The following is a 257,785-nucleotide window of genomic DNA, read 5'->3' on the forward strand; positions in this document are numbered from 1 at the left end:
CCCCATGTTCTTCACCCACCACACCTGAAGTCTGCTGCATTTCCCTTCTCTGCCCCCAATTATTTCAAATGTCCTTATCTCTTGCAGGCTTCTTTTCTTCCTTCGGGTAATTTGAGAGACTTGATTGTTCCTCTTTTCCTTTTTGACATTTTGAGGATGAACCATGGTCGTTTTTATCTCTTTGACAAATTCTTGTAATCTCTGCTTTATAAGGATTCAATCCCCATCTCCCTCCACTCAAGCAGCTAAGCTCGTCTTGTTTACTTCTCTCTTCTTGTAACCAAGTAGCATATTTTATTTCCCACTTTTCTCTACCTCCTACCTTAACCCTGCATTTCTCTTGTGTTTCCAGGTTGATTTAATCAGTAATTCATTCGCCGAGGAACTGAGTAGCCTGGGTGGTTTTTGTTTGTTTGTTTGTTTTTGTTTTTTTTTTTAATAAAAGATAAAACTAATTCAATCCACATAACTGACCTGAAGTACTGAGTTGACATTTTAATTTTAGAAGAAAGTTAGATCTGTTACAGGTTTAGGAAATAAGGTTAGTAAGGATCTGAGATTTGATTTCTATATTGCTATTTGTATTCATCTAATTCATAGAAGAATGTATACTTACTAGTTACATAGATGTGGTTTTTCTAGTTGGGAAGTAAAATTTTTAATATGAAGATTCAACAACAATCTGACATTTTTATGGTATATAAATTGGGTTAGAGAGTACCTCATTTCATTTTCTATTTTACTGCAAGAGTTAGTCACTAGAAAATAGGTCTGAAAGAGTAAGCAGGAGATTAACTGGAAACCTGTAAATATTTTACTTTACGAGCCTCCACCTGTCTACTTTTGCTGACAGTATGTTGACACAAACATGATTTTATTGACAATTTAACATCTCCCCCAACTTTCTGCTCTGCTAATTGTACTTTCATTTGTTCAGGTTACAGTTGGGGATTTCTGGATTCTGACAACCCAAGACATTCAGATCTATTCAAGGCAAGTAATACTGCTTTTTGAATAAGTTTATCATTTTTTTTCTTTTCCCCAATTCAGTTTTAGCCACATATTTAACATAGCCACAGGACTTGTCTCAGGTAGAAAATGGCTGCTACTTTAGGGATGTACCTTTTTCCTATTTTTGTTCTTGGGAGTTCTACCTCAGAAGACATTGTGCAAAGGGTCCTGAAGTTGAAAGGAGAGGAGGTAGGAAGGAAGAGGAGAAAAGGAATTCCTTGAGGGCATTTAATAGAAATATTTCCTTGGTTCTCCATTTCTGTCATAGACTGGTGCTCTCCATGAAAACAGCACAGACTGATAAGAAATGGAACGTTATGAAATCATCTTCTCTGTTATCTTTTGTAGAGAAGTTAGAGGTCCTTCCTTGTCTTCTCCATCCTTTCTACTGTTTTGTTACAAAATTGTTTCAACAAAAAAGTAAAATTTTCTCTCCTCTTCCCTTTTATTTGATATTCAGCTTAATTAGGATATGTCTTGGTCCTGGAACATGGATGTCCATTTAACAATTCAATTTTGTCTTCATTTCAGGGAAATTTTCTTCTATTTTATCTATGTATCAACAGCTTAATTTGATAGGCTTTTTACTTCAATTCCAATAACAATTATCTTTATATTGCATCATCTCTGTTTTATGGCTTAACTTTAATTGTATTCATCTCTTCTTTCATCAGAATTATCAGGATGTATCAAATCTTTCTGTACCATGGTGTGAGATAATAGAAAATATATACATTGGTCTCTGCCTTTGGATCCTGGCATAGAGCTCCTAAAACTCTTGTAGATTCCTAAGTGATTGGAGCAGTAGGAGCATCTTTTGTTCTAATGAGGGACTCTGAGTAGGCTCCTGGATGGAGGCTGGTCACCAGAAAGACCAAGCCATGATTAGAAGCTTGGAATTTTCAGCTCTATTGCCCCTTCTCTAGAGAAGGAAGAGGGACTAGAAATGGAATTAATTGATCATTCCTGCATAATGAAGCCTCCACAAAATTCCAAAAGTATGGGGTTCAAAGAGCTTCCAGGTGGGTGAACACTTCTATATATCAGAAGAGTGACGCACTCCAACCCTTGGGACCCTCTCAGACATTGCCCTATATGTCTCTTCATCTGTCTGTTCATCTGTATCCTTTATCATATCCTTTAATAGACTGGTAAATGTGTTTTCCTGAGTTTTGTGAGCTGTTCTAGCAAATAATTGAACCTAAGACACAGGAAGTAATAGGAACCTCCAATTTATAGCCAATTCAGATAGAAGTTGTGGTTAACCTGGGGACCTACAACTTGTGATTGGTATCTAAAGTGAGGGGAGGCAGTCTTGTGGGACTGAACTTTTAAACTGGGGGTTCTGACTCTATTTCCAAGTAGATAGTGTCAGAATTGAGTTAAATTGTAGGACACTCAACTGGTGTTGAAGAATTGCTTGATGTGAGGAAAAAAACACCACACATTGTATAACTAGAAATATCTAAAGTGTTCTATATGAGTAGTAAAGGAGACACACAGAAGAAATGTAGGGTTTTTTTTTTGTTTTACTTTAATGTTTTTATTTATTTTTGAAGGAGAGACAGAGCGAATGTGAGGGGGCAGAGAGAGAGAGGGGGACACAGAATCTGAAGCAGGCTCCAGGCTCTCAGCTGTCAGCCTGACGTGGGGCTTGAACTCCCGAGCCGTGAGATCATGACCTGAGCTGAAGTCAGACACTCAACTGATTGAGCCACTCGGGCCCCCAGAAATGTAGGTTTTTAAAAAAATATATATGGTAATTGGCTTTCAGTAGTATCTCTACTGTACTTAACTAACTCTATATTGTTATTGGTTCTCTCTAGAAATTTTAATACATGTTTTGTTTCCTTAGTCACATTTTCATCTTTCATTTATCTTGTTTTTGTGTACTTGTTTTACTGTACATGTGTTCTGGGGATTACTTTCTAGGGATATGGATTTAATGTAAGAAAAGGCTTTCTGGTTTTTTTGAATTGTTTTATTCTAGGTTGGGCTTTATTTTTACTTTTTAGTCATTTGCATGCTATTGCTGCACCCTCACCCCTTTCTGGACTGTGGTATCTATTCTATATTTAGTGTGTCATTTTTTGGTTTTGCTCAATTAGTGACAAAACAGTCAAATTGCTCTGACATAGTATGTATGTGTTGAGTTGATTATTGCACACCACCACCCCCCGCCCCCACCCCCACACTATATCTGAGATCTATGACCACTAACACAAACTCTGAGGTCACCATCTCATGTCAAGGAACTCTTTAAGGACTGTTATTTTGTATTCTATCCTGTTTCTTAGCCTGATTTATTGGCCAGGGGTGGACATCGACCTTTGCAGTTTCTGATAGGTAACTGGGCTGAAGTCTTTTTTTTGGAATCTGCTGAATATTCTAGTCATTACACCAGTTAGTTGGTGTGTGTGTGTGTGTGTGTGTGTGTGTGTGTGTGTGGTTTTCTAAAGGAGAATATGTCAGGAGGCTTTGAATGGTTTCTCCCATTCGAGGTACTGTTGTATAAGCTCTACTTTCACTGTAGAGTCCGCTTTATTGTTTACGTTCCCATTTCTTTCCTACTACTCCTCCAATTAAGAAAAAAAGGAGAAAAATGACTCCTCTTCAAATCTTGGTATTAGTTTCCTAGGGCTTCCATAAAATGTACCACAAATATGGTGGCCTACAACAACAAGAACTTATTGTCTCACAGTTCTGCAGGCTATAAGTCTGAAGTCAATGTGTCAACATTCCCTTTTAAGGTTCCAGGGGAGAATCCTTCCTTGGTTCTTCCAACTTCTGGTGACTGCTGGCATTCCTTGGTTTGTGGGTACATCACTCCAATCTATGCCTCCATTTTCATATGGCTGCCTTTTTTGTGTGTCTGTGTGTCCCCTCCTCTCTCTCACTGGACTTAGGGCACACCCTCATCCAGTGTAATTTTTGTTTTGATACTTAATTACATCTACAAAGACCCTATTTCCAAATAACGTCACATGCTGAGGTTCTAGGTAGACATGAATTTTTGGTGGATACTAAAGGTGTAACTACAGGTTATAAAGGTATAACCTGTATAACTACAGGCATATTAGGAAAAACTTTACTTTCAAATTTTTGTCAACCACAAACACAAATCTACAGGATCACTGAAGGTTAGCTGTATTTTCTCTCCTGAAGACCGCAGTTCATATCCTACAGATGCCTGATGTCCCCAGATCTGGTAAATTGCTCCTTTAGCCCAAGGCAATGAAGATTCTCTTCCCTGTTGCTAGCCTTGGAGGTATAGCATAGTTCCTGTTAGTTTCCCTTAACTCTGCCCATCACTTTGTAAATAACCACATTAGTAAACTATTCTCAGCTACCCAATATATTATCACATTTGCTGCTCAGTCCCTGCCTGATTCTGCATCCTCGCTTTATAACTGATTTTGCAGGGAGTATTTCTGTTTTCCCATTTAAGACTGTATTTGTTCCAGGTTTTTCAGACATTCGCTTTATCATATTTTTAAAAGTCCTTTACTCATGTAATGAGTTTTTAAAATTATTTTGCATACCAATTTTTTCTTCATGTATTCAGGTGATTGGATTTTCCACTTTAATCTGTTTAATGTGTGTGGTAACCTGCGTTCTCTAGGAAGCAGAACCTGAAGCAAGGATTAAAATGGTGATGTTTTTGTAACTTGGGAGGTGCAAACCCAGGGTAGTGAGAGAGAAGAAAAATGGAAGTAAGGCAAGGAAATATGGGAAACTTTGTGAAGGGATGGCTTACCATGCTGGCTTCTGCTTCATGGGTAGCCAAAAAGAGAGCAGTTCTCTTGGTAGTTGTATTCATTCAACACCAGAGACTTTCCTGAATGTGCTGCAAAGGGAACTGTGTCTCCAAGCAGTAGTACTTGGGAGGAGTGTGTCTGCCCAGGCCCACTGGTTCCTATTGATAGAAGTTTACCTCACAGGAAGTAAATTGCCCTGTATATCCAGGTTTCATCATCTAGCCCCTTTGATAGAAGCTTAAGATACCTGGTCCCATGCCCTGCCGTATAGTGTTTCATTCCACCCCAGAAGTAGGAGGTGTCAGACATCCAGGTATGTGGTTGACTGGCTCAGTTCTGCAGTGGTGAGTAAACAGGAGGGCCTACTGCTAATTAGGGCCAATTAATAATCCAAAGCTAACAGTGATGGTAAGGTCTGTGAAGCATTTGAGCCAAAGGAATCTGAAGAGGCCCATAGATCTGGGTCTAACACATGTGGTAAGTCACATTTACAGATCTTACTAATACTAAACCTTTGGATTCCTGAAGAAAACCCATCTTGGTCACTGTGGCAGCCATGAAAATGTAAAGCTCAGGATCTCCTGGGCAGAGTATGGTTGATTAACAGCCCCAGTTGCCACCCTCAGTATTAATCACCACCTTTGTGTTATGGCCATGTTCACCACAGGCCTTGATTAATCTCCCCCAGTGCTCAGTTATTTACTTAGCTGATGACTCAGCATGGTGGTGAAACTAATGCAGGCTCATTTCTGAGGGCCATAAAATCCTCTCATGGGTGACAGGCTTAAGGACTCACCAGTGGCCTTGCTACAACTTTCTTAGAACTGCACTGCATTTGAGGGTCTTTTTCATTCACTTCCTCCTTTCACAAGAGTCTGAAAGTTTTCTGCTTCCTTATCCTTATTCCTTCTCAGGAATCTCCCTCAATAAATTCCTTGCACATATTATACCAACTTGGTGTCTGCTTCTTGGAGGACATGATTAGCATAGGTACAGTATATTATCTGTATAAACGTTGCTAGATTTGGTTTACTAATATTTGTCTAGATTTCTATGTTTATTTTCCAGAGTAAAATTGGTTGATTATCTTTTGTCCTTATGCTGTCTTTGCCTGGTTTTAATACTGTGGTGATACTGTCCTAGAAGTTTGGTGGAGTTCATCTAAAAAACCATCTGGGGAGTGCCTGGATAGCTCAGTTGAGCGTCCAACTCTTGACTTTAGTTCAGGTCATGATTTCACAGTTTCCTGAGTTCAAGCCTCGTGTTGGACTCTGTTGACAACGTGGAGCCTGCTTGGGATTCTTTCTCTCTCCCTCTTTCTGCCCCTCTCCTGCCCGCATGCTAGTGTGCTCTCTCTCTCAAACTTGAAAAAATAAGATAAAAAATAAACTATCTGGGCCTGCTGAGTGTGTGTGTGTGTGTGTGTGTGTGTGTGTGTGTAAGAAGGTTTTTAAACTATTATCCAATTACTTTAATGAGTGTAAGATTCTTTATGCTTTCTATTTATGTGTGTGTGGCAGTTTTGTAAGGGAAAGATGCCTGGAAAAGGGTTTTCAAACCCATTTGCAGAAAGTTGCTGATACTCATTTTTCAAATCTCTGCTGTATTTATAGTTATGCCAATCTTTTCATTCATCGTATTGAATTTTGCCAGAAATTTATCTATTGTCAATTTCATTAGTCTTGTTGATCAATTTTTGACTTTAACTTCTTCTATTGTATGTTTTCTATCTTATCTCCACTGTTATATTTTCATGCTATTTTATTTTTCTAACTTCTTAGATTTAACACTTCATAAATTTTAATGTTTATTCATATTTAATGTAAGTATGGCTATAAATTTCCCTTAAAGGACTAATTTTACTGCATTGCATGTGTTTTCGTGTACGCTATTTTTTTCATTTGGTTGTAATTAAATTTTTTTTTTTGTTTTGGAATAATTTTAGTTATAGAAAAGTTGCAAGAATACTAGAGAGTTCCTGATTACTTTCATCTAGTTTTCTCTCTGTCAACATTTTATATAACTGTAGTTCGTTTATCCAAACTAAGAAATTAATAATGGAAAAGTACTATGAACTAAACTACAAATTTTATGTGAATACCACCAGTTTTTCCACTAATTTGTTTTCTGTTCCATTGAACCCAAATACCACATTGCTTTTAGTACTTACATCCCCTTAGTCTTTTCTAATCTATGAGAGCTTCTTTCTTTTCTTGTTTCTTTGTGACCTTGACAGTTTTGAGATGTAATCATCAGATGTGTTGTTGACTATCTCTCAATTCAGCTTTGTCTATTGTTTCTCTCCTGATTGATGAGGGAGCCAAAGGCAAGCTGAAGGCAAAGCAGAAGCTAACATCCATGACCTGCTCCCCTTCCCCACCCCTCCACATGGGATATGTGTGACACTCCTCAGGCACTCCTGGCTGCCCAAGAACAAAGGAAAAGGAAAAACAAATGGTTAACTGATAGAAATCACAGTCCTGCAAGACAAGAGTCTCCATCAGTTTGCAACTGTCTTAATGATTTACAAGAAAAAAGGCATCTCCAGAAACCTATAGACTCAATTTCCTGGAGCCCTAACATCACCCTCCCCTCCACAGAGATGTGGGGAACAAAAGCTAGAAGAAAATGTAGATAAAAGTAAATTTCTTTATAACCTGCAGCCCACTGACAAATACTGAGATAGGTAGAGTGAAACATACCTCCAATAAACTCCCACATGTCTTGTCTTAATGTTAATGCCTTACTAGAGGGCAAAATAACTTTAGCTCAGCAATAGCAAGGCCTCCAGTATTGTAGGAGTCCTCTTTAGCATATGAAAGTCCTTTTGGAAACCCTTTTTCCTTACCCTACCCTAACTCCATAGTATATAATTAGTCACTTCTCACAACCCCAGTGCAACTCTTTCTGCCCACCCGGGTCCTGTCCCTGTGCTTTAATAAAATCACCTTTTTGCACCAAAGACACCTCAAGAATTCTTCCTTGGCCATTAGCTCCAAAATGGCATCACTGATTAGACTGGGGTTGTGGGTTTTGTGGCAGAACACTGGACAAGTGAAGTGCTCTTGTTATCATATCAGGGGCACATGATATAATACTAACTTTGATCACTTAGTTAAGCTGATGTCTTTCCACTGTAAAGTTACTATTTCCCCCCTTTTCATAGTGTATTGTTGGAAGTGAGTGACTAAGTCCAGCTCATACACAAAGGAAGGTGAGAGGGTGATATGTCCTATGTATTCTTAGGAATGTTTTGGTAAGGAAAAAGCTCTTTATTCAACCATTAATAGATGTATAGATTTTTAAAAAAATAGGTTTCAAAATAGAGTTACTCTACAATCCAGGAATTGCACTACTATTTACCCAAAGACTGCAAAAACCCTAATTCAAACATATACATGCACCCCTATGCTTTTTGTAGCATTATTTATAATAGCCAGACCATGGAAGCAGCCCAAGTGTTCATTGATAGATGAATGGATAAAGAATATGTGGTAAATGTATACAATGGAATATTATTCAGCCATAAAGAGAATGAAATCTTGCCATTTGCAATGAACTACATGGAACTAGGGAGTATAATGTTGAGTGAAATCAGTTAGAGAAAGACAAATACCATATGATCTCACTCATATATGGAATTTAAGAAACAAAACAAATGAGCAAAGGAAAAAAAATGGGGAGGGGGGAGGCAAACCAGGAAACCAAGTCTTATCTACTGAGAACAAACAGATGGCTACCAGAGGGGAGGTGGTGGGAAATGGGGGACATAAGGGGATAAGGATTAAAGAGCATACTTTCCATGATAAAAGAAAGTGATAAAAACAATATTTTGGGTTTTAATCTAATATTTATTTTGCTGCTTAAAGGTGCCAGTGTTGGCCATTAGGGACTCTTTGAAGTTGATGCCTGTGTGTGTGTGTGTGTGTGTGTGTGTGTGTGTGTATGTATAATGTTTTTAATTTTTATTTTTAGAGAGCGTGCACAAGAAGGGGAGAGGGGCAGATGGCGGGGGTGGGGGGAGAGAGAGAGAAAGAGAGAGAAAATCTTTTTTTTTTTTTTTAATTTTTTTTTTTTAACGTTTATTTGTTTTTGAGACAGAGAGAGACAGAGCATGAACAGGGGAGGGGCAGAGAGAGAGGGAGACACAGAATCTGAAACAGGCTCCAGGCTCTGAGCTGTCAGCACAGAGCCCGACGCGGGGCTCGAACTCACAGACCGTGAGATCATGACCTGAGCCGAAGTCGGATGCTTAACCAACTGAGCCACCCAGGCGCCCCGAGAGAGAGAATCTTAAGCAGGTTCTATGCACAGTGTGGAGCCTGACATGGGGCTCCATCCCATGACCCTGGGATCATGACCTGACCCAAAACCAAGAGTCAGACACTCAACCAACCCCAAAAACAATTACATATTTTTAAAATTGCTTTTAGGGGAAAAATATCTAAGGAATGCAAAACTTGTCAAAAGTGTCAGTTAATACACTTTTTTTATTTTCATCAATCATATTCTATTGGAGTTAATGGATTATTGTTCCCCTCTTGTTGGAAAAAATCAGCTAGCTTAATCATTAATTTTTTTTTGAAATTTTTTGGCAAGTCAGAGTAATTCATTTGGATTATCAAGAGAAAGTTTATAGTATAATGGGCTGAATTCTCAAAAGTTGTTAATCGTTGAAACTTAACTGCATTCCAGATCCATACTGACAGTGAGAATGAACTTACTTATGTGTTATGATTATGGATTTGATTTCTCATCTCAGCAGATAAAAAACTGGATGCCTCCCTGGTGCATCTCAAAACTGATCTGAAAGCTTATAAGACTATTTAAAATTTGAATATGAGGAAGACGTGAGTATTTGGTATATTCTAAATATTTGACTCAATGTCATTTGCCTGTGGTATATAAGTTCCTTGAAGGCAGACATTTTTATTTTAATACAACATTTAGCAGATACATTTAGTCATTTTTTTTTTTAACCAATAAAGTTTGGGCAACTTTGTGCTAATATGTCCACACATAAATACTATTTCTTCCATAAGATTTTACCATTCACCAAAATGCACCATGGATGTGGCAGCGGGTTATAGCTTTTACATCTTCTAGGTTGTTTTAAAGAAACATAGAGTTGGAAACACTTACAGAATGCTATTTATTGTCTTCAGTTTACTAAATAGAAATGGATGTGTGTGTCTACATGTGGTATATATACTTGGAAAATTGTTACACTCATAGCCAACCTGTATGTTTGTTTGATTCCCACCCCCCAACTATTTGATTTGCAAGTGGTAGAGAACAACACCTGAGAGGCTGGTCTCTGTTTCCTAATAAGCCTGTAATCACTTGGCTAATCCCCTAGGGACAGCCATTGTGTAAACTGTCTCTTGAGTAGTCCCAAGTACTGATGCAAATTGACAAATAATTAAAAACATATGTAAATGTTCCCACTAAATTTGGACTTATGGTTAATGCTTAATTATGTTATTTTAGTGCATGGTGAAACATTTCAGGTGATGATTAACATTTTGAAAATATCAAGTAATAGTAAATACTAAGTATTTACTCAGACATGTGAAAGAAAAATGGAAATTCAAGCAAAGGGAAGTCCTGCCAAGTCAACCTATGCCAAAATTATTAATAGAATGGAGCTCAATTCTTTGTTTTTAATGTTTATTTATTTTTGAGAGAGAGAAACAGAGTGGGGGAGGGGCAGAGACAGAGAAGGAGACACAGAATCTGAAGCAGGCTCCAGGCTTTGAGCTGTCAGCACAGAGACCTATGAGGGGCTCAAGTCATGAAGCCTGAGATTATGACCTGAGCCAAATACAGACGCTTAACTGATTGCACCACTCAGGAGCAATCGGAGAATGGAGCTCAATTCTTTTTTTTTTTTTTTTTTAATTTTTTTAAATGTTTATTTATTTTTGAGAGAGAGAGACAGAGCGCGAGCCAGGGAGGGGCAGAGAGAGAGAGGGAGACACAGAATCTGAAGCAGGCTCCAGGCTCTGAGCTGTCAGCACAGAGCCTGATGTGGGGCTTGAACTCATGAACTGTGAGATCATGATCTGAGCCGAGGTCAGATGCTTAACCGACTGAGCCACCCAGGCACCCGGAATGGAGCTCAATTCTTAATGTTACTTTCAAAATCCTCCAACTTTTTTCTTTATCCCTTTGCTTAGATTTTATTTGGGTCTGGGAATGGGCATCAGGAGGAGCGTAGCTTTTGATTTTGGTCTCTTCCATAGTTTGAAAACTAGGAACCAAGCTAAAGCAGCAAACTGTGGTGTACATTTGATTGCATACACTGAGACCTGGCATAAGTTTCATTACTTCTATTTTATTCTAAGGGAATGTCTGTGTCCCCTAAACTAGTTTATTATCTATAATAGCAAAGAAAATGGATGACACACAGCTGCTTTGGTCAACGTGTATCTCACTTGGTATAAACAGAAGTGCTTACGTGTACTGTACCAGGGTCAGACACCTGCCCATTGGCTCCTGTTCTCTTTCTGCCCTTCCCCTATTCTGCATCACAGGAAGCTACATTTCCATGGCCTCTTTCCTTCTGGCATCTTTATAGGTTTGGCCAAGAGGGAGCACAGAAAGAAAGCTGGAAGGCTGGAGGTGAGAGGAGAACGCAGCTTATACCCCTATCCTTATTTCCTGAGGTGTCCCTTCTGCATCCCCTCAGGGGTTCTATATCCCCTAGATAGCCCTGACTGCACCACCTTTCATTGTCCCTCAAACCCTAGGGGGTGATAGCAGCTTCTTGTTACTGCTACTTAGTGGATTTTCTTACCTCTGTTGCTTTCCATCTGTCCCATCACCCATGTGGCCAATTTCCTGTAATTACTTCTTTATTAAAGATCTATGGTTGTTGCTGCTTCCTGGCTGGACCTTGTAGACTCCTAGTTATGTCAATGAACAGGAGTCAGGATGAGAAGTAGCCCGTGTTGGTGTCCTGTGCAGATCCCATTTGCTGGTGAGATGTACCCAACCCCCAGCTGCTGTGAATGTTGGCTATTAATGGCTCAGGATGCACTCTTTTCCAGAGATGTCTGGGGAACAATGCCGTCCCACCTGACCAACAACTGACTGAGTTGAGATTACAAACCATCCATTCTTTGCCTTAAGGATAAACAAGTCTATGGTGCCATTCATGCTCCAGTGCTCCCTGTGCCATTCATCAGGGACCAGACTTCAGCCAGCCCACCTTTGCTTGCTTCCTTGCCCTTCTTGGTTCTATTCCCTCACTTCCTTAACTTCTCTTGGAAGTGCAACCTCAGAATAATCAATTGTAGGAGAACCCCCATCTCTGGCTCTGCTTCTAGGGCACCTGACCTAAGTATATTTCACGGCTCATTTTATCCATTTCTTCTGTCTTATGAGGTGGTTAAATGGAAGTTGTGAACAGAGCTTCAATTACAGTTCCTAACAGAGTGGTAATGGTGAGAATATTAAAAAAAAAAAAAAAAGAGAGAGAGAGAGAGAGAGAAAAGCAACAGCTGAACATCTTAGAGGATCTACTGTTGTTGAACTCAAAGCTTTACTATATAGAGGAAGAGTGCCTTACAAAATTAAGGGTTAGAACACTATGTATTATGGCAAAAAAGATGATATTATGCTTTTTACTAGGTGAGTGTGGAGCCCCAAGAGTTTGAGTGAAAACACCTGGGGGTGATTAGAAATGCAAGTCAGATTTAAGACTAGAAATAGAAACTGAGACAATTATATGTAGGCAATTTTTCTCAGACTTGAATAATACATAACTCTCCTTTGGGGTGATAATTCTCTTGTATTCCTAACTAATATTGACTTAAGTGTTTTTTAGTACAGAATTACTTGTTTTTTAAGCTACTGGTGACACCTTCCATGTGGTATGTCACTTGATCTTCAGTTCATAAAAATATGTCTGCCCTGTCCTTATTTAAAAAAAAAAAAATGTTTATTTTTGAGAGAGAGAGCATGCAAGCGAGCACTAACGGGGGAGGGGCAGACACAGAATCTGAAGCAGGCTCCAGGCTCTGAGCTGTCAGCACAAAGCCCCACGTGGGTCTCAAACTCTTAAACTGTGAGATCATGACCAGAGCCAAAGTCAGATGCTTAACTGACTGAGCCGCCCAGGTGCCCTGTGTAGGAACTTTTTGAAGTGGTCATCCATGAGACTCAGAATATGGGTCACTTTATCACAAAACTGAAAATATTAAGTTCCCAGTAACTTTTAGAATACATCCTTGAATCATCTGAGGAGGGGAGGAGGGGGAGGATGAGCCCTTGGGAATGATGGTCTTAGGCTCTGCTTTCAGGGAAAGCCAGGCTACAACAAAGACTTGGGAAGGTGGCAGGACTGCAGTTCAGGGGTAGTCAAACCAGGAATGAAAACCAACACAGCGATGCATCGTTGATTAGGTCACCACATCCAGTGACTGTGTTCCACCTTTGGGGACTTCTCAGAAACATTAGGAAATGTGTTTCAGAACTGTTTACATTTAACCATCCCCTCCAGTCCTCTCATGGGCATTACCTCCTTCAGATTTCTGGATTGTGCATGCATGCATGCATGCATGCATGGGAAGCACCTTGAGAGAATTCCTGTGTCTCTCTCACTTCTGCTTCAGAACTTTCTAGGCAGTGGTATAGTCTCAGGTGCTTCAAGCTACATCTGCAGTCAGCTGGTTGAAGCTTTGGTAGAGCTGGTTGCTGCAACATGGTTGGAGTAAGAGGTTTACTAAGTGGATTGAAGTCATGCCCAACAGGTGTCCATACAGGCTACTATGTGTAGGGTAAGGGGCAACCACACGCTAGTGAAGACTGGATTGGGACTAAGGTCTGGCTCTTTACCACATAGAAACTGATCTCTGTGACCTAAGCAAGTCAGTCCTAAGGCACTTGTGTAAAAATTGAAGGTTGAGGGTGTTTGGTTTTCATCATACCTCTTTTCAGGGTTAAAATGACTTCATGAAAGCCCCCTCCTTTTCTTCCCTGCCTGCCACTGAATCTTCCTTAATTTGCAAGGCACAATTCAAATATTATCTTTTCAGGACCATGAATGGCTTTACAAAGGGGAGTCTCATGTTCTCCCCTGAATGCCCACTCTTTCTGGCAGAAGTCTAGCATGTATCACCTTTAGTGTAACTGCATATGCCTTTATTTCTGCTGGACTGCACTGTGTGGGACACAGATGGATTTTTGCCTTGTACTCATAACACTAGCAAGTTAGCAAAGTGCTGTACTAATGAGTACTAAGCACATTCCCTGGGTAAGTATCTGAAAATACTTGACATAAAGAAGGAGATTAAAGGAGAAAGAAGTTGGGGGCGGGGGCAGCCATGGAACCACATTCTATATTCTTGTGAGCACCTATTCTTTTGTTACCATAAGAAAAGTAAGTCCATAGCCCTGTTTTCTTTGAAAGAAGAAATTTTCTCCATTTCCACATTCTTCAGCTTGCATTTAGCCATTTTGCAGATTCCTTCCCCTTTTGCCTTGCCTTGCCTTTCCTTTCCTTTCCTTCCTTCTTTTTTTTTTTTTTTTTTTTTAAAGGTTTATTTATTTGAGAGAGAGCACAAGCTGGGGAGGGGCAGAGAGAGGGAGAGAGAATCCCAAGCAGGCCCTGTGGGGTCTCAAGGAGGTGGGGCTCAACTTCATGAACCATGAGGTCATGACCTGAGCCAAAATGGAGAGAGATGAACGCTTAACCGACTAAGCCACCCAGGCACCCCCAGATTCCTTCCCCTTTTGAATCTATTCTTACAAGTCCTTCTCAATTTGTAAATAGGAAAAGAATAGTGTTGACAGGGAGAGAAGTTGGCAGGAGAAGGGGAAGAATTTTCCCTGGCCCCAAATATGATGGATCCAGATCTGGAACACCCACAGCTCCTTTCTCCAGGTCTCCTGTTAGGAGAAAGGCTAGAAAGACAATAGAAAGTAAGGAGAGGATGGTAGAATGTGAAAAAATCCATGTACCTACCAGCATAGAGCCAGGCATTTTATTTCATAAAGGTGTCATAAAGATTAAGAAATGATTTGTATCCACCACTGCCCCCAACTGCCATTTTACGGGTGAGGAAACTGCTCCTAAACTGGCATATCATCAAAGTCCTGTAACCAGTACATTTCAGAGCTGGAAGTAAAAACCTAGGCCTGACTGCAGAGCCCAGGCTCTCCCCTGCCTCCTGCCAGAACACCTACTGGTACAAGACTCAGGTGCCCCACTATAAAAGCCTGCCACTCTTACGTGGGGCCTTCCCCCTACTCATCTGAATACAAAGGTTGCTGTGCCTGCCAAGAAGGATGCAGGCTCTGTGCCCAAACTTCTTTTCAGCTCTTCAGAAGGACAAATGCCCCTATTTTCCCACATGGGTTGAAAATGGTACCTTTGTACTCACATTAAGCCTTTCATCAGAGGCTCTTACCCTGTGAGATTAAGTTCAAGGTGGCTCACTGAGTGCATTCTCTTGCCTCCCTGCTCTTAGAAGAACCTGGTGTTCAGACTGAGCCCTGGATGCACACCAAGTGTATTCTGTGGCTCCAGAGACCAAAACGGCAAATGGAGAATCCTCAGATATGACAGAGAGAGCATGGCTTCCTATTACATAGTATGAGAGTAATAGTCTCTTGGAGCCTAAGCATGTGCCCAGGGTAAACACATGTGCTTCCTTAGAGCTGTTAACCTCTCCTTTGCCACTCGACTCTTCTTCAGTGGATCCTCCCAGGTGGTTAGTTTTCCCTGCAGAGGCTGCGGGTGCAGAGGAAGCACTTGGTCCCAACTGTGCTCATCTTCTATGTGGTTTTAGGCAAGTCTGTTAACTCCTACTACAGTGTATCTATCTCATGTGCCGGGAGGAGGCAGGCTAGCATTCCAAGAGACTTTCTACTTCCAAGATTCTAATCCGCTTTGGTAGGTGAGCTATTAGATAAATTAAGATGGTGTATCTTATGTCAGGAACTTTCTCTTCTGGAAACCCCAGGGGTGGGGAGGGGGCTTTCCTCTGAAATAACAGAGTGCTGCCAGAGACCACAGGTGATATATTTTTAATGAGTAATTAAGCCAATTAGGGATTATTAGCCTACGAATATTTTGTGTTAAATCCTTTTTATTAGAATATAATGCAGAATTAGAAGTTTAATTGATATGTGACCTAGTGTTAAGCACTGTTTATGAATCTAAAGATAGTAAGTCTGATCATTCTAAATGTTAAGAGCAGACCTACATAAGCTTATTTGCATGGGAAAAAAGAGTCTTGATGCTTGATGGTTTTCTTAATTTTTTTTTTAGTTTTATTTATTTTGAGACAAAGCGTGCACACAAGTCAGGGGGAGAGAGAGAGAACCCCAAGCAGGTTCCCCACTGTCGGCGTGGAGTCCAATATTGGGCTTGAACTCGTGAGCCGTGAGATCATGACTTGAGATGAGATTGGATGTTTAACCAACTGAGCCACCCAGGTGCCCTGGCTTTTCTTAATATTTTAAAAGGACATATAGTAAGCATGAGTAAAAGTATATGTGGTAATTTTCTTAAGGTTTCTTGTTTGTTTTTAAACTAGAATGCTATACCTTGCATTTTCTTTTCTTTTGATTTTCAAATATGTATCTGTCCTTTAAAACTTACCTCCACTCAGAAGCTTGATTTATTTGTGTGGTTTGTATGTGATTGATGTTTATTTGGGTAATCTGAGGTAGCAGAAGAGGAATATATTTAATCATCTAACCTTTACAATAAGGAACATTTGAAATGTCAGCATTTTATTTCAGGAACAGGTGAGCTATTGCACTATGAGGCTTTTATTTATTTATTTACACCATGTGTCTTTCTGAAAAGGAATTTGAAATAGCTTAGAACAGCTTATAATAAGGGTAAAATAGTAAGAAAAAAATATGAAAGATGAAACAGAGTAAATATTCCAACCAGAAGAGTCAACATAGCTGCTATGATGGAATATAAGCCTGTGTCTCAGATTCTTGGAAGCAGGAAAAGGCAAGAAACAATTACATACTTCTTAATATTCAAAAGCAGGGATCAAGTTCTTCTGGTTCAAAACTCAGATCTCTAATAGAGTACATTATATAAGGGACATTGGTTTAATCCATTCAACAAATACCTAAGTACTTACTATGTAGTCAGATCTGGGTCAGGTGTTGGAGGCAAAACTATGTAGGTATGAGTGCTCTTCTCACGAAGCTGTGTCTATGGGTACGATACAGATCAAACCTATTTATAACCAATTATACTTTTCTTTTATGTAGTTTAATGAAAGTAGCGATTCCTAAGCTCCTAAATTGGCTTAATTTCTTCTCTGACTCCCCAACTGAGACCTGAAAGCTGAGTAGGCGCAAACCCAGTTGAGGGGACAGAAGATCCCTGGATAGGGATCCCTGGCTGGATAGGTTGGAAAATGGCAGAAAGTTGTGTGTCTGGAGGAGGTGGTACGGACAGGAGAGGCCAGGGGAGGCAGGTGATGACAAGGTAAGCTTTACTTTATCAAAGTAAAAAATGTGGGTCTAAGTAGACAGCGTTTATTTTTCATTTTTATTTATTTTGAGAGAGAGCATGTGCATGCAAACGCGGGGAAAGGGCAGAGAGAGAGAGAGAGGGAGAGCCAGAATCCCAAGCAGGCTCCACACTGTTAGCGCACAGCCTGACGTGGGGCACAAACCCAGCACCCACAAGATCATGACCTGAGCTGAGGCCTAGTGTTGGATACTCAACCAACTGAGCCACTCTGGAGCTCACAAGTGGGGGAGAAATATTTATTTCTTGAGAAATATTGGCCTTTATTTTAAAATTACTATGCTCAGGAAATTACATACTTTGTCTTACTTTTTTCAAGTAAAACTTGACAATCCTTTGTCAGTTCCCAAGAAAACTTAAAAAAAAATTGTTTTAACTGGTCCATGAAACCCCAAAACCTGGGAAACATTGGTCTACATAGGACCCTCAACAATTATGGCTGGAGAGACATGAGAAGAGTAAAAATTTGGAGTTGAAGCATAGTGTAGTGGCAGGATTTCCTCATGGGACTGAGGAACACATAAACCATGGCTACCCTGGACAGTTACTCGGACTGAACAGTGTACTGGGCACCTACCTCATGAAATAAGTGGAAAATGAAATCTGATCCTCATTCCTCTTACTGAATAATGTATCCTGGTACAGGGCAGTGTCTTCTTGGAAGAAGGGAGGCTTTTTTTAGGAAGACACTGGCCAGTGGTAACACATATGGTCTTCCAGTGATCTAGCTTGATCCAAAGATAGAATTTAAACCTGTAGGAGTAGATACATGGCATGAAGCTAGAATACCTGTTACACTTTTTCTGCCAGATATATTTTTTAATGTGTACAACTGTTCTTCATTACCCTCTAGTAGGGGTCTAAAGTGCTAGCTGTTGATGATTAAAGATGGATCTATGTGTTTTAGAAATTAAGTTGGCAAGTGGAAGCATGAGTAGCAGTGAGGGAAGAAGAAAATATTGTGTCCTAGTCATTGAGTTAGATACTTTAGTAATTTTACATGATTGTACGTAAGTTTGCCCATAGAATCCTGACGAGTCCTGTCCTTGAGAGGTAGCATATGATCCAAGGAGACTGCTTCTTGAGAAAAGTGGTAGCTTTAACTATTCTCAACTTTTAATTTAGACCTCACTGGAGCAATCTTTTTCTCAAGACCTCACAATAAAAGTAGAGATGGTTCTAGTCAAAAACTTTTCAGAGAGGGTATAGCCAGTTATTATCAACAGCCCTGAAAAGAAAAAAAATCGTAACCTAAAGGTCTACTTTGGCTAACATGGACTACTAAATATGCCTTCTAGGATGAATTAGCTGCAAAATGCATCCAGGGGTTATAGGGTAAATTGACCTGCTCTATGGAGTATTTTTTTTAATATTTAATAATTGACCAATTATGTTGGAGACTGTGCAGAAAACATGGACTTAGTTAATGTTTAGTAATTCTTGGAAATAAGCAATTGCCAAAATTATTTTTTTCCAACATCTTTTTCTTTATATTATATCAATTCATGTTCATTGTAGAAAAACAGAAAATACAGATTAAAAAAAATCATAACTTTATCCTGTAAAGAAACAGTGGTAACATCTTAATCATGCTCTCAAATATTTTCTACCCACATATAGTTTGTGTATGTATATTTTTACCTAAGGTGTCAGTTGTGGTGACCCTGCCTTTTACAGCCTACCTCAGATCAGCTGGTACCCCTCCTACCACTCCCCAAGTTAAGTGGGAAGTTTAGTGCATGACTAAGATTTCTGAAATTGCTCAGGGACTTTGTCAACCTTGATTATCATTTCTTTATTTTGTAGATGCTTCCCTAGGTTTACTTGGCCTGCAGCTGTTTTTCCTCATTCTTTCCAAACACACAGAATATTACAGGGCAGCATCAAGTCCCTTTGGCATCTGAACACCTTGTTACTTCACTCTTTCTCTGTTCCTTATCTCTTTTATTCTTTATGTCTTCGCACACCCCAAATTGCTGTTTATTATTTCTTATTCACAGTGGCTTAGGAAAAGGCCTCGATAAGGTGGTTGCATAGGGGATTTAGAGCCTCAGGGCCTGGGTAGGAAAGTGGCAAAATGCCTAAAGGAATTGTAGTGGTACATAGTAAAATACTAAAAAAAAAAAAAAAAAAAAAAAAAAAAAATCCACCATAGACTGTATTTGACTTTAAAACAAAGAATGGGGCCATGCTACTGAACACCCCCTCCCCCGCTTAACTATATTGTTAAGAATAGATTTCAGCAAATTTGGACACTTAACAACCATCAGATTCTTTTTCTGTTATCTGTTTATGATAATTAGATTATCAGTGAGGGTACTCAAACTCTCTTGTAGGTGATTTGCAGTCTGAATTCTGCCATGCATACTATAGCAGCCATGAAAATACTCAGGTCTCCTGCTGTGGGGAGCATAACTGACTGCTAGTGCCAGCTGCTGCACCTCTGGACACACAGCCTCATTCACCCTGACATCCTGCTTCCTATGGCTACTTCCAGCCAGTCACTGAGCACGGCTAGCATTATTAATGCAAGTCCTTGGCTGCAACATGAGTGACTCCTGGGATGAGTGACTTTAGTATAGGAACTCCCTATCAAATTGGCTAAAAGTTTCTTGGAACCCCATTGTAAACCAAAACCCTTCCCACCTAATCTTTCTCTCTTCTTCCTTGGCTCCTTCATAAATGTCAGAACTTCCTCATGGCCTCGAGGTCCTCCCTGCCTTCATCAGCCCTCTTCTCTTTTCCTTCATGGGTATGTCCCCCAATAAATCCACAATAATCCTGTCTTGACATCTGCTTCTCCAAAGTACCCAAATATTCTGTTTAGTAAGCGACCATTAAGAGTTCTAAAACCTGTTCATGCGTTTGGGGAAGTACCAGTGTACTTGTCTCATAGGTACTCAAAGTTCCTTGCATGACAGGTTTACTTAGAGGGAGACACTGAAATATTCTTGTGTTAACTGCTCTTGTAGGTATAAGCTTCTATTATACCCCTGTTCGTGCAAGAGCAGACGTGTCTGTAGTTTTCACCACTGAAAATCTATTTTGAGCATCTCTTACGCTAGTTAGCAAATCCTCCAATGCTGCTGGAGCTAGTTGTTATCATTGAAGCCCTTGCCGGTGTTGCTTCTACAGCAGGTCACCTGAAGAACACACACTGCACAGGGTTCTTCGAATATTAACTAGCCACCCCTGGAGGTAGATTAAATCAGTGCATACACACACATCCTATGGTCTATGCCTAAGTATTTTAAAGTAAATTACAGTGTAATGTGAACTTTACCCATGTCAGCAAATGCACCATATCAAATGACTGCATAATTGTCAATGGCATGAATATCCCAGTTATTTTAATCAATTGTACAAGAGTGGGCATTTTGGACTCCTAATTTTTAACTGTTAGTGTCTGATTTAGCAAAGCCTTTCAGTGTACTTAGGGCATTGTTCAACTTTTCACAGACTAATTTTTAGAGGTGGAAAAAAGCATGCCCAATTTTAAGATTTTTTGATATTCATTGCCAAAAAGTCACCCAGGAAGTCTGTTTTAATTTACAGTCCAACCATTACTATATGAGTAGGCTTCTTTTTCCCTTATTTTCTGCATGTGAAGTTATGTGAAAAGTGTAAATTTTTAATTAAAAAACCAACAATTTAAAAAACCTTTAAATCCTCCACTCTAGTTATAAAATAGAACTAAAACTCTCCTGTGTTTGTTGCCTCTCAACATTCCTCTCCATGCCTTTCCTCCCATAGGGTGGCAAATACAAAGCTAGTTGTGTGAGCAGTTCCAGGACAAGATAAACCCAATAGTTGCTGGGTCTTAGGCTTCTGCTTCCTGGGAGTTTACAAGAGGACCTTCTGGTGTATTCAGTGGGGGAGGCCATGCATGTGTTCTAAGAAATCTGAGCTCACTACACTCTGTGAATTTGGAAGGATTGTAGCGTAAAACAGATACCAAACACGAGCAGTGGGAGTGAAGTGGACTGCCCTGGGTTTCTTGCTTCGAAGCTCCCCATGGCCTTGTTCCAGCTCCCAGAACTAAATTGAAGCAGAATACTTTGGTGGGGTGAAATAAATGTCCACATCCATTTTAGGCAGCAAAACCTGGAGGAAAGAACAGAACATTTATGAGCAAATTGTCAAGATCACCACATTCTGATATGGGCTGGGCTCTCCAGGGCATTCATCTAGGTATTTAAAAAAAAAAAAAAAAAAAAAAAAAGACTAAACCAAAGTAGTGGGGCTCATGGTCCTATGTCCTGCAGCATATCTGTCTAGACTTGCATTACTCCAGTCTGGTCAAGTTTCCAGCTAGCATCTCAGGATGCCTGTTTGCTATCCTCCTAGGAATCCCTTCATCCTATTTGGAACTCAGGCTGCCTGTATCCTGCCTTCCTTTTTCTTGGTTTATACTTTTATTTTGGTGGAATACATTTCTAGCAGCTTCTTGAGAAAGAGGATGGGTATTACATTGTGTGTGTGTGTGTGTGGGTGTGTGTGTATGCCTGTGAATGTCTGAAAATGTCATTCTACCCCCACAAAGTTTGGGAGTTTAACAATAATTATAGGTTACAAGTCATTTTCCTTTACATTTCTGTGTATTATTTCATTATCTTTTTGCTTACAGTAATGTTGCTGCAAAATCTGAAGCCATTGTGATTCCTGATCCTTTCTGATCTGCTTTTTCTTCCTGGAAGTTGATAGAATCTTCTTTTCTGCCAGTGATCTGAAATTTCAAATGACTTTATGTAGCTATTTCCATCTACTACTTCTATTCAGAAAACTTTTTTCCCAGTAATAGCAGTTCGAGTCCTATTTTTCTGGGAAATTTTCTTGAACAATTTTGTTTTATGCTCTGTTTCCTCTTTTCTTTTTTTCCTAGATTTTCTGGGGCTGACATCCAATTTTTTTTTATATCTTTTTCTCCTATTTTCTGCCTCTTTGTACTTTTGCTCTACTTTCTAGGAGACTTCCACAACTTTATCTTCTAATCCTCTAATGACTACACTTCTGTTATGTTCTCAATTCCAAGATCTTTTCTGTTTTCTTAAATTTTTATGGCATCCTGCTCTTCTTATATGGCTGCAGCATTTTCTTCTTTCTCTCAGGATGATGATGATTTCATTTCATTTGATTGTGTTGATTTCCTTCTTCTCCAACTCCTATGTTCTTTAGCTACTCCAAGATGCCTTTTTGTGAAGAAAATTTGTTTTTTTTTATTTTTTTTTATTTTTAATTTCTGTCTTCCATGATAGGAGCTCTCCTCAGATATCTGATAATATCTGAGTACCTGCTTAATATTTAGTATGGGGGATCTAGAAAGCTCTTTAGAAGCTCTGAGAGCTTAAAGTATGGGCCATGCTAATCAACTGAGTTCACTACAGTGTGATCAAGATTGGTGGTGGGGGAAGATCTTTTACTCAGCTTTAGGTGTGCATTTTTAAAAAAATTTTTACTGTTTGTTTATTTTTGAGAGATAGAGACAGAGTGTGAGCATGGGAGGGGCAGAGAGAGAAGGAGACAGAATCTCAAGCAGGCTCCGAGCTGTCAGCACAGAGCCCAATGTGAGGCTCAAACTCATGAACTGCGAGATCATGACCTGAACTGAAGCCAGATGCTTAGAAGACTGAGCCACCCAGGTGCCCCAACGTTAGGTGTACATTTACTCCTGACTTTTACCCTAACTCTAATGAATGCCAGGATCATCGGTCCAGACATCTTGCTTTTAGTTTCTCCAGAGAACAAGCTTCTAGATTTTCTTCAGAATTGGGAGGGGCAGTTGCTCAGCAAAATGGAGTAAGAGAAGAAATGCAAGGTTTAACTTCTTAAATAGTATAATAGAGTCTGAATCCATTTTTAAGAATCTTTGACAGCTGAGAGCTGTCAAGCCGCAGTTTATTCCTTCCCCACTGCCTTCTATTTAGGCAAGCTGATAAGAAATCCATGGCACTGCTTCCTTTGGCACTGGAGAGGAGTTCAAACAATTCTGGGAATGAATTCTTCTGTAGCTCCACCCCCTAACCATGATAAAAAACCGGGGCCACTTGCCCTCACTCTCAAGACACTCAAGCCAGTTCTAGACCATTTTGGGTACTGTACCGTTCTGCCCAGAAAGTTTCATGATCTAATACAATTTTTTCTACCTCTTAATGTGTGCATGGTGTTATCATCTGGACATCATCTGTTCACTGGGTGTCTTAGACTGCTTGGGCTGCTGTACCAAATTGCCATAGACTGGGTGATCTAAACAAACACACAAACCAACAAAAGCAGTTATTTCTCATAGTTCTGGAGGCTGGGAAGTCTAAGATAAGGTCCTGGCAGATTCAGTGTCTGGTGAAGGCACTCTTTCTGGTTTGCAGAAGGCCATTTTCTTATTGTATCCTCATACGGTGGAAAGCAGAAAGGGAGAAGTATGCTTTTTTCTTATGAAGGCACTAATCCTATCCTGAGGGTCCCATCTCCCAATACCTTACATTGGGTATTAGGGTTTCAGCATATGAAATGGTAGGCATGCAGGTGGATAGAAACATGCAATCTACAACAGAGAGGGCCCAGACCATCCATATTGCATAGCTATAAGAAATAGCTTTCAGAAGCTTTTCTTTTCTTATTCTTCCTTTCATTACCGGTTCCAAAGACAATTCTATGTTTTCTGAGCACTCTGTACTATAAATTGTTTGGCTCTCACATTTCCCCAGTACTAGCCAGAGATTAGTTTTCTTGGGTCTACCAAATCAGTTCATATTTACCCACATTTCTCTAGCTCCCAAAATTTTACTATATTCACCCCCCTCCTGGTTTTCTGATTTGTATCTTTCTCTTTTTAAGAAAATCCTTTTCTAAATTTTTATTGACTTGAGGTAAGAAACAAAATTAAAAAACGTGTTGAAGTGGCTATCTTAACCCGGAAGTCCTGGGTGGCTCATTTATTCACACCTTGTCAACAATGGTTGTTACCTTTTTATTTATTACTGAATTCCCTAAATATATTCTGCATTTAGTTCTAATCATTCTGGCAACTCAGATTATCCACATTATTGAAATCTGATCTGGTTCACTCTTCATATGACAGTTTACAGTACAATTTCATGATTTATGGCAGATTCTTAAATTCAGTCATTCAGTTTACTCTAAGTTTGCTTCTTCCTATTTTTAGTAGCACTCCATTGTAATGCAAATGGAGGCTTCTACCAATATTCTAGAAACAAGTTGAAATGAAAATGAATTAACTATACCTGTCTCCGTTGCATTTGTGTGAGGGCAATGGAAAGACAATCAACTCATGGGTGTCTGTTTAAAATAAAAGCCACTCTTCTTCCCTTCTAAGTTATGAAAATTTGAGCCATCTTTTGAACAAATTTAGCAATGATTTAAAATTCTTGGTTTTACATGCCAGGCTTAAATTAAAATTTCAAAATGCCGTTGTTAATTTTAAAATAATGATTTGATCAAATAGTAACCCTATTTTTTCAAAATTGATTTATAGGTTGGTAAGATTTCTTTTAATTTAAAAAAATAATTCAAGAGTTAATTTCACAGTAAAAAGCATTTGGATGAAAATTAGTCCCTTCTTTCCATAAAGAGCAGAGTCTTAGTCTCCCCTCTAAGAGGCAGGGGGTCAGATTAAATTTATTATGTAGGTTTTGAAAAGTGATCTGTGTGAATGCAAGCATGTATATAAGTATGTAAGCTTTTTTTTTATTACTAACAAGAGCATACTATTTCTGCTGTTCTGAACTTTATTTAACCATATATTTCTGATGATTATACTATATCAGCACATTTAGATCTCCCTTATACTTTTATTATTTTTTGTGGAAATCAAATAAATACAGGGAAAGGCACAAAATACATATAGTTAAATGAATCAGCACAAAACAAAAGCCCATCAGGTTAGCCAAGCAATAGAACATTCCTAACCCTTCATGTCCCCTCCAAATCACCCCCATCTCTCTTTCCCTCAAAGGAGGGAAAATCTCTTATGAACTTTTATGATCATCCTTTCCCTCCTTTTCTTTAGTTGTACTACTTAAGTGTGTATCCTTAAACCTTATAGTTTAGTTTTGCCCATTTAGAATTCTTTGCCTCTGTTAGAATTTCAGACAAGTGGAGTTGTACAGTATGAATTGTTCTTGTCTGACTTACCCAGTACTTTCTATTTGTCCCATCTATTTGTCCCAACTATTTTATGTTCTATTTTATATATTTTCCTCCAAATGTCCTTCTCTCTGGCCTTTACTTCAAATTTATTGATCTATTTTTTTTTGTTTGTTTACTATCCTGGAGGTTACACATTCTTTTGCAGTTCTCCTGGTTAACCACGGATTATGATACACATTGTTGGTTCTTAAAGCCTCATATTAATTGTATTTTACTTTACTTGAATCTTCATGGACAATTCAAGGACCTTAGACTCCTTTTAGTTACTTCAATTCCTTTAGCCACCTCCATACGTTCAAGTCATTATTATTATATTCTTTAATTCTGTCTGTACTTTTTAAATTGTTTTATTGTTTATTATTTTTGAGAGAGAGAGACAGAGACACAGAGAGACAGAGAGCAAGCAGGGAAGGGGCAGAGAGAGAGGGAGACACAGAATCAGAAACAGGCTCCAGGATCTGAGCCCTCAGGCCAGAGACTGACGCGGGGCTCGAACTCACAGACTGCGAGATCATGACCTGAGCTGTAGTTGGCCGCCCAACCGACTGAGCCACCCAGGTACCCCTAATTCTGTCTGTATTTTAAACGTTATCATCATAAGTTCACCTACTTAAGTTTGCCTCATATTCCCCTTTTCATTGCTTGTCATTCCTTCCTGAATCTTAGCTTCTACCTGGTATCATTTTCCTTCTGCCTGCAAAAACTGCCTTTAGTATTTCTTTTAGTGCCGATCTACTGGTTGCAAATTCTATTTGTGTATCTTAAAATTAATTCACTTTATTTTTTATTCTTCATTCTTGAAATATATTTTTGCTAGACTAGTAATTCTAGGTTGGAAGTTATTTTCTTTTAGCACTTTGAAGATATTAATCTCTTTGGACTTCTAGTAACTCTGTTTAAAAGTTAGCTGTCTATGGGGCGCCTGGGTGGCTCAGTCGGTTAAGCGGCCGACTTCAGCTCAGGTCACGATCTCGCGGTCCGTGAATTTGAGCCCTGCGTCTGGCTCTGGGCTGATGGCTGGGAGCCTGGAGCCTGCTTCGGATTCTGTGTCTCCCTCTCTCTCTGCCCCTCCCCCGTTCGTGCTCTGTCTCTCTCTGTCTCAAAAATAAATAAACGTTAAATAAATAAATAAATAAATAAATAAATAAAAGTTAGCTGTCTGCTTAATTGTTATTTTGAAGACAATATGCTTTTGTTGTTGCTGCTTTTACTTCTGACTACTTTAAGATTTTCTTTGGTTTTTAACCTTTCACTTTGAGGTACATGGTTGTTTTCTGCTTAGGGTTTGTTGGGTTTCTTGAATCTGTAAATTAATGTCTTTCAGTTTTGGAAAACTTGCATCCATTATTCAAATAATTCTTCTTACCCATTCTCTTTTTTCCCCCTAAAGTTCCTCTTATATTGCTTCTTCTCACTGTTTCCTCTGTTTCTTACCATTCTTTGTAATGTTTCCGCTCTTTTGTTTCTCTTGACTTCATTCTAGGTAGATCTTTCTGACCAATCAATATTCCAGGATCCTAATGCTTTGACTACCTAAACAGCTGTTAAATCAATCTATTGAGTTGTTGCTAACTTTAGTTGTTATTTCCCAGTTCTTGTAGTTTGTTTGTTCCTTTATCATGGTTTTCAGTTTTCTGCCAAAATTCTCCTATCTTGTCTCGTTGAACAAAATAAGTGTGGTTATTTTAAAGTCTATATCTGAAAACTCCAACATCTGAAGTGCTTGTGAGTTTTATTTTCAGTTATTTCTGTTTGATTGTTACTTTGTCTCTGAGTGCCTGGTTATTTTTTATTGCGTGCCAGACTTTGTATTTGCAAAAATGTTGCAGAAATAATTTTCAGCTTAGGATATCTTCTTGCAAAGAGGATTGATTGTTTTATTCTTTTAGTCATGTGGGGTACTAATACTCTGGAATCACTTTAATTTCACCCACACAGTATAAGACTACTAATGCTACACAAAATGTGATAGTGATGCTTCTTTTGAATGATACTAAAGTACCTTCTATGCTAAGTGGGGAGATATACAATCAGATTTCAACGAGATCTGTGCTGGCTATTTAATACTTTGTACCAGGTAGTATGTTAAATGCTTTCCAAATATCATTAAGGTAATTCTTACAACAATGATTCTGAGATGGGTATTACTATTATCCCTATGTTACAGATGTAAAATTAATACAGAAGAGTTGAATAATTTGGCCAATGGTAAGGGTTTTAAATGCAAAAGCCAGCTTTTCAATTTGGTTTCAGAGTCTCTGATCATTGTTTTTTTTTTTTTTTTTAATGGTTATTTATTTTTGAGAGAAACAGAGTGTGAGCAGGGGAGGAGCAGAGAGAGAGAGGGAGACACAGAATCTGAAGCAGGCTCCAGGCTCTGAGCTGTCAGCACAGAGACCAATGTGGGGCTCAAACCCACAAACTGTGAGATTGGACCTGAACTGAAGTCGGTCACTCAACCAACTGAGCCACCCAGGCACCCCTCAGAGTCTCTGATCTTAACTTATGTGACAGAGTTGAGAATATTCTCTAAGGGGGCAAAATGCAGATTATTGTTTATGCCAGTTCCTCTTAGCTCCCTTAGCTCAGTCCCTGAATGCTTAGTGCATTAAACCAAAGGACAAACACTATTAATAGGATTATGTAACTGAAATTTTTTCCAGGAGCAATTTCTGTGAATGGTCACCAGCTTAACTTAAATTGTCTTGGTGAGAAAGAATGATGTTGAGGTGAATTTAGACTTTAAGTACTGTATTATTCTGGGAAATGGCAAAATTTGGAATTATGTGGGCAAAGGCAATTAGGAGAGGCACTTATGACTTTGTCTAATGATTATAAAGTTTAAAATGCATTATCTGTCATTTTGGCAGTTGTGTTGGGTGTTTAGGAGAAAATCACAATAAGATTATCACATGGGTTAGGAGACTCCCTGAGAAAGATCCCAGTTTGTATAAACTCACTGCTGTCATTCAAAATTGGGAGGAAGCAGAATTGTGGGTTAAGTGTGGGGTCTCTACAGACTCTCTTGTGCTGAGAGCAGCAAGTGTGGAAAAACGGCATCTCTTAGAACTCAGAATTTTTGCTTGATTTGTGTGTGGGATTTGTTTATTGTGTTTCTTTTCACAATGACTGCTAGGGCTGTTTCAGCATGAATAGTCAGCTTGGTACCCAGAGAGTTTGACTAGCTAAGTTAGGAAGCAAAATGCTATACACTACAGAGGAAATTTACCCTGGCATAAATGTAGATCATTTAGTCAAATTGCTATATTCTCAGCATGCTAAGGCTTCCCTGGGGAAGAAAAAAAATGTCATAGGAACTTTCTTGTAAACACAAGTAAATAGAACTTATTTTCCAGCAAATCTAAAAAGCATGACCTAGCATGTGATTCAGGACCAGCCAACATGACCTTGGAGGGAAAGATATCATAAAAAAAGTAATAATAAGAGTGAGGCATGAAACCAATACTACAGAGGCTTTTATGAGTCAGAACTCCTGGTTGCAAGTGACAGAAACCAGATTCAAATCAACTTAATCACAGCCATCAAGAGAGGGGAAAGAGAGACAAATTACTGAATTTGGCTGATTTGCATATACTGATTGCATATCATTATAAATTTATACTTGTTGGAGATGGAGGGAGGGTCAAAATGTTTTCAGCAGACCTAAATGTACTTTGGAAGGCTCTGAATTTAAAGGCCAAAAAAAAAAAAAAAAAAAAAAAAAGAAAAGGGAATGTGTTGGCTCATGATACTGGAAACATCAGGCATGGCACTAAATCACACTAGGCTGGATCAGAGGCTGAAAAACACCCCTTTTGTCCTTGCATCAGCCAACCTGCCTTTGATCTCTGTTCCTCTCTTTGTGGGCTCCTTAACTCCTACAGAACATGCTTATCCACGTTGTTAGAGAAGGGAGACACCGGCATCTTTCACTCTAGATTTGTCAGGCCTAGGACAGGTGTTATATGAGTTAGCTACTGCTCCATGACAAATCATCCCCCACATCAGCAGTCCTTTATCATCTCAGAGTTTTTGAGGGTCAGAAATCTGGGAGAAGCTTAGCTGGGGGGCTCTGGTTCAAGGTCTCTCATGGCATTGTGGTTAAGGTGTTGACCAAGGCTGCAGTCATCTGAAGGGACTAGAGAAACTGCCTCCAAGCTCATTGACATGGTTGTAGGTAGGAAGCTTCAGTTGCTTGTCATGTGGACCTCTCCACAAGGCTGCTCACACAGCATGGCAGCTGGCTTCCCCCAGAGTGAGTGATCCAAGTGAGAGAAACCACACAGAAGCCACTATACCTTTTAAAACCCAATCTCAGAAGTAATGCGTTGTTTCTGCTTGTTCTATTGGTTATACAGATCAACCCTAGTAGAGTGTGTGAGAGGACCAGACAAGAGTTTGAATAATGGAGTGATGGCTGAGGGCCATCAGAGAGGCTCGCTTCCACAGATGCTGCAATAGACAGGACTGTAAGATGGCCCCAGATTCTTGCTTCTTTCTATACACCTGTTGTGTAATTTCCTCCCCTAGAGAGTGGGCCATGCCTCTGAATATGATTGGGTAGTCAAGGCCTTGATTCAATTCCATTATATAACAAAGGTGAAGGTATTGTGCAGATGTCCTTAAGGTCCCATACCAGTTGATTCTGAGTTAACTATAAAGGGGATTATTGTAGGTTAATCTGACCTAAGCAGTGAGTATTTTGACAGAGGGTCAGAGACTTGAAGTAGTGGAGATAGACTCCTATTGGCTTGAAGAAGCAAACTGCCATATCATGGAGAGGGCTATGTGCCAGGGAATGGAGGGTGGCCTCTACTTGCTGTAGGCCTCAGTGCTATAGCTATAAGAAACGAGATTCTGCCAATGGTTAGTGAGCTTGGAAGAGGACTCCAGGCCTTAGATGAGACAGCGGCTCTGGCTGATACCTTGATCACAGCCTGGTGAAACCATGAGCACAAGATACATTTAAGCTGTGCCTGGATGGGTGTTGTTTTAAGCTGTTAACTGTGTTAGTAATTTGCTATGCAGCATCGAAAATGAATACAAATGCCCACCTTTGAAAGGTAAAGGATATGCAGGTGTTCTGTCAGTCTCTCTCCATATTGTGAACTTGGAAGACTCCCCAAGGCAAGAAAGGTGCCAAGAAAGGAGGGGGATGGCAAGGACTGTAAGCAAACTGAACTTAGCTCTTGGAGTTTATTATAATCTTCCAAACTTGGAGATCTTCACCATTTCAAGGATGTGAATCATTGAGCAACAGTGCTCCCCACTAATGTCTTAGACATTGTTCTTAATGTGGTCGGTATACCACTCATAAGGGAACTTTCTGGAGTGTTTGTTAAAATATAAACTCCTGGGCCTTGCTCTAGATGACATGACTCAATTTCTATGGGGTATAGCTTAGAGATATGTATTATTTTTACAAATAATTACACAGTTTTTTATTTTGAAAATTAGAAAAAAATGTGAAGTACAGTGAATGCTTATATGCCTTTCACCAAGAATCCTCAATTGTTATTTTATCCAATTTTATTTCTCATATACATATTTATGTATAATTTTGTTGGTGAACCATTTGAAAGATACAAACATCATGACATTTTACCCCTAAGCACTTTAGTACAGATCTCCTACAAATGAAGTTATATAACCATTTACTCTTATCACATTGACGAAATGAAACATTGATGTATTATCTAATACAGCCAATATCTTCCAGTAATTCTCAAAATGCCCTTTAGATGATTACTTCTTAAGGTGTGATCCATAAACCTGTAGCTTAGGCATCACTGTATTTTGACAAGAATGCAGTGATTCATATGCACATCAGTTTGAGAAGCCCCGTAGCAATTTTTTGATGGAATGCCTAATCAAGGATCACATTACCTTTTGGTTACCAATGTTGTCTTTACTCTCCCCAGTCTTTAAACTAGAATAGTCCATGTTTTTTCTATTTTCAATTCTCTTTTTCTGCTACCTTCCACCTTCTCTCCCTTCCCTCCATCTACCCTGAATTTAGAAACTCTTCTATGATTTTGAAAGTAGCCATGGATAAACTGTGTAAAGGTTTAATGACTGCTACAAATAAGATGTAGAAAAGAAAGCGAGGTGGCAAGTGATATCACTAGGATTTGACTGAAGTTTCATGAAAGATGTACTTCTGTGGATCTTGAAATCACAGATGCTGACTGCAAGGAAAATCACTTGTGGGGATAAGCATGGTGCATTTGGGAAACTAAGTAAGTCTATCAAGTCACTAAGTCAGGAAACAAAGAACATCCTTTGAAAGGTAAGTTGTAGCTTGATTCATAAACAATCAGAAATCTTCAGTAAAAAAATAATTTCCAGACTCACAGAAAAACGTGAGTAGGCTACTTAACTGTGGAAATGAAAATTATCTCTGTTTGGTGTAACTAGTGAGTTTTAGTTTTTAAGTGTACTTCCTACCAGTCTTTATAAAAAGGGATCATTGTAAAAGCCTGACTAGCATTATAAATTTCATACAAGAACTTCCCATAACATTAAATATCAATCCAGCCCTCAAAGTCACCTCAAATAATGTACATTTCCATATCCTATTTTATTTCCCCATATTATTTTAATCTTCCCCCTATTATTGGACATTTAAGCTGCTTCCAGTTCTTCACTGTAACAAAAAACCTTGTTCATACATCTATTATATTTCTGATTATTTTCTTGTAGTAGTCCTAACAGGGTTGCTGGGGCAGAACTTAAAATAGACTCAAACTGGGGTGTGTGCCTAGCTCATATCAATTCCCTCCGAGGCTCTGGCTGTGCTATCATTCTGTCTCTGTCCCTAAATCATCTGATCCAGGAATAGAGGACCTAGATTGAAGCTGACCACCACCACCTCCCTAAAAAAGTGAAGATTTGGAATCCTGACAAAGAGAGGCAGAAAAGATAGGACCATCTCAGGTAGGGACTTGGTGCAATGCCCTCAGGTGTCTGCAGCTGGGCTTTGACATTGCACTATTCCTATTCCTTCCAGAAGCTGGTTTGTGCAACCCTTGCTTGAGTCATAAGCAATCTTAGACTTCTTTCCCCAAATCTATGTTTTGCTTGTTATTCTGAGTTCCTCTCTGTTGCTACCAAAAAAACAAAAAACAAAACAAAACAAAACATTCCAACTGATACTGATGGTTGATTGCATAGAGTTACATGTAATATACAATGATACCTAGAGAACCATAGTATTTGGAATCAGTCATTCAACCTTACCAGCTTGAGAGGCAGTGAGACACCCTGCTGTGTTCTGGGACAGAAATGTAAAAGCTCATAATAAGTGGTTGCCAAATATCTCATCAACCTCTTACCCTCATGCAACTGGACCTCTCCTTAGAGTGAATCTCCAGGTGTTTGGATAACTGTTTCTGAAATAAATAGAACAGAGGCTGATGAGGCACCCTGGTGCCACAAATTATGTAGCTGGTTCTGGTCCAAGGTCACAGTCATTAAGTGGAGGTGATATGATTCAAACCTAGGCAATCTCACTCCATAGCCTTGGTTCTTAACCACTTCTTTACACTCCCTTGCCAAATTCAGCTAAGTCTCCTTTATATGAAAGAAACTAATGCCAAATGTCTCCCAACTATAGAGATCCAGAGTTAGCAAATAAAAACACAAGATTTCCAGTTAAATCTGAATTCCAGATAACCAACGAATGATTTGCTTTAGTATAAGTATGTCCCAAATAATGCATAGGACATGTTTATAATAAAAAAAAGTATTAGCTTATCTGAATTCAGATTTAGCTAGACATCTTGTATTTTCTCTGGCAACCTGTACACGGTCCGATATCATATCTTTTTTCATTATTGCTCTCTCAGTAACAAAAATGAATTTAAATTCAGCACATACATGCCACAAAGGGTACAGTGCAGAAAACATTTCAGAGGAATTATCAGAAGTTCAGATCTGCTGAAATCATTACTACATCAATACTCCCCAGGCAGTCTCTATTCAATGAGCTAGCCTAGGCGGCCAGCTTTCATTTCAAGTTTGATGGCTTGGTTAAGTGCGAACCATTGCTGAATGCTGTCCTGCACTAAGTGACATTGAATTTCAGCCCTTCTATCATTCGGAGGCTTTCTTGCTTTCAAAGTCTGCAAGAACTAGGAACATTAGTTTGGATATATGTATGTGTCTGGCCCACCTACCTCCCATTCTGTTCTGTTACTGGGGCTCAGAAGCATCTTCTTTCCCATGAGAAAGATTACTGAGCCAGGTTGCAGAATTCTTTAAAAACACACATTGCTATCTGTTTTTGTAGGCCAGAGGAGACTGCAGAAGAGAGAGATACAGTGAAAATGGGATCCCTAAACTCAGCATAGTTAGGAGGAGTCATGCTGAAAGCAACTGATTGCAGACTCCAAGCGGGTGTGGTCAGAAATCCAAAGGCGGTGCAGTATTCAAGGCTCAGGAGAAAGTCAGACAAGCAGACATCTTTGGCTCAAATTAAACATGGAGTCTTCAGGAATTAAATTGATGAGCCAGCCTTTTTTGTTTGTTTGTTTTTTTACTTTTTTTGACATAAAAAACAAATTCCATTCTTTAATTTCCATCAGTGTTGCAATGGCTAAAGGCTAAACCAAGGAACTAGATGAGAACAAGGTGTGGATATTCACATATACATCTTTCAAGCCCTTGAAAATATCCCAGGATATGGTATTACTTTTGATCAACTATTTGGAAGGCATGGGGGAGACAAAATACTGCCATTTGGTTTTCCTACTCTTAAGTAGACTTTACAGAAGAGGTCAGGGAGCTAGTTAATTTGGGGATTCCAAAAGTTGCCAAGGATAGACATTCCTGTTATGTACTCAGAAAAAAAAAAAATGTGTCAATTATAGTCCCACAGAGACTAGTGTGAGTAAACTTAGCTGACCTACACATAGAGTCTTTCCAGGAAAATAGTATCAACTTCAATTATTCACAACAGAGGGAATTTACTGCAGGCAGCCAGTTAAAAGAGGAATTGGAAAATCAAGAAGATGATAGTGAGAAACTGGGGCACCTGGGTGGCTCAGTTGGTTAAGCATCCAACTCTTGATTTTGGCTCTGGTCATGATCTCATGGTTCATAGGATTGAGCCCCATTTCGGCCTTGTGCTGAGAGTACAGAGCCTGCTTAAGATTCTCTCTCTCCCCCTCTCTCTCTCTGCCCCTCCCCCACTCACATGTTTTCTCTCTCTCAAAATAAATAAATAAACTTAAAGAAGATAGTGAAAAACTCATGGTACAGTAGGAAGTTGCTTCTGTGATGGGAGGAGTCGATACTATGGGGTCCCAGGGATGAGGCTGCCTCATGGAAGCTGGAATCCTGGCAACTTTGCCTGTCAGGAGCTTGAGCCACAGAAAAGATGGAACTGGTGCCAGAAAAGTTGCCTAATGTATTATTTAATCAGGTGCTGATCTCCTTGTAACTTCTGTCCATATATTGTCTCCTCATTGGAAGAAATTTATGCAGTGACTGAGGCAGATCTGGATACTGAATGTGTATATAGCAAACCCTAACAGAATTGCAATAAAAGCTCCTAGACTTTGAGAAAGGTTTTGCTTTCTTTAGCAAAGGATATTCGTTTCAGAAATTGTGTCTAGGTAGATCAGATAGCATAGAGTTTATGAAGAACATACTTGAGTTTTAGAGTCTATGATCAGGGATCCAGTATCTACACCAAGTTGTGCCTTCCAGTGTTCTATTAAGCAAATACATTACATGAGAAAACTGCTTGTATACCATCAGAAGCCCATCAAGCAAGCAGTGAGAAGGAGGCTGAGCTGAACTGACTCCATCAATGCCTAGTCATGTGACTGAGAGCCTCTTGTGCAGTGAAGGCTTTCTGGTGAGCATTCACATGGAACATGAAAAAGGCAGCCATAAGAGTAGAGATGGAGGCTCTGTATAGACTCCACCACAAAGTCTTTCCCTCATCAAAGCAAACCAGGCTATGCCACAGCTGAGTGCTCACTTTGTTAGCCTTAGAGATCGGCCCACATCTCTGATGTGGCATCACACTTAACAAAGAGAAGTTGGCTCCTTGCTGAATTATATGTAATTGCTTCTGCTATAGAAGGGAATTCTATTTCCCTCTTCCACTCCCTCCTGGGCATGCCTTTGCCAGAACTACCAACTGCAGTCTTACTGAATGCTTCATACGCAATCATTATCCCACCCAAATTGGCTGTGAGGGGAGTTCCTTGATCAAAAGCAAAGAAAGAAAGGGGTTCCTGGGTAGCTCAGTCGGTTGAGCATCCGACTTCAGCCAAGGTCATGATCTTGCGGTTCACGAGTTCGAATGAGTTCGAGCCCTGCGACTGGCTCTGTGCTGACAGCTCAGATCCTGGAACCTGCTTCAGATTCTGTGTCTCCTAATCTCTCTGTCCTTCCCCAGCTCAGGCTCTGTCTCTCTATCTCTCAAAAATAAATAAAAACATTTTTAAAAAATTATAAAAAACAAAACAAAACAAAGCCATGGACTAATTCAAATGTAATTCATTATTTTATTTTTTTCTATCAATGAAGCTGCAATCCTTCTAATATGGTAGAATGGTCTCTAAAAACTTAACACTGCAATCTTCCAGGACATCTTCTACCTGATGATATAGCTACTTCACAGAAGATTGTTTAGGCTCCAAACCAATGTTCTAAATAAGGAACTATTGGGGTGCCTGGGTGGTTCTGTTGGTTAAGCTTCTGACTCTTGGTTTTAGCTCAGGTCATTATCTCATAGTTTGTGAATTTGAGCCCTGCATTGGGCTCTCCGCTGTCAGCACAGAGCCCGCTTTGGATCCTCTGTTCCCCACTCTCTCTGCTCCTACCCCACTTGTGCTCTCTCTGCCTCTCTCAAAATAAATAATTAAATTTAAAAAAATAAATAAGGAATTATCTCCCCATAGTTAGAATATGTGATCTAGGAACCATGGACTGAGGAGAGAGTGAGGTGTCTAATAATTATAACAAAGCTACTCTCAATTTTTACTCACTGTGGCTTTTAGTGTCCTTCATCTTTGTACTTGAGGGCTCGATGCAGTGGTACTTCTGAATTAGAAACTAAGACTGGTCATTGGGTTCTTCATGCCAGGAGAAAATGGCAGAAAAGTGGGATACTATATAGCTAGGGTGACTAACCATGCCTAGTAAGAATACTATGATTACTGCTGTGCAGTTAGGGATCCACTAAGTTCCTATCATATTCCTCCTTTCTTTTATGTTCTTGGTGGAAAAGGTTAGTGGGAGACCATTGTCCCTATGTAGGTAAGACCACTAAGAATGGAAGCCATTCAAGAATCAAGGTTCAGGCTACCCATCAGGGACATAGCTAAGAGACTAGCAGAAGGCAAGGAGATCACAGAATGGGCATAAATACCAGCTCTGGCTTCAGGAGAAGTGGCAGATAGAAAGAATATGGCCTGTTTCCTTGATTGTTGTGACATGACTTAGAAAAAAGCACCTTCTATCCATATTGTGTGTAAAGTGTGTTGTTGATGGTTAAGTATTCCTTTTGGACTATAGACTGAAGCAGAATTTGAGGGGGGATAAATATTATCCAAAGTAGAACTCCTCAAAGTGGGGAACTGCAGGCTGGTGCCAGTGTTTGAACTGTTTATTATTGGTTCATGATGCAAGAAGTATAGAAATAGAGTTTTTAAAATTACTCTGTTACATTGCTCTCAAGGTTTCTGTGCCTACTGTATATAATAATAAAAAAATCAAGTGCTTCATTTTATGTTTAATTTCATTTATCTAGCAATTCATCTTTATTGCATTTTCCCAGTGAATTTGTCCATGACAGATTAGAAACAAAAATTTACTGTTCCTTTACTATAGATGGTTTGAGAAATGCTGATCTTGTTGAGCAGTGTCCTTGTGAAATCTATTATTACTCCTGGATGCAGCAGCTTGTGTAACTTGGACTGCTTCCCACAGAGAAGGAGGTAAGTAAGCTTGCCATTATTCAGAGAGTATTTGGGTGTTGGTACGTGAAGGCAGCTTTGGTTGTATGGAGATGTGTATGTGTGTTGGGCAGCCAAAGGTACATGTGTAGAAATATACCAATGAGCTGACTGTACATCTTATTTTCTGTTGCTCTCTCTCCCTACCATAGCTGGCTTTTCCAAGAGTAGAAGTATGTAACCAATTCTTGGTCTCCGCAGTTCGGAAAGTAGAACTATCATATAGTTAGGTGGAAGTTGATTGGAACTGAGTCACTGTGTAACAGAACCCAAGAACCCAAGAACTGAACCCAGGCTTCCTGCTGTCAACTTTCCCAGCATTGTCTGGGCCTTTGGTGTTTTGAAGCTTGGAGATTCGTCCTTCAGTTCTGGAGTTCCCCAATGTCCTTCTATTACATTTCCTTCTTGCTTAAGTCTTAAATCTATTGCTTGTCACTACAGAAGGCCTTGCAGTTTTAAAGGCATTTGATAAATATTGCCAAATGGCTTTCCAGAAAGTTAAGTTGTAGATCAGTGTGTACTATCGCCAATGATATGTCTCTAAGCATCTTTTCCAGGACTGAATATTAAATGTGTGTGTGTGTGTGTGTGTGTGTGTGTGTGTGTGTGTGTTGTGTAGCTATTCGTCTCTCTATCTAATCTTTGTCATTCTGCTAGGTTAGAAATGAAAACTTATTTAACATTTTTTTCATATCTTTGAATATTATTGAAGGTAAATTTTGGGGAGATTAGGTGTCAGACACTTTTATATGCAAGTTATAGAAACCAGATTCAGATTAACTCAGGCAAAAAAAGAGATTTGGTTAGCACACATGAAATGGAAAGATACTGGGGTAGTCTATAGACTTGAATTAAAAAGTGTGAGAACCAAGGCCATGAGGACATGCTTATTGGCTAGCACTTCTCTCTGCTCTGGTGTACTCACCTGCTTGTTATTATACTCTCACCCTCAGCCTCTCTATGCACCCGCCACCCCCACCCTCCCAGTCCACACCCCATCCCCCCACATTGACTGATTTCTTTCTGTCAAATGGTTCTTTTCATGTGGCAGGAGTTTATTGCTGTCAGTAGTTCCACATTCTCCCAGTATGGAAGCATTAGTGGAAAAAGATCTTCTCATTTAAATTTCAGAAGTGCTTTGACCTTTCTTGGATCCCTTGTCCCCTCTTTGAATGGGTCACCAGGATTTGCCATGCCTGGATTATTAGCCTATCCTTGGTTGGAATGGTAGAGTAGGACATTGTGGCCAACACAGATTAGCAGCGCCGCTCCCCTCCAGAACAAAATGAAGTGGTGAAGAAGCATTCCTCTGAAGGCAGGGTATAGCTGGGCAGACAGAAATGTTCCCTACACATTTAGCAGAAGTTCTTGATTTTGAGGAGATTGATCACATGTTGATATGTAATGTTTAATAAAGACTAAGACAGCAATGGTATATAATTTATCATCCAACGTGGGACACTATGAAAGAAGCTACTACTAATCATTAACAGAATGCACAGTTAATCCTATTTGGAGAGCTGAGCAAGTGGAAGCAGAGAGGGCACTTGGAATTACTACACTAACTTCTTTCCTAAACTAAACATGGTTTTACAATCACTGTTGACCACTTGCTAAGAGAAAACAACTTCCTGCAATCATGGCCAAAACTGAAATGGTCAAGATTCAAAAAGGCTAAAGCTACACTGGAGGGAACCATTTGCTCCTTGATAGCTCATTCTCTGGGGAATAACCTAGGGGTCGTGAATCACTGATGTCACTTGTAAAGTTTCATAGTAGAGTAGTGGTTAATGGAAGGCCTCAAAGTCATGAGCCTGATGTAGTTTAAAGTCCTGGCTTTTCCATTCACTAACTGATGTTGAACAAGTTATTTAACCTCTCTAAACCTCAGTGTCTTCATCTTAAGATGGAAATTACAATACCTCATATGATTGTGTTTAGATTTACAATGTGTATAACATTACTATATGCTTACTAGCACTGTGATGTTAGCTGCTAATATTACCAAAAGAAGTAACAAATGCAGAAGAGAGAAAACTATAGTTTATTTTGTCTTAGCAGATAGGACCTCCTAGTAAACTTTGGTCATAAGGGTTCTTTTATCCATCTTTATTTATTTACATAGTCTTCTCTTCTGACTTGCCAATTCTCCTCACCCAAGATCCCCACAAATGTAGACAACATCCTATTTTATGGCAAGAGAGGAGTAGCTGAATGTCCCCATGTGGTTTAAGAATGTCTTTGGGTTTGTCACTTGTGTCACGGGGGTTTTTCAAAAATGATTTCAGTATTGGTAAGGGGAATCTGGTTCGCAGGATTTTTATTTTTTATTTTTTTTAAGTTTTTAAAAATATTTTATTTTATATTTGTGTGTGAGAGAGAGACAGAGAGAAAGCACAAGCAGGGGAGGGGCAGAGAAATGGAGACAGAATATGAAGCAGGTTCCAGGCTCGCTGTCAGCACAGAGCCTGATGCCAGGCTCAAACTCATGAGCAGTGAGCTCATGACCTGAACTGATGTTGCACACTTAACCAACTGAGCTACCCATGTACCTCACAGGACTTTTAAAGTCAGTATGCAGTGAGAAGGAATAGCAGTAGATATGGTCCCAGATACAGATCATGAGGTAAATGTGTTGGGAATTAGGGTCACAAGTAGCGGTAACAAGAGGGTCAAGGAATGCTGTTCAGTTTGTAGGCATGGGGAAAGATAGAAGCAGAGCTGGGCTGGGTCAGGAGAAGGGTTAAGGTCTAGAGAAAGATAAGAGGGGACAGAATTGAGACAGGAAGGAATTACCAGAAGATAGGTTGATAGAGGGGAGAGCAGATGAGAGAATGCATATTTCTCAAAGAAGGTAGCGGCTTCTCATCCTTACTCTCCGAAGATCAGCTAATGCAAGGAGAAACAGTCTACATTGCACAGTAAATTGTGCTGGGCCTGGATCTCACTGCCTTAGATGAGATCATGAACAAAGATGCCTCCTATCAGCACTGGTTAGTGTCTGTCTGTCTCCTGCCCCCTCCCCTCCCTCTCACACTTTCCCTTTCTCCCTCCTGGAATGTTTCAGTGTTTTTATTGAGCCTAGAAAACCCCCAGGAGAACCTCTAGCTATAGAAACAAGTAGAACTGAGCAGAGGCTGCCTTGCCAGGTGCATCTGGGCAGCTTGATCTGTGAGTGGCCCATTATACCCCTGTGTATGAATGAGCCACTCATTTACTCTGCTCTTTAAAGGTCTACAGACCAACTTAAAACTTTTATATTGTCTCTTCTCTAGTCTTAACTTTATAAATTCAACATTAAGCTTATGATGTTGAAGTATACATCATTGCATTATGACTTGTCAAATTCATTCATTCTACCAATATGCAAATCCTAGTTATATACTATGACATTACTTTACTACTTGATAGCCGTATTTTCAAAGGCCTTTTGAAAACAAGTGTTTACTCTTTTCTTTTCTTTGAAAGAAATAAGGACAAACAGGGACCCTGGAGAGTAAAAGCTAGCCAAACCCTTTTCTAGGTGTATAATAGAAAACCCCCATAGTAGGGGGTAGAAAAGTAGTAGAAAAGCTACTACTTCAGCTGAGCATCAGTATTTTCCATTTAATGTTGACACTAAAAAGAAAGGACTTTTAAGGTTAATGTGGTTCTGCGGTTAGAAACTTCTTCCTACAGAAAACTTAAAGCACACTAAACTTCCTACAAACGTCTAGTAGCTCATCACTGATGCTTGCTTTAGCTTCAAGATTAAAAGTGGTTTTGCCACCATTAGCAAGCAAATGAATCTCTAACTCGACCCTGTTAAAATAGGGCACCACTTCTGTCAATATTTTGTTATAGTAGGAAGAGAGACTATTTTTTTTCATTGATTTATTTATGTAGACAAAAATGGCACCTACTTCCTGTGTTAGTAGCTCTTCATCAGGGGAAAGAAGATATTTTTATTTTGTGTCACCTTGGGACATTTGGAAACACGTGAAGGCCCAAGTCACAGCAGTTTAAATATATTACTGAATTAGCAGGAAGTCTAAAGGTACAGGATCCAGAACAGGCTGGACTCAACTGTGTCATTACAAACTCTATTTTTTTTTTTTTCTGTCTTTCTGTCATCTCTGTGATCCTTGTTATGTTGACTTTTTAATCTTCTCATTTGTTTCTTCATGTCTGGGAGGTGGCTTTTGCAGATGCAGCATGAAATCAGTGCTCAGAAAGTAGAAGGAAGGGGTTGCCCTGAAATTCTGTCCTTGTAACTATCCCTCTTACACAGACACAAAAGTTGCCACAGAAGTCCTCCCAATAGACTCCTGTTTATGGTCCATTGCCCAAAACAGTGTGGAAAAAAAAATTTTTTTCTGCAGTTTGATTTCAGTAGTTCCTTTTAGAGACAGAGAAGTACAAGGGGCTTGGCCACACTTTCCTATTTCCATTAGGCTCAGAGTTAGAAGGAGGGAAAGGCAGATGTACAGGCATTATAATTGGGTTTCCAGACTCAAGAGGTGTGGAAACATGGTTAGTTGCTGGGCTCTCCATTTCCAGGAAAGTTGGGAAGTTCTGATTGGGTTCCAGCTCTTTGAAGTGGTCACTACCCCAGCTTCTCCTTCCCCAAATGTGGAGGACTCCCCCTCCTGCACTGAGCCAGTGTGGCCATCTCATTTACCCTTTCTGGACCTTCTGTGTTCTGTTAGCTAGAGGTGGTCACGTCTTGCCCAGGGCTGGCCAGAGAAGGAGTTCTGCTAGCAAAGAAAAAGGGAAATGGTGCCAGTGTCTGTCACGGTGTCCCTTTCACATTTTCTCTATTTCACACTATTTAGTTTGCTTTTAAATGGTTTCCTGCCACATTTACTTCATTGATGCTTACAGGCTGGCTCCTTTTATTTATCTGCTACAATTCCACTGGTGGGATCTTTCTGAAAGACAAATCTGACTTCATCATTAGGTTTCTATTTCCTTACTGTGGCTTACAAGAGTGGTTATGATCTGGCCTTTGCACACACCTTTCCAGCATTTTTCCTTCCACACGGCCTGCTTTGTTATTGTGTTCTCTTGTGGCTGTATCTTTGTTCTATTGTCTGCCTAGAAAATATCTTCCCTCCTCACTTCCCTCTACTCCTTCTCACAGGACAGCTTCTTCTTGCCCTTCAAAACTTAATGCTTTGGGAAGCTTTCCTTAACACCCTGCCCTCACTAAGCTCAAGAACTTTCTTCTGTCCTTCTGTAGCACCTCAGAGAGTTCTTATTGCTGCCTGTATCTCTGTATTATGATTTATTTGTTTATATAATCCATCTATCTTTGGTACCAGATTGAGCTTTGTGACATTAGGGACTGTCTGACTCATCCCTGAATAGCCTGTGACCCATAGGAGATGCTCAAATTGTAGGTTTTCAATGGCAGAAAAGACAGTTAAGCTTGGTGGACAACAGAGTGGGGGGAACAGTACAAAGGATGATCTAATCCTGTTTCCTAGGAGGTCGGGATAAACTTGAGGTATCTCATTTTCTCTTGTTTCTCAGAGCTTTAACATTGTCAGACACTAGGAATGGATTGGGAGTAGAACATAGGGACGGAGCAACGGAGTTTTATGAACAAGGGTTTATTTGGCGGAATGAACTCTGAACTATATAGAAAACTCACTGATAAAAAGCCAATTTCACAACCACTGTACTTTGCGAATGACCCACTAAACTGTGTATGTAGACCTAGGCCCTGGTCCTCCCTGTCTTGTGCACCAGCTAGTTGAGTTAGCTACATCTTTAAATTCTAAGGACTGATAGCTGGTAATTCAGGTGCACATAGGCAGTCCTTTATAAAGCATCACTTGATAAAAGCCCTAAGCAATCTACACAGCTAGGAATAAATCTTGTAAGGATTGTTTTGCCTAATCGTTTTTACACCAAATCCTTGATTCTAATATTCCGTTACAGGTCACTCAACCCCAGTACCTTGATATGTAGGGACAAGAAAGTTTCTTTACTTCTGGATTTGAAAGGAAAACATGGGGATTGAGTCAAAATGGCTAATCTCATACTGAGAATGATGAATATTGAATATGTCACTTACCATACAATAGACATTTAAGTATAGCAACCGTGACCACTGTAGGATGGAATTATGATACCAGAATTGGGTGATAAACCTAAACCAACCTTAGGAAGGAGGGATCCTTTGACCCCCCCCCCACCCCCCACCCCAACCCTCCTAGGTACTACTGCTGCCTCTGTGTTACAGATTCTTTGTCTCACATTGTCTGTGGGGATTGGACACCAGAGTCATGTCATTACTTTCCTTAAAATCCTTACATCTGACACAATCAGGCCCCGTAGTTGGTCTAGTTAAAAAAACAAACAAATAAAACCAAAAAAAAAAAGTTCAGTATCCAAATGATATATTTTTAATGTTTTAAAAATTGAAATAACAGGTGTCCATCTACTTTCTAGTTTTGTTTTGTTTTGAGTGGAGGGGGTCAAGGCCTTGTTCTGCGTGTGGAGCACTGTGTGATTTTCTGTGTTACCTTTCTTCCACAAACTTAGTAGGGCACCATCTAGTATTTCCAATTATCATTTCTTGAAAATGGCCAAAGAACTTTGTACTCAGATTGTTACAGAAGAGTTCAGCTCCTTCTGGATCTTTACAGTTTGACTATTGTGTCTCCAGCACCTAATCTGATAGCAGAATTTTCTTCTCTCCTATTTTGTGACTTGCTTTTATTTAGCCTTTTCGCAGAGGGTTCATCTTCTTCAGTTTAGCTCTTGGAGAAACCCTGGGTTTGTCTTGTCCTTGCATTTAATCAATTAACATTTAAATTATTTAGTGATGATAATGCACTGAACTGGCAGGAGGAGAAGTGTACAGAAACAGCAGACTGGCTTCTCTGGGGCATTTGGCATGCCACGGCCATCTATCTGTGTGTTTTATAGAGGGAGAGCTGACTGTTTTCAAGCAGTCCTTGGCCTTACATCTGCACATGTTCAAAACTCACTTCACTTAATGCAGTCTCATTCAACTGTTTACTACCTTTGTGTGCTCAACAAAATGCCCGCCAGTCTGTCTTTTCAACCCTGGCATTTTCTTTTGTCTATTGCGTGGCTTTGCAGCATTCTTGCTTTAAAAGAAAAAGAAAACAAAAACAACAACAACAAAAAACAACACTCTGTCCAGCTATATTCTTTCTTATATAGAGCACTATTGAGGAGGATTATATAATCAACCCTTTTGGCAGGAGGAAGCATTTTGTGATAGGAGTCTGAAGTGGAGAATGGCCCTTGGAGGCATAGTACTGCCCCTCCCATTCACGTTCTTTGTCTCAGGCTCTGCTTCCAGGGGACCAACCCCACCAGAGATGGGGATTTGTGGAGTGTTTCCAGGAGGAAAGTGTGAAGAAGTGTGGGAGCAGGATGGGGCAGGAAAAGGAGCTGAGCAGGGATGTGGCTTCAGGTGAAGGCTCAGCCTCATTTGCTGGGAGGCTCTGGACCACAGAATGTTTCTTGCCTTGAAGCCACCACTGGGGCAGGGAGTAGGGAAAGAATGTAACTCCCAGAACCACAGATTTCATCACCTGAGGGCAATCCTCTGAAGAAGGTGGCAGTAGCTGAGCAATGTGTGCATGAAACCTGAACTAGAAGTGATCATAGGGGATCTGGGCAGGAGATTAATGGTCTGCTAATATACAAAATATCCGATATTAAATGTGTGGCATTTCTAAAATAGTGACTTAAAAAAAATTTTTTAAGGTTTAGTTTTGAGAGAGGGAGACACAGAGAGCGTGAGTGAGGGAGGAGCAGAGGGAGACACAGAATCTGAAGCGGACTCCAGGCTCCGAGCTGTCAGCACAGAGTTGGACGCAGGGCTCTAACTCACAAACAGTGAGATCATGACCTGAGCCGAAGTCAGATGCCCAACAGACTGAGCCACCCAGGTGCCCCCAAATAGCAACTTTTATTGGACCCGAGTTATGAACCTTCCTAGGTTTTCTTGGCTTTACCTATTTTCTGGGCTCTCCACTCGTTGCACAAAGAGAGCCTCCACTCTAACATCACTGCCCCATTTCTAAATGTCAGCAGCTGTATCTACCTTCCCGGGGGAAGGCTAACTTCTGTATGCCCACCACTGTACCCACCACAGTGGGAGTTTCAACAACCACAGTCCAGACGTGAGTCTCCAGGGGAAACTCACAGAAGCTGCGGTTTCCCCTGCCCTGTGTTCCCAGACTCAGTGAGGTATGACGTCTGGCTTCCTTAGTGGCTGTCCTGAGGGACCAGGTGCACAACCAGAAGGAACATGGGAGTGAAAACCTCATGGGAAAACCCATAAGTGAGTTCCTTTTCTTCTTCTTCTCTGATGGATTGTTCTGAGGTGCTGTGATTCTGTAGAGGATGCCTGGAGATTGTCCCTTGTGACTGAGCAAGTGGCTCTGTTTTCTGTTCTCAAGCTGTGGTCAGCAAGACAAGACAAGCAAGACAACTGTCACCCCCTATCTACCTTCCCTTCTTTCTAGTTTCACCTCCCTTTTCCTTCAGTCTTCCTGGCCTGCCACTGCCCCTCCACACCTCCCCCCAAATGTACTAGTGTGCACCTTAACCCAGTTACAGAGACCTACTCCTCCATCCACAAAAACAACAAAACAGAAACCTAAACAGAGCCTGAAACCAAGCACCCCTAGAGATTCAGTTTCAACCCAATGTATCCTCAAGGGGTGGATTTTCATTGTAAAACATCAGGGGAGGTTTTTTTGAGTAAAGAGTGGGTAATACTAAAATTGTTCTTTTGTTCTTGGTCCATCTTAACAAAGTCAATCCTATTAAAATCTAAGTGGATGCTAAGGAGAAATCCCTAGGATGCTACAAAGAGTTTCTTTTTGTTATGACTTTCATAAATTGGCTCAGAGCCAAGAGCACTTTGAAGAGGCATTGAATTTAAAACCAATGCTGAGGAGTCTGTAGCACCCTGGAAGCGGCTTTTCCTGAAGGAATTCGTGAAGGGAACTGGCACAATGCAAGGGATGTAAAACATTCCTGTTTTTAAAAAAAAAAAAAAAAAAAAGAGCATTGGCTTGCCATGTGGCTCAGGTCCTATTTAGGCCAGCAGTTATGAGGCCAGGACTGGTCTTGAGTGTTACTGATGTGCAGGCTAGAGAGTCTGGCCTGAACACAAGTGAAGTTTGTCATTGTTGTCACAGTGCTGATGGCTGCAGTCAGTGTGGTCTGTAGCTGTCAAGATGGGTACAGGGGTAGTCGCTCCATTCTCTTTGTTTTATGCTTGTAGAATGGCTTCAATTTTCTCTTCTGTCTGATTAGTCTTAGCATCTGGATTTCTTTTTGCCATGTTCCATTACAGAGGCTGCCTCTTTTTGCCATTCTCCCCCACATCTGGAATCCAGCCAAAACGTACCAGAACAAGATGCTTCTAACATTTGAGCCCTTTTGTAAGGATGCTGATTGCAACTTGGGTGACTTCAGTTTAATCCAAGGTGGAAGATTTCTGCTGCTTTTGGGGAAGGAAATAAATGTCTAAAAATAAAACTTGGGCATAAAAATAGGGCCAGATACTCATTAACTCCCTCACTTAGCTGAATGCTGAAATTATTTCAACAGAGCTAAATCAAGCATTTGTGTAGAAGGGGTTGAGTATGTTTTCTTTTTTTATTCATAGTACTTTATCTTAATGATAAATGGGTTACTGTCATTGTCATTTTATGCAAAAAGCATGAATTTAATAATTTTCAAGAGCCTAATTCTCAGCTCATGCTGACCCTTGAAGTGGAGGATTAGTGTTCACAGGGTTTTGAGAATGTATGTTGTGGGCTCTTATGGAAGAGGCTGGAGGGGCAGGCAGGGCTAGGAGCCAGAGTACACAAGGCTTGGTGGGCTAGGGTTAAAAATTTGGATCCAAGTATGGCAGGAAGCCACTGGAGAGATTTAATTAGGAGGATATCATAGAATGATTTATATTTTAAAAATATGACTCTTGGCTGCTGCATTGACAGTGGATTGTAAGGAGTAACCAGGCAGATATTTTAGATATCCAGGTAAGAGAGGATAGTGACTTTGGAAGAGCTAGTAATAGCAGAGTTGGGTAAGTGCACAGATAATGGAGATTTATCGAATCCAATAGCAAAAAAAAACAACAACAACAAAAACCAAAAACCAAAAAACAAACAAAAAAACAAGACTGGTAGCACTTTTGGGTAATTTTGTTGTCTTGTTCGGGCTGAGGCAGGGAGCAATGGTAAAGGGAATGAGGCAAAAGTCAAGGGCTCATGTTGATTCTGTGCTGCCTATAAGTCATCTGTCAAATGGGCAGCTGAATATATGACCTTGATTCAGTAGATGAGTTTGAAAATCCTTCACATACAGATGACATTCAGAGCCATGGAATAGAAGAACTCACCTAGGGAGAGAGTGTAAAGAAAGTATAAGACTTGAGAACTTTCCATATTTTCACATAAATTGGGAAAGCAGAGGAGGAGGAGCAGTGAGGAAGGAAGAACCAGGAAAAAGAGTTGGGCTGGAAACAAGCAAAGAATCTTCCAGGAGGGAGGTAACTGCCAATTATGTTGAATGCTGCTCTAAGATTGGATAAGATGAGGACAAATTATATCCACTGTTTTTGGCAACATGGAAGCCTTTGGAGACACTGGTAGGGGCAGTTTATGGCATGTCACACAGACAGAGGCCAGAGTGGATTGAGGAGAGACAGCAAAGGGGAAATGAGGGTGGCTCTTTAAACAATTATTTCAAGAAGTTAATAAGAGCTAAGAAATAGGTAGGTAGCTAATCAAGAGCCAGAGGAGAATACAATGGTCTTTTTTAATGTTCTTACGATAGAGCTTATTGGGGTATTTATACTCATGGTATTGATCTAATGAAGAGAGAGAACCTAATGATACAGTAAAGGAGGGGATATAATTGTAGGGACAAATTTCTTGAATGTAAAAAAATATGAGATACAGAGCAAAAGTGAAGGCTTTGGCTTTGTATAAGAGGAGAAGGGGGGACAGAAAGAGAAGACACAGCTCTTAATGGGTTGGTTGAATTGATGTAGGGGGTGAGGGAGTATCCATAATAAATTATAATTCACGAAGCCAGAGCATCAGCTGAAAGAGACATGGGGAAAAAGGGATGTTGGAAATTTGCAGAAAAGGTAGCAAATATTGGAGTCATTATAAAGAATGAGAAAGTGAATCCAAAGAGAGTGGACATAGAATGTCCCAAAGTTACATTAAGCAAGGTGGATTTGAGTTAATTATTACTTGGAAAGCAATAATTCTTAATTCTTTTTTTTTAAGTAGCCTATAAAGGTAAAAAATATTATTACATATTTACATATGCTCATGCAGAAAATGAGTTTAGTGATTACTTGTAATCTTAGTATTCAGAAATAATCATTGTGCTACATCTTTTCATACATTATACATGCAAATACATCTACAGGAAAAATATACAAAGGCCTTCTTTTCTTTTTTTTTTTTTTTTTAATGTTTATTCATTTTGAGAGAGACAGCAGGAGAGGAGCAGAGAGAGAGAGATAATACCAAGCAGGCTCTGCACTGTCAGCACAGAGCCCCACCTGGGGCTTCATGCAGGGCTTGAACTCATGAACTGTGAGATCATGAGCTGGGGAAATCAAGAATCAGACGCTTAACTGACTGACCCACCCAGGTCCCCTAAAGGTCTTATTTTCATAACTAATTCTATTTTACAAGTTTTTGCTTTGCCAAACATCTTATCTATTGCTCTAAGCTATTGGAGTGATAACTTTGTCATATAGTAAATATATTGTTTATTTGTATCTTAATATGTTCTTGTTGCTTTTCCAATTTTTATTTAGATCTATCTATATAAAAATTGTATAGTCCTGTTTAAAAAAGGCCCACATCTTAGTCTGTATATATGATTATTTTATTCTAGAATTTAAAATGCAAAGATGAAACTATAAATTATTCTATCAGGTTTTATTTTGATGTGATGAAGGAGTCAAATTATTTTTTAATTTATTTTGAGAGAGAGACTGAGAGAACACACACAAACAGGGGAGGGGCAGAGAGGAGAGACAGAATCCCAAGCAGGCTCTGTGCCATCAGCACACAGCCCCATGCAGGGCTCAAACCCACAAATCTGTAAGATCATGACCTGAGCTGAGATCAAGAGTTGGACACCCAACCGACTGTACCACCCAGGTACCCCTGAATTGTATTTTTTAGAATAGTTTTAATTATTCTTTTTTTAAAACAAAGTTTACTTATTTTTGAGAGAGAGAGAGGGAGAGAGAAAGCAGGGGAGGGGCAGAGAGAGGGAGACACAGAATCTGAAGCAGGCTCCAGGCTTTGAGCTTTCAGCACAGAGTCCAAAGCGGGGTGAGTCCAACTCACCAGCAGTGATCATGACCTGGGCTGAAGTCGGACACCTAACTGAGTGAGCCACCCAGGTTCCCCTAGAATAGTTTTAATTATTCTTAAAGCTCATACCCTACAACAAATTTATGACACAGCTTTTTTAATAGTATGACTCCCAAATGATTTCTTTAAAATTTTCCTTTAGAGGTTTTTTAAAACTAATTATATGCTATTCTTTAAACAAGCTATTTTTTAAAGAGTAAAAATGATCTATAATCCTATCACCAGAGAAAATCAGTTATATTTTACTTACTTGAATTATATTGTATGTAAACACTTTGCCATCTATATTTTCTTGTGTTTTGTACTTTTTGAAACATTCATTGTAAACCATGATTTTAATGACTGCCTTATGATCTATACTATTATTTTAAGAATGTTTCTAGATTTTGTTTTGTTTTCGTGTGTTATTATATTTTATTTTATTATTATTTTTTCTTTTTTTAATGTTTATTTTTGAAAGAGAGAGAGGGAGGCACAGAATCTGAAGCAGGCTCCAGGCTTTGAGCTGTTAGCACAGAGCCTGATTGCATGGTTCGAACTCATGAGTGGTGAGATCATGACCTGAGCCAAAGTCAGACCCTTAACCGACTGAGCCACACAGGCACCCCTGTTTTTGTATGTGATTATAAACAATACCATAGTTAACATCATTGGCATTAATGCTTAACTGAATTTGTTTTTAGCATTTTTACTGTAAAAGCAATGCATATCCATGTAGAAAGCTTTAAACATAACAAAAACTGTTATCCAGAGAACCACTGTTGACCATATACCAAATCTTTATTCACTCAACGGCCATTTCTCAGTGCCTACTATATGGTAGGCACTGCTTTAGATGTGATATCTGCTCTGCAGAGTTAACATCCTAGTGTGTATTTAGTGACAAGTCTGTCTCCTATGTGCAGAAATGGGTGTGCTTTTAAAAAGGGATTATGCTACTTACAAGTTACATTGTAATCTGATTTTTCTCCTACAAAATTAGGAACTTCTTTCCACACCATTGAACCAACTATTACAATATCATCTTTAATGGCTGCAGAAGACTGATTTGTATGGATGTACCGTAGTTTATTTAACTGATCTCCGATAGTCAGACGCCTTCTTTTCCTATTCCTGCTGGCATTTGAAATCCCTAACATGCATATTTTGCTTGTCTTTGATAGTGTAATTAGTATGACCTCCACGAGACATGAAGGCACAGGCAGTGCTCTCTGTCATCCTCATCCTTGTACCACCTCTAAGTGGATTTCACGGTGAGTTCCTTTATAATGTAACCAAGTGTTAGTTATTTGTACAACTAGATAGGAACGTGAGCACACAATGCAAGGTGATGGTTTCCTCTGTTGCCATAGCGTTGTGAACCTTTCTAAAAGATCACTTAAAGAGAAATAGGAAACAGACTGGAGATCCTGGATGAAGATTAAAAATGATATTTTCTCCTGTCTACTCTAAGGCTTTTTCTGTTATCTGCTACCAGATATAAAATCACTAGAAAGGCAAGTTTGATTGACTGATGATTGATTTTTTTTTTCAAGGGTAAGCTTGGTACTTAGCACTTAACAGCAGGCATTATCCACTTTTCTTGGTCCTGTCATGGGCATTTTTAAATTATCCAGTGAAATATTAGAGGTGTTTAGTAGAACAATTTGGGAGGTTGACATAAACCACTCCTTTTCTTTCCCATCTTTCCATGTCTTTCTCTCAGCATAATACCACCACATCCCTCTAGCTCTTTGTACAGAAATAAACTAAATCTGAGGGAGAGAAGTGGGACATAGCAGAGTAGAAGGAGCCCCAGGGAAGGCAGAGGAAAAAGACTGTGACAACGCCACATGAGCACTCAATTCTCCTGTCTTGGGTAGTCTTGGCCAAGGTCCAAAGGAGTTTACTCCATTGTCTTTACAGCCCTAATTTCCTAAAATCCATAGATAGGGTACACGATCTACCTACAATGTTTTGTGAATTAGTCAAAGAAGCTGGATGCTACCTTCAACGATTATGAAATGGCTAAATATATTTTCTTTACGAAAACCTTGCTTGTTTTTCTGAATCCATCTGCTTTTCAAAGTCAACTTCTGAAATTAATAGTAAAAAACTATATGTATAAATATATAGCTCAGGATGATTGGACTTCCACATTTATATCTAGGACGCTATTCCTTAGGTACATTTCATTTGACACATATGACATCCTGAGAGGTGCCCTAAAGCCAAAATAAATGAGTCCCTTCATTTCCCCTTTTGGACCCCTCCTGCCCATGTGCTCCCTTGCTTGAGATTAAGGTCTGCATATTCCTAACAGATTTCCAAATCCAGCATTGTCTTCTACACACTCCAAATATTTCCTAATGAAACCAAGTTAAGTTTGTTCTATTTGTCTAGGGCCTGCTGACTCTAGCTAGCTGAATAAATGGTTTTGTTGTTATTGTAGTAGGTATTAGAAGTAAATGGGTTCATGAAATAAAAGTCAACAGGACTCTTGCATATATAATATACAATTGCAGAAACTCTAACACTAGCTTTGTGACTCGTTTCTAGTAATCAGACTAGCAAGGTTTTTGATGGTATTGTCTTAATTGGCAGGCTGCTGACCTAGGATAATTCTTCTAGGTGGTTCTGATATAGCCCTTGATAAGCACCCATCGCTAATTCTCCTCATAACTGCTCTTGATTTTTAGTTATATTGCTTTTGTCTTCCTCAAACCTTGATAATATTGAGGAGAAGCAAATTGCCATTGGAGGACTTGGTGAAGATGTAATTCTCCCTCGCTTATTTAAGAGTGCGCCTGAAGTAGTAGTTCATTGGAAGAATCAAGAGAGCTATGTGCACTCATACTACAAAGACCATGACTGGAAAGGCAAGATCACAGATACACAAACAGGACATCCCTCTTTCATAGTGAAATGGAAATGCCTCCTTATCATTTAGAAGATTATGCCTTCCGGATAAAGGAATTTACATATGCTATGTGGGAACAGCATCTAGAAACATAAACAAAGTGGTACTAAAGGTGGGAGGTAAGTATGCATGGAAGGTTTTATAAAACATAGCAATAATGTCATTCCATGTTTTTCTAAAATATCTCTTTCTTAATTGAATATGCTATGGACTACCTTGCAAGCCAATACAAATCTACCTCATGTTTTAAATGCATGGTATCTCATAGTATAGACATGCTATAACTGATACATCCATTCCTCTACTGGTAGATATTCCAGTGTTTTACATGACAGGTGTTGTGATGAGCGTTCTTGTATTTAATAGTGGGAAATGATTTGAAAGAAAAAGTATCAGAAAATTTTAATATATTACTTTGACCCGTTAGTCTTATTAGCATTTAATAGTATCAATCTTAATTTCTGCCCATATGCTATCTTTTAAAATGTTGAATTACTGGCTTAATTTTTGTTTTTTAAGTTTAATATTGTATGCTTTCCTCCTGTCTATATTAACTATATTTATTTATTGGGGGGAGGGGCATTTTCTAGCAGGTTGTTTTATCCAGCGCTTGTTTCTTTTCCCTCTGTCTCATTTAGCTGCTTCAGATCTTGACTCAGAAATCCAAGAATCATGTGTTAACAAAGAATCAAACAGGCTCTGGGTTATTACCTGAAGAGGGCATAGTGCTGCATGAGCTCTAGTTTATATTGGTTGCTCACTGAGGTCATTAGATTTCTATCTAGAATTCTTGCTAGAGAACGAAGATTGCTAGTTGCTAAGTATCTGCACATGCTTTTTTCTTTCACTTGTAGATAACCAGACTGTATCTTAAGTTTCTACAGAGTTTTTGTTTTGTTTTTCCTTTCGTAACTGCCAAGTTTTTCTCATAAAGCTTAGCTTTTCATTTTATGGGTATTAAAATAATAAGTGTTCTGCACAGATGACTTAAAAAGAAACTAATGCCAGTCCCTCACATGCCCTTCTTTCTCCCTCCTAGCTTTCATCACACCTGTGATAAAGTATGAAAAGAGGAACAGAGATAGCTTCTTAATATGCAGTGTGTGAAGTGTTTATCTTTATCCACTTATCACATGGAAAATGGACAATACACCCACCTCTGAAAACAATATGGAAGAAACTGAGTCTTTGGGTTTTTATATAAATAGTATGATAAATATTACAGGATCAAATTTATCTTATGAATGTGCTACTGAAAACTCATTGCCGAAACAAACATGGACTGGGGATTGACAATGAAAGGTAGGCTCCATGGGGCTTTCTGTGTGCATGTGCTATGTCAGAGTTTGGGAGGGAATTAGGATTGATTTACAGGGAAAGAAGAGAGCACAAAAGAAAGAAAATGTATCTGCACCAGTTAGAGGACCAAAACAACAGTCCTAGGTCTGATATATACTGGCTTTGTTATCTTAAGCAACCATTTTTAGCTCTAAGCACTAGCTCCACATTGGTAAAACAGAAGTAATTCTACCTGTTAGGTGTTTGTGTTGAAGGAAAACATTTTTTAAATGGAAAGTAGCAAATATACTCATGAATATTATATTTCTCTATGATTTGTCCTCTAAATAGGATTTCCTACCTGCATTGCACCTCAAAAGATGAGAGGATACTTGCCTATTAAGTTACAATCTGTGATGGTTGCCATTCTTTCCACTAAACAAAAATTAATTAGTATTGCCTCTGTTTATTCTCTTTACATAGTATTATCCTATTAAGCTTTATCAACAGCACTATCATAGCGTGAACAGTTCTTGATACTCTTTCCTCTTATTTGAAAAAATCTAAATTTTGACCAATCTCTAAATCTACTATAATCTACTCTAATAACCTACTATTTAAGAGAAAGAGAAATTAATTTGATATTTCTTATCCAATTCTAAGGAAAAATGTTTTATATTTTAGAAGCAAAGCAAAATTTCTTTAGTAAATCTCCATTATATGGAGAAGGTAGAGGTTAGCTGCTCTCCTTTTTGGGCTTCTTTCCTGAGTCGCGTATTCTCAAAGTGCTTGCCAAGAAGACCCTGAATTATGAGTGATTCACCAACTTTACATAATTTCAGCATTGAAGGCAGGGACACCCAGTATTCACTTTTCCAGGCAGTAATGGGAATATGGAAAAGTGTTGAAAATGTTGATGTTAAATTGTAAATACTTTCTATGGAAAATTGTATTTTCTCACATTTATTCAGAATTGAGTATGCAGAAGCATCTACAGTTTCTTAAGCTCAGTGCTATTTCCTCTTGTTGAGGATTTTTTATCTGCCAAGTTTGTTGCTCTCAGACTGTGAACTTAAGAATGGGGGCTTCTGGGTGGCTCAGTCGGTTAAGCATCTAACTTCGGCTCAGGTCATGATCTCACGGTTCGTGGGTTTGAGCCCCGCATCAGGTTCTGTACTGAATGCTTGCTCAGAGCCTGGAGCCTGCTTCAGATTCTGTGTCCCCTCTCTCTGCCCCTCCCTGCTAGCACTCTGTCTTATTCTCTCAAAAAGAAATGAATGTAATTTAAAAAAATTAAAAAAAAAAAAGAATGTGGACTCTTACTCATTTCTGAATCCACAGCATCTAGTAAAAACATGTAAAAATTAAACTAGGAAGACAGCATAGCAAAGGGAGCAATTAATTGTTTACTATGATTGGATATAAATGGCGTTGTTAGAGAATATATGCTTAAGGAGTTTGCATAGGGCAGAAGTTTAAAAGAAAATTAGGAATTTCCAGAGGACATAGGCATTCCAGGTTAAAAACCACAAAAGCACAAAGGAGTAAATATTGCCTGAATTTGTAGAAGTATAAGTGGTTGAGGGTAAAGCTAAAGTAGCAAGAGATAAGCCTGGAGAGGGAGGCAAAATCAGATGAAAGGCCTTGGTCTTGCTAAGTAGCTTGACCAGGGTCCCGGAGGAAGGAAGTGTGGAGCCAAAGAAGGATTTGAGGCATCAAAGAGACCCAGATTTGCATTTTAGATGGCTCACTTTGGCATCAGTCTCTTGCAGGTGGAGTGTGAAGTCTAGAGCCTAGGGAGAGAATTCATGGTAATCCACAGAGGTCAGCTACCAAACTGCAGAATAGGAAGGACAAGATGCAGCTAGATTGGAGGGGCAAACCGAGCACACCTAGCATAGTCTCTGCTCTAACAGAGCTCAGCCCAGTGGGGGCTTACCTCCACATAGCTGGAAATATACTATTAATGTGCAGGAAAAGGGACTTTGTGCAGAAAGAGCAATTAAGAAGTGGTTGAGACCACACAAGTAACAGAGACTACTAGGGAGTAGATAGTGACAAGAGGGGAGTTCTGGGGAATACCAGCATTTTAGGTGTCAACAGAACATTGAGTTTGAAAGGCTGGTGGCAACATTCTTGAGTGCTCACTATAGGGCTATAGGAGTTGGAAACAAGGAGAGAAACCTTGCTAGCTGGCCCAGGTTTAGGTCTCCTCAAAAGTCTAAACTTAACCTTGGGAAGTGTTAAACTGTGGTAGCACAGCTTTTCTTCCAAGAAATGCATTTCCAAAGATCTTTCTCAAAGCATTTCTAAGTGTAACTTAGAAAATTCATTTGAAAATTGTATTTTCATTGATGTTTCCTTTTCTATCCTGTTATTAGATGACCTTCATAAAATGCAGGGTGAAAATGTTGCACTCTCATGTAAACTTGTGAACAGTATTTTTTTTTTTTTTTTTTACTGAACCAAGATTTCTTTTTTTTTATTTAAAAAAAATTTTTTTTTAACGTTTATTTTTGAGACTTGGAGAGACAGAGTATGAATGGGGGAGGGTCAGAGAGAGAGAGGGAGACACAGAATCTGAAACAGGCTCCAGGTTCTGAGCTGTCAGCACAGAGCCCGATGCGGGGCTTGAACTCACGAACCGCGAGATCATGACCTAAGCCAAAGTCGGACGCTTAACCGACTGAGCCACCCAGGTGCCCCTGAACCAAGATTTCATAGTCACTTGGTCCAAAGTGGAAAAGGAGACCTCCTCCATCCTGGCTCACTTTCTGAGCTCCTCACAAGATAACAACTATCAGTGAACCCTGATTTTCATGGAACAAAGACCTATCAGTGAACCCTGACTTTCATGGAACAAAGACCTAAAAAAACAAAGTGACTTCTCTTTGACTTTGAAGGATCTTAGTCTTTCAGACAGTGGGGAATACTTAGGCAATATTTCTTCAAGCAAATATAGCTTACTCACCATCCAAATGCTGCATGTTGTAGGTAAGTTACAAGTAGGGTTGGGTAACAGATTTTGGCTATAGTAATAGAGATTGTGAATATCAAACAGGGAAATTAGGTTGGCATTTAAAGAATAATTTTGATAAGTATTCTTGAAAATGTTATCTATAGGGATACTTCTGGCCAAGATACTTCTTTAAAACTCACAAAGTCCTGCATTGAAAAAAGAATTTTTTTCTCCCAGAAGATTCCTCTTCATGGTTTCAGGGCTTCAGAAATGTAGAGGGAATTTACATGATTTGGTGAGTCTGTGGTCTTAACATCCTCAATTTCTGCTTACTACTGTGCTTAACCTGTGCTTTAGGGCCTGGAATTTGGGGAGTTGAGCCTTCAGGCACAGTAAGAAGTTACAACTGGGGCTCTGGTAGATGCAGGGGAAGCATGATCTGTGAACCTGGTGGAAACAGTCACCAAGGGACGTTGGAAGCAATAAGTGATGCCCGATTCAGCTCATTTTTTTTTACCTCTACTGATAGTTAACTGCCAAAAATATTTATGGAGAGTGGACTAGAGATATTTCAGAGTCATGGCATATGCACTCATGAAGTTGACTTTCTAGGTGGATTGGTTGATCCCCTTACCCTTAAGCTATCAACGTGATGTCGTAGGAAACCATGGCAGCTCTGTATTATGTATTAAAGATACTTGAGTCAGTTGAATATTTGTTTTAAAAACATTTATATCATTCTAGTTGTGAAAATTAGGAGGAATAACAGATTTGGAGATAAGAACACAGAGTTGTCCTTAGGTCAAGTAGTCTTCAAACAGAAGCTTCTAGACACTGAGGGACAATACTCCCTTTGTGCAGAGCTGTCATTTTGAGAACGCTGAAAGGTGGAGTGCATTTGAAGCTCCTATTTTTCTCCAAAATAAGAATGTTAGTTTTATGTAAAATACAGTTAAGCTTTCATTCTGTTTTTACAATGTTGCCTCATTTTGGAGTGTGGGGGAAAAAACAGGAAGATATGGTCTGAAGACCACGTATGACCCATCTTTCTAATCAGAGATCTAATCTTTAGTTTACACAAAGCAAAGCATCAGGACCATTCCATCTCTGACAAAAGAAGCTTTTCAAAACCTCTCATTCCCACCCAGGAAGAGGTGTGTAATGGGAGCTACCCCCACAGGGCAAACACCACTCGTGTCCTCAACATCACTCTTTCAAGGCAACTTGGTTTTCTGTTCTCAATTGCAATTTTCTACTTGTTATCTTGCCCAGGAGATGCTGCAACATTTGAAAAGGAAGCCCAGATTTGGGGGCAGAGGGGTGATGGATCTACTCCATAAAAGTTGCATGGAATTGAATGGAATTTAATAATTCTTGCTAAATTTTGTGGAATCACTATGTGATGTTAGGCAAATTTCTTTACAGATGGGAGAAGCGAGGTTCATGAGTAAAGTAAGGCAATTCTATACCTTGCAAGATTTTCTTCAGGAGGAAAAGTGTGCATACGGAACACTTTTGAAAGTCAACATTTCTACTTAATTGCTCACCCTCTATATGGGTATAGAATTTCAGAATGACACAAATATATAGAGAGATTAATGTCTTAGTAATTGCAGGACATTACTTTATTAATAAAGAGTATGTTCATAAAAATAGGCATCTGTTATATAGAGCTATTCATTTTAAAGAATAGCTATAAACATTTTTTTCCACCTTGAATTGGCCTATGTGCTCTAATGCTTGCCCCCACTCTGTGGCAGAACATAGATCACAAGATTAGCAGGTAACTTAAGGTCTCCAAGTTTCTGCCTTCTGGGTCCTACTTCTTTTAATACTAATTACAATTATAGTTCCAACAACGAAGCTGAAAAAACTCTGGCTACTCCAATGATTCTGAGGGGCATCAAGCACTCTCTTGGTCACCTCTCACTCAAGACCATGGCTCCCACACCACTCTGCTCATCACCTCTGTACTTACCCCTGTTCCTCTATGCCCCTGTCTTCTCCAAGCCAAGGGTGAACTCTGCCCTCCCTTCATCCTCCAAGGAGAATGCTGGGCTGAGATTAGTCTGTAGTCATAATTATCCCTTTGTTAATTCTCTTCACAATATAAAAAATAGAAACTCACAGTGCATAATAGACTCACTGCCTTTTAAGTTTGCGGACTTTTTCTCCTCTGACACCCACTCCCTACTAAGCCCCAAATTGTTTAATATTCCTGCTTATGCAGGTTTCCCACAGTAAAGCCATTGAGACTGTGAGGTATTTATGCTCATGAATGCAGAAATAACTAGTTTTTAAAATAGTAAATGTTTCCTTTGGTAATTTTTCTTCCAGTTTATAGACTTTTTGTTTTATTTAGAACAGAGTCAAAAAGGAATTACCTGGATAATTATCCTGTCTCTGGTGCCTTTGGTTTTGCATGTTCCTTAGTAAGTCAATAAGTTGCATTCATTTCAGTGGAGATAGGTGTCTCATGGGGAATTTGGGCTTTGTTCCCTGGGTGTTCGAGTAGAGGTGTACCAAGCAGCTAACCCCACACAGCTGCTGGGCTTGTAAACAGATTTGAATCTTCTGGATATTCATTTGCAAAATTTATCAGCAACCTTTCTAAATGCTCCCACATTTCCATCTAACTATCCTACTTTTAACAAGTTTATCCTGAGTTAAATGGTCAACAATATAACAAGCTATATACACGCACATGCATTGTAGCACACTGAAAAAATTTAAATCTGGCACTAATACACAAAATGATCAAATTTATCTTGCATTGAAAAATAGCTGGAATGAAATAAACCCAGACTTTAAAATGGATGCCTTTGGAGAGAGTTTGCCCCCTCTGTCTGGACTTGCTTTAGTCCTTGTACTGTTTTCTTTTTCTTTGAGCTTTGTCTATGGTGCTACTTCTTTGTTCTTTATAGGCCATTTTATTTTAATCCTTGTTAAGTGTGTAAAAAAACACTTTTTCTAGATTTTCTGGGACAAACCTGTGTTACTTACAGTACTTTTATTACTTATGGTAATTTAAAATTATACATTAAGATGCCATGGTCACAGGACTTCTTAGAAGACTTTGCTTTTATTGACAGAATTAGATCCAGGAAAAATTTAGATGTAGTTATTTCCACATTTTATAGACCAGGAAACTGGAATCCAAGTAGTTAGGGACATGAAACAGTTTCATGTATACCACTTACAATGACACAGCTAACTAGTGGCAGAGGTAGGTCTAGGCTCCAAGTAGCTCTCTTACTCCATAACCTTTCTGAGAAGACCGAGTGTCCTGGGAGGCTGAGATATAGCTCATGTCCCTTCCTCTGGTTGATAATTGCCTTTTGCCCCTGATGAAGTTAGGGGATTTGGTCATAGCAGACACCATTATTGAAGGTAAGGTTTTTAAGGGTGATACTGAGCAAGAATTTCACCAAATCTACACCTTTGATTGTACTAATCCGCAGACTAGTCCTGCTTATCATTTGTTCCTCCTGTCCCTCAGCTGGCCAGAAGTAAACAAAATCGGAAATTCTGGGCAAGTCTGGTTTGTCTCCCAGAAGCAACCTCTGACCTGATACAATGACGGTTGTGACTAAATTAGGGTTCAAATTATAGAACAGAGGGACACTACATACTGTTCAAGAATGACATTTTAGTTTCTATTTTGGAAATGTGCAAAAGTCAAGTCCCAACAGAAAACACCTGGCATACCCAAAACTGTACAAAGGGGAACACAAAAGATAGTGCATTTCCCCAGAACTGGGAGCAGCTGATTTGATAGCAAATATAAGCTTGAAGGGACAAGGAGAGGGTGCAGTTCCCAAAACCCAGAAGCAGAGAGTCATGTAAAATCTGATGCCTTGTAGGGAGAATGACTTTTAGTTGAAGGACACAGACCAAGAAGACCTTACAAGGAAAGAGCTGGAAGAATAAATACGTGCGTTTGCCCTTTCCTCTCTCTGGTCTCCACCTCAACTGGAGGCCAGAGGGAAGACTTTAGAAGGAACCTACTCAGGTAAGCATCCCAAGGCAGAGACAGGAAGCTGGGTTCTGATTCTGGAGGAGCAGTCAGGAGATAAGAGCAAAAACAATGTCAGGGTATTGGCTACTTAAAAAAATAATGTTCTACAGTTCTGTAGTTAGGTAGGCTGAAAATATATTTCAAGCTGTTGCACTAATGGCCCCTAAACCTTGGTTGTAGTTTCATAGGACCATGGTTCATGTTTTTCTTCTTTAAATTCCCTTTTCTAGTACTGTTTTAAAATGTCCTTAGTCTAGGATAAGTATAAATTATCCCAGATTTTAGCGAGACACAAAAGGAAGGCCTTACAATGTTGTTGTATCCCTTTTCCTTTGCCATCGCTCTGGGTTTAACCATCATCTCTTTGGCTGTTATTTTCCATTGTTAACAGTTAGTAGGAATCAGGCCAACAATCCTAAAAAGCCAGGAATTCCTGGCTTGGTTGAACAGTCTTTATCCCTGCTTTGGAGCACCTGAATCGTCCATAAGAATTTATTGCTATTTGTAGATGAAGAAGTATTTCTACACTGAATGCATTTTTAATGCTGTTTGTTGGAAGAAAGATATGAAAGGGGGAGTGACTAAGGTGAATCTCATAACGTAATTGTACTGAGGTAGGAATAAGAAAGAAGCTGAGCATTTGCAAAGAGATTTTTTTTAATTTCTCTTTTTTCCTGTAGAAAGGTATTCTGTCTCTACTGATGAGAGAGCCAACACTGCTAATGACACAGAAGAAAACAAGGTAAAATCTTTCCTTTATCAAACCTTATAGTATAAGAATGCTACTGTGAAAAAGTGATTGGTTGACGTATCATCAGAGGGGAAAAAAGGGTGAGAGGGATCATAGGATAACTCAACAGGAAAAAAAATACAATTAGGACTTTTTCCAATGTCTATAATTAAACAGGTGCTACTTAAATAAGTGGCTGCTCTTCTCACTTCCTACTGTTATTTATAGAGATCTCCAATGGCACTATGCATATGATGATGCACCAATGTATTTATTCTTCCAATGGAAGTATGGGACTGAATAGAAGCCGAAAGAAATACAAAGCAGAGAAAAGCAGATTACAGTTTCTTCCCAGATTCAGGTGGCTGGGAATCCATACTTTTCCAGCCACTTCTAGGCTCCTTGGGGACTGAATTTACTTACAAATTATCGTTTGATTGCAAATTCAGTTGTTTAAAGTGGAGTTTAAATTTTTTGCTGCTGCACACCTTTTAGGAGTCCATTAATCATAATATAAATGAGAGCAAAGAGTGAGGTAAACTCGCTTTTCTACTGGTTAAAAACTCAGGAACTAATCTAGGAGGGAGATTGAAATTGAGACTTCATAACTACTTACAACTGTCTCATGGATCCCTGATTACAGATGCAAACAATAGCTCTACAGCTCCCCTCTCCCAACAATCAAGACAAAACAGTACCATCATTAAATGCTCAAGATAAAAATGGTTATTCTGACATGAACAATGGCCACATAAAGTCCCATTTTTCTTGGTTCTAGGCCCTTTCAAAACACCCAGACAGTATAGGAAATGAAGCAGAACTGTGGTAACACATGACGAGCATCCTTAATATCCAGTGACTTCACTTACTCTTTCTTTACTGCAATTCCAGCTATGGCTCATCATGGCCCAGTAATTCTACCATTGGAAAGACTTGCAACCATTGTCTTTGACAAGATTACATTTACTCTTCAAGTCCTAACCATCACTCACTGACTCCCTACCTGCATCAAGATTATGAATGCCTGGATGCCAAGGATTCCAATTCAAACTTAGAACTTTCTCATTCATTGACATCCCTGCTGCAATCAGCCACAGTGAGACTCCCATCAAGATCTTGGAAGAAATTATCACTAAGTGTTGATTCAAAATCTGATCAACTAATGATCTGATCAACATAGAAGCAGAAATTACCTTAGTGAAAAGGTGAAAAACCAGGGCAATTGATATGCTAAGGTATTGTACTCCAGTTTTCTATGAATAGTTAATATCAGTTTAACCAACTAAATTTAGTATGATGAGTCTTAGGGACTCCAAAGTCTAAAAATGTCAGTATCTCCAAGATTGCCTAGAGCAAAGGGCCCTATCAACTCAAGAATTGACATCTCTGAGGCTGGGTTATACCTTCCAACACCAGGTTTGCATAGCTGAGTGACATTAGCTATGAAGATAATTTGATTCACTCTTCTGGCTCAGTTGTCATATTGTTAATCAGCCTTATAATAAATTTATATTTCCACATAAATTTTTACACAAAGACAATGGATAGCGCAGTTGACTTGATCGCTTCCTTTTAATTTTAATCAGTTTATAAGAAAGAAAAAAATCTAATCAGGATTTTTGTTACTTAATCAAGTTTTGACCCTATAGTTTATAGGAGAAAATCAACCTTGAATTGTATGTTAATGCTACCTGGTCCAATTTTCTCTAAGTGTTTGCTCCCATGTTATGACAGGTATTCATCATAAACTATAAAGTATTGACATCATTATAAACAAAAACTTTGTCAGTAGAAAATGCTCAGAACTACTATCGTCTCCTTACAGTGATGAGGAGGGACAGGTTGAAAGACTAAAGTCAACAAATTCAGGATGGCAGACAACAATGAACTTGGGTCCTTCAATGCTGGTGAGCCTCTAAATTAATCTTGGAGCCACCTGTATGAGTCAGGGTTGGGTCAGAGAGGCACACTGCTGAGAATGCTAGAATAAAGATTTATTATATAGAATCAACCTTACACAAGTCTGGGCATTTGTAAAGAAGTCCATGTCAGGCTGTCTCCTCCGCATCTGGGGATGTACCTTAGGTAGCTGTAGGTCAGCTGTGCTAGTGGTCAGCAAGGAGAGCTGGTTGTGGAGTGACGATGAACTGAAATCCATAAGAAGAAACTGGAATTCATGCCTCTCAGGGCCTCCAAAGGCAATGACAGGGGTGACCTGCAAGAGAAGCTGGTGCCCAGTACCATGGAGCCACACACACACGTAGCTAGGACTCTGAAGCTGAAGGAGGGAGTTTCAGTGCCAGCTCACTCTTTTGGCCTAGGGTAGCATTTGCCAGCTATCACAGTGCCTGGGGCCATACCATGAGCTTAACAGCATAAAATGAACAGCTGCATCTCTACCGCTCCCTCTCAAATGTAGTGAAAATTTCTCCTGTGACCAACTCCAATCCAGAACAAACAGAGAAAGGAAATCCAGGAAATGTACCTCTCGCTTAGCTACATTGGCACAATACAAAGCCAGCATTCCCCCTAACACTAAACTGATCATCTTATATGAGAAGCTGTTTCAGTGTTGAAAAATCCACCCAGGTATAGATTAGGAGGATTCTTATCTACAAGTTCTAAGTACCTGTGACTATATGTAAATTACAGTGCTAAGAGAAAAGTTGATCAACTCCCACCATTAGTGGCTAAAAATATACTTATTGTTGGAGGAGTCCAGCAAAACTCATTAACTTCAGTAATAACAATTTACTAACATACCCCAGGCCTCATCGTCCATGTCTTCCATAAATATTATGCATTAAAAGGCAATAGGTATTTTTTTAACTTGAGAATTTAAAAGACTCTTATCTTTTATGTAAAATGTTTACTTGTATTTGAGGACCAAAAAAATCCCCATTAACCTGGGAAGCGAGGATACTCTATTACATTTTCTAATCACCTTGTTTAAACTGCTTTTCACACCACATAAACATGCTTTTTTTAATGCTTGTTTCAAATGCAACTTAAGTTTTCAGCAATCAAATGGTACCATCCTTGGACTTGTCCAACTTCTGTTTTTCATAAGCAAGGACTGCTTATTCTTCATGAGCCTGAAAAACAATATGAGTGTGTTCTGTGAATTCCTGTGACTTTCATCAGTGGCACACACACCCAGAATCAAGCCCAGTCCCTTCCAGAGTAAGCAGACCTCATCCAACTCCTCATTAGCTTCAAAGGGATACGGGGAATTGAGGCAATTATGTGCATTACACAAAGCAGACACAGGTAATTCATCTGAAGGACGTGCTTGGGTACTCTCAATTTTCTGCCTGCCAAGCCTTGCCAGTGAAGGCAGCGCCCTCTACAAAAGAAAAGGAAAGGCTGTGGCCATATTACCACTGGCTCCATAGCTGGGACACACAATTCTACCAGAAAACGTTTTCACTTGGTTTATGACAGTTGAGAGATTTTCAGGCTTTCCTTCTATAAATGGGAAACAATTAGTCATTGCACTGCCAAGGATGGTTTTCCTATTCATCTTGGGCCTCTCAGAAGCAATTTCTGCTTCACTCATTTTATTCTTTGTTGGAAACAACTGTGACAAAGTCGAATACATTACATCTGTTTTGCAGCCCTTTTGACCTCCTACAGCTGAGTGCAAATGTAGCCTGTGTGAGGCATTTCCCCAAACAAAAGTATTATGTGCAGTTGAGGGGCAGGCATATTGGTTTATATGCACCCAAAACCAATGCCATTACCCTCTCAAATTGTGGCCAGAGTTCAAACCATTCAAGTGGACCTTTGCACATAGGCCTTATCCCTAAGACAACTAGTCAAGCATCAATAAGAAATTTCTGGAGTGTGCCAATGACCCATGCTTCGCATATTTAGATCTAAACCTATTCAGTACAACCAACTTTTAGATTCTCCTTCAAAAGAGATTGTTTTGACCTCCTTCCAGGTAGTATTTATTATGGGCAACCCTATTTATTTATCTTGCAGAGTTATTAGTAATTCATTTATAAGAAGACCAGGCAGGTACCAAATTTTTAAAAATGAAATGGTGGCTCTCTGTGCTAGAGACTGTACTAAGTGTTTTATAGGCATTCCATAAAGGACAGCTAATGTCTTATCTAATGTTCTTTAGTTCATTTCTCCTAAAGCTAGACCTTATTTAAACACCCTGTGTTCCTGGAAAATCTAATAAGAAAGCTGAGCTTCCACACCAAAATTCATATATTGAAATCTCAATCCCCATAGTGACGGTGTTAGGAGGTGGGGCTTTAAGTATGAGGGTGGAGTTCTCATGAATGGAATCAGTGCCTTATAAAAAAAAATCCCCAGAGAGCTCCCCCCTCTCACCCCCACTCTTTCACTATGTGAGGACACATTGAGAAAAGGGCTATGAGGAAGTGGCCCTCACCCAGATATTGAATCTGCCAGCACCATGATCCTGGACTTCCCAGCCTAAAGAACTGTGAGAAATGTTTGTTGTTTATAAGCCACCCAGGCTCTGGCATTCTGTTATAGTAACCTGAACACACCTGGACAAGCCCACTGTTCAATGGTCTTTGTCATGCTGCCACTTTGCTGGTAAAGTTAGGGTAGTGCCCGTACCATGGGATCAGAATAGTAGTGTCATAACCCACAGATATGGAAATATCCTTTCTCCCTGCTTTAGGACAGAACCAGGAGTAAAGCTAGAAAAGACAAGTGCATTTATTCTCCACTGCCTCAACTTTAAACCTCACCCCCCAGGTCTCCATACTGATTCAGTATAAAGTCATGTACTTGTCTACCTAGAAAGACTTCTCTTGGAGTTTCAAGCAGATCCAGCTTTCAAACTTTTTAAATTATCTTTGTTCTCTGGACTTCTGACTGTTCTATAAAAGTGAATCTAGGACCTGGAATTAAGAGTCTACAAGTTCACCTGGAATTAAGAATTTGAGAAGTATAAATACAATGTGCAGTCCACCCAAATGCTTAGCACTTCATATTACCTGGACAAGGAGAATTTAGTAAATAGGGAAGACTTTAAAGGGAAGGGGATGGGAAACAAAGAGATTTCTTGTTCTACTCGTTGTATGACATGAACCCTAAACACATACACTTTAAGAATTAGAGTTGAATATCTGACATACCTTTTTTGTAAACTCTTTTGCTTTCAACTTGAGTTTATTGACTTGGGATTCTGCTATCTCTGCCCTTTCCTTAGCTTCGTTCAACTCGTGTTGCTGCTTCTTATACTTGGAAAAATATTGATTGGCTTGTGCTTCCTATAAAAATAAAAAAAATGAAAAAAATATCCCTGTGCTTACATAGTCATTTTCTCTGCTTTGACATGAGAAAGTTGAAAAATGTGTGAAAGGAATATAAACTTCTGAGTGTTGAATGGAATATATTTTGGTATGATATGATATATAAGGATTCAGACTTTCTAGCAGGCAAGATATCCATTTTTATAAGCATTGTTTTCTGGAAATTTAGAACCTGCTCAGCACGTTCCACTAATTGGATGTAGTATGGTTTTCATGGGCATCTTATGTGTTAGAAAAACCACAATTGTTTTGCAAACAGCTAAACATCCTAGTTTACCTCTGAGTGAAGGGGGCTTATCTTTAAAATTATATGTCAACAAGTAATTATTACATATAGCAGTTTTAGGCAAAATTATTGAAATAATTCAAAACCCCTGAAGAGATATTATTAGATATATATTATTAGATATAAGCCAATATATACATTATTTATGAATTACATTCTATGTAGCTATGAGTTGGCAACCAGCATTGGCAAGTACATTTCAAATGATGACAGTTTTGGCCAGAGTTATGTCGAGGCTGTGAAACCACTCACCCAAGGATTTTTAGGGTGAGGAAGGCCCCAGGGTGACTATCTGGCCAAAAATTTGCCATCCCAAACGACATCATGTTTTTACTTGACTCATTTTTTGCAATGCACATATCTGAGCGTAACCACAAGGTTGATGGTGAAAGCTCTGGCTCCCCGAAGGAAAAAGTAACAATTTTTTGAGCATGGGTGATAATTCTAGTCTGAGAAAAACTAGAAAATGAACAGACTTTAAGCTGAGCTGGTCCTCTCTGACAAAGTGCTTACCTATCTCCATAAATCAAAAACAATGGCTGGGAAATCCATGAGGCTGTAATGGCTGCCAGGTACTTACTGCTGCCTCCATTTGCTGCTTGTAACTTTGTACTTTTAGCTGAAGTTTATCCATCAGAGTCTGCATCCTACTCAGATTTTTCTTGTCATCCTCTGCCTGAAATGCATAGATAGGTATATGAAAGTGATTTGAATGATCCAGCAGTCTGCATTGGGAGTAGCCTCATGTGAGAAAATAAAAGGAAATTTATTATTTTAATTTTGGAGAGGGAGAGGGAGAGAGGGAGACAGAGAATCTGAAGCAGACTGCACTGTCAGCACAGAGCCTGACATGGGACTCAAACCCACAGACTATGAGATCATGACCTGAGCCCAAGTCAGACATTCAACTGACTGAGCTACCCATGTGTCTTGGTTAGGAACTTTACTAAATAACTTGAGTTGTGATTTGAGAAATGGGTCTTACTTTACTTATTGTAAGTTCTCAGAAATTAGCAATGACAGTCACTTCTTCTAACAGTCCTCCCATCCTAACCAAGCTACACCAGCCTGTGGTTTCTCAGTAGGAATGAAGTACCATTATAACAGAAGCTGTGTGTACAAAACTAGAAACCAATCCTCTCCTGCCACTAATCAAACCAACTCTTCCCCCTTGAACTTTCTAATTGACTCTTCGTTTTGGATAATGGAATTATAGAAAGGTAAGTCTTCTGGAATTGTGGTGCGGGCATCAGCAGAGAGTGAGGAAAATTCTATGAACTGTGGGGACCTTGGTGTGTACATTCTCACTGCTTCCATTGCAATCCAGGCTTGGGATGGACAAAAGAAATCTAGTAGGATAGTGTTTCTTAGCTGTGCTCTACAGAGCCCTGGGTGTTCTGAGGAAATAGGAGGGGAGAGATACACAGGAAAGCCTCTGCATATCCCCCACTTTCTCATGCCCTTTTAAGTAGAGTATCTCCACTTTGGAGCTGTTGAACTTTCCAAAATAAGACCATCTCAGTTGGCTTGTGGTTGAAATATTGATTTTTTTTTAAAGTTTTTTTTTATTGTGAGAGAGACAGAAACAGTGTAAATGGGGGAGGGCAGAGAAAGAGGGAGGGAGAGAATCCCTAGCTGCCAGCACAGAGCCCAATGTGGGGCTTGAACTGATGAAACTGGGGGATCATAACCTGAGCCAAAATAAAGAGTCAGAAACTTAACCAACTGAGCCACCCAGGTTCCCCAAGATACTGATTTAATCAAGGTCTGCCTCCTGCTACTCAAATGATTTTCCTGTTTTCATATTACTTGTTTCATCAAATGTCAACTCCTTTGGTGACTTTCATAGTCTTTCTACTGCCCTTCCACTGCTTTCCACAAACTTCCTCCACTCCAATTAAACTCATCTATTACCTCATAGTTCTCTTATTCCCTCCTCTGTAAGTTTAGTCAATATCTCCGCTTGGACACTGTACCGAGGAAAGAGATAGAAATGTCAAGTCTTTCCACAAAAGAGGACTATTTGCTTATCTTAGTACCTGCAGCCTAAGGAAGGCTTCTAATTTAACACACATAAAGGGGCTGACTGCAATGCTCTCCAGAGACATGAAAGGCTGGTAGGCATCATATTCACACTTGCCCTCTGCCTCACTCCAGGTTGCTATCTCTCAGAAAGGAGGCTTGTGCATGTTTAGTGCCCTGGTTTGTGGATGCTCCCCAGAAAATACCCCATGAAGGCATGACTCTGGTGGCCAGTGGTACTTATGTTCATGGGTCCCATAGGGCTGCAACAAATAGTGCTTAGCCAGCTGACCCCTCCCCTGCCATGTCACAATACAGAAGCAGAATACTGAAATGCCATCTTTCTGTCAGACTAATTCATATATCTTAGTAGCTGTCACTAAGAAGCTGGCTTCTAATTTAACATACATCAAGGAGCTGACTGCAATACTCAGAGAATGGGCAGGCTATCTTCCCCACTCCAGTTTGCCAGTACTTCCAAGAAAGGAGTTTGTACACAGGTCTGGTGTCCTGGATTTTGTAGCTGCTGCCCAGAGGACACATCCCTTGATAGCCGGGCTCTGGTGACCAGCAGGGCTTGTGTTCGCGGGTCCAATGGTATGGCACAAAGAAACAGTTGTTAAATGGCTATCACCCCAAGGCTCAGCAGAAATAAAACAGAAATGGCCATCTCCCAGTCTTCGCCTAGAAGAGGTATATATGCATATTTTAAAAGCTCCTACCTGAGGATCCAGATTCCAATCAGCCTACATCTAGGTACTGAGATCTGCCCCTTTTGGATACCAATAGGCTAGGACACCCTAAACTATTGGGAGCCACTACGAACAAAGAAGAGGGCTTGGATAATGACAAAGGTTTTAGAAACAACCAAGAGCTAGAGCATTGTTGAACAATAAGGATCATGTCCTACATGAGACCACTCATTCAAGACTGGGAGAGGTAGCTGTTTTACCTAATGCATAGAAATCAATGCAGAAAATCAAAGAAAATGAAGAAACAGAGGAATGGGCTTCAAACAGAAGAGCAAAATAAAATCTCAGAAAAAGAGGTAAGTGATTTACCTGATAAAGAGTTCAAAACAATGGTCATAAAGATGCTCACCAAGCTCAGGAGAACAATGCATGAATGAAGTCAAAATTTCAACAAAGAGAAAATATAAGAAAGTACGAAACAGAATCACAGTAATGAAAAATAAGTGGACGGGGGTGCCTGGGTGGCTCAGTCGGTTAGGCGTCCAACTTCAGCTCAGGTCATGATCTCATGGTTCGTGGGTTTGAGCCCTGCATTGGACTCTGTGCTGACAGCTCAAAGCCTGGAGCCTGCTTCAGATTCTGTGTCTCCCTCTCTCTCTGCCCCTCCCCGGCTCACACTCTGTCTCTCTCTCTCAAAAATAAAATAAACATTTAAAAAATTAGAAAAAAAAAAAGAAAAAGAAGTGGACTGAAAAGTACAACAGAGAGTTCAACATCAAACTAGATGAAGCAGAAGAAAGGATAGTGAACTTGAAGACAGGGCAGGGGAATTCATCTCATCAGAGCAGCAAAAAGATAAAGAATGAAAGAGTGATGGCTTAAGAGACTTATAGAAGAACATCAAGCAGACCAACATTTGCACTCTAAGGGTCCTAGAAGGAGAATAAAGAGAGAAAGGGGCAAAAATTTGAAAAAATAATGGCTGAAAACTTCCCTAACCTGAGGAAAGAAAGAGACATCCAGATCCAGGAAGTTCAGAGACTTCAAATGAAATAAACCCAAAGAGACCCACACCAAAACACATAATACTAAATTGTCAAAGACAAGGAGAGAATCTTAAAAGTAGCAAGAGAAAAACAACTTGTTAACCCCATAGGACTCTATAAGCAGATTTTTCAGCAAAAACTTTCCAGGCCAGAGGGAAAGGTACAATACATTCAAAGTATTGAAAGAAGAAAAAAAAATAAAAACCTGCCAATTAAGAATACTCTACCTGGCAAAGATGTCCTTCAAAACTGAAAAAGAGATAAACAGTGTTCCAGGCAAGCAAAAGCTAAAGGTGTTCAGACCATTAGACTGGCCTTATAAGAAACATTAAAGAAACTTCTATAAACTGAAATGAAAGGGCCCTAATTAGTAACAGGAAAATGAATATACATATATATATGTTGTATATATATTTATATATATACATATATATACATATATATTTATATGTATACACATATATATGTATATATATTTATGTATATATGCATACATATACATGTACATGTATATGTCTATATGTATATATATGTATATTTTCAGAATAATATAATGTTTGGTGGTGGGTAAATCACTTATGTATCTAGTATGAAGGTTAAAAGACAAAAATAGTAAAAAATAACTTCCAATATCTGTTAATGAATACACAGGATAAAAATATGTAAATTGTGACATCAACAAACATAAAATGTTGCCAGGGAGGACAGTAAAAATATAGAGCTTTAGAGTGCATCCCAATTGAAGTTTAAAATAGACTATCATAAATACAGTTTGCTTCATGTAAGCTTCATGGTAACCACAAAGCAGAAACCTATAGTAGATACACAAAAGATAAACAGAAAAGAATCTAACCATACTACAGAAAATCACCAAATCAACAAGGAGCAAGAGAAGAAGAAAGTAACAAAGGAATTACAAAACAGCGAGAAAACCAACAAAATGGCAATTACGTGCATACCTATCAATAATTACTTTAAATATAAGTGGACCAAATTTTCCAATCAAAAGACAGAGTGGTTGAATGGATACAGAAAGGAAACTCATCTAGCTTCTTCCTACAAGACACTTCAGACCTAAAGACACACAGACTAAAAGTTTTAAAGAATGCAACAAGATATTACATGCAAACATTAACCAAATGAAGGTGGGGTACCTATACTTATATCAGACAAAATAGATGTTAAGACAAAGATCTCAATAAGAGGCAAAGGTCATTATATAATGATAAAGGGGTCAATATAACAAGAGGATATAGCAGTTGTGAATATCTATACACCAATATAGGAATATCTACATATATAAAGCAAATGTTAACAGACCTAAAGGGAGAAATAAACAGCAATACAATAAAAGTAGGGAACTTTAATACCCAATTTTTATTAATAGATAGATCAGACTGACAGAAAATCATTCAGGAAACATAATCCTTAAATAAAACATTAGACCAGATGGACTTAACAGACTGTATACATTCCGACCAAAAGGAACAGAATACACATTATTCTCAAGCATGCATATAATATTCCTCAGGATAGATCATATGTTAGGCCACAACACAAGTTTTAATAAATTTAAAAGGATTGAAGTCACATCAAGTATCTTTTCTGACCACAACTGTATGAAACTAGAAATTATAAGAAAAAAAAACCTGGAAAATCCTCAAATGTAGGAAGATTAAACAATATCACTAAACAACCAATGAGTCAAAGAAGAAATCAAAAGAGAAATAAAAAAAATACCTTGAGACAAATGAAAATGGAAATACAACATACCAAAACTTTTGAGATGCAGCAAAGGCAGTTCTGAGAAGGAAATTAATAGTAATAAATTTCTACATTAAGAAATGAATAAAGATCTCAAATAAACAATCAGACTTTAGACCTTAAGAAACTAGAAGAAAGAACAAATACCAAAGTTAGCAGAAGGAAGGAAATAACAAAGATCAGAATGAAGATAAATGAAAATAGACTAAAAAGACAATAGAAAAACACCAATGAAACTAAGAGCTATTTTTTTTTAAAGATAAACAAAATTGATAAACGTTTAGCTGGACTCACCGAGAAAAAAAAGAGAAAAGATGCATACAAAAATAGAATGAAAGAGGGGACATTACAACTGATACCACAGAAATACAAAGGATCATAGAAACCACTAAAAACAATTATATGCCAAAAAATTGATAACCTAGAAGAAATGAGTAAATAAATTCAGTAAAGTTGCCAGATTCAAAGTTAATATACATAAATCTGTTGTTTTTCTAGACACTAATAATGAAGTATCAGAAAAAGAAATTAAGAAAACAATTCTAGTTACAAGTGCACCAAAAGAATAAAATAACTAAGAATAAACTCAACCAAGGAGGTAAAAGACCTGTGTACTCTGAGCTATAAAATGTTGATGAAAGTAAATGAAAATAACACAAACAAATGGAAGGATATTCCATGCTCATGGATTGGAAGAATGAATATTGTTAAAATATCCATACTATAGGGGTGCCTGGGTGGCTCAGTTGGTTAAGAGTCCAACTGCAGCTCACATCATGATCTCATGGTTTGTGGTTTCGAGCCCTGCATTGGGCTCTGTCCTGACAGCTCAGAGACTGGAGCCTGCTTCAGATTCTGTCTCCCTCTCTCTCTGCCCCTCCCTGGCTTGTACTCTGTTTCTCTTTTCCTCTCCCCCTCTCCCTCTCTCTGTCTCTGTCTCTCATAAATAAACATCAAAAAAATTTTTAAATATCCATACTGCCCAAAGTAATCTACAGATTTATTCAATAATACTCATTATTAAAACACCAATAGTATTTTTCACAGATCTAGAACAAATAATTCTAAAATTTGTAGAACCACAAAAGACACCAATTAGTCAAATCAATCTTGAGAAAGAATAAAGCTGGAGGTATAATAGTCTCAGATTTCATGATGTACTACAAAGCTATAATAATCAAAATAGCATGGTACTGGCATGAAAATAAACACACAGATCAAAAGAATAGACTAGGGAGCCCAATAATAAGCTTACATTTATATGGTCAGTTAGTCTATGACAAAAGCAACAAGAACATACAAGGAAGAAAGACAGTCTCTTCAGTAAATAGTGCTGGGAAACCTGGGCCACTACATGCAAAAGAATGAAACTGGGCCACTTTCTTCTTAAAGCATACAAATAAATATACTCCAAATGTATTAAAGACTTAACTGTGAGACCTAAAACAATAAAACTCCTAGAAGAAAACATAGGAAATAGTCTCTTGAATGTTGCCTTAGCAACATATTTATGGATGTGTCTCCTTAGGCAAGGGAAACAAAAGCAAAAAGAAACTATTAGGATTATGCCAAACTAAAAGGCATTTGCACAGCAAAGGAAACCATCAACAAAACAAAAAGACAACCTACTGAGTAGGAGAATATATTTGCAAGTGATATACCTGGTTAAAGGGTTAATATCCAAAATATATAAAGAACTTACATAACTCAATACCCAAAAAATCCAAATAATCTGATGTACAATGGGCAGAGCACCTGAATGCAATAATAATACAAATAATACAAATACTAATTTGCAAAGATATAGGCACCTCTATGTTTACCGCAGCATTATTTACAGAGCAAGATGTAGAAATAGCCTAAGTGTCCATCCATAGATGAATGGATAAAGAAGATATAGTATATGTATATAATGGAATATTACTCAGCCATAAAAAAGATGCAGTCTTACCATTTGCAGCAACATGAATGGACCTAGAGGGTATAATGCTAAGTGAAATAAGAGAAAGACAAACACCATATGGTTTCACTTATAGGTGGAATCTAAAAAACAAAATGAACAAACTAACAAAAATAGCAAAAACAGAATCTTAAGTACAGAGAACTGTGGTTCTGAGTGTGTGTGTGTGTGTATGTGTGTGTGTGAAATGAACAAAAAGGGGTAAGGGGAATGGGAGGTACAGGCTTCCAGTTTTGCAATGAATAAGTCATGGGATGAAGACATATACAGATTATAGGTAATATAGTCAGTGGTATTGCAATGGCATGATATGGTGGCAGATGGTAGCTACACTTGTGGAGAACATAGCATTACATCTATAGTTGTCAAATCACTATGTTGTACACGTGAAATGAATATAACATCGTATGTCACTTATATTGCAACAAAAATAAACAAAATTGATAAACTTTTGGCTAGACTCACCAAGAAAAGAGAGAGAAGACTCAAACAAATAAAATTAGAAATGAAAGAGGAGACATTATAAGTGATACCACAGAAATACAAAGAATCATGAGACTATTATAAACAATTATATGCCCCAAATTTGGATAACCTAAAAGAAATAGATAAATTCTTAGAACATACAACCTACCAAGACTGAATCATGAGTAAAAGGAAATTTGAGGATATCAAAAATACAAGAAACAACAGATGTTGTCAAGGATGTGGGAAAAAGGAAACCTCTTGCACTGTTGGTGGGAATGCAAATTGGTGCAGCCATTGTGGAAAATAGTATGGAAGTTGCTAAAAAAATTGAAAATAGAAATATCTTACATTCCAAGAATTGAACTACTTGGTATTTACCCCAAAATACAAGAACACTAATTCAGAGGGATACATGCACCCCTATGTTTACTGCAGCATTATTTACAATAGCCAAACTATGGGAGCAGCTCAAGTGTCCTCTGATAGATGAATGGATAAATAAAATGTGGTGTGTAAAGAAAAAGAAAGGGAGAGAGATAAAAACAAGAAACAGACTCTTAACTATAGAGAACAGTGGTTGCCGGAGGGAAGTGGGTGGAGGGATGGAACTAGGGGATAGGGATTAAAGAGTATAATTATTATGATAAAAAATAAAAATGATAAAAATAAATCAAGTACACCATAAAAAAAATCGTAACAGACAAATTACTAGTGAGGAGATAGGATTAGTAATCAAAAATCTCCCAACAAATAAAAGTCCAAGACCAGGTGGCTTCACTGGTAAATTCTATCAAATGTTTAATGAATAATTAATACCAATCCTTCCCAAATTCTTTTTAAAAAATTGAAGAAGAGGGAACACTTCCAAACTTCTTTTATGAGGAAAGCATTACCTTGATATCAAAACTGAGAGAGAGAGAGAGAGAGAGAGAGAGAGAGAGAAGGAAGAAAGGAAGCAAGCAAGGAAACTGAAAACTACAGGTCAATATCCCTGATGCACATAAATACAAAAATCTTCAACAAAATATTAGCAAACTGAATTCAGCAATACATCAATAAATCCAATAATCAAATTGGATTTATTCCAAGGATGCAAGGATAGTTTGATACCTGCAAATCAATGTGATATACCGCATTAACAAAATGAAAGATGGAAATCATATGAACTTCTGAATACATGAAGAAAAATCATTTGACAAAACTCAACACCCATTCATGATAAAACCTCTCAATAATGTGAATATAGAGGGTTGTATCTCAACATAATAAAGACCATATATGAAAAACACACAGCTAACATCATACTCAATGGAGAAAAGTGGAGAGATTTTCCTCTGAGATTAGGAATGAAACAAAGATGCCTACTGTCACCACTTTTATTCAACATATTACTGGAAGTCCCAGCAGCACAATTAGGCAAGAAAAAGAAATAAAAGGCATCCAAATCAGAAAGGAAGTAAATGGTCTTGATTTGGAGATAATAGTATATGTAACAAAACAAAACAAAAAACCCCTAAAGACTCAATCAAAAACTGTCATAAATAATAAACCGATTCAGTAAAATTGCAGATGTAAAAGCAACATACAAAAATCGGTTGTGTCTCTGTACACTAATAACAAACTATTCTAAAGAGAATTTGAGAAAACAATCCCATTTACAAATGCATCAAAAAGGATAAAATAGTTAGTAATAAATTTAACCAAAGAAGTGAAAGATCTGTGCTCTGAAAACTGTAAGACATTGATGAAATAAATTTTAGGAGACACAAATAAAATGGAAAGTTATTTTATGCTCAGGGGTTGGAAGAATTAATATTGTTAAAATATCCATATTACCCATAGCAATTTATAGATTCAGCACAGTCCTTATCATAATTTCAATTGTATTTTTCACAGAACAATTTGAAAATTTGTATGGAATCACAAAAGACCTCTAATAGCCAAAAGAATCTTGAGAAGGAAGAAGAACCCTCAAGTCATCATGCTTCCTGATTTCAAACTATAAAACTATAGTAGTCAAAGTATTGACATAAAAACAGACACATAGATCAATGAAACAAAATATAATGTGCAGAAATAAACTCATACACATATGGTCAATTAATTTATGACAAAGGAGCTAAGAATATACAAGGGTAGCCTCCTCAATAAATGGTGCTGGGAAAATTGGACACCCACATGCAAAAGAATGAAACTAGACCACTTTCTTATACTATACACAAAATTAGCTCAAAATGGCTTAAAGCCTTAAATGTAAGATGTGAAACCATGAAACCATAAAACTCCTAGAAGAAAACAGAGGGTAAGCTCCTTGAAATTGGTCTTGGCCATGAAGTTTGGATTTGACATAAAAAAACAATGGCAACAGATATAAAAATATATAAGTGGGACTGCAGCAAACTAAAAAACCTCTATACAGCAAAGGAAACCTTCAGAAAAATGAAAAGGCAACCTATGGAATAGGAGGAAATATTTTTAAATCACATACCTGAGAAGGGATTAATATCTCAAATACATAAAGAACTCATACAACTGAATAACAAAACAGAACAGGAAACAAAAAATATGCTTTAAAAATGGGCAGAGGAACAGAAACATGCAAAGATGCTCAACATCATTAATTATCAGGGAAATGCAAATCAAAGCAACTATGGGATATCACTTCACACTGTCAGAATCACTATAATCAAAAACTCAAGAAACAAAGGTTGACAAACATGTGGAGAAAAAGGAACCCTCGTGCACTGTTGGTGGAAATGCAAACTAGTACAGACACTGTGGAAAACAGTAGAGAGGTTCTTGAACAAATTAAAGAATAGAGGACTGAATCCAATAATGCCACTACTGGGTATTTATCCAAAGAATATGAAAACACTAATTTGCAAAGATAAATGCAGCTCTATGTTTATTGCAGCATTATTTTTAATAGAAAAAATATGGAAGCAATCCAAGTGTCCAAATAAAGTGTGGATAAAGATGTATATATACATGACAGAATATTACTCAGCCATAAAAAGAATGAAATCTTGCCATTTGCAACAACGTGGATGGATCTAAAGGGTATAATGCTAAGTGAAATAAGTCAGAGAGAGACAAATACCATATGATTTCATTCATATGTAGAATTTCAGAAACAGAACAAACAATAAAGAGACAAATAAAAAAACAGACTCTTAACTATAGAGAACAAACTGGTAGTGACCAGATGGGAGATGGGTAGGGGGAATGGGTGAAATAGGTGAAGGGGATTATTAAGAGTATGCTTATCTCAATGAGCAGTGAGTAATGTATAGAATTGCTGAATCACTATACTGCACACCTGAGACTAATATAACACTATATATTAATTACACTGGAATTTTATTTTTAATTTTTTTATATTTTATTTAAATCCAAGCTAGTTAACATATAGTGTAGTAATGGTTTCAGGAGTAGAATTTAGTGATTCATCACTTACATATAACACTCAGTGCTCATCCCAACAAGTGCCCTCCTTAATGCCCATCATCCATTTAGTTCCCCCCCCAGCATCCTCCAGCAACCCTCAGTTTGTTCTCTGTATTTAAGAGTCTCTTATGGTTTGTGTCCCTCTCAGTTTTTTAGCTTTTCTTTTCCTTCCCCTATGTTCATGTGTTTTGTTTCAAATGAACAGAGGATCTGAAGAGATCTTTTTTCCAAGAAGATATACAAATGGCCAATAGGTACATGGAAAGGTGCTCAACATCACTTACCATCAGGGAAATGCAAATCAAAATCATAATGATATATCAAAAAGACAAGAAATAACAAGTGTTGATGAGAATGTGGAGAAAAGGGAACCCTTGTGCACTACTGTTGGGGATACAAATTGGTGCAGCCATGGTGGAAAACAGTATGGAGCTTCCTCAAAAAATTGAAAACAGAACTACCATATGATTCAGTAATTCCACTTCTGGTTACTGATCTGAAGGAAACAAAATCACTATCTTGAAATACCCCATGTTCATGCCAGCATTATTTACAATAGCCAAGACGTGGAAATAACCCTAGTGTTCATCAACAAATGAATGACTAAAGAAAATGTGCTATATGTACAATGGAATATTATTATTCAGCCATAAAAAGAAGGAGGTCCTGCCATTTGCAATCCTTAAGGGCATTATACTAGTGAAAGAAGTCAGAAAAAAACAAATAATGTATGATCTCACCCATATGTAAAATCTAAAAGACCAAACTCACATAAACAAAAAAAAAAGAATTGGTGGTTGCCAAAGGCAAGGCTCTATGGGGGTGGGGAAAATGGGTCAAGGTGGTCAAGAAGTACAAAATTCCAGTTATAGGATGAGTAAGTCCTCGGAATGCAATGTTCAACATGGTGACTGCAGTTAACAATATGATGCTGTATATTTGTAAGTTGGTAAGAGAGCAAGTCTTAAAGAGTTCTTAGCACAAGGAAAAAAATTGTAGTTATGTGTGGTGATGGATGTTAACCAAATTTGTGATAATCATTTCACAATGTAAACAAACATCAAATTATTACATTGTACACACAACACTAATGCAATGTTATGTGTCAAGTTTATCTCAATATAAGTAAATATATAAATACATAAGTAAATAAATAAAGCTTTAACCAAGCCATTTCTATGGCCTAGAATACTTCCCCACCCCACCTAAAAGTACAATCTGCCAGTAGATAATTACTCATTTTAAGTTTACTAAGGCAGGGACCAAGATATAAGAAAATGAGATAGGTCTACCTCTTCAATAAAATCTACTGTTTTCATCTGCCTGTCCCTTTCCCTCCCAGGTTTAAGAAATTTGAAGATTCATAGAATTATGCATGTGTAGAAGTTCTAAAACTAACAGAAGTTTAATTGCTTAAAACCAATTTACTGAGGCAAGTCAATTTTCTGTGTGGTAAAGGAAGCCACAAGGAAGAAAACTGAAGCCTGGAAGTGGTTGCTGATGTTAATGAGCTCCTCCCACTTGAGAAGACAGAGCCTTTGTTAGGCTCAGGCTCACATCTCAGCCCCGAGGCATTACATCACTGTGGTAGCCATGGTTGCGAGTGGCTAAGATTTCCCTTCAAGAAAAGAACTTGCCGTTCAGCAGTGAGGAGGGCACTTACCTGAAAACCTCCAACTGCAGTGCCTTCGGGATCTGCTGTAGCATTTACACTGAGATCACCGCTCCCCAGGCAGCCCCGGGTCAATAACGGCCCAGTGATTACCAGGGTCCAGCCATTTCTGCCCAACATGGGGCTCCTTTCCAGGCAACCTTTGTGCTGGAGACTGCTCAGAGGAGATGGGCTGCAATGTGAAGCTCATAGCCCATCCTCCTTCCTTCACCTTTTCCTTTCATGGATATCAGATTCACATTGTGGTCTAAAGGCTTTCTCTGCCCTGATCCTGCTTGCTCTCCCCTTTGTCTTTCCCAGGTGTTATGTCAGATAAATCTCTTATGCTTCTCAGACTCCATCCTGGCATCTGGTTCCTGGAGAAGCTACCCCAAACTACATTTTGTTTCCTTATCTCTAAAAATGAAGATACTATATCTGTAATTATATTTGTAAGGATTAAATAACATCTATACATAGATCCTTGAATATAGAAAGCAGTGGAAGATAAAATGGAGCAGGTGGATGGGAGGGGGCAGAAAGACTGTCTGTACCTGTTATAATGGTTGTCAGTCCCTAGTCCTACGTCCTGCTTTATAGCACATTATTCTAGGTACTGAAGAGAGAAAATAGGATGAGTTTCCAAATGCTAGAGGGACATACAGGGGAAGATAAATGCTCAATGGGGACTGGCTATAGAACTATTGTGGCTGGGGTCACACTTGATTCCCTTTCCAATGTAGTAGGATCTTCCCAGAGGATGTTTCCTAGGAAATGAAAACCATATTTATGCCCCTTTCAAAATGACATTTTCAATTGGCACCAATGACGTACTATCACAAAACACCCTGCCTCATAGTCCTGGTGGTTATTTTGATGTTAAAGGAGAACAGATTGGATTGGGCCAGCATCTATCTTGAATATTTCAAAAACAGGTACTGATATCAAGAAATGTGGAGCGCTCTCTAATGTCTCTTTAAAGTCACAGGGCCTAGCTTCATATCTTGTGTTAAATAGGTGCCCAGTAGGTGTTATCTGATTTAACAGCAGAAAAGCATTGCATAATTGAACAGATATACTCTGAGCATTGTGCAGACGCCTGGAAGAAATTAAGAACTGTACTTCCGTACTAGTACAAGGGGAAACAATAAGGCTAGCTCTGTGAAGAAACAAAGATAAAACACAATAGAACAAGAATACAGTCTTTGGGGCAATGAAAACCAAAAAAGTATAGCCTTTGGTGTTTTGTTCTATAATGGACTTGTCTTCAGAGGGGGAAAAATGTCAGTATAATCCACAGGAAACTAAAAAGAAGAAAAACCCAGACATCATTAACAAGCAGCATGTGACTCCCTCAGCGTAGGTGGCTTCCTCACCCCCCTCAAAAGAAGGGTAGAATACCACACCTTTCATGCTCCCAAGGTGTTTACTTCCTTAGCCACACATCCCAGGGGCCCACTCCCCAATGGTATTGTTATAACTAGCATACTCTAAAGAAGTGTCAGACTAACTCTTAGAAAAGTCTCAGAAAAGAACCACTTCTTCAGTAAAGAAGAGCTGTGCAAGGAGCTCATTTCATCTTAATTAGCCCAAGATGATGCTTCTGAAGTGCACTGCGTTCTTGTCAACACCATCCTTCTCGCTGCAAGGAGGGAAGACATTGGCATCTCTAACAACAACTCAGCCTCAGGAACCAGAACCAGGACTGGCAGATCTTGCATTCGTACTGCCAACGTTGCTGTGAAAGCGGGTGCCCGGGAGGAATTTGCCTTTTCGCTGGCATAAGCTGTACGGTGCAGCAGGAGAGGGCCAAGGAGTGACCTCTGGCATCCGTGTTCAACAACTGGCACGTGGGCACCTAGTCTGTGCCAGGAAGATGCTGGGCCGCAGAACAGCACACAGCACAGTGCCTCTGCACTCGCGGATTCAACGGTCCCCTCCGTTTGAAGAAAAGGGAAGAAAGGTTAGAAAATGAAAATGAAGGTGAAGGATTGTATTGTTGCTTTAGAAATGCGTTAACTCCTGGTAAGAAGTCTTTCCATCTCTTTTCACTTATTTGCTTGAGACCAACGTTCGCTCACGGAAAAAGAATCTGCCAGCTCCACACGGCCGTATTTAGCAGCTACCACCTGGCACAGGCACCAAACAGAGTCCTCAGTGGCCTGGAGTGCCTGTGCCACCAGAAAATAGGAGCGAGCATGTCCCCTGCTTCGATGTAGCCAGTGTCCCATGTAACACGCTGGCTGAGGAGCCACCCCGACTCTCTGTCAGCCACTTCATTTACACATTGTTCTCACTCAGCCTCTCACAGGAAGGCATCTTTCTGAGAGCACCCCAGACGTTATGTGTGAAAAAATAAGCACGCTATAAATAGCTTTTCCCTTCTAATTGCAACTTGCGCTCACATTTTGCTTCCTGAAGCTCTGAAAAGGGACCGACCCAAAGCACTAAGAGCACAGGAGCCCTGGGCCTGTCAGTCCATGTCTACCACTGAATGTGAGCACAAAGGTGGGGGAAAGAACAGCAGGAGACCTAGGAGGCCACCCCAGGCTTGAAGGAGCGCGTTGCGCCAGCACACAAACGGCAGTGGTTTCCCGGAGTACCTGATAGGTCAGCTCTTTGAGGCAGCGCTCCAGCCTGCGGGCTCCCCTCTGGGCCTCCGCGCTGCGACGGATTTCGTCCTCAAGTTCACCTTCCAGTTGTCTCACCTGCAACAAAACCCTGACCTCAGACTGCAGGCTGGCAGCCAGCAAGACAGGATGCCAGTGAATTTGCCAACTGGCGCGATCATTTGAAATAGAGCAAAGTCATCAAGAGGGGGGGCCACTCTCTTTCTGGCAGTGGTTAAACAGGGTAGCCTCTCAGGGAACACTGCCTCACCAAAAGTGAGTTGGTGGGATTATGTGGGTCTATAAAAGGACCATTTAAACCCTCATCCATGCAGAAGTGGTAAGTTTCCTGTGAGATTACAAAATTGCACACACCCCTGTGTATGATCATAGGTAAGTATACAGAGAATAAGCTATACGGGGCACACTTTAGGGATTAGGACAATGTACTACCTGATCTTAAGTTTCTTCCTCCATGTTCAGCCCTGACTCCCTGAAATCTGACCTTGAGTCTATGTGGCAGATATGTCCCACCCTGCCCGACAGCCCTGTTTTGTGGGAGGGCAGTAGTACGGATGGACAAGCTGCCTGTAGCCTCACAGAGTCATACAGGCAAAGTTAGCATAACGTTCATTCGACAAACATTTTATGCCAACCACACACCGGACCCCAAGGCTAGGGAGACAGCAGTGAAAAGAACAAACAAAAATTTCTCCCGTATGTAAGCATATGTTTTAACGAGGGGAAACCCACAAAGTAAGATAGAGAATATGTTTGATGGTGAGATGTGATTTGGAGAAATAAAACAATTAGCAATAATCGTGCCTTAGATAAACCTCATTGGTGACAATACTGCCATTGTGCAAAGCTGGAGAAATAAAGCAGAAAGGGGTGTAGAGAGTTGATGGAGGAAGGGTGTTCCTTCTCTTCCTTTAGATGTCCATGCCTCTGTGGCTGCCTTTTTAAAATATATTTTTTAATGTTTTTTCAATTATTTTTTGAAGGAGAGAGAGATAGAGCATGAGCAGGGGAGGCGCAGAGAGAGGGGGTGGGGCACAGAATCTGAGCAGGCTCCAGGTTCTGAGCTGTCAGCACAGAGCCCAATGCAGGGCTCAAACTCACAAACGGTGAGATCATGACCTGAGCTGAAGTCGGAGGCTTAACCTACTGAGCCACCAGGAGCCCCCGCCTTCTTCTTGACACAGATGCCACCTTCTCAATGTGGCCTTTTTGACTACTCTTTTAAAATAGCAAAGTCCAATGCCCCAGGGCATGAATGTGCTTGGAATGTCTGACCCCATCTCTTACTCCCCCCCTCCCCTCCCCACTCCAGACACACTGCCCTTGTTTTTCCTCAGAGAGGGCAAGTCAGCAGGTGTGCAAGTTCCTTGTGGACAAAGCCCGTTAAAAAATCTTCTAAACCCCTATTGTCTAGGAACTTAATACATAGTTCTATCAGTTGGGACATGAGACTATGAGGCGACCTTTTAAGGTTTTCTCATGTGTTCATGTGTGTGTTTATGTCGATTAAAAAAACCTCAGGGAAAATCGCTTTAATATATCAAATCCTAGACATCATATAATTTCACCAGTAAATATTCCATTATGTAATCCTAACAGATTAGTATTATGATTATGGTTTTAAGAAAATTAATCATAATTCCTTAGTATCAGCTGATATTTGGAAGCTTATTGCTACTGAGTTAGCATGGGTTCTAGGCTTTATGGTGGACAAACAGCAATTGGAAGCAAAATTAAAAGCTTAAATTCAAATTGGAAACACCATTATCATTCATGTATTTTTTTTTTAATTAGGGAAAAAAGACATATTCTAAGTTCTTTAATTTTATGCCTATATGTTTTTTTTCTCCTACTAAAAATCTTGGTTCTTATACAATCAAGATTAAATAATTATTGGTTAAAGAACTATATTAACCTTACTGATAGTGTTAATGATAAGATACTATTATTTGAGGCATGCCTGGGTGGCTCAGTGGGTCAGCATCCCGCTATGGCTCAGGTCATGATCTCAATGTGTTCAAGCCCCACATTGGGCTTTGTGGTGACAGTGTGGAGCCTGCTTTGGATTCTCTGTCTCCCTCTCTTTCTGCTCCTCCCTCTTTCCCAAAAATAAATAAACATTAAAAACATTTTGTTAAAGATATAGTTATTTGGAACTACAAGTGCAGTTTGCTTTGATTTTTTTTTCTTTTGTCCTTAGATATATTCCATGAGGGATGTACAAAGCACTATGTTTAAAAGTCACTAGGAATAATTCTTCTGTGTATGTTTTATGCCCCTCAACTTGATATACAGTTAGCTTCAGTTGTTTCCATTTGTCTTAACATTTTACAGATTGATTTGTTTTATTCTGCTCTTTGATTTAAACGTGTTTTCTTTTACGTTATGAAGCATGTAAATGTTTTATATGATTTTGCAATCAAAACAACTAAACAAGGTTCATTCACAAGGTCTAAGTTTCATCTCTGTGTTCTCCTCCTATGGCAGCTATTTTTATTAGTTTTTGTTTTATTCTGTCACCACTTCTTTTTGAAAATGCAAGCAAATGTGTATGTGCCCCTGTCTTCTATATTAACCCCCTCTTGCACAAAAGGGTGTAGACTCTACCTTTTCTCTGTGCCTTTTATCATCATCATACTGCTAGATGAGATCTCCAGAACATATTACAGAGCGCTCCCTCATTCCTTTTTAATCAGCATGATTATAAGGAGGCACCATAGATGTGCATTAGAATTCTATTGTATGGATATACCATAAATGTACAAAAGCAATTTTAAGAGGCCCTTCTGAACCATGAAGTCCCAGTCAAATATTCTTCCTATCCTTCTAGCATTTGTCATCCAACCTGTACATAGTCATTGAAATTGATCCAATAATTTAAAAAATCCTATTTTCAAGATAGATCTTCCTATTTATTGTCAAGCTCCCTGAAGGCAGGTGCTACATCATTTCTGTCAGCCCCTCCTATATCTTCACTAAGCATTTCTTGATCCTTGATTTACTTGTCCCCCTTCCCCCTTTCTCTGGATGTTAAAAAATGGGCGTTCTCTGCAGAGGAAATAACAGGAACAGAGGCACAGAAGCAAGACTGCGAGGGTGTATCCGGAAATAGCAGGTAACCCTGGCTGTGGGGAGCCTAGAGTTGGTGTGGCTGAATGGGAAGAGATGCATTCTCACTTAACAGGAAGAGGGAGGCAGAGTTTATCCAGCCCAAGGAAAGTCTTAGTTGATGGCCCAAGGTCAAGCGAGAATGAATGAATATATTGAGATCTGACACTATTAGTGATCTAGAAGTACTAACAAGAGAAGTGACGAGAGAGCTACAAAACATTTGGAATGATATCCCAGGACTATAAGGCCTTGAATCAGAAGTTGTCATGACCTCATGATTATCCAGACAAATGCCTACCCTAGATTCTAGCTTCTGGATTTGCTTTCTACTCCCCATCAGGGCAGTCTGGTCAGCTTCATTCAGTCTTTTTTGTAAGTCTTTAATTGTCTGCTCCATATTCTTTCTCATCTTCTGCAAGTGGGCATTGGTGTCTTGCTCTTTCTTCAGTTCTTCTGTTATGTTTGCTGCCTAAAACAGAAAGAAAGGGGCTGTGATAAGCTGGCAGCCAGTTGACCTTCACATTTCTGCCCACAATCTTCGGGTCCTTATCTGACTAGTTATCATGCCTTCCTCTGTGTCTCAATCTCCTCCCACTGCTCTGTCCCTAACCTGGGCCACCCTCAAGTTTGTTAATGATATGGCAATCCAGATGACATCAGCTACCAGGGAGACTGGGGCGAGGGGTAACAGAAACAGACCAGGGATCAACACCTGTATTGAAAGAAAGGTGACCAACTAAAGCAACAGCTTTGAACTGAATAAAGCCCAGGACGCGTCCGATAACATCACACACCAGGAAAAGTATGGAAGGAGGCCCATGAAGATCTTTCACATCTCTCTTTTATAATTCTGTGATTCACAACAGCAAACAAGTTTAGGCTCCAGGAATTTGGCAGCTACAGATGCTCTCGATGCCAATAATCTGGCACAAGGAAGGTTAATTCTTGTTTGTGAAGGCTGCTCTTGGCTTTGGCTATGTGTACAAGGGTTTGATGTCTCGATGAAATTATTAAGAACCGGTTCGTGAATCTCTCAGAGCATTTAATGTAGGAACACTGTCCTCCCAGCCAAAGATTCTCTGTCTATCAGGTTACCAACCATCTGTATAATTTAAGTGTGAGACGTCTGTGCAGATGGTGAGGGCAAAGAATGAATTATGGAGGCAACTCTGGGTTCTGCTATGTGGGGCTGGGACTCAGAGATGAACTATGTGAAAATTAGAAGGTGGGGGAAGAGGTAGTGAGTTATTTTTCAACGTTGTCAAAAATCTTATAAAGGCACAGTAAAGCAGATAGTCTCCATAATGTGTGACTGCATACATTTCCCAAGCTGGAGTAGACACTCTTTTTATTCCTTTTTCTCTATGTGGATTTTCATAAATGTGAAACATATTATTTTTCTCTTGGCCATCAAACATGTTCAAGCTTTCACACACCTCTTTTCCATCAGAGAGCAGAAGTGCCTGCCTCGATACAAAATAGCTGAGTGACAGGCATGCTTCTCTATTCTTAGAGAGGGCTGGATTCTACAGTGACCTGGTACCCAGGATTTAGTGCAAAGGTTTTGTTTCGTTCCTCAACTGCCAAATAACTCAGGCAAATAGAGACACAAGCTCTTCCCCTCCTCTGAATTTTAAAATGACTAATATAAAATCTAATCGAGTATCTTGTCGTCCCAGTTCTGATATCCCCTTCATCATGAGGATCAGCTTCCATTCACATAGCAAAGGCAGGCTGCTGCACACAGTTGGGCATTTGCTGGACCACACGCACAGAGTCACAAGACAGGGATGGGGTGAGTGGAGGCTGCAATTAAGTCCCTGCTCTGCTCAGCAAGACTGGGACCTGCCAGGCCTTCCATCTCCCTCTGCTAATATTTGTGTTGAGTGTTGCCTTCTGGTCACTGTGCCCTTTGAGAGAAGTGCTACAGCTGTCCGCAGGGGGTGCCTGGCAGTGGGTCTTCTCCCGTTCCCATAAACTTTCAGTCAAGGCTGGCTGCCAATGCCGAGCTTAGTGCCGTTTAGGAAAAGCACTCTCATCAACAATGTTAACCTTGCAAATAAAGAAACCCTGAAACCAGCCCTGAAACCCTTCTTTACCAACCTGATGGTGCTACTCAAGCAATAGTATGGGTTGGGGAAAATAAGTGACATAAGCTTTCTTTCCAGATCATCATGATAAAGCCATCACAGGCTCTAAGAAAATAGCGATTTGTAAGGACTCACAGAAGAATTGTTTTAGACTCTAGATATATTGATTCACAAGTGTAAAGTGGCTTAACTTAAAAAAAAAATCTCTTTCTTTCATGAGGTTTTGCTCATAGCAGTTCAACTGCTCCTTTTTATTGTCTGAGCTGTTTGGAAAGGAGGAGCTAATTGGCCTAATTTTTCAAAATGGAAACAGAGAGACGCAGAGGGGTCAGTTACTCTCCTCCTGGCTATATGGAGAATCAATAGAATTCTTTTTGGCTGCAGATCTGCCTCTGCCCCTTGGCTACTGCCCCGTCAACTCTGCAAGATAGGAACGAGCAGTCAGTCAATGAACCCACCTCAGTGGCTGCCTTCTTGGCCTTCTCTTCTGCATTTTGACACCTCTGCACTGCCTCTTCAGCTTCTTTCTGCATCCTGGTAACATCAACTTCCAGCTTCTTCTTCTGGTTGAGGAGGCTCGTGTTCTAAAGCAAAGCAGCACTCTCATTAGGCAAGTTGAGACCAGCGATGCAAAAGCAAGCTGGCAGGTCGAGGACATGCAACAGGAATGGGCTCTGGCCGGGGGTGAATTCTGTTCTAAGCAGCCATAGTCAGTGAAGCAATATTTCCAACCCCAGGAAGCCACACTAGAAAACTCTCCTTTGCCATCAAAGGCATATTTGAATGGAAGGGATTTCATCCGTTAGACGTTCAATATTAAAGACCTAGCAGTTTGTCTGAATAAGAAAATAGAAATGGATCCAGGTAATCTACAAGCCCAAAACATGTGTTTGGTTTTCAACTTGCTGAGGAATATGATTTTCTGCCGTTTGTTCTTTGATGTTGTAGAAACAAGTGTTCCAGAGCACAAGTCCGGGTCAGTTGCAGATATGCGGGGAGCAGGAAGTTGGGGAATAAAAATCGGTTTCCAGCATGTTGCTCCAGGAAAAATAAAAACAAAAACAAAAATCCAATTTCCTCTTTATCTACCTCCCTTTCTATCTGACTTTGCAATGAGGAGGAGGGAAGTGTAGCTCAAATAAGCCTCAACCCCCAGGCCTTAGGAAGCCCCCCACCCCATGGGAGGATTATTGCTGTTCTGTGGCTGGTACTGTCCTAATTCTTTCTTTCCTGGGTTGTGACACTAGAGGCTGAGACTCCTTTTGCTGCTATTTGGTCCACGTTTGAAGCACAGCTTTTCTGAGGGTGTGAAACCTTAGCACAGAGAATGTATATAAAAAGCACAGGCTTCCTATTTTTGATTTCTCTTCATTGTCCTTTCACTTTTCTCTAGCTAGTGCCTTTCTCAGTGGCAGGATTGTACCTTAGAAATAGAAAGAAAGATATTCCAGCCTCACAGGTTCTGTCCTGCTTCTTCAATGGCATGAAGCATCTTCATCAAGGCTTCCATGCTCTGTCCTCACAGACAGCTAGGTTCTGTGCTCCCACCCCTGCCCCAGGATTCTCCCTGGTAGTGGTCGTGGTGGTGGGGATAAGTGTACCTTACTGGAATGTTTTCTGGATCCTCACTGCACTAACTCCATAGAAACTCTTTCTTTGTAAAGGAAAGTACAAATATAAATGCCAACTTGTTTGTGCCTAGAATCATTTAAAATCTGCTAAGGAGATAATGGCCAAAATCTTTTTAGGCTGACTCTTTATTTGGTTCTTTTTGGGAGGAAGGGGGTTAGGTGGTATTGTGCAAAAGAGCAATCCAGATTGTCACAGTTCAGGTTTGAAAAAGAACACATGTAATCAGCCAAGGATAAGTTTGGCCTTGTATGTTTATTCTAGGCTTAGAGGTCTGGGAACGCAGAAGGAACTAAGAAGGTTCCATAAAAGATTCATTATTCTATCAAAAGATTGACAGCAGTCTATTAATTGCAAGGCGTCTCCACATGATTAAGGTTGGGGAGAGGTTCTTGTGAGCAATGTAGTATCACCTAGATATGCTGGTCACAGGGTAGCTTCTGGACCACCAGCATCATCTGAGTATTTGTTTGATTCTTGGGTCCCACTGCAGAGATTCTGATTCAGTAGGTCTGAAATGAGATCTGAGAATTTGCACTTTTGTGTTAATTTCTGTTACACACCTAAATTTTTCAGAAATTACACTCTAGAGATCAGGTCTCCGTGGCCTAATTTTCTTTTCTTTTTTTTTTTTTTTTTTTTTTCAAATTCATCTCCTCTTCTCTATGTCTGTTTTTGCTCTGGTTGATGTCCTCATCTCTCTCTCTAGGCTAGTGGTTTTTCATCATATTGGGACCCACTGGTGCATTATCAGTTATAATATGCATGGCAAATGATTTATTACCAATAGCTATTAAGTACTACAGACAGATGATTACTTTTTAAAAATTCAATACCCTACTTTATAAGAATCCTGCTCATTGTATTTACATAAGCTTTCTTGAGAGAGAAAGAAAATGTTGAAGCGAGTTAGCTTGCCGGGAATTATGCAAAACATACAGCCTATTTGTTCCATATCACATGATATCTAAATAGGGTTGTGTCATGCACAATGTTTTGACGGACACAAAAGTCAAACTGTAAGCAAAAACTAATTGCAATGCTTCCCAGCTGGTACATCACTGGCTGATCCTTCCTTTTTTTAGCATTTCTCGGTGGGGGCACAATTGGCATTCTGGGAAGGGCAATTCTTTGTGAAGTGGGATTATCCTGTACCTAACACAGATATTAGTATCTCTGAACCCTGCCCACTAAATGCCAGAGGCACTTTTCAGTCACTGTGGCAACCACAATGACGTTTCTAAATACTCCACGGTATGGCAGTTCTGTCTATAGTTGTTTTAATCCACCATTCACAGCAATCACCAGAGTAAACTTCCTAAAATGAAAATCTGATCATTTCACTCTCAGCTACTCAAAATTCTTCAGTGGATCCCCATCCGCTGCAAGAAGGAATTCAAACTGCATTAGCTTCAGACTCAAGGTTCCTGGGGACCTGGCTCTCCCTGCCTCTTAGCATCATTTCTCTGATCTCTCCTACCCCTACCCCACTATGCTCTGTGAGTACAGCAATTTCCCTCAGCAGCCCACATCTCCTCCTCCCCCATGCTTTGTCCTCGGCTTTTCTCTCTACCTGACAGGTTGCTTATGTGTCCTTTATGACTCTGATTGAGCACATTGTGTATCTAGCTATGCCTAGGACTGTCAGGGAAGGCTTTCTGTAGGGATGTGCTTGCTCTGACACTATACTCCAGCAGCGCATTGAGTTCCTTACTTGGCTCTTCACTTTTTTAGGACAATGGAGACATTCTGCACGTACACCTCATACAACTGCTCAGGTTATGGCGGGTGCCCTATAAATGTTGAACGATCCATTTAGTATACACGTTTATCCTAGATGCTGTGGTTTCCCCTGATTCTATGAGAATGGCAAACGATCTAAGAATCCTTGCTTCATGTCACTTATATAACCTTCCATGGGGAGCCAGAGTCCTGACAGCTCATATCTGTCAGCAGTCACTTAGAATTGTTAGAAATCTCCTGGCTCTGAGGCAGGAGATTTTTTTTTTTTAATCCTTGGAGAACATGTGACTTGGAGGGAACAGAAGAAACAGGCAAATGGTTCTGGTACACTAGGGAATGTTCAGCTCTCCCCAGCTTACTGGCTGTCAATGTCCTGAGAGTCCATTCTTTTGGACTTAGTGTTATGGATAATATTGTGTCCCCTCCAAAGGAGATAGGCTGAAGTCTCTAAATGTGATCTTATTTGGAAATAGGGTCTTTACAGAGGTAATCAAGTTGAAACAAGGTCATTAGGAGGTGTCCAAATCCAATATGACTGATGTCCTTATAAAAAAGGGAAATTGAGACACAAATACTAACAGAGAAAAGATGATGCTAAGACATATAGAGAGATTTCCACGTGAAGGCAGAGGATTGAAGTGATCATCTATAAGCAAACGAACACCAAAGATTGCCAAAAATCACCAAAAGCTAGAAAAACGCAAGGAAGGATTGACCTATGAGAGTCAGAGGGAGCATGGCCCAGCCAACAACTTGGTTTCCATCTAGTGTTGAATACTGTAAGAGAATAAATTTCTGATGTTTTAAGCCACCCAGTTTGTGGTCCCGAGTGATAGCAACCCTAGGAACTTAATACATTTGGGAATGAATGAAGAGTGTGCCCACTGCTGCCAAAGGCTCTCTTTATGCCTCATATGCCACATCCATTGCCTGACATGGCAACTATTATGGTCCAAAGCTGAACAATGTGTGGAAACCATTGCCTTCATCCAGCTAATACAGCTCATAGGGAGAGTTTATGGGCCTCACCTGGATGTGGAAAAGATTGATTTTCTCTGTGGCCTGCAGGAGCTCTTCCTCCGCCAACTTGCGCCCACATTCCGTCTGTTCATACAAGGACCTCAGCTCCTCTAGCTCAGACTGGACAAGAGAGTTGTGCCTCTCAGCCACAGCCACCTGCTCCTTCAGCTCACTGTTCAGGCGTATGCTGTCATCTAGCTGCACCCGAAGGTCCTGTGAGAGAAAACACAGGCCTGGGGCACAGATTGCTGAGTTCAATGGGATATGCACCTGCATGCATGCTCTAAGCAAAGCTCGCCAATTTAAGTGTGTTCCTGCTTTCTTGAAGGATTAGATTTGTTGTCCTTACTTTTATTTCTCAGCACAATCTGTCTCTTGGTTTGCTTATTCCCTGCCCTTATATTGCAATTTGTACCTGGATTTGAATCTGAAGCTGGCCCAGGGATTTGGTTGTCTCTGACACCTGTCGGTTGGCACAGCTAAGCTGGAGTTCCATCTCACTGAGGTTCCCTTCCACATTCTTCTTCAGCCGTGTCGCTTCAATTCTGCTCCTAGTTTCAGAATCCAGACTAGACTGCAGGGAGTCAATAGCGCATTGCTGATTCCTCCTAATTTTAGAATAACATTTAAGAGAAAAAAAAATCATGCACCCAAATTAAGAAAGGTTACCTGCTGTGCACATAATAGTTTAGGAAACATAAAAAATTAAAATTCAAGAAAAATTCTGGGTAATTAACAAAATGAGACTAAGGGGTTGTCATTTTAAAAAACACAGAGGTTGAAGGGTTAGGTTAGTGAGCATCAAAATAGATTAAGATTCCCAGGCCAGCTTTTCTCAAGAATCAAGGAAAGTATCAGAGAGAATCTTTGTGAGGCCCTTATGTCCAGTGGGACAGACTTAGCCTTACCTAAGACCCCTTAAGGGAAGGCATAGAGCAAACATCTAGATTTCCTGCAGTGGCTAAGGATGAAGGAAGGATGCTCTTCCAGACAGCTATAATATTTAAACTACTTTCAGTGGTAAAACATATCTGAACAAGGCAAGAAAGAGCCACCCAGGCTTAAATCCCAAGGACAAGCAATATTGCTCTAATGGCCTATTGTTGCTTAGCCCTTCTAGAATAGCATGGTTATCTTTCTGTAGGAGTTGGAGTACAGTCAAGGGTAGGCTGAGAAGACCAACTGCTGTGTGAGGATTGAGTTGCTTCAATATTCCTCATGACAACAAAAACCCTACACTGAAACTATATTTGCCAAGTGATAGAAGCTTAGACAATAGATGTGTGTTGAGGGAAACAATGAAAAAATCTAGGGAACCCATGGCAATCATTTCCCAGCCTTCCTGCAGTCAGTTTGGAATTATGTGACTGAATGCTGACCACTGGATCATGGGCAGAAACATTTGTAGGCCTTGCCCATACAACATTTTTACTTGTATAATCCAGTACTCCCCTCTTCCTCATCTATGGCAAACTTGGTGGCCACTTTTGGAAGACTGTGGCACCACAAGATGGAAGGAAACTGGGCTCTTGAATGGCTTTGAAGAATAGTGGCTCACTCTATAGCCTAACCTACACTGGACTCAGACACAAAACAAAGATGAACTTTGATAGTTTTTAAAAAAATGTTTTTTAATGTTTTTTAATTTATTTTTGAAGGAGAGAGAGAGAGAGAGACAGAGCATGAGCGGGGGGAAGAGCAGAGAGAGAGGGAGACACAGAATTCGAAGCAGGCTCCAGGCTCTATGCTGTCAGCACAGAGCCTGATGCGGGGCTCGAACTCACAAACCATGAGATGATGACCTGAGCCGAAGTCAGATGCTCAACCGACTGAGCCACCCAGGTGCCCCGAACTTTGATAGTTTTGAGTCAAGATTTGGTGTTTGTGAGCCAGGATGGTTTAACTGCTATAACTAACACCCCCCACCCCAGGATTAAGCTCACCCTGTGAAATAGGACTTAGTGCTGAACAGGCAAAACAGACATGGGAAGAGCCTTCCTATTCTTCATCATAGAGCCCATTACCAGAAATAGCAAAAATGTACTCATCTTGGATCATAATTATGTTCTGCATTGAAAAAGCATTGAATATGTGTCCTGAACTCTGAGGCCAATCAGGAAGGCATATAGACCACATGGGATAGTTGTGTGGCTCAGGTTTCTAATTGGGTAACAGGTGGAGGGGCTGCTTTTCATGACCAGTTGTCTCCCCATTGGTAGGTGAAAATCTCACAAGTACTTATGGAAATGTATGGGAGAATGTAAAGCCCAGAGTTAGCACCTCTTCTGTGCTAACCTTATGTCCCTGGCCCCCACAAATTGAGATCAGCCTCTCATGACTAACCTTGGTTGTGGGCTTTTGTTCAGCTTCCAGGTCATAATCCTACAGGAATACCAGTACATAAAGTTAATCCAGACTGTTATAGCTGAATATGTACTTCCCCATTTATATATTGAAGCCCTAAACCCAAGTACCTCAGAATGTGACTATCTTTAGAGATAATCTGATTTAATCTGATTAAGAGAAAATTTGGACACACACAAACACATCAGGGATTCACATGCACAAAAGAAAGATCATGTGAGGACATGACAGGAGGGCGGCCATCTGCAAGCCAAGGAGAAGCCTCAGGAGAAACCAAACTTGCCAACACCTTATTTTGGACTTCCAACTTCCATAATAGTGAAAAAATAAATTTATGTTGTTTAAGCCACCCAGTCTGCATTTCATTATGGCAGCCCAAGCAGACTTATACAGTGACTCATACTATCAACATCACTAAAAGCTTTAAGACACTTTTTTGTTTTATATTGGGGAAACTCACTTTTGCCACAGCTGACTCTCCTTATACAGGAACACTAAAGCATCCCTAGCTTGGTATCAAAATCCTTTATACAGACATACATTCTACTTAAGCAGACAATGTTTCAAACTGTACTTTTACACAGTTGTTTATGAATCTTCATGAGTGCCTGCAGACAGTAGAAAGTGCTATGGTTTGAGAGGCTTGGATATGATACAGGCTTAAAGAATGGCCTCTAGACAATCAACACATTTCATGCATAGTCAATAAATCTTTAAAATGAAAACTCTTCCAAGTACATTTAAAAAAAAAATGAAGCACTCAGGACCAGGACCATATAGTAAGAAGTTCTTTCATTCCCCCCTGCCCCCATCCTGACATGAAATGCAGTTTGAAAAAGAAAACCAGATACAAAAAAAAAAAAAAAAAAAAAAAAAAAAAAAAAAGAAAGAGAGAAGCCAGTAAAAAAACTTACAACTTAAGGGAAACCATTGACAAAACAAAAAGGCAACCTACTGAATGGGAAAAGATATTTGCAAATAATATATCCAGTAAGTGATTAATATCCAAAATATATAAAGAGCATATACAACTCAACACAAAAAATAATAGTAATGCTAATAATATGATTAAAAATGGGCAGAGGACCTGAATAGACTTCTTGCCAAAAAAGACACAGATGGACAACAAACACATGAAAAGATGCTCAATATCACTCATCATCAGGGAGATGCAAATCAAAACCACAATGAGATGTCACCTCACACCTGTCAGAATGGCTAAAATCAAAAACAAAAAATAATGAGCATTGGTGAGAATGTGGAGACAAAGGAACCCTCAGGCACTGTTGGTGGGAATGCAAATTTGTGCAGTCCCTATGAGAAACAGTATGGGTGTTCCTTAAAAAATCAAAAATAGAATTACCATATGATCTAGTAATTATACTACTGGATATTTACTCAACAAAAACAAAAACACGAATTCAAAAAGATACGTGCACCCCTATATTTACTGTAGCATTATTTACAATAGCCACATCATGGAAGCAACCTCAGTGTCCATCGATAGATGAATAAAGAAGATGTGATATAGACTTCCAGAGAAGATGGCAGAATAGGAGGACCCTAAGCCCATCTCATCCCCTGGATACAATTAGATAATACCTATATCAGTGTAAATAAACCAGAAAATATCACAAAGACTGGCAGAGCCAACTCTCCACAGCTAAAATTAGAGAAGAGACAACAATGAAGGCAGTAAGAAGGGTGGAGATGGAGACATGGTCAAGAGCTAAATGGACCAATGGGATCGTCCATAGGAGTGAGACACATAGAGTTAAGGGAAACAGCTCTTCACACCAAGCACCCCAGGCACTAGGAACCCATACAGGGAAGGCAAACCCTATAACCTCTGCCTATGAAAATAAGAAGGGCCTGGCCTCACAAGTTCCTACAATTAGGCTTAATACCTGGAACTTTAAAAGTCAACGGGATGGCCTCTGAGAGAGCAATATGAAACTGAACCCCATCCTTAAAGACATAGCATGACAAACAGTCCCTCAGAGATACAGCATAGAGGTAGCATTTTGAAAAATTCCTAGGATATATGGGAAGATTTATTTACTAATCTTCATAAGGCCACTACTTTCAAGAGTAGGAGATGTAACTGACTTTCTTAACACATAGAAACAAATACAGAGAGTTAGACAAAATGAGGAAAAAGAAAAATGTGTCCCAAATGAAAGAGTAGGATAAAAATCACAGCAAAAGAGCTAAATGAAACCAAGATAACAAATGCCTGAAAGACAATTTAAAGCAATGGTCAAAGATACTCACTGGACTTGAGAAAAGAATGTAGGAGCTCAGTGAGGCCCTCAACAAAAATATAGAAAACATACAAAAGAACCAGAGATGAAGAACTCATAACTGAAATTTAAAATACACTAGATGAAAGCATAGAGGAAGCAGAAGAACATATCATCAACCTGGAAGACAGAGTAATGCAAAGCAATCAAGCTGAACAGGAGAGAAAAAAATAATAAAAACTGAAATTAGACTTAGGGAACCCAATGATACCATCAAACACAATAAGATTTGCATTGTAGGGACTCCAGAAGGAGAAGAGAGATAAAATGGGACATAAAGATTATTTGAATAAATAATAGCAGAAAATTTCCTAAATCTGGGGAAGGAAACAGAAATCCAGATCCAGGAGGCAATGGGAGTCCCCAGAAGAATCAACCCAAGGAGGTCCACACCAAAACTCATTGTAATTAAAATGGTAAAAAGAAATTATAAACCATTTTAAAAGCAGAAAGAGAAAAGAAAACATTTATATACAAGGGAAACCGCATAAGGCTATCAGCTACTTTTTTAGCAGAAACTTTGTAGGCCAGAAGGGAGTGGCATAATACATTCAGTGTGCTGAAAGAAAAAACCTGTAACCAAGAATATTCCATCCAGCAAAGATATCATTCATAAGAGAAGGAAACTTAAAAAGTTCCCAAACAAAAGTTACAGGAATTCAGGACAACTAAACCAGCCCTACAAGAAATGTTAGAGACTTTTTTTAAAATTTTATTTATTTGAGAAAGAGAGCCCAAGCAGGGAAGGGGGAGAGAGAGAGAGAGAGAGAGAGAGAGAGAGAGAGAGAAACAGAATCCCAAGCAGGGGGAGCCTGACACAGGGCTCAAACTCACGAACAGTGAGATCATGATCTGAGCCAAGATCAAGAGTCAGAACCTCAACCAAATGAGCCATCCAGTTGCCCCAGAAATATCAGAGACTTTATGAGTAGAAAGACTTTAAGTAGGAAGAGTAAGAAAAGTAGGAAGCAGAAAAGCAGTAAAATTAAGTATATTTATAAAAATCAGTTAAAGGACTCACAAAATAAAAGGATGTAAATTATGACACCATATACCTAAAATATGGAGGGTAGAAGAGTAAAGAATGGGTTCAAACTTATGGGACTGCTAAATGGATGCTATATATAAATCACAAATCAAAAACAAGTAATAGATAAGCAAAGAGAGAGAAAGAGAGAGAGAGAGAGAAAGGAATCCAGGTATATCACTAAAGAAAGCCCGCAAACCGTGAGAGAAAAGAGCAAGAGAAGAAATGAACAGAAGAACTACAAAAACACCATAAAACAAGTAACAAAATGGCAATAAGTATACACCTATCAATAATTACTTTGAATATAAATGGTCTAAATGCTCCAAACAAAAGACATAGGGTGACCAAATGGTTAAAAAAGCAAGACCCACCTATTTGCTGCCTGCTGGAGACTCATTTCAGACTGAAAGACTGAAAGATAACATCCCTATGTTTATTGAGGCATTATTTACAATAGCCCAGGGGAAGCCCTTGGGAAGCAGCCCAAGTGTACATCAATAGAGAAATGGATAAAGAAGATGTAGTATATACATATGTATATACGTGACACATTTTATGTATTTATATATGAATATTACTCAGCCATAAAAAAGAGTGGAATTTTGGATGGATCTAGCAGGTATACTGCTAAATGAAATAAGTCAGAGAAAGATAAATACCACATGATTTCATTCAGATGTGGAATTTAAGAAACAAAACACACCAGCAAAGAAAAAAAGAGACAAACCAAAAACCAGACACTTAACCATAGAAGACAAACTGATAGTTACCAGACAGGAGGTGGGTAGGGGAACGGGTGAACTAGGTGAAGGGAATTAAGAGTACACTTATCATAGTGAGCCCTGAGTTGTGTATAGAATTATTGAATCACTATACTGTACACCTGAGATGAAGAAAACACTGTATGTTACACTTTTTTTCAAATTTAGAATTAAAAAAAAACAACAACATTAAAACTTGTAAAAGTTATAATGACTTTAAATGGAAAGTCAATTCATTAGGTCACTTTTTTTCTCCTGCGATATTGTTTACCTGTATCAGAGAAATGTGAGATTTTCCTTAATTCTAATACATATAATTTCGATTTAAAATGATTAGCAAGGTATTTTCCTAACCAAATACCATGCCTGAGTGTGAAATCCTATTTCTTGAAGACATGCTAAAATATTTTCCTTAGAAATGAGAAGAGACTTAAACACATTCTTTTGGCAGAGACTCAGACAATAACTGAAATTAAGTTTGATGGTGCTTATAAATTAAGACCATGTGTGAAATTTGACATCACTGAGTTTTGAGGAACAGGCCAAATGGAAGGAAAACATGATGGAACATTAAAAATAATGTGTAGACCCCTAAGGCTATAGAGGCCAGGGTTGGGCAAACTAGAAGTTATAGGCCAAATCCAGCCATGACCACTTGATTTCCTATTGTGTACAACTGCTTTCAAGCTACATTGCAAAGTTGAGTAGAGATAGAGACCCTATGGCCTACCTGCAAAGCCAAAAATATTTGCCATTGATGCTGCTCCAATGCTACCCCAAAATACGGCACCTTGGCATATTAAATATCTTAAGCTCAAGGAATTTGAGAAAACAATGGAAGCAGGAAGATCAATCTAAATTCTGCCCTTTTTCCCTGAATGCAGGACATAAACCTCCCTTGTGAAAGATACCCTCCCCTGTACAGAAGGAAGGGAGACATCCTTGTTACAAAGAGTGAATTTAGGGCCAAGAAGGCTGTCTAAACAAACCTTGTTAATTCTTTAGCATTTAAGCTACCACAAGCCCAAATCCCTGTGCCTTATCAATTCTTCACAAGTTTATTGTTTGTCTAAAAGGTATAAAACTTCCTGCTCTGGTTGTGTCCCCCCAGTCTTCATTCTTTTGTGAAAGCTCCCATGGAGATTAAAAATTCAATAAAACATGTAGACTTTTCTCCTTTTAAACTGTCTTAAGTCAGTTTAATTCTTAGGATCAGTCACAGACCCAAAGAGGGTAAGGAGAATTTTTTTCTTCCCTACACTATCTCATCCTCTACAGAAAATTTGTTTAACCCTTCCAGAGGCGATCAAACCAAAGCAAGCTTTGGACTGCAGGACTTTCAGTCCCTCCTTCCCAAGACCGTCAGCAGCACCTCTCTGGCTGTGCCTGAGAGAACACAGGCTGGGTCAATCCTGGCCCTCGGCCAGTGACAAGACACTCCCATACTTCAGCATTTCCCTGAACACCCTGAGTTGGAGGAGGTGGCCTCTGTGAACACCTGTGGACATCTGTGGCCTCTGAAAATTCAGGACCCACCTGACCAACTTGTTTTCAACCCAGTTCTGAGTCTTGTGGCCAAACTGGACGCAGGTGACAGGTAGGGCCACCAGTTGGCCTTCATGCTAACTGCCATTATGCCTCCTTTTCTGTATCCAGGATGGAGAGGGCCAAAGCCAGCCACCACACCTCCTCCTCTCCTTCCATTAGTGACTGCATTATCACCTCCCTACCTCTACCTATGTCAATTAGAACACTGTAGGAAAAAAAAAAAAAACGTTTTTGAAAGAAAGAAAGCCCCATCAATCCATAAAAGTTTAGGAAGCCCCGACAAGAATAGCAGGCCCAGTGTCTGGCCAACATGAAGTGCTCAAATATGTATTGAACAAGCAAAACATATGACACATATCCCAGCTGCTCATACTTTCACCACCAACAGGTCTGGGGCTCACTGAGGATACATACGTCCTCCCAGGATGATGGCTGGAGCTCAGGGGAGGAGGAGTTGAATGAATCACCCCTCTGCAGAACCCTCAGGGCTCTTATCTTTGCCTCTGAGTCTCTTTGGCTTCTCTGGTCCCTTCCTCGCACGCTTCCTTCAGTCTCTGTGGCCTTTCCCAAGGTTTATGTGGACGCAGGACCTAGAAACTCATCTTGCCTTCAGGCCATATTTTCCTCAAGTTCTAGAATTTACCTGGCTTATCTTGATTGCTCAGAATCCTCTGCTCTCCTAGTGCTTCTCCCTGCCATTCTGTGCAGACTCCTCAGGGCCCCTTCCTCTCCCAGCCCCTGAGGCCAGACCAAATAATCAGATTAAACAGAGGCTTCTGATACATTCTGCACTGGCACAGAAACGTTCTGCAAGGGCACTTGTGATATTTTGTAAGATATGCTCATCTCTCCTTTCCGGATGTACCTATTATAGCTATTATGGATCATTAACTAAAACTCCTGACTAGCTCGCCCCACCCTCTAGCCCGCCTCTTCTTTTTTCAGCCCCTCCACAGCCCCAGCCTAGAGTTCAGCTCTTTCTTCTCCCAGCCCTGGCTGTTTGGATCTCCAGCTTCCTTTGCACTAAGATTATTATAATTGGTGAACTGCTCTAAGACATTCAGATGTACCTGACGAGAGGCAGACTCTCTGAGGATTCATTTTTCCCTAAGCCAGGTCTATTAATAGATGCAGGGTTGACATTACCTAAAATGAGCTTTTTTCTTTTAACTGCACAAAGAAACGTTCATTTTTGTTCCTCATGGAAGGAAGTAGGGCAAATATCAAGGCCTGATGTTTTGCCCTTCATCAAAAAAAATTCTTTTAGACACTGAGTCAGGGCCTCTTAAGTAGACCGAAATTCATCCTCACAGTCAGTCCTAGAGAGGCAAGTGTCCATGAGAGAGCGAGCAAGGATAACTCAAAGCACACAGAGGGCCAAATTTGGCTTGATGTTCTCATTAAAAAAAAATGACCCCCATGGGAGTTTTGTCTGAATTGGGGCTATGGGAAAGAAGCCAGTTCAACTGACTATATTAACATTTTTTAAAAATTGTTTTAACAAACATGTTGAAAGCAAGTTGCCCATGGAAACTCAGACTCCAGTGATTTTCCTTGCTGACATATGGCACTGACTTAATGGAACAGATCAGATAAATGATATAATCACAGTGAATTCCATGTGTTTATAATTGTGCCTTTGATCTATACAGTGTGAAGTGCTTTGCCAACATCAGCTCACTGATCCTCCTCACCACCTTCTGCGACATGTATGGGGCTGCTTTTATCCCCTCACTTCACTGAGACGCTAAGAAGTGGAATGTCTAAAGTCATCAGCTTGTTATGATGAGGCTAAGAAAAGATGCTGCAACCCATGAGTCCTGTCTAATTCAGTTTCCTGACCATTAAGACTCAGCCTCTTCAACAGGGATTCAATAAGCAGCTTAGCTCCTGGCTCCCGCCCCTCTCCAAACAAATGGCTACAGGTGCAGGCAGGGGGTGTGTGAAAATTTCACTCTGATCTGGCATTAATTTCAATGTACGGCATCACATTTAGTTCCTTTCTTCCACTCTTCAGCATTATCAGTCAGCTTCTTGAATGCCCAAGAGACTTGTTATGGGGAGACCGGGTAGTGCCCACAGCCCTTGTACATATAATTATGCTTTTTTTGTGTTCTCTTCAGTCTCTATGAGAACAGAAGCTGCTCAATCATAAGAAAATCCTAAAAACAGACAGTAATTGCGTAGAGGTGTTCCTTTAGATTAATAGTGGTGAGCTTACTAGAAAGATCTGGCATAGGGTTAGACTGGCTAAGTTTCTTTGGTAATGTTCCAGCAGAGGCCATAAAGGCAGCCAAACACAGCACGTTCTGTTCAGTCAAGAATTCTGGAATATGCAAATGTGGCTCATCAAAATAATCTCAGATACCTAAAATTTTCTATTTCTTCATCTTTCTCTGAAAGCTTTCTTTCAAGTTCTGCTTTAGCTTCCAAGAGTTCAAGCTGGAAGTGAAGAATCTTGCTTTCGTTACGTTCCAGAGCTCCCTGAAACACATAAATTAAAAGTACTAAGTTAAGTCTACTTTATGGATACAAAATTTTTTTTCCTCAAAATGTGTGTCACTATTGCAGCTCTCTTTGGAGTTGCTGGGAGGCCTCTAAGTTCAAATCAGTTCCCTGAAGATTGGAACAGGATGAGAGACAAGTGACTGCTTTTGTTTGTCACGTCACTTACAGCTTTGACATTCTTAGGGCTCTTGGCTGTAGTTCAAGAACTAGAATTCTAAAGCATTTTTTTTTTTTTAAATAGAAAGATTCAATCTTGTCTGTGACTATATTTAAACTTTTTAATTCATTACTCTGGACTTTTCTTAATATAGTTGATCCTCAGGATGAATCAATAAAAGGATCAAAGCTAGAACAAGGAAAGTGATAACTCCTACCTGCAATCTTTTATTCAATTCTGGACATCACGGAGGAACAGAGAAAAAGGTGAAAGCAGCCAGAGAACAGGAAACAGGATAGTGTCCAAATAGTGTCAAAGGAAGAACAATAAAGGAATTTAGGATGTGCCTGACACAAAACACTCAGTGTGAGCCGTCACCACCGTGATTATTAATACTACTTCAAATGGATTGCTTTGACAGCTGGGGAAATCTCCTGCCCCTTTGAGTATTTAAATATAGGCAAGGCAATTACCGCCAGGGATGTTATAAAGGTGATTCAAGTTTAAAAGTGGAGCTTTGATCAAATCATTAAAGTCTATTCCAAAGATACAATTTACATTGCAGTAGAAACAAACAAAATATTTGGAGGATACTGAGGAAGATGTTTATTAGGGACACAGGTGTGACAACAATCTATTGGTCAGTTAACAATTGGCAGGTAGTCCTGAGGGCCAGAGTAATTTTTATGGCCTCTTCTGAGGCATGCTTACCACATGCAACCAAAAGGAGAAAATAAAACTGAGTAGCAATTTCAAGATAAAAAGAAGAAAGATGTTAGGAATTTTAATATGCCTTAAGGCCTTGCTGCTGTTTCCTCAACACTACCTTCAATATCAGAGACAATAAATCAAAAACCAATGCTTGGATAGCAATTTCCTGCAAGGAAATGCTGCCCTTCCTTCAGGGGAAACTGTCACCTCTCAACCTCTAGAATCCACAGAGAAAGTGAATCTTTGGAGAAGGTGACTTGGGATAATTTGAGTTTTGTGGGCTTCAGAAATAATCTGATAAAGATTCTCATAAAGGCTCACCCAGGAAAACAAATAACCCAATTTTACAAATACACGTCCAAGTTGATGAAGTATTTATGGGTGCTGCCGAAGATGCAAACTTGAGAAAATGCAAATAGAATATAATGCCATCTAGTGGCAGTAAGTGGTAGGAGCGCCACGGCCTTCTCACCTAGGACGTGCTAGTCAATTCAATACACAGGAAAGTCTATATGTTATACGAGACTAAAACTGTCCCTGCCCAATCATACCTCTCACAGACCTGTCATAGTGCTTGAAAGTTTGGCTATAAAAATTACTTCTTTAGGTTAAAGTGGTGGCTTTAGGAAATCCCTGCCTAGGATGGCCAGTAGACCAAAGGGAGCAAGTAAATGAAACATTTCACCAACTTTTTCACCAACCAGCCTTGTTAGGTGACATGACACCACAGTAGCAAATAAAAGGTTCTGTATGAAATGGAGAAGACCTGAGGGAAACAGTTATTCACAAAATGGCAACAGCCGCGTCAAAAGCCATCCACTTGACAACTCTGTATGTGGGGTATATATATGGACATGTCTTCTGTCTGCCTGGTTTCTTACAGAAATGTAGTGATAAGATAAATTTAACAGAGATTTCTTGGCAGGGAGCAGTCCTTTGGGGTCTAATTTCCCATTATCATACCTTCCAAAAGGCTCTGTTTAAAACTGACTGCTTTGCCTTTTAAAATCATTTTCTCAGTTGGAGGGTGAGTGGTGGGGGCTGTGTTTTAAGTACTGGGTGCTTAGTCTAAAGGAGGGTCAAGAAGATGAAATTCAGCTATGAGAAAAAAGGCTTTGCAGGGAGTGTTAACTGTTTAGTGACCACGACAGATGACTCTTTTTATAGGTCACTCTCTTTGGCATAAAGTCTTCTCAGTGGTCCTTTCACTCACTGGCACACCCCGAGGGATAAAGGCAGAGGCTGCTCTTGAACTTATAATCCAGAACACTCAAAACACTCCTGTCACACAATCTGTACAAAGATGAGCTTTCCGGGCAAATGTTTGAGAACATTACTTTGAATCCCATTTTTAAAACTAAAGTTTTTTAGGGGGGAAAAAAAGGGTTTTAGCTCTTTTTTTTTTTAATTTTTTTTTTTTAACGTTTATTTATTTTTGAGACAGAGAGAGACAGAGCATGAACGGGGGAGGGGCAGAGAGAGAGGGAGACACGGAATCAGAAGCAGGCTCCAGGCTCCGAGCCATCAGCCCAGAGCCCGATGCGGGGCTCGAACTCATGGACCGCGAGATGGTGACCTGGGCTGAAGTCAGACGTCTAACCGACTGAGCCACCCAGGCGCCCCTAGCTGACTCTTTTTAAAGAGAGGAGGAGGTGTGAGGATATTTATTCATTGTTGAATGAATAAATAGATTCAACAGATATTTGTTGAACCTCTAGTACACACCAAGCCAATGTTCCAGGCCAGTGCTTCTCAAATATTAGTGTAAATATGAACACTACAGGATCTTGTTAAAATGCAGACTCTGATTCAACAGATCTGGGGAGAAGGCTGGGAGTCTGAATTTCTAACAAGCTCCAGGGCAATACAGCTCCAAGCAGCTGATCCTTGGGCCACATTTTGAACAGTAAAGGTCTAGGCACTGAGGATACATTGATGAATGAGAGAGACATGGTTGCTCTTTTCGTTGCAATTGGTAGATTTGCACCCACTGCTGCTTATCCTGCCCTCTGAGCCTCTATGCCTTCATTTGTGAAATGCGGACACTAGTTTGCTAGGGTGATTGCATAAAATAAGGCCTATCTAGCACTGGGCATAGTCCCTAGCAGGTAGTAGTTAACACTCGAAGAAGAAGTGTCATTTTGTTGTTGATGCTGCTATTATTACTAGAAAGCAGGTCTCCTGTTTTGTCACATTGACACAAACCGCCTTTGCTCCCTGGAGGTAATACCTCTGCTTCTTCCAGTGCCACCTGGACTTCAGTCTTCTCTTGTTCAATCCGTTTCTTGACCTTCTCCATTTCACTTAAGTTTTTCTTTCCTTCCCTCACCTGATTTGTCAGGTTAGAAATCTCTTCTGGAGAGGAAAGAAAGGCAAAGTTAGTGAATGAAACCTGTCTCAGACCCATAATATCAGGTACAGCAGACCGTTTCCCTGGGACCGTAGTCATGCCATCCTTGGAAGCTTGATGGCAAGGCCACTACTGGCACAGATGGGACCCTTGTTTGAATCAGAAAAAGTCACTCTTTATTTAGTACATTCTTTTGCCACCTGCCAGAAAGTTGCCCACTACAACTAGAGACGATGGTGCTTCTCAGAGTATTGCACCATGAACAACCTGTGTAACTTCACATGGTGGTCCTTTTGTCAAAGCCATGTCAGATTCTGCCTGGTGGTGCTCTAAGACACAGACCTGAATCTTTACACACCCAGTGTAAGTGCTCAGCGCTAGACACCAGTGGCTGCCATTTTGTCCGCTGCCACTCAATACCAGGATGGGAACTTGAAGCATAAGCTGGGTCATTGCCTGCCAGAAGCCAACATAGGAGCCCGGATAGACCCAAGAATCCAAGGGAGGTCAAGCACTTGAAGGTTTGTGTCTAGTCTCTCGTGAACACAAGTCTTTTGACAGAATAAGGAGGCATCCAGGAGTGACAAAACCTCTCCCACTCAATATTGTTATTGTCACTTCTGCATCTTCATAAAGGAAGCCTTTAGTAACTAAGAGGTGTGGAGTAGGGCCAAGTAGCTCTGGGAATGACCCACAGTCCAGAGATGGTAAGAGGAGCTCAAGAGCATGCCTGCTGCTCTGGTTTTGAGATCCCTGGCTGTGATGTGATGTGATGTGATGTGACAAGAGTTTTGAAAAGTCACAAAACCAAGGGGCACCTGGACCTCAGCTTAGGTCATGATCTTACAGTTCGTGGGTTTGAGCCCCATTTCAGGCTCTGTGCTGATAGCTCAGAGCCTGGAGCCTGCTTCAGATTCTGTGTCTCCCTCTCTCTCTCTGCCCCTTCCCTGCTCTTGCTCTCTCTCTCTCTCTCTCAAAAAATAAACATCGCAAAAAAATTTTTTAAAGTTACAAAACCAAACCCTTTAGATGGCAATTCTTACATAATAAATCCTTCTCTTATAAGCCCTCTCCAGAAGAGAGGTTCCCAAAAGAAAACTCAAGGGCAGTGGCTCTCCACTCTGATCATACCTCAGAATCACTTGGAGAGCTTTTGCAAAAGACTTCTGCCCAAGCCCCACCCCAGACCAAGTGTGGTCCCCAGACCAGCAGCACTTGCCTCACTGGCAATTTGTTAGAAATGCAAATTCTCAGACCCCACCCTAGACCCAGTGAATCAGAAACTCTGTGGGGAGGGCCCAGCCAACCATTCTAACAAGTCCTCCAGGTGGTTTGGATGCTGCTAAAGATTCCTAACCACTGTTCCAGCACCTCCCACATGTCCAGTCAGTGACCTCATCATGGACTATGTGGGCCAACAGGGAGGCGGGATTCATTTATGTCTCCAATAGTAATGAACTTGCTCCCAGGGCATCTCAGGGTTTTAATGCACATCACTGATGGTGCTGGTGTAAGTTGGCCGCCTCTTTGAAGGGCTGCTTGGCAGTATCTCAAAATTGAGAAGTTCATTCCTTTAACCCAGCAGTTTTGTTTCTAGGAATCCACCCCTACTGAATTATTATTACATGTCCACAAATATATGTGCAGCATGTACAGTATAGTATTACTTATAATTGTGAAACATCATATCTAAGCTGAATAAGGTCTCGTTAAAAAAACGTTAACCATCCTTCTTATAAAACACTACCTAGCTATCAACAATCACGCGGCAGGTCTCCTTGTACAGACATGCAAAGAGAATAACAAGGCATGTGGAAGGTGGCACAGCTGGTCGTTAAGTGTGTATATGCTGCAGTCAAGCTGGCTGGGCTCCAATCTCAGATCTGCTTTTGATCAACTGTGAATTTGGACAATTTTTTAATCTTACACGATTTAACATAATCTGCATTTTACAGACAAAGAAACTAACACATAGGACTGTTTTGAGAATTAAATAACGAATGGTTACATACACCACAGAGCCCCGCACATAGCGTAGCCTATGGAAATATTTGTTAAGTTAGAAAATATACTGACAAATGTAAAAAAAAAAAAAAAAAGAAAGAAAAAAAAGAAACAGTGTCAAATACTGTATAATTTGAATAATACGCACATGAATATATGCATGGAAAATCTTGGTAAGACTATGGGTGATAAAGAAATTCTTAAAGGTGGCTTTCTTGACAGAGGGAACCTAGGGCTAAGGTCAGAAAGTAGTCCTTTTTCAGGGCACCTGAGTGGCTCAGTCAGTTAAGTCTCTGACTTAGGCTCAGGTCATGATCCCGCAGTTTGTGGGTTCGAGCCCCACATCGGGCCCTGTGCTGACAGCTCAGAGCCTGGAGCCTGCTTTGGATTCTGTGTCTTCCTCACTCTCTGCCCCTCCCCCACTCACACTCTGTCCCTGTCTCCCAAAAACAAATAAACATTTTTAAAAAATAAAAGAAAGTGGTCTTATTTTTAGAATTTAATAAAACTAACAACTGTAATTTTAAAAAGGTTTCCAAAAAGAGTATTAAAAGTAGAAAAGTGAAGGGGTGCCTGGGTAGCTCAGTTGGTTGAGCAACCGACTTTGGCTCAGGTCATGATCTTACAGTTTGTGAGTTCGAGCCCCGCGTCGGGCTCTGTGCTGACAGCTCAGAGCCTGGAGCCTGCTTCGGATTCTGTGTTCCCCTCTCTCTCTGCCCCTCTCCCACTCATGCTGTGTCTCTCTCTGTCTCAGAAATAAATAAACATTAAAAAATTAAAAAAAAAAAAATAGAAAAGTGAAAACCTGAGCGGGACCACGACAATGCCGAGGCTTCTGACCATGAAGGACAGCCCTGCCCTGGAAGCCAGGGCACCCCCACACGACGTTGTCCTGCTCTGGCTCCAAGCCCAGCTCAGAGTACCTTGGAGATTCTTGTTCACCCTCTGAAGCGTCTCCTGGCTCACAGTGCTCTCCTCGCAGGCGTGCCTGAGCTTAAGGAGCTCCATGCTAAGGGCACGGGCCTCCTCCTGAGAGGCCTCCAGCACGGCCTGTGACTCCTCCTGCTTCTGCCTCCAGTCATCAAAGCACTTGTCAAAGTGCTGCTGCTTCCGGTCCAGTACCGCTGCTGAGGAACGGGCCTTCCCAAGGTCCCACAGGGTGTCCCCGAGCTCGAGCTGCAGTCTGTGCCTGGCCCTCTCCAGGGAGGCATTTCTGGCATTTGCTACCCCCACGGCTTCAGCCGCCTCCTGCAATCTAATTGCCAGCTTCTTCCTGCAAAGGGGAGACCCAAACAAATGGCAGGTGAGCTTCAGCCCTCAGAGAGCTCACTCGGTTTGTCCTGGATTAAAACAGTGCTTCAGTACAAAATAGGGTGGCCCTTGAGGTTGGCTTAATGGTACCAAGCAAAAGCAGCTCATGCCGGAAAATGACTTCCTTGTGCCTATAGAGCCCAGATGTTGGCTGGCCACGATCCTCTGGCTCCTGTGTACATGTGTGCTTTATTTTCCCCTACCCTTTGTCACCCTGGTCTTGGAACTCAGGATCTCTGAATCCTGGGAGTATTTGCTTACCCTAAACCTCCTATAAGCAATACAGACTTTACTGATGACTTAAGAAATGGGAGAAAGAAGAAGATCGTACTGAACACCCCACGAACAGTAAGCAGTTGTTGAAAGTTTGTAGGCACATTGGGACACCTGGGTGACTCAGTCGGTTAAGCATCTGACTCTTGACTTCAGCTCAGGTCATGAGCTCACAGTTTGTGAGTTCGAGCCCGGAGTCGGGCTCTGCACTGCTGATACGGAGTTTGCTTGGGATTTTTTTTTTTTTCTCTCTCTCTCTCTCTCTGCCCCTCCTCTGCTCTCTCTCTCTCTTTTTCAAATAAATAAATAAACATTAAAAAAAAAGTTCTTAGGTGCATCTAATCTTTAAAGATCTCCTTGCTACATTGCTCCCAAGGAACATTCTTTGGTTCTCTCCTGCTCATTCTCTCTCCCTCTTATCACATGGCTCCTAAACAGGCCAAAGTTCTGTCTTTTCTCTGAATTTCTTCTCCACCCCAGATTATCTGCTCAAATTTATATACTCAAATCCATGCCATTGTTATGCTCACTTAACAGGTCCCACTGCTCTCAGGAGGGACTCTCGCCCCCACTGTTGTCCCTCCAGCATCCCCTGAGACGGAGTGGCTTATTAAAGTGCTTCCTCCACCACCCCCACAATGCAGTGCTCTGAGACTTTCTAATGGATGAAATGTGTTTTCTTGCTCACATCTCCCGCAGGGACACTGGCAGCCCCATTCTTACCCATTCATTACACTTCTTAGATGAAAGGTACTGTGCATACCAAAGCTCTTTCTGATCTACTATTATTAAACAGAAAAAGACCCTCCGGAATGAACATGTACCACACAACTAGCCCATCAGAGCAATGTGATCATACAGCCCCTTTTGGGTGGAAGCCTTCAAAAACCAATCTGTGTTCAGCATCCTTGCTTCATTTTTCCTAAATATTAAGAGGAGATTCTGATGGATCGCATGGTGACCATAGTTAACAATTCTGTCTTATATACTTGAAAGTTGCTGTGAGAGTAGAGCTTTAATGGTCTCACCATAACGACAATGAATGGTAATTACATAGGGCAGGGGATGTGTTAACTAACCACATTGTGATAAAGACTTTGCAATATGTACATATATGAAATCATCACATTGTATTCCTTAAACATATTCAATAGTATACAAGAGTTTGGGGCCCAGATGAAACTAGAGTTCGTACCAGCATGTCAATATCAATATAGATACGTGAATGTCAATTACATCTCAATAAAGCTGGAGAAAAAAGGAGATTCTGATGCTTTAACCCATCTAAAACAAGGATCTTATAATAACTACTTTAGAAATACCCAACTGGTACCAGAAAATAGGGATTTTACTTTGGGTGACCAACTATACTAAGGGGTTTCACCGCGATGTGGGGCTATCAATGCTAAAATCAGGCAAGCCCACAAGCCCATGGGGCAAAATAGACAAGTTGGTCACCCTCATTTCACTGATAACATTGTCCACATTTCATACCAACTACCCTTTGTTCTTCAACTTGCAACCATAAGTTCTTACTTAGTACTTAGCACTAGAATCTGCAAGCAGAGGTAGAAGATTAAGAAACCAAATCCCTGTCCTTAGGGAATGTGGGATTTGGAAGTAGTCAACTGGGTCTCAGATGAGCTTGATTCAGCTAGACACAGTCATGCTGTGAAGACAAGACTGGAAATCAAAGCAGGTGGACCCTGAACTTGCCAATTAAATAAAAGGGGGGGGGGGAATCCCAGAGGGTTTTTTTTTGTACCTCTGCCTCCCTGGGGTGATTTAGAAAGAAAACATAATATAGACAACGTTTTATTTATTTGATATTCAACTAAGTTTAAAGCAGAAGAGGGATTCGGATATTACCACATTGTCCGTTATTTCTTTTTAGTTGTCATGTGCTGCAGGACAACAATTTGTTAGCTCAACAAAATCACACGGTTATATGTGGTCTATATACTTTCCCTCTTTTCTGCCCCTCCCAAGAAAACCTTCAAACACTGTGACTGCTAGGCACTTGCACCAGAAATTTTCCATCACCGAAGAAAAAAAAATCTTACTTTAGAAGCAAATGCCATATTTCAGGTATGAGGAGCCATTTCAGTTCAAAGCCCCACTTTTCTGTGGTCCAGAGTTTTTCAAACATGTACGGCAGATATTTTTAGTACCTGTCATCCCAAAGCCCTTTTTAAGTTACTGTGGCTTCAGAGACAGATTACTTGATACCCCTTTAGGGACAGGACACGGCGACTGTTAAGCAAGTGCCCAGCCACGTCTCTCAAATATTTAGGTAAAGAACTGAAAAACAATATTTTTGGTTGAAACTAAAGAGAACTGTAATGATCTGCTCTGAATTTTTGCTAAGCTACCAAGCCAGAGACACATTCTTTTGAGTAAACCTTTAATGACTATAAAGCTGGGGTTGGTTTGACACTTTCTCTCAAATTTACACGGTCCTTTGACCTCTGAGCAAAATGTTTCAGTTCTACACCCCGGTACCAAGTCTTGATTCATCTAGGCCCCAAGCTCCCGTAGTTTCTGAGAAGGACTTCTAACACCTTTATGTAGTGTTGGCTATAAAACCGACATTCTAACCTTAGAGGTGGTCTGAGGGTGATTTCTCTTCAAAGAAACGTCTGTCCCTTAAGGCATGACGACAGATCCTGATATGTTTCCAGCCATCCCTGTCCATCTTCACAGACCACTTTGTAGTCTACAGGTTGTAGACCAGAGACATAATGACTTGAATGTATGGAGACGTGTATACACACGGACTCGATTATTTTGATGTTCCAAATGAAGTCTAGGATTTCAAGTGCTAGCCCATTTTCAAACCATAGCTCAAAGTCACATCTTCTATGAAGACTTACCTTGGGTCCTAGAAAGGGCCTCCTTTCTTTCACCAGGATCTCTTTATAGTCTTTCCTACTTTTTATTATAATTTTTAGTTTGTAGCCTCACTGGAGCACGTGTTCCTTGCCAGCAGTGGCTCTTTCAGCTCCGGTCTCGGGCTTATTCACACACTTGGTAAGGAGTTGTTAAGTGCATACATGAGGTCTTTAAGACACAGTCACTACCCCCATCCCCCGCTGTGTAACTGCCTCCAGGTTCAGGTGCACCTGGCTCTACTCACTTGGCTTCCTCCAAGTCTTCAGTTCTCTGAGTAGTGTCATCTGCATACTTCATCCTCCACTGCACCATTTCGGCATTGCCTTTGGATAGAGCCCGGAGCAGCTCAGCCTTGGCCTCTTGTTCTTCCTCGTATTGCTCTTGGAGAAGGTCACGGTCATGCTTGGCTGACTGCAGGGCCTGGGCCAGGGCACTCTGTGACTTAAAGGACACAACACACGTTAAAAAAAAAAAAAAGAAAGAAAAGAAAAGGCATCACTACCATTAACAACGAAACGCTTGGAGGTGACATCATTTTTTTTTTTTTTTTTTTAGATAAGGTTAATAACAACCTGTCACAAATGCAAGCTGAACCTGAACCTAGTAAGATAATACCAGGGAAAGAATTGGGGACAAGAAAGGATAGAGTATCTAATTGCTGCCGGTATAACAGGGAAGAGAGTTCTATTTAGGGAAATGCCTGCCTGACTATGTGGGCTTCAGCAATAGGCAGCCCTGGAGTTCAGGAAATAGTGGGGGAGGCAAAGGTAGTAAGAATATTCCCTACCATCTAGGCAATAAGATTTATAGTTAGCCCTATATAAGGTTCAGATGTTATTTGGACTAAAAAGGATCACTGAGATTTGATCCAGCTTTATGTTCACTAATGAAAAAACAAAATATTTTATTTCACATGTAAATCTCTGAAAACTATCTCATCGTTTTAAAACAGCACTATCCAATGGAACTTTTTAAAAAAAATCTTAAGTAGAAAGAGAGAGAGTGAGTGGAGGAGAGGGGCAGACGGAGAGAGGGAGAGAATCTCATGCAGGCTCCATGGAGCTCCACGTGGGGCTCAATCCCACAACCCTGGGATCATGACCTGAGCCAACATCAAGGGTCAGACATTCAACCAACGGAGTCACCCAGGTGCCCCTCCAATAGAACTTTCTGTAGTGATGAAAACACTTTATATGTGTACCATCCAATATGGTAACCATAGCCACATGTGGCTATTAAGCACTCAAAATGCGCTTAGTACAATGTGTGGTCAAAACTGAATTTTAATTTTAATTAATGTAAATTTTAATTTAGACAGCCACCAGTAGTGCCGTAGTGGCTACCATACTTTTTGGACAGCAGAACTCAGTTTAGTGAAAATTTCTGCCATTTATATAGTGGTCTAGTTAACCTAGAGGCATCATTCCCAAGAGATAATCTAGTCGAGTGGAAAGAACCTAGTCTAATGGAGTCCCTGCCAGTCCTCATGGGTCCTCTACACATTAGAAAGAAAGCATCTTCTCAGGTGGAAGCAGCTCTGAGAGCAAAGGCTTAGTTAAAGGCAGCCTCAGCCAGAGGGAAGGGAAGGAGGAGCAACAATACACATCGACCCTGAGAAGGACAGAGGTTTTGAAATCCAATAAAATTGGCTTTAAATTGCCTACCTCTTATATATTTATTGAGCACCTGTTCAAGATATTAGTGTTTACAGAAGTGAGTGAGATGCAGACAAAGTCTTTCCCCTATGGAACCATAAAGGAGTGAGTGGATACACAAAACAAACATATAAACAAGTTAATTTTTTAAAAAAAATGCTGACAGCAGAAAGAAACTAAAACAGAGTGACACAATGTAGAATGTTTGGCTTATTCTCATCATTGCCCAAAGCCCTTGAGGATGGACCTGTACGCAGTGGAAACAGCAGCTAAGAAAGTCCTACGGCAGGAATAATGGTGGTTTGTTTAAGAGGCAGAGAGGCAGCCTGGGTGGCTGGAGGGGAGGAAATGAGAGAAGCAGATGTATGACGCGAGGTCACAGGAGGAAGCTGGAACCAATGCAAAGGGGCCTCATAGGCCAGCTGGAAGCCACTGGGAAGTCAGCCAGAGATCTTCCAAAATATAAATTAAATCATCTCACTACCTGCGTCAATTCCTTTACTGTCTACTACTAGCTGTATGACCTTGGGCATGTTATTTTTCTTCTCAGAACCTTGTTTTTTTCATATAAAAAGATATAAGTCTACCGGTTTCATAGGACTTACATGAAGATTGAAATAACACGAGTGAAGTATCTAGCAGAATGTCTGATGTACAAACCATGGTGGTCATTTAAAAATGTACATATAATATTAGGGCGTCTGGGTGGCTCAGTAGGTTAAGCAACCAACTCTTGATTTGGGGTCAGGTTATGATCTCATGGTTCGTGAGTTCGAACCCTGCGTTGGGCTCTGCACTGATGACATGGAGCCTGCTTGGGATTCTCTCTCTCCCTCTCTGCCCCTCCCCCACTCACTCACCTGAGCATGTGTGCTCTCTCTCTCTCTCTCTCTCAAAATAAACAAACATATAAAAAATAAAAATGTGTATATAATATATAAAACAAGGAGAGTGGAGGGAATAAAATAAAATATTTAAGAATAGAAGTCTATAGTCTCAATGACCTTCACCTCAGAGTAGATGCCTTTGTAGTGAGATTACTAATAAGCGAGGCACTTTGGGGTGTTAGCAACAAGGTGCCTTGAATATGAATGAAGAATTAACTTGAAATAACCAGAGCTCAAAGAATTTCTCTCTCATAGGCTTTCACCTTAAAGAGCCACTTTCACTGGGGTCACCTGCTAGCAACATTATATATCCTCTTAGGAAGAAATGACCACTATGTATAATTTATTGACAACTTAAAAGTAATATTGAAGTAAGTCAGCCTCATTTATTTCATTCTGGTCCTTTATTTAATTTAACCTCTTGGTGCAATTCAGAATCGAAGATCCATAAAGAGCCTTGCTGACTTACTGTTCAAGTAATAATGCAAAATGGAAATACACAGTTTGCTTGCTCTAAATCTGACAAACTAGACAAGTAATTTGAATCACTGAGGAAGATCCTTCAGTGATCAAGGCCCTTCCCAGCACATACAAGGTCCACCATGTTCTTTTTCCCACAACTTCTGAGGCACTTTCCTCTCTTCTTTTGTATGGGAAGATATTGAAACTGCCCCATCAAGCGCTAGTATTTTTTTACACATACAGTCAAGCTACTGGTGAGAAATAATAGATGCATTACTTTGGACTCCTCTTCCAGTTGCCCTTTTAGTTCTTCTATCTGTCGAGTGAGGCTGCTCTTCTCCCTGGAAAGTTGGTTTATCAGAGCCTCCTTTTCTTCCAGCCTCCTTAGGAGCTCTCCTATAGAAAGATTTCACAAAGTAAGTTAATCATGGCCTTCCTCCTCATCCACTATCTCCTCACTTAACTCGTTCACTTGAAGGGCAACCACAATGACTCCTACAACATATTTATAATACTTAAAAAGGTCTGAGAGTTCGGTTATCAGCAGCACCATAGCAATGTTCCATTCCAGGACTCACAAAAGAGCCCTGATAAAGAACTGATTTTTAGCAGTGAGTCTGAGTCAATAACAGGTAATATTAGCTACCATATGTTGAGAATCTTCTATGCAGTAGGTACTACTATCTAGTTAAATTCTCATAACTCCTTGATTATTTCGGTACTTTATTACCCACATTACAGAAGGGAAACCAGGGAGACTTACTTGAATATGATGGAGACACAGACATGCACAGACAGTAGTTGGTGAAGGTAGATTCAAATTAAGCTTTTAACCCTGAAGAACACATTCTTTTAGGCTATGCTCCCTTGTTCATTTTATGTGGCACTACCAATTTCTGGCTATATAATTTCTAGATAATTACAACTTCTTTGCCTCACTTCTAAAATGAGGACAATAAAAAATTGTTAATGGAAATTAAATGAGTATGAATGTGTTTTGTAGACTAATTGCTAAATAAATATTAGAAATAGTCATTAAATAGTAGAGGCTATGACCACGGTGGGGGGGGGGTGGGATTCCATTATACTGTAGTCTACCCTCTCTGATAGACAGACTGATGATAAGACAGAAATGCCTTGGTGATTAGCAACAGTACCAGATGCTGAGCCAATCATGGGCAGAGGCAGTTGCTCCCATAGTGTCATTAGTATAACACTAAAAGCCCCAAATATTTATGACCCCCATATCTCTTGCTATAAACAAGTTCTAAACTTCTCAGCATCCTAAGGAAGCATCTATTTGGGCTAAAGTAGCAGTTCTCAACCTTTTTGGTCTCAGGAACACTCTGTATGCTTAGAATTTATTAGGTGCCCCAAAGAGATTTTGTTTACATGGATTTTATTTTTAAATCTTTTTTTAAACGTTTTTATTTATTTTTGAGACAGAGAGAGACAGAGCATGAACGGGGGAGGGTCACAGAGAGAGGGAGACACAGATTCTGAAACAGGCTCCAGGCTCTGAGCTGTCAGCACAGAGCCCGACGCGGGGCTCGAACTCACGGACTGTGAGATCATGACCTGAGCCGAAGTCGGACACTCAACCGACCAAGCCACCCAGGCGCCCCACATGGATTTTATTTTTAATAGTTGGTGTATTTGAAAAAGAAAAAAACTTAAATATGTATTAATTCATTTTCAAATAATAATAAAAATCTTAGTGATGTGTTAATATGTTAACATAAACAACAATTTTTTAAAGAAAAAAAATTTTTTTCTGTGGTTTTCCAAAACCACAGAAAAGTTAGTGATAAAAATGACATTATTTTACATTTTTAAAAATATCTGCCTTAATAAAAACTAGATTTTCATATTTGTCTCTGAAGTCAATCTATTGTAATACACGGGTTTTATTGAAGTATATGAAGAAAATCCAGCCTGGAAAAGGGAGATGGAGAAGGGAGATGTATTTTACAGTCTTCAGTCTTTTCATTTTTAAAAAAATTTTTCATTGTCTTTTCAGATAATTGTGACTATTATTTGATACAACACCAAAACTCAACAAATAGAAATTTCTCAAGGATTAGTTGCAATGTGTTACTCTGTTACATTAAACTTTATGAGTCCATTTTAAACTTTGAATGGATCTTTCACCCACACATGATTGTATAACATCATGCAGTGGTGATTTGAAAAATATGTGTTCACTGAATTATGCAGATCTTCAAAATGTTGACACATATTCCCTTATACAATATTTAAAACAGCATGTTTGTTAACATCACTAGTGATCTCATCAGAAAAGTCTGAGAATTGAGAGCATCAAGCTCATGATGGCACATACAGGCTTTCAGAATCTGATTTTTGCCTACAACTCCAATTTTATTATTGGCAACAAATAATATCAGTTGTTTTCTTTGAAGTGACAGGCTCACTTTGTTCATTTTTGAGAAAATATCTGCCAAATATTTAAGTCAGAACATAGTTTGTCCTTTCAAAGAAATAAGATACTCCCTGGAAACACCTGCTAGCTCGACACAGAACTTAATCACACATCATACTGCAGAGGGGTAAGGCAGTGATGGGTGAACAAGGTGAAGGGAATTCAGAGCACACATTGTGAGGAGCACTGAGAAATGTATAGAATTGTTCAATCACTGTATTATACAGCTGAAACTAACATAACACTATGTTAACTGTACTGGAATTAAAATTTTTAAAACTTCTTTAAAAAAAACAAAATGGAAGTGCTTTAAGCATACTTCTTTTGTTATCAGAGAGAATATTAAAAAGATATATACTTGGGGTCAGGATGTAATAAGATTGATTTTTATTGCTTTATTAAGGACATTCTTACCTAAAACTGACTCCCCCCCAAAACAACTGTATGTATCACTGAATATAATGATTAATAGTACAGTGCGGTACCACTGTCTTGATGAGTGTCTTGATGAAGCTCAAGTAGTTTTAATTGTCACTGCTTTTGCAGCATCAATATAAATGTCAAAAGAACTAAAAAAAAAAAGCAATCATTTTAACCTCATAAGCCCCCTTCAAGGGTCTTGATGATTGCTGGTGTTCTGTGGACCAAACTGAAAACCTCTGGGTGACAACATCATATTGAAAAGGAGCCTGAAGAAATGCCAATCCACTAGGGGGTTGAGACTAATATATCACGTATCTTATAGAACACATACCTACTTCACATGGCTTAATTGATCACATTTACCACTGACTGGCTTTAAAAGCGGAGTTTGATATGTTGACAGGGCAGGGCATGAGACTAGTGGGTAATGGCAAAAAAGCAACAAAAAATCTAGAGCATAGACCCAGTGAGGGGAAAGGAGGTTTGGATAGGTATGTACTTAAAATTTAATTCACACAAAGCCAAAAGGTGAAAATAAGAATTAAAGGAAGGAAAAAAAAGGTCCTTCATCCTGAGCCGAATTATCGCTTCACACCCACTTTCACTCCACTCACTTACCTAGTAATTTCCTCATCAAAAAATTGAGTAGAAAATTAATGCCAATAACCTAGGGGGAGGTAGGCAGTGCCTATCACGACAATTTTATACAGCACATCATTTAGGGCCAGACATATAAGTATTCTCCAGTCTTGTCACTGGACTGTAGAGTCCACAGACTATGTCCTAAATAGCAGAGAGCAACGTGGGGATTTTATAACAAGGCTAAGTGTCATATACCCTGCTCCCACTATAAGAATCCTAGTCAGTGTCTCTGCTAGAACCAAAAACACTATCTTCTGGGCTTCTAGGTTTATAGTTTTGCCAGCCCATTATAATTTAGCTTTAATTCTAGATTTACTATCTAGAAACAGGTGTCCACTAGCAGAAGGATGTGATACAGTCCAAATGGTCTTTATTCTTTTTGTTAAGTATGTGCCTCTGGGCAAGAATATTGTTTGTTTTCATTGACCTAGGAATTTGAACTCTGGAAATATATTCCTAAAAATAATTCTAATTACAGAGAAACAGCTAGTCACATGCTGTTCACAGCAGAGAAACAAGTCAAGTTCCGAGGCAAGGTTAAGTAAACTATAGTCCCTCTACTTGATGGGTTAGAAGTAGCCATTATAAATGACTAAGTATGAAAGATACAAAAAAAAAAACCTTGTGAAAATTGAAAAAAAGAAAAAAAAACAAAAAAAAATTGCCACAATGTAAAAGATTGGGGGGAAAAAACCATGAAACACAAAAAACTATCAATAGTAGCTGAAAGTACAGAGCAAACCTTGGTACATTTTTCTACTTTTTATTTATCAGGTGTTTGTGCAGCACCAATAAGTGGCAGGCATTATTCTAGATGACTGACATATATCAGTGAATAAAACAAAGCTTACATGAAGCTTACATTCTCACAGATGGAGACAGACAAATAAGCACATTTATCATGTCAAGTATGTCGTTTGTTTGAAGGTATTAAATACTCTAAAAAAAGAAGCAGAGAGTGGTTGAGAGCACTCAAATGTTGCCTTCTCAACAAGGCCTATCCTGACGTCCCCAGATATCTGTTTGATTAACCTTCATCTTCGAGTCTCTGGAGAATTAACAGAGTATTCTGGGCAGAGGAAGAGGCTAGAGCAAGACCCTAGGACGCGAGTGTGCCTGGTGTGTTAAAAACTCAGCCAAGGCAGAATGAGAGAAAGGGAAAGTAGTAGAAGAGGTCAGAGAGATAATGAGGGGTCCAATTATGTGGCCTTTGTAGGCTATTGCATAGACTATAACTTTTACTAAGTATAAAAAAAAGTATGGGTTTATTATTGAAAATTAGAAAAAATGTCTGTTTCAATGAGGTTGACACTATAAAAAGTCATGCCTTACAGGCTGTGTGGACAGCCCCTGTCATCTTTTGATCTTGACAGTTGCTTCCTCCAACTGCGTAGTGCTTTTCTCCTTCCTGAAGGAGAGCTGGGTGGAGCCTCCCAAAGCAGCATGGGGCGGGGGTGGGGGGGGTGGGGGGGGTGGGGGACCTTTACCAGACAAGAGCATGTCCGTGGACAAGGTTAACCCAGAGACTGCATTCCTCCCCTAGAATCTTTAAATACTCACTCAGTTTCAGTAACTGATTCATCATCTCAGGAGTCCCTCCACCAGGCTGCTGGCACCGAGGCTGGCTCACAAATGAAGCAGCACATTTACTTACCATTCTCACTCCGTAGCTTTGTCTTCTGTGCTTTTAGGTCATTTGCCAACTGACTCACTTCATCTAGTTTCACATTTGCTTCATTCAAGCGCTCTTCATACAGACCACAGAGCTTCTCAGAGTTAGCCTAGGGTTGAGAATGAAGAGTTGAACATAGCTCATGGAGTTCCTGCTGAATTAGCTGCATAAGAAAGGGAAAGGATGGTTCCTGGGACCCTTGTGCTCTCTTCTGCTCTGAAGACCACAGCTAACATTTGGAAAACTGTATCTTCTAATTTCATCACACACAGTAAACTTAAGGTCTGGTACTTTAAGGAGCCCAAACTTCTTAGGCTGTAGGTGTCATGGAGAAACCCAATTCCCTGGGTATTGGGACCCTCTCTAGAATTCTTTGCTCTTTTGGAGAAGGAAACATACCAAACACTGATGAAGTACACAGCCACTTTCTGACATTATGTTATATATTTAACTATCTTTCTCTCCCACTAGAATAGGCTTCATGAGAATAGAGATTCTGTTGGATCACAGATACCCCCCCCCCAAGTGCCTAGAATAGTACGTAGTACATACAAGAAGTTCAATAAACAACTGGGAACATGCAAAGGAGAGGGAGGGAACAGGGGAAGCAGGAAAGAAATCCAAAGCGCTGACTAAGCAGTAGAGGAGAAAGTAGGTAGATCTGAGCTGCAATGGCTTAATGGAATTTTGAACTGTCAAAGCAACCGCACCCTCTGGATCACTAAGGCTGAAGGCTCAAGGTAACCCTGTTGGGTTAACACTCAATTCTAAACTCCAGCTTCTCAGAATGGGTATCTTATTCTTGGAGAAAGGGATATGCCATTTGGCCGTTGTACCTCCACCTGTTTAAATAACCAACCTAACCATCAGATTTTTGCCACACTCTGAAAGGAAATGATAGGACTTTGAGACTCAAGATTCTAAAATAGGACCAAGAACTGTCAGATGTATAATGGTTGTGTCACTTTACCTAGCTGTAATTTGCATCCTTGCTATTAATATGGTCAGAAAGGACATTGGTGGTTCTAGAGATCCATAGTTCCATAGGTAGCTGTTTTTGTGTTTTGCTCTTTACATGTATTAAGTCTCATTCAATACAACAGTCCCATGGGATCTTTGTTTTTACAATGAGTTTTATGGAAAAGGAAGAATTAAGACAACAAAGAAGGGATCACACCAATGGCATTCCAAGAAAATGGTGATACATGTGAAATCTGGTGGTAAGCCTAATATTCTGAATATTAACATAATTTGTATGATGTAGCAATGACCAAAGATGAGGAACATTTTTAAGATGTCAGGTTTAGTCCTCTGGGAAACTCCTGAATCTACAAAAACCTTGGAGACCTCCAGCTAGAGCCAACTCTGTGTGAAGATTGCTCTCTTCAAGCTTACACTAGTGACTATTCTAAACCCCCAGTGAAAAACTACTAGATTACATCTTCTTATATTCCCAAGGCAGTGTATGGTGCTGGACACAAAATAGGTATTTAACATATGTCTAAGACAATCAAATTACTGCCTTAGTGAGAGACTGGCCAACATGCCCACTGAAGTTTACTTAGAGGTCACATTCAAGCTTTCCTTATAATCCCCAACCCCCAAATTTATTTTTTAGCTTGGTGAAGATATTATCCACTGATTAGGAAACCAGTGAAGAGCCAAATCAGGTGCATGCCCATTTGGAGGCTTATAAGGAATGTCATGTAGTTCAAGCTCAAAGATGTTCCATAGCACACCCAGGCTTGCTGGTGAGTATGCAGCCAAACTTGGCAGAGATTCAATGACCAGCTTCTCATACAATGCCATCAGCATCATGTAGGATAGAGCACTGATGTTAAGTGTCAGGCACATTCAGTTATCCATACTCTCCACTTACTACTTTAAAAAGGCTGTAGTATTGATAAATGTAACAGTCTTCAGATGGTCGGAAATGTCTACTTATATTTCATATGTTGAATAGGTTTGCTCTCACTCCTAAAAGCAATTTTACAAAGTTGGCACACTGATTTTTTTCAACAAAATATCCCTTAAAAGTTCAGATTGACTCTTTTCTATAAACGAGAAGACAGAATCAGAAAGGCTAAACATCTGGTCCAAATTCACAGAGCTAGTGAGTATTAGAATTAAGATTTGAACTGATAACTGCCTGTACAGAGGCAAAAAAAAAAAAAAAAAAAAGCCAAAACTAGACTCCTAAGTATCTGTTATATGAAGTAGTAATAACAAAGGGAATGTTACATTGACATCCAGTTGGCTCATATTGTCATGAGTCCTGAGTGCCAGAGGAAACAGGATAAAAATATGGTAACTATGTAAACCATCTTTATTTTATGTTGTCTCCAATAATAAATGACCCATTAACTGGGCCAGGAAGAAGACATCCAGGTGTGAGAAATAGCACTTCTGTTTATGGCCCTGAATATTCTATGCTATGCATCTGTTTGCTGAGGGTGAAAGAACACAGAGCTCTATAAGACAACTTAGTCAATGGTGTGTGGAAATGGCTAGCAAAGGAGCCAGAGAATCCCCAGTTTTTAAGAGACTCCTGTGTAGTAAAGCCCAGCTGGGCTGTGCATATCTGCAGAGCATGCAGCCACCTGGGCAGACAGAAAAGGCATGCGCTCTGAGGCATAGCTTCAAATGGTAGGTATTGATGGGCCATGTTAACCATTGGCGTAGCGTTTTCTACTTACAATGTATTTTTATAAGCAGGATCTGCAAAAGACAATGAAATTATTTATCTAAAGATAGTCTTTACAGGGTATATCATTCAAATGGTTGTACCTTCAAAAGAATGCATAAATATAGGCATTAATTTTGATACTAGGAAAGAAAAGGTTAATGGAATAATGTACATTCATCTTATAGCTGATTCTTAAAATGCTGCCTAAAAATGCTGTCTCCCAGAAATGCAGGAACCAATGGGAATTCAAAATAATCAAGATAATTGTGAGATTGACTATAACTTCTAAATTTCCCTGGGCTTCTCTGTCAGCATAATATGCTTTTTGAAAATGCTTCAGTTTCCACTGTACCACTGAGTATTGGCATTCCTGGCATTATAATTCAGAAAAAGATGAAATAAACAGTTCAAGAAAAATTTCAGTATAATATATATGCCTATGAGAATGAACATAATCAATTTATCCCACCAGGAAATATTTAAGGTAGCAGCACAATGTGGCCACACACCAACATAAACAGAATTTGGAGTCAAGGCCCATCTCTGCCATAATTGTATGACCTTGGATAGTCACTGAATCTGTGTGCCACAGAATTCCCAAAAGGCATATATAAAAGTTAATGCTAGTACTTGAGTATACAGGTTATGCATATCATGTAGTAAACATGAGTAAAATAAGACCTAGTTTCTGCCCTAGAGATGCTTTCTATTTAAGCAAAGTTAAAAGACTATATAATGCAGCAATACAAGAGGGATCCCAAAAGTGCTATAGTAATTCTGAAACAGATAAAGTTTTAATATGGGAAGTTGAACTTGAGCATTCCAGGGAGAGGGCTTAGTTTGGAAAAGGCACATTGGTGGGAAAAGATATTTGGTGAAAGGCAAGCATGTTAGCTTGGCTGAAATGGAAGGTCCATGAAGCAGTAATGGAATCTAAAATTGGCAGGGCAGATTGGGTCAGATCACAGGCCATAGGGTACCTTGAAAAGCAGCAATTTGGAGTTCACTGTTAAGCAGGGACATGACTCTATAAAGCCATGTCTAGAAATATTCATATGGATACTATATGTGATAGATTGAGAAAAGAAAAACTAGAAGCAAAAAAATAATAATAATTTAGGAAACCACATTAATAGTCAGTTAAAAGGTAATGAAAGTCCTACCTGTGTGTGGGTATGGAATGGAAAACTGTAAGACAGTGAAGAATTGACCTGCTGCAAGAATTGATTGGAAAGCAAAGAACAAGGGAGGAAACACATAATCAATTACAGGCTTTAAGCCTGGGTGATGGGAAGAAACAGGGTGTCAGTGACAGAAATGTCCAGAAGAAACACTAGATTCAGAAGAAGGTGATAAATTTGGTTTTAGACATGCTAATCTGAGTAAAGGAAGACATTACTGATCTTTGAAAAAAACAATTTAAGAGAATACTTTTAAGTAATGTAGGGGAAAGAAAAGACACTGAGGGAGTTATAGGAGTGAGGAGGTAGTGAGTGCTAGTGGGTGGTGGGTACTAGTCTCCAAAGATGACTCCCCAGTGAGCCATACCCTCTGGTATTCATACCTTTGTGTAGACCCCTACCTGTGACTTATAACTGAATCACTCCACTGCATTGTAAGTCTGCCTCACAAGAATTGTTGCAGCTTCTGCCTTGGTCTCTTGTAATACTTGCTTTTGTTCCCTAAATTGCCTTGTAAGAAGTCCAAGTCCTCTGTGGCTGCCATGCTGTGAGGAAACCCAAACTAGGCACATGGTGAGAGAGATTTCCATCTAGCCTCCAGCTGTTCTGGTTGTCCCAGCTCAGGAGCCAGACATGGGAATGAATAAACTTTCAGATGACTCCAGTCTCAACTGCCATCTGAGCTAAGCCAGTCAACCCCAGAACCAAGGGAGATGATAATAAATTGCTATTTCAAGCTACAAGGTTTAGGGATGATTTGTTATACAGCAATAGATAAATAGAACAATACTCTTTGGTCAAGGAGACAGATTAAGGCAGATATAGATAGACCTTGCTTTCCTTCTCCTAGTGTCTGAGGAAAAGTCTTTTTTATTTTGGTTTGTTTTGCAATGGGTGAGTAATGGTTATGTGGAAAAATATTTTATTCTTTGGGACAAGAAGGAAAGAAATGGATGAGTGTAAGAAAAATATAAGGTGAAGAGAGAAGTTATACTGAATGGTCTTGATTTTATCAGTTAGGTCTTACCATTTATTGAAAAGGATTTAGAAAGTCAGGGTTAGAATCTGAGGGAGGATTTTGTTTAAAATAAAACAGAAGGTGAATTAGAAGAATAAAGAACTTCTGAGCAGCAATGAAATTCTAGAGGAAATTGGAAAGTAGGAAATTCATACCTAATTAGTATGGATTTATGGTGAACCTATCAACAGTTTTATGACTATGACTTCCTACTAAGATATGCAGAAACAGAAGAATTCCTGAGAATAAACAAGAGGCAGAGAAAATTATAAAGAGTAAGGACTTCTAGAGTCTCATTTGGGCTGAGGAAAGCAAATGAAGCCTACAGGGCATGGAGAACGCATGCTTTCATTGCTGAGAGAAAGATGAGTCCATATAAAAGGCAGAATACAGATGAGATAGAGGAGAGAGGACTTAAATCCTTACTAGATTTATATTCTAAGATAATTGGCAGGAAGAGTGGAGAGAAAGAGAAGGAAAAGCAGGATGTTTGTGTTTCTTTCTACCCAATGTGGTTTTTTAAAGGGAATTAAGGCTAAATATTTTAGGAGTCACTCAGTATCTCTGAAGAAATGCTGCATTTTTCTGGCCATGGTCCATGAAAGTTGAGCTTTATTGTTGGTTTGTCTCTTTCCCAGATAACTTCCCAAATTCTGCTCACAAGGAGAATGTGACACTGGCTATAGTCATACCTTGGAGATGTTGTGGAGTCAGTTCCAGACAAGTGCAATAAAGGTAGTATCACAATAAAGTGAGTCAGTGAAGTTTTTGGTTTCCCAGTGCACACAAAAGTTATATTTACCCTATACTGTAGTCTATTAACTGCACATTAGCATTATGTCTTTAAAAGAGCAATGTGTATGCCATAATTTAAAATACTTTATTGTTAAAAAATGCTAACCATCATCCGAGCTTTCAATGAGTCATAATCTTTTTGTTGGCGGAGGGTCTTGGCCTCAACGTTGATGGCTGCTGACTGACCAGGCTGCTAGTTGCTGAAGGCTAGGGTGGCTGTAGCAATTTCTGAGAATAAGACAACAATGGTTTTGACACATCATTTGACTCTTCCTTTCATAAATGATTTCTGTGTAGCTTGTGATGCTGCTCGATAGCATTTTACCCACAGAACCTCCTTCAGAATTGGAGTCAATCCTCTCAAACCCTGCTGCTGCTTGATCAACTAAGTTTACATCATATTCTAAATCCTTTGTTGTCATTTCAATAACCTTCACAGCATCTTCACCAGGAGTAGGTTCCATCTCAAGAAACCACTTTCTTTGCTCATCCATAGGAAGCAACTCCTCATCTGTTAAAGTTGTATCATGAGATTGCAGCAATTCAGGTGCATCTTCAGGCTCCACTTCTAATTCCAGTTCTCTTGCTTTTTCTACCACATCTTCAGTTACTTCCTCCAGTGGAACCTTGAACCTTTCAAAGTTATCCGGAAGGATTGGAACCAACTTCTTCGAAACTCCTGCTAATGTTTGGCCTCTTCCTGTGAATCATGAATGTTTTGAATCTAGAATGGCGAATGCTTTGCAGAAGGTTTTCAATATACTTTGCCCAGACCCACCAGAAGAATCACTATCTGTGGCAGCTATAGACCTACAAAATGTATTTCTTAAATCATGAGATTTGAAAGTCAAAATGACTCTTTGATCCATGGGCTGTAGGATGAATGTTGTGTTAGCAGGCATGAAGACAACATGAATCTTCTTGTATATCTTCATCAGAGTTTTTCAGTGACCAGGTGCATTGTCAACGAGTAGTACTACTTTGAAAGGAATCTTCTTTTCTGAGCAGATCTCAACAGTGGACTTTAAATACGTGTCGTCATCCAGACTTTGTTGTTCCATTTCTAAAGCACAGGCAAAGTACATTTAGCATGATTCTTAAGGGCCCTAGGGTTTTCACAATGGTAAGTGGGCACTGGCTTCAATTTTAGCTCCTAACAGGAGTTAGCCTGTCCTTTGAAGCCAGGCATTGCCTTCTCCTCCCTAGTTATGAAAGTCCTAGATGGAATCTTCTTCCAACAGAAGACTGTCTACATTGAAAATCTGTATTTAGTGTAGCCACCTTCATGAAGTATCTTATCTAGATCTGCTAGTAAATTTGCTGCAGTTTCTACACCAGCACTTGCTGTTTCACCTTGCACTTTTATTTTATAGGGACTGCTTCTTTCCTTAAACATCATGAACCAATCTCTGCTAGTTTCAGACATGTCCTGCAGCTTCCTCACCTCTCTCAGCCTTCACAGAATTAAAGAGAGTTAGGCTTTTGCTCTGGATTAGGCTTTGGCTTAAGGCAATGCTGTAGTTGGCTTGATCTCTTATCCAGACCACTCAAACTTTCTCCATTATCAGCAATAAGGCTATTTCACTTGCTTATAATTCATGTGCTCACTGAAGTAGCACTTTTAATTTCCTTCAAGAATCTTTCCTGTGCATTCACAACTTGGCTAGCCATTTAGCACAAGAGGCCTAGCTAGCTCTCAGCCAGTCTTGGCTTCCAACGTGCCTTCCTCACTAAGCTTAATCATTTCTAGCTTTTGATTTAAAGTAAGAGATGTACAACTCTTCCCATCACTTGAACACTTAGAAGGCATTGTAGGGTTATTAATTGGCCTAATTTCAATATTGTTGTGTTTCAGGGAATAGAGAGGCCTTAGGAGAGGGGGAGAGAGATAGGAGAATAGCCAGTTGGTGGAACAGTCAGAACACACACACTTATCAAGTAAATCTGCTGTCTTATATGGGCATGGTTCTTGGCACTCCCAAATAATTATAATAGTCACATCACAGATGACTGATCACGGATCACCATAATAAATATGATAATAATGAAAAAGTTTTAAATGTTGTGAGAATTACTAAACCGTGCCACAGAGGCATGGAGTGAACATATGCTGTTGCATCAATGGCACCGATAGACTTCCTCAGGGTTGCCACAAACCTTCAATTGTAAAAACCACAACATCTGTGAAGCACAATAAAGCAAAGGTCGGTAAAATGAGGGAGGCCTCTATTTGTTCTGCTTAACCTAAACTAAGCCCCCTCTCAACTACCAGAAGATAGGATGGCCATTACCTGTGATCTGATACTAGTCATTTGATATGAGAGCTTATACTATATGGATTAGTGGTCTAGGTGAAGAAAGAATACATGGTGAAACTTCCTTCTCATGCTGGCTGGTTAAAGAGATGCCAGAGAACATGAAGGAGAAAAAAGTCTCTCCCCTTAGCAAAGTTCTTTGCGTCCACCATTCATCAAGACAGACCCAAGCGTATCTGAGCCACCCCCGAGGTGTGCTCCCAACGCAAAGCCATCCTTCAAGAGAGACACACGACTCACATAGCTAGTGGCTTCACTTTCTAGCCTACTTACTTATGTCATCATCAGAAAGACCCACAAGAAACATGGCCTGGAACTCCAATTAAACCAGAAGCTACTGTCAGGCTACAGTCAGGTAATAGCCATGTGACCTTAACAACGCGCACTGAGCTTAAGCCTGATCTAGTCAATGTAAAGAAATACAGCCTCCGTTAGCAAATATCTCAAGTCACCAATCCAGTTTATTTTTCTTTTCCTTTGCCTCCCCTACCTACTTCCATGTCCTGAAGTCCATAAGGTAGACGAGGATGCTTACCTTAGCTCTGGTCATCTGCTCAACATTGGTCAGGAGGTCACCCACTTCTAGCTGTAAGTCACTCTTGTCTTTTTCCAATTTCTGCTTGACCTGTTGTAGATTTTCTAGCCGGCCCTGGAGCTCAGACAAGCTGTCTGCATGTCTCTTCTTCAAAGAGGCAGAAGTTGCCTCAAAGTGCAGTGTGGCCTTTTCCATGTCTTGACGAAGCTTCTGGAATTTTGTTTCCTGTTTCTTCATTATGTCTAGCTGAGCCAAACGGGTGCCTCCTGCCTCCTCCAGCCTTTCATTCAAGTCTTCCAGTTCTTGTGTGAGGTCAGCTCTCTCCCTCTCCATCTTGGCTCGAGTGGTCCTTTCAGTTTCCAGTTCCCTTTTCAAATCCTGTATCTGATTCTGCAGCAATAAATAATTTTGGCTTTTACTAAGCACTTGTAGCATATTTTATATTCAAGAGCTTTACTGTATTTTTTAAAACTGTATCAAAACTAAGAAAAGTCATGTAATACCTTTGGTTTTAATACATAGAAATTAAATGATTTTCCCCAAATCACTACAAAGACCAGAGTTCAAATGTGCCCTTCCTCCAGATCTCCCAGCCCTTGTTGATGAGCAACTTCATTAAATTCTATACGTGGAGGAGAAACTACAGTAAAGAGGACTTTCCAAAAGAAGAGGAAACACCTTTCATAGAACAAGAAAAAAAAAAATTTCAAGAGCTTAATAAAAACTAACATGATGAATTTTATACACAATACCTCACGCATCTGGGATTCATTTACCAATCTCAATTATTGGGATCTTGGGCAAATATCTGATGAATCAAAAAAATATCTGAGTTCAAGCAACTTACTCATAAGAAACAGCATCAATTTAATTTCACACACAGTTCTGCCAAACTTGGTTACTTGGTTTCTTGGTCTGCAGGTGATTTCAAGCACCAGGAGATCCGAAGTAACGAATTAAAATGGGTGGAGGAATGGGGAGTGCTACGGTGAGTAGTAATCTGATACCATTAGAGGCAGAATTATTAGATAAAGGAAATTAGTGACAAGAACTCTCAGAGCCCCAAACTCTTGTAGTGTGAGGGCAAATAGCTCTACAAATCTTGATAGCATCATTATAGTACAGCACAGGAAAGCCACTGATGTTCAATAACATTACCTTAAATAATTAGGCATAGGTTAGGATGGGAGTGGAAAAGGATAGTATCTAGTTTAGAGCATGTTTCCTTTCCTTTAAATTAGAGTACCATGGTTTCGAGGATGCCGATTTCTAGATCATGCCAATATGTAGGCTACCAGATCTGTAGATGAGTTGGGACAGAGAAGGCGCTAAAAAATTTGTGATTTCCACACCCAAGTAAACGTGATCCCCTTCCAACTAGTTATTCTGGGATCCAATACCTTTGTCCCAAACAATACTATCATTAAAACAAACATTTCTAGAACATTTCTTCAGAAATAATCTTTAGAGCATTAAAAAAAAATTGTTTTAATGTTTATTCATTTTTTGAGAGACAGAGCATGAGTTGGGGAGGGGCAAGGAGAGAGGGAGACAGAATCCAAAGCAAACTCCAGGCTCTGAACTGACAGCACAGAGCCTGACGCGGGGCTTGAACCCACAAACCAGGAGATCATGACCTGAGCCAAAGTTGGACACTTAACCGACTGAGCCACCCAGGCACCCCTAAAGCATTTTTTTTAAATCATGAAGGTAAGAGAATTTGTCTTTTGGATAAATTGAAATTTTTGAGTCTTTTTATTTTGGATAAAGTCAAGTATCATTTGAAGACAAGCCTGGTGAATATGATAGATAATCGCTTGGAGATTAATATTGTGTTTGAAATCATGCCTATAAATCAGTGAGACTGTTTTTCTTATTTGGTTTAAAATGTCTCAGAAAATAATTATCAGAAAGAGGCTCAAAATTATTTTGAGTAATGGTTACATTACTGAGATAAATATTTAGCTCCAAAGGAAAAACATCTATCATACAGATGTATATGCATACAGCATATGTGAGGAGTTACATATATGTGTGTATGTGTATATATCCATTCATACTTATATTATTTTATAACATGGTCAAATAGTGTAAAACAGCCACATGGTCTAAAACTTATAAATAGCATCCCATTACCAAATAATGTTTTGAGACTACGAGTAGGTAAAAAACAGATTTTCAGCACAGAAATAGAATTGTTTTCTAATCACAAAAACTAATCATCATAAAAAATTAAATTGCTAACACTGAATGCTTACCACAGATCAAGCACTATGCTTACCACTTAAATGTACTGTTGCATTTAATAATATTAGCTCAAAGGCTGTCAGGAAGATTAATAACTGAAAAAAATACGTATCTAGGATTTTAGCACAATGTTTGGTTCACCACAAATATTCGACAAATTACGTGTTTTTATTATGGTAAGAAAATCTAAGCTTAAGAGGTAATTTTTCCAAGTCACTTATCTGTGGAATGTGGCAGTTTTCCTTCTTAACCACTGCTCTTTTCTGCTTCTGTCCATGGTTGCCTCAGGGTATGGGTACCTTGGCAAAGCATTTGTCATTAAAGTACCAATTATTACCCATGAATCTACATATAGCTACATGAGAAATGATTACCTGAAGCTCTTTAACCATGTTCTGAAGCTGAGCCACCAGGCCTTTCTCCTTCTCCACCTTTGAACTCATCTGATTCATTTCTAGTTCTTTCCTGTAAGGGAAAAATGCATCAAATAGAATTTCTTAGGTGATAACATTTGACTTAAATATTTTAAAAATTATAATAATAACACATGAAATTATTCTCTTATAAAAATTCAACTACTACATCTATATCTGAAGTCTCCTTGGCTCTCACACCCAATCTTTGTTCCTTCCCAAGAGGTAACCACCATTATCAATTTGGTATGAATCCTTCCAGACATTTTTTCTAAGTATTGACATGCATTTGTGTTTACATATAGGTAGAAATAGTTTCATTTTCTCTACTGTGAAAGGTATAATATGTAATATTAACTATAAATATAATTAAATATATAAATAAATAAAATAATATAAATAATTAATAATATAGTATATTATTATATACAATTAATATAATATTATAACATATTATAATATATAATTAATAATATAAATAAATATATAATTAAATATAAATGTAAATATAAATAATTTGTATTTATAGTTCCATAACTTATTTTTAACCCAATAACACATTTGAGTTTTTTTTCATGTTGGCCCATACATTACTTCATTTTAAAAATTAACTGTGACATACTATTCCATAATTTAGACATCCTGTAGTTGATTTATCCACTTCCCCATTAATAAGCCCTTAGGTTTTCCCCAATATTTTCCTTCTGTAAATGACACTGTTCATAACCATGCCCCCTTGTGCACATGTGAGTGTTTCCTTAGATACAGAGTAGGGAATTCCCTGGGTCAGGTATAAGTGTGTGCTTAAAAATACATAACCCTGCCCTTTGCCCTTCAGTAGCAGTGTGAGATTATTTCTCTATATTTACGCCTAATATTAGCATACTTCTAAATTATTCCTAATCTGACAGAAATTGGAAAATTAGAATGCCTTAGTCTTTAATGTCCTTGCTTAACAGTGAGGCGGCATCTTGTCATTTAAAAATGGCCAATAAACCAAACGAACTACCTGGTGGCATCCTTTGATCATTTGTCTACTAGATTGTTCATATAATTAATGAATTATAAATTTTCTTTTAGTATTCTTATTTTCTGGTATCTCCTGAAAATATTTCTCACACCTTGTATAACTTGTTCCAATTTTACTTATGTTGGCTTTTGCCACATAAATGTTTAGAAATGTCGTATCGTTAAGTATCAAGATATTCTTTTTCTGTCTTTGGCTTTTGTCACTTATTCAAGAAAATTTAACCTGCCAGTTTTCTTTTTTTTTTTTTATTTTTTTTTAACGTTTATTTACTATTGAAAGACAGAGAGAGTCAGAGAGTGAGCAGGGGAGGGGCAGAGGGAGAGGGAGACACAGAATCTGAAGCAGGCTCCAGGCTCTGAACTGTCAGCACAGAGCCCGACGCGGGGCTCGAACTCACAAACCGTGAGATCATGACCTGAGCTGAAGTCGGACACTTAACCGACTGAGCCACCCAGGTGCCCCTAACCTGCCAATTTTCTAAGATTTATTACCTAAATTTTCTTGCAAAGATTTGTATTGTTTTTATCGTGGTAAGAACATTTAACATGAGATGTACCCTCTTAATAAATATGTAAGTGCACAATACAGTAATGTTAACTATAGGGACAATGTTGTATAGCAGATTTTTAGAACTCAGTCATCTTTCATAACTGAAACTTTATACCCATTGAATAACAACTCCCTATTTTCCACTCCCTCCAGCCCTAAGCAACTACCATTCTACTCTGTTTCTGTAAGTTTGACTATTTTAGATGCCTCACATAAATGGATTCATGAAGTACTTGTTCTTCTATGACCGCTTTATTTCACTCAGTATCGTATCCCCAAGATTCATCTATGGTGTCACATATGGCAGGATTACCTTGTTTTTAAAGGCTGAATTAGAGGGGTGCCTGGGTGGCTCTATCAGGTGAGCTTCCAGGTCTTTATTTTGTCTCAGGCCATGATATCAGAGTTCTGAGATTGAGCCCACACTGGGCTCCATGCTGACAGTGCTGAGTCTGCTTGGGATTCTCTCTCCCCCTCTCTCTCTGCCCCTCCTTCATGTACTCTCTCTCTCTCTCTCAAAAATAATATAAATAAAATAAAATAAAATAAAATAAAATAAAATAAAAGGCTGAATAAAATTTCATTGTGTGTAAACACCATATTTTCTTTATCCATTTATCCATCAATGGACGTTTGGGTTGTTTCCATATCTTAGCTACTGTGAATAAAGCTGAATCTTCTAACCGTTTTATAGCCTTGTCTTTACCTTTAATTCTTTAGTGCAACTGGATTTTGTGTGTATGAATAGTGTGTTAACTTTCATCTCAGAAAATGAATAGCTAATAATCTCAGCACCGTTTATTAAGTACTCTAGTCATCACTAATTTGAAATGCCACCTTTATCACATATTATGTTTCTATATATACATAGGTCCATTTAGAGAAAAAGTTTGACAGTTAATGTTATATCTTTCCAAAAACATGGATTTCTAAAATGCCAGAGCTCTTTGACCTGTGGCCTACAAGGACATGGAACATCATTTTCACTTTGCTGAGCTAAAACATGATCTTAAAATGGAATGCTAAGAGACTTCTATCATCATTTCAATGTTCCATACATTTATAGGATTACTTCTTTTCCAAACACCTATCAAGTTCAGTAACTCATCAGAATATGAACAAAACCTGAACATGAGCATGTATCATGGCAACTCATGTAGACAAACAGAAAAACCAGAAGCTCAGTGATGCTCACTTGACTGTGTTCTTTCCTGTGGCTCCAGTGATGGACCTGCTCCCGGCTTTACCCTGGCCTTACCTCACTCTTGGGCTTCACTGTTTCTCCCTCCTATTTTATCTTTTTGCAATAACTTGAAAATCCCTAATGGTGAGAAGAAAGTCTAGCTAAGCAGGGGATGACAAGAGACAAGATGAGAAAGTCCATTTCACTAAGCAGTAAAATTAACTGAGAAGCCACCTTGCCTTGAGTTCATGTGAGCTGAAAGTTTTGCTAATTTTGATTGTTATGTTTTGCTTTCGATTTTAAGGTTTAATATTTAGATCATAAATTACTTGATAGAAAAGCTATATACATATTAATGAAGTTATATCTGGCAAACTTTTTTCAAAGAGATCAAAGGCTATATTGAACTCCATACTAAAGGGTTTAGGGTTTTTTTGTTTAGTTTAGTCTTTTTTTTTTGTTCTACTTTTTATGCCATTGGTCTCATCATGAGTAAAAGAAGGGAGCCATTTTTATTTTTGGACTTGTAGTCTCAAATTTCAATAATTCACAAGTCATAGGCTTTACACCTTTCTTTCCAATCTGCTAGTCAGATGCTTCCTCAGTCATATTCTTCTAGATTATGCATTTACTCTCTTTTTGCAACCATATAATAAAGTCCAGCAAAAAAAAAAAAAAATTCATTTCCTAGGCTTGTTATCTTCCCAGTCAGGTGTTGAGACATCTGGCCCTGGAGTCATGAGGATAAGTGCCATGAGAAAGCTATTCCTTCCAATATAAGGTCTCCCCGAATCTCGCATCCACAGCGAGGTGACTTACTTCCTCAGCTTTTCTGTCAGCTGCAGCTGGCCGCTCTCCAGGTGCTCCACACTCATGAGGTTCAGCTTCAGATCGCCCTCCAGTTTGCTCTTTTCCCTTTCACAGTTCATTCTCGCTTTCCTCTCCTGCTCAAGGGCACCCTCAAGCTGACAAAAGGAGTAATTATTTAGCCAAATAAATACGTAAAGTTTATACTTCACTAGATGTGTTCACTAACACTTACCTTCTGGAAAAAAAGAAAAATACATGCACAGATTATGTAAATGACGCCCAGTTATGTAGATATTTAAAAATATATATTGCATGCATCACTAGGACAACAAAAAATCTAGAAATTACAGTGATGAAAGAAAACTTTAGAGATTAAAGAATATGAGGCTCAGTCTTAAGGAAGGAACCAATAATAAATAACCAGTGAGGCCTTGTTTGATTGTTTCCCACTGATGGGAAGCCCACTTCCTCACACAGCAGCTCATTTCATGGGTGGGTAAGTCCATTTACTCAGGAGCGCTTCTTCATAAGAAGCCAAAAATGTTCTCAGTAAATTCTTCTCATGAGTCTAAACTCTGCTCCCTGGAGCAGCACCAAGCAAATATGTCTCCACACGATCATCTATGAATGTTAGGCAGCTCTCCTGAGTCTCCCAACTCAGTATCACAGACCCTTTCGAACACATCTCACAGGACATGATTCCTATACCTTCTTTACCACCTCGGTACCCTCTTCTAGTCCATAACATTATGTCATATTCTCGTTTCCCACCAAGGTGGTCAGAACATTCCAGTTTTGTCTGGATTAGTGTTGTCAACAATACCAAGGTTGGTTTAGCAGGAGGCTAGATAACAGTTACACTATGTCTATTTGATCATTGATGTGATTACTTTTCAGCAGTAGAAGCTATTTCCTGTAACCAGCAAAATATACAAAATTCAAATGGGAGGAGGTGGGAGAATTTCTGGAAGGAGTATGTAAAAACCTGAAAGTAGATAAACTCCAGGAGAAAACAAGTAATTGTGTGCATGTGTATGAGCGAGAGAGCGCACGCACACACAATAAATCCTTATACTGAGGCTTTGTGAGACACACCAGCAGTGGAAATGGGAAGAGAATTGAAACAACGACCAGGTAATAGAGGAAATTGATAGAAAGGCATGAGGAAAAAGAAGCAAATAATGCAAATAAAACCAGACCATCCTTGTCAGCAATTTTATAAAGGCTAAGCTTTTGGGCAAATAAGAGAGTGAATGCATATGCTATGTCAGTGGGGCAGGGGGCAGGGGGTAGGAGGAATGGTGAGGCAACCATTAAGAGTGGTTTGAAACATCTTCATCTCACAGGGTGTTTGGAGGCAGAACACGGACACTGTCTTTAGAATCTCACAAGTATTTTACCAAAGTGTAGGTAGAACACAGCTTGTGATTTACATATCTTTCAATTATAAATAAACCTCAGCACACCACTGGAGACACAACAGGGCCTTGAAACTAATCTTTCAACCTCATGTCAAACAGAGAACGAGCATATCGTTGGGCAAAACACCAGTTTCCGTGGGAGCTATGAGGAAAACTCAGTCACTTACAGGGATAATCTTTTATAATTCATCTCAGTGCTCTCCCACTGCCCAGGGTTGTATGAAGGTTGCATTTAAAAACTGACAGATTTCATGCTGGGGCTTCTCTTCTCCTGTAGTGGTTCGGTGTACATTAAGAAAAACTAAACCTCTGTTTCCAAATATTAAGGAAACAAGCCATGCCACAAAGTTTTTCCAAAACTGTCAAGTAGATTGAGTAAAAATCAGAGGTTTGTATGCATGTGGGGAGCAAACTAGCTAGATAGTACACTACCTACCTCATCTACTTGTTGTTCTACCTTCACCTTGGCTTTGCTCAGGCTGCTGAGTTTTTCCTCCTCTGTGCGTAGGTCATCCAGGGTCTGCTGATGGGTCTCCTGCATGACCTTGGCCGCTCTGTTAAGTTTGCCGATATCCTCACTTAGAGACTCGACTTCCTCAGTCAGGTTCTTGACCTATGGGAAGACAACAATGATAGCAGCATTAGAGTTTCCACTGGGAAGGTGGACATAATGCTAACGGCCATCTTCTCTCTTTTCTAGTATAGTCTCAGGAGGTATCCAATGTCATAAAGAACCAAATTCCCAATATACTGTTAAAAACTCTAAATTCACTTTTTCTTACACACACACACACACACACACACACACACACACACACAGTTAGGGAATGAGGTATTCAGGTTAATCAGATATTATCAGGATAGCTCATTTGATGCCATTTTTAGAGTGTCATATTATTATATAACAAGAACACCACTAAAGGTAGTTTTGTGAGTATTCATGGGGCACGTAGGAATCTTGTGGTGTCTCACATCCCGACAGTGGCAATGAAAGAAGCATTCCAGCTGTTGAAATACATAAAAATGGAAGCTGGCTGTATCAGGCCCACGTGCTTTTTATGAAAGGGAACCAATGGCAAAGAGTTGCTATTTAATCATCTGCCAAAATTACAGTGTCATTTTAGAGACCAGTTGTTTATCAGAGGTTTGGTACAGAGTCCTCAGCTAGTTTCAATCCATACACAGATGCACAAGTTAAAACCCTCAACTGAAGCGGACAGCACGTCAAAGTCTTTAACTGGAATTAAAGTGGCATCTTCAAGGTCAAAGTTTAAATTAATGGCAGAGCTAGGGGTTCAGACATACCCCCGAGTCACCTTTCAGTAAACGGTATCATGTTAGCTCTCTTCCCCAAAAAGGATACTTAGAGGCCCAATGAAACCCTCTGCTCTTTCTATTAGATTTCAGATGTAATAAGATTGAAACAAGTGAAAATGTATCATTTGGAAAATTAAGTGGGGCTCCATAAGTGTGAATTGGAAGTTTGAATGGGGACAGTACAGTTCATCAGATACTTCATTTTATGCCAGTCTGACTCCCACTGCTGCAAAGTTGGAGGCTATCGTGTTAATTAATTTGAGCCGAGCAAGTCTGGTGCCGGAACCCGACAGGGAGTAGGATTGGGGCATCCAGGCCTCCCTAACATTATAGAAAAAGTACCTTGTGCTCTGTAGCACACTTCTCCTTCTGTGACTTCGCCAATAGTGTTTCCAGGTCATCGATTTCTTTCTTCAACTCGGAACATTCATCTTCGAGCTTCCGCCCCCTGGCAGTCAGCTCGGAATTTATCTCCTCTTCTTCCTCCACCCGCACAGACAGCACCTTGACTCTGGCCTCCAGCTGGATCTTGGATTTAATCAGCGACTCGCACTGCTCTTCAACATTTGCCAGGGTCTCTTGCTCCTGCCATGATGAGGAGAAAATTGTTGCCAACAGCTGGAAATAATTTATCAGCTAGGCGAAAATGCTGCTTAACGCATAGCAAAGAGATAATTGCCTGCCCTGTGACCAGCACTTTCACCCGCCTTTCCTCAGCAGGTGAAATAATATTCCCAGTTCCCTGATCCTATTGTTGAGAAGTGGAGGAGTTGCTGGTGCTTGGAGGTGCTTTTGATCTTTTGGGCCATTCGGTAGATTAGATTACCTCTTCTAAAGCACTTAATAGAATCCTGGTGGCCTAAAGGAGATAACATGCCTCCAAAAATCAGTGGTGTACTGCTTAAATCACAGCTTCTGGAAGCATCCACATGGGCATAGAGTTTGATACCTGCTCAGAATACAGTCTTTTAAGAAAGCAGTGTTCCCTCAGACACTAGAAGATTTATGTTATTATAAGTGCCCTGATGCACTTGTTTAATACATATAGGTATCCTCTAACAAGTAGTTGTGTATTTTTTATTTATAGGCTGAATTTAGAATTCATAAATTTTATTTCCAAGTCACTAACTAGATTTCACAATTGCTTCCAGTGAAAATCTTTTCCTCAATGTTCTACCAGAGTAAATTCTAAAAGTCATACATAGCAAGTGTAAAATAGCCTTTCCTTTTGTTCTTTCAAATGTGTTGTCTCTAATTCTCATGGAGTGACCCATTCTTCCTGTGTTATGGGTCAAGCAAAAAAAAAATGAAGGGGTCAATTGTCTTTTTGCTACAAAACTTGTTTTATAACTTTTAACCTCTCTAATTTGTCTCTGAGGCAAAATAAAACCTTTTCTTTGGGAGCAAGTTCTTAATTACCATGGTGTCATTGCAATATAACTTCACATACATCTCTGTCTTCCATCTCTAGACCTCATTCATCCTTTACAATACACCACTTTGGACAACTTATTAACCATCCATTTGCCTTGCATAAGTTGTTTCATTAACTCAGATCAAGAAAAAAAGACAAAATTCTAGACCATTGGTTTCTGGCTAACTTTTGGTGAGAGAATGGCCATCTGCCCAACAAATGGTGCCCAAAGAGGCACAGATGGTGAAGGCATAGAATAGTAAATCTCCACCATCACTGAGGAGCAAAGAGAAGGGACAAATTAAAAACAAAACAAAAATGTTAAAGCAGGAAGAGTCCATGCAGATCAGAGAAGCTTCCAATGTTTGGGAAATAATGGGAACATTTGATTTTAGTTCATACCAGGTCGACAAGCAGAAAGCTATTCACTCTATTCCATTCAGTATGTGTACTGGATCTGTCATCATCACTGAATGAAGAAGACAGTCCAATCGACCATCATTGATCCCTTCATTAAACATGACGGCAGGATTTGGGGGCCGACTGAGCAATGGTATGTCAGGCTAACAGTAGGAACATCCTCTCCCTGATGGCAGTTCTTCTCTCACATATTCAGGATGTTGATTGGAATGGGTTTACTCACTTCTGCTGGTATTTTGAGTAAGTAAATGATTTTATAAGAATCTTTCTTTCTTTGATCCCTACTGTGTTCAGCTGTGTCCCTTAAAAGTGAATAATAAAATATTTCATAGCTCTGTCAACTCTTAAAATCTCAGTTACAATTTGAACTCATCTTAGCCTTCCTGGGTTTTCCCAGGAACTGGCTTGAATGTGTTTCCCATGTTCCCCACACTGATCCTTTATCATGTACCTGAGGCTTTTACCTACCACCCCCTGCATGAGTGGGGTCCATTTCTATCTTCCATACCAGCCTAGGTAGCACTGGCCATGCTCTCTGTTCATAGGAAGAATGATGAAGACTGGAAGGCCAGATCTCATCCAAAGCTGCCTCTCCCCTGAGCCACACAAAACATGATCTTACAAACTGTAATTTTCACAGTATGAATTTAAAGTAGGTTTGGAGTGGGGCCCAGGAATTTGTATTTCAAACAAGCATCCCAGGTGAGGCTGAAATGCACTAAGGTTCTGGAACTACTGCTATGTTAAAAATGTATCAAAAATATAGGTCTGGGTGAAATTCTTATGTAAAATATGGCCTATTGGAACACTGATGAGTAGCATAGCCCTAAAATAAAAGAATAACTTGGGTCTGTCTAAAATTACTAAATTTTCCCTACTTTCCACTTAAGTTAAAAAAGCAGGAAAAAAAGTTTTGTAATTGTATTGTACGAATTGTATTATAAATTGTATATAATTGTAGTGGAACCTGGTATCTTTTAACTTAGCACTGTGCTAAGTGGGGTGGAAAATATAATAAAGGTGGATAAAATCTCATCCCTGCCTTTGGGATGTTTGAGGATAACAGCAGTCCCAGTGGCCAGAGAAGAGGAATGTGAAAGGCAGCGAGTAAGGGCACACTGGCATCAGATTGGAGATGTAGGCTCAAAGGAGTCTGGAGTCTACAACACACATCTTGCAGGATCTGAAGCTTATTCATCAGAAAAGCAACATATTGTTTGTTTAAGACAGAGCTACGGTTCTCAATCCTAACTGGATATCAGAATCACCCATATAGATTATTTGGACTCATGCAGGGCCTGCTTAATCAAAATATCTGAGAGTGGGGTCTAGGCATCTTTCTTTTTATTTTTTTAATGCTCCACCAATAAGTTTGATGCAAAGCCAATGTCAAGAGCTGATGTTTTTAAGAATTGGACTGATGAGTAAAGTTGATTTAGACTGGGGAAGGGGAAGTAGAGAGACCAAAATCAGGAAAACCGATTAGAAACATACTGCAATAATCCTGAAGATCTCAGTAAAGCTTTTCTTGGGATCTACTAAATCCTGTCTTTTGATTTGCTAATGGAGCAAATTTGATTTGTATGGAGCTACATACAAAACTTAAATTAAGACCCAGAGCTTCCTGGCTCCCGTGATAGATTATGGTGCTTTAATATAGTTAAAACCCATCTAATAGTTTGTCCCCTTTTCAAAGACATCCTGCCAATGAAATCATTTCACTATGAAACAGGGTGTCTCTTTAAGTATTTCCATTGTGTTTGGTGAAATGCTATAGTATTTGAAAAGCACATGCTTCATTTTTCTCAAGTGAACACTGCCTGCAAAACAAGAGACTCTAATTAAAAACTTGATTTGAAGAACAAATGGTGGGGCCACTCACAGCTTGCAGCTGAAGAAGCAGATCATTCTTTTCCCTGATGAAGCAGACTTGTTCTGCTTTCAATTCTTCCCTCTCAGATTCTGATTTCTCCAAGGCTTTTTGCAGTTGCACATGCTCTTCCTTCAGAGCAGCTATCTCCTTTCCCATTCCAGCAGATTTAACAAGAGGCTTGATCTTGAAGAAGAGCCTCATCCAGGGCCAGTTCTTCACAGCCATGAACACTCTTATGTTCCACTGGATCAAAAGAAGTGCATCCCTAAATCAAAAGAGAAAGAATAAAAGCAAGTCAACCCAGGCTATATGAGAGTTATTTTCCCAATTAAGATCCTTAAGAAGCATATCTTTTTAGGAGTCATTAAAAATTCTCATTAGTCTTCAAAGCACTTCTACATCTGGGCTCTCATTTGATTCTGGCAAAAGCCTTATGAGGACTTCTGGGGCTAGCAATGTTGTGGGCTAGGTGTCCCCCAAATACTCCCATTACATCCTTTCAATGAGCACTGAGCCTAAAGGAGGAAAGAAAGAAAGAGGGATCAAAAAAACCTTAACAAAAAGTGAATATGTGTATACCTTGGCCATCTTCATGGAATGAGGGATCCAGTTTTGATATTGTAGGGATTTATATTTTTATACCCATATGGATAAAGAGACAGGCTGAGACTTTCAACAAATGTCACCCTTAATGAAAAGAAAAATTTAAAAATTCACCACTGGCACAAAGTGATGTCAAAGAGAAATACATCTGATTTGCTATGGGCTCAGGATGAAGAAAAAATTCTACTCTGGGAATTTTTTTTAAGTTTATTTTCATTTATTTTGAAAGAGAGAGAGAGAGCAGGGGAAGGGTAAGAGAGAGAGGGAGACAATACCAAGCAGTCTCCATGCTGTCAGCGTGGAGCCCAATGGAGGGCTTGAACTTATGGAACAGTGAGATCATGACATGAGTCAAAACCAAGAGTTGAACACTTAACCAACAAACCACCCAGGCACTCTGAAATGTACTTTTTTTTTTTAAAGAAACTCATCTAAACTGACTCAAGAAGATAGAAAATCTCAATGACCTATGTTGTTAAATAAATGGAATCAAAATTATAAAAATATATCAAAAAAAAATCCCATAACCAGATCTACATGGCTTTATAGGCAATTTTACCAACCATTCAGGGAATAGACAATCAAAATAAATTGTTTCATGTTTTACAAAGAGGAAACATTCTCTACTTGTTTTACATGGTTAAGGTAAACAGAAGTCAGATCCAAAGTCAGATAACACAGAAGGAGAAAATAAAATTACAGACCAAACTTATTCATGAACATTGTTGCAAAAATCTTTATGATTATACTGCAACCAAACCCATCAATATATGAAAAAGGTATTTCAAAAATAAAGTCCTTTTAACATTTAAAAAATCTATTAATATAATTTAATACACTTATAGGTTAATGGACAAAAAAAACATGGGATTATTTCATTAGATACAGAAAAAATTTAACCATTTTACTGTTGAAATCACTTAATAGGATGGAATGAATGTCCTCCACACAATATATCATACCTACAAAAAGAAAAAATCTACAGTAAACATCATCTTAAAAGGGAAATGATAGCTTTCCCCAAAGCAAGAAATATGACAAAGATTGGTAAAAGTTTTGAAGTCCAAAATACTGCAAGTTAGTAGCAATACAGAGCAATGAGACTTTCATACACTTCTGGTGAAGAGTAAATTGGAAAGCATTTTGACAATATCTCATGAAGATGGAGTTGTGTGTAAGCTAAAGTCTAATAATTCATACCCTAGAGAAAGCTATTCAAAGTGTGAACTTCACCAGCTGCTATCAACAAACTCTCACTGCATGAACCAGCATTTTGAGTAATACTGCACTCAAGAAACTCTTGCATACATGCAGGAGCAGATATTTATAAAAACGACACTACAGAGCAGTTCCTAATAGCAAAAATTATAAATGAGTTAAATTTACTTGGGCTAGAAAATGGATAAATAAATCATGATATATTTGTACAATGGAATACTATAGAGCATTTAAACTCCATAGTCTAGCACTAGATTTATAAACATTAATAAATTTCAGGGGTGCCTGGGTGACTTGCTCAGTTAGTTAAGTGTCTGAATCTTGGTTTCTACTCAGGTCAGATCTCATGGTCCTGAGATTGAGCCCTGAGTTAGGCTCTGTTGAGCATGGAGCCTGCTTGATTCTCTCTCTCTCCCTCTTTCTTGGCCCACCCCTGCTCATGCTTGTGCACACTCTCATAAATAAATAAATAAATAAAATAAGTTTCAAAAATAGTTGCGAATATAAAGAACAAATTTAAGGATAATATATGGAATATTATTTATGTGAAGACTGAAAACATGCAAAATCATAATTTTTTAAGGATATCTATATATCCCCGTAGGATTTGGATCAAGGCAGAAATCCACAAGGGGTTTCAACTGTATCTGTTAATTTATTTTTTTTAATGTTTTGAGCAACTATAGAAAAATAGGTTAAAGATATGAAAACATACCTTTATATATTTTATATATTAAACATTAATGAAACATGGAATGATAAAACAAATTCAGGATCTGGGAAACTAGGTATAGGACCTCGATCAAGGGAGAAATACACAAGGGGTTTTAATTTTGTAAATATTTTAATTGTGAGCAATTATAGATGAAATGTTAGGAATTGAAATACTTTGATGATAAGCTCCATGAGTATGCATTAGAATATTTTCTGTATTTTTTGTGTATTTGAAACATTTTATAATAATTTTTTAAAAGCCATCCAATGATTTAGAAGGAATTAATAGTAAAGACCTCATTTTATAGATGAAGGAAGTAAACTATATAGTAATTAAGAGTTTTACCCATGTTCACAAAACTACTCCTAGAAGCCATGTCTTCTAATCCCCAAACTCCCATACCGTACCAAGCACTGAGTCACAAAAGACTCTGAGGAGAGGTCTCTCTAATATCTTTGGTATCACCATGTAATGATATTTTTCTTCTTAGGAAAAACAGAAGGAATTAATACACTGAGAATTAAACAAGTTATACCAAGACCTGTGGACCTGTCTTCAGAAGGTAAACTACACCATGGAAAAAATAAATGCAATTGCAGTATCTGTTTTTCAGAATCTCTTTGTTTGGAGATTTTACAAGCTTGCTTTCCATGGTTCTATTAGACAAAACCTATACCTTAGTGTCCAAATGTGATAAATGTCCCTAGTGAGCCTGCTTGAAATGAAGTAACAGAGTTAGGATTACATATCACCAACAGCCATAGTTTCTGACCCAGGGGAGGTTGGAAAGGGGTCAAGACACCTCCCCACTCTGCAGCAAACTTCCTGAGAGTTGACTGTGGCAGGCATGCAAACTTTTCCAAGTCTGCTTCTATTACGAAATGTGAGTCACACCATCCTCAGAGATCCAGACTTCCTTGACTATAAAGAATCCCTCCAAAGGGAAGGCTGGAAACAATACAAGAAATACCTGAATTATGTTTATACTTGGTTGGATAAGGCAATAAAAGCCCTTTGTGCTCTGTTTGGTGTTCCATGATTTAAAATTTTTAAGTGATGTCCCCACATAAGCAGAGGTTGCAGTTCTTTACCTTGACCTATTATAAGACAATGAGATAAGGTCACATTGATTTAGGTACACCACTACTCTAGCAGTGGGGGTGAAGGGTAGTGATATCATACCTCTCTTCCAGAATCCTCTGGTACTTGATTCGCATCAGTTTGCCCCGTACTTTGGCTTGGAACATTGTGAAGACTTTAGAAAGTCTCTCATCTCTCATTGCTTCCAGTTGTTCCAGAAAACCAGCTTTTAAAAACACCTAAAATAAATAAGTCAGATATTACTTCCACTCACAATGGGTATTTATTAAATGTCTAATGAATGACTGTATAAACTAATATACTCATTGATTAGTTGTATTTCTTGTCAAGTTTTACTCAGTGGGTAAAATGCACATTCTAGAAAGTTTGATTTTATAAATTCAAAGTTTGCAAAAAATATTTTATTTAATCTTGTGGTTATTTTGGTTCCTTAAGAATATGGACTATTCTTGGGGTGCCTGGGTGGCTCAATCAGTTAAACATCTGACTCTCAGCTTTGGCTCAGGTCATGATCTCACAACTTCATGGGTTTAAGCCCCATCAGGCTCTGCACTGCAGAGCCTGCTTGGGATTCTCTCTCTCTCTCTCTCTCTCTCTGCCCCTCTCCAATTCACTGTTTCTCAAAAATAAATAAACAAACTTAAAGTAAAAAGAACATAGACTATTCTCCTTATCTGTTAATAATGTGTAGGTTGTCAAGGGAAACTGGTTTAAGTTTTAAGTTAGACTCAGCCAGGCAGTGTTCAGAAGTGCCAGGCAGGGGTCTGCAAACTTTTCTGTAAAAGGCCAGATAGAAAATACTTTGGACTTTATAGATCACATAGAATTTTCATAGATCTAAAGAATCTTCTTCATCTCCTCCTCCTCCTCTTGTTCCTTCCTTCCTCACCTCTTACTCTTCCCCCTTCTTTTTAAAAAACAACCATTTAAAAATGTCAAACCATTTTTAATTAATTTATTATTTTTATTTTTTTAATTTACATCCAAGTTAGTTAGCATACAATGCAGTGCAACAATGACTTCAGGATAGATTCCTTAATGCCCCTTACCCATTTAGCCCATCCCCACCCCCGAGAACCCCTTCAGCAACCTTCTGTTTGCTCTCTTTTAAGAGTCTTTTATGTTTTATCACCCTCCTTGTTTTTATATTGTTTTTGCTTCCCTTCCTTTCTGTTCATCTGTTTGTATCTTAAATTCTTCATATGAGTGAAGTCATATGACATTTGTCTTTCTCTGACTAATTTCACTTAGCATAATACCCTCCAGTTCCATCTACATAGTCGCAAATGGCAAGATTTCATTCTTTTTGATTACCAGGTAATATTCCATTGTATATATATACCACATCTTCTTTATCCATTCATCCATCGATGGACATTGGGCTCTTTCCATACTTTGGCTATTGTCAATAGCACTGCTATAAACATTGGGGTGCATGTGCCCCTTCAAAACAGCACACCTGTATCCCTTGGATAAATACCTAGTAGTGCAATTGCTGGGTCATAGGGTAGTTCTATTTTTAATTTTTGGAGGAACCTCCATACTGTTTTCCAGAGTGGCTGCACCAGTTTGCATTCCCATCAGCAGTGCAAAAGAGATCCTCTTTCTCCACATGCTTGCCAGCATCGGTCGTTGCCTGAGTTGTTAATGTTAGCCATTCTGACAGGTGTCAGGTGGTATCTCATTGTGGTTTTGGTTTGCATTTCCCTGATGATGAGTGATGTTGAGCATTTTTTCATGGGTCAGTTGGCCATCTGGATGCCTTCTTTGGAGAAGTGTCTATTCATGTCTTTTGCCTATTTCTTCATTGGATTATTTGTTTTTTTGGGTGTTGAGTTTGATAAGTTCTTTATAGATTTTGTTTGCTAACCCTTTATCTGATATGTCATTTGCAAATATGTTCTCCCATTCTGTTGGTTGCCTTTTAGTTTTGCTGATTGTTTTATTCGCTGTGCAGAAGCTTTTTATTTTGATGAGATCCCAACAGTTCATTTTTGCTTTTGTTTCCTTTGCCTCCAGAGATGTGTTGAGTAAGAAGTTGCTGTGGCCGAGATCAAAGATGTGTTTGCCTGCTTTCTCCTCGAGGATTTTGATGAATTCCTGTCTTACATTTAGGTCTTTCATCCTTTTTGAGTTTATTTTTGTGTATGGTGTAAGAAAATGATGCAGGTTCATTTTTCTGCATGTTGTTGTCCAGTTTTCCCAGCACCATTTGCTGAAGAGACTGTCTTTATTCCATTGGATATTCGTTCCTGCTTTGTCAAAGATTAGCTGGCCGTACGTTTGTGGGTCCATTTCTGGGTTATCTGTTCTGTTCCATTGATCTGAGTGTCTGTTTTTGTGTCAGTACCATACTGTCTTGATGATTACAGCTTTGTAATACAGCTTGAAGTCTGTAATTGTGATGCCTCCAGCTTTGGTTTTCTTTTTCAAGATTACTTTGGCTATTCAGGGTCTTTTCTGGTTCCATACAAATTTTAGGATTGTTTGTTCTAGCTCTGTGAAGAATGCTGGTGTTATTTTGATAGGGATTGCTCAAACCATTTTAACATATAAAAAATAGTCCATGTAGATGGACCTTACACCAAAGTTTTTGATCTCTGCTCCAGAGAATTCACTTTGTCTTCGATATTAATGAGTCCACATACACTTTTTCAAGAATTATTAGTAATGGCCAAGATGAGGTGAGTGAGGTGTCAGGCACAATTTTAAGGAAGCTCTCACTTTTAAGGTTGTATAAGTCAGTACTTACATAACCTTAATAGTGAGTGCTTCTCAAATTTTGTGCTTTAGGAGGCTCTTTTTACTCATGCTAGTCCTAGTCTAGATGAGTAGTATACAGCAAAAATAACTAAGCACACAAGGAAGCAAGAGACCAGTAGTGGAAATCAGCAGAAACAACGAACACCAGAAACAGACTCTCAAGAACTCAAAAGATGGGAGTCGACTAACATTTTATAATCATGTCCTAATGGAGTTCTTTTTCTGTGAGCTCTTTACCCTAGACCTTCCAATTCTCCTTCTAACAATTTGATCCTTCTATGGATGTCATTAGGAATAACTTGATGTTGACCATCAACTAAAACCAAATCTATTAGAAGTTTCCCATAATATGTGGGTTATTCCAAAATCATCTAACATGAGACAGAATTTAGTAAACTACATTTAAGGGACTTAATTTTGGATTAATTTTTTTAGATAGTGGGGTTGATCTTAACATTATTTTATTTTATTTTTTTAGAGAGAGAGAGAGAGAAAGTGAGTTGTGGAGGGGTAGAGAGAGAGAGAGGGAGAGGGAGATTCTTAAGCAGGCTCCACACTCAGCACAGAGCCTAGCGTGGGGCTCCATCTCACAATCCTAAGACCAAGACCTGAGCCGAAATCAAGAGTCAAACGCTTAGCTGACTGATCCACCCAGGGACTTAAACATTTTTAATTACTCATATAGTCTCCTAGAATTAATTCCCTAAAAGAGTACTTGTGAATAAACCAATTCACACACATACAAGCAGTTCATTCCAATAAGCTGATTTACCTTCTTCTAGCTCTGATGTCGATGCACATTTTCTAGCACAGCAAGGTTAATTCAATATTTATATCTTGGCCCAAACTTACTTAAATGAATAATTATAAAAATGCAAATGTACTCAAGACTGAGGTTTAAGAAACATTGAGTTTTCTCCCAAACAGCGTTGAAGTTTCCACTTTCAACCAAGCTCTATTTGTGTTATTTGCGGTCACAAGAACTGTAGAATGCCTTATCATTGCACTTTCATGGGTATTTTATTTTAAGATACACACTCTTTCCTCCCACTCTTCTCCAAATGCATTCTTCCTAGTTTTCTGTTACCTTAGTGATTCCAAAGCGATACTGGATATGGTCTATCTCCAATGAGGCAAGTAATTCTTCAGTGGCTTTTCTGCTGCTCACAAACCTACTCTTTGGAAAGGCCCTGGGGTTCAGGATGCAGTACCTAATTTAAAATAGATAAAGAATAAGTCCTGGGATCAGAGAGGTCATATGATTCAAACGAAGAATAATTTGGACAAGTGAGGTAAAGAAGGTACAGACTTGTACCTCTCCTATCAATATGTTCAACTTTTGGAAAACTCCTGGAAAAAATAATGAGGATACAAGCAATAAAACCTTACTTTGGCATAATAGTGTGTATTTTTATAGTACTTTAGAGACAACATCATTTGATTCTCTGCTCAGTTACAGACGGAAGGAGAGATTGAGAGTCAAAGGGAGAGAAAGAGCCAGGCTTAAGTATCTCTATTGTACAGGTAAGAAAACTGAAAAGCAGAGACATTAAATGTCTCTTCCAAGATTTCTTCACCCTAATGGTGAGCTGGCAGAGAACTAGAAATATGCCTCTTAATTCTGAGACAGGTACTCTTTCTACTCTACCATACTTGGCTCAAATTTGTTTGATGACCTATAATTTACACTTTCGGAATTCAGGAAATAGAAAGCAAAAATGCCTCTCCTGCGGCCTGCCACACACCCTGCTGGCTTCCTTTCTTTCACAGGCTTGCTAGTAAAGCAACAGCCTACTTGGAAGGCAGCTACGATTAAGTACATACAACATTTCAGAAATTCAATTCAGCCTCCATGTCTTTCTTCTGTATATATTTCTTCTATATGTAGGTCTATTATCTGTTAATAGAGATTTAAGGATATTACAGCTACATGGATGTTGGATTTAAGGGGAAGTAATAATGGAACTCTGTCGTCATATATCTCACCACCACCAAAACACATCGATCTGTAGTCTGGAGGACATCAACCAAACAAACAATGCATGCCTAAACACTCAGAAAGAGAGGAAAGCAGAATGCCTTAGGTTCCTTGGGTCCTAGGATGTATATCTTTACCTTTGTTTAAAATCAGCATACAACAGTTGGTTCGGAAAACCTTCACAGCATATCCTGATCCCTTCTAAGACACCATTACAACGCAGCTGCTGCAGAACCAAGTAAGGGTCCAATACACCTGAAGAAGAAGGGCCGCGCTTAGTCTGTGTCCAAAAAAGATTATTACTCAAGATTTTGTCCTAATTGCTGCATCTTGAGATTTTAAAAATGTTTGAATTTTGTGCTCTTTACATAATAGGTAGTAGGCATTCACTCACTCCCCAGCCTGAGGACACTCACAGTACCCATCCTTTCATGCAAGAGTCTCCAAATAGGATTTACTCCAAATAGGATTTACTCAAAATTCCTTTAACACAGAATGAACCTTTTAACTCACAGTTTGTCAAGTTTTATAAGCAAATACACCTAGAAGGCAAAAAAGAATACATTTTTGCTAGAATTGTAAATAGCTGGCATTATATCCATTCTCTGGCCAGAACCAGCCAGAAAGGAGTATAAGAACACAAAAGGCAACTGCCACCTCCAAGTAGGAAGGAAAAGGGATTACAAGAAGGGGGAATACAAAGAAAGGAGAAGATGAGCACAGCCACAAAATTGTTTACTATTTATGAAAGACTTGAGCACATGCCAGCCTGCATTCTCTCCTCACTATCTTGAGAGCACCTAAGTTTTATTCTATAGCATAAGCATCTTCCTATCACTTCCACGTTTATCAGATGAAACCCTACTAGAGCTGCAGCAGCAATCTCTGAGAGAAGCCTTAGATAAACCTTCCAAGGAGCCTTCCAAGGAGTCTTCAGGAAGAAGCCAAGTAGTGTTCCTCTTAACACAAAGGGCTATGAAAGTATTGTAAGAAAAATGGAAATCAGATGATTCTCTGTTTATGTCCAAAGTCACAGAAATAAACTCTAAGCCATATATTCATCTTCCTGTACTCTAATTCCTTTCATAGATAGAAACAGATGATCTGTAAAAAGGGGAACAAGTGGACCTCTATGACCCCAAAAGGTCAATCATGCTATTCTCTTTAAGCACATATGAAAAACTGTCTTGATTAGATCACAAAGCTTTTCTTATGACTTTGTCTTATAACTTAAGAAAAAAAAGAAAATAACTGCTAAAATCAGAGCTGACTCTATGGGAGACAACTCTAATAGGTAACAGAATTGCTCCAAAATAGAGGCAGCTAATTAGATTTCTTGCCAAATGGAAGCAGTGTCCCTAGATGCATTCAGAAACCCAGCTGATAAGAAACAATGAGACAAAAACATACAGAGTCAATGAACATGAAGTGTTTGTGTTGCAAAAACCCAAACTGCAGTATCATTGTTTAGTATCACACTTTCCCAAAATAGGTCACAGGCTGTCAAGATTAGGGTCTTAATTACAGGAGGTTAATAAAAATGCAAGATACTACAGAACCTCAGAAATTAGAATCAGCAGCATCTGGCTGGCTACATATTCCAAAGGTGATTAGTGCTCTGAAGACTTAAGTGTGTATCACACATATAACTTTGAGCTGACAGCCTCTGACCAAGTTATATAGGAGCCTGTAATTCCAAAAAGAAGTCTGAGAATCTTCAAACCCATTATGTGAGGAAAGCAATCCATGTAGTTAATAATGGTAAAAACTTTGTTTGGGCAATTAAATACACAAACAAATAATTTACCACCACCCACCTACTGCTGTCCTTTCATCAAAAAGCATCCACTACAATAACCAAGATACGGAAACAACCTAAGTGTTCAGAGATGGAAGAATGGATAAAGAAGGTGAGGTGTGTGTGTGTGTATGTGTGTGTGTGTGTGTGCTTGCGCATACATACATATATACATGTATACACAATGGAATATTATTCAGCCATAAAAAAGGAGAAAGTCCTGCCATATGCAACAACATGGAAGGACACTGAAGGCATTATACTAAGTGAAATAAGTCAGGCAAAGAAATATAAATACTGTGTGATCTCACTTATATGTGAAATCTAAAAGCAAACAAACCCAAACTCATAGGAAAAGAGATTAGATTTGTGGTTGCCAGAAACAGGGGGTGGGTGAGGAAGGGGAAATTGGACGAAGGTGGTCCTAAGGCACTAACTTCCAGTCATAAGATAAATAAGTACTAGGGATATAACATACAACATGATGAATACAATTAACACTGCTATATGGTATATTTGAAAAGTTAAGCATCAAAAGAGTAAAGTTAACAGAATCAATTTTAAGAATTTTTATCACAAGAAAAAAAAATATCTATATGAGGTGACGAATGTTAACTAAACTTGGTAAACATTTCACAATATATGTAAGCCAAATCATTGTGCTGTACACCTTAAATTTATACTGTAGTGCTATATGTCAATTATATCTCAATAAAACTGGGGTGGGGGAAGAAACATTAAAAAAAAAAAACTGCCCATGCCTCAGAAGACATAGCTAAAGAGATGGGTGCTGTAGGGAGAACGAAGATATTAGTATTGGCGAGGAAGACTGGAGGGAGTTCTTAACAATTAGAAATGGATTTAGGAACTGTCTTTATGGTCAATTTAGATAATTCAGATCAAATAATCTCCTTTATGCCTAAATATCTACCTTAATTCCTCCAGTGATTATCTAATTCCTTTTATTATACTTTGCCCTCATAGGCAATGGCATAGAAGCTCATCCAGGTTTTAGTGTGAAATTCAAGGAGGAATTTCAATGCTAATATCAAGCATTCTAATGTTACCCAGTTGGGTCGGATTCGTGAAATCCTTCTGTATGTCCACTTGAATCTCAATTCAAAAGCAATCTTAAGGAAGTTCTGAAGACCTCGCTTTTAACTTACTTTCATTTTTCTATCAGAAATCTACTCTTATATAAAAGGGACCAGTAATTTTTTTAAAAAAGACATTCAACATAGCTTGAATCAAATGTATTCCCCAGTACGGATTACAAAGAAGTCTAGTTCTTACCTGGCCTTTTGTTCACATTGGGATTTATGCATCTCACAAAATGAGGCGCTGTTGATTTCAGCTTAGTCATCAATTTATTTAGGTTTTCCTTAAATAGAGACCATAACAAACACAAAATCACTTTGCAAATCACTAAAAACACCAATCTACCTCACAATTGTCTCCAAGTCCATCAACTTAATCGTAAAGCCAAGATGCATATCAACAATAAAATAATGAATTCAACATTTTCCCTGCTTACCAAACCATACATTATTTCTTTCCTATGACAAGCCAATATTTATCTGACAGATACAGTTCTGTTGTGAATCAGATCTACCTGTTTTGAATTTGATAGCAATAATTTATGACTGGGCAATAAAATGACTTGAACACATAAACTGTTTTTCAAGTTTTCAGTATGCAAATTCTTCTTAGGTCAGATTCTCTGGAAGTAGAATCTGAGTTGGGGATTCTGGTTTGAAGGGTTTATTTGAGAACTAGGGTAGGATAGGGGAAGAAAAAAGCAATGATATGGATTCAAAGTCGAAAGTGATCCCTGAATGAGCTCTGAGCGTAAATGCACCAATTGTACCACACTCAGTCCCTACCTTGAGGCAAGAAAGGGGCCAGAGTCTACAGGGGTGAGTAAGGACATAGGTTAGCTTCTCATTTGACAGTGGCAATCCTGGCACCTGTAAGTTGTTATGAGCTGACATTCTTATCAGCTGGAAGATGGGTACAGGGCTGATAAAGGGGACCTATGTGGGGCACCAACAGTGTCCATGGAAAAACCATTTATATCAAGATAGACTTCAACTTTTCCAACTCGGCTAACTTCAAATGCTTTGCCCTCATTTGAAGATGTGAAATTTCAAATAAATAATAATATATGCGGGTTGTGAAGTAGTTAATATATGAATAGATGTAATTAAAAATTACTTTATGCAGAGATGCAACCATTTGGAATGAAACTCCTTTCTTGCGTTTCTTCTCCCCAAACTGTAGAGCTAAAAAAAGAAGAAGAAAGCATTTAAAAAGCTCTTTTCTTGTCACATTACCATACCCTGTTGATGAAAGTATAAATTCGTCAAGTTCTAGAAGCAATATGGCAACATCTATCAAAAGCTTTAGAAATATTTGTCTCAACACAAATGTCTATTTCTAGTGCTCTTCCTTAAGGAAATAGGCAACTGTGTGAAGAAACTTGCTGCAGCATTGTTTAGTTACAGCAAAAAAACAAAGCAGAAAATTAAATTATCAACAAATGTCTATCAATGGATTGACTGATTAAATTATGAGAGAGTGTGTGTGTGCGTATACAATGAAACACTGTGACCTTTTAAAATGATGATGTGGATCCATATTACTGGCATAGAAGGATTTCTAGGAGTTATTTTAAGAGAAAAAGTAGGTTACAGTTTGCGTGTTATGATCCTCGGTATCTATACATGGTTTTCAGTGTAGTTGTATTATTAGTGACTATATACATAAAAAATATTGGGAGGAGTGTAGGCCAAAATGTTAGCAATTGCTACCACTCTAGATGAAATTATAGATAACTTTTACATTTCTCTTTTTATTTTTCCATATAGTCTGTGTTTTTGGCAACACCATGCATCACTTTTATAATTTATAAAAAACCATCTATTTCCATTTTCTTGTAGCAAAAGAATCTATGCTAAGCCAAATTGTTTTACAAACATTTGTGTAGTGCTAACTCACAAAGATGTACAGCAACAACAAGCACAAAATCCCTAGGCAATCTGGAAAAAATGGGCCAGCTGCCAACATGAAAAAGAAAATCTTCCCTGTGCCTGAGTAGTACCTGTGCTGGAGCAGATGTCCTAAAACCTAATCACTAATGTCCTACTGACATGTCCCAGGCCCTCCAAATGAATCACTTGACTTCTTTGTACACTAGTTTCTCCATCTATGAAAAGAGAATACTACTACCTTCCATTATTAATATATTTTTTTTTAATTATAACTTTGGTTTAAAGTACTTGGAGTCCCCAGAAGAAAGGATGGTTATTATGGGTAATTTAACGTTTGGATGAATAAGAAACATGCAGGCAAGTATTTTCAGGAGGTTCTTGAAAAATCACCCCAAAAAAGACATTCTAGATAGTTCTTCTTTTCTACTTCCAAAGGACACAGCACATGCTCTGAAGAGTTAGAAGATGATTTCCTCTCTGATTCTCTGCCTGCACCGCTGCCTGATCTCTTATGTTCAGAGAATGACCCATTTGGGAGCTGTAAGCTTAGGAGTCACTAACTGACTGCTCAGGGGCACTTTAGAAACCATTAGAATCAGGCAAATGTGCTGCCTGAAGATTATCAGGGTCCAAATACAATAGCTTTCATTTCTCAACCTCTTCTCAAGGCAGGCCAACAGGATTTCAGGCTCGCTCCTGAATTATGTCATCATGTGCTGATGAAGCCAGGAAGTGCCAAATTCTCTCTCCATTTCTTGACTGTGTCAATCAGGAGTCCCAAATCAGCCTGATGGGGCCAGGAATTAACTTGAAGCTGGGTGTGAGACAGCAGGGCAGTGAGAAGGTTAGGGAATGAGAGCACACATCCCTTAAAGAAGAGCTGATACACCTCACCCATTGCCACAAGGGTATCTGAATCTAGGCTGGCCAGTTTTTCTCTTTTCCCATGTTTTCCACTTTTTGAAGACAAAAGGAAACCCAACTGTGTACATGGCAACTTCTGATTTTTTTTTTTTAACCCATGTGGACCAAACAAACCATGTGAAGGCAAGGCTCTGCTCGGGGCCTTCCAATCTGTGACTTTTGCTATGAATCATGGAGAGTTTCCCTCTGTAGCTAGCATTAATCCAGTTGTGTGGCTGATGTTAGCAATGTGGGCTCAGTATCTTCAAATCCTTTGTATCATTGTGCAAAAGTCTGAATTAGGTCCTAAATACATGTAGCCTGTACATCTCTCTGTTTTGTTTCTGGAAGACAGTGAGAGTGGTATAGGCACCAGGCCAGGAAGCAGAAGTTCTGCTTCCTACCTTGGCTTTGAATTTACTAGTGTTAAGTTAACTAAACAAGGGGCCATTACACTGATGTGGCTCAGACTCTGTAGTGGCCTATATTAGCAAGACATAATCTAAGCTTGTACATGCCCTAAAATCAAACTGCTAAGGACAACCAATCACAGTCAACTAGGCTTTAAACTACAACCAGTCAATAACTTCCTTACTTTGCTTCTATGTTTTCTCCATAAAGTATCTCCCTGAGCTCCTGCTGGTGGAAAAGTCTTAAACACTGAGGGTTTGACACAACCCCATTTGAATTAATTTGTGTTCAAATAAATGCTCAAAAACTTTAACATGCTTTAGTTTATCTTTTAACAGTAGATTTGTGAAATTGGGGATTCTCCTTGACTCTTCTGTACTTGTTTCTATAAGGTAAGAAGACATTTTCCTCTATCTGTATCTGAAAGTGTCATGGCATGGACTGAGTAAGATAATATATATAAAAGTGCTTTGTAAATTACAAAGTACTAAACAAGATTAGTTATTTGTTGGCCAATAAATATTTATGGAGTGTCTGCTAAACAGGCATTTGCTACACGCTTGAGGCTACAATTAAATAAATCAGACCTAATCCCTGCCCTCATGAAGCTTATAATAATCCCAAATTACTATAATATAAAAGCACTGTGAAGGAGAAATCCAAGATATTTGGGGAATATAGATTAAAGAGGCTTGTTATTTCCCCAAAATCATTTATCAAAATATGGTTTGCTGCTCCCTCTTTGCAGCTGGGTTGAGTAGAAGATAAAAGCAGAGTAGAGCAGCTTCCTTGAAATACATCCATCTTAAAGCACCATTTCCCTGAAGAACCACCAGCCTGAGGACAGAAAGGCTAATAAGAGGGGATGACTCAGACCACAGGGAGCAGACACAGATATCACAGGAAAGAAGCAAGGATTTTTATAAGTGCTGAGGCAGCCATGGGTTCCATTCTAAAGCTAAAAAATTAGGGAAGATTGTTCAACTCACCACTGTCAGTACTCATGTGATTTTCAAAAAGGTTTGCCAGCAGTCTATTTGATGACTTCTGAAATACAGCCACCACTGTTTCATTAAGAAGGTCTTTGTTCTTTTCAAGCCAGCCACTAATGTTATAAGGCACCTTTGGAAAGGCATGCAGTTCAGGTAACAAAAGAAGAGAGTGCATAAATTAACATAGCAACCTGTGCATTCCTTTAAAAAAAATCATAAATTGTATGGGTCCTTTAACTTTAAATTAGTTTGAGGTAACAGTACTGAATAATACTCCAGGAGTTCCATTGTGCAACCCGAAGAGATTCTTAGGCTTTACCATTTACATTGTAGAAAGAAAGGAAGAGAAGGGGAGGGAAGGGAGAGAGACAGCTAGAAAGGAGAGGGAGAAAGAATTAAATTGTATTTCCAGTAGAAACAATTCACATCAGCTCTCCTTCCTAGGCAAGAATAGATGAAAAAAATCCAATTGTCTCTGACACACACTGAACATTCAAAAAAATTAGCAATTATAATGATATTTTACTGTAAATATCATTATAATTAATATTCAAGGATTTGAAAGAAGACAATTACAAGCACATTTATGTACACTTGGCAGGTCACTTTCAGGCTGAAGTATTATTTTATCCTTCATCAATTATCTTTCTGTTCCATCCGGAATCACTGACCATAAGCAGAAAAGCAGAAAAAAAGGGGCAACACACACCAGTAGGGAAATGAGGAGAGGCAGCGAGAGTCATTGGAAACCTTTGTTGGCCATAGTTTGGAGGCCATTACTTTACAGTGAATATGTCTCTATGAGAGAATAAAAAAATTAAAAAACTTCAATAAAAAGATCAGTTGAAATCACTCAGTCACACAATGTTAAGTTAAAAGGAAGGACAAATATGAAAAAACCCATGACTTTGATGATCTCCATGACTTTCTGAAGCTGTCTTACTTTGAGCTGGGATGACAGGGTCTATTTTGAGATTTCTAACCTTTGTGCACATGGAATACTATTATAGTATGGGGATTTCATTTCCTAAATGCTAAAAGGCTACACCAACTTTTTTTCTGGAACGGAGATTTTTTTGTTGCTGTTGTTCATCTCTTCATTTAATCTAAATTTTACTTATATATTATCTAGGGATTTTGACTGAATGCATTTGAGCCTGAGTCAGGAAAATTCAGGGCTGAGGGTCTAGAAGTAACTTACCACTCCTGCATAATGGACAAGTTCAAAGTGAGCTTCATATCTCTTATTATCAGGCTTGGGCTTCTGAAAATGAACCGACTTCCCAAAATGGTTGTCAAAAAGTTTGGTCTTGAAAGTCACATCTGTAGCCTGAGGAAACATACATTCCTCTTCAAGGATGGAAAAGATGCCCATTGGCTGTTGGAGATACATATGAACAGCAGATGTAGAAAACACCAGGAAACAGTATCTTCAAAGGGGGTGGGAACTCATGTAAATTCTTATTCCAGGAACCTAATCACTTGACAAAGGGAAAGAATATTCACTATACATAACTAGTCAATCATCCATTCAACAAAAAATTTATTAAATACCTACCAAGTGCTGGGTACCAGTAGGAGCTGGCAATGTAGCCATTAGCCACATACACAAAGTGCCTGTCCTCAGAGTGATTATATTCTAATGGAGTAGAAAGATACTAGTCAAGTAAACAAAGAATAAATAATTTAGTTTCCCATTAGTGTTCTGAAGAAATCATGCAAAGTAAAGAAATCAACAATGACTAGGGGACTGACTGGGAGCTATTTTAGTGGGATAGTCAAGTAAAACCCTCTGACCTAAATGAGAAAAGCAAATCCTAAGATCTGTGTATAAGTATTCTTGGCAGACAAATGATGAGTGCAAAGGCCCTGAGGCAGGAGCACACTTGGCAAGTTTGAGGTCCTGCCAGAGGCAAGAGTGGACAGAACTAAGGTAGTGAGATGAAGCATATGATATGAGATAAAGCCAGAGAGGTAAGCAGTATTGGATCCCAAGGGCTGTCCAGGCCATACTAAGACATTTGGATTTTAAGTGTAATGGGAGGTCTTTGTAGATTTTTAACAGAGAGTCACGTGATTTGATGTTTGCTTTAAAAAGATCATTTGTTTAGAACAGCATTGGCAAAGTAGAGCCTGTTGCTCAAATCCTGCTCATGGCCTGTATTGGAGACCCAGTGAGCTAATAAGAGTTTCTACATTTTTAAAGGGTTGCAAAAACAAAAACAACAAAAAAAGAGTATGTGGTAGAAAACCTGATGACCCCTGTCAGCAAACTTTTTCTTTAAAAGGCCAGGTATTAAGTATGTTAGACTTTGTGGGCCACGTGGTCCCCATTACACTTCTCCCGTCCACTCAGCAATTTTAGCCCTGAAAGCGGCAAGTGGCAACATGTAAATAAAATGGGTGTGACGATGTTTTATTAAAACTTTATTTACAAAAACAGGCCACAGGCTAGATTTGGCCCACAAGGCCACAGTTTACTGACCCCTGTCCAGATTAGCGATAGTGTTAGAGGTGGTCAGAAGTCATTGAAATATGACATAGCTCAAAAGTAGAGCAAGGTCTGCTGCTGGTGGATAGAACGTGGGGTTTGATAGAAAGAGAAAGATGACCAGGTTTTTGGCTTGAGAAAATGGGCAATGGATGCTGCCATGAACCAAAATAAGGTACATACATATAGAGAAAAGCAGGTTGTGGAAGGAAAATCAAGGATTCTCATATTTGCATATCTATTAGTGTATTTGTATATTCGTTAGTCTACTCCACAAATATTTTTGCAGTGCCTTCTATGAATAAATCACTGTACCAGACGTTTTGGGTTATACGTGGGTTGTGGCTCCAGAGCATCTCACCAAGAAGACAAAATATATGCATGTGAGTACAAGAAAGCAGACAAAACAAAGGTATGCAGAAGATGTCATAAGAATGCTGAGACAGAGCATGACCCCTGGGCCCAACAGGCATAGATTGCATGATTTCCTACCGATACTTTGTACCTAAGAAGCATAGACTCTCAGGTTTGGGAAAGACATTAAAAGTCTGGTCTAACCCACCTAAAAGTTCCTTGAATTCCCTTCATAATTTCTTTCTAAACAGCTGGTTAGCTTACGCTTAAATGCTTTCATGGAGAGAGAACACACCAACTCCGAGACAAGGCTCTGGATGGGTGACATATTAAAAGGAAATTTGTTTGTAGTTTAGAATTTGTTCTAAATTGCTCTCCCTGAGCCATACACATGCTTCTAGGTAGTGGATCATCAGATATTTAAAGATCGTATTTTTGATCCACCCGAGTCTACCGTTGTAATATACAGACTATGGTTTTCTACATCTTGTGTGTGTTTTCATAGACTTGAAACCTGCACTTTACAGGAAACGTAATTAACAATTTCACTACTAGTTCTTGTACTGAAGAGTTCTGGGACATCTTCGTTCCTCCCAAACATCTAGGTGGGGAATGATGCAGTGAGTAATTATGTGAAGTGTTCTAAGTGACAGCAAACTAGTCTAAACTGACACCCATTTTGCTCCTGGCACCACTGACCTTGTGGGTTCTTGGCAAAGTACTTAACATGGAGGAGGTGGAGGAGGAGGGGGAGGGAGAATCTGATAAACTAAATAGTCGCTTCACTGGTGTGAGCTCTTGGAGGCATGGATTCTATCTTGCACACAGATTTTCCTACCATGCATGTGGTCAACCTTCAGTGAAAACTGGACTGAATCATTTAGAAATTTAAGCATCTCCTGCAATGGTGTCTGTCAACAGCAGGGTTGTGGCAATGCCTCACAAGGGGGGACAGTCCCCATCTCAAACAGTCACCTTCTGTCCATGAGGACTGCCATTCTGCCGGGAATCTAATAAAGCCAACTTCCATTTTCGGATGAATGGAAGCTTTATGTTAAGCAAGTACATGTCATAGCTCAAAATATAACAGCCTAACCACTGAGGGGGAAAAACACTGTTTCGTCAGGGTCTTCTCCATTTTTCCAGTGCTCAGGAGGTGTAAAACTTCTAATAAATATGAGGCCCTGCGGTAAATTAATTTCCAAATAGGTCAGGGAAAAAAGTAATTATGTGCTGCCCTGTGGCATCACATGTCCTATATTGCACACTAAATGGTTTGAGTCAGTTGCCCTGACTCCGAACATTAGTGTTCTCACCTCTCCCTCTTCAAATATTGTCAATCCGGTCTTCCTTCCTTTTATGTCTGTCACTTACTTGCTATTTGCATTTCTGTTGTCCTGATTCAGGACCTTTTTACTTCTCACCTGTGCTGCTGTCCCCAACTGCCTTAACCTTAGCCTTTCTTCCGATTCCAGACATCAAACACAAACCCACAGAACAAACGTGAGCAGCTCTGACTGCTCTGTTCCCAGCGCAGAAGCCCTCTCTGGCTCCCCGCTGCCAAAAAATAAGGTATAAATTACTTCAAGTCTCTTCACAAGCTGACCCTCCTTTTTTTTCTTCCAGCTACTTCCTTCTGTGTGTTCTGTGCTCTACTAGACTACTGAAAATTTCAGAATGTGGCCTTTGTTTAGTTACCTCTCTACCTTTGGTCTTGCTAGTCCCTTACCTGCTCACTGTCCTCCTCTCTTCACCTGCTAAAATCATAATCATTTCTTTTTTTTTATTAAAAAAAATTTTTTAATGTTTATTTATTTTTAAGAGAGGGAGAGAGACAGAGTATGAGCAGGGGAGGAGCAGAGAGAAAGGGAGACACAGAATCTGAAGCAGGCTCCAGGCTCTGAGCTGTCAGCACAAAGCCCAATGTGGGGCTCGAACCCGCGAACCGTGAGATCATGACCTGAGCCGAAGTCATGCTCAACAGACTGAGCCACCCAGGTGCCCCAAATCACAATCATTTCTTAAGATTCAGCTGAGATTTTATACCCTTTCCTACCTGGCCTTCCAAGATTCCCACAGAGGGGACTCCTGTGCTTCGGAGTTCTGTGGGCCTTTGTGCCTTTCCTGCATTTATACTGAGACATATTTTCACACTGATCAGACTTACAAATCTCCTGCTTGACTGCACACTTCCTAAGGGCAAGTGCTACTTATAACAAGTGCTTAAGTTTTCCACAGCACTTACTTCAAAGTCTTCTCTACAGTAGTGTGGTATTGGGCCTGAAATTAAGGACCAACATTATGTGTGCCCTGATATGTGTGCCTGGGAGGGCCTCAGATGACCTAATCGCAAGTTCCCCTCTCCATTTTGCTCTGTGAGTGAGGTCCGCTAGCCAAACTACTGTCCTAATCATGGGACTAGACACAGTGCCTACTTATCCTTGACTGGTGGGTTTCAGATCCCTGCCAGCCCTTGGAATTATTCAAACAAGCCAATCGCATCCTCCCTTGAGAAATGATAGTCACCGCACCCTATTATTACTATAAAGCCTGCCTCCCACAGTCCCTCTTATTCACTCTGTCAATAGTGCAACCACTGTGTAACCCTGCCTGGCATGCAGTGTCCTCCCTCTTCAGGCTGAGTGTATGTGACCAGTAAGCTATTGTCAAACTCACCTGTCCAGGGTCAGGTGTCCTATGTTCAGCCATCTCTATAACCCAGGGCAGGAATCCCTCCCTCACCAGCAAGGTAACAAGGAAGTGATCAAAACAAGTAGTTCTTAAATAAATGTACTTGTTTAATTAAAACAAAGAAGTAAAAGTTTTAGTCTTAGGAAGATGCCTTTCCAATGATGATACCCTAAGTTCCTTCAGTGACAGGATGATGCCTCTGGTTTGCATTTCTCACAACCCTTAATATAGTAGGTTCCAAGGTGACTAAATGTAGGTCCCCAGCAAATTTCTGTTACATAATTGACTGACAGGTGAACACTAAAACATCCAGATTTGAGCTCTGGGATCTGGACTGTTTTGCTGTGGGCAGTAGCCAGGCAGAAAGAGTTGTAACAGAGAGCTTAGAATTACGTGTTTCAAGGAAATACTCATGGGTGTACAAGAGATAGCTAGATATTAATGTGATTCGTTCTATAATAATAAAATCAGACTTAGCATACCCAAAGAATCCCACTTGGGAGGCAACAACACATATTGCCAAGATGCAACCAGGATTTAAAATATTTTAGGAACTGTATCACTGTAATCACTGTAGAGAAACAACAAAAATTTATTCAGGCCCAGTGAAACAAATAAGATTAAAAAAAGAAAAAAAAACAAGAAAAACAAAAACAAACATGACCAAGCTAGGTAATACAACTTGGACTTACAAACAGGTACAATGATCAGTACTGCAGCTAATTTTCTCTCACAGCTGGTAATATTCTAAAACCTTATTCAAATCCCAATCCTATGAGGAACTTTTTGCAAAAGGGCTGAATTATTGGAAAATGGGTGTAGTCTCTCAAGGTGACTACAATCTAGGGGCAAGAAGATTTTAAATGTATACTTTTGGATGTATTTGTCTTAAAAATAATAGAAAGAATCTGTTTACCAATACCTATGCAAAACCATAAATAATATGTAGTCATATATATTAATACTTTAATATGTAAATTATTGATGTTTTAGTTCTAAACACACTAGAATATTTCAGGTAATGAAAGAAATGTGAGCTAATCCTATAACAGATTTGTTCACTGCATATATTTATTCACTGCACACACACACACACACACACACACACACACACACACACAGAAGGAGGTCACTGTATGCTTGGTGACCAAGTTAACAATTAAAGATGGTGTTGAAATACGTTCTTTTTAGTTTGACAAAGTTTTTGGCAAACACAAAAATTTGAAACTTTTAAGTCTGAAAATCCCCCTTCCTTTTATGCACACACAGATGCATGCTATAAGATATTTTGTACATATTGATTTATCTCAGTTCTCTTGAATTTTGAAAACTTCTCACGATTTATTCTATTTCAAGAAGTAAGTTTGGTACAACATTAATATTTACAACAAATTTTCTTCACGTAGCCTGAACCAGCTCAATGGGTCTTTTCAAAACAGAATAATTTCAAGAAAGATTTTCGTATTCCTCATTTGCCTGACCTGAATACCTTTGAAATCATTCATAGGAAGCCAAAGACTTATCTTTTCCTTCTATCATCTGGTCAGGGTTTTTTTTTTTTTTTCTCATCTTATTGTATCAGTAGAAAATGCAACAGGAAATTACATCCATGTTGCTAGCGTGTTATTTAGAATAACTGGGACCGGAATAAATGAGACAATGAGCTTCATATCAACTAAAAAATCAGTAATGTTCACAGACCTAACCAGATCTGAATAATGTCTATGTCCCGCATTCCTGCCTGAAAGTGGTTATCTCGCCATAATCAGAGTAAGTAGATATTACAGGTGACAATTGCCAAAAGCTGAATCTGTCCCTCTGAGGAGGTCCCGTTCTTTAGTTTCATTTCTCATCAGAAGTGAAATCAGAAAACAGCTTTAATAGCACCAGCAAACATTTACTACATCATGGGTGGGCCATTATTATTATTATTATTATTATTATTATTATTATTTTGATCAGCTCAGAGGTCGGGTCATTATCATTGTTATTATTTTTTTAATCAACCTGTCCTCCCCTGATGAAGTTCACTGGTTATAAAATAAACAAAATCAATGTGACATCCATTCCTGTTAGGAATAATGGTTATTTTCAAGGAAGATGTAGTTTCATCTAAAGCCTAATAAATAAGGTTGATGGGACACTGGTCAATAAAACCTGAGGCCCACAAAGACAGTGAGAGGTCAGTCACCCTATCTCCTTCCTGACAGGGTCGTGAGAATCAGATGCCAACAGCTTAGCTAAAGAAAGTGTGCAGAACACTGAAAGCAGTAGGCCTTGGCCTTCCCAGACCTGGCTCCAGAACTCACTGCAATCCACGGTCATAGCAAGACATGCCGCCACGCATGCTGCCACGGACAAAGCCACCGAAAACTTTATACTTAATTCCCCAGGCAAACTCAGTTAATCTTTCCCAGAGCACATGGAAAGATTTCAGAGTATGGGAACATCACTGAATTCAGAAACCATACACTGCAGCTAATTTACTAATAAGCCATGAAGTATTGTCATAAATTACTTAAACTAACTGGTACTTGTCCAATTAAATGAACAAACTACATCCTGCAAGGTAGTGGCCTTGAGGATTTATGACAGTTGTTTGTTTGCATGCTAATTTGCCAAATTTCGTTAAGCTGCTTTGGGTCTACTCATTCACCTTATATTAATCAGCCAGGCCCTACAGTGCTCATATTTTCAGCTCTGTGTTTTTCCAGTCAAGAGCATGACCATTTTTAATCTCGACAAGTTTGCTCACGCATTAACAGTGGAGGCCATGCGTAAGCAGCAAATGGCGTCCCGACAATCTGCGCGGGAGATGATGGAGGAGGGCAACTGACACGAGAGTTGAGTTAGGTTGCCACGGGTGCTGCACACAAAGCCCATTAAGAGAAACTGCGCAGAGCTCTCCTGCCCTTCTTCCCATCCTCTGACAGAGCCCGAGTCCTGATATGGATCGATACGGCAAACAGGGACCATTCTCCTTAAATGAAAATGAACGAGGAGAAAAGCATGCATTACCTTCTCAACGAGATCTATGCAGGCTTGTAAATCCAGACCGAAGTCGAAGGACACCCAGCCAATGCCTTCTTTCCTGTATTCCTCTTGCTCCAGAACAAACATGTGCTGATTAAAGAGCTGTTGTAATTTTTCATTGGTAAAATTAATGCAAAGTTGCTCCAGGCTGTTATACTTCGAAGATGTGATTAGGTGAGAAGAGATAAAAGAAAAATTGAACAAATGGTAACTATCCCAGGTGATGGCTATGTTAATTAACTTGACTTTATTTCACAATGCACACGTGTGCCACATCACCACGTTGTATGCCTTAAGCGTATGTTTTTTAATTCTCTAATATACCTCAATAAAAAAATAAACTAAAATTGAGGTCCACTTGGAAAAATGTACAGAGAATATCATAACCGCAATCAGATGATGGCAAATAGACCCAGTAAGTAACAAATCCTCAATTAAATCCTTACCTCCTTGAAACACACCTGCAAACTAAACATTATGACAATAAGATGACACACAATGATATCGAAATTTAAAATCGTAAAAGGCTCTTTTATTTCTAGTTACCTTTAAGGCTGAATTTTTAATACTACTAATTATAACTATTGTTATTTATTAATATTAAAAATAGCTCTTCTCCAACCAGAGTGGCTCTCAAGTTTTCAGAGAATGAAACTCATCATGCTTTGACTCCATTTTCTGATGTTCAATTCACATTTTCTCACCTCCTCATAAATACGCATTGGCTTCATTTTAACCAGATATACTTACATCAAGGATTTCAAAACCAGTGATGTCAAGAATGCCAATGAAGAATTGCCTTGACAGCCTGGCATCCAGCACCCTGTTGATCCGTGCCACCAGCCACTTAAACATCCTTTCATATATTGACTTGGACAGGGCACCAACAGCATAGATCACCTGGAAAGTACATTGAAAGCACTCCACATCTGCCAGCAGTGTCCATTTTAATCCTGGGCATTTTCTATCAGCTGCCACCTTCTAGCAAAATTGGGATCTATTTATTGACTTTCTGTGGTTCTAGCGTGCCGCTGAGATGATACAGGAGGAGAAATTTAATACAATGAGAAGAAAGGGAGAAGGAAGCAAGGGGGAGGAAACAGAGGCAAGCCAGCCTAGTGCCTCCTTACCAGGCATTCCTGTGAGAGAAATGTTTCTATTAGCAAAGGACCAACTCCCCAGGGGGTAGAGTGGTAATGCATTTGAAAGCCTTGCTGTTTGAAGTGTGGTCCTAAGACCTGCAGCAGCATCAGCACCACCAGGAAGCATGTTAAAGATGCCAGCTCTCAGCAACTCTGCATCTGGTCTGAGACCTATGAATCTGAACTGGCACTCTAACACAATCCTCCACTGACCCCTGTGCACCATAAAGTTTGGAAAACACTGGTAGAGTAGGTTAGGAGTCTGGAATGCCTAGCCCTTACCTGCTGCTGCTGTTAAGAAATTTTGTAGCTTTTGGCAAGTGACCTACTCTCTCTGGACTACAGTATCTTCCCCTGAATAATGTTCTTGAAGGTTCTTTCTAGCCTCAGCTTCCACATTCTTTATTCTATCAGTTCCCAGGGTTGCTCTTGATTCCCTGTAGGGAGAATGGCGATTTAGCGCATCAATCTGACTCAGGTTCTCCTACTGGAAAACTCAGGCTGCATTTCCCCTCCCTGGAGGTGTGTGGCAAAGGCTCTAACGTAACCTACTGGGGAGAGCTCCAACCTCAGTGCCGACTGATGGTGTGTAAATGCAGATCCTACTTCCATGACACAAAAGTGCTGCGATAGTAACAGGTTTCTGATAGACCCCAGGTAGGAGTGAATTTCAGCCGGACGGTCTCCAAGCCTGGAAGCAGAATGGGCTCCGAGCACTTAACATTTAAAATAGGCCTAGCCCATCCATCCTTCAGCTGCCCAGGAGAGAGCACGCAGCAGGAGCCTGTTGGTGTCTGGTGGTGATTTAGTTATGAGCCACCCACTCTCTGATCAGTTATCTTGAGTCATTTCCACAGTGATCCATAAGCCGGATGGCATCACTGTTTTTTATTATTGGCGTCAAGAGCACACCCGCACAGATAAAGCACCAAGAAGGGTTTTATCCTCTGGAGCACTGAGGAAATCACTCTCTGTCTACAGCAGTCGCATTGAAACTTTGAAAAGAACATGACGAACTTGCTCACCCCTTTTTAATTCCCTAAATGTTTGGAAATGGGAGTGGGAGAGAAACTGGCCAGGGGTGGAGAGTAGTGAAGAAACAGGAAGAAAGCCTGAAGATGTAGTCAAGGGAGGAATTAGACGATATGGCGTCTGCTCAATGAAACCAATAAGCCAAGATACTGCTCAATAATTAATCATTTTCATCCTTTTCTATCCAATAAAGAGGAATTACACAGCAGGACCTACACTTCCACTTTTCAGGGACTACATGAACTCATTCCTTCGCTCTTTTTCAAATAACCTCGCAGAAGACTTTGATCACTGAGGTGCAGTATCACAGGATAGAACAAAAACTACCAAAAAGAAATGGAGTCAAATAGCCACATTTGTGGCCACTTTGATCCCTGCCTTTTTAAATATTAAAATACGATTTTTATTAATTTATTAATTTAACATTAACTTATTAATATTAAAATATGCATCTGCCAGAGTTGTTGGGAGAGACTCAATGAGACGGAGGATGTAAATGTATGTAACACAACATTTGGCATTTGCTATCCAATAAATGTTGGTTCCCACTCTCCTGTTTCCTTTCTACTCTTACTACTTCCTCATCTTCACTCCAGGATTTACTAGCTATATTACCTTGAAGAGTTAATTTTTGTAAGGTTCACCATCTTTGACTATAAAAAGGGAAATATAAATAAGATCAATTTTGCAGGCTTGCTGTTCAATTGAATGGGATATCCATACAAAGCACTCAGCACATAGTCAGTAGTTACTGATTATTGTGATTTTTAAATCATTATTAAACTCTTAAAAATTAAAACAATTGCGGTGCCTGTGTGGCTCACTCGGTTAAGTGTCCGACTTCAGCTCAGGTCATGACTTTGCAGTCTGTGAGTTCGAGCCCTGTGTGGGGCTCTGTGCTGACAGCTCAGAGCCTGGAGCCTGCTTTCGATTCTGTGTCTTTTCCTCTCTACCCACGCCCCCCCCCCCCCACTCGTGCTCTATCTCTCTGTCTCTCTCTCAAAAATAAATGTTAAAAAAATTGTTTAATAAATTAAAATATAAAATTAAAACAACTTATTTCTAAGAGGTATAGTTAGAACTCTCATGGAATCATAAAATACTAGATCTGAAGGACCTTAGTTCTGAATAATCATGTGTGGTGGCTCTCAATTTGGGATGGTACCTGCCCCTGAAGAAAGAACGCATTTGAAACCTGAGAGGGCAGTTTTCAGCTGCCATCATGACTGTGCTACTGGCATTCAGCACCTGGAAGCCGGAATGCAAAACCCCTACCATGTGTCTGAATGGGAAGGACCATCCCATTCAGATGCCAGTCACCCCTCCCCTGAGACACAGAGGGATTCAGCCTCTTTTCTGGGTGCTCAGAGAGGTGAAGATATTTGACCAAGGTCCCAGAGTTAGTCAGCATCAGAGCTGGAACCAAATTTTGTAAGTGTTAACACTGCAAGAATTTTTGCCATCGTTTGCAATTGTCATCAACAGAACACATACATCTCTATTCTTAGCAGTGGCAATTGTCTCTATAAAGTCAGTAAAATCCCTAAGAAAAGAAAAGCCTTACAGGGTGCTTTCCCTACTCTCTCTCCAGGAGCAAGAGAAAGAGAAACAGAGAGAGGACGGAAGATGAGGAGGGTTTTTTTTTTTTTTTTTCCTTTTAATGTTGGATAATAATACATTAGCTTGCTTCACTGGTTCTATTATAGTGAAGGCTGGTGGTAACTCAGTTCCTGAGAACACGGTATTAAAGAGCAGAAGGTTTGATTTCAGTGCTCCTCTGGGCTCATTAGTTTTATACAGAGCGAGTCCCTGTTCTATAATCATAGCACATCATGCATGCATGTTGTGGTAAATGTGTTAAAAAGCAAGAAACTGCCAAACACCCTTAACTTCACTATGACAAAGAGTTCAACTACTTGTCCTGCTGATCGTGGTTCAAGTTCAGCTCAATATTTAGTTTATCTTAATGTGTGTAGAGCACCTACTGCTTGGAGAACACTGTGCTAGAGGCCAAGGGTACTAAAATGAATTCATCGCAGTCCATGGCCTCAAGGAGCTCCAGTGATGAGGGAGAACAAAAATGGAGAGTAATTGTTTCAGTATAGTATTATGATAGAGGTAGAATTATTGATTTATAGAGTAAACTAAGCAAGGAAATTGCGGAAAGGTTTTAGATAACATAGTCACACCAGATGCTTTAATATACCAAAGATAGAGTTTATTGTCATCAGATTAACTGTCTTCTATCACAAATTTGTACATTTGTCTATCTCATTTTCAGATTCAAAATGTATGTAAAGTAAGACAGTCTAAATGTCACCTGGATATGATCTGTGTGTCCTTTGCAGTGTTACTTATGTTTCCTAAGCCTCAGATTCTCCAACCGGGAAAACCTAAGTATTCCTCTATTTACCTCCGAGTATTGTTGCCAGAAGAGAAGGAATCAATGCCTGCGAGTGCTTTATCCATACTATGTGTGATCATACCATTCTCTCTTTCCAGGAAGCTACCATACCTGTAGCGAAGGGGATAATTTGACTCATTTTCACCAAGGGACGATTAGTGAAAGTGTGATCACTGCCCCAAGCAGTTAAGGTGGGTGCACTCTCTCCACAAACCATCTTTCCCCCCTGCGTGGCAACTCTGGAGGCCAGGTGTTCCAGGTGGCCTAACTACAATGCGGAAGAAGGCCATCCAATCTGTACTGGACTTGGTGTCAGAAATAAATGTTTATTTTGCTGTCACTGAGATTTCAGTGCATATGTGTTACTGCAGCATGGTATCGCATATTGACTAACAGGCGTTATAGATGTAAATTTTTATTTTAAAATGCACTAGCATACTTAGATGGTCTCATTACCCGGCAGCCCTGGGAATACTTACTGCATTCTGACAAAGCCTCCGGATCAGCAGTCCTGAGAGTACTTGTTATTCTGTCATTAAAAGATTCTCCTGGATGCACAACAAAACCTACATGACCTTCCATCTCTCATTTCTGCTCTCAACACCCCTCCTTCAAGTACTAACTTCAGCCTATATTTTAAAACCCTTTCTCAACTAATGTGTCTGTTACTCTAAAGAGTCAATATTCCAAATAGGTGAGGGGTGCCAGTTTACCAGTTTTGTTCATATTGGAAATTAATGGCTTTGAAAGCTTCTCGAGCTGGACAAGAAAGACGTTGATCACAAGTAAAGGGCTTGCCTACTTCTACCAAGAGACTTGTTACCTACAGGAAAACTGTCAAACAGTATATTAAGAATCTGGAAAGATTCTTAACACAAGACCATTTACTGTGGTATGCATCACAAGTGAAAACATCCCGAATACTCATCACAGTAGCTCTTACTTGCTTTTTTATAGAAGCTCTTGTTGCAGACAATATCAGAAGCTGAAAAATAACAAGTACAATATGTATACAATTATTACAAGATCATAGAGTCATAATGCTCTGGAAATGTCACCTTACCTGTTCTACAGTTTGATCTCTAGTAACATATTCATTACCAACTTTGATTCTAGGATGGATCAAGCCCTTCACCAACTCAGAGGAGTTAATGCCCATGAGGAAAGCAGCTTTGTCAGCATCTGGTCAGAAGAAAGGAAGGAAGGGTTGGATGGAAAGGGGGAGAGAAGAAGGTGGGAGGAAGGAAGGCGGGGGGGAGAGGGAAGAGAAAACACTATTTCAATTCATTCAATTATAGCCAAACAAACTCCCCAGAGGACAAAAGGAAGGTATGTTCAGACCTGTATAGCAAGGTAGACTATAGTTTTGAAATAAAATGCTTGAATCTGAAACGTTTAGAAGACTTTACTTCTTGGAAGTGCAAATCAAACCACAATGAAATGCCACCTCACACCCACTAGCCTTGCTATAATCAAAAAGACAGATAATAACAAGAGTTGGTGAAGGTGTAGAGAGATTGGAACCCTCATACATTGTTGGTTGGAATGTAACATGGTAGAGCCACTATGGAAAACAGTTTGAGAGCTACTGAAAAATTCAATAGAGTTAATCTAGGAACCAGAAATTCTACTGGTGGGTATATACCTAATAGAAGTGAAGACATATGTTCACACCAAAAATTGCACACAAATCTTTCTAGCAATATTATTCATAACGGTCAAAAGTGGAAAAAACCTAAATGTCCATCAACCAATGAATAAACAAAATTCTGTATATAAATACAATGGAAACTTTTTCTGCTATAAAAAAGGAATGAAGTATTGAAGTATGCTTCAATATGGCAAACTTGAAAACGTTATGCTAAGTGAAAGAAGCCAGAAACAAAAGGCCACGCATTGTGTGATTCCAATCATATGAACCATCCAGAACAGGCAAGTCCAAAGAACAGAAAGTAGCCCCTGTGGTTACTAGGGGGAGAAGGGAATAGGGAGTAAGTACCAATGGGTACAGGATTCTTTTCCTGTTTTTTTTCCTCACATTTTTATTTAAATTCCAGTTAGTTAACACACAGTGTAAGATTAGTTTCAGGTGTAGAATAGGGCTCTTTGAAGTAATTGAATGCTCTGGAATTAGATAGTGGTAATAATTACACAATCTTGTGAGTATGATAAAACTCACTGAGCTGTATACTTTAAATGAGTGAATTTTATGGTATGTGAATTACACCTCAGTTGTAAAAAGAAATCTATTTCTTTATCCTGGCCCTCTTCTAAAACAAAATACTTGACACACAGGAAAAATCTCATCTTTATTATTTGCCTATTTTGCCCATCTACATATGCATGTGTAGGTTCTTTCAATGAAACAGGGACTTGGGCATGTAATTCGATAATTCAAGACAACCACCAATAATCAACATAAGCCAGGATACTTGAATTTATCAAAAACATTTCTTTTTGGGCCGCCTGGGTGGCTCAGTGGGTTAAGCATCCGACTTTGCTCAGGTCATGATCTTATTGTTTATGTGTTTGAGCCCCATGTGCTGTGCTGACAGATCAGAGCCTGGAGGCTGCTTCAGATTCTGTGTCTCCATCTCTCTCTGTCCCTCCCCCCACTCGCGCTCTGTCTCTCTCTCTCTCAAAAATAAACATTAAAAAAAATTAAAAACAAAACAAAACCTTTCTTTTCCTACCGTCTCTGTTTGCTCCATAGTGCCCTCTGCTGCCCAACAAATATACTTACAACCCACACAATTGGCATTATTCTAAATCAGTGCTTCCATTTTCTAAGGAAAGTGGGGAAGAAAGAATAAACATGTATCACATCATGTGTTAAAAAATGACAATACAAAAGAATGCCACAGGCAAAAAGTTATAAGCACACTCCAATTATAGATTTCTTTAGTTGTCAAGCCAAAGGAATATTTTGCTCATCTAACCCCTCTGCTATACCTTACATTTTTATATGAATTCTGAGATATGCTAGTATCTCTGATGTAGTCACTTTATGAAACAATGTCTTACAAGAGGTGAAAATTCAGTCTTTCATTACTTCACTAAGGAGTAAAAAAATTTCCTGAGCAATAACCACAAATAGGGAGTAAAGTAAAAACAAAGAACAATTAGAGAACTGTATGTCACTTGTATTAACTATATCCATTTCCTTTTGTGGGCTTTTGAAACTTTCACAAAGGATTAAAAAGCTTGAAATATTTATTTTCTTGTTAACTAAGATCAATATATATTATACATACATTTCTACAGGCTACACACCTACTCTATGTCAGAAATAATGGCCCAGGTACTCAGTTGCTATGAAACCTTTCAAAATGCAAAGCCTATTTGGGGAAATAAATGGGAAATCAATAGTAGAGCAGACGTGCTCATCCTATGCTGAGATATCCCTGCTAAGAGTGCCATATTTGGAGACAAAAGCAGGATTATTTCAAGTTGAGAATCCGATGGATCAGAATCATAGCCTTTTTGCACTGGAAGAAACTTTAAAGAGCACATGACCTAGAATTAAAAAATATTTTAAAAAAGAGAAATGTAATGTGCCTGATGAATCTGAGTGGAAATGAATTCTAACTGACAATGTGAAAAATGAACAGATCCTACAATATCTGTTCAAAAAAAAGGAGTTCAGTTTTCTGAGCTTTGGAAGCATTCAGATGGACAATACAGGTAATAATAGTCTCAAACTCATACCTCCTTTTTCCAGTGTTAAGGACAGTCTTTTGAGTCTATTTTTATCCATGAACAAAGGAAACTCAAATTCTCTGTACAGTATCCCACCTTAAGCTCTAACAGAAATAGCATCCAACATTACAGAATTATTTGCCACCCACTCCACAGACAGTCAAGTGTCTACAGACAGAGAAGTGGTATACCTTGCATTTATCCTACAGGTGGATATTACACATTCTTCAGTTTTTCGTTGTGTTTTGTTTTGTTTAGACAGAAAACAGTACTTGTCATCTTGCTCTAAAAAATAAGTGACTTCATTTGCACTAAAAGTTTCACAACCAAGATGAAAATAGTTTAAATCTATGAATAAATATCCATCAGACAGTAAGGAAATCATATTATGAACAAAGCAAGGTCTGTAAACACATTTTCATCATGTAAACTGATATGTTCTGAAAAGAGGCTTTATGAAATTCCCACCATCATGCCCCAGGACCTTGTGAATAAACCCAGGGATTTTTAATTAGGCTGTCTGGTCTTACCTGGGAGAGGCAATGTTTAGCTAGAGCAGGTGTTCTCACACATTGGCATGAATCAAAATACCCCGGAGAGCTCATAAAGGTACAAAGGACTGAGCTTGCTGAAGGTGGTTGGGTCTGGACCTGTTTTTATCATGTTCCCCAGGTGCTTCTGACATACATGAAGATTTGAGAACACAGTCCATATTATAGTGGTCCTCAAACTTGGCTGCACAGTGGGGTCACCTGGTAAGTTGTAAAAAAGACAATGATGCCTGTACTTATACCCATGATTAGTATTCTTTGGTCTGGGTGAGGGCTGAGCCTCAGAAATTTCAAAGCTCGCCGGTGAGTCCAATGTGCAGCCAAATTGGAAAACTATTCTCTTAAGAATGGTAACCAGGTTTAGTAAGTACGTTTTGAAGTCAAGAAGGTAGAACAAAGTCTGGCTTTACCTGAAAACAAGTAAGGGGGTAGAGAAAAACAAAAGGCAATCTTTTCCAACTTTACAATTTCATCCCAGTTCAATCCCATATGTAAACAACCAGATATAAAGAAAGGAACAAAATCCAGTTTTGTCAATCCTGGCTGATGTAAAGAGGGGTTAGAAGAATGACATTTAAGTGTTAGCCTTTCAAGTAGGGTTCTAATATGATTTCTGAGCTGTTCACATTTCGCTATTATTATTGAATAAAGTTTACTAAGCACTTACTATGTGCAAGGCCTAAGTGCTAGATGCTGTAGCAAGAGAGATAAACAAGACAAAAAAATTTGGGCATCAAGGAGTTTATAATCCATGAAAGTAAATAAAACAGAAAAAAATAACAAGTCAGTAAAACAACTTCTTATCAAAGACAAAGAAATCGATTATTAGGAAAGTTTGAAAGAGGAAGGAATCCCTTAGGACTGTCTGACCAAGGAAGATTTCAAAAAGAAATAGTATTTGATCTGAGCCTTGAAAGATGAGAATGGTTTAATAGGCAAATACAGGAGGAGCACCTGGGTGGCTCAGTTGGTTAAGTGTCCAACTTTGGTTCAGGTCATGATCTCACCGTTCATGAGTTCAAGGCCTGCATTGGGCTCTGTGCTGACAGCCTGAAGCCTGCTTTGGATTTTGTGTTTCTCTCTCTGTCTTCCTCTCACTCACTTGTGCTCTGTTTCTCTCTCAAAAATAAATAAACATTAAAAAAAATTTTTTTAATAATAATAGGCAAATACAGGTGAACAAGAATACCTGAGACAGATCAGCATGACTTACAGGCACTGCAGCAGGCCAGAGCATGCCTGGTCAAACTGGACCACAAAGTCAGGGAGTGAGCAATAAACAGAAAAGCGGGTGATTTCTGGTCACAGAAGACATCTGATGCCACTCACTATAAGGTATTCATTAAATAATGGAGAAACAGTAAAGGGACTTTTAGGAAAGCAATGGCATAGAGTCAGGCTTCACAATGATTAATTTTGTGCAGGTGTGCAAGACAGACCAGAGCAGGAAGAGTAGAAAGAAAGTGAACCCACTGCAAGATGCCAACATGCAAAGTGCTGATGGTCTAAACTGGTAATAAGAAAGGGAAAAAAAGACTGAGAAACTTGACTAAGCGGTTCTGACCTGAGAAGTGGAGAGAAGAGCAGAGCATGAATACAAATAGAGAAGTCAATAGAAAGACATCTCGTCTCGCGGGAGGAGACGAGAATACAATGAGTTTTAGCCACACAGTTTAGGATACCAGGTGATTATGCCATAGGAAGTTAGGAATGTGGGGTTGGCACTCAAGAAAGACGTAAAGGCAAGAATGCCCCCTTCAGTTTAGGTGCCTTCTCTCTTTCCACCCTCTTGTCCATCTGTCCAGCTCCTTCAATCCTCCCTCTATGGTTAATTGGGGGGAAAAATCACCAACGCTTAATAGATTAAGAGCCCTAAGAAATCAGTGAGAAAGTTGATTGTTTCCAACAAAAATGTTCAGTTTTTTTTAATGTTTATTTTTTATGTTGAGAGAGAGAGCATGAGCTGGGGAGGGGAAGAGAGAAAGAGAGACAGAGAGAAAGACAGAGAGAGAGAGCATCCCAAGCAGGTTCCATGCTGTCAGGGCAGAGCCTGACATGGGGCTCCATGTCACAAATTGGGAGATCACAACCTGAGCTGAAATCAAGAGTTGTAGGGGCGCCTGGGTGGCTCAGTCGGTTGAGCGTCCGACTTCGGCTCAGGTCATGATCTCACAGTCTGTGAGTTCGAGCCCCGCGTTGGGCTCTGTGCTGACAGCTCAGAGCCTGGAGCCTGCTTCCGATTCTGTATCTCCCTCTCTCTTTGCCCCTCCCCCGCTCATGCTCTGTCTCCGTCTCTGTCAAAAAGAAAAATAAACATTAAAAACAAAAAAAAAGAGGTGGATGCCCAACTGACAGAACCACCCACACACCCCCAAAATGTGCTCAATTTAAAAGTGGGCTAAGGATGGAAATAAAAATCTGAAAAAGAAATGATGCAAATGCGTCAGAACACACAAAAATTAACTTTATTAATATTTAAATAAAAAACAAAACTTGGCTATTTGGCAAGAGAAAGAACTGTTAATGTTAGTGAACACAGTGAGAAAGTTACTCTCAAAGCTGCTAATAGGAATATAAATGGCAAAACATAGGGCAGCTTGAGAGAAAAATTTACTTTTAGAAGTTTATTCTAAGAAAATTATATATATCTTTGAATTTGTAAGGGTGTTCACCAAAATTTTGTTCATGATGGTAAAAATCTGGAAATAAATTATTCAATAAGAAATATTTAAGCTAATTATCCATACATGGGACACTTTATAACCATCTAAAAAGTTATTGCAGAAAATATGGAAGATGTTCACATATAATTTAGTGAAAAACTCTAGAATGAAACAACATGAAAAGCATGAACATATATATTTTGTTTAAAAAAGTTCTCTGTGCATATTCAACTATAAAAACACAGGAAAGATGTGTCCTCTGGCATTAGCAGTGATTGTCCCTGAGTAAGTAGGATTTTTTAAACAAATAATCATGTGCCAGGCACTTTTTTAAAACCCAGAAACACAGCACTGAACACACCAAATTAAGTCCCTGTTGGTCAATAAAAAATAGCTGTGTGAATGACATGAAGAAAAATATTCAGGTTAAGGAGAAAGAGAGTGATCAGGAGGCAGCGGGAGTGGTCAGGGAAGTCACCATTGAAGAAGACACCTTAATAAAATGAGGGAGTAAGCCATGAGGATGCCTAGGAAAAAAGAGCTCCCGATGGAAGGAGAAGTCGTGAAAAAGTCCTGAAACAAGGAGCTCCTATGCTCTAAGAAGAGCCAACAGACCAGTAGGGCTGAATGAAGGGAATGACAGAAGGGGAAATGGTAGATGAAGTTTCTGTACCCTATTTCGGGGACATAGGTTGGTAGTGGGGGTGGTGATGATTCCACACCAAGCAATTCTGTGACACCAGCTGGGTGTCCTATGCTGGGTGCCCTACAATTCAACCCAATTCTACCTGAAGATAGCATCAGATTGCATGGGTTCAGTTCCATGAGACTATTCCCCCCTCCTCCACTTCAGATGACAATGACAAATCCAGGTTGTCTCTTGGGCTACCGACTCAGGCTGTAGATCTGTGGTTCCAATGACCCTCTCCTCAGGTTCAATTAATTTGCTAGGGGTTCACAGAATTCAAGGAAATATATTACTTATTATATCAATAATTCATTATAAAAACAAATCACTCAGGAATAGCCAGATGGAATAGATGGCATAGGGCAAGGTATAGAAAAAGAGTGCAAAGCTTCCATGTCCTAAACACACACTGTCTTCCCAAATCTCCATATGTTCACCAACCCAGAAGCTCTCTAAACCTGTCCTTTTGGGTTTTTATGGAGGCTTCACTACACGGACATGACTAATTAAATCATTGGTCATTGTGATGGAACTAAATCTTTAGCCTCTCTCCTCTCCCCTGTTGGAGGTGGGACTGAAAGTTCCATCTCTCTAACCACCTGGTTAGTTCCAATGGTGACCAGCTCCCATCCTTAGTTACAGTCCAAAAGTCGACTCATTAACATAACAAAAGCACCTTTATTGCTCTCATCACTTAGAAAATTCCAAAAGTTTTAAGAACTCTGTGCCAGAAACTTGAGTTTAATAAAAAGTTAATAAAAAATGTAATTTTTTATTAAAAATCACAATATCAAAAAAAGTCACAGTATCACAGTAGGAGGTGGGATTAGAGAGATTTAGAGGTATCACAGAGGATGAGGCTATGAAGGGAACTTGGGGCTTATTTTAAGTAACATGGGAGCTATTAGTGAGTCTAGAGCAAGGAGAGGGCATGAATGGACTTACACTATGAAAGAGTCACCATTGGCTGTTCTGTGCAGAACTATCAGTCATGAGACAAGAGTGAAGACAGGGAGACCAATAAAGAAGCTATTTCAATAATCTTGTAAGAAATGATGCCTCGGGCTAGATGCTAACAGTAGACATGGTCATGGTGTGTAAGTAGTTATGAGTTTTATACGTAAAGGTAGATACAGCAAGGCAGAGACAAAGGAGTTCATGATGATGCTAAATGTTAGGGCAACTGAGAGAATCCAGTTGACATTTACTAAAAACTGAGAAATGAAGAGAAATGAAGAGCAGGGGTGGGGTGAGATGAAGAATTTAATTCTACACAGGTTGAATTTGAGATGACCACCTAAGAAATCAGAAAAGATTCAAGGATCAAGCCCAGCATCTCTATAGCATTTAGAAGTGGGAAAGATGAGGACAGTCCAGCAAAGACTCTGAGAAGGAACCACTGGGGAGATTGGAGGATATTATGTACATCATTTTCTTGTATGTATTTTATGATAAATAAGTATGCCTAGCTTTCATAATGAGAACAATTCTTCAAAAAACCTGTTTCAAAGAGTGTAAAAAGCAAAAACAAAACAAAACCAAAAAACAAAAACACAACAACAACAAAAGCAACAAAATAAGATGTCATAAAAGCACATTTTAATATGTTAATATAAGATGTTTACACAAGCATCAGGTCACATTCCTTCACTTCATTCTCATCTGTGCTCAAGTGTTCTCTTTCCTGAGGGGATTTTCTGACTATCTACAAGAACCTTCAAATCCCGATTATGCTTTATTCTTCTACTCTGCTTTATTGTTTTCATTATGACTTCATGTGTGTTTGTCTGCTTATGTATAATGGTCTATCTCCCACACTAGGTAGTCAGGACAGGGATGATCTCATGTGCACAGGTATATCCTGAGCACCAAAACAGCCCCTGGCACAGACTGGCCTCAAAAATTATTCATTAAACAATTAAAAAACAAACAACCCAATTCAAAAATGGGCAAAGTACTTGAATTAATATTTTTCCGGAGAAGATATCCAAATGGCCAATAAACACATGACAAAATACTCAACATGCCTAATCATCAGGAAATGCAAATCAAAACCACAAGAAGATACTACTTTATACCCATTAGGATAGCTATTACAATTTTTTTTTTTTTTTTAAGAATTGAAATCAGGGACTTGAATGGATATTTAAACACCAATGTTCGCAGTAGCATTAATCATAGTAGTGAAAGGTAGAAGCAACTTGAGTGTCTGTAAGTGGATAAATGGATAAACAAAATGTGAAATATATATACAACGGAATATTATTCATTTCTTAAAAAGGAATGAAATTCTGACATATACTATAACATGAATCTTGAAGACATTATACTAAGTGAAATAAGCCAGACATAGAAAGACAAATACTGTATGATTTCACTTACCTAAATACCTAGAGTAGGCAAATTCATAGAGACAGAAAATAGATTAATGGTTGACAGGGGTTCAGAAAATGGGGTAATAGGGAATTATTAATAGGTACAGAATTTCAGTTTCAGATGATGAAAAAAGTTCTGGAGATGAAGAGTGGTGATGGTTGTACAACAATGTGAATACGCTTAACGTCACTGAACTATATACTTAAAAACAGTTAAAATGGTAAATTTTATGTTATGGATATTTTAGCACAATTGAAAACAAAAAATTTTAAGAAATTACTTGTTGAAAGATTTGAATGAATGGGTTTTCTCTTTTTTGCTTTAGCAGCCAGGAATTTTAGTATTAAATGAAATAATTATAATAACTATGCTTCCTTCCCTTTTTTTTTTTTTTAAAGCTTATTCATTTATTTTGAGAGAGAGAGAATGTGAATGAGTGGGAGAAGGGCAGAGAGAGAGAGGGGGAAAGAGAGGGAGAGAGAGAATCCCAAGCAGGCTCCATGCAGTCAGGTCAGAGCCCCACACAGGGCTCAGTCTCACTGATTGTGAGATCACGACCTGAACTGAAATCAAGAGCTGGACGTGTAACTGAGCCACCCAGATGCCCTGCTTCTTTCTTTTCATAAGGAGGATGCCTCAATTTTTTTTGGTAAGCAGGCAAGACTATAAAGTTTTTTTTTTAAATATTTATTTTTGAGAGTGGGGGGAGAGAGGCAGAGAGAGAAAATCCGAATCTGAAGCTGGCTCCAGGCTCCAAGCTATCAGCACAGAACCTGATGTGGGTCTCGAACTCATGAACCGCAAGATCATGACCTGAGCTGAAGTCAGACGGGACGCTTAACCAACTGAGCCACCCAGGTGCCCCAAGAATATAGATGTTTTAATGTGAATATAAAACAAAGGGAAATGAAGCCATTGTACTCTCAACCCAATGGAAACTCTACTTTGGGAATTCTAAAGATCTTTGTTCACACCTCCATTATGTCATTTAATACATCTTCTGGTAATTTCCTCCTTTCTCTGTTTTTCTCAGCAGACTATGTGCTGACAGAAGGGCTTTCTCCTAGTTAATCCTATAGTACCCAAGTTTAGCAAATTTACTAGCATTGTCAATAATTAAGGAAAGCTTCTCATTCTGAAATATTGGAATTATACATCAGAATGATGGTTAAGAGAAGAATTTTGAGGAGAAACAATTGAGGGAGATTGCTGATCAGTTTCAATGTTTTCAAAATCTAAGAGGCAAGGTAACTGCAAGGAAAAGGGAGCAGGGCTGGGCTCAGGGATTTGAACAGAATATATGCCACGGCCTCAAAGCAATTCTTACTTTCTGTGCCATCTGCTTCCACTTGCTCTTCTCTGGGTTTCTGTTTAAATTTCATGTTTCCAAAGTGCAGGATGGCTCCAATGAGTTTGTAAGATCCATACTTCTCGTCAGGAAGGAAGCCCAAGATGTCCATGGCCCGCTGTAAAAAGAGAAACAGATGGCCATATCTTCATTTGCCTAATGGCTGCAGTAAGCACCTCACCCCTGCTGTGTGTCACACATCCCTACACTCCATAGGCTGTCAAAGGGAATGAAACAGATCGCCACAGCCCGAGGTGTGACAGCTCTGTTCAAAGCAATGCAAATCGGGCCTGTTGGCACTTGGTCACCCGCAGTCTGCTTATCCCTTTAAAAGAGAATTAGGAAGGCTTGTTTAATTTCCAGTAGTTTTAGAACTTTCCTTGGATGCCCTGCTCCTCTCTTCTCCCTTCTAGCCATTGATCATTAACTTGCTATATAAGGTAAATGGTTTTGTCTTCTATTGTAATGGCAGAAAGTAACACTATATCTGGTGGGTTGCTTATTTTGGAGGCTCCTATACATTTCCCCCAGACATACTTTATTCAAAGACTGGCAAAAGGAAGTGTTTCAGAAAAGAAAAAGCCATGTCACTGAAGACCTAAATCTTAAGAAGCCACTGCACGTGGTAAGATGTGTGTTCTCACACACTCCAATAGGGTAGAAATCGGTACAATCTTTCTAGTAGTTAATTTAGAATATGTATCAAGAGACTATAAAGAATTCATAATCCTTACCTAGTAAGTTCACTTTTGGGAATCTAGCATAAGGTGAATCTAATATACAGAAAAAACATTTGCCTATAAACATTTACCACAGTTAAAAACAAATCAAAAAAACTTTGAGTCTAACGATAGGAGAATAGCTAAACACAGTACAGGACAAATGTATGATAAAATATTAAATATTCATTTAAATGTTTATGAAGAGTTCGTAATAACACTGAAAATGTTTATAAGATTAATCAAAAAAGCAAACTCTGTATACCAAGTAGTATATACAGTGTGATTATGATCTTTTATTTAAAAAAAAAATCTTCCCAAACCAACTACATAGTAGCAACCCCAAATAGAAAAAAAAAAAAAAAAAGAACAAAGACTATAAAGATATACCAAATAAAAACAGTGGGTGTCACTGGGTTGAAACATCTACCCATGTTGCCACATGTTCCAAAGTTATCATACTGACCAATGTGCACTTTTACAGTTAGTAGACTTTGAACAGCCACAGATCTAACGGGGCTCCTTTCACCCTCCACCCCCAGAGGAAGGAAAGTCACTTCTCCTGGACCCTTCAGAAGGAAGATCTGAAATGCTTTCATTTCTCATTGTTATTACCAGACTTTGGTTACTAACAAGCCTTACATCTGTGGCCAGCAATTCTTCAGCATCATCCCAGCTGTCCATAGCAACTACTCCATGAGAGCAAAAGGGAAAGTCAGAGGGATTTCCAGACACCAGGAGCATGTCTGCAGTGGGAAAACCATCAGTTAAACAGTCAGAGAAATACACAAGGCTTTAGAAAATAATTGACCTATATTCACAGTTTATTCTTACAGCTGATAGCGCACTTGTAAACAAGCCAAAATAAAATCCATATTCTTCAGCCAAACCTCTGCAATCAAATTTTGCCCTCTATTAACTTGTCAGTCATGTGTTAATGCCTCCCAAGAGAAGACCAGGCAGACCAAATCCAAAAGCAGATTCAATTGCAGCAGCTTGAATTGGTGTGAAAACAAAAACAAAAACAAAACAAACAAACAACAAAAAACCCAGATAATGTGGGTTGGCAAAACTTTGAAAACAGAAATTTGGCCTAGATACATCGTTGAGGGCAGAGGCCAAAAAAATGTTTTGTAAAATTATAAGTGTGAGAGGCCTGAATTTCAAAGGCTGGGAAACAGGCAGACCCTGGGGTTAGCACCCAGGAAACATTAGCAATGTAATCCTCTCATATCATGTCCTTCCTATTGGGAGACTGAGTCTGTCTTTCAAGGGATCCATAAATCAGCCTCTGTGTTCAGCACTGCACCTCTGATATGTCTAAGACTCCTGACATGATTCACTTAGGAAACATAATGCAGGCAGAAACCAAGGCAGGCTCTCAGCAGCACATCAGCGACTGACTTGGCCAAATCACATTCACTGCTTAATGCCTAACATTTGCTTCCAACGAAGTTTCTTTGAGCTGATCTGATTTTCGTATTTGTCACTCAGCAAAGTGAAGCTGCTATCCTGAACCCCAAATCTCAGAAACAAATTGCACTTTGCAAATGTTCATGGCAGCTTTATTTGGAAACAACCCAACTGTCCATCAAGAGTTAACAAACTGTTGGATATCCATACAACAGATTATTACTCAGCAAACAAAGGAATGAACTATGAACTATGTATGCTATGGCATGGAAGAATCTCCAAATAATTATGCTGAGTGAAAGCCAGACAGCAAAAGAGTATATACTGTGTGATTCCAAATTATAAAATTCAAGAAAATGTAATCTAATCTATGGTGACAGAAAGCATATTAGTACTTGCCAAGGGACTGGGTGGGAAGGGAGAAACAGAGGAGTGAGAACAGGTTGGGGGGGATTATAAAAGATCATGAGAAAACTTTTGAATGGATACATGAATTATCTGGATTACGGTGATGGTCGCAGGCATATATACATATGTCAACACTTACATTTATGTCGATAATGCTTCAAAGAAGCTATTTTATAAAAGTTAAAAAGTAAAAAGAAATTGAACCAGCCCAAAGGAAATCATGCCGAAGGCAAGTACTGTATTTATAGTATTCAATGTATATTTAATAGAAATATAATCCTTAAATTCTTACTTGAATGATTCAAAGATCCTTTAAATGTTAATACTTCCCAAGAATCTCTTTATATTCTTTCTCATGCCTCACTTTATATCAACAAATATTTGCTGAGTTCAAACTATGTGCCAGGCATTGTAAGTTTTAGAGATACATCAGTGAGAAGAAAAAAAAAAAAAATCCTGCCCTCATGAAGTTTATATCCTAATAGGAGGAGACAAGAGACAGAAATGTTAAGAATAAGTAAAATGCATGAAAACATATGGGATGTAAGATGGTGATAAGTGCCATGGAGAAAAATAGCAGGGAAAGGGAATAAAAAGTATTGGCAATATGGGGGCACCTGGCTGGCTCAGTCAGGTGGAGCATGCAACTTTTGCTCTGCGGGTTGTAAGTCTAAGCCCCACATTGGGTGTAGAGAGTACTTAAAAATAAAATCTTAAAAACAAAAAAAGTATTGGTGATACAGAGTTACAATTTTCAAGAAAGTGATGAGGGAAGGCCTCTACAAGGTGACATTTCAGTAAAGACCTACAAGAGTTGAGGGAGAGAACCGTGGAGATAAATGAGGGAGAATGTTCTAGATAGAGAAGAGCAAATGCAAAGGCCCTGAGGGGGAAGTTTGCCTGGCATTTTGAGTGGCTAAGGTGGGTCAGGAACGGGCAAATGAAGGAAGTGGGAAATAGTAGGTTTGAGGTCCGAGAGGCATCAAGAGGACAGATGATAGCTCCTTACAGGCCAGAGTGAGGATTTGGGCATTTATGCTCGGTATGAGACAGGAAGCTATTGAAGCTTTTTGAGCAGAGGAGTAACATCATCTGATTTATTATTATTATTATTATTATTATTATTATTATTATTATATTTACCATGGCTGTTGGGTTGAAGACAGAGGAAGCAAGGGTGGAAGCAGGAATACCAGGCAGGAGATGGTTAACTAATCCAGGAGAGAGGTGATGGTATTTGATCAGGGCAGTACCAACAAAGATGGTAAGAAGGCTTTTGAAAGTAGATGGAACAAGTGAGAATAAGGTGGGAGAAACAGATAATCAAAGGTAATTCCAAGGGTTTGTGGTGAGTCAAGCGGAAGGGTAGAGCTGCCTTCAATAGCCCTGGGAAACACTGTGGTAGCAGCAGGTGTGGGAGGGTGGTTCAGGAACAGGTCTCAGGCACGTTAAATTTGAGATGCCTATGCATGAACTATGAATACATGCTATAGCATGGAAGATTCTCAAAATAATTACACAGAGTGAAAGAAGCCAGACAATAAAAGAGTAGATACCATGTAATTTCATCTTATAAATTTCCAGAAAATATTTTTTCACTTAAAGTGCTTTATACTTGTGTAAGCTAAACAGAAATGTACACACTGAAATCTCAAAAACCCTGAGGCATGCCCATTAACCTTGTTGTGGGTTCTTCTACAGGTCTTTCTTTTTTCCATAGGAATTTCCCTCAAACATCTAAAACCCATAGTTTTTACTATATACACAGCCTAAACCACAGCAATCTATGATTCTGTCATTTTACACTGTGAAAAATCCTCAAAAACTAGTGGTACAATAGAAAAAAAATCACAAGTAAATTTCATTATATGTCAGTCATATAAGGTGGTCCTTCTCCAAACCAAGTAGAGAAATAAGGGTCAATTAGCTAGGAGTCTAAAATACTGGAGATAAGTCTGAACTCCAAACTGTGGAAATCATCCAATAGAAACTATCCTTATAACTGTCGGCTTATTGTGCAGCCATTATGGAAAACAGAATGGAGGTTCCTCAAACCTTACACTAGTAGGTATTTATCCAAAGGATACAAAAATACTGATTTGAAGGGTCACATGCACTCCAGTGTTTATAGAAACACTATCAACAATAGCCAAATTATAGAAAGAGCCCAAATGTCCATCAACTGTTGGTACACTAACACACACACACACACACACACACACACACACACGCAATGAACTATTACTCAGCCATCAAAAAGAATGAAATCTTGCCATTTGCAATGGTGTGGATGGAACTAGTGTATTATGCTAAATGAAATAAATCAATCAGAAAGACAAATACCATATGATTTCTCTCACTTGTGGAATTTAAGAAGCAAAACAGATGAATGTAGGGGAAGGGAAATAAAAATTAAAATAAAAACAGAGAGGGAGGCAAACCATAAGAGACTCTTAACTATAGAGAACAAACTGAGCGTTGCTGGAGGGGAGAAGGGTGGGGGAATGGGTTAAATGAATGAGGGGCATTAAGAAGGGCACTTGTTGGGATGAGAACTAGGTTTCATATATAAGTGATGGATCACTGGGTCCTACCCCTGAACTCAATACTATACTGTATGTTAACTAACTTGAATTTAAATAAAATCTTGAAAGAAAAAAAAAAAAGTCTACAGGAGGTCACCACAAGATAGATGCAAGGACTGAGCCCCAGGGCACTCTAAAGTCACAGGCCAGATGAAAAAGAGAGACCCACAAAGAAATACCCAGAGATTTAGGAGAGGAACAAGGGAGGGTGGTGTACTAGAAGCCAAGAGGAGAGATTTTCAAGGAGGAATGGGTAATCAGTGGTGTCAAATATTGTCATAACTCTAAAGGTCAAAAAATCTCTATACATTCTTTTTACAAGGCTCATTTGTAGTTTTAGTGATGACTCGAACCTATGTTTTCTGAGTTCCAGACCTAGAATTCCAACTTCCTACTAGACATTTCAGTGCAGGTGGCCATAAGTAGCTCAAACCCAACCCTATCAAAACTGAATCCAGGGTATTTACCATGCCTGCCCTGAAGCTATGCCTCTTCTGTGGTTCATTATGCTGGTGAATGCAAGGCCGTAGCCAGGCCAGACACCAAGGGGCCTTAAAATCTTGTCCTCTCACCTCCTTTACAGCCAAATACAGACATCATTTCCATGTCTTTCCAATCAAAGTATCTGCTTACTCTTCTTTCTCTAGAATAGGTGTATGATATGGGAGGAGGTAAGGATACAAAAATAACATGGTCCTCTCCCTGTAGGAGGCTACAGGAATCACACACCTAACCAGTGCTATCACACACCCACTTTTTAGTGTGGGGGATGTTTCAGTTGGATGTTTCAATTTACATAAAAAAACAAAAAAAACAAAAAACAAAAAGAACCTACCTTCTAAAATTGTTTTGCCAAGAATTACCTTTTAGACCATTCTGAATTGTAACAATTCATATACTTTTCATTTTACACTCATACTGATTAAATTTTTTTAATGTTTATTTATTTTTGCGAGAGACAGAGACAGAATGTGAGTGGGTTAGGGGCAGAAGAGAGAGGGAGACACAGAACCCGAAGCAGGCTCCAGGCTCTGAGCTATCAGCACAGAGCCCGACGTGGGGCTCGAAGTCAGGAACTGTGAGATCATGACCTGAGCTGAAGTCAGACGCTCAACCGACTGAGCCACCCAGGCGCCCCTACACTAATACTTATTAGGTTATTTTTGATCATTTTCATTTTGGTTGTGATGACCAAAGGTGCTATATTTGACATTATTTTCTCTATGTTGAATATAGGAAAATAGAAACCTGGAAAGCCCCATGACTTGCCCAGGACACAATTAATAGTATATTGAATTTAAAACACAGTCTCTAGTATTTTTTTAAATTTTATTTGAGAGAAAGAGAGAGAGCTGGGGGAGGGGCAGAGAGGGAGGAAGACAGAGAATCCTAAGCATGCTCCCTGCTCAGCACAGAGCCTGATGTGGGGCTCTATCCCACGACCCTGGGATTATGACCCGAGCTGAAATCAAGAGTCGGATGCTCAACCAACTGAGCCACCCAAGTGCCCCTAGTCTCTAGTATTTCTGTTAGACTAAGCCAGCTACCTACTTGAACCTGTGTTTGTAACTATAATCATAATTCCTTTCCTCCTTTGCATAGACAGAAGGAGGGTCTTGCTTCCAGATACACTTCTGGAAGTTATAAAGGATACTTAATGGGCTTTTGCTTTATCTCACTAACCAGAAATATGGCTGATGCATTGGCCTAATCATCTGGAGCAGATATAGTCACAATGAAGTGGTGGCTCTAAAAAATGTACAAACTAGGGGGTTCCGGAAGATGGTGGCGTAGGAGGACGCGGGGCTCACAGCGCGTCCTGCCGATCACTTAGATTCCACCTACACCTGCCTAAAGAACCCAGAAAACCACCAGAGGATTAGCAGAACGGAGTCTCCGGAGCCAAGCGCAGACTAGAGGCCCACGGAAGAGGGTAGGAAGGGCGGCGAGGCGGTGCGCGCTCCACGGACTGGCGGGAGGGAGCCGGGGTGGAGGGGCGGCTCGCCGGCCAAGCAGAGCCCCCAAGTCTGGCTGGCAAAAGCGGAGGGGCCGGACGGACTGTGTTCCCACAGCAAGCGCGACTTAGCGTCTGGGAGGTCATAAGTTAACAGCTCTGCTCGGAAAGCGGGAAGGCTGGAGGACAAAGGGAGGGAGAGCTGCTGAGCCCCCGGACGGCAGAGCTCAGCTTGGCGGGGAACAAAGGCGCCAGCGCCATCTCCCCCGCCCATCCCCCAGCCAAAATCCCAAAGGGAACCAGTTCCTGCCAGAGAACTTGCTCGCTCCGCGCAAACACCCAACTCTGTGCTTCTGCGGAGCCAAACCTCCGGCAGCGGATCTGACTCCCTCCCGCTGCCACAGGGCTCCTCCTGAAGTGGATCACCTAAGGAGAAGCGAGCTAAGCCTGCCCCTCCAGCCCCCGTGCACCTTGCCTACCCACCCCAGCTAAGACGCCAGATCCCCAGCAACACAAGCCTGGCAGTGTGCAAGTAGCCCAGACGGGACACGCCACCCCACAGTGAATCCCGCCCCTAGGAGAGGGGAAGAGAAGGCACACACCAGTCTGACTGTGGCCCCAGCAGTGGGCTGGGGGCAGACATCGGGTCGGACTGCGGCCCCGCCCACTAACTCCAGTTATACACCACAGCACAGGGGAAGTGCCCTGCAGGTCCTCACCACGCCAGGGACTCTCCAAAACGACCAAACGGAAGAATTCCCCTCAGAAGAATCTCCAGGAAATAACAACAGCTAATGAACTGATCAAAAAGGATTTAAATAATATAACAGAAAGTGAATTTAGAATAATAGTCATAAAATTAATCGCTGGGCTTGAAAACAGTATACAGGACAGCAGAGAATCTCTTGCCACAAAGATCGAGGGACTAAGGAACAGTCACGAGGAGTTGAAAAACGCTTTAAACGAATTGCAAAACAAAATGGAATCCACGATGGCTCGGCTTGAAGAGGCAGAGGAGAGAATAGGTGAACTAGAAGATAAAGTTATGGAGAAAGAGGAAGCTGAAAGAAAGAGAGATAAAAAAATCCAGGAGTATGAGGGGAAAATTAGAGAACTAAGTGATACACTAAAAAAAAATAATATATGCATAATTGGTATCCCAGAGGAGGAAGAGAGAGGGAAGGGTGCTGAAGGGGTATTTGAACAAATTATAGCTGAGAACTTCCCTGAACTGGGGAAGGAAAAAGGCATTGAAATCCAAGAGGCACAGAGAACTCCCTTCAGACGTAACTTGAATCGATCTTCTGCACGACATATCATAGTGAAACTGGCAAAATACAAGGATAAAGAGAAAATTCTGAAAGCAGCAAGGGATAAACGTGCCCTCACATATAAAGGGAGACCTATAAGACTCGTGACTGATCTCTCCTTTGAAACTTGGCAGGCCAGAAAGGCTTGGCACGATATCTACAGTGTGCTAAACAGAAAAAATATGCAGCCGAGAATCCTTTATCCAGCAAGTCTGTCATTTAGAATAGAAGGAGAGATAAAGGTCTTCCCAAACAAACAAAAACTGAAGGAATTTGTCACCACGAAACCAGCCCTACAAGAGATCCTAAGGGGGATCCTGTGAGACAAAGTACCAGAGACATCACTACAAGCATAAAACATACAGACATCACAATGACTCTAAACCCATATCTTTCTATAATAACACTGAATGTAATTGGATTAAATGCGCCAACTAAAAGACATAGGGTATCAGAATGGATAAAAAAACAAGACCCATCTATTTGTTGTCTACAAGAGACTCATTTTAGATCTGAGGACACCTTTAGATTGAGAGTGAGGGGATGGAGAACTATTTATCATGCTCCTGGAAGCCAAAAGAAAGCTGGAGTAGCCATACTTATATCAGACAAACTAGACTTTAAATTAAAGGCTGTAACAAGAGATGAAGAAGGGCATTATATAATAATCACAGGGTCTATCCACCAGGAAGAGCTAACTATTATAAATGTCTATGCGCCAAATACCCGAGCCCCCAGATATATAAAACAATTACTCATAAACATAAGCAACCTTATTGATAAGAATGTGGTCATTGCAGGGGACTTTAACACCCCACTTACAGAAATGGATAGATCATCTAGACACACAGTCAATAAAGAAACAAGGGCCCTGAATGATACATTGGATCAGATGGACTTGACAGATCTATTTAGAACTCTGCATCCCAAAGCAACAGAATATACTTTCTTCTCGAGTGCACATGGAACATTCTCCAAGATAGATCATATACTGGGTCACAAAACAGCCCTTCATAAGTTTACAAGAATTGAAATTATACCATGCATACTTTCAGACCACAATGCTATGAAGCTTGAAATCAACCACAGGAAAAAGTCTGGAAAACCTCCAAAAGCATGGAGGTTAAAGAACACCCTACTAACGAATGAGTGGGTCAACCAGGCAATTAGAGAAGAAATTAAAACATATATGGAAACAAACGAAAATGAAAATACAACAATCCAAACGCTTTGGGATGCAGCGAAGGCAGTCCTGAGAGGAAAATACATTGCAATCCAGGCCTATCTCAAGAAACAAGAAAAATCCCAAATACAAAATCTAACAGCACACCTAAAGGAAATAGAAGCAGAACAGCAAAGGCAGCCTAAACCCAGCAGAAGAAGAGAAATAATAAAGATCAGAGCAGAAATAAACAATATAGAATCTAAAAAAACTGTAGAGCAGATCAACGAAACCAAGAGTTGGTTTTTTGAAAAAATAAACAAAATTGACAAACCTCTAGCCAGGCTTCTCAAAAAGAAAAGGGAGATGACCCAAATAGATAAAATCATGAATGAAAATGGAATGATTACAACCAATCCCTCAGAGATACAAACAATTATCAGGGAATACTATGAAAAATTATATGCCAGCAAATTGGACAACCTGGAAGAAATGGACAAATTTCTAAACACCCACACTCTTCCAAAACTCAATCAGGAGGAAATAGAAAGCTTGAACAGACCCATAACCAGCGAAGAAATTGAATCGGTTATCAAAAATCTCCCAACAAATAAGAGTCCAGGACCAGATGGCTTCCCAGGGGAGTTCTACCAGACATTTAAAGCTGAGATAATACCTATCCTTCTCAAGCTATTCCAAGAAATAGAAAGGGAAGGAAAACTTCCAGGCTCATTCTATGAAGCCAGTATTACTTTGATTCCTAAACCAGACAGAGACCCAGTAAAAAAAGAGAACTACAGGCCAATATCCCTGATGAATATGGATGCAAAAATTCTTAATAAGATACTAGCAAATCGAATTCAACAGCATATAAAAAGAATTATTCACCATGATCAAGTGGGATTCATTCCTGGGATGCAGGGCTGGTTCAACATTCGCAAATCGATCAACGTGATACATCACATTAACAAAAAAAAAGAGAAGAACCATATGATCCTGTCAATCGATGCAGAAAAGGCCTTTGACAAAATCCAGCACCCTTTCTTAATAAAAACCCTTGAGAAAGTCGGGATAGAAGGAACATACTTAAAGATCATAAAGGCCATTTATGAAAAGCCCACAGCTAACATCATCCTCAACGGGGAAAAACTGAGAGCTTTTTCCCTGAGATCAGGAACACGACAGGGATGCCCACTGTCACCGCTGCTGTTTAATATAGTGCTGGAAGTTCTAGCATCAGCAATCAGACAACAAAAGGAAATCAAAGGCATCAAAATTGGCAAAGATGAAGTCAAGCTTTCGCTTTTTGCAGATGACATGATATTATACATGGAAAATCCGATAGACTCCACCAAAAGTCTGCTAGAACTGATACATGAATTCAGCAAAGTTGCAGGATACAAAATCAATGTGCAGAAATCAGTTGCATTCTTATACACTAACAATGAAGCAACAGAAAGACAAATGAAGAAACTGATCCCATTCACAATTGCACCAAGAAGCATAAAATACCTAGGAATAAATCTAACCAAAGATGTAAAAGATCTGTATGCTGAAAACTATAGAAAGCTTACGCAGGTAATTGAAGAAGATATAAAGAAATGGAAAGACATTCCCTGCTCATGGATTGGAAGAATAAATATTGTCAAAATGTCAATACTACCCAAAGCTATCTACACATTCAATGCAATCCCAATCAAAATTGCACCAGCATTCTTCTCGAAACTAGAACAAGCAATCCTAAAATTCATATGGAACCACAAAAGGCCCCGAATAGCCAAAGTAATTTTGAAGAAGAAGACCAAAGCAGGAGGCATCACAATCCCAGACTTTAGCCTCTACTACAAAGCTGTCATCATCAAGACAGCATGGTATTGGCATAAAAACAGACACATAGACCAATGGAATAGAATAGAAACCCCAGAACTAGACCCACAAACGTATGGCCAACTCATCTTTGACAAAGCAGGAAAGAACATCCAATGGAAAAAAGACAGTCTCTTTAACAAATGGTGCTGGGAGAACTGGACAGCAACATGCAGAAGGTTGAAACTAGACCAATTTCTCACACCATTCACAAAAATAAACTCAAAATGGATAAAGGACCTGAATGTGAGACAGGAAACCATCAAAACCCTAGAGGAGAAAGCAGGAAAAGACCTCTCTGACCTCAGCCGTAGCAATCTCTTACTCGGCACATCCCCAAAGGCAAGGGAATTAAAAGCAAAAGTGAATTACTGGGACCTTATGAAGATAAAAAGCTTCTGCACAGCAAAGGAAACAACCAACAAAACTAAAAGGCAACCAACGGAATGGGAAAAGATATTTGCAAATGACACATCGGACAAAGGGCTAGTATCCAAAATCTATAAAGAGCTCATCAAACTCCACACCCGAAAAACAGATAACCCAGTGAAGAAATGGGCAGAAAACATGAATAGACACTTCTCTAAAGAAGACATCCGGATGGCCAACAGGCACATGAAAAGATGTTCAACGTCGCTCCTTATCAGGGAAATACAAATCAAAACCACACTCAGATACCACCTCACGCCAGTCAGAGTGGCCAAAATGAAGAAATCAGGAGACTATAGATGCTGGAGAGGATGTGGAGAAACAGGAACCCTCTTGCACTGTTGGTGGGAATGCAAATTGGTGCAGCCGCTCTGGAAAGCAGTGTGGAGGTTCCTCAGAAAATTAAAAATAGACCTACCCTATGACCCAGCAATAGCACTGCTAGGAATTTATCCAAGGGATACAGGAGTACTGATGCATAGGGGCACCTGTACCCCAATGTTTATAGCGGCACTCTCAACAATAGCCAAATTATGGAAAGAGCCTAAATGTCCATCAACTGATGAATGGATAAAGAAACTGTGGTTTATATACACAATGGAATACTACGTGGCAATGAGAAAAAATGAAATATGGCCTTTTGTAGCAACATGGATGGAACTGGAGAGTGTGATGCTAAGTGAAATAAGCCATACAGAGAAAGACAGATACCATATGGTTTCACTCTTATGTGGATCCTGAGAAACATAACAGAAACCCATGGGGGAGGGGAAGGAAAAAAAAAAAAAAAAAAAAAAGAGGTTAGAGAGGGAGAGAGCCAAAGCATTAGAGACTGTTAAAAAACTGAGAACAAACTGAGGGTTGATGGGGGGTGGGAGGGAGGGCAGGGTGGGAGGGAGGACAGGGTGGGTGATGGGTATTGAGGAGGGCACCTTTTGGGATGAGCACTGGGTGTTGTATGGAAACCAATTTGACAGTAAATTTCATATATTAAAAAATAAAAAAAATAAAAAAAAAATTGAAACAGAATAAACTTATTTAAAATAAAAAAAAAAAAATGTACAAACTAAATGCCTGAGTGTTTGAGGAACTCCGAAAGGCCTTTAGCTCAAAACATCTTCCCCCCTGGGCCTTATCAAAATTTGTTTTCAAGGAGCAATTAATTTTAATTGGGGTGAGGCTTGAAGTTACCTTGGAATATCATGTTAACAGAGATTCCTTTATTTAATTAATTTCATTTCTACCAAGAGAAATGGCCAAGAGAGAATGGAAAAAAAGCAAACAGTGAATACATTTTTGTGAGGCACTTATTAGGGCCAGGAAGACTATCTAGGCCACTAAAGGCCCACACACAAGATTGTTGACCAGGCTGTGGGCATGTGGAGAATGGGGGAGATTTTCAGGAGGGCTGGAGAGAGCACAGACAGGGGGCACGAGAGGATGCTAAAAGTCAACTGCTTCACAACCACAAAATGTGCCGGTGTCATTTCTAGATGTCTCTCTTCAATAGCAGATTCAGAGAGCCCTTTAAGAGTGAGTATTTTATCATTCAAGGCTGTTTTCCATGTCATCTTGACTTTAAATTTTACTTTTTGCATGGATGGCTGAATGCTCTCCAAGATTTAGCTGAGTTCACTATGAAAAGGAGCAAAACTAACCATTGGACAAAAAAAAAAAAAAAAAAAAAAAAAACAAAAAAACAAAAAACACCTTAAAATCACAAAGTTCTATAGCTAGTCCCTCTATGCCACATAAGTCATCATTGCCAATTTCTCACACTGCCATGTACCTCTGAAGAGGTTGTACACTGCCCAGCTCCAGAAAGAATCATTCGCATAGTCTACAGCTTGAATAGCATTCTCTAGAGTTAGGCCAGGCACCACCACCACACGCACATCTTGTTCCTCCTAACAACCAGTGGGGAGAAAAGGGAGTAAAGATATGAGACTAGTTCAAGAGAGACATAATGGGTAAAAGGAGTACAACTTAATATGCTCCGGACTAGGAGGTCCAGATGCTGACACTTTCTTCCCCCAGATGCATTCAGGCCACTAGTAGATGGATCAGGCACACCTCTTGGCAACTTCCACACTGCCTTACTGCCACATACTAAAGTGAGCACTTAGAGCAGTAAGCAAAATGTTAGGGATTCCAAGAGACAAGGTCATGTTTCTGACCTTTCACCCTAGAGTTTCTACACTAGTTGAATAGCAAGAATGGGTACGATAAATGAATAGAAAAAAATAGTAAAGGAGAGAAGAAAAAATAGGAAGGTATATGCAGCACCAATCTATACAGTTGGTATTAAGAATTAAGGAATTTCAAGGGGCCGTGTCTAAAGGGACTAAGAAAGTGAGTTTTAGCCATGGCTTGAACAAGGGTGAGCCTAAACTGAAAGGGAGTAAAGGCATGTTCCAGACCATGTAGAGACTAATTGGGGCCTGACTTTGGGGTAACCCATCACCCCATTTCCTAGGCTTCTTCAGTGGGTGGCCAGCCTCTTGACTGATTTTCCATACCCAGTTCTTCTATAATAGTTCTATAATAGGAAATTTGGACATTATCCTTATGTTGCTAAGATGTGTTCTCCTGTATCAATTCTTGGGAGATCTTTCTGAAGATCTCCTTTGGCAAACATGAATAAAAAGAGTTCAAATTTTAAAATGTCCCAAAGAATGACCAGTGGTGAGAACAAGTGGACTGACAATACCCAATATGGACCACCAGATGTCAGCCTTTGTACACTAATCAATCTCTGCAGCCCCCAAAGACTCCACAAGATCAATGAATTCAAGATAAGCATGGTTTTTCCATAGCAGCCCAGAGCCCTCAGATGGTTCTATTAGTAAACAGCTCCCCAAGCCTTGCAGTCACTGCTGGTACTTACATTGGACCCTCTGTGTCACATACCCTGTACAGCATAGAAATTTGTGCCAAGAATGTTAGATTTGGCAGGGCTAATCAAAGGGAGATTAAAAAAAAAATCTGTTCAAGGTTAGGTGGAGGGAAAGTGAGAAGAATAGTTGCTGCTTTCATATCACCTATTGTGCCTGTGGCAAATTTTCCAGTTTGCAGATATTTCCCCATTCAGTAAGAGCTCTTTGAAGTTGAAGGCCATGTGGTCAAAACACAGCCAAGTGTATGATTAGTATACTTAATCTAGGATAACAGGCTGGGGGGATTGTTCTCCATCAATTTGCTCGCCTGGATCTTCTATCTCATCCCACATCCATTCCTGTGGGAGCATCATTGTCCTCAGTGGTTTACCTCATATGCAAGACCTTTGCAATCCAATCAATTTGTCATTCTCCCCATCCAATGACTTCCCATAGCACCTAAAATTCACTATAAACTCTGCCAAAGCCTGTAAGAAGCTGCTTGATCTGGCCCTGCCCATCTCCCCCTTCGTTACCTTCTCTCCACCACCTGCAAGGGACATTTTGCTATTTCAAGAGTAAACCAAATTCATTCCTGCCTCAGCGTCTTTGCATTTACTGTTCCCTCTTCCTGGAACTTTATTCCTGGACATCTAGCCTACTTGCTTGCTTATTCATACTATGGTTTGTGAAAATATTGCCTTCTCAGAGAGATCTTGCCTGACCATTCTATCTAAAATATAACCACATACCCCCACCAAGCCCAAATTCACTCTGTCCCCTCACCCTACGTTTTTTGTAGACCTACCACTCTCTAAAATTATATATTTCTTTGTTTACTTTCTTATTACTTGTCTTCCATACTAGAATGTAAGCTCACAAGGGCAGAGACCTGTCTTATTTCTTCTCCAACACCCATGCTTAAGCAACAGTGCCTGGTGCACACACAGCAGCCCTACAATAAGTATTTGTTGAATGAATACATGAAGTTCATTCTCTTACCACACAAGTTACTTCTTCATTTCTGTTCATGGCACTACCTTTATCCTTGTCAAATTATAAAACTTGGGAGGATTTTTGACTCCTCACTTTCCCTCATTCCTGCAGTCATTGCTAAGACCTGTCTATTCCTCTATGAATCCACTTCCTTTTCTCCCATTCCCACTGACACTGCCTTCAACAATACCTTGTCATCTCACGGCAGGGCTGCTATAGTCACTTCCGTCTAGGATCTCCACCTTCCATCCCTCTTGCCCACCACACCAGCTTCATTGTCCCTGCCTTCAACAAATCATGACCTCCTATTACCCTCCCCCTATAACACACATGTAGATGCATGCACATACACATGCCCTCCCAACTCCTTGAGTTCAGAAACCATCAGAATAAAATCTCCACTATTCCTATAACAGATCCTTTCCTTCAGTCAACCGGGTCTCTCTGCTGCATGATCTTGCCCTACCCTTTCCTGTCACTGTACCCACTCTTCCTCCCATAGGAAATATCCTCCACTCACTCTGGTTAAATCCCCTTCCCATCCTTTATATCCCAACCCAAAGCCTCCCTTCTTTATAAAACTCTCATTGTCCACTACGCACCATAGTGGTGACTCCCACTTCTGGCCTCCTGTCTATACCACTCATGTGGTTCTAATCTTCTAATCATTGAAGGCCTTAAATTATTTAATATTCTTACACACATCTCTCTCTCTCTCTCTCTCTCTCTCTCATGCACGTGTGTACACACACACACACACACACGCACACATTCATTTATGCCTGCTGGGCATCCTACCCACTTCCAAACACTACTACATAGGGGGGGAAAGGGCTAACATTTACTCTCTAGCCATATAAAAGTATAGAACATTGGTTTTATGATTGGCTTAATAATTATTTACCTTATAGGATGAATAAACTGAGTTCTAAAGAGGCTAAGAGACTTATTAAGCAATCCTTTCCCAGGTCTGTAATCTGACTTCTGTCTTTTGTTTTAGTATGTCCCTAAGCTCCAGAATAATGCACTCACCATGAAGTTCTTTTTTTCCAGACAGAATTTGATAGAATATGTGGTAGTTTCTCTCTCCAGGCTGCTGGAAAATCACTCGGGATTTTTCGAACAAATCTGCAGGATGAGAAAAGGATAAAGATTCATACTTAGGTGTTCTTGCAAAACTTAGAAGAAAAGTAATCAAATAGTATAGTGGCTACTCACAAATATCGATGTCTGCAGATGACAGCTTGCCTCTGGCACAAAAGTGCATCCTGATGAATTTGCCCTAGGTGGACACAAAACACGGTCTCCTACTGAAACATTCCGAACAGTTGCAATGGTTTTATTACACACATTCCTCTCAAACTGACTACTTCCCCAAAGTTAAAAGAAAAATGCAACATGGGTCTGAGATGACACCACTTAATGCTAGGAGCAAGCCAGAATGACACCAGGATTGGCAGTGGTCCTGGATTCTAGTCTCAGATCTGCCGACTTCTAGCTGTGTATTTTTGTGGGTGTTCTTGAATCATCTCTGGGCCTCCGTGTTCTGATCTGAAAATGAGAAAACTATTCTCCAAACTATTCTCTATTGCTCCATGCAGCAAACTCTTTCATTTATTCAGCAAACATTTGTTGAGCACCTACTATGACCCAGGAAACCTGCTAGGCCATGGACATACCATGTTAGAAAAACAGGTGTGGTCCTTACTCTTCTAGATTCTAAGTGTAAGCAGCTAATGCAATGGCATTAACACAGGAACATTTGGTGAGTCTTGAATCAAGAAGAAAAGTCAGTTGTGCAGGAGTTCAGTGAGTAAAAGGAGTCTGACAGGTAGACAGTCACCAGGCACCATATCAGTAAGCCATGTGGGCCAGAGGAAGGAGTAAGATTTAATTTTATGTGTGCTCAGAAGATACTGGGAGATTTTAAGCAGAAAAAATGATGTGATCACATTTATGTTTTAAAAATACTACTTTGGCATAAATAACAGTTGGGGCTCCTTCCTTTCTTCTCATGAAAAGCCATAGGACAGGATCCAATGGTACAGAAAGGCTGCCCAGAGGTGACAGATCCAATGTCAGAAGCCACAAGCAGCTAAGGAGACACTCAGTGGGGGATGCCTGGGTGGCTCAGTCAGTTAAGTATCCTACTTCGGCTCAGGTCATGATCTCACTGCTCATGGGTTGGAGTCTGCGTCGGGCTCTGTGGAGCCCAGAGCCTGGAGCCTGCTTCAGATTCTGTGTCTCCCTCTCTCTTTGCCCCTCTCCCGCTTGTGCTCTGTCTCTATCTCCCCCAAATAAATAAACATTAAAAATAATAATAAAAAAAATAAGATGAAGCATCAGTGGCAGCTAGATCTTGCAGGATGGGGATGATAGTGCTGGGCAGAAGGCCAGCTGGTGGAGGTCATCCATTTAAAGAGGGAGTCAGAGCAGGATAGCAGCTGGGCAAGGGAAGGAGAGTGGCTACAAGCACTGGGATTGAGCCACTAAGTTAACAAATGTAGGGCAATGGGAACCACACACACACACACACACACACACACACACACACACAAAAGTACACACATATATGTGCATTTATACACATACATTTATGTATACATACATATATACACAGTATTAATTGAAATCATTTAACCTGAGTTTCTTAATTTTTGGACCCCTTTTTCTCTTTCCTTTTTCCTTCTCCCTTCCTTTCCTTCTACCTTCTATTCATCCATCTTTGTAGATTTTGCTTCTCTATTTTTTCTTCTATCCTTCCAACTTTTTTCTCACTCTTGTTCCTTTTCTTTCTTTTTTTTCCCTTAAATGTTTATTTATTTTGACAGATAGAGAGAGCAAGCACCAGCATGGGGAGAGAGGGAGAGAGAGACAGAGAAGAGAGAGAGAGAATCCCAAGCCAGCTCCACACTATCAGTGCAGAGCCTGACTCAGGGCTTGATCTCACAACAGTGAGATCATGACCTGAGCCAAAATCAAGAGTCAGATGCTTAACCAAGTGAACCACCCAGGCACCCCTCGTGTTCTTTTTCAATTGCTTTCTTTCCTTCTCATTTATCTTTATTTCTACTTGTTGTTTTTTCCTTTCTTCCTTTTACTTTTTCCTGTCTTATGTTCTTTTATCTTCTTTTCCTTTCCCTCTGTTTCCCTCTGTTCCTTCCTTTTCCCCTCTTCTTTTCCAGCTTTTTTTCACATTTCAGCAGAAAACGCTTTCACATTCTAATCAATCCCAAATCTAGCAGTTGTTTTATGGACCAATATTAGCACCTGCTATGCAGCCAGACATTACAAGCAGATGTAAGCACAGGCAGGGCAGTGCTAAGGCCCTGGATGGAAACTAGCCAAATCAGCATGAGGTGTTATGTAATTGTGCCCAAAGATTCAAACAGGAAGCCTTCTGCAAATTTCCTTGTAAATTATAGAGTGGCTCCCTGCCACTCATTTTTGGCATAAAATGGATTTGTGAAACTAGGGTTGGAAATCCAAATTCTTTCTCTATCCTGGGGCTGCAAGCTATCAAAAGCTATTTTAAAAAATGTTGTCTCCCAACAAAAAAATTCCCCGTGGAAAATATACAGAGGTAGGGGAGCCATAGCAAGAGTAGAAACAATAATTATACTAAGTGAATTAGGAAGTGCTTACTAAATCGATTTGTTATAAGGAGTATAGGAAATTATGAAAGAGAAAGTACTTTCAAATCTGTGAAATGTAATAAAATATAAAGCGTCATTGGAATTTGCTGGGTAAGCTTCCCTACTGGGAGTGGAAAGGAATTTGAAATTATTAAATATTTTCTTCCTAAAACTGACCAAATAGAAGCTCCTCAGGTTGCACATTTGTATGTAGTTTTAATGTCTTAATGATGAAACTGATCTCTTTCTTTTTCAAAGACTCTAACAATATTATAAACTTTAATCAAAGACCTCTTTGGTGTTCCAGATATTTTTTTACACCTATGTGCTAAGACATGAATTTTATCATTTGTTTCAAAATTAAAGACTCTGATATGATGCTTAATCATGCTACTTACAAAACGAGAGGAGTTGTCATTTCTAAGGGTTTTGGCATTTCCAAATGCTTCCAAGATAGGATTCACTTCACGGATTTGATCTTCTAAAGTCCCCTGAGATGCAGGTATGAGAAATAAAACAGATAAAATTTTCAGCAAAATTCTGTAATGTGATAAACCCTCCATTCCTAGGCCAGACCCAATTCTTGTTTTGATAACCAGTAGCTAAAAGCCATTTCCAGATTTGGTTATACAATGTTACTTTGGGATGGGAACTCAGAAAAATAGATGTATGAGAAAATGTCTTAATATACAATGCTTCTGTGAATATATGTGGGAGCTCATTTATTTGAAATGCTTCTCTTTTGGTTGGCATTGGCCTAAGTGGGAAAAGAACATAGAGATCTATATCCTATTTCCAAGCAAGTTTCATTCCTTATATTTTCCCCATTGTTAATCTCCATCTCTTCCCATCTAATTCTCACACCTGGGAATTTATCCTAAGATAACAGAACAGAATCTTGGCATTATTAAATTGATTTTTACCTTGCTACTATTCCTAAGTAATCTAGCAGTCCATGCCAAGCAGTGACTTGTGACATAAAGAGATATAGATATTTAATTGGTTAGGAGAAGGGGAAGGACTATCTTAGCCTAGAAATAACAGCATGAACAAAAATCAAAACTCAGTACAGAAAGATTAAAGATTTTATAAAAACCAGAAACCTAGTTCTTATGGTCCTGTTAACAATGTATGTTAACTATGTAACCAACCATGTAGTTTATAGTATTTAGGCATTTATAAATTGATAAATACTATGTCCCTTCTAAGTATTATGGGTCTACTATCCTTTAAATAAGTAAGGGGCTATTTAAGCAAAGATTTTCATAGAAGTGTTATGTATTATGTAATGTGTTATATATTATCATAAGGCTCAATGGCTCCACCAAACAAACTCACACCAAACAATCTAAAATGCACACAAAAATGAAGTAATATCTAGTGAATAACAGAGTTCAATGACACCTAAAGAAATCAATCAAATTCAGAAATGTGGGGGTTGGTAAAGAAACTTTTTATGGTTTGAAAATTGGACCAGTTTGTTATTTTGATATACTTCTTATTTGCAAAACAGCAGGATGGATCCAGAATTGAATTGAAAAGGCAAAATAACAATGCCAGACATAGAAAGATAAGAGGCTCTAACAGCTCAATAACTCATTGATTTTGAGTCCCACTCAGAATTATCTAATTTTATTTTGCGTACCAATTCTCATGGTCTAGTTACCCTCAAATTATTATGAAACTCATCAACATGTTAATGGAGCTTAACAAAACAAGCTAAATTAAAAATCACCAAAGATAAAATTAATTAAATAGAGAGGGAAGGTAAATAGAACCTGGAATATGATTAAAGTTGAGGGTATGTCCACCAGGCATTTGAGATCTGATCCAGGGGATAGTGGTAAAGGAAGCAGACTTTTACTGGTGCATATCTGTGGGAGTTTGACATTTCATGATAGCTAAAGGAATTCAGAAATATCAAAAGTAGCCATTCAAGGCACTGATGACCCTAGCCTTTAGGGAAGATGGCTTAGATCTTAAAAGTAATTCTCAGAGGGTTCAATCAACAAAGACTAAACCCTTGAAGCAAGTCTAAAACAAATTATGTAATTTTATATTTGGGAGTTATTGGTTTGAAGCACTTAATAATCCTCTCAAGAGGCAAAGATGGGGGAAAAAGACTTTTCTAAAATTTTCTAATTGTTCTGTGGTTCTTGTCTCCTCTTTTCTCCCCCAGAGTAATCAAGGCAGAGCTTCCATGATCAGCAGATAGGACCACTTCATCTTTCCTGCCAAGATATATGAACACTTACCAGCTTTTCCCTAGATTCACGCATGGTTCCTATGGTGGCAAAATACTGGATAATATGTTTGGTGTTCACAGTCTTTCCAGCACCAGATTCTCCTCTGTGATTGAAAATTCAATGACACAGTTAACTGGTTCAGAATACAAATGCAGTGAAAGTTAAATATATTTTTCCCAAGAAGGGACATTTCTATGGAAAAAATGGAACTTAAGAGAAAACTTTAAAGAGATGTAGATATTTAATTGGTTGGGAGAAGGGGAAGGACTATCTCAGGCTCTAAAAACAGCACGAACAAAAATCAAAACTCAGTACAGAAAGATTAAAGATTTTATAAAAACCAGAAGCCTGTTCCTCATGCTCCTGTTAACAAAGAGCTGAAGAGCACCTCTATTAATTAAAGACTGGTCTCCTCATTACCAACTGTTCAAGGGATTTTTACATATTGAGGCTATCAGATGGCTAGGTCCAACCCCCTCCCTAAGAAGAGGGCCTACCAATCATTCCATCTGGCAGTTGGGTTTTAGACTTCCCTTTTACCTTTGATAACCAGTTAACTTTGTAATGTGGGAAGAAAACACAGTGGTGATAGCTTCATCACTCAAAGCATCATAGGATCAAGGTCTGCCTTTATCTGTATGAAACTCCAGGAAATAGTCTATCTTCTCTGCAAAAGGCTGAACACTAACTACCCATCTAGCTGCAAGATTCTGAGACTGTTATTCTTCTCAGGATGACTGGAGCCAATGGAGAGCCCAACACACAAGGTGACAACATTATTGCATAGGAAGACTAACAACTTTAGCATTTCACTGCCTCTTAGGTCTTAGCCTCTCCCCTCAGCCACCATGCTGACAGTCTACCTGGCCAATCAATGCTCTTCTCATCAAAATTAACATACAATGTGGTATCACTGAAGTATTTTTCCTTCCATTTTTCCTCCAAGTTTCACCATCTCTTAGTTCCTACTACTTAATATACCTTGGTCTGCTCAATCTGACTGCCCAGATAATAGCAGATTATATGTTCTGTGGTCATACCCATTGGACTTTCATTCTCTCTGTCCAATTAGCCAGTCCAAAGACCTTTGAAAATGCTTATATGGACAGGGAGTTCTCCAAGAAGATGACTAAAATCAGCTTGTGTACTAGGAGTTCTAAAAGATTTACTAAAATGGTGGAAGCAGTCTAGCTAGTACCAATTTTAGAGTAATCACTGACTAAAGTGTTATGACAATTTCCTGAGTATCTTATTCTTGCCTAGAATGTATTCTGTATCTAAAGAGCAAACAATTCAAATACAGTGAATTTATGTTTTATTCCCAGTGAAAAGTAGGTGTCTGTTTCCATTGAAACTCTCACAGCTGGCCAAAAAGAAGAGGCAAGGCAAACACTTACGTCAAAAGTACAGACTGATTCTCTCGAGCTACAAAAGAAAAGAAAATGTCAGAACATTCTTTTGCCAGAGCTTCTACGTATTGGCAAACTTATTCAAAATTTCCTTGGTTGCAGTTTGAAGTCAGACACAAGGGAAAGGATTTGCTCTCAGTTGGAAAAAAAATACCATTTAAATAGTACAGAGTAAAATAGATTTTTCCCTTGCCCCTATATATGCCAGTCATAAGAACATACAAATCTCAGGCCTATTCTCTTGCTCCAAATACAAATGATAACTGACTAATGGTTGACATTTTTGCCATTTTAAGCCTTTTAAGAAGCATGGTGCTACAATAGCTACAGAGAAACTTCTTTGTGCCAGAAAGTCTAGCAGGAGCTTTATGTAATAAAAGCTGCCATCTACAGGGGGCTTACTCTGGGCCAGCCACTGGGATGAGCACTTTCAATGCATTATCTCACTTAATTTGACGTGTGAGCTAATCGTCTCCAGAACCCTAGGAGGCAGGCTCTATTTTGCCCATGTTTTATCCAAAAGAAACAGAGGCTTCAAGTGATTAGGTAACTGTAAAGGCCACGCTCTGTTCACAATGCCTACGTGACTCTTAGTGACACGGAGAGAAAGTAGATCAGATATTTTTACCTTTCATTTTGTAGGGCAGCCACTTACTGTGAAGCATATCCTGAAAGGCATTATCGGCAACAGCGAAGATGTGAGGGGGAGCTTCTGATCGCCTCTTCCCTTTGTAGGCAGCCATGACTTCTTTCTGATACACTGGAAGCCACTTGTAAGGGTTTATGCTCACACAGAAGAGACCTGAATATGTCTGAGGAAAAATCAGAGAAGATTTCAGAAAACAGGTTAGAAATACTTCCAGGTTTGTCAGCTCTCTCACTGCCAGATAATATTTGCTGAAATATTTACTCATAAAGGAACTAAAAGGAGGAGAGCTTTTAGATTCTTACAGAGAGGGGACTATAACAGGAGGAGATAGAATCAGGTTAGAGTGGCAGCAGGACCTGGGGTTACCTCTTCCCAGGGAGATGCGCTAACTACTAACATGTCTGACACACACACCTTTTGAAGACAGAGAGCACGCCGTCAGTAGGCTGAGCAGCCATCAGGCATTTGAGGCCAGAAGGTGGCTTGTGTTTCAATAAGATCTGGAACCTGGTTTTTAAGGCACTGAGGGGGAGTAGTTCATTTGGGTCACTGAGTCACTATAATGGTTGAATTGTGACCCTAAAAAGATACATTCAGATCCTAATCCCCACAACCTGTGAATGCGATCTTATTTGGAAAAAGGATCTTTGCAGGTATAATTAAGTTAGGGATCTCAAGATGATAATGTGGGTGGGCCTTAAATCCAATGGCTGGTGTCTTTATAAGACACACAGAGAGTAGATACGGACACACAGAAGAGACAGTGATGTGAAGACAGAGGCAGAGACTGGAGTGGTATGGCCACAAGGAATGCCAGCAGCCACTAGAAGCTGGAAGGGGTAAGGAATGATTCTCCCCTAGAGACTCCAAAGGGAGCATGACCCTGTTGGTTTGATTTGATTTTGGACTTCTTGTCTCTAGAACTGTGACATAATAAACTTCTGTTGTTTTAAGCCAACTGGTTTGTAATAATTTTGTTACAGCATCCAAGGAAACTAATATAGTCATGTAATTACAGCTTCCAAGGGGAACTAATATAGTCATGTAGTAAATCAAAGTGCCAAGGAGCAAGTTGACTACATTTCATGGCTTCTATAGCAATGGATCCCATATGCCACCATTTTGGCCCAATCTACTGAGTGCTGCTTCTGTTGAAAGGGTTCTGAGTAAATCAAAGAATTTGAGCAACCATCGCCAATTTAATGATGATGAAAAAATCATTCTACTTACTGAGCCCAAACGAGGTGACAGGCACTGCACTGTCTGTTTTACATTCTCTTATTTAATCCTCCAGGCTACCTTGGAGAGTCAAGCATTCTTATCCCATTTTACAGATAAGGTGACCTCAAGAAGTTAAGAAACTTAAAGACTAGTAAGTGACAAAACTAGCATTCGGACAAAACTAGCATTTGGCTCTAAGCCTTATGCCTTTACTCTAGCTTGACAACCTAGGGAAAGGGATATGAATGTTGACAAATTAAAATTGGGGAAATGTTAAGATCCCTTTCCAGTGGGCATTCCTCAAGAATTATTCCCATGTGAGTCACCTGGGTGGCCCAGTCAGTTAAGCGTCTGACTTCGGCTCAGGTCATGATCTCTTAGTTCTTCAGTTTGAGTCCTACCTACTCTCTGCTGTCAGTGCAGAGCCTGTTTCAGATCCTCTGTCTCCCTCTCTCTCTGCCCCTCCCCTGCATACATGTTCTGTCTCTCAAAAATAAATAAAAACATTTAAAAAATTATCCCCATGTGAGTATGCTTAATTTCAAGGTAAGCGCTTATCCAAAAGAGGGCTGAGACATTGCCAATATGAGTGCCAACATATTTCACAGTAAAGCATATATACATACATAGATCATCCAATGGTCATAGCGCCTCTTCAGGGTATGCAGCACAGATGCTTCATTGAGATGAATCAGCATTGCCACATCTTCAATCATTTCAAACTTTGGGGGATTCATCTGCTGAACTTCGTCCTCCTTGACACTCAGATTCTGCAGAGAAGAGAAAAATATAATATGTATTTTCCTATTTTATGTTCCTTCATTTTGCCATGCATTGGAAAGAATCTTCAAAGAGTCGAGAAAAAGATGCCTCTTGAGAGGATGGGGCCATAAGTTTAACCCACCCTAATGAAAGAAACAGGAGTTTCTCCTGCCCACGATCACTCCTTGCCTGAAGATGAAGTTTAACAAAGTTTTTGTTGAATCAAAATATTCTATCTTGCAGAGATCTAATCCTATGGCTCCTTACTGACTCTGGTTGCCTCTGAGAGCACACACATCATATTGCATATGATTTGGCACCTCTCTTAATGTTTAGGTTTCGAAGAAGGAATTTGGATAGAAAGATTGAGGAGGCAGATGAATCCTTCCAGACTTTGTTCAAGACCTATCCTCTTCCTCAAACCTTTCCCCACTCCCTTAGCTCATTTTTAAAAAAATCTTTTACCATATAAACAACCTGTACTATACTGACACTAACTCTTGTGTATGTTTTAATAATTAACTGTGTTAGACTATTTCTCATCTAGATTATAAACACTTGAAGAAGGAGTTTTGATGTTTTCTTTTATAATTACTAAAACATCTATTATAATGTGATATATAATGTGATGTGACATGGTAGGTACTCAATAAATATTGATCTCCTGATGAAAATGGATGTATTGCAACCAAATAGTTGTCTAGAGTTGCTCTCAAAGTTTCCTAACACCATCTCTTACAGCCCTTTTCTTTGCTTAAAAAACATTGGTATCAACTGATGACTCCATTTAATCCCAGTTGGTGATGGCTTCTTCTCACATTCTCCATAATCTTGATCAAATTCCTACCCAAAGTCTGCTTCAGCATTGTTCCAATAGTAATCCCTTTTGTTCTGAATCCTTTTAATTTCCATATTTCAAGGACTCCTTTTCTGTAGAACATAACCAGGTTCTCTTGCATCTTTAAATATCTCCCCTTAGCTCTGATTCTATTATTCTCTCTTCTTTCATTGCCAACTTTCTTCCATAAGTATTATTCTACACTCACTGGCTTTGTTGCCTCTGTTAATATTACAAAGACTGTTCATATGGTTATGAAAAGTGTGGTTACTTCTAACATCAGGAGGAAGAAGGCTGGAGCTAGGGAGATAGAGTAGGAATGGGTAAATGGTACCATCATCACATGGTGGAAGGACAAACAGGACAAAGCAAACCCCTTTAGACTCTTCTCTCTACATCATTAACTTATTGCTTTCATGCTCTTCTTCCTACGATTTCTTTTGAAAATCATAATTATAGCCATATTATATTTACAAATCACCTTAAATACTGTGGAAAGGCCACAGTTTTGGAACATATGCTCAGACAAGAAAGCCTCTCATTTGGAAGCCTAATAAAATAGGGTTGGACTCCATCAAGAAAGTGAAAAGACAACACTGGGAGAAAATCTTTGCAAATCATATATCTGATAAGGGACTTGTATCCAGAATATATAAAGAACTCTTAAAATGCAACAAAAAAAGCAACAAACCAATTAAAAATGGGCAAAAGGTTTGATTAGACATTTCTCCAAGGATACACAAATGGCCAATCAGCACGTGAAAAGATGCTCAATATCATTTAGTGATTAGGGAAATACAAATAAAATCACACTCAAATACCACTTCACACCCATTAGAATGGCTATAATCTAAAAGATAATAATATGTGTCAGTGAGAATGTAGAGAAGTTACAACCCTTGCGTATTGCTGCAGGAATATAAAATGATGCAGCCACTTTGGAAGACATTTTGGAAGTTCTTCAAAATGTCAAATATAGGAGGTACCATATGACCCAGCAATTCTCGTAGGTATATACACAAGAGAAATTAATACATCCACATAAAAACTTGCATGTGTGCGTTCATGGTGGCATTATTCTTAATAGCCAAAACATGTAAACAACCTAAATGTCTATCAACTGGTGAATGAACAAATGTGGTGTGTCCATACTATGGAATATTATTCAACTATAAGAAGGAATAAAGTATTGATATATCTTACAACATGAATGAACTCCAAAACCATTATACTAAGTGAAAGAAGCCAGACACAAAAGGTCATATGTTGTATGATCCCATTTATCTGAAATTCCAGAATAGGCATATCTGTAGAGAAATAACACAGATCAGAGGGGACAAAAGGGAGTGACTGCTAATGGGTACAAGATTTCTTTTGGGGATAATGAAAATATTCTAAAATTAGATTACAGTGATTGTTGCATAATTCTTTAAATATACTAAAAACTGAATTGCACACTTTAAAGAGGTGAACTATATGATATGTAAATTATATCTCAATTAAGTTGTTTTTAAAAAATTGTCATAAACAATGATGGAAAAGAGACATTCAAATCTACTTTCTCTCTTTTAATAAGAGATAGTCCCAAGGCTGAAGGACCCCTCTGTTTCCTTATTTAGGACATTCTCAATTTTTTCCTGGCCACCAATGTATGTTCCTGCTGATAATGCCCAAGTTTTTCCCTTAATTACATTAATCATATAAAATCTAGCTATTCTGGGATTTTTAAGGTCCAGATACTGCCAAAAAGACCTATTAAGACACCATACATAGTAATTTATAAGTAGCCTCCAGAATTTTACAACTCAAATGGCAATGCTTTAGATTATAAATTGCCCAGATGCAAAGATAAGGGCGCAAAAAAGGAGGAACTTTCTTGGTAAGGGTTACTTCTGTTTGTTATGGAGTTGAGCCAGAATCGGAAGGAGATTGGAGACAATATGGGCAAGGAATCATCTATAAAATCTACCAGGAATTGTTCATTCGAGTCAGACCAGCAATAGGGCCCAGTTCACCACCATGGGAATGGCAGGTAACCTGAGTTCAGTAATGTGGGTGAAGGTCCTGAGAATGGACTGTCTGCTGCCCTGGTGACAGGGAGAAGGGTTTGAAGGCCATTACACATTTACTTCACATGCCCTCCATGACACCTTACAGACTAGCTTATGCCCAACACTTGCCCTACTAACCTCTTTCAAAGGTCATAAGTGACCTCCTAATTCTGAAACTCTTTTCCCAAGGCCTTAATTGCCTTTTCTAATATTTGGCATTATTGACCATGCCTCATCTCTTGGCTTCTCTGGCACTGTGCTATTCTTAGTCAAATTATCCCTCTCTTTCTCAATCCTATGAACAAAACTTGCTTCATAGTTTTTTAGGTCATTATTCACTGCAAGGGGCACCTTTTGAAAACAACAAAACTTGAAATATTGATGAAAGAAGTGGAATTGTGAATTCTAGGGTCCATGATCTTTACCACCTGGCAATTGTTTTACTCTGATTTACTCAGTGTTTGTCATTGAATCTTTGATAGGAAGTGGAGCAGCTTCTCAAAGATGTATGAAATTTCCAAACGTGTATCTGGGGCATCTCCTACCCCAGGTTTTTTGTTTTTTTTGTTTTGTTTTGTTTTGTTTGAGAGAGCACACGTGCACAAGTGGAGGAGGGACAGAAAGAGAGAGAGAATCCCAAGAAAGCTCCACACTCAGTGCAGAGCCCAACTCGGGGCTCAATCTCAAGACCCTGGGATCATGACCTGAGTCGAAATCAAAAGATGCTCAACCAACTGAGCCACCAAGGCGCCCCTCCTACACTAGGTTTCTAATTAAACTATTAGAGAAAGGACATATTTAGTTATTTGATTAAATGGAGAACTTAGTTATCCCTGAGATGAAAGAAAGATCCCTTTACCTTTCCATCTGTCGTCTCAACGATTATTTTGCCATCATTTTCACTCCCTTTAACCTCAGCCTCAACATATGCATTTCTGCCATCGCGAATCCAGCATTTCTTTTTTCCTACAGAGGAAGAAAAAAGATTATAACCATAGTATTTGCACAAAATATACATTGGGCACTTTTGTACTGATAGATATGATCTCATTTCTGCTAGTTCTGCTTGGTGACTTGGAATCACCAATACAGGAAATTGCAGAGTTAGATAAAATCATCAAAGCTCATCCTGAAGATAGCCCCGCACACTGACTCTGTAGGAACAAGAAACACTTGAGCAAGCTGAGGCTGGGAACATCACAGACCATTTTGCTACAAGACAATTACTGGCCAACACCTTATAAGCCATTCTTCCCAACCCTAACACTTACCTCTCACTCACAGTCTCAGGTCCTGAGTGGTTGTCTTGGTGCCTTACCCTTCCCAGCTCCCCTCCAAAACACTTCACTCAGAAAGGTCTGGTTACAACTAAGTGAAAATTAGGTTAGTGGCCATTTCTGTCTTTCTGGCTTTCTTTAGACCTTATTTTTAATATTGGAATAAAAGCCTGCTATGAAAATTACATGGTAGAATTAGAGATGTGGGATTAAGAGAAGAGAATGTGGGTTATTTTTGCCATACAGCATAGCAGCTTCATATTATTTCCCACTATATATTGTTTTTCTCTCCTTGGCCTCCTCACTTCCACGCCCCACTCCTAAGTAAAGCAGCCCTCCACAATGCGATTAACCAATAAGAAGCTTCGGGTAAAATGAAACACTCTTACAACACCTGAGACAGCTTCTTTGGGCCTCACTTAGATGCTTCTCAGGTTCTCTCCCACCTGAGACAGATAGCCAGGGAAGATGAATAAGAAAACTACTTTTAAGGGAAAGCGAGTCTTACCAGAAGCTCATGGAAGTCCCAAGTCACAGATCCTCAAGTAGATAGGGGGGAAGGGAGAGGAGAGCATTTGGCTGAAAGAGGGAAAATCCGAACTCATGAATAGGGGGAGCCCCATTACAACCATGGCATGGGTGGGTCTTGCCAACTCCAACACTACCACCACCCCAACACATGAAACAAAAGTTAGGAGGCCTCATTGGTGCTGGACAGGCAGCCCTCACCAGAGGCTCTCCCCAGAGGTGGACAGTAGGACTTGGGGACAGTGTGAGGTGAGGTGAGGGAGCATTCGCCCTTCCTTCCACCGTGTTTGTCTCTGCAAAGAATTTTCTTGCACACTTTCTTGCTGTCCCAGTCTTCACTGTTCTCCCTTCCCTGTTTCCTTAATTACAACCAATTCACCACTAGAATTGCTGGGCAAGAAGATTTTTATATTCCTATCAAACTGATTTTGCATTTGCTTCTACTTGTCATTTGTGTTTTAAATGCTGGTTTTGCATTATATTTATTATTTTGGTCTCTTTTTTACAAAAATGGATTTTGCTTTGTGTTATGTCTATGAAAAGAGGCATGTTTTCAAAAAGTACCTATTTTGCATAAATTTTGTGTGTTTAAGGTAAATAAATGCACTGCATTTTACACCAAATGTTATCACTTGAAAGAAACATGGATATACCTGGCAGGATTTCCACTTTTTTTTTTTTTAAATTTTAGAAAAAAACCTGAGAAAAGAGATCAAGAGAGTTGTCCATAGTCACATAGCTAATTAGTGGCAGTCATTAGAATAATGACTCTAGAAATTAAATCAATCACCCACCTCCTAAATCAGAGCTCTTCCATTATAGCATGCTTCCTGTCTCGTATATGCTTAGCTTTGTTCCTTCAATTTTTCTCTCAGGATTAGGTTCATCACCTGCCTCATGGTTAGCCCTTTCTTTTATCATTCCTGGAAATGGTGAGGGAGAATTTCTGGAAACCCTTACCTATCTGAGGGCCAGTCCCTAACAGGGATGTTTTTGAAGATAAAGTAAAAGAACTCAATTTTTAAGTTTTAAGTTTTTTGTATTCATGAATAATTGCAGAGATGGAAATGCAAACAGCAATGGTTTTGAGTCAGGCCACCTGGATTTTAGTCTTGGCTTTGCTAGTAACAACTCTTTGGGCCTTAGTTTTCCCATCTGTAAACTCAGGAGGTTTGTCTATATGGTTTCATATTTTTAGATGACTAAATATCTTTTCTAATATAAAGGCAATGTGCGTTTAATGGAGAAAACTGAAAAAGTAGAGAAACATAAAGAATTTTTTTAATCACCCATGGGGCTCCATGGGTTCGGTCAGAAGAACATGTGAGTCTTGATCTTGGATCATGAGTTCAAGTCCCACGTTGGGTGTAGAGATTACCAAAATAAATAAATAAATTAATTAATTAATTAATTTAAAAAACTGAAAAAAATGTCACTTATAATGGAACAACTCAGAGATAGTCACTATCATCTATCTGAAGCATTTCTTTCCAGTCTTTTTTCTATACTATTGATTAAGATTGTAGTAATACTATTTCAGTTTGGTAGCCATTCAAAATAGATTGTTTATGGGTTCTAACATAAAAATCATCTACATTTAGCTTTGGAATGGTGTTTGTGTTTATCTCTAAAAGCACACTTTCTCCCTGACACCCAGAAATTCTAGTTTTCCTTCCCAGGTCAGATAACAATGTATTGTGTTTGTTTTTCATGTTTATTGTCACAGTAGGTCCCCATGGAGGAAGGTAGGCAGGGCAAGTATCCAAGTATCATCATCCTATTTGACAGGTGAGGAAACAAAGGCTTAGTAAAGTGAAGTGATTTGCTCTAATTACACAGCTGGAGAGGGTCGAGGCCAGGGAATGTGAACCCAAGACTACTTGCCAAATACTCTGATCACACTGCTTCCATTTGGCCTGAGTTCAAAAAAGCAAACTCCATTGTCTACTCCCCCAAAAGGATGAAAATCTTTTGCTTACTCTCATCTTTTTTGCTGCTACTGCATTTCTATGAGGAAAACCATTTGGCCAATGAAAAATTAATGAAAAATTACTGCTATTTTTAAGTTATTTACAGTGCTAATTCTATTAAATGCATCATCCAATTATCTCTAATGTTTTGGCCTAATTTTTATTTTCTCACTTGGCACCACTGCGATCTTGTCCTTCATTATCTGACTACCTGTGATAAGCTTCCGCATGACCAGTTCTGACCTCAGGGATAGTTCTGTTACTGTATTTGATTTGATGGATTATAATTAGCTACTCTAAAATCCAATCATCGTAATGAAATCCGATGACTGGAAACTGGGAGCTGATCCAGGACTGGTCTATGATGGAAATATAATGTCCTACATAACTGGTTTGAATTGTAATTGGTCATCTAAAAGTCTAATGTTGACTAATTGTGGGTACTAGAACAACACTCAGTCAGTATTTATATTACATTGTTGAATAATTTTGGAATTAAGATATGTAGGTGGCTTGATGCTAGATCACACCGTGAATCTGACTTGAAATCTCTAATTAGCTGAAATTCAGAAGATGACTATGCAGCCCAGCCACGTAAAAAAGGAGGGCGAAATGTGACATTTATTTAGAGATTTTAATGTAGAACTCAGCCTTTATCTTGAGGGTAAATCCTCATTAGCCTTTGTCCTTGTCTGTAACTACCAAGAGATTATTCATCAGGGTGAGCAAGTCTCCCAATTATCTCTTACTGAGTGTTGGTTGAGTGACCTTGCTGACCTGGAAGATAAGCAGAGGGCAAAGTTCCAAGATTAGAAAAGTCTGAGGAGGGCCAGGGAAAACTTCCATTTCCCCTGCCTTCCCCAAAGCTTTTCCTTCCTTCTTCCTTGGAATGTATCAACCCTGCCCATGGTCAAAGTCCCAGGCCCCCGTCTGTTTTCACCCATACTAAGGGGTTTCTGAGAAAGGCTTTATCTGGCCCACCCCCAGGAGTGTCTGTGCTATCACAAAGAGAAAGGGAGTAAGCAGGGCTTGGGCTTGATCTGCCTCCCAGCTGTCCTCCTCTTCCTTGCAGACTCATCCCTACCCAGGCCACTTGGCTCCTTGCTTACTCATTCGAAGGTCCATAGAGGTGAATGCATCCCAAGCAAATAAGTTAGGTTCCAGGACGGATGACTCTTCTCAACCAATCAAGTATCTCAGCTGCCACCCAGAAGCAGTAAAATAAAGTGAAGACAGAGGCCACCACAAGTCTTACCATCAAAGGCCACGGCCTGTAGCAAAAGCAGCTCAGCCTGGCTTCTTCTAAGGAAGGCTGCAGCCTCTCCAAGCTCCGACAGATCCATCCTTCTTCAAGTGATCCACCAAAACAGGCTTGGGCCTGAAAGAGAGCTACAAGGATTCACTCTGTAGAGAAGATAGGTGCAGGAAGAAATTGGTAGACATGGGGTACCAGGCACTAATCCAAGACACTATTCACTATAGACAGACTAAGAAGGGTTAAATCTTTTTAACTATGTCCACACCTCCTCTCTCTCTGCATGCCTCAAGTGTATGACAAAGCTGGACTCAAGAACATCTCACTGTAGTGAGGCCAACTTACCTGCCAGGCACAGGAAGCACAGTGCCTATCGTCCATGATGCTTTCAGGGACCCACAAAGGTAGCTGAATAATAATTTTGTTTAAAATCAGAATGAAGGAGCACCTGGGTGGCTCAGTCAGTTAAGTGTCCGACTTCAGCTCAGGTCATGATCTCACGGTTCCTGAGTTCAGGCCCCACGTTGGGCTCTGTGCTGACAGCTCAGAGCCTGGAGCCTGCTTCAGATGTCTCCCTCTTTCTCTGCCCCTCCCCTAGTCATGCTCTCTCTCTCAAAAATAAATAAACATTAACAAATTTTTAAAAATCAGAATGAAAACATAAGTATAATATTAATGATATACAATAATGAATCCATCCTGGGTTATATTAATTAGTCTTTATGCCAATGCAGTTGCAAAACCCTATTTTTAATACTTTTTGTGAAGGAAGACACCCACAAAGACAAAAGTGCTTGGGGCCCATGAAAGTCCACAATGCACCCCTGAACCACAAAGTCCTGATTGTGGCAGGTGGTAGAATGGGTCAGACTGAGAAACATCCAGTTGTGAACACTAGATGCCTTGACAGGAGTGGAGGAAAGGTTTCCAGTCTTCTAGGGGCATCCAGGAAGAGGGAGCACTGTAGCCAGATTACGGTGACAAAGGGGAGAAGTCATCCAGACTAGTGTTCAGCATTAGAGAGTACAGGAGTAACAATGTGAGTATCCCACAGAGATGAGTGTCTGGGAGCAGAGGGGACACAAAACTATGATAGGAAAAAATAGGATTGAGTAGGCAGAGAGGGAAAGAATAGGACCTGAGGTCCCTGGGTAGGGAAACACACATATTTTGGAACAATGTTAGGAGTGTCTGACCACGGCAAATCCCCTCAGGTGTAAGGTTCCCCTTAAGAATGTAACAGACACCACCCACTCCCCCTCAGGTTCCCCTCAGGAATTTGACAAAAGGCCTAAATATGGCCATGGGCCACCCCTCATACAATGTAAATGAGCCAATAAGGAATGGACCACCCAGAGCTATCAGGCCAATAAAGGTGGGACCTGAGAGGGAACAGGGAGGAAAGGAGGGCTATCCAAAACCTTATAAAACAAGGACCCTTGCCTATAGTCTTGGGTATTCTCTTTCAAAGTCCCCCTCTCTGTAAAGAAAGCTTTCCTACTATTCTTCTCTGGTCTTATACTCTAATGAACTTTTGCCTGTTGCTCATTTTGTGTCTATCTGTTTATTCTTCAAACCAGTGAGACAACAAACCCTGGGTTTTGAGGCAAAGAATCCTGCAACACTACTGGCCAACAGACATTTGGGAAGCAGCAGGGAAGCACAGGTTGGAGGTGGGAAGCAGGTTGCATGCTGAAGGCAATGAGTGGCTGTGGGTGGACCAGTTCATCAGCTCAGGTGAGGCAAGTGCTAGTCTTGGAAGGGCTGGTGGCTGGGCAAACTATCAGGGTTAATTTCAGTGTGTGTTCACTCTGTACCAAACACTTTACTTATTTTATCTTTAATCTTCACACTTTACACTTGATAACAAGGAGAAGAAATGAAATCTGGGCTATCATGATCCAAAATAAGAGGTCATTCCTTCTAATTGGACAAAAGAGTCTTAGGCTTTTCCTCTCCACTCAAGGTTGCACAGCAACTGTTATTTGCCCCATTTTACAGACAAGTAGGTAGAGCAGGACTTGCCACAGTTACTTAGCTCTGGTGCTGCTCTTGAGGACTGATCAGCACCATGGTCTACACCCTCCAGAAGAAACTAATCGCTTTCTATTTCACACATGGGTGACAATGAACAAACCCAATAAAATAATGCATTGCTGAACTTGATCTACTCTTTTTTGTGTGGTGGTTTGGGTGTGACCAGCAATAACACCTCTGGGATCTAAGGAATGTGATTTAAAGCTAAGACTAGTGGTCCAGGCTAGAGTCCATTTTATGTCTGCCAGAAAACAGGCATGTGACTTGTGGGAAATCACTTAACTCCCTCTAGGTTCAGTTTCCTCCCCTGCACAAGGCAAGGACTAGTCATAATCTGTGGATACATTTCTTGAGGTAGAGAGAAGAGAACTATGCAAGGGAAGCAATGAGCAAAAGCCCAGAAATGGGACTGAGGGTGAAATCTCCCAGGAGAAAAAGCTGAAACTGACCTTTCCACAGGTGAGCACTCAGACTAAGGATATGTAACGATAATAATAATAAACATTTGAATAGGTAGAAGGGAGCAAGAAAAAGGAAAGCTTAGAAAGCTAGGCAGAGAAATTTAGGAATAAACACTACAGGAAACATTGCAGACAGGGTGAGAATATGAAGGAAGCAGTATTTTAGGAAAATGGCTCTGGCAGCATATTCAGGGAGGGTTGGAACAGGGAGAAGTTGTAGTCAGGGAGACAAATTGCGGCTCCATATTTGTGAGGGGATTGGACTGAATCCTCCCCGCTCACTCTGTGTGGCTTCCTGATGGCTTGCACCCCATAGATAGAAGAGCTCAGGAAGTATATTGTGGCTATAGAAGATCTCCATAAATGTGTGTGTGTGTGTGTGTGTGTGTGTGTGTGTGTGCGCACGCACTTCTGGAAAAGATACCTAAGGAACAGGCAGGAATGGGAACAGGATATGGGTGGGGGAAGGAGACAGTTACCTTTCACTTCCTACTTTTCTGGTCTATTTTAGTTTGTGGCATGTTCATGCATTTTCATAACAGATTTTTAAAAGTAGTTCTTATTATAACATCCAAGGATAAAAGATCACATCAAGACAGAGCACACAGCTGTGTAAATCTCTTTCCTAGTCTGGACCACTTTGCATATTTAAAGGTATACAAAGAACAGAAAGTGTCAAAAGCAGTACCAGATAGGAGAAAACTGAATGTGCCGAGAGCAGAGAGGCCCTGGCAACTCTTTGGAGGCAGGAAGCTGAGATCAAGACATGACCCACGTGAGCAAAGGAAGGATAGACTCTTCCTTCCCTCTTGGCCTCCTGTATACATCCGTTAACCCAATGCTCCAACTGTCCCCTGGGCCCATTTACTATCAAGTTGCACACATGGCTTTAGAATTTGACAGAATAACAGACTTATCACAGCCCGGTCAACCAACGTCTTAAAATAGAAAATGAAAAAGCCCAAACTCCCAAAAGAAGTAAACAAATTAACCTTGCCAGCAAAATAAACAAAAGGTGTATTTTAATCATGATAGAGAAACATAGATGAGTGTAGAACTAAAGGTGCATTTTTCAGAAGGAAAATTTAATCTACATCTATTGAGAGGAAATTAAATTTGAGACTGGCATTTTGGTTCATTTTTGTCAAAAGATGCTGAGACCTACTATAACATTTATTTGCTAGTATGTAAGAGGCAGAGAGAGAAAAGGGATGCCGGAGAGAAGTGAAGGGATAAGGCACAAGGGTCGTCTGCACATTGCTGTAAATTCTTCACATGTGGACTTCCTTTGAACGTTCCAGAGTTTGGTTTGTCAACTCGCTTGTGGAGAGATTGGACTCTAGGAGCCACCTGGCTATGCTCATACATACGGTGACCATATTACTGATCATCCAATCCCACATGTATTTTTTATACCAGGACATAGTAGTAAATAGTAATAATAAATATTAGAAAGTAATAATAAAATTATTAATTTAATAATTGAACTTGGGCAGCAGATATAATCTAAGACTGTCCCAAGCAAATAAGGACATATGGACACCCCACTTATAAGAAAAACAAAGACTTGGAGTGACCATTTATAGATCAGCAATAATGGTACACCTTTTCAATAACTACCAAGTCCTGATTGCCTGTGTCCATTATTCCCAGGATTCTCGGAGAATATTACCATCAGAAAGCTTCACCCAGAGAGAGGCTTTAAATACTCATGTTTGTTTTCATTCAGTTTGCCTTATAGCTAAATAATTCCTCCTATTCTCTCCTGGTGTTTATTTTTTCAGGAACTGAGTGCTATGTAAACCACCACACTCACATTTGCATTAAATGGTACAATTTCCAGAATTAAATGTATCTCAGTTACTTACTTAACAAGGTAAAGACAAGGAGTGGGAAGGCCTTAAGTGAAAGGGAGAGTTGAGATATGATTTTTCACCTTGGCCTAGTGAAAGGGCGGGCCTACGCCGACTCCATCTTGTTCTGTGCCCTTCACCTTGACCACACCTCCTCCCTTGAGTAACCCCACCGCTCACCTGCCTAACAGGACTCGGACCCTTCCCCAGCCAATCGGCTGAGGCCACAGCCATTACCTCACCAACTGCCCCTAGGCCCCAATAAAACCTTTGTCCTTTTGAAACTTGCTCTCTCTCCCCGGTATCTCAGGTATCTCACCGCTGCCTCGGTGCAGGTAGGGGATTGAGCTTGAGCTAGCTCGAATAAAGGCTCTTTTGCTTTTACATCGGACTCGGCTCCCTGGCGCTATTTGGGGATCACGAATTCTGGGCATAACACTAGAAAGAATCATGTTGGTCAAAACTTAGCTTCTACTTGATAGGAAATAATTTAATGCCCGCCTGCCATGTGAGAAATGATACCTGCCTGGGTGACCAACCATCCTCGTTGGCCAGAAATTGAAGCATTTCCCAGGACTTGGGTCTTTTAGTGCTCAAACCAGAAGAGTCCCAGGCAACCTTGGACAAGTTGGCCACCCACTTTTAAGTCTAGAGCATTTAATTATTTTAAGAATAAAACTCTTGTTTGGGAATTAGCTATTTTATGCTAGTTGTGTTTTCTGTAGTCCTCTCTCTCCCCCAGGTATTTTATAAATAGCTTTTTGAAAATTTTTATATATTCTCATTCAATCTACATTTATTACCCATCTATAATTGTCCATGCTAGGCTTGGGGGTACAATGATGGACAGAATAAACACTCTTTGTCCTCTTAGAATAATTGATTGGGACCTGGTTTCTTCTATCTTGTATTATGGCAATACTTCAGGCAAATTTGTAGACAAAAATCTTCGCACTCCCTGGGGTGGATGATACTGGTCAGACAGCAGAAGTCAGAATGAGGGACCCCAGGGGGATTGTGGAAGCCAGGAGAAGAGGGGAGCTTGGGCCGCCATGACTCTCAGCTCCCCACTGAGCTAAAACCTTCAATGGGTTATGTTATTCTCAACATGAGAGGCCTTGTTCTCACACTGTTCTTTCACAGGCTCTCTCTCATCATCCTCTGCTTGGGGGGTTCCCAATGGGAGGGATGAGGGTTTCCCATCTCTGATCCTTGTCATCCCCCAATGTAAAATCCTGGGAGTCATCTACAATTTCTCCAATTTCTCCTCCTCTCTCATGCACACAATTGACCACCAATTTCTATTGATTCTATAATTATAAAATCTTATCAACTTTTATGTATGTATGTGTGTGTATGTATTTTGAGAGAGAGAGAGAGAGTGCAAGCAGGGGATGGGCAGAGGGAGAGGAAGAAAGAGAATCTTAAGCAGGCGCTACGCCCAGTGCAGAACCCCACATAGGGCTGGATCTCACCAACGTGAGATCATGACCTGAGCCGAAATCAAGAGTCATAGGCTTAACTGACTGAGCCACCCAGGCGCCCCAAGTCTTATCCATTTTTAGCAGACAGTTTGTAGTGTCTAATGAGCCCACACCCTACTCTGTGAAGTGCCTGCTTTCATCCACAAGCATGAACCACAAGCTGCCATGTCTGTAAGGTGACACCGGTGTCCTGGCCTAGCTGATTAGACCAAGTGTGAGCATCTGATTCAATCAGGGACAATCACGGTATCTTTCCTATCTGGAATACAGATTAGATTTGGGCCCAAGGTGACACTCTCAGTCTGTGCTTTTTGCTTGAATGGAGTGATGTGAACTTGGGAGGTGAGGTTGGCACTGTGGTGTGGTCATGTGGTGCCACATGCATGCTAATCAGTGGAACTATCCATAGAGAGGGAATCACAGGAATGAAGAGAGGCAGCAATAAGGGAACAAGGGCAGGGAGAGAGATTGCTTGTGTTTCAAATAGCGTTCCTGTTAACAGTACCTCTTGAGACCTAGATTCAATTCCTGCCTTTGGTTTTCATAGGATCTTTCAATAACCTTCTAATAAATTCCCATTTCTCTCCTCCCCCAACTTTAAATTATCCTGAATTTCTGTTTTTCCCATCATAATATCTTTAACTAAGACATTACGTCTGATTCTTCATCCTAATACAGGTTCTTATTTCGTCTCCTAAGATCATGTGACTATTGTATGTAAATGAAAGTCAGCACAGCACTGTGCATGCTAACATTTCAACCCACGTTAACTACTTTTATTACTATTCAACAAGCATTTGTGCAGTCTTTGAATGCTGTGCTAAAGATGCAGGAGGGTAGCTTTGCTTTCTAAATCGCTTAGTGGATTTGAGATGTGAAAAACCATGCTAGAAAATAGTACCACAGGAAGTAGAGTGGGAAAATTGAAAAGTGGCAGCTTTGGCTGGGTAGTTGGAGGTGAGACAAGTATTGCTTACTTGGGTGCTACTCTGTCCTGGAAGATCACACTGACCCCCATCCTCCACTGCTGACCGCAGTGACTCTATCATTGGCAGTCTTCTCCCTTTTAATCAGGGCTAGACATTTCTGAGGGGAGGAAACACAGAGACTCTCCTTTGAAATCCATACCGCCTTGGCATTTTAGTGCCTTAAGTGTAAGCAGAAACTCAATCGATGCCTATTAAGTACATTGTTGAAAGAGTTAAATTTTTCTCAGATTAGCAACCCAACAGTTTTCGAGTTGGTTTCATCATAATTGATTAGACTCACTTGAGTTCTTCATCGGGTTAGGTTATTATGCATGTTTACTTTCAAAGGCTTCCACTGCTGGGAAACCATAATGCGAGTAATAAGAAGAAATATTAATATGCTTCCAAGTAAACAAACACTAAGGCTCTCTTGACAAAGCCTCTTCCATTATTAAAATTTGAGACAAAGTGCCTGAAAATGAGAATGGATTTATCCAGATGTCAACAGAGGAAGGAAGAATTATCAAGCCCTTAAATGATTCCCAACAAGCCGGAACATGTGTCTCAAGGCAGTAAGTGAAATACATTTAGCTACAAGGCCCAGTGAACACCACAAATCTGGGGAAATGCTGCAAGATGCTCTTAATTAGGGGCACTACTGGGTAGACAAATGATGCTGATGTCTCCCTAATATTCATGCTTCTGGGACAGTGTGTTATGTGCTTCAACTTGGCCAGGTTTATTCAGTAGAAAATTGCTAATTGCTTAGTCTTTATGCATAAATCTACCATCCCTTAACCAGCTATAATACTTGAATTTTATTTATTTATATGCAATTTAGCTTTCTACAAAAGCAGGGGCTTTAAGCAGGTTTATCTCCTTGAAAGAGAAATGTTAAAACATTGAGTTGAATTACAAATCAAGAGTGTTGCACAAATTATTGATTATTTGAAGCTCTCATTTCAAAGGATGATTATGATCATGACTACAGGTATCTGGGCAATTGAGCTTGCATTCCCAGGCTCTGCTCCCCTCCTCCCGGTCTAACCACAGCCCACTGTCGCTTGAATTTTCCTCCCATCACTCCACAGAAACTCTTCTTTCCATTGATCTCTTAAAGACAAATCCGAATGGTACTTTTCAGTCTCTAATGCTTTCCCTTGTTCTGGGACACTTCCCTCTTTTTGTTCTCCCCCCCACCCCCTCACCGTGTTCATTAACTAATCAAAGATCCATCCCCAATCAACATAGTGAGTATCAGAGACATGTCTCTTCAGCTCCCTCCTTCCACAGGTTCTCCTTTCTCAGCTTCCCTTTCATCCTGCCCAGGACTATCTCATCTTAGTCCTTCCTTTCTCCCAATGTTGGATCAAAACTCCAGTTCTCTGCACTCACCTAATTGCTATTTACTCACAGGAAAAAGTTCTGATTAAATTTTGTCATGCATTCATTTTTAAGTATGCCCTCTTAAATATGCTGTGGGTTAAAAGAGAAATAAGACCTCAAGAGGTTCCCACTCTAGTGAGTGCTGGGCCACATAGATATGTCTTAGCTCTTACAGTTAGAGATGAGAAATGTTGGGATAGAGCTATGTACAGGACAGGTCATGGAGGTATGACCCTCTCATCTGTAATTATATTTTTGTTTATTTATTTTTAAATGGTTTAATTTTTTATTTTTTAAAAATGTTTATTTATTTACGAGAGAAAGAGAGACAGACAGACAGACAGAGTGTGAGCAGGGGAGAGGCAGAGAGAGAGGGAGACACAGAATCTGAAGCAGGCTCCAGGCTCTGAGCCATCAGCACAGAGCCCGAAGCAGGGCTCGAACTCACGAACCGTGAGATGACCTGAGCCGAAGTCAGACGCTTAAGCCACTGAGTCACCCAGGCGCTTCTGTAATTATATTTTTAAAATAATGTTTGGGGGCACGTGGGTGGCTCAGTCGGTTAAGCGTCCGACTTTGGCTCAGGTCCGGATCTCACAGTTCAGGAGTTCAAGCCCTGCATTGGGCTCTGTGATGATGGCTCAGAGCCTGGAGCCTGCTTCACTTCTGTATCTCCATCTGCCCCTCCCCCACTTGCACTCTGTCTCTCTGTCTCTCAAAAATAAACATTAAAAAAAAATTTTTTTTAAATAACAGTTTGTAACTCAAAGGAAGGAATCTTAAATGTCCCTGAAATGCTACCTGTACATTCACTACCAACACTATCTTATAAGAGCAAATGATAGTTAACCATTTCTGAGGGCTTATTGTACACCAGGCACTGGGTTAATGCTTTACATGTAATAACTCTCATTAACCTCACAGCAGCCTTTGAGGGACATATATAATAACTCACATTATATAAAGACGTTGAGGCTTGGAGAAGTAGCTAGTGATATCTCTGCTTTGGAATCCCAATACATTAAGTACGTCCTTCACCTTCACATTCAATCATTTGCCAAGTTCTGCTGACTCCTTGTCTAAAGATCACTCAGTTCTATCCACATCTTTCCATTCCCCTACCAGCACCCTGATCAAGGCCACCACCATTTCTCTCCTGGTTTATTGCTTTACTCTTTTAATTGGTCTCTTGACTGCAGTCAATCCAGAGTGAGGCTGTATATACAGGAGCACAATCATATTACTATCTTATTTAAAACCTTTTCATGTTTTAAGATAAAGTCCAACACATTACAGGGCCTGCAAAGCTTTTCACCCTGTGGCCTGCCCTATGTCCCTACCCATCTCCCTTGCTCTCTCATCCCAGGCATGACCTGGCCAGTGCATTACTAGTGAGTGCCAATAGCTCTCTTTGACCTCTGGATGTTCACACATGATGTGACCTCCTCTGCTTGGAACATTCAGCCCTGTCCTTTTCCCTCTGGCTAGCTCCTAGTCATCCTTTGGGTCTCTGCTAAGCAACATTTTACAGGAAGGTATTCTCTAGGCTGTGTCTTTCTTAGATGTGGTCTTAGATGCCTTTACTATTTGTATCATGGTAATCTTTCTATATAATTAATATTTGCCTAACTGCCTATCTTCCTAACTAAATGTAAGCAGTCATAGGGCAGGGATTAAGTCTACTACATTCAGAGTGAACTCGAATCCTTTGCAGAGTAGGAACTTAAACACCCAGGGAGTGAACTAACAAATCAGACACATCAGTCTGACTCCTGGGTTCATGTTTCTAAGCATGATGCTTTACTGTCTCCTGGCTGAGCTCCAGCTGTGGAGGGATCATGTCCTTGGTTAGAAAGGAATATAATCAAAATGCAACATGTCCTTACAGATAACATATCTTTGGTTAAGAAAGCATCATCACCTCATTCTTTATGTTGAATGTGAAATAAAAGTAGAGTTGACTCTTGAACAATATGTGTTTGAACTGTGTGGGTCCAATTATCCTTGTATGTTTTTCGATAAATACAATACAGTACTGTAAATGTATTTTCTCTTCCTTATGGTTTTCTTAATAACACTTTATTTTCTCTAGATTACTTTTTTTGTAAGAATACAGCATATAATGCATATGACATACAAAATATGTCTCAATTTACTATTTATGTTATCATAAATCATATTATGATTTATGGTTCATATTATGAGTAATGGTTCTAGGCAAAGTAGGCTATCAGTAATTAAATTTTGGAGGAGTTGAAAGTTATACATGGATTTGTGTGTGTGTGTGTTGTGGGGGGAGATTGATGCGTTTAACCCTCATGTTATTCAAGTGTCCACTGTATTGGTTAAGAAATTTGAATTGTATTAGCCCAAGATTTTTTAACCCTTGGAATCTTGGAACTAAAAGTTCATTAATATCAACCGCCTCAGTGCTCCATAACTTATAGGTGAGTGTAAAAAAGACCAGCAAAATAAGCGACGGGCCCAAGTTCACTAGTAGAGCCAGGCTGAAAGTATGAACAATTTTGAACAGAATTTAGAAAAAAATACTCAGATCTATGAAGAAAACTAAAGAAAATTATGATTCAGGGTTGTATCTTTGTGCTTCAGAGTCGAAGGCAAAGATACTCTCCCATATAATACTGATAAACACCACAGCCAGACAGTGAATATTAGATAAAATGGAACATCATTATGATCTAGTAAAATATTCCTTAGGATCAGTGACCCATGATCTGCATCATAGTTTAACATCTAATTTAGAATTGCTGATGCTATTATTCAGCACAAATGATATGCATTAAATACATTCAGTGATTCTGAAAGGTGATGTTTAATATAAATCCAAGGTATTGTTCTCATTGTTTTTGTATTTTTCTGGTTGATATGACCTTAACTCAGGATAATTCTGAGTTTTAAGTAAGTACAATTATAATCAACATCTTCATGTGATATTCAAAGATATACTTACCTAAAATAAAATTAAAGTATTATATATTCTACTTTAATTAAATTCAACAAATGCTTTTGAATACCTAGTAAGTACAAAAAATTGGCAAAATCCTTGGGATGCCAGAATAATTAATACATAGCTTCTGCTCTCAAGATTTAACTCTAGTAGGCGACAAGACTCATCAACAAATCATTTTTAGGATGATAAATGTAATAATGGACATACATTCTCCAAGAGGCTGTAATGAAAATAAAATGAATTGTGGTTAAAATTCTTACCTCAGAATGATTCCGTTGTACAAACACATTGGGCTTTTTTTTTTTCTTAAACTATTTAACTTCATATAATGGATAACACCCGAGGGAAAAATATCAGTAAAAATAGCAAAGCATCTTTTTACCTGTCATTCAATGTACTAGCGGAAGAGGGAGAGAGACAAACCTACCTTGGAAAGAGCAAAAGAAATGAGTAGACCAGTGCTGGGCAAGACTTTATACACGTTTGTCAAGGTCAGTGGTGACAACCTCAGTTAATTTTGCCATTGTTTCTAAATTTGTCTGCTGGTTTTTAAGAAGTTGAACCCATGGACCTGGATTTGGCACCCAAAATGTCTCTGAGGCAAGGGTGTAAGATGCCAGAAAACTATTCCGTTTCTACAACCAAAATCCACAGACTAATTTGACTCATTCTCTAAATGCTTGCTGTATAATAGGATTAGACAAGATTAATAAGAGAAGCAGCCAACACCCCCTCTGGCGGCATCAGTTTTGGAGTCTTGGGCTCTAGGACTATCTCCCCTAGTGATTTTGAACAATTAAGTTAAGGATCTCAACATTTTCCGCAGTGCCAAGGAAACAGTTAATAACAGTTGTCTACTATTTAGGCCATTCTAAGACTCCTTAAAAGAGCACATATTAATGATTTACTATGTTCCAAGCACTGTTCTAAGCACTTTGCATATATGAATTCATTTAAGCTTCATAATAACCCTATAAGGTAGGACTTTTATTATTCCTATTTTACAAATGAGGAAATAAATAGAGGCAGAGATGATAAGATAGCAATTTTTGGAGACAAGATTTGAGCCTAGAAGTTTGGGCTTCAAAATCTATTCTTGTAACCATTGTAATGTACAATTATTAGCCCACAATTCTGATAATGTTCTTTAATATCTTCCCTCAAAAAGTGTAATTTAAAAAAATTTCCTTTCTCTATAAGGAAATACGTTACTATTTGTTTCTTCTAACAGCCAGGAAATTTTCTTTTGCTGCAGTCTCTAGGTGAAGCAAATAGCTAACTGACTGCTATAAAAGGGGAAACAGCCAGACAATGCCTTTGGCTTTGAATCACTTTTCCAGGACTTGAAAGTCTTTTTCAAAACCTGCAAATGTCTCCCTGGAGCAAGAGACTTTCTGAACTACATTTAAAATAGCTTGGGAAGCGATATAAAAAAGTGGAACTCTTTTGGGTTATAGGAAACAGCTCATGCAATCAGTTCTCAGTACTGATGGGCCAGCTCTGCATAACTCTTCCCCAAACCAATTAATTCATCATTTCCCATTGGAGAAAAAGAGAAGAGAATAGAAAGACACCTATACTGAAGCTTATTACAGCAGTGTTATGGATAGAAGTGGGCTAGTAGTAAATACTGAAGTAAGTACTGCATAATTATAACTAATCAGTTATGCTAAAATGAGCCAATATGGCAGCGTAATTGAGATGATCCTTGTTTCTTCTTACAGGAATGCAATTTAATTAGAATGGGTAAACTGACAGTCAGCAGTAACCTCGCAGAATCCTAGGCAATATGAGATGAAGCAAGAAAAATAACACCCTGGCTGGCTTTCAGTTTGTAGGAAATGGACATTAGAGCTGTCCATTTGGCCTTTGGGAGGCTGAAAGCCATTTTTCATGTGTGCTTAGGGCTTGAGAAAAAGGGTGTGTTGTTGTGTTTGGGCTTTTAAAAAAGAATCAATCTAGATAAAGCAGACAAAACAGTTTAACTTGCATTTCAAGGAGCTCCGAGGATTCCAAATATTCAAATGTAGAGGAAACTAACCAGATTGGGTTTTCAGAGGGGTCTAATTTGTATTAAATAGAGGCAGCTGTTAAAAGCAATAAACCTGTTACCACTTTGAACGGTCAGGATTGAGGCATGTTCCAGTAGAGTCTGAGGGCAAGTGGTTGAGAGCAAGAGGTGTATAAGGAAGTAGGGCATGTTTTGGCTCTATTAAAAAAAAAAATTCCAAGAAAGGACAGGATCAGGGAGTTGCTTAGGTGGCTTGGTTGGCATTTGGTAGTTCTCAAATCTACAAGGTGAATAGGCATGGCAGCCCTGAAGATTCAAACTTGGCCTGTGATATCGTTCTTATAACCCCAGGAGTATGAGGCAGAGTTATTTATTCTCTGGGTTGAATAGAGAATGGGATCAAAACAAGGGCCTTAATGTAAAGTAAGTCATGTCTTAAAAAAATGAAGCACAGGAGAGCTAAATTCTGTCAACAACTTTTACATTCAAATGATCAAATCGTATAGATAATTGCCTGAACAATAAAATTAAAGTAACTGTTCCCAACATAGAGACCCCCTTGAAAATTTGTTGTATATGATGATCATAAAGTGGTCTACTGAAAGTAGTTGGCCGAGGACTCTAATATGCAGAACTAAAAGTCAAATCTCAAGTCTTACTATAATAATTGCTAAAGACCAAATATTTTGCAGCATTGATTACACAGATGTTACTGAACCTTTTGAGGGCTAAATAAGTCATGTGATGTTACTAATGAATTATTCTGTCCCATTCTTAACCTAGACAGAAGTTTCAATATCATGAAATATGTTAGAGTATGTTGGCTTGTGGAGGAAGGGAAAGGAAGTTTTCCATATGGGCTTGCCACAGATTTAAAGGAAAGAAAAAACAGGGATGCCTGGGTGGCTCAGTCAGTTAAGTGTCCGACTTTGGCTCAGGTCATGATATCACAGTTTGTAGGTTCAAGCCCTGTGTTGGGCTCTGTGCTGACAGTTCAGAGCCTGAAGCCTGCTTTGGATTCTTTGTCTCCCTCTCTCTCTGCCCCTCCCCCACTCATACTCTGTCCCTTTCTCTTAATAATAAATAAACATTTTTAAAAATTTTTTAAAGAAGGAAGAAAACAAAATTCTCAAATCCTCTTTCTTCCAGGCTGCCCAGCTTCTTCTCTTCCCAAGTCCGTGTGTGGTTTGAGGATGACCACATTTGTCAAAGGACTTGATGTGTGGATGTAAAGTGATGGCTTCATGTTTGTTAGAAAACAAGATCGTAAACGTATGAGAAGAATTAATTATTAAAGAAATTTGTGGTATTTGAAGAAGAATGATTTATAAAACAGTATCATGGTATATTTAAAAGTTATATGCCTTTAAAAGTAGTCCTAAAGTGGCTATATCTGAGTAGAGGAATTCTGGATTCTGCAAAAAATTATTTTTCATCGCTGTATTTTATAATTTTCCTATAATGCCTTTTTGTAATAAAAATTATCTTAAGATGGTGGTCAGTATTTCTGAGTATAAATTAGAATCATAATTCAGTATATATATGTATATATATGTGTATATACATACACACACATATACATATATAATACATACCTATACATCCATATACACATATATAATTAATTTAACATATAAGTATGTCAAGCATACCAGACACTTTTTTGGGGGGTCTTTTGGCTTGCCTTTGTCTTCTTGTCATAACCCATATCACATCGTGCATTTTTTAATACTTCCACTCACATCATTTCTTTTGCTTCTGCTCAGTGCACAGGTTAACAATTTAGAATTCATCCTTTGGTATTTTCCTCCATGTTTATATGCTCATGTAGATATGCAAACTCATCACACATTCCTATTGGTTGTTTAACAAAATAAGGCGAATTATATATAGGTCTATATGTCTTCCTTTTCTCACTCAGTAATATTTATTCAAGACTCGCCAAACCAGCTTCCAGAACCCTAATTCATCACTTTAATGGCTGTATGATATTCCATGGTGTAGATATACCACAGTGTATTCAGCAATTCACCTATTGAAGTTTCTAGTTTTTTTGTGTTTTGTTTTTTTACTATTATGAAAAATGTTGTAATCAATATCGTTGTACATGTGTCATTACTTATAATTTTATTTCTTTGGGAAAGTCCCCAAGGGTGGGCATGTCAAGTCAGAGAAAATGCATTCAAAATTGTAATAGATATTGCCAACTGCTTTCCAAAAAGGCAGTAACACTTAATTACACTAGCCAGGTATGAAAGTACTCTTTTTTTGACTACTGACAGTTATTGGCAGTCATTCTTTTTAATTTTTGATAATCTAATAGGCATAAAGTAATATATCATTTGATGTTAATTTCATTTCTGTATTACAGAATTTGAGCATCTTTTCAAATGCTTATTAGTCATTTGTATTAATCCTTGTCTGAATTGTTTATTGTCCTTGTTTATTTTGCCTGTTTTCCTGTGGGGGTATTTACTTTTCTTTTTGATTTGCAATTGCTTCTTGCACATTTTTGTATCCTGATCCTTTGTCATCTATCTTATTAATTTGATTTACCATATCATTTGTCTCCTGAATTTGTATATGGTAACATTTGTCTTGTATTTTGACATAGTTAGATATAAATATATTTTCTTTTTATAACTAACTTTTTTTTTTTTTGGTCTAGCTTCAGAGGATTATAAATGGTTATATTTAGTCAGTATTTCTTGGCAGCCCTAGTATTAGTTGCCAAGGGGAACAACAACAATAACAAAATTGCCCTTTGCAAATAGACAAATAGGAACAGAAAACTCCAAAATAATGATGACTTAAATAAGATAGACATTTATTTCTGTCATTGAGTCTGGAAAGAGTTAATCCAGGGCTTGTATGTATACCCCAGTATAAAGGATCATGTTTCTTCTTTCTGGATGATCTGTTTACTGTGCAAGGCATCCATTCCCCAGGTCAACTCATGATTCAAAATTCTGTTACAGATCCGGCCATTTTGTCTATTTCCAGTCCAAAGGAAAGAAGGAAAATAAATGGGCCATGTCTTTTAAAGAATTTCCCAGAAATTGTCCGCCACTTCCATTTATATCACATTAACAAGAAAGTAATTACACATAGTTCCAAAGGATGTTTACATTTCCCTGACTACTAGTGAAGACTATGAAACAGTCTTCATTCCAAGTGGCTTTGTGCTCAGCTAAAAAATTAGTGGTTCCAATACTTTGGAAGATGGGGAAAAACTAACCACAAGAGAGCTTCAAAACAATAATCTGCTGAGATACTTTGAAATTAATGACTTGGGGGAAAGTATACCTTTTACGAAGTCTTTATACTACTCTAAATAAATAAATGATGAATGAATAAATTAATGGCTGAACTTGTAATATATTTACACAAAATCATCATTTTCTTCTCTAGCCAGGTGTCACAGATGTTTTTAGCAGATGATGCCTACTTACTTGGAAAATTGCTATCAACCAGAAGTGACCCTGCACCACTACATAAAGAGAATTTTTCCCCCTATCCATTGCTCAGGTTCATCAATTGCCCAATGTTTTCAACAATTTTAAAACATCCTTTGTGAACCTAGTAAAAGGAGCAAAGAAAGAATGCATTGGGGAAAAAAATAACAACACGTTTTTCAGCTAGAAGGGTTAATGCTGCTGGGTGTTTTTTAATGAGTGGCTACATTCAAAGGAGTAACTTCTGTTTAGATGCTGTCATGTCTAGCCTATTTTTAATGAGATTACACATTGCAAAAGAATGTAATAAATTTTATCTTAAAATGTAAAGATGATGTCAAAGCAGATGCTGTGGTTTATAATGTGGGTCTGTTAGTGGGCTCCCTTTTGAATCTAAGAGATAAATTTCAAAATATATTTCACCAATGCTTGCTGTATGTTGGAAATAATGCAGACTTTTTGAGCAAGCCAGGTTTCTAATTTTGGAATAAAATATTTGTATTATTAGAGAAATGGTCAGGAATTAGAATTAGGGGCATGCAATAGGCACACATGTGTCTTTTGATTTTATTCTTTGATCAAATTGAATATTCATTTCTTAAAAAAGAAGAAGTCTTGAGCTGTCATTTACAATTTCACTCTCTCTAAAATCTTCTGGGGATGTCATTCAGCAGCATAACTTTTTCCCTCGTGATTGAAACTGAACTCAAGTGCATGAAATGGGCCAATAAAGTTAGACTCTTAGGCAGTTCTGATGCTTCGATAAATAAACTCTCCATGCAGCACTTTTATAATCAATTCATGCCACCAACAAGCATGTTAAAATTATGAATCATGGAAACCAGAGCTACCTGATTTTGCAGCTGTGAGGCATATATATCTACATAGAGCTTCTATTAGGCCTCACTAAACAGGAGATGGTAGAGTTGTCAAGTCAAATTTATTCCCCGTTCTGCTTCCTTTTCCTACCTCTGTTCTCTTACTTAGGAGGTGAATGCTCTCTGATCTTTACACTCATTTCCATTCATTCCAGTTCATGATCTGTTTGTTGGGTAGCTGGGAACCAGACTCTATGCCAGTCTTGACATAACACCAGTGAATAAGGCAAGTCACTGCCCTCCGGGAGCTCACACTCTAGAGCAGAACTTCTAAGTGCTGTGTTGAGACTCATTACAAGTTATTTGAGGAGAGCCTGGGTGCCACCCAGTCAGTCAGTTAGTTAAACTCTGTCAGTTTAAGTCTGACTTCAGCTCAGGCATGATTTTGCAGTTCATGAGTTCGAGCCCCACATTGGGCTCTTTGCTGTCAGCATGGAGCCTGGAGTCTGCTTCAGATTCTGTGTTTCCCTCTCTCTCTGCCCCTCATCCATTCTCTCTCTCAAAAATAAAATAAATGTTAAAAATTAAAAAAAAAAATTTGAAACAGAATAACAACAGTTGTAATGCTTATTTTTTCCCAGTGATTTTTATTTAAAAAATATGTTACAACAGTTTTTAAAATATCCACATATTAATACATATTACTTGCACTCACATACATTTTCCCAAGTGGAAGAATTTAGCTGATACCAAGTCATAAACTGCAGTCCATTTGATCTATGCCACAGCCCTAAGCCTTAATTTTATGAACCTTTGTCATATAGGAGGAAAGGAAGTGAGGACTAGACTTATCTGTGCACTTATCTTGGTCAAAAAGACTTTGAAAATAGATCAAATGCAGTGGGTCAAAATTACTTTACATTTATCTGTAACTAATTCATCTTGAAGAGCTCACAATGATCTTCCCACATTTTAATACTCTTAATATTCTTATTTCTAATTGTGTAGTTCAAAAAGTATCCTGCTAGCAGTGGTTCTTAAAATTTAGTGTCTAGGGATGCCTGAGTGGCTCAATCAGTCAAGCATCCGACTTTGGCTCAGGTCATGATCTCACAGTTCATGAGTTTGAGCCCTGGGTCAGGCTAGGTGCTGTTGGCTCAGAATGGGCTTTGGATACTCCATCTCCCATGCTCTCTGCCCCTCCCCCACACTCTCTCCCTCTCAAAAATAAATACACATTAAAAAAAATAATTTAGTGTCTACTGAGGATGATCTAGAGGGTTTGTTAAGGCACAGATTGTTGTGTGTCACCAGTTTCTCGTTCAGTATGTTTGGGACAAGACTTGAGAATTTGCAGTTTTAGCAAACTCCTGATTGACATTGATGCTGCTGGTCTGGGGATCTCACTTTAAGAACTAGTGTACTAAACAATAGCAAGAGTGGGGAGATTCTATTAAGCCATTAGGGTCTACTTTATTCTACCTCCTAGCCAGCCCTAAAGACCAGCCTCAATTGCCCTTTCTCTGGTGCCTTATACACTGGCACACTTAGTACTTCTCCATACTCTAAGAGAGGCCAAGCCTTCTCCTCAAGGGCACCTTGCCCCACACACAGGTCTACCTGGAAACATGCTTTACCACCTCTCACTGCAAAGGAGTTTCAGCTCTAGAGTCTATGTTTCAGAAGAAAATGTATGTTATTCTAGATAACCTCTAATGTTTTTAAAAAATCATTACCCCTCTCACCCCCTGGTAATGCCTGGGATGCATTTCCATGACTCCTATTTCATGTTGACCACATCTTAGAACTGCACTAGTTAGGCTAATTTCAGATTTGACAAATGTCACCATAGATAAAAATCTCATGTTGGCTTATCAGAAAAACAGAGAGGGTAAGTGGTAGGCTTTGAAGTCGGGCTGCCTGAGTGTAAATTCTGACTCTGCTCTTATCTAACCAAGTAATGTTGAGAACGATCTTTATTCTCTCTGTGCCTTAGCCTTTTCATCCATATTATGCTTACATCATAAAGTTTTCATTTTAGATAAAATAATACCTATAAAATCATCAGAACAATAATAAAATAATATCTATAAAGTTCAGAACAAACTTGGAAAAGAGAAGGTGTTTAAAAAATGGCAGCAATTATTATTATCACAAAAGAACTGTAATTATATTGGGGCATATATGAGTAGAATTTATTCAATTTCTCACTAATTGAGAATGACCATATCCTGGCAAGACTAATAGATAGGCATAAAGTATAATTAATTTCCTTGGATCCTAAACTTCTTACAATAGTCTTCTTAGTGAAACAGTTTGAGCTCATGGACACACTAAAATAGGAAATAATGGCTGTGTCTTTCTGTTCTCGGTCATTGCTGTGGGTTTCAAACAATTTGGTAAGGAATTTTGTCCTTAAAAAGCAATGACCCAATTTAGGAGTATGAACATATATCTCAATTCAATTCAAGAGCACTAAACTCCCACAGAGTGTTGTAGGCAGATCTAAGTTCCTACAGGACTCCGCATGGTGGGTACTATTATCATCTCCTGTTTATAAGGAAGGAATTGGGGCTTGGGAGGAGAAACGACAGAGCAAGGTCACAGTGCTTATATCCAGCAAAACCACTACTCAAAGTCAGGCAGTCTCACACCAGAGGTCATGCTCTTAACCATTCTGACTTCTTGCCTCTGGGTTGGTCCCCGATACAGCTACTCTCAGGAAATAATTAGGATTCATGTAGCTTTGGTGTCAGTGAAAATAGAGAAGGTGACATTACATACTCTGTCCTACCAGGTCCAGAGAAAAGACTGGTATAGTGGAAAATTTCAGCACCATGACCCTTGGTGTCTGAGAAAAGGCAAGTTAGAAGATGTGAGACATTGAATTGGACACAGAACACGCAGAATAAAATCACGTGGAATGTTTTACCATCTGTCTGGAGTTTTTAAAACTAGGCTGTCTGCATTTATAATGTCATATCATGATTACTCAGAAATTACCTCATAGTCTATTTTTATTCTGTCATACAGTAATTTGTGTAATGCTGCTTAAGACTAGCAAGAATAAAATTCCAGGTTACTACAGTCAGGCTATTCTGCATTCTGCATAGACAAATTATAAACCCAGGTTGAGTGTTCCCTCACTGCCCAGTCTTTGTGCTATGCTTTTGGAAAAAATATAAAAATATCAGACATAGTTCCTACCTTAAAAGAGCGTATGATATTGTTGATAAGGTGAGGTAAACATAATTACACTAATCAGACAAAGTAGAAAAGACTGGAAGAGATAATCAGATAAGAAGACACCAGCCAGGAAGACAATGTCACATTGACAGCATGGGAAACCTGTTCATAAAGAGGTGGCAACATGTAAGCTGAGTTCAATCATGCTGCTTGCAACAGGACAATAAATTTGAAATTAAGACTGAGGGAAGATTGTGGAAAGCTTTGGTTAGCTGGCTAGGTTTTATTATAGATTTTTAAAAATATCCATTTAAGGCCAAATACATTTTTTAAGTTTATTTACTTATTTATTTTTTGAGAGAGATAGAGAGCAAGAGGGGGAGGGACAAAGAGAGAGGGAGACAGAATCCCAAGCAGACTCCATGCTGTCAGCGTAGAGCCCAGTGTAGGGCTCAAACTCACGAACCGGGAGATCATGACCTGAGCTGAAATCAAGAGTTGGACACTTAACTGATTGAGTCACCCAGTCACCAATTTTTAAACATTTAAAATTTTTTAAATACATTTTTAAAACAAACTATAATATATGTCTCTTGACTGAAACCTCCGCTTCCACCAAGATTGAGAAACAGGGAGTAGACTTACCCTCTCACATACAACAACCAAATAAATTCACAGAATCCATGATACAATGGTTTTCTAGTCATCGGTCAATAAACAATGAAGGGCAATTATCCTTTAGAGACTGAAACAGACAAGGTGAGTCCCATGACTGACTCAGATTACTGCTTAGGGAATTTCCAGGCCAGGGCACAGGAGGTTTTCAGATAATGCCTAGGAATCTCTTTGAATTTACAAGATGAAGATGGGAGTCTGAGGTGGGCCAAAGTGGCTAGAGTTTGTAGAACAAAGTACTGGAAAGGAGAGGGCTACTCAGAGAGGAGGCTCTGGAGATCTACAGAGGATCTCCACAAATCCAACTGAGTAGTGATCAGTGCATATGTATAAGGAAAGGACCACACAAAGGATTGGAGGAAAATTTCTGAGAGCTCACCAGAAATAGTTCCTATTCCCCCAAGCCAGATTGGAAAACTTCATCCCTCATGGGAAATCAGGAAGAGTATTCATAGGAGTGTTACCTCTATGGTGGGGAAAAGTCACCCTAGACTTAGCACAGCGCTGGTTCTTCCTAACGAAGCTTAAAAATCTGAGTTGAAAGATTTCCAAGTAACTTAATTGCATCCAGAACAAAGCTCAAAAAAATTTATAGGATGGGGTGCCTGGGTGGCTCAGTGGATGAAGCAACTGAATCTTGATTTCAGCTCAGGTCAAGATTTCACAGTTTGTGAGATCGAGTCCTGCATTGGACTCTATGCTGACTACACAGAGCCTGCTTGGGATTCTATCTCTCCCTCTCTCTCTGCTCCTCCCCTGCTGACACACATGTTCTCTCTCTCTCTCTCTCTCTCTCTCTGTCTCTCTCTCAATAAATAAATAAACATTAAAAAATATTTATAGGAATACAAATAAGTCCAGCACCCAACAAGCTAAACTTAACAATGTCTGGCATCCAATTAAAAATGACCAAGCATTCAAAGAAACAGGAAAATACAGCTTAAAATGAGAAACATCAATCAATCAAAACTGACCTAGAAAGGACATGGATGATAGAATTAGTAGGTAAGAACATTATAACAGTTATTATAACTATATTCCATATGTCCAAGAAACCAGAAGAGAGACAGAAAAATAGAATATAGAATAGCTATTCTGGTTCAAGAAATGTTAATCCCAAGATGAGCAAAATCATGTGGTCCAGTGAAGCTTGGTTTGAGAATTATTGCTCTAGGCTATTGGAAGCCACTGAAGATTTTTCAGCAAAATTTGACATGAAAATTGTGATATTTTTGGAAGATTGAATGGATAATGGGATTCAGGATGGAATTGATAGGGACACCAGGAGTCAAAGATTCCAGGTAACTATAACAATACAACAGGGAAGTGAGATTTTGGCCTGAAAGAAGGTAGTGGAAATAGAGGCAAGAATTTTTTTTTCTTTTTTAATTTACATTTGGTTACTAAGAATACCTAGTGTACCTGGTAGTCTGTCTACTTGACGGGAAGGATTAGTTCGACTGTCACTTAGGATAACTATAAGTCTGCAAGATAAACAGTCAAGCCCATTTCAACAAACTATTAGAGCTACACTAGGTGTCTTAGAACAATGTAAAAAGAGGTATTATATTTGAAATTTCATGGACACTGGGCCTTCATTTTAGAGATAAAAAAATAGAATAATTCGTAATAATTGTGGGTGAAAGTATTGTAATGGTGCTTGGTGTGAAGTATAAGCTGATAACTGGTTGGGGTCTAACTGTGTAACAAACCAAGTTATGAAGGAAGAAACATAGATTTAAGTAGAAGAAGTTATATGAGAAAAGATACCAAGAAGGAAACAAGCAATTTAGGAAATGGAAGGTGGTGAATCAATGCCCGAGAGCAGTGTTGTCCAATAGAAATCGAATGTAAGTCACATGTGTAATTTTTAATTTTTAGAAGTCACTTTAAAAAGGTAAAGAGAAACAGATAAAATTAATTTATTAATAAAATAAACAGGTAATATATCTTATTTAAACCAATATATTCAAAACAGGGAATCAATCCAAAAATTATTAGTGAGCAATTCTACTTGTTTTAATATTAAGATACACATATATTAATCTGGTATGTATTTTATCCTTATAACACATCTGAATTTGAACTAGCTACATTTCAAGAGTTCAGTAGCCGCTGGTAGCTCTTGTAATAAGCAGTGGAACCAATGAGCATCAGGCAGCCAGTCTTTCTTTATTCTCCAATTCTTTTTTTTTTTTCCCCACCTCTAATTCTTTCGAGCATCTATGAAGCACAAGATGCTTGCCCTACCCAGGTAGATTTTAGTATCTTAATGTACCATGTACTATGTATAATTAGACACATTGAGTAGGAGAATACAGACCCATAACAAGTATTTTTGAAGTAGTCTCTAGGTATTGCTTGTAGAAACAAAGGAGGGAATGAACGGAGCAATCCAGGGTCAAGGTACTAGCAAACGTGTGTATGGAAAGAGCCAAAATAAGAATACAGACAATTTGGCTCCAGTCTCTAATTTTGCACCCTTGGGGTAAGTACTAAACCTCTCTAAATATTAAGTTTCTAAGGGAAAAAAAGATGCAAAAACACTTGGAAAATGTAAAGTATGTAAAAACAAAGTAATAATATATTAATAACCTATTAAGAGTCTCAATTGTAGGGCATTTTATCTACAAAAACTTTTAAGTGAGTCTCAGCTGGAAGGAATGTAAGGAAAGTATTATCTCCATTTTATTCAGAAGAGGGTGAGATGGGACTTGTTCCTGGGCCTGAACTGCTTCAGTATAAGAGCCAGTCTGCTCTCCAGATGCCAGTACCCCTGGCCATCCCCATCCTGCAGAGAGATTGGGCAACTTCCTTAAATGAACAAGCTGGTGACAGTTTTTGTATTTAGATATCTGCTTCCCAGTACCCACCTCAGTTCTTTCCACTCTTCCTCACTCCTTCCCCAAGGATGTGGACTTGAGATATTGCCAAAGAAACAAAAGGGACTGCATCACAGAGCAGGAATTTGGGAAGTAACGGAGGTGAAGAGTGGAAATTGAAAAATAACTCTGATTTGATAGGGAGCTCTTCCCTCAACTTAGAATAAGCAATTTCAGGAGTGTGAGTGGCCAGCAAGAAGGGAACTTTGCTTATGAGATAAACTGATGTTTTGGATGATATATTATTCCTACTGACAAGTTATGTATCTTTTGTGACTATAATTCCATTCAGATAGAGCAAATCAATAAAATCTTTTAGAGAGACTGATTTATTGACCCTTCTCATGAGTTTTGAGCAGGATAGGTGAAATGGGCAAGACTACATTTGATCTGGAGATCATACTGCCCTAGAGAAGTTCCCAATGGCAAGCAGTAGAAAGAAGTTCAGGCAAAAGTGCCAGGATTTCAAAGAGGTCTGGCACACAGGGAGGGTTAGGAAAAATAGTACTGAATTTATGTTCGGCAATCTGATCTCATATCATTGGTGACTATGTACTAGCTCAGGGACCCTGGGCAGTTTATTTAACCCTTCTGAGCCTCAGATTGCCTGTAATTAAATTAAAATTAAACTGAGGTAATACCACCATGCTTACCTGATCGTTTTTGATGATCAAAGAAGAGAATATATAAAAAGATAAGAGGGTGGTTTGTCAAAGGTAAAGTCCTACACAAGTATTGTTTATGACCATAATCCAGATGGCAGATGCACTTGAACCTTCACAGCACAGGACAGGGAGTCACATATTAGGAGAGGGTCAGGTTGCATTTCTTGAAAACCTGGGGACTAGACAAGGCCCCAGTTATGGAGGAATTAGGATTTTATACAGGAAACTAGAACACACATGTGGCAGGTCAGGAGTCCATTTATTTGGACTTGTGTGTTAAGGTAGGACTTAGTTCAAAGACGAAAGCCTAACTATGGAATCTGGAAACCCTATTAAAGCTGGATCATCATAGATCCACCAGGTGAAATCACCACCTTGCCTCCCGCTGTAGGCCTTTTTAAATGACTCCTGATCAAAGGTAGGACTGACCTTAGATCGTTGTGTGGGGATGAATCTACAGAAGGAGAAAGACCATGCATTCTTAGATTTGGTGGTAAAGAGAGATACTAAGTAGAGAGCCAAGTAGATCTTTACTATAAGGATTAAAAGAAACAAAATAAAACAAAACAAAAACCAACTAACTCTAAAAAGATAGGCTTGTAAATTTGAAGATATTTTAGCAATATTCCTGCTTGCTAATCATGGGTCACTACCAGAGCATTTCTTATCTTTAATTCAAAGAATTCTGTGAAATATATGATCCCTTTCCAGCTGCTGCACACAGGATTACCCAGCTCAGTAACAGAATACTAATAAGATGCCTAGGTTCTTTAAGAAGGCTGAATGATAGTAATCAGCAAAGCACACATCAGAAAACTCCAATTGCATATGATGATAAAACACAATGTCAACCATATTAATTCATTTAACTTGCAAATAGAAAATTACACCAGTCTATTTGATAATACATTATCTTTCAGTAGGTTTATCCTTAGAAAGATGCCTGATAAAAACTCTACCAAACTAATGACATCCAAAGCTAAATTAAAATCATTTGGTCTTCCATCAGCTAAAAAAATTGAGGTATTCAATTATGATTAAACTGGACACTGGTTTAATTTTCCCTTATTTTTTATTAAAAAGTCATGTGGTAAGAAAAACTGATGATTATCTTCTTACAAATTGCTTCTAAAATTTATAGACATTGGTACAATAAATCATTAACCAAGGTGAGAGGGAAAGGTTACTATTTTTTTTTAATATTTTATTTTTAAGTAATCTCTACACCCAGCAAAGGATTCAAATTCACAACCCCGAGATCAAGAGTCCCATGCTTTACTGACTGAGCCATCCAGGCATGTCACTATTTTCTTTTTGACAAGGCAACTTTTGATGATGTGCTTCTGGCATTTGAGTCACTTCACCATTCCTACTTTATCAAAATTTAACATAGTGTGGCTCCTCATAGCATCTAACATCAACTGGGATCTATTATCTCAAAATAGGTATGGAAGACCACAGCAATGATACTGTAAAACAGTAAATTTCAAAGTGTGGTTCTCGGATCAGTACCATTAGCATCATCTGAGAACATGTCAGAAACACAAATTATTAGACCCATCTCAGACCTTCTGAATCAGAAACTTGGTAGGAGTCTTGTGGGTCCTAGCAATCTGTATTTTAATGGCTCTCTTGATGATTTTGATGGACACTCAAATTTGAGAACCACCGTCTAAGGTACTAACAATGTGAGAACCTAGTAAAAAGATATTAGGTTTTTTTTTCTGGTTTTTTTTTTTTTTTTGTAAATAAGGTAAGTATATTGAGAAAAATATTAACAATTGACTCATTAGATAGCCTTAATGAATAAGATAGGCAAAATGCATCCAAATACCACATAAGTGTCTGGTAACCAAGTTCCCCTCCTAATTCAGAATAGTCGGTAAGGATTATTTATATCCATAATTACGTTCCCTTTGACATTTTAGTTGCTTCAACAAATAGTACTAAAAGACACATGTGCAAGACAGGAAGAAGAAACGAAAGGGTTGATGACACCTGTGTCTATCCACTTTTATTAGAAACACAGAAGCTTTTCAAGTACAACACTCCACTTAGCAGATTTCTATGGCTCACTAGCCACAACCATGGCTCAGGACAATCTCCCACCATCAAGAAATGATGGGAAGGCAAGTATAGAATTTTGTTTTCTCACACTGTAGAGTGTACTGTTCTTTAAGAAAGAACTCATATAGGCAAGGAGGTCTTGACATGGATGATGGGTCAATCTACAAGAATATAAATAGAAGAGCACATACAAAGAGAGAAATGATGGGAGCGGGGGTGAGGGGGAGGAAAAAAATAAACATTGACTAGGCAGAGAGACTAAAAGGCTTAATCCAGAGAGAGAGAGAAAGGAAAATAAGAAGGAGGAGGGAAAACGAAACGAAGATAAAGTTACCCAGATAGAGAAACTATATGGCTTGATTATTCCAGAGAGAGAGAAAGGAGTATAAAGAAGGAGGTGTAGAACATGTATTAAGACAATGGATTAAATATGTCTGTTTAGACAAACCAATAACCAGAGTAACCAGCCTAGGGGAGGGAAGAGATAAGGAGGAGAAATGGTGGTGGTGGGGAGGGAGAATATATCTATATATCCAGAGTTGACCTAGAGTTAATCCAGGCAATGCTGCAGCGCTTGTCGGGAATAGCTGTCCGCAGGGTCTGTGCCACTCCGGTGGATACGCAGTTAACCAGTGCGAAGGTGCGTGGTTTGGTGTGGTCTGGACCTACCTCCACTATGACAACAAAATGAAATCAAAGGCATCAAAATTGGCAAAGATGAAGTCAAGCTTTCACTTTTTGCAGATGACGTGATACTTTATATGGAAAACCTAATAGATTCCACCAAAAGTCTGCTAGAACTGACACATGAATTCAGCAAAGTCGCAGGATACAAAATTAATGTACAAAAATCAGTTGCATTTTTACACACCAATAATGAAACAACAGAAAGAGAAATAAAGAAACTGATCCCATTCACAATTGCACCAAGAATCACAAAATACCTAGGAATAAACCTAACCAAAGATGTAAAAGATCTGTATACTGAAAACTATAGAAAGCTTATGAAGGAAATTGAAGAAGATACAAAGAAATGGAAAAACATTCTATGCTCATGGATTGGAAGAATAAATATTGTTGAAATGTCAGTACTACCCAAAGCAATATACACATTCAATGCAATACCAATCAAAATTGCACCAGCATTCTTCTCAAAGCTAGAACAAGAAATCCTAAAATTTGTTTGGAACCACAAAAGACCCCAAATAGCTAAAGTAATATTGAAGAAGAAAACCAAAGCTGGAGGCATCACAATCCCAGACTTTAGTCTCTACTATAAAGCTGTAATCATCAAGACAGCATGGTATTGGCACAAAAACAGACACATAGACCAATGGAATAGAGACTCCAGAATTGGACCTACAAATGTATGGCCAACTAATCTTTGACAAAGCAGGAAAGAATATCCAAAAGAAAAAAGACAGTCTCTTTAACAAATGGTGCTGGGAGAACTGAACAGTGACATGCAGGAGAATGAAACTAGACCACCTTCTTACACAATTCACAAAAATAAACTCAAAATGGATGAAGGACCTGAATGCAAGACAGGAAACCATTAAAACCCTAGAGGATAAAGCAGGAAAAAAACCTCTCTGGCCTCAGCTGCAGCAATTTCTTACAGGACACATCTCCAAAGGCAAGGGAATTAAAAGCAAAAATGAACTATTGGGACTTCATCAAGATAAAATGCTTCTGCACTGCAAAGGAAACAATCAACAAAACTAAAAGGCAACTGATGGAATGGGAAAAAAAATATCTGCAAATGACATATTGAATAAAGGGCTAGTATCCAAAATCTATAAAGAACTCACCAAACTCCACACCCAAAAAACAAATAATCCAGTGAAGAAATGGGCAGAAGACATGAATACACTGGGCAGAAGACACTTTTCTAAAGAAGACATCGGATGGCCAACAGGCACATGAAAAGATGCTCAACGTCACTCCTCATCAGGGAAATACAAATCAAAACCACACTGAGATACCACCTCACTCCAGTCAGCGTGGCTAAAATGAAGAAATAAGGAGACTATGTAGGTGCTGGAGAGGATGTGGAGAAACGGGAACCCTCTTGCATTGTTGGTGGGAATACAAACTGGTGCAACCGCTCTGGAAAACGGTGTGGAAGTTCCTCAAAAATTAAAAATAGATCTACCCTATGACCCAGAAATAGCACTGCTAGGAATTTACCCAAGGGATACAGGAGTGCTGATGCATAGGGGCACTTGTACCCCAATGTTTATAGCAGTACTTTCCACAATAGCCAAATTATGGAAAGAGCCTAAATGTCCATCAACTGACAAATGGATAAAGAAGATGTGTTTTATATACACAACGGAATACTACTTGGCAATGAGGAAGAATGAAATCTGGCCATGTGTAGCAATGTGGATGGAACTGGAGAGTATTATGCTAAGTGAAATAAGTCATACAGAGAAAAAGAGATACCATATGTTTTCACTCCTATGTGGATCCTGAGAAACTTAACAGAAGACCATGGGGGAGGGGAAAGGGGAAATAAAGTTACAGAGAGGAAAGGAGGCAAACCATAAGAGACTCTTAAATACTGAGAACAAACTGAGGGTTGATGGGGGGTGGGGGAGAGGGGAAAGTGGGTGATGGGCATTGAGGAGGGCACCTGTTGGGATGAGCACTGGGTGTTGTATGGAAACCAATTTGATAATAAATTATTAAAAAAATATAAATAGGAGATGTCAGTCCAGGTAGTCACAACTAAAGTATTTACAAAAAGGATCTCTTAAGCTGTTGTGATACAAGGGCAAGTACAGTATATCAGAACCCTGAGCCCCATGTCCCCAAGTTTCCAATGTGGGGTCTTTCCCTACACCCAAAGAAGAGACCATATTAGAATGTACACTTGTGGGGTCTTTTGGTGTGAGGGACTTTAAACTGCTTGTTGAAATTTGAGAGAGCCTGACATTCATGACACCATTCTGGAGGCAGTTTGCTGTTTAAAAACATAGACAGTGCAGGTCTGTCTCTCTTTCTGTTGGAACTGTGTGTCCATAAGTGAAGTATATTCTCCTCCTCAGTTATTCTCCTTTGTGGTAAACACACTGGACAGGCCCCTCTGAGTGGAGAGAGATTTAATGCTTTCTCTCTGATGGCTGAATAGATAATTTTTAATTGGGATAGGAGGGAGGCTGGCTTGTGAATTTCTGAAATTCAGCTTTTCCATTATTAAACTAAATCTGTTTAATTTTGACTCCTGCTTGGTGTTTTTGTTTGTTTTTAATTAAATATAACTCAGAAGTGAGGATGCATGACAACTCCTCCAAACCTCTAACAAAAGAGAATAAGATTACAAGGAGACCTTTCTCTGCAACCCACAGCCAATGAGGAATACATGAATAAATTCTAAAAAAATGAAAATGTTGGCGGGATCAGAAACAATAACTTTTGGAGGTAGAAAGGAATATGAGTGTAAGAGTAAGGATTCCCTCAGGAAGGCAGAACCACTGAGTATCAAGGAATAAGGGATTTATTGTAGGAATACATGGAACAATTGTGGAAGAAGATTATCCTCCCAAAGGGGAAACTGAAGGATCAGAGACAAACTACCAGCCAACTTCCGGAAGCACTGAAGCAAGTTGGGAGCTTGAAAGAGAATACAGGCAGCTGCCGGAGGGATACTGTGAAGGAAAGGTAGTGATGTCCAAAGAAAGCTGCTGCCTCCATGTTTGGAGGTGAGCCTGGGCTGCTGTGGGGGTAGGACTAACAGGTGGGAAGAAGAGCCTCCAGAGCAGGAGAGAGTGAAGTTAATTTGGAATCCCCTAGTTTCTCTGCATTTTTCTTTCACCACACCTAACCAATGAAGCCTTCAAAAAGTAACGACAGCTGCTTTGTCTCTGCTTTCTAAATCTTAGGCACCCTCTCTTTTGACTGACTCTAATCTTAAGCCTTAAAAAAAGGTTCTGGGAAATATAGTTCCAGCCGTACCTAACTTCCAAATAAAGACAATAGGAAAACCACGCCTCTACTCCATCCTTGTACAACCAAAACATACTCTTCCTCTGCCAGAGGACACAGTTCCACGTGTTACCTTAGTCACAGGTGATGTTCATTCTTCTTTGGGCTGAATCACACTCCCCTGGGGATGTCTTGTAACCTGAATACTAGGCTATCAGGTTAACCACTATTAACACATCTTATGTTAACAGAGGAATGGAAGATGCAAGAAAAGCAAAGAAAAAGAACTGAGATTGAAAGAAAAGAATACATCTTTTTCACAGTTGGGATGAAATACCCAGAACTACAGTTCCTGTTTTTGAAACTGGATATAGAGTGATTACTGGTATTTCTAACTTCCTTCTTACACTACCCATTCCATATCCCTTTGATCTTACTAAACACTTCAACTGTCAGTTTGTTGCTTGCTGAGATGATGCAAACGGTCATTCCTGAATCATGAGCAGTTACTGTAGTTTTCCATTAATTTTCATCACAGATATAGGAGTACTAAGAGGCACTCCAGTAGTTCTCCTGTGTTCCAGACATTCTTGTCCATGCTTTCATTGTGTATGGTACAGAATCATCACCTGAGGTAGTATAGTTAGCCCCTTCTTTTCCTCTTGGTTCACTGGCATTTAGAAGCTCAGAGTGGCCAGGTGCCAGTCTCAACTTCCAGTCTAACAGAACATTTACTGTATCCCTTGATGAAAGAATTTTACTTTGGGAACCAAACACTTCAATCCAGCAGAGCCTAAGATTGCAGGAATACGAAGCTCAAATTCTGTCAGCTCAATGGGAACAGAGAGCCCATCCTACTTATATCCCTTGCAGAGAAAACATTTAATAAAAATTTTAAATTCTTTTGAACTAAAAAGAGAAACTTCTTTAATTTCATAAAGCATTTCTAATAACAACAGTTACATCAATTATACTTAATGGTGAAATGTTAACCTCATACCCTTCAAGATTGGGAAAGACATTAAAATGTCCATTCAAAGTGACATTTTATTAGAGGTCTTAAAAATAAATATGTTGAGAGCACCTGGCTGGCTCTGTTGGTAAAAATGGGACTCTTGATCTTGGAGTCCTGAGTTCAAGCCCCACATTGGGGCTACAGTGTACTTAAAAAAATAAATAAATAAAAATTAATAGGTTGACAAAGTACAATAAAATGATAAAGAGAAATGAAAAGTATAAAAATTGGAAAGAAAGAAAATTGTCATTCTTTTCAAGACGATTGGAAGTATATATAAAAATTCAAAAGAGTAGATGAATAACTTGTAAGTAATCTTAGCAAGTTGGCTGGATACAGGTTGACACAAAAGTCAACTATATTTAAATATCATAGGGACAGATTTAGGGATGAAAAAATTTTTTAAAATCTCACAATGTTGAATGAAAGAAGAAAGATACAAATGAATACATATTTGATGACTCTTTTTATATGAAGTTTAAAAACAGGTAAAACAACTGTGTTGTTAGCTCTACAGTAGTTACCTTTGAGGAGGAGGGAAGACAGAGATTGAGAAGGCGCATGAGGGACTTTCAACTTTGGTAGTCATTTACTGGTGTTTTGCTTTGTTATATATCATGAATAGCATGTAATGTTTTGTGTACTCTTCTACATGTATATATTTTTCACAATTAAAAATTTTTAATAAAATGAGAAATTGTATATTAATAAAAAGAAAAATGAGGAGCTCCTGGGTGGCTCAGTAGGTTAAGCATCTTACTTCAGCTCAGATTATGACCTCACAGTTTGTGAGTCTGAGCCCTGCATCGGGCTCTGTGCTGTCAATTCAGAGCCTGGAGCTTGCTTGGGATTCTGTGTCTCCCTCTCTCTCTGCCCCTCCCCCACTCATGCTGTCTCTCTGTCTCTGTGTAAAAAATGAATAAACATTAAAAAAATTTTATTAGCAAAAAGAAAAGTTATAGAAATAATAAACACATCCAAGAGCTGGCTCTTTGAAATGGATTAATAAACTTTTGGTTGATCTAAAGCAGAATGAAAAGTGAAAGATTAAATATATCACAAAATATAGTGGGTAAAAAGATGAAAAAAGTCAAAACTTAAAAGTATACAAAAACTATATACAAATAAAATATTATTGAAGGTCATAACAAACTTAAACCCATAGAGAGGTATATTATGCTTTAGAAAAGATGATTTAACAATATAGAAATGTCAATTCTCCCTAAAGTAATCTATAAATCTAATATTAATCAAATGAAAATGTCAACCATTTTTTTAACTAGACAAGATGATCCTAAATTAATATGGAAAAAAATTAATGAACAAGCACATTCAGGAAGTTTCTCAAATAAAAAACAAGGAGAGACCAGTTCTGTGAAATTTAAAACATTATCAAGATACAATAACAAAAATTATGGAAGATAAAAAACTGGAAAAAAATTCTTCATACAAAAAATGTACAGGTGGTCCTCAACTTACAATGGTTCAACTTAGAGCTATTTTTTTACTTTATGATGGTGCAAAAGAGATATACACTCAGTAAAACTCGTTCAAATTTTGAATTTTGGCCTTCACCCAGGAGAGCGATGGGAGGTATGACACTGTCGTGATGCCGGCAGCAGAAGTGAGCCAAAGCCCCTAGTCAGCCACGGCATCACAAAGGTAACAACCCATCCACATACAACCATTCTGTTTTTCACTTTCAGTATAGTGAGGTGTTCAACACTCAATTATAAAACAGGCTTTGTGTTTGATGATTTTGCCCAATTGTAGGCTAACATAAGTGTTTTGAGCACATTTAAGGTAGGCTAGGCTAAGCTATCAAATATGGGCGTTAGGTGTATTAAATGCATTTTCAACTTGGATGTTTTCAGTTTACAATGAATTTATTGGGACATAACCTTATCATAAGTTGAGGAAGATCTGTATACAATGAAGTCAAAAGTCAGTCAAATAACTGGGAAAAAAACTTGCAACTTTTATCATAACTGGAAATTTTACTTACTAAAGACTACCTGCAAATCAATAAGAAAGAAAGGTGGATAACTCAATAGAAAAAATGGAAAGGGATTAAATAGTTAAGAAAAAAGGAAACAGAAAAAGTCCTTTCTACGTGTGTGGCAGCCATGAAAAATTTAACACCATAATGAGAACCCTAGAACATTTTCCTAGGTATCATGTGGTGAGAAAGGGAAGGTATAAAACAGTTATGTGTGGAATGCTTTCATTTGTGTAACCCACCAAACAAATATATATGTATATACATGTTTGTATGTATTACACCTCTCTTTAAGGCTACATAAAGAAACTCACAACAGGTCAAGGATTCTGTGGAAGGGAATTAGGATGGCCAACAGACAGGTAAAAGAATAATATCACCATGTATCTTTTTTTTTTCTTTTTAACATTAAAAAAAGACGTTTTTAAAGTATAGTTTCATATTTAGAGAATAATTAAGCAGATAGAGTTCCATATACTCACCCCATTCCCTAGCAATTAATGCATCAATGTGATATATTAACCATAGTGCATAGTTTACATTAGGGTTCACTCTTTATGTTACAGAGTTCCATGGATTTTGACAAATTAATGTCATGTACCCACAATTACAGTAGCATACACAATAGTTTCACAGCCCTAAAAAATGTCTATCCTGTAACTATTTATCCATTTTCCTTGCTACCTACTCCCCACTTGCCCCCAGCAAGCACTATTTTTACTGCTGTAATAGTTTTTACTTTTCCAGAATGCCATATAATTGGAATCATACAATGCAGACTTTTCAGACTGGCTTCTTTTGCTTAGCAATATGCATTTAAATGTCCTCTATGTCTTTTCATGGCTTGATAGCTCATTTCTTTTTATACACTGTTGGATTCAACTTGATGATTTTTGTATCTATGTCCATGAGATATCAGTCTGCAGCTTTCCTTTCTTGTAATGTCTGAGTTTGGTGTTAGGGTAACGATGGTCTCATAGAATGACAAGGAGTGATCACTCTGCTTCTATTTTCTAGAAGAGATTATAGGGCATTTGTATCATTTTTCTTAAATGTTTGGTGGAATTCATCAGTAAAACCCTCTTGGCCTGATACTATTTTGGAAGGCTAGTAATTAATTTCTTTAATATAGTCCTATTCAGAGTATCCATAAATTAGTAGCTTGTGTCTTTCAAGAAATTGGTTCATTTCATCTGAGTTATCAAATTTGTGGTCACAGAGATGTTTGTAGTATTCCCTTATTATCCTTCCCATATTCGTAGGCTCAGTAGTGATGATCACTTACAATTAGTAGGCCTGTGCCTTACGGCTATAACCCCTACAAATACTTGTCAGAAAATTTTCTCCCTTAGTTGAGACTTGAAGATTCCAATGGACTGGAGTTGGGTAGTTCTCCTTCCTCCAAGTCCGATAAGGCTCCAGAGCTTTTCTTTGTTGGGTAAACCTTTACTATGTTGCTAAGAATGCTCTCTGCTAATTTCAAAAGGATTACGTTCTCTCTGCCTCTGACCAAACATGAGAGGAGTTTTCTCTGATCTTCACTAGAACCTGGTGAGGCTCCCAGAGGTAAAACTCAGGACACTGAAAGTATGGATGCTCTTAAGGATTGATAAACTGTCAAGCTAGTTCACCCAAGTCTGTAGCAATTCATCAAAGTTACCACTCAGGTGTTCCTACCATGCTTGTGCTTCAGGTAAGTTGATCTATATTCTCTGTATTCACCTAACTCCAGTTTTTGAGGTGGTGATTAGTCCTGTGACCTCAATTCGCTGATGAATCTAAATAAAGTCATTTCAGTTTGTTCAGCTTTTTTCTCATTGTGAGTGTGGGAGAAAAAAATTTCAAGCACTTTGCTTCTCAGAGTAGAAACTGGAAGTCCATGTATCTCTTCTTAAATTTTGAACTTCTAACCATGTGCTTATATAATCTATTCCTTACCGCTGCCCCATTCCCAAGTAGAGAATTCCATTTACAGTTGTTAAAATTAAGGTGATACTATTGCCTACAGACGGGACAGATGCAAAATGGGCATAAATACATTTGATTAATATTATAATCATCACTGAATGAGATGTTTTACTACTTGGATCAATCCACATCATTAATAACTCAAGTCTCTTATTTAGATTAGAAGTTCAAAGAGAGCAGCAATTCAAGTCATAGCTCCAATTAGTCTAATCTCAAGGGTGTTTGCATGAAATACAGGTCTAAGTAATTCAAGGTGACCTTGCTTATTAAAGTGTTTTTACACAGCCAGCCTCAAATGTCTATTACTGTTAATTCTCCTCTTGATTCCAGACAACTTTCCATTATTATTCCTGATCTTACAACTAATGGCTTCTATTTTATTTCTGTAAACACAATGCATACATCTTTACTTTGAGATACATGGCCCTAATATTTTTGGACTTTTTAAGAGGCTAATATATAAATGACATTTCTAAATAGAAATATTAAGATGAAATAGGAAAACTCTGATTTATATTAAGTGGAAACTGACTGAAGTTATTACACATATATGGTGGCTTAAGTAGCTAAGTATCTTTTTAAAGCCTGTATGCTCTTAGTGTCCATAAATCTGTCAAAAGAGCTAGGAAGATAACAGGATCCAAGTCTTAGACATACTGTGTTGTTATTAACATTTGGCAAACTTTTTTCAACCATGCCCTTTCCTCAATCTCTTCCAGGAAATTAAAAAATAACAATGTACAACTTCATAATGAATTTTGTAGATTATATGCATTAGTTGGAGAAGCCTGTGCACCCAAGAGAAGGCAGATTTAAAGCATGGAAAATGTCTCTTTCAAAGAGAAAAATGGTTTACTTAACACTGCTTAGAATAGCTACTTCGTAAAAATAAATTAGGTAAGAGAGCAACCTAGACTAGCTTTGGTCAAGAAGTTACCCTAGGTGTAGACAATACTTTGAAGATTTATTTAACTCCTAGTACTAACCTTGCCACCCTGCAAACTCTTGAAAATGCAGAATCTTTCCTGTTAATTTTACTTTCTACAATTGGCCATAGGTCTGATGATAAATAAGAAACTGAGGACAAAGGAAATAAAGGTTTCTACCCTATTTCTCTCGCAAAAGGGAGGTAAGTACTTACAAAGAAACTACTAAAAGCCACCAGCTTTATTTTGTATTTTTAAATAAATAAAAACAACACTACAAAATATGTATTATCTTCATTTTGTAGACGAAATTTTCCTTAGGTAAAGTCAGAAATTAAATTTTGATGTGGTTACAAAACTCAGGTTTTAAAACATGGTTTTGAAAATTTTAAAGTAACATTTAAAAATTTTAGAATGTAAATAAACAACAAATTCAAATAATTTCACTACTGAAAGGCAACCAGTTTATCATTTATATTTATATTTATACATACCAATATATCTTAAAGATATGCAGATATATGAATCATTGCTTACAGTCTGGTTTTATGCTTTTTCCATCCTTTTTCCAGGATCTCTTTCCATGTGCCTACACATTTTATTATTTTTTTCAAAAGGCTGTTATTTTATTAAATGTATTTTACACTGTATACATGGGTTGCTTCCAATTTTGTTTTTCAATAGTGTCAAAATGCACATTCTAAATCTTGTTGAATATCCTTAAATTCCTAGAAGTGCAATTGTCCATAATACATGTTTATTTATTAAAAAAAAATTATTTATTATTTTTGAGAGTGAGTGGAAAAGGGACAGAGGGGGGTTGGGAAGAGAGGATCCGAAGTGTGCTCTGTGCTGACAGCAGAGAGACCGACATAGGGCTTGAACTCACAAACTGTGAGATCATGACCTGGGACAACGCTGGACGTTTAACCGACTAAGCCACACAGGTGCCCCCCCAATACATGTTTATTTTTTAATCACTTATCTGTTTGTGTTTGACTCTCCGGGCTTCTCTTCTGAAAATGTAATATAAAGTTTAAATCTTTTTGAAACACAAGGGCTCTGGGTTTACTGTTCTTTAAGAATCCTTTCAGCTCTAACATGCTCTGATTAACTGTGAGTTTTATACAAATTAGTTTGTTGTAGTTAATACTTGTTTTTATTTGTGGGTAAATGAAATCCTGCCTAATTGAACGTGAACAGTGTTGTCTTTTCCTAGGGCTAATCATAAGCCCTTTTATTTGAAGTTTGAGAAAAGCATAAGGCCACTCTAATACATTGTATCTTTTGGCTCTTTGAGATTAGTGAGATGAAATATAATTCTTGGAATAGTGCAGATAATGTAATGGAGAGGCAGAATCATGTTCACTACTAAATCCCTGCCAAATGCTCAGCTACTTAGTGGAAAATTAGTTTTTAATAACATAATGAAACTGTAACCCAACCTACTCTATTGACTTTGAAAATGTCACTTTCTGTGCAGCACTGGCTAGACCTTACATAAAAAGCCCTTTGCTGTATATTCTAAGAATTATCCATCGTCTTTAAAGATACCAAGAGCATATAAACACTGGGTCCTTGGGGAATTAACTAAAAATGTGCGTTTACTTGAGAGGAAAGTTACTTTGCCTCACATCTAATGACCTTTACGACGGGCTATTTTAACGTGAAGAAAAGCTGGTTTCTGAGAAGTATGGTACCTCTCATTCCTGGTGATAATTAAGTTTTCTTGGGGTATTTTCAAATGGTTAGATGAACAAAAGCATAAACAAAACAAGCCTCATGACAGGCATGACAGGAAGAAAGTCAATTAGCTACAAAGTGCTGAATAGAGCAAGATTTTTTTAAGATTTCAAAGTGATTTGCAGATTCAAAGAAACCCATAATTTTTGTTTCCCCTAAATGTACGGATTACGAAGCATACAATTTCAAGTACTTATCAGGTTCATTATGTACATTATAAAAAAATTAACCATTTACCTTTTAAAGGCATAGGTCACATTTTCATGTGTTCATTTTTAAAAATTAGTTATTTTGAATGTTAAAGTGAATGCAGAAAATATACAATTTGTTTCTTAATCCAAAAGACTTATCATTACGGGTAATATGCATTGAGTATTTACTGGTGATCATGGAGAGAACCAAGGCGAGTGAACAAGATTAGGGGGTTTGGGAAGGAAAATACTATCCAAAGGGCCCTGTGGTTAAAAAAAAAAAAAAAAAAAAAAAAAAAAAAAAAAAAAAAAAATTCCACATGCCTAACATACCTATTATTTATTTTCTTAAACTACAGAAAGCAAATCTCAAATTCTTGGCTTGTGAGAAGATGCACACACAAAAAGTACACACTCTATTAAGTGTAAACCTGTAAGTACTATATTTTAGTTTTGTCAGTGATGTAATAGATGATGTAATTTTGATTGCTTTTCCCAGTATATCACAATATTACCAAAATGTCCAATTTTTTTCTATTAGAAAGTAAAACAAGTTAAAAAATGTGGCAACCATCAGAGTAACTGACAACGTATTCCAGGCAAGAATTATCAGTGGATGCTGAGATTTGTAGGTGAAAGGTATAAGAAACAGGGTACTTGCAGTATCTCCCCACAAATTACTAATTATTTCAAAAGAGTAAAATAATGTTATAATGAAGATACTACTTGTGGGTAAACAGGTAAATATATTATGATGTTGAGAGCCAGATATATTTCCATATAGTCATTTAGAGGAAAAATTATAACATTGTTTTGGGTGTTAATGATACAGATATATGTCATCTATAGCATAAAAGAAGAGGAGAGGATAAGAAGACCAATGCAGTTGCAGGTTTTCTCCAATTTTATACTAAGTAGTACAATATTAACTCCAAGCAGACTGTGAAAGTTAAGGACTTAATTGTCAAGATAGATTAAAAAAAAAAAGCAAGACTCAACTATGTATTGTCTACAATCATAAGTTTTATATATAATGATACAGGTTAAAAGTAAATGGATACAAAAACATATACCAGACCAACAGAAAACATTAAAAGGCTGGAGTGGCTATATTCATATCAAATAAAATAGACCTCAGACCTTAAGCCAAAGTTTACCAAAGATAAAGAGACACAATAGCAAAGTTTTGACAGTTTTGTAAGTAAAGTTTTATTAGAACACAGTTCTATATGCCTATTCTAAATGCCTATTTATTTACCTGCTGTCTATGGCTGCTTTCTTGCTACAGTCACAGAACTGGGTAGTTGTGATAGAGACCATATGTCTCACAAAGCCTAAAATACTATCTGGTCCTTTACAGAAAATGTTTGCTGACTCCTATAAAGTAATTAAGTCACAAACAAGGTATGTGTTTGATTCATCAGTAGGTAAATCAGAAGCAAGGCTGTAAACACAATTCATAACTATTTGAAAAGAGGAAAAGAAGTTAAAATAAGGTTATGAGATTTAGAGAATATACCTTGATTAGACGTACTTTAACACCTATGCATGAGCCTTGGGTAGAAGTTGAAAGTCAAACATTTTCATTTAACCAACAGTCTTAAGACAGTCTCATTACATCCTTAACATAAATAACTAGTCTTTATAACAAGTAGAAACAACTAAAAGGACATTAATCTGACAAACTACTCTCAAAACACAGGATTAAGTTTTAATGAGTGTTTGGTTTTGCCCTGACATTAGGCAGTTTAGTATAAATTTCAATCAGCCAAATTTTAAGAGAAGCTCGTATCTGTTCAAGTGGCAAATGTAAATGGCAAAAAGAACTGTGTAATGTACACTTGGACAAACTCCTCATAGCAAATTTTTTTAAGAGAATGTGAGTAATTCTATTATAATGATGCATTTATTTAGTTTTATTTTCTCTACTAGGAAGTGGTCATATATACACAGAAATCATTTGTAAAACTCTTTGGTAGTGGCTCAAACTTGCTTAAACTAAAATTTTTTAAAACACACACACACACACACACACACACACACACACACACACACACACACTATTTTAATCTGAGGTATGGACCTAAAAAGAAAAAAAAAAAAGAGAAAAAGTACTTAACATACTAAGGTTAAGAAAAATAATAGCAACAATATGAAAGATGCTACAAGAGAGAGAAAGACTAGGATAAACAGAAGAAATGAAGTGGGTGATGATTAGTATTCACCTTTAAAGCTGAAGTACAATTTTTTCTCTTTAGAGAAAAAAGATAAGGAATAACTCATTAAAATTGTTGTGTTAAAAAAAGGTTACTAAAAAATACATGGACTCTGTCTATATAGATCTTTAAGAATACGCAAATTGAGTGGCTTAAGTACATGCATACTTGGAAAAATGGACTAGATCTGAACCATCCAGCAGTATGGCAGTTAAAATTTTAATTCTTCAGTTGCACTACCCTTATATTTTAAGTGCTCAAAAATCACATGTGGCAGGGGCACTTGGGTGGCTCAGTCAGTTAAGCTTCCAACTTAGGCTCAGGTCATGATCTCATGGTTTGGGAGTTTGAGCCCCGTGTCGGGCTCTGTGCTGACAGCTCAGAGCCTGGAGCCTGCTTCAGATTCTTTCTCCCTCTGTCTCTGCCACTCCTCCATTTGTGCTCTGTCTCTCTCTCTCAAAAATAAACATTAAAAAAAATTTAAAAACAATCACATGTGCCTAAAGGCTATGATACTGGACAGTGTATAGAACATTTACATCATTATAAAAAGTTCTATTGGGCAGTTCTGGGCTAGGCTCAGTGTCTTAAAAGTGTCTAAAGTGTGAAGATAGTTTGATTTTCCCTAGAGGTTTGGTTTGTTTATTTTATTTATTTTTTTATTATGTTTCTTTTATTTTTGAGAGGCAGAGAGAGACAGAGCGTGAGTGGGGGAGGGGCAGAGAGGCAGGCTCCAGGCTCTGAGCTGTCAGCACAGAGCCTGACACAGGGCTCAAACTCACGAACTGTGAGATCATGACATGAGCTAAAGTCAGATGCTTAACTGACTGAGCCACCCACGCACCCCTGGTTTATTTATAGAATTTTCTCTTTTATTTTACAAAGCCTTTTATTCTTCAGTCATATTTATCCATTTAAACACTTTTTCATGTAAAATTGAAACTGCATGCAATTTCAAGAGAGAAACAGAATGTACCCCTTATAAAACAACAATCTAAAACATGTTACTCTGTACAATGCTGTTTTTAAAATCTGCAGAACTATACAAAATGTATCCAAGTATGTAAAACTATTATAGTTTGACACTTAATGTAATTAGCAAATTATGAAAATATATTTAATTTCTAAAGATAATTTCAGGTATATTATGGTTGAAAAATAGAAGTAAATATAAGTTAACTTAAGTCACAGGAAGATATAAATAGGGAAGAAAACACTA

General features: G+C 39.1%; 2 protein-coding genes, 1 long non-coding RNA gene and 1 pseudogene across 3 annotated transcripts; 2 read left to right on the top strand and 2 right to left on the bottom strand.

The window, feature by feature from the left end:
• Window positions 1–37,336: 37,336 nt before the first annotated feature.
• HHLA2 (HERV-H LTR-associating 2) lies at window positions 37,337–57,139 on the top strand (the record flags this gene model as incomplete). Its single annotated transcript, XM_042954343.1, is given in 10 exon segments — window positions 37,337–37,397; window positions 52,489–52,658; window positions 52,661–52,709; window positions 52,712–52,828; window positions 53,749–53,994; window positions 53,997–54,011; window positions 56,369–56,425; window positions 56,679–56,790; window positions 56,827–56,981; window positions 57,111–57,139. Coding segments are annotated over 10 exon segments (1,011 nt in total), but the record flags the coding sequence as incomplete, so codon positions are not given.
• An 11-nt stretch (window positions 57,140–57,150) lies between these two features.
• LOC122198381 lies at window positions 57,151–63,252 on the top strand. The gene is made up of 3 exons (XR_006192956.1): window positions 57,151–57,241; window positions 61,645–61,706; window positions 62,586–63,252. It is a non-coding gene; the product is annotated as an uncharacterized LOC122198381 (long non-coding RNA).
• A 1,413-nt stretch (window positions 63,253–64,665) lies between these two features.
• Window positions 64,666–215,747, bottom strand: MYH15 (myosin heavy chain 15). Its single transcript, XM_042902997.1, has 42 exons — window positions 215,660–215,747; window positions 211,489–211,595; window positions 207,605–207,748; window positions 205,764–205,920; window positions 205,097–205,124; window positions 203,709–203,802; window positions 202,316–202,330; window positions 201,852–201,944; window positions 199,037–199,100; window positions 198,851–198,946; window positions 183,462–183,565; window positions 182,080–182,218; window positions 171,839–171,957; window positions 166,948–167,097; window positions 166,183–166,353; window positions 158,830–159,006; window positions 157,626–157,758; window positions 154,547–154,614; window positions 153,626–153,713; window positions 150,672–150,789; window positions 149,644–149,767; window positions 145,875–146,011; window positions 142,166–142,421; window positions 138,792–139,034; window positions 137,569–137,745; window positions 135,721–135,866; window positions 132,101–132,191; window positions 129,480–129,869; window positions 120,932–121,058; window positions 116,050–116,168; window positions 113,013–113,209; window positions 109,216–109,565; window positions 106,169–106,293; window positions 102,931–103,046; window positions 92,972–93,164; window positions 92,566–92,769; window positions 88,623–88,748; window positions 86,373–86,543; window positions 82,937–83,041; window positions 67,864–67,959; window positions 66,821–66,955; window positions 64,666–64,789 (listed from the first exon to the last, which is right to left on the bottom strand). Exons 1-42 carry the CDS (start codon window positions 215,745–215,747, stop codon window positions 64,775–64,777), a joined length of 5,796 nt encoding a protein of 1,931 aa, XP_042758931.1. The 3' UTR covers window positions 64,666–64,774.
• On the bottom strand, window positions 83,587–83,812 carry LOC122198946 (annotated as a pseudogene).
• Window positions 215,748–257,785: the final 42,038 nt, after the last annotated feature.

Source organism: Panthera leo, chromosome C2 (assembly GCF_018350215.1).
Source record: "Panthera leo isolate Ple1 chromosome C2, P.leo_Ple1_pat1.1, whole genome shotgun sequence".
In the NCBI taxonomy this organism is placed as follows: Eukaryota; Metazoa; Chordata; class Mammalia; order Carnivora; family Felidae; genus Panthera; species Panthera leo.

Bases quoted from the DNA above. Each gene is read 5' to 3' on its own strand.
- MYH15 (XM_042902997.1), bottom strand. From the start codon at position 215,747: ATGGATCTGTCGGAGCTTGGAGAGGCTGCAGCCTTCCTTAGAAGAAGC. The intron at 150,790-153,625 runs GTAAGAACTAGA...CTTCTTCTTCAG, and splicing joins CAATGTGAACAAAAGGCCAG to GTGTATTGGACCCTTACTTG. The intron at 139,035-142,165 runs GTGAGTGGCCCC...TCATCATGGCAG, and splicing joins TGCTTCTTCAGCTGCAAGCT to GAGCAAGAGACCCTGGCAAA.